The sequence below is a fragment of the Pinus tabuliformis genome, chromosome 8 (genome assembly GCF_031772625.1).
Source record: "Pinus tabuliformis cultivar Carrire ecotype Pingquan chromosome 8, CPIR1, whole genome shotgun sequence".
Lineage (NCBI taxonomy): Eukaryota > Viridiplantae > Streptophyta > Pinopsida > Pinales > Pinaceae > Pinus > Pinus tabuliformis.
This window is the reverse complement of record NC_142294.1, coordinates 963,974,479-964,262,836: the sequence shown is the minus strand read 5'-3', so window position 1 is coordinate 964,262,836 and position 288,358 is coordinate 963,974,479.

Genomic DNA, 288,358 nt, shown 5'->3' with positions numbered 1-288,358 from the left:
TGTCGAGTACTTGTCGTTTCAAACTCGTTAAAGTAAATGAAATGACATATTCTCAGTATAAGTTTAACCCTTTTTCGGGCCAAGAAAGACTAATGTATGAAAAAGGAATACTTTGGTCACACATGGGTAAGAGGTTCTCTTGAATATTGTTTTCTACCTTTTCGTATTTTAGAGACTATCTATGAAAATGGACCTATGGAGTTTCCTTTTTACCTCTTTTTCAATCTCTCTAAACATGAAAAATATGTCGAGTTACCCCTCCGCCAGACTCATAAAATTAAAACGATGAAGGACTTGTCACCATGACGAGACCCAACTACTCCTTCTTAGGGCTCGTTAAAAATAGTAGGATGGATTCGTCTGAAGGATGAACTTATATGACAAGCATATTGTTACAGGGAAAAGTGTCTACACAGAACTGCTTATCCCACTAAGGTGTGATAGCTACCTTAGAAACAAACAAAGTAAAGCTACTTTCGTTTTTCCTTTATTAAGTATAAATGAGAGAAGAACAAAGAAGACCAACCTCTGTCTTGCGCTAATCTCCTGGTTCGATTCCTCTCTCTCTTGATAGTCTTTCGCTACTTGTTCCCTTGCACGCCCAGCTTCACAGAGTACCTGTAAGATAACAGTAGCATAGCACTATACAAGAACATGGATCTATAATCATAAAAAATCTAGGATCAGATGTAAATTGACCATACAAATGCGGCAAACATAAATGACACAAGAGTATGGAGGAAAACTTGAATAGCTTTTATTGATAAACAAGAAAGAGCCAAGGGAGTTACAACCAGTTATTCTGACCCAGCATCATCCTCTCAGCAAGGAAGCCCCTCTTCACCTCATACAAAGCTTAGATCACCCAACAATCTGATGTTGTCTCAAGAAACCAACAACAATTCCTTACAATATGCAAAATTCCTGCCTCTGGATCTCTGGGATGAGGGATCCATATATAGATATCTGTAAGGGAGATGAGTCAACTTGTGATTTGATTAGTGTCTTCCCTCTGATAGTTCTTGCTTCCACTTGGAGATTGATGATCTCTTACTCATCCTTGGTCGAATTCAGAGAGGCAAGTGTCACAGGAGAAGTTTCTGGAAGTTTCCATGCCTCTCCACCTCGCGGAATGACACTGCCATTTGTCACTTCTCGCCCATCGCACCCCATAGAAGGGATTTTTGAAATGCAACGCACCCATACAATGTGTTTAGGTGAGATGCAACGCACTTTGTCTATGGAGCAGCTGAAATGATCCTGTTTTGACCAGTTCTGAGCAGTTTTTCATGGAGAACTTCTGGGAGAAGCTGTAATCAGTTGACCTTGTTCCTTTAGGGGTTAGAACAACACTTTTAGGGACTTAGGAGCCCTTTGTTTATGGACATTTCATGCTTGGGGTTGTAGTGCCCAAAAATGTCTATAATAGTTGCCCCCTAAAGCATGAGGTCGTTAATCTTTTGATGTCGGGTGAAATGCTTTATTATGAGGATCCGAAGTTCTTTCAAGCTGGGAGGAGACCTGTAATAAGATACAATACAATACATTATCTTCATAATATTTTCATGATCTAGCTGAGGCGGGCATTCCCATGCTCAACTTTATAAATTCATTTTCATGTACATAGGACAGACAATCGTCTGAGTGTAGACTGATGATTCTGGTAGAGTCATCATCCCTTTGATTGGATGATTATCTGTGCAACAATGATGTACATTTGATGTCTTTATTTCCTTGAATATATATTGCAGCCCAAATGGATGAAACTAGATCCGGGGTCTTCAATCTCGTTCGATCTTCACTCGAAGTACAAGTCTATCCATGTGAGAGATGTTCTGGAGTCGAACATGGAAAGACATCGCCTGATTACCAGCCAATGATGTAAGCTGTTAATAGGCGCGAGAGGAATCACCGATAATGATAATGACCCTCAAGGTACTGCAGTACAATTCATGTGGTGTGAATAAAGGACTTGGCGTCGAACACCACGCAAAATCTTTCGGTCGAAGGCCATTGATGTAAACCTGTCGCCGGAAGTGAGAAACTTGCCATTGAGGCATGCAAGCTTCAAAGTACTGAACGGGGTGTTCCTAGATCGACTTCTTGGATAATGAGCTGATTTCGACAAGAAGCGATCCGTCACAGGAGGGCCTTAATGAATCCCACATCAATGACATGGAACGGAGCAAATGATTTTAATGGAGGTGAAACGATCTGATGACATACGGTTCAGGGTGGCGGTCATGAAAGAATGGAGTATGAATGTATTGTAGCGGGTGAGACACAGGTGAATTCTCTGAATGACTTCTCTTGAACATATCAGCGACACTGACATGATGGACTGGTAGCATTATCCCAAATGTGGATGGTGTGATGGGACCATGGCGATGTGACCGGTGAATGAAACAACCCAACCCGACTTGGATGTGGAGTGAAAGTGTCATGTTCAAGAGCGACTTGCTACCAACAAAGTTTCTTCAAGTTTTCTTCCCAATTTTCCCCAGTCATTGCTGACTAGTACCTCTTTATTTTTGTCAAGCTTGAGGAGGATAACATATGCTTGTTCTATAATTTTCCCTTCGGGCAAACCCATCGCTATGTTTTAACGAGCCTAGCGATAGTGAAACTCGTTCTTGTCTGCTATGGACAAGTTTGTCGCTATTAAGTTTTAACGAGTTTAATGACAAAGATAACTCGGTCCTTTTCAATTTTAGAGAGTCTGAAAAGGAATGTAAAGGAAACTCCAAAATTCCTTTTTCGTCATCTAATCCCTTAAGTCCGAAAAAGTATAAAACAATACAGAAGGGATGAATTTTCGATACTTTTAACGAGCCGAACAAAACAAGCGCTTTATCTTTTTGTGTAATAATCCCTCAAGTCCAAAAAGATTAAAATTTAGAGGAGGGATAGCACTTCCGGTCCCTTTAATGAGCTGGAGAGGCCAATGGCTCGACAATCTTTTCATATTTTACGAGTCAGTTGAAAAGAGCTTAAAGGAGACTCGTCTTTTGAGGAACGAGTGATAAAATTGGGTAGCAGCTGATTCCAGGTAAGGTTTGGAATGTTCCAATCATGGCAGTGTTACAAGGATGGCTAGTGAGATCACTCTTCACAGTTGTTCCTCAAAAGGGTAAACAATCAAATGGAGGTGAATGATCAGCCAATACAGAGTGGAGGTGATGATGAGAACATGACCAAGGCTTTTAAAGGCTGAAGTACTACATTCACGATGGTTATTTACCGGAAAATAGTTCATTTTTTAATGAGCTTAAACGCGGGAGGAAACATTTGCTCATGGCTTATGTCTATTTTTTAACGAGCTTGAACTATGCGCTAAAACTGCTCGATACAATGGTCACTTCTTGACTTTACCATAAATAGCTTTGTTCTTTCAAAGATTGTACTGTATTTTCAATTGCTTCATCAAACTAGTCAGAAATGAACAATATATGTTTGAAAAATGAGTTAGAACACTAATATTTTACTTCGAACTACGTAAAAAGTAATGTAAAAGTGCTTTTACCTCTCATTTTACCATTTCATTTGAACTTTGGTTTGTTGGAGCTTTGGAGGTGCTTTCCTCCCTTGATTTTCATCAGTTGATTTCGGGAGATTCTGTGGACGATTCTCAGTGCTGTCTGGACCAGATAGGAGCTAAACTTGAGCTCTTTCATTTCATGCTTTCCATTTTGCATTCTGAGCTTGATTCTTGGTTTTTCTGAGCCTCTGGGGTTTAAAAAACTCGCCCTGTCTTCAGCGCACCCTTTGTGTATCGAAAGGTGCATTGGATGTTGGCCTGTCTACTGGCCATCTGACATGCAATGCACCCAAAGCACTACTGTAGGTGCGATGGGCGCAAAGAAGGAATTTTATGCACAGTTTTTTGATGGAAATTTTGCTTGTTTCTTACCAAAATCAGGATCTAACTCTTCTCTTGTTTGTTTTCAGAGATCATTGGAGCAAGATGACTATTACATGGCGAGAACGTGAGCATGAAGAAGAGGAAATTCTTGCTTTACATGATCCAGTTACAGTAAACGCACTGCGGAACTGTGGCTTGCTGAAGTTTTTCCGCATTTCTAGCATGAGACAACAGATCAACTTGCTGCAGTATTTGCTCGATGCTTGGGATCCTACCAACTAGGTGTTCTAGATTAGGGGAAAATCCATCCCCTTGACTGTAGTGGACATCTATTTCTTGACTGGCTTGTCGAGGCGGGGTGCCCCCATCTCTTTATCAGGTTCGGCCCGAGGAGGTGAATCTGTGAGAGATTATGTTCGCCAGTATTGCAGAGAGGGATCTCAATCGAGTAAGGACGGCAAGATCATCATCTGTGATGTCACTGACAGGTCTCTCAGGACTATTCTGTTCACTTTTGGTAGGATGGCTGGTGGTGCGGCTCTTCATGTAGCCAACCGATCTTATATGCAGTATGCCTTGGAATGTCTCCAACCGAAGGTGTTCAACTGGTGCGACACAGTACTTCTTGTGATGAAAGAACAGTTGACCAAGGTGAAGAGTGGGAGGTTGAAGAACTTTGGTTATGGTTCTATCTTGACCACCTTTGCCTTGGAAAAGATACCACTGATGCAGCCGCAGTATATTGCACTCGATTTACCTTCACTGACTGAACCACGTATGCAAAGATGGGTCGACCATATGTCTAGGCATGCTGGTCAGTCTCAGATTTATTTTTCTGATACCTTCTTTGGGTGGTTTTATCGTCAGGAGATGGTTTATTCCGAGTATCCATATGCCAGTATGGACTTCCGGGGTGATCCAGATTTAGTATTGCTGGCTGGCGAACAGTGGGGCGCCATTGGTAAATTCTTTGACCATATCCCTGTTTATCATTTTTATTTTATAATGTCCTTGTGCTTTATTCTGTCAAGACTTAACCAAACTCATGTGTTCATGCAGATGTTGGTCCCGTTCGGCCAGTAGTACGCCTGAGAGTGCCAGATGCCACCCTAGCAGGAAAGGCTGTTGGAAGGGCTATCCTTCGCGACCTTGATGTGGCCGAGACTCTCACAGCATTACAGGAATAGGTTGAGGGCCTCACTCTCGGTATTCCAGATGTGAGGACTGACGAGCTGCCCTTGAGGTTGCAGTGGCATACTACTGGTGTGCCAAGACGATGGACTCGGCTCTTATGCATGATCGCACAGGCTGTGACTTGCTATCACGAGCATCATTAGACTAGGGTGCCCCCTAGCGTTTTGAGTTTTTGGTCATTTGACCAATTTTTTCTTGGTTACAGAACATTATGTGTAAACCATAAACAGTTATATATATATTTTTGATTTTCGAAGCTTTATTTTGGTTAAGTTACATGATCCAAATGCAAATATTGATGGTATGCTTCTTTTTATAAATGTTGTAAATGTCTATCTAACACATAATTTGCCAATGAGTCAGTTAATGTGTTTAAGGTTCTGGAAATATGCTGATATTGAATAAAATCAAATTTTCTTTCCAAAATCTTAACCCTTAGGAACATGCGATAAATAGCTGGATTTCAGACAGAGTAGATACCAGTGAGTTGTAGTATGACGAGTTGTGAGTCTAGCCTGACAATCAGTCGGCGTATACCATGTGTGATGGCATCAGAGAGAAGTTCTATCAACACGCTATATTCAGCGATGTTATTCGTTGATCGACCAATACATACCCCTCTGAAACTTACTAACTCGCCGCTTGGATCAAAAATGGCCCAGGCCGCGGAAGATAGGTTCTGCGAAGTACGACTCGCTCCGTCAGCATATCCAACACATGACTCCAATAGGTTTGACATCTGCAATAAATGTAAAAAGTGGATTACTTGACCAAAACAAACACTTTAGTGAAAATAAAAACATAACAAAAGCATACAGTTACTATGCTGAATCACACATAGTAACGCTTGAGGTACAACCCGTTATGAGGTTGTGCCAGTGGAATTCCGTCATAATCCATTAACTCGTAGGTTCCTTTTGCTAACACTCGCTTAACAATATAGGGGCCCATCCATAAAGACTTGAATTTACCTGCTCCCAATTTATCGGATTCTTGGTCATAAAGCAAGACCAAGTCACCTTCTGAGAAGACACGGGGTTTGACATTCTTGTGGAACTGCGCTTTGACTCATTTCTTATGGGCTTCGTTAGCCAAAGTGGCATCACGACGGGTTTCATCCAATTGGATTAGTTCCAAGAAACGAGCCTTCTCTTTTGAAGTTCCGGGGAGAAGGTCAATTGCGAGTTTGAGGGATGAGATTTCACACTGGATTGGTAAGACTGCTTCCAGGCCATATACCAGTTGGAAAGGTGTAAACCCGGTCGCATTCCTTACCAATGTTCGGTAAGCCCACAAGGCTGAGTACAGGATTAGGTGCCAACTTCTATTCTGAACTCCAATCATCCTTTGCAGCATGCACTTCTGGACTTTTTTGATTGCTTCAACTTGTTCGTTGGCTTGTGGCTAATATGGAGTAGAGTTGTCGTGAGACAACCCTAGTTTGGCAGCTAATTCGACCATCATGTGATTGTGAAAATGTGATCCATTATCTGTGACTATAGCTTGTGGGACGCCGAATCTGGCGACTACATGATTGAAAAAGAAGAGGGCAGTTGTTTCACCAGTATTATCTAATGTAGGCATTGCCTCGGCCCATTTGGTAAAATAGTCGACTGCGACTATAATATACCCATGCCCCCTGGTCGAGGTGGGGTTACATGTCATGAAATCGATGCCCCATTTGGCGAATGGCTCGACAACAAATATTGGCTGCAGAGGTGCGGGTGGTCTTCTGGTTTTTCTATCGAAAATTTGACAAGCATGGCAACTTCTGACTGCGGTTATGCAATCTTTGAACATTGTTGGCCAGAAGTATCTTGCTCGTAAAAATTTTTGCACTGTAGCATAACCGGATTGATGCCCCCCACACACGCCTGAATGGCAATCATTCAGGACTTTTTCGGCCTCCTCATGGGTGAGGCACCTTCTCAGAACCGTATCGATACCACGACGGTAAAGTGTATCACCGACGATCATGTAGTCTTTTGCTTGGTATCGAATATGTTTTGTTCGGAGCGAGAGGTATTTGGCCTATATTTTTGGGTTTGGAGATAAATAATTATATCCCCATACCACAGATTTCTTGAAGATATCATAAACAAATTTTTGTCCACGATTGTTTCTTCGGATGTTTCATCATTGGACGACGATGGGAGATCACATAATAATTCCGCGAAAACCAGGGCTTTCTTTGACTTGGATTTTACAAATTCTAGATCAAACTCTTGTAGAATTGCTATCCATTTTGAATATTTGCCCCCCAGCAACTGTCGCGACAATATATAAGTCATGGGGTTGCAATCTGACAGAATGGTAGTTTTTCGAAAGAGGACATAGTGTCGAAATCTCTGTATCGCTTGAACAGCTGCGAGCGCTAGCTTTTCAACATAAGGATATCTGCTTTCTGTATCATTTAAGTTCTTACTTAAATAATATATAGGATGTTCAATTCTGTTGTCTTCTTGAACTAAAACCATTGCGATGGCTGTATCCGCTGCAGCTAGATACAGGTTAAAGTCTTTTTGATAATCAGGAGCGTACATTAATGATGCTTTCATCAGGGATTCTTTTAAAGCATCAAAGGAAGCTTGCGCAACCTGATCCTAGACAAAGGGTACTTCCTTTTTCAAAAGACGCGTATAACCTTTAGCAAGTTCGACGTAATTTGGAATGAACCTCCTCAGAAAGTTTGCTTTCCCTTGGAGTTTCTGAATCTGAAGCAAATTTGAAGGTGGAGGCAAATTGATGATTGCCTGAACCTTACATGGGTCAAGACGAATCCCGTCTTTCGAGACTACAAAGCCAAGTAAATGACCAGAACTGACACAAAATACATATTTGTGTGGATTGAGTCGTGTTTTGTAGTGTCGGCAACGTAGAAATATCACTCTTAAATGCTGCGGATGATCAGTCCACTTTCGCGAATGAGTCGGAAGGTCGTCGAGGTATGGTTGAACGATGTTTTTGATGTCATGGAAGGCATAATTCATTGCCCTCTGAAATGTTGCCCCTGCGTTCTTTAAACCAAAGGGTAATTTTCGATATGCGAACGTGCCCCACGGACAGATAAATGCAATCTTTGACTGGTCCTGTGGGTGGATATTTATTTGATTATACCCGGAGAATCCATCCATGAATGAAAAGATTTCACATCCGGCGCATTCATCAATTATCTGGTCTATGAAGGGTGTAGGGTAGTTGTCTTTTGGACAAGCTTGATTTACATCCCTATAATCGATGCACACTCTAATTGTTCCTTGTTTTTTCATAACAGGGACAATATTCGATACCCAATCCGTTAGAGAAACTGGGTAAATGAGACCAGCATGGAGAAGTTTTTCAACTTCTACCTTAATGGCAGCGGCTTTCTTGGGGTGCACCTACCGTAGCCGTTGTCGTACTGGTTTGACATCTAGATACATCTTGATTTCGTGTTCAACGATACTCGAGTCAATGCCTGGCATTTCACTATATGACCAAGTAAAGACATCTCTGAATTCGCGAAAAAGAGCGTTATATATTTCCAGTTCTGAAGGAGAACAACATTTGCCAACATAAATATTCTCTACAACATTTGTTTTGGTCGAGATATTTATGGCGATAGTCTCTTCAATGTTGGACAAGTTTCGCTCGAAATCCACCGTGTTTACAATATTTGATAGGAAATCAAAAACTGAAGGATGATAAAGGTCATCAGGAGTATTTTCTTCACAATCCGGAAGAAGGGAACGATGGTGGTAATCATCCCATGGTGCCCCTTCAATTACCATTGATTGAACAATTCCTTCGTCGGTGACATGCACTCACGACCAAGGATCTGAAGGGGTACCATATTCCTTAGACCTATCTATCCAAACGCTTGATGAGCGTTGATTTGGGTTTGCCTCCCATGCTAGGAACATTGATTGCTACAATATTTCTGTTGGGCTTGGAGGCAAAACCTGCGCATGATCCATGTCGATATCGTTTTCTGAGATCTTTTTAGAAGATATCATATTGCAGGTTCCTATCGACGCTACTTCCACCAAATTGATTGGAGGTGGAAGGGCAAAAGTTCCCCTTAATGTAGGATCTTTTAGTAGGCCTACTCCGATATTTTGAAGTGAATGGGGGCTTCCATGGATCATTGGAATGCTTCCCGTAACTTGAGAACCATTGGGGAGGAAGTTTTGTTGATCGAAGATTGTAATCCCTCCTTGAAAGGGAAATGCAATCTTCCTAAAATAGGTCGACACAACAGCAGCCATGGCATATATCCATGGTCTTCCCAGTAGGATGTTGTAATCGATATTTCCGTCGATTACTTCCACATTTATTTCTACTGTTTTCCCTCCTAGTTCAACCTTCAAGTTACTTAGAATACCATATGGGGTATATGTTCATCCGTCAAATGCTTTCAATGTCGTCGAAGATCACGACAAGGTTGGAGATCCTAAAGTTTTCTAGCAACTCATCGACATAATACATGTAGATTCCCCCTCATCAATAATTGTTCGATGAATAGTTTTGTTGAGGGCTTTCACTTGAACGAGGAAAGCTAGTTGAGCTAGTAACTGAGGATCGTATCCTTTATGATCGAAGGATACAAGATTGGAATCCTTTGGGTCTATCCCACCAATGGCTGATAATAAAGCCTGCTTTTGGGATGGGAAATTTTGTAGTACCTCAAGAGTCGACATAGCGGATGGCGATTGGGCCAAATCTTCCACTATATTATAATGTTGTGCTGCTCTAGCGCGGGGATTAAACATCGACTTGTGTACTACTCCCTTTGGCGGTTTTATTGTCAACTCGGGAATGATGGGTGGCGCAACTTCTGTCGAACTACTAGGTTGATCTTTATCCTTATTGTTCGACAGCTGTGGATTCCCGTAATCTTTGTTTCTTATCGATATCAAAGCATCATTTTGCTGTTTGAAAACCGACAGCATTAGCACTTGAGACGGGGAAGCATTTCCACTGTCAACCAGATTTGTCCCTGGATTTGGAAACGGATCAGTTAATACTGCTGAGGTTTTTGAATTCTTGAAGAATTTTTTAAGCTCAGCTCTGTGTGGAAAATCCGCGGTCCGATGATCCTCATCGCATATAAAGCATGGATTTTTTGGTTTCCTATTTCTAGGAGGGTTTACAGAAGATTTTTCAGGTGATGATTCTCCCTGTTTCTTCTTCTTCCCTTTGCCTTTCTTCTTGCCCCCTGGTTGCTTGGTTTCTTTGCCTTTATCTGTCGATACGGCATTTACTTTCGAGGCAAGAAGTTCCTCATTTGCATTTTGACCGGAAATCTTATGGGCCTTTTTAGATGTAGCCTTTGTTGATTTCGTGTCTGTTGTGCCAATCACGCCATCGCCGGCATGAGAGTCATTGTTTGATTTAGGAGGAGGAGGAACTGAGAATTCCGGTCTAGGAGCGTCAGGTATTTTATCGTAGAGCGTGCCAGACTAAGTGTAAATCAAGTCCAAATATTGCGCACGAGCGATAACCTGCTCTTCAGTGACGAACCCCCCTTTTTTCCACATCTTCCATGATGGAAGGCAGTAATGACTTGATAAACCATTCAGATAAGAGCTGATCGGGAACATACCTTTTCACCATTCTACGACGACACCGCCGCTCATGTATATGATCAGATATGTGAGTGGCCGTCGTTTGTTTGAAGTTGGTAAGAAGTTCCGTTCCCGTTTTGTACCTTATCGGTAACTAAAAATGGGTTAAAAAGGTTGTGGCTAGGGTACTGAAGTTGTCAAATGAAGCTCTAGGCAATTCGATATACCATTTTGATGCCGGACCAGTTAACGTCCTATGAAAAAGGCGAAGCCTAATCGAATCATTGTTTAGGGTGTTTGATGAACACCACAGATGAAAGGTCATCACATGATTCGACGAATCTTCACCCGGATTTCCATTAAATTTAGGAATATCTGATGGAAGTTTATGTGGAATCGCTGGCCACCAAGGGGCGTAAGCGATTGGATCGTTTGTTAACCGATTTAAATCAGGTAACTCTAAAGTTGCCACGAAGGGTAACTGTTGATTCAGGTTAGGTGAAGCATACCTAGGATAAGATGGGATTGCCTGAGCAGTTGGTCTCTACATACCAGCATAATGCATTTGATGCTAGTAACTTTGGTAAGTTTGGTGGGCATGACCATTGTAAAATGGTTAATTTTGACCGTTTTGAATATATGGTTGCCCACTATTCGCAAAGATTTGTTGCTCAGAACCTTGGTATACTTGTTGGAACTGCGGTTGTTGGTATTGCACTAGCCACGGTTGTGAAGCCATGTGATGTTGCCCGATACTAACTGTTTGACCAAGATTAGGGGTGATTATACCCGTTTGAACCTGTGTCATTCCACCAGATGGATATTGTGGTTGAGTTGCAGGGTCAAGGGGCTGTTGCATTACAACCTGAGAAACCTGAGGTTGGCATACAACAGGCAGCGCTTGAACTTGCGACACCATCACAATAGTTGGCATAGTTGGTATACTTGAGATAGGTAAGCATCGTTGCATCGAATATACAACTATTGGTTGTTGAGGTAGTATCGGTACCCAACCGCTTGAAGTAATTCCAGCATAACCTGAATTTTGTTGTGAACTCCCGTATGGCTGTCCTCCCGGAGGGGATAATGAAAGGGCATACTGCCCCCCATACGGTGGTAATCCGGTACTTAAAGGAATGGTTTTCCCTTGAGGGCCGGACTGCCCAAATTGACCTCCAAATGGATCAATTTGTTGAGACTCAACATAAGAGTTTCCGGATATTATTCCCGATGAACAAACAGGAACAGACCATACTGTCGAAATGGCCCCTGAGTGGGCTCCTTCTAGCGATTGAGAGCTAGTTGGGACAGATGGTATACCGGAGGACATTGTTGGAGTGATAGCAGGGAGTTCTGCCGTCGCTGTGTCAGATGACATAGTCCTAGATGTTGACGGTTGTTCAGAAATTTCTAGTCTATCCAAAATATTACCTAGCATTTCTACAGGAGCTTCCGCTGGCGATAGACTAACTTCTGATGAAGAAGGATATAGAGTGATCCCGACTCCAAATTGCAATGGAGTACTAAATGGAGGATCTTCTACAATCTCTTCTATAGCAATCAGATCAGGTGGAAGGGGAAGACCGTCAGGTCCGTAGAATATTTCTGGTGCCGAAGAAGGTATGGAATCTACAACGACAGATGTTTGGGGAGCAACACTCTCCGAACTGGTTGTAGATGGAACTGGTTCAGTGACACAAGTGTTTACCCTCAGACTAGGATCAGTACCACTGTCCTTCTGTGGCTGCTGAACTTCTTCTGTAAAGGCAAGGATACCAGAAATGTTTGGAGTAACCGGAATCTCTGATGTTGTTGGAACACTTGTTCTAACTTTAACAGGAGACTTGGAACCGGTTAAACGAGTTTGCTTTGTCCATACTAGCTTCAATTCCGGAGACAAAGATAGTTGACTCGTAAGCCTCCGCGAACGACGGGGTTTCAATTGACTTTCTTCCACGATTGCGGATTACTCAATCAACTAAAAAATAAAGGGGAAGTATGTTTCTGAATTAGATGAATTTTAGATGTTTTGACACAACTTGTTTTTTCAATTTTTAAGAGTCGAGAAAAAACAAAAGATGACTCTAGTCGCCTTCGATTTTTAATGAGCCTGAAGTGAAAAGTGCTCAGATGGACCTTTTCCGTTAAGGAGTCTAAAAAGAAACGAAAGGGATTGCTCTGGAAATCTAGGTAGAGGGATTACCAAACCAATCGCAAAACTGCAGAATACTTTTTACGGTACGCAGTCAATCTTCCCGAATGCTGTGTTTAGTGCATTGCGATCGATAGGGCGGCAGACACGGCTTCCTATGGATAAAGGATTAAGCCTATTGTGGTCTCCCAAAATATACTCAACGGTACGTGGGAGCACAAGTCTGTACTGGAACTTATCGTCTCAAAGTGGAGGAATCACCCAACCATCAGTGAGAACAACAATTACCAGGCTTTACGATGCCGGAATACGTCTCTAGCCTAGACTTCTAAATGTTGTGCATTAGGTTCCAAATCGTTGTTAGATTCATTGAATTTATTTTATAGTTGATCTTGTTTATGAAGCTTTCCTTTCAGGTTCACCGCGAAATGTAGATGTGTAATTCCTAAAATGCAATCTAAGATGATAAACAGTCTTTTATCTTCTTCGTGCAATGAAAATCCTAGCTACTAAGGAAAGAGAGACAATATTCTTTCACAAAGAGCAAAGAGCACACTCTAAATGCACTTTCCTAAATCAAACCAATCAAACAGTCTAAATGCAAATGCACATGCATGTATTTGTTTTCGGCTTTCTTAGTATGTGAATGGAGAAAAGAAAGCTAATGCACAAATCTGAATTACTTTTCAAGCGACAATTATCAACAAGTTTCTTTTCGAAATCAAAAATGGAGGCAATCACAACACTTTACGATTTGGAAATGAATACTTGCTTTCGACACTAGAAAAATTACAAATTCAGACCAAATACAATAGTAACAGGATAATCGACTATCTATAGTAATCAAACTCTTTCCTATGCCTGAAAACGACACTTGCGACGCTTTCAAATCAAAGGACGATAGTACGATTACGTTACTTTTGCAAAGGAGAACTGAAAATGACTCAACAAACACACAAAAACATTTACAGTTCTTTTGTACAAAGGAGGCGGAATAACAGCAAGGAAAAGGGGTTTCAAACAGAGATATACTGATCACAGGCAGCAAAATTCATGAATAGAACTGGAAAGAATGAACTACAGAAACCAAAACTGAACAATGCCTAGTCTGATCAGTGCACCTGTAACACAGGGAATTTGAAATGCAGCGCACCTACTACACTCGGGAAGTGCGCTGAATTTCAGATTCACAGAACAGTACCTACGCTGGGCCAGAGACGAGACTTTGCTTGGGTTCCGGGTCACAGTTTGCAGTTCAGTTCATGGGTTTTGGCCGAGCAAATGGTAATCAGTAATGCAACAATCAGGGGTAGATCTAAGGAGGATCTAAGAGCTATCACAAAGGGCAATCAGAGAGTTTGTAAATCAGTTGTTTAATTTATAAACAAATCCCGGAGATTGACTGAAGCAGCATTTATCTACTTTGCATTTGCATAGCAAATGCAGTTCGAAAGCTACCTGGCTCGACTTCAGGCTTCGTCTGTAAGTTTATAAAATAGACAACAAGGAAGATAAAAAAACAAACTAATTCGTCCCCAGCGGAGTCGCCATTTTGTTACAGGGAAAAGTGTCTACATAGAACTGCTTATCCCACTAAGGTGTGATAGCTACCTTAGAAACAAACAAAGTAAAGCTACTTTCATTTTTCCTTTATGAAGTATAAATGAGAGAAGAACAAAGAAGACCAACCTCTGTCTTGCGCTAATCTCCTGGTTCGATTCCTCTCTCTCTTGATAGTATTTCGCTACTTGTTCCCTTGTACGCCCAACTTCACAGAGTACCTGTAAGATCACAGTAGCATAGCACTATCCAAGAACATGGATCTATAATCATAAAAAATCTAGGATCAGATGTAAATTGACCATACAAATGCAGCAAACATAAATGACACAAGAGTATGGAGGAAAACTTGAATAGATTTTATTGATAAACAAGAAAGAGCCAAGGGAGTTACAACCAGTTGTTCTGACCCAGCATCATCCTCTCAGCAAGGAAGCCCCTCTTCACCTCATACAAAGCTTAGATCACCCAACAATCTGATGTTGTCTCAAGAAACCAACAACAATTCCTTACAATATGCAAAATTCCCGCCTCTGGATCTCTGGGATGAGGGATCCATATATAGATATCTATAAGGGAGATGAGTCAGCTTGTGATTTGATTAGTGTCTTCCCTCTGATAGTTCTTGCTTCCACTTGGAGATTGATGATCTCTTACTCATACTTGGTCGAATTCAGAGAGGCAAGTGTCACAGGAGAAGTTTCTGGAAGTTTCCATGCCTCTCCACCTCGCGGAATGACACTGCCATTTGTCACTTCTCACCCATCGCACCCCATAAAAGGGCTTTTTGAAATGCAACGCACCCACATAGTGTGTTTAGGTGAGATGCAACGCAATTTGCCTATGGAGCAGCTAAAATGATCCTATTTTGACCAGTTCTGAGCAGTTTTTCATGGAGAACTTCTGAGAGAAGCTGTAATCAGTTGACCTTGTTCCTTTAGGGGTTAGAACAACACTTTTAGGGACTTAGGAGCCCTTGGTTTATGGACATTTCATACTTGGGGTTGTATTGCCCAAAAATGTCTATAACACATATAGTATCCTCTTCAAGCTCGAGATAAAAAATAATGAGTTACTCACTAGAAATAGTGGGGAAAATGGAAGTACACATGTCATGTATTTTGTATAAAGGCAGCATGTCGCTCTTGAACATGTCACCTTTTTGTATCTTGTGTTGGGTTTGGGTTATATTCACTTCCTCACTTACCTTCCTAGGTTTTGGGAATCCATTTCCCCTCATCTGATTATATCTTATTTTCATCATGACCTCTGATCCTATGTTGACTCAAATTCAACCAAATTCGGAGTTGTGTCCCAGATATGTTCAAGAGAAGTCTGCAATTCAAACCACTTATACCCTATTTGACTTTTTTGCAACAATCCTGAATCACTCTTTCGAACTTTGCAAAATCCTATGTTTTGTGTCGATGATGTGGGAAACATTATGGCCCTCCTTCGACGGGTCACTTCCTGTTGACTCCAACTCATTATCTAGGAAGATGATCTAGTAACTCCCTATTAGTACCTTGGAGCTTGCATGCCTCAATGGCAGGTTCTTCGCATTTGACGATAGGTTCACATCATTGGCCTTCAAGCGAATGATTCTGTGGGTGTTCGACTTTAGATTCCTTGTTCACACTCGTGGCTTGTGTTGTTGTACCTTGAGATCCATCATCATTATTGGTGGTTTCTCTCGTGTCTGTTAACGATTTCCATCATTGACTAGTAATCAGGTGATTTTCTACCATGTTCGACTCCGACACATCTATTTACATGGTGGGATTCGTACTTTGGTTGGATCGAGATAGAGATGAAGACCCTGGGTTTCGCCTGATAAATCTAGGATGCATGGGGTTATTAGATATTCATGATTGTACACATGATCCCTTATATTCAGATGGATGTGTCCATGCTGTAGATCCATACACATGATCCCTTCTATTTAGATGGTTGTGTCCATATCGTGGATTCATTTATTGTTAGATGCCTAATCAGAGATGTATTATTAGGCATACTTACATCAGAGATTTCAGATATCTTGTATCATGCTTGATTTGCAGGTCTCCTGATGGTGTTTCAATGAGTCCTTTCCTTGACTTGTAAAGCATTTCAACCATCACTTCCCATTCTACCTTCATGCTTTAGGGGGCATTTGTTACACAATATTTTGTCACACTCCCCGTCTTGTATCCTGAAGTGTCAAAATGACGAAATTTCTCAGTGTTTTCACCATGAAACATATTCAGAATCATCCATGAAGAAAAGAAGAAAAAATTTCCTTAAAATATTTATGAAGAAACTTGTCAAAAACCTTGTTTTCATGATCAACACATTCTGCATCACTGGTGATCCATGCTGGTAACTTGTTGCACTATACTGACATAGCACTGCTAGCGTGAATTTTATCAGGAAATCCCGCACTGAACCTCTTCGGGTAGTTTTTCCTAAAGTGGAGGAGAAGCTTCTCTTACTATAAGTCTCGAGAAGGATGAGTTAGTTACATGTGAATAAGGATTGGAAGGAGGTCTCCCATTCTTGGTCCTTGATCCTACTTTCATGGATATTTCCATTAAGATGTAGAACTTCTCCCTCTTTTTATGTGTTGGGTTGTGTTATATTCTTTTCACGACTAGCCCACGTAGTTAACTGGGGGGTTTGAGGGGGGCGGGTAGCCCCCCTCTACGGGGTCCAGGGCAGTGCCCCAAGATTATTTTTTTTTGGACCCTATATTAGGTTGGGCGGATGTACCTATGGTTTTGTGCATGGTTTTGGAAGCGATGGTTTTCGGTCCATCGTTTTGGACGCGATGGTTTCGGTCCATGGTATTGGATGCTTCGGCATGTATAAATATGTATTGTAACATTGAAAGGAACATAATGAAAAATCAATCTGGTAGTCTCGGTTTTGGGATCTAGGGGAAAAACTTTGTGTATATGTGTTTTATGTGTTATGCTCTCGCATTGTTTATTTTCTATGTTTTATAATTTGTATGCAGGTAATTTTTGTAAAGGGTTAAAACCTACATTTCGTATCAGAGATATTTTGGCTTCAAGGGGATGCCTTTGTTGTTGAGGGGTTTCACTCGGGCCTGTGGTAGACCTTGTTTAGTGGGAGATCCACAAGATCGATTCTAGTGATGAAAGAAGATGGCGAGTAGTGGAAAGATAGAGATCGAGAAATTTAATGGTCAGAGTTTTGAGTTGTGGAAACTCAAGATGGAGGATCTATTGGTGGATAAAGATCAACAGATCACGGTAGATCCAGGTACTAAACCAACAGGAGTTTCTGATGAAGAATGGAAGAAGTTAGATCAGAAGGCAAAGAGCACAATACGATTGTGTGTCTCAGATTCAATATTGCTGAATGTATCAAGGGAGGCTACGACTAAGGCTTTGTGGGACAAGTTAGGGACTTTGTACCAATCTAAGTCTCTGGTGAATAAACTGTTCCTACGGAAAAAGCTGTATAACCTGAGGATGAAAGATGGAGACTCAGTGATAGAGCATCTGAACGCATTTAATATTGTGGTAAGTCAGTTATTATCTATTGATATTGAAATTTTAGATGAAGATAACTGCATCAGTTTGTTGTGTTCTCTACCAGATTCGCAGGATAGTCTGGTTATTGCAATAGGTAGCAATGCAACTGCCTTGTAGTTTGATGAAATAGTCTCATCCTTGCTAATGGAGGAGATGAGATGGAAAAATATGGAGAGCTAGAATGGTGATGCCTTGTCTATATGAGGAAGGTCCCAGAACAGAAACAAAAATAAGTCATCGAGTGGGAGATCGAAATATAGATGGAGATCTAAATCTCCAAGAAAACCTATAAAGGTGGTTTGCTGGAAATGCGGAAAGGAAGGGCACTAAAAAAGGGACTGTAAATCTAAATCTCCTAATGAAGGAAAGGGATTTGATGATGCTCCTTCTACAGAGGTGAAAAACACCTCAGATGAAGGTGTGGATGTGTACTTGTCTTCTTCAAATACACATGTAGATCATGAGGCATGGTTGATTGACTCAGGTGCATCCTTTCACTTCACTCCCCATAGAGAGTGGTTCTATGAGTATGAGAAATACAATGGTGGTGATTTCTTCTTAGGGGATGATAGGAAGGCTAGAATCATTGGTCATGGAAAACTAAAGTTGAAGTTGCAAGTTGGAAGGGTTAGAACACTTCCAGGTGTTTTGCATATTCCTGCATTAGCTAGAAATATGATTTTTGTAAGCAAGCTAGATGTTGCAGGTGTAAAAATAGTGTTCGAGAAGGATACCTACAAGATGGCTCAGGGAGCTTTGGTATTGATGCGGGGTGTTCGGATTGGAACTCTGTACAAGCTACAAGGTAGCACTGTTGTTGATGGGTGCAACAGTTCTGTGGTTCCTGAAAGTGGAGCAGAAAATCTAGAGGTATCTAGAGAGAAGACCATGTTGTGGCATCAAAGGCTTGGACATATTGGAGAGAAAAGCCTTCGAATACTTCATGGTAAAGGTATGATAGAAGGTTTGAGTAATAAATCTCTAGATTTTGATTTCTGTAAAAATTGTGTATATGGGAAGCAGAATTCGGTGAGTTTCCCCTCTAGTGGTAAGAGGGCGAAACATATATTAGAGCTTGTGCATAGTGATGTGTTTGGACCTGTGAAGGTTCTATCACTCGGTAAGTCTATGTACTATGTATCATTTATAGATGACTTCTCAAGGAATACATGGATATATTTCCTTAAGAAGAAATCTGAAGTCTTTGACAGGTTTAAAGAATTTAAGGCTTTGGTGGAAAGCCAGACAGAGGAGAAGTTAAAGGTGTTGAAGTCAGATAACGGTGAAGAGTTTTACAGCAAGGAATTTGAAGAATTCTATAAGAAGTGTGGTATAGCACGACAAAAGAATACTCCATACACACTTGAGCAAAATGGATTTACAGAAAGAATGAACAAGACGTTGATGGAAAGGGCAAGAATCATGCTTAACGGTGTCGGGTTAGGACAAACATTCTAGGCAGAGGCGGTGGAGACAGCATGTTACTTGGTCAACACATCACCTTCATCAGCGTTGGAGGATAAGACTCCATAAGAGGTATGGACTGGTAAGAAACCCTCTCGATCACATATGAGGGTATTTGGATGTGATGCATATGTACATGTTCCAAAGGAGAAAAGAACCAAGTTGGATAGTAAATATGGAAAGTGCATCTTTATTAGGTATAAGAATGGTTTAAAGGGTTATAAGCTTTGGAACCCAATAACAAGGAAGGTTGTGTACAACCGAGATGTGGTGTTCAGAGAGGTGAAAGATGTTATTAAACATGAAGTCCAACCAAAGGAACCTGAGAAGATAGAGTTTGAGCTTAAGGAAAAAGAATTAGACTCTACAGCAAAGGAGGAACCAGAAGGTGAAGAGCCACAAACTCCGGGTGTGAGAAGATCAGTTTGAGAAAGAAGGTAGCCAGAAAGGTATAGTCCATCTGCTTTCTGTTCAAATTTTGCTTTATCTATTACTGATGATGATCCCAGAACCGTGAAGGAAGCAGTAGATTCAGAGGATGACAAACTCTGGAAAGAGGCCATGGTTGATGAAATGGCATCTTTGCACAAAAATGAAGCTTGGGATCTGGTGGAGTTGTCGGCTATGTTGAGAATGCAACAAGATGATGGAGCTTAGTGGAAAGGAGTCGCCTTCACTAAGTGGTCCCATAGGCAAATTATGGCGCAAAGTCTATTTTTAGACATATGGATCATGGTCTATGAGTTGAAGGATGCCTTTTATGGATGATTGGTCATGTCGGGAAAAATAGATGGAATTCTATTTCTGGTTCACAACGGTGTGATCAAAGTCTATTTTTAGACTGCCAGGTTAAAAATAGAAAAGTCAAATATTATTGTCTCATAATAATATTTAGACTATAAACTTTATCTTATCCTCTTGGAGCACTTCAGTTTGAGCTAAAGATGTGGCACATGCAGTTGTCAAAAGGAAATACACTTTTCTTATGAGTCAATTGAGCTATTGCATGCATGACATCAGTTAGAACTCATGCATGTGAGTTCTGTGGAGTTGATGGAGTTGTGTTCAGTTTGACTTTGTTAAACTAGTTATAATTAGTCTAACTGCAAATAGACTAGTGATGAGTGATGTGAATTAATTGATTAAATTAATTCACTAATTATTAACTCATAATGCAACTGAATAATACATCAGTTAACTCAGTGCATGTACAGTTCAGTGGAGACAGGTGTTAGAGGTTGAGATTGCTATCAGTTGTGACTATAGTTGTGCATGAGGTCTTGCACAAGAAATGTATTGAGTATGCCCATGATGATTGCCCAAATATATGCCCAGTAGAATAGCCTGTGCTCACGTGATTTCCAGTGTGAGTGATTCTCAACAGGTATTGTGCAATAGAGGCAGGCAAAGCAGCGGAGGAGATTTGAACCTGAGACTTGTTCGGATCTGAGCTAGTTTTGTGTGTAACAGGTGGAGATAGTGCTGGATACTTGTGAGGAGTATTGTACTATGTATTGTTACATGTTCTCAATCATTAATATACATATAGTGTGGGGTTTTCAGCTGTATGCTTTCCCCGGGTTACATACTGTGTTAATGCGTGCATGCTATTGATGTTTCATTGTTTTTGATGCTGCTAAATTGTTGATCAACGTAGAGGAGCTTATGTATTGTGCATGTATTCTGTAATAATGCATGATCAGGATAATCTATATTGAATATGTGTTTATTATTCAAAATTTCTACAGGCTAGAAGGAAACCCATTGGAAGCAAATGGGTGTTCAAGAAGAAGACAAATGCAGAAGGAAAGGTGGAGAAATACAAAGCTTGGTTGGTAGAAAAGGTTATTCCTAGGTGCCGGGAATTGATTTTGGTGATATTTTTTCTCCTATTGCCAAGGTAGCTTCTATTAGATTACTTTTATCTGTTGCTGCTACTTTTGATTTTGAGGTAGAACAGATGGATGTGAAGACAAAATTTCTTCATGGGGATTTGGAAGAGGAGATCTACATGAAGCAACCCAAAGGCTTTGCGGTGAAGGGTAAGAAAGAACTGGTATGCAAGTTAAAGAAGTCTTTGTATAGGTTAAAACAATCACCAAGGATGTGGTATCAGAAATTTGATACATTTATATGGGGACTTGGCTTCACCAGAAAAAAAGTAGATCACTGTGTGTATTTTAAATTAATTGGTGACTGTGTTATTTATCTAGTCTTGTATGTGGATAATATGTTTCTGGTTAGAAATGACAAAGAAATTATCGAGGATTTGAGGACCCAATTGTCCTCCAAATTTGACATGAAAGATCTTGGTGTTGCAAACTATATTTTGGGCATGGAAATTAAAAGTGGCTGGGCAAAGAGGAAGCTCTAGTTAAACCAGTGGAAGTATGTCAAGACAATATTGCAAAGGTTTAATATGAAATATAGTAAACTGATGAAGGTTCCTATTCCTGTAGGTGTAAATTTATTTGTTGAACAATGTCCCAAGACACAAGAAGAAGAAGAGGACATGTCCTGTGTTCCATATGCAAGTGCAATCAGTAGCCTGATGTATGCAATGGTCTATACTAGACCAAACATTGCACATGCAGTGGGAGTATTGATCAGGTTTATTTCAAAACTAAGAAAGGAGCATTGGACAACAATGAAGCGTGTTTTCAGGTATTTGCGTGGCACTAGTGATTATGGTTTGTGCTACCAAGGAAGACCGGGATTGTACAAATTGTTGGATATTCGTGTCTTTTTTGTTGCAGACTGGGCTGGATATATGGATCAGAGAAGATCTACAAGTGGGTATGTTTTTAACCTATTTGGAGGTGCAATCAGTTGGATGACTAAGAAACAACCTGTAGTGGAACTGTCAACTACAAAGGCATAATACATGGCAGCCACTCATGCAAGCAAGGAAGCAGTTTGGTTGCAGAGATTGTGTTCAAGTATGGGCTTAGTACAGGGAGCTATAAGGATATACTGTGATAGCGAAAGTGCAATTTTCTTGGCAAAGAACCCTGCTTATCATTCAAAGACAAAGCACATTGATGTTCAATATCACTTTGTGAGGGATATGATAGAAGACAAAAACGTGTTGTTGGTAAAGGTGGACACTTTGAAGAATACTGCAGATGCATTGACAAAATCTAGGAGCTCTAATAAGTTCTCTTGGTGTAGAGAAATAATGGGCATTGTAGGGTTGGATAAATGACTAAGCTCTCATGTGGCCCCCATGGAAAGAAAACAACAAATGGGAGAATGTTGGGTTGTGTTATATTCCTTCCACGACTAGCCCACGTAGTTAACCGGGGAGTTAGAGGGGGGTGGAACCCCCCCTTCGTTGTGTCGATTGTGTAGTGGGGGGGTCATAGGGGGGTTTGAGGGGGGTGGGTAGCCCCTCTCTATGGGGTCCGGGGCAGCACCTCGGGAAATTTTTTTTTGGACCCTATATTAGGTTGGGTAGACCTACCTATGGTTTTGTGCATGGTTTTGGACGCGATGGTTTTCGGTCCATGGTATTGGATGCTTTGGCATGTATAAATATGTATTGTAACATTGAAAGGAACATAATATAAAATCAATTTGGTAATCCTGGTTTTGGGATCTAGGGGAAAACATATGTGTATATGTGTTTTATGTGTTATGCTCTCACATTGTTCATTTTCTATGTTTTAGAATTCTTATGTAAGTAATTTATGTACAAGGTTAAAACCTACATTATGGATCCTTAACTCCCTCTCCTTCCCTAGAAATGAGATCCCTACTATCCACAACTGGTTGGCTATTGCTTGGTTTCCTTCCTAATGCTGAACTATGCCCAAATGCTGCCCATTTTTCTAAGGAGAAAGGAGTATTTTAAGGTTAAGGCTAGGACTTGGAAACTCACCTAAAAAAGGCTTCCAACATCAAAGCTTAAGTGGTTGCAATGCTTCCCTTTGTCATCTATTAATAATACATTATGTGTTTTATTTCCATAAATGTGTCAATCATTACTCATTTAGTATAATACTCCTTGATCTGTTATATGGTTTATATCAGAATGGTTTTATCTATGTATGCATTTGTTGTCTCCACATGATCTTCCTTGTAGGTAATCATCCACATCAGTGAAGAGGAGATTGAGCTTGAAAGTGAGAGAATCAAGGATGAGACCAACAAATTTTAGCATTAGAGTGAGGTAGGTCATCTATCCTCCTTCGTGTTTTCTGGTTAAACTAGGAAAGTTTTCACATGTTTGTCTCTCTTTATTGCTATATCCTCCCATATGACTAGAGGGATCGTTTCTGTCCACAAAAAGGATTGCCTGCACAACACCTCTTTGATAAGAGGACTTCTAGGAATGTAGAATTAAATTTAAATGCTAATTAATCCTAGAATGTAAGCAAAAGAAAATAAATCCTAATCCTGTCTCAATTAGGAAGATGTAGATCTAACCCAATTGAGAGAAATATAACTAATTAAATTGAGATTTAAATATGTCTGGCTTATAGTGAATATCAAGTTAACAAAGTAGTTCAATTAGTTGATATTATGATTACCAAACATATCTTGTTCAGAGATCCTTTAACGAGAATTATTAATCAAAAACATTTAGGAAGTAGTGCACAAAAATGATGATGATTAGTAATCCAACATCTCGAATGATTAGATAATAATACAAGGAAATAGTTCACATAATATTACTACATGTTAAGATAGAATTAAAAGGCTGATCTCTGAGTAAGTAGTTACTTAGAAATCATATTTCAACACATAAGAGTAGAGATAAACAACATATAATTACAATAAATCACTCCTATAGACAATAATGCACAAATATGATTGAAAATAAAAATTCTCTGCTATTATAAAATGAAACTAGTATTAAAAACAATAGTATCTTGAATACCAATTTATTAAGTCCAATTCCCTTGTTCTGATCCCCAACAATCCTCTACAACTCATAAACTCTGCTAATGAAACAAGCGCTGCAATAGTGCAAGATCTTCTCAGCATACACAATTCAGATATGTAAAAGATAAATCTGTTTATTCCTAAGATCTGAGATTAAAATCTCCTCTCCTTTACAACCCTAAATTCGTATTATAGTAGTGCTTTTAGAATCCTAATTTGCGGAGTAGAGAAGGCCTTTTGCCATGATTCAAATCCTTATTACAGAGCCCAAAGATGGTATATATACATGCTGGGAATACTAATAGTCTCCCATGATTTCGACAACAGATGGAGAAAATAAAGGTAAAATATAGCTCAATAATTCCTTTAGATCAAATTCTGGCTGAATATGGATGGCTACTACTTGAGGAGATGCCCAATTTAGCTCACGCTCAGATAAGACCACATTCAATTGCTTCAACATCGATAGCAATTTCCTGCGCATTTTAGATTTGCTTTGCCACTAGGAGGAGTTATTTTAGAGACGAGTTGCTGGATCTAATAGTATATTTCATCCTACAAGCTTCTCTGCCAATAGAGGGCCAAAATGAGTCAAAATCGGGGAGAAAAACAAGCCAAAGTATAAGAAAACTATAAAATAAAAAACATGAGTCATGAGACCGAATTAAAACAAATTAAATGGATGTATTTATTTATTTAAACATTACAACTGTACCAAATAGTCACATGTGGCAACATTTGAGTGGAATCAGAGGTAAGTCCATTAGAACTTTTTATAATGTGCGCAAACAAAAAATGTCGATATTGGGAGGCTCTGATATGGAGCGGATGCGATTTCACATTTAATTATTTTTAAAAATTGTATTGGGTCCAAATATCGGAGGTGAATGGATAATCGGGGGTTTTACGAATGTTACCATTTAAAAGTTCTGATATACAGTTGGATACGATATTGCGATTAGACCATCATTAATATGCATATCGGGTCCAGATATTGGACCCTGACAGATATCGGAAGTTAGAGGGGGAGTCACATTGGAGTATCAATGATGGAGAGATTATCAGAGATCGGAGTGAGAGGTTATATCACTATCATAGATAAGAGGGAGTGTTGTATCAAAGATCAGAGGGATATGTTGTATCGACATATCGATGGGATTGGCATATTGGAGTATCTGCGATCAAAGTTTTAAATGTGTCTCGAAAGGAAATATTTGATATGCATTGCATCCAATATGTGGGAGTAGAAACAATGACGTGGAATGTGGGTCCTTCTTTTGGCTATATTATAATATGGTCATACTTTGGGTTATGCAAAGTTCAAACCACTTAATAATTTCAATTTTGATATGGTTCGAACTTTGGTCATTTGTTTTATTAAACCCCTCTATAAAATGGCCCAAACTTTGACATCAAGGACTCTCAAAGAGATTCTACTGATATCAAAATCCTGATCACCCATAGCTCAGATATACGGTATTAATATATATGCCACTTGTTTTATGATTTAGAATTAAAGCCTATGTATGATTCTTGGTCTCGGGGGCAAGGGAAATTTTAGGGGCTAATATTCTCAAGTGGGCTAATTTTCCATGCTTTTTCCAAAAAAAAGATTCGTCAATTTCTAGTTTCTTCTAAAAGTTATTCGCCCAAATTTTATAGTATAAAATTATTTTACCTAAAAAATCGCCAAAATTTTATATTGAATATTATAAAATTATTATAGATCTATACATTTTTTTCAAAAAATATCCCCAAACATTTTGCAATTTGCATATTAGGGGACTAGTAATATTCACCAATGCTTTTAAATTTTAAGATAAATTTCCATCCTTACTCGGGGGCTATGTAATGGATAAAAATAAAAATACTATTTACAAATATAAATAAATATTTTAAAAATAAAAGTAAAAATAAATAAATAAAACCTATAAAACAAAACGGTAAAATACATTATGTACATTTCATTAGGCCAAGGTAGTAAAAAATATCTAATCGACCATTGGGCGCCATTTAAAAACCAAATGTCCAAATGAGATCAAACGAGTTATGATAGGAAGATAGGAATAGATTAAACTCATTGAAGCCATACAAATACTCAAAATAAAATAGTAATATAACAAATGATTCAATCAAAGGATCCCCATAATGAGAATTAAGTGAATAATGGGGGTGGTGGGGGGGGGGGGGTTCTGTTTTTACCACAACAATGGCGCCACACTGGGAAGGAAGAATTACCTCTGGTTATATATAGTGAACTTTAATTTACCTAAAGGTTAAAAAAATGGAGTTCAAAAAACCATCTAACAGTAAAAAATTTCCATGGGTCTCACATAAATATATTAAGCAATATGAGTTTGAAAAGATAAGTACTCAAAAGCAGACTTGAGTAAAAATCATGGATCCAAATTTTGGGGATTTTTTTTTTTTAAATTACCTCTTGTGAGAAATAGAAGAAGGTAGAGATAGAAGTTTTTTGATAAAGCATATATCCATTGTTATTAACGGTCTCTGACATTGCTTCATTGCCAGCGAGCCTAAACAATACCCTAACAAAGTTTTCTTTTATGCCATACAAGCCCAGCCCCGCTGCCAACGAACGTTCATAGCCCCGACGAGTTTACTTGTATTTTCCATGCTTCCTCTTTTAATCACCCTTTTTATAAGCACATTTGCAAGATTTAGTTTATGATGTATATGAGTGAAAGAGGTGGGATGCTAATAAAGACTTATGTTAATGGATATAATACTTTCATAATGTTGACTCCAAATTCTTTTCCCGTGACTATCAATCAGAGGTTTTTATAAAGTGGAGGGGTGGGAGGGATCCATTGAGTTAAACTCAGGTCAATTCTTTCCTTGAAAAGGTAAACCCTATCACTTAGAAAGGATGTGTGTTCCTCCATGAAAAATATTTAAAGAAAGAGAGCTTTATGGTTCCATAAATATATAATTCTAATGATAAATGAAATTCACTGAAATAGAGAGAGTAAAGATTTCCTACGTATTCCAACAATTGTTATGTGAGGAAAAGCCCTTCCACATGAATCATGGAGGAGTTACCAAAATCAAACCAAAACTAAAAACAAAAGGAAAATAACTCCAAGAGTCCAAACTGAAGTAGAAAAAGAATTCAACAAACTCTAAAAATGTAAAAATGAAGAAAGCGAAAGCCAAAAGAAAAATATTAAATTTAAAAGATAAACCCAAACAAGATCACTTATACAAATATCTCAACAAAAGAATTAATAGAAGATAATCATGTGAACATCTATCTTTTGTTGAGAATCTAGTAAATTTTATCCTGAGGATTTATAAGCGACTAGGCTTCTGAAATTGTAAAGGGTGAATAGTAGAGTTGAGAGATAATAAGCTAATGAGAAGTCTCTTTTTGCTACAAATTTTCTTGTTCTAAAGAAAAATCCTGCATAAAAGCATCTTAACCATTTTCTAATAAAAGCAATGCTTTAAGAAAATAGATTAAAGGTTCTGAAACTCCCCAATTTAGCTGATTCGATGAGGATCATTACTGCTTCTCCCAAAAACCTCAAGTCTCCAAAATCAAGCCAATGAAGACCTGCAAAAAGAAACAAAACAGAAATAAGAAATAAACTTTATGAAAAAGATAAAATCAAACAACAAATGAATATGAACTTGTTAATGCATACTTGGAATAATTTTGACTATAAGTTTACCTCATGAATCTTCAAGTTCTCACATGGATTTCTCAAAATTTTTATATGTTCAAAATCATCTACTTATTTAGTCTAAAATGGTAAGTAATGAACTTTCAAATTGCATCCACTTCAAATTTACATTGAAGGACAAGAGTGGTGATAATGAGATTTTCAGAAATACTCATGAATCAAAGATTTCCAAGCCATAACGATTCCTTAGAATTTATTCATTTATGATAAAAAACATTTTTTTATCAATGTGATGATGTTTTGCAAAAACATGACAATCAAACAATTCACAAGTGTTTATGATCTGAATACATAAGAGCTTCTGATATGTTTTTTTTTTGTTTTTTTGTTTTTTTTGACAAGATCGGTTGCTATATATTGATTGAAAAAAGTAATAAGGCATGAAGCCATACATAGGTTGCTTCGAGAGCACTACAAATCCAGGGAGAGAGCATGAGGTTCCTATCCTTGAATTGGTTTCTGTAACTTCTGACTAAAAAACATCTATTGCTACTATAAATCCGGATATACTGATGGCACCAAAACTTGCATTTACAGCACATAGTTAATCAATGTCAATACGACTGATATTTCTCGCTGTGGAGTCCTCTGGGCGCTGATCTGCTTCCATTGGCTTTGCGCTTGAAGATGTTGATTTTTCTTTCTGCTTTGCTTCCATGATTTCCCTTAGGATTGTCAGCGATTCCTCAGCGTGAATGCATCTATTGTTGAGTCCGTTGAACTGCTCATGAAGTGAATGAACCCGGTGGAGAAACAGGTTCATTTCTGTGCGGTATTTGGCGTGAAGACTTCTGAACTGCTCATCAAATTTGGCTTCCAGGCTCCGAATCTGTTCAGCGTGCCTGGCTTCCATATTTCGCACTTGATCTTCCAGTATTCTTTGTTGATCTCTGACCTCTTCGAATTCGGCCTGAAGGTCGCGGCAGTGAAAGCATTGCTCAGAACGAGCCATCACTATTTGGGCTTGGGTTCTATGAGGGTCAAATCCACTGAGATGGTCAGCTAACTCCTCCTTGCTGCGGGAGAAGAAAAAGAGGGGCCGGATGATGAAGCGAGGGGTTGAAAGAAGAGAGCTGGAGGTTAGTGAAAATAAACAGAAGGGTTTCGAGCTTACAGTTCTCGCTTTCTGGATGAGAGCAGGGATATAAAAGGAAGTCTGGTTGATAACGCTCAAGATTGAAGGGGAAAAACTTGAAGTTAGAGAGGATGAGCCAGAGAGGGGCGAACTTAAGGGGCAAGAAGGAAGGATGGGGGACGGCCAGCAAAGGTTCAGAGTATAGAGCAGAGACTGTTGAAAGAAAGGCGCTATAGCTCTCAGCTTCCCACTGAAGCTAGCCCTGAAAAAAACCACGCTATAGATTAGAGGATAGATAAACAAAGCAAGAAGAATCGATACCAGCGATGGAGTTCGTCTTCGAGTCTGGACAAGAGTGTCTTCTTCGTTCCAGCGAGGCTGCTCTTGTTCATAGCAGTGTATGACAAATATTTGCCTTCCTGTGCCCGTATTTATGGATCGGGACCAACAGTAGCCTGAATACATAACAGAGATCGGATCCTCTGCATTATTGTGATATTTTCCTATATCTCTATGACGATTCGCTGGAGCAGTGAAACCGTTCTTTTGTCCATCGCTGAGATGATTATTTTCCCTCGGGATGTCAGCTATTCTTTGGATCAAGACCTGAATGAGACTGTTTGTGCACTTCATACTCTCAATCGACTGTCCTGAGTCTGTTGTAACCATGCCCGTCACACGCTTGCTGGATTTACGCGCCTGGGCAATGTCAGGATCGGCCTGCTTCATGGCAGAGGCTGGAAAAATTCTCTGTGACTGTGCCTCAATGCACCTTCCGGTTGTCCAACTGCATTATTTTCATGTTTATCCGCTTCCCCATTGTGTGTGCGAAGGATGTGACAGAATCGGATTTTTTCAAAGTATTCGGTGAGGAGATTGATGCGTTGGATATGTTGCTGAAGATTACTGTTTGGGGATCTCCTGTAATGGTTCATGAAGCCAATGATTATTGAGGAGTCTCCTAGGACAAGAGCTTTTCTAATTCCCATGCTTTTTAATTGCAACAATCCTTGATACAGAGCAAGAGCCTCTGCATTATTATTTGTTTTTTCTCCTAAACTCCATTCATAGTTGCAGATTTCTTCTCCTAATTCATCAATGATAACACCTCCTGCGCCTGCTGGTCCTGGGTTGGACTTTGAGGCGCCATCAAAGAATAAGGTTGAGCAGTTGTTACTCAGAATCCACCTTTTGAACTCCTGGGTTGGTAGTCTAATTTCCCAATCCTTGGTCTTATGTTGATGCTGCCTATAATTTCTCCGAATACTCTGTTGTTGACCTGAGCGACCTAGAATATGCTTGATCATGAGCCTCTCCTCAACTGAATAGTCTGTTGCTTTAATTGTTCCTGAGTATTTGACTGCCATCGTCTCCTGCGCCAAGAGGTGAGCACTGCTACAAGTCTTCCAAACATTGCCCTCTTTGTTTTGAAATATTTTCTTGTTTCTTGTGAGCCAGATTTTCCAAAGAAGGTTGTGGGGTATGATATCCCATGTTCTTTTGACTATCTTGCTCCATTTATCTTTCCAAGGGCAATTCCTTGTCCAATCTTGGATTGTCTCTGCAATGTTTTGCTGAGGTTGCCATGTTATATTGCCCAAGTTGGCCATAATGGTCCAGCATTTCTTCGCGAAGATGCAGTCAAGAAATAAATGGGGGATGGTTTCCTCCTCGGAGCAGCAGTTAGGACAGATTGAAGGTCCATGTACCCCTCTCTTTCTAAGGTTTTCCGAAGTGAGGATTCTGCCCTTTAACAGCAGCCAAATGAAAAATTTGACCTTGGGGATGGCCTCAGACTTCCATATTATTCTCCATTGATTCCAGATCGAGGTCTGATAAGTATTGTTGCATATGAATTGATAGCCAGATTTAATGGTGTAACATGAGCCCGTGGGGTCCCATCTAAACCCATCTACTGCTCCTTTTTTATGGGGGCTCTGTTTTGAAGATTTTTATGGAGGGCTTGGTAGCTTGAATCCAAGTGTGGGGGAATAACTGGAAAATCCCAGCTAGTCCAAGCACCATTCTCAGCATCCCATTTTGAAATTTGGTCCATCCTCTGAATGCCTTTGCTGTTAAGATAGAGGATGAAGGGAATGGCTTCTTCAACAGTGTTTAGGGGTTGGTAACCCATGATTTTATCAGTGGCATAATTTATACTGCTCCCTTCCCCCGGAATCTTTGAGGTATTTTGAATGAGAATGGGGATTGCTTTCTTGCAGAGATGCCAGATTTTGGTGGAGTCTCTGTTGGGAATATCAGATTCAAGAAGTCTTTGTCTATTGTCTGAGAGGTATTTGCATTCAATGACCTGTTTCCACCAGGCTTTTGGTTCATTAATTAGTCTCCAAGCCATTTTAATCCCAAAAGCGAGATTTAGAATTTTAGGAGCTCTGATTCCCAACCCACCTCTGTCTGGAGATTGTATTACACTTTTCCAATTGACCAAATTGTATCTATTTTTTTCTTTTTTCCCTCCTTGCCATAAAAAATTGCGGAGAGCGACTTCCAGCTTATAGTGGAAAGAAGCAGGAGCTTGGTAAAGAGTGAATCGGTATAAAGGTAAGGAGGAAATACCTGATTTGAGCAAAATTAATCTGCCAGCTGGGTTGAGCCATTGAGTTCCCCATTGCTGAACCTTCCTTTTGACTTTGTCGATTATTTCATTCCAAGTGGTGGCTTTAAGAGAGCCCAAGGTGACCGGCATCCCAAGGTAGGTAAAGTGGTCCCAGGTTGCTTTGAAGGCTACTCCAAAAATGTTAGCAATACTGTGGGCTGTTTGATTGGAAATGTTCCATCCATAGATGCAACTTTTTTGAAAGTTGACTTCTCCTCCTGAGCACGCCATAAATTGATCGAGGAGGCTTTTGAAGCGCCTTGCTATAGTAGTGGATGCCCCACCAATAAGCAGAGTGTCATCAGCAAATTGTGAATGATTGATATTTTTCACTCCGTTCCCAAACTTGATACCAGAGATGAGACCAACTCTTCTGTTGTGATCGAGGATGCTGCTGAAGGATTCAGCCATCAAGATGAATAGATAGGGGGAAAGAGGACATCCTTGACTTAGCCCTTTTGAGGATTGGAAAGCTTCACAAGGGCGGCCGTTTATGAGAGGCGAGATCCAGGGTCCAGAGATGCAAGCAACAATGGTGCTAATGAAGTCAAAATTAAAGCCCATTTTCCTCAAGACAGCGAACAAGAAGGAGTGTCTTACTCGATCGAAAGCGTTGGCTAAGTCAAGCTTAAGAACGAAGCCTTTCTCTTGCCTAAAAGTGCTGGAATGGATAGCTTCTTGAACCAAGGTGATGGAATCATGAATTTGCCTATTGGACATGAAGCCTCCCTGATTTTCAGATATAAGGGAAGGGAGCAGAGGCTGGAGCCTGGCTGCTATAATTTTTGCAAAGATCTTATAAGAAGTGTTACACAAAGAAATAGGTCTAAATCTGGAGAAGGAAGTGGGTCGGGTTTCCTTAGGAATGAGGGCGAGAAAAGTTGAATTTGTGAAGCCCCCCATTTTCTTTTTCCTTTGGATTCCTTTCATCATTTTAACAAGATCTTTTTTTATCAAGTGCCAATGATCTCTGTAAAAATTTATAGAGAAACCGTCTGGACCTGGGGACTTGTCAGGCTGTAAAGTCCAGATGGCTTTTCTTATCTCTTCCTCTGTTATTTCACTGTTTAACCTCTCATTCTCCTCAGCAGAGATTTTCCCCGGAAGGTACTTAAGGAAAGCCGAGTAGTCCGTGGCTCCTTGATTTTCAGTGAGAAGGCAATTATAATGGTGGAAGGCAGCTCTTTTAATAGATTCATGGTCATTATGCTGGCTGCCTTGACTATCAGTAATAGTGGTAACATTGTTTCTCGTTTTTTTTTGCTGTGGCCTGCTTATGGAAATATGCCGTATTTTTATCACCTTCCTTTAACCATAATTCTCTTGACTTGAGCCTCCATTTGATCTCTTCCGCTCTCTTTATTTGAGTTAGCTGTCCCTGAACCTCCCATTCCTTACTTTTCAGCTGATTAGTGAATCCATGATCTTCTATTTGTTTGTGGATCTCTTCCAATTTCTGCTGCATTTTTTCCTTTATTTTTTCTGGCTCTTGGTAGCTGGCTTTTGCCCAATCCTTGAGTGCCTTCCTTGTGTTTCGAAGTTTTGTTTCCCAAATATGATTTGGGGAACCTTCGACGTGTTTCTTCCATGTTTCTTCTATGATAGCCTCTGCCTCAGCGCCATCTCTCCACAAGGGATTGTACCTGAACGGAATTGGTCCCAAATGAGCGTGGGAGTCCAACGTCAATAGAATGGGGAAGTGATCTGAGGCTGTGGCGCTGAGAATTTTGGTGTGGCCTGCAGCAAAGGCCGAAAGAAGGGAAACATTGATCAGTATTCTGTCCAACCTTTCCATAATGTTGCCTGGCCCCACTCTTCTATTGTTCCAAGTATATTTCCTATTTTTTGGTATGATATCCATCAGTTCATGCTCAGCCATTATCATTTCCAGCTGCCTTCTGTAGGGATCGGGGTTGAAGGTGCCCCCCCTTTTCTCATTCGCATGAAGAATTAAATTGAGGTCTCCAGCAAGAATAACATTTGAATTCTGCTCCTTGTCTATTTCTTCCTTCAATTCCTTCCAGCATTGTTCCTTTTCCCGGAAATGGTTGGGAATATAGACATTGTAAATGATTAAGTCACAGCTCTCTTCCTTGTTGACAAGGTTGGTCCTGATCCAGTTTTGGTTGAGGACAGAGGATTTGCAATCCCACTGCTGCTTATTCCACATAGTTGTGATTCCTCCAGAGGCTCCTCTGGAATTGCTACTGGCCCCTGAGAAAGTTTTTTGGGCTTCTATGATTATTTGCATTTCGCTCTGACTTTGCTTGGTTTCCTGAATCAGAACAATTTCGGGTCTTTCTGTTTGAAGAAGATCTCGTAGGGCAGCGGATTTAGAGGGGTGCCCCATACCCCTGCTGTTCCAGGATAAAAGCTTCATCATGAGGCATTCGAGCGAGGAGGTGCTCGCCTCTCAAGTTCTTTACCTGCTGTGTCTTTCTCTTGTGAACCTGTAATAAAAGAATCCATAGGAGTTTGGATCCCTAGAGCTATGTCCTTTTGCGTGCTTTCTTCCCGATGCTGCTTGGCTGACTTTCTGCCTGGTCCAGGTTTCTTGTGGATATCACCGGATGCTCCAAAGTCCTTGGAGGAACTTCTAGTAGTTCTGATGGGGGGAGGTCCAATGACGGGCTGAGATGGGGTCGAAGAAATCAAGGGGGGCTCAATCCGATTCAAGGATGGTTGATTAGGCTGAGGATCATCATAGGATTCCTTCGATTTGTTTCTTGTTAAGATCCTTTCCACTGAGTGAGGAGGGGAAGCTTGGAGGGGGGAAGAGGGGGAGATGCTGGGGCCTTTGGGGGAAGGAGGGGGAGATGGGAGATCCTCTGAAGCAAGGGATCCAAAGGGGTTGGAGGATGAGGGGATGACAGAGGGGAAGGGAGGGGTTCCGGAGTGAGGCACCTCAGGCTCAGGGGGAAGGTTTGACTTCTTCTTTTTCCTTACTATTTCCCATGCTTCCTCAGGGGTTTCAGAAATATTATTGACTTCTGGTTTAGATTTAGAGCACCTATTGGCAAAATGACCGTACTCATGACATACCTTACACTTGAAGGGGAGTTGCTCGTAGTCCACCTGTTGAATATGCGTCCACTGGTCCACTCTGAGCTTGACTGCCTCTGGTAGACCTTTGCCCAAGTCTACCTCCACACAGATCCTCGCACATGCATGCATATTTTCTTTTGGCTCTGATCTATCCACATATTTACCTATTGCGTTTCCAATTGCTCGAACAGATTCATCGGCCCAGCAGTGAAGCGGAAGATGCGGAAGGCGAACCCAAACAGGAACTGCGTTGGGTACATCCATTTCAGGGTCGAAGTCCGGGGTCCAACGATTGAGATAAAGGCCTCTAGTGTCCATGAAGTATGGCCCATTCCTGAAAATTAGATTGCGATCCTCCACTGTTTCGAAGAGGAAGGTGAAGAAGCCTCTTCCACAAAACCTTATCGCAATTTTCCCCTGGACCATGGCGTTCCAGTTTCTTTCCACCCAACGTTGAATAGTTCGAGGGGAGGGCCATAGCCCCGTGAACTGTCCAACCAGGCCGCGTTCAGCCAAGGCTACAACAGATCTCCTTGGAAGAGATGGGGGAAGAGGGATTTCCGGAATTTCATCAAGCTTTTTGATAAATTTTGAGGCAGAAGGTCGGATCCTTTCAGAGATATTCTCTGGGATGAGAGAAGCAAAGGCTTTCTCAAGATCGATCTGATCAGGAGCGGGAGGATCCATCGAGCCTGGGACGCTCAACGGGCGGCAAGGAAAGGGAAGGAGGGGCAGGAGGCCCGGGAGAACAAGAAATGCAGCAGAGGGCTACCCTCAGGGGCAGCACGAACAGCCAGAGACGGGGCAGGAGGCCCAGGAAGCAGGAAGGAAAAGCACAGCTGGGGAGGCCCGCAGCGGGGGCTGCAAGCCCGGCAGCAGGGCTGCCAAGCTTGGGCGAAGGCGATCAGGGCGTCCAGGGGCGGGAGAGCTCCATTCTCCAGCGCGCGCTCATCTCCCAGATTGACTGTGATCTTAACATTCAAGAGCTTCTGATATGTTTTAAGCCACTTTTCCAACAAATGGAAGGGGATGCCAAAAACTCAGATTCATTACTTGTTTATTAAAAAATATGCAATAATAAAATAAATGAAAACATAAAAAGAATCTAATCTAAGTTAATCTATCCCTAATTGCTAATTGAATGGAAGGACACATGACTAGGTATAGTCATACTTCCAATGTAACCATTCTCTTATTCTAACTCCTACATGTATGTACAAGTCAAACATTAGTAACAAGAATATAGTTAAATGAATAAAAATAAATTTGAATATAGTATGTACACTAATTTATAATATATTTACAAGAAACAACTTATTTATAATCACCTTATCTTGAAATGTCCTTTCCAGCTTAATTTCAATTGGATCATAGAAATCTGGATGGATTTCCATTAATGATTGGAAGAGGTTTAGAAGAGGGGATAACATGCTAGATTGTGGATATGCATTTTTATATACAATGGCCTGCATAAAATTGTCAGTCTTATGTACATACGTTAAATTATTAATAATCTTCTATGAAGGAAAATTTTCCAAGTGTCTTTCAAATGATTCAATGAAAAATGGATGGAAATTTGATAGTTTCAACAAAAGATCATTAATAGGATTAGATAGATGGTCATATTGTAACAATACACTCTCTTAGTGGCACTGATTTTGAGAGGAAAGTAACAAGTGATAAGAAATGAACATCAATTGAAATTGAAAGAGTAATAGTTCTTGATGTTCATGATTATGATTTGAAACTTCATTTTCCCATTCAGACAATGCATCAATTGAGTGTTCAACACTGAACCATTCAATATGCAAGCATAAGATATCTAAAAATGGAAATATGAAAATATAAAGTAATTTTGAAATCAAACAAAACAATTGAAGGAAAAATAACAAAATCAAATCGTAGTTTACACTAGTATTACAATTATTGTTACAACACAATTGGGACTCACTTGAAGCAATTTCCTCTTCACAAGAATTGGCCAGGATAACGAAATTAAAATGATCACCAATACCAAATTGTAAATTAAAGAGAGGGCCAAGACTATGAATATGAGTGAGAATTCGATCATCATAAAAATCATAGAATCGAATGGGTTCTTGAATGCTGAAGTTATGAGCATTATCAATTGTTTGAAAATGAGAACCAGTTGAAACAATTTCTGAGTTGAGTTTATCTTGATTTTCAAGTATGATTTGACTTTGATCATGAGGATTTAATGTGTAATAAGATAAATGAACATCCTCAATTTTAGATTAATTATTGTAAATGATCCAGGTGGATCTTCAGAAAGTACCAGTGGCATGGTAAAAGGTTCAAAACACAAAGTGGCAGAATCTAGATAAAATTAGCATAAGATCAAAGTGCTCGTCATCCTGATTCCAACATTGTGAATGACACTCAAATATGATTTCATTCGAAGAACTTAGAACAAGTCAAAGTTTATGTTTGACTTGTCTAGGTGGAAGGAGGAGTGACGTGGTAGACACTCTCAGCAAATGGGAAAGCGCCAAGTGGCAGGCTACCATCGGTCTCGCATATCTCATATCATGGCAAGAAGAAGCCGCAGCTTAAGGAAAATCGGCCTAAGGTTGCGATGCGATCAAATCACAATCCCACATCACAGAAGGTTAAGGAATCGACCCCTAGAGTAAGCTAGGTTGCGATGTGATCAAATTGCAATCGTACGTTGTAGAAGGTTAAGGAATCGGCCCTTAGAGAAAGTCAGTTTGTGATGTGATAAGTCGCAATTGTAGATTGCAGTAGGAGTAGTCAGATGGAGTACCACCCTAGTTTCTGCCAATTGAGATTTGGGATGAGGCATCAGACATGATATTTTATGGGCTATGTTTATAATTTCGGCGGGTCTGTTGTTATTGCAGAATTCTTGTTTAGGTCTGTACGCCAATGGAAGACACTTATTGCGATTTGCAATGGGGCCCCAGACCTGATATTTTATACATCATGTTTAATAATCCCGACGGGTTCGTGGTTCTTGCAGAGCGCTTGATGTGTGGGTTGGTTTGTCTGCCAATTGGAAACACCGATGGGTTATCATTGATAAAGCCATCGGGTTAAGGTAATTGCACGGTCAAAGCAGTTAAGGGAGTTTCACCATGTTTGTAAGGGTTGTTTCCATGTACTATTCAGGGGCCCAAGAACCTCTGTTGGAAAACGCCTGCCTGCTTAACTTGGTCTATCATTTGGAACTTCCTAGGTATTGAGGGATTTGCCACCATGCTTATATAAAGGACCATTTGTGTCAGAGGAAGGAAGAGAGATCTAAAAGATCAGTCAGAATATATTGAGCGCATCGGACCCTAACATGGCAGCAAGCCGAGACCTTACATTGAGCAACAAGGAGGTTTCGAGAAGGTGTAGAAGGCTCGATTATCCGAATTGGGTGTTTAGATAGGTGTTTTTGCATGATGGTTTTCCATGATTTCAGTGTTACTATCTGTTTCTGAAGTTGGGCTCTCCATTCTTTGTCCATCTTCCAGCTTGGAGGTATAAGGATTGTAAGAATGTTTCTTGTACTTTTATCTCTTTTTATGCCACTTAATGAAAGAAGACCTCCCCGCTATTGAGAAGGGCCCAGAGACATAGTCCAAATTAGACGAACTCCGTAATCAAATCATTGTGTCATGGTTTCATGTTTATCATGTTATTTCCGCATCATTTTGTGTGCTTTTAATTTCCATGGTTAATAAGCTTTATTTCATGTAATTCTGATGCATCTATAAGTAAATATCTTGGATCAAGTTTGGTATCAGAGGAGGTCTTTGTCGATGAAAATTGCATGAGTATATGCTAACCCAAAACAAGATGCGAAAAGGAGAAGGAATGCTTAATTCCTTTGATCTTGAAGCAGGATGTGCACAATGAAGAAGAAACATGGAAAATGATGAAGCTCATTGGGAAGAGGAACAAAATTTCTGTAAGGTATTATACAATACAACAGAGAAAGTGGACAAGCTATTTTCAGTGTATGAGAAGGAACTTTGGCACGAGAAGGAAGGTGTCAATGATAATAGATTAACAAATCATGAAGGCAGTGGAGAAGAGCCTCCTCCTTCTCCTTCTTCAAGTGATATTTCTCATCACTCTTATCGAGATTCCAAACATACATCTAAGAAACCGTTCTTCAAGATAGATGTAAAGTTTTACCTACCCATGTATAATGGAGGGTGTACTGCAGAAAAAATGTAATAATTGGATAAGATAGATAGAAGGTTATTGTTGGATCCAGGAGATCAAAGAAGATGAGGCGAAGGTCTAGTTAACATCTCTTCGGCTGAGTGGCACTGCTCTCATTTGGTGGGAGAGAAAGTTGCAGAAGGGAAACAAAAAGTTAGGCAAGGTAAAGGCCAAAATGTGCAAAGCTTCCCTGAAGAATTTCATAAACAAGCATTGAATTTGGGCATCTCATTAGATTCACCCGAGACTGTTACTAAGTACGTTGGTGCATTACATAGTTACCTAATACACTCACTGTTACTGTTTGAGCCTATTACAATTGATGTGGACAATGTAAAGGTGATTCATATTGAAATTCGAGGCAAGAATGACAGAGATGATCAAGCCAAGAAAACATCATTCAACCCTTAGCATGGAAAATTCTAGAAGAAAGGAAAGAGGAAGGATAAGAAGACTGTCACAGTGAAGAAAGGGGACGAAGAAACACCATATTGCATGCATTGCAAGAGATAAGGTCATGATGAGTACTATTGTTGGAAGCTCATTCGGAGCTGAGACCAAAGAGATTCAGTGGAAAGGGCAAGCAAAAGACAGTGGCAACATCGCCATAAGAACTTGGATCAGATTCTGACGATGAGACATTAATCATAGACGTGGGCGCAAGAGGTACTCCTTCTGTTAATAATATTTATGATTCAATGGCAAGTACTAGTTATTTGAATGAGTCTATAAGTAATGAGCGAAAGAGAATTGAAATATTCCACATCAGAGTTTATAAACACACAAAGGTGGAAACTCTATTGGATTCAGGTTCCCAAGAAAATTTAATCTCAGATTCCTTAGTGAAAAATTTAGGCTTTGAAACTAAGCCTCATCCGAGTCCATACCCACTTGGTTGGGTAAGCAACAAAGAAAAATTACAAGTAACCAAGCAGTGTAGGGCCAAATTTGTTATTTCTTCCAAATTAGTTGATGAGGTAGAGTCAGATGTTGTGCCTTTTGACATTTGTGGAATTATCTTGGGAAGTCCATATCTATATGACATAAAGGCAGTTTTCTTTTGGCACAAAAATAAATACCACCTCACAAAGGATGGGGTAGAATATATAGTCAGAGCTCATCATACGAAAGTTAGTGCTAGCCTTGTCAGTGTAGGATAGATTAAATGACTGGTTAATTCCAGTAAAGGGTGCATGCTCATGGTAGTGAGAGCGAAAGAGGCCGAGATGGATGATGCTTTCAAAGGTTGTGATCCTGATCATAAGAAAGAATTGTTTGAAATTATTTCTGACTATGATGGATTGTTTCAGGAACTGAGAGGATTTCCCCCAAAACGGGAAATCCAACATGAGATCCATTTACAATAGGATGCTCCTTTACCGAATGTTGGCATGTACAGGATGGATTCTATCGAGATGGAGGAGATCAAGAAAAAGGTGCAAGAATTGCTAAATCAAGGGGTCATCAGACCGAGTTCTTATTCGTGTGATTCACCGATAGCGTTGGCGCCAAAGAAAGGCGATACATGGAGAATGTGTGTAGACTACAGGGCGCTAAAAATATTTACGATGAAGAATTGATACCCGCTCCCTTGCATTGATGAATTAATATATTAGTTGAAAAATGTTGTTTATTTTACAAAACTAGATTTGCGTAGTGGATATCACCAGGTTAGAATTGCAAAGCAAGACATTTGGAAGACTACATTCAAAACCAAATAAGAGTTGTTCGAATGGATGGTGATTCCATTCAGACTGTGCAATGCTCTGACCACGTTTATGAGGGTAATGAATGATTTGTTTAGGCCTTTTCTTTATAATTTTGTGCTTGTATATTTGGACGATAGTCTTGTGTATAGTAGGACATGGGATGAACATGTATGTCATGTGAAGAAAGTGCTTGATGTTCTAAAACAAGAAAAATTGTTTGTAAAAATGTAAAAATGTGAGTTTGAGAAGACCTCTATGGTTTATTTAGGCCAAATAGTCAATAATGGGCAATCGAGGATAGATCCCTCTGAAGTAGATACGATTATGAAATGGCCTAAGCCCACAAATGTTATAGAGGTCCATAATTTTTTGGGTGCGGTACAATATTGGAGAAGGTTCATTGCAAACTTCTCTGTTATCACTGCCCCCTTGCACATATTAACCAATGTGAAGTAGACCTTTTAGTGGGGAGGAAAGTAGAAAAAATCCTTCAACATGCTGAAAGACAAGATCAACACAACACAAGTGCTAGCCTTACCAGAACTTCAACAACCATTTGAGATTGAAACAGATGCCATCGAATATGCCATGGGCATTGTATTGATGCAACAAAGAAAGCCTGTATGTTACCATTTGAAGAATTTCTTCCAGGATTTTGTGAATTGTCCCACGCATGACAGGGAGTTGTACGCCTTAGTCCAGAGTGTAAAGAAGTGGAAACACTATCTAATCGGCAAGGAAACCATCATCCATACAGATCATCAACCCTTGCAGTACCTTCAGTCACAGACCAAGCTTCGACACGCCCATCATTTTATATGGATAGTATTCCTCCAACAATTTCATCTGGTAATAAAATACAAGAAGGGTGCCAACAACAAAATAGAAGATATGCTTTCTTTCCCTCCTGCTTCTGCATCTGTAATTTTGCAGAATGTTTCTTTATCGTTAGAAATTTATGCTAAACAATATGCTAACGATAATGATTTTAAGGAGATTTATGCAAAACTGACTCATGGATCGCAGGTGGACAATTATTATTTGCAGGGAAGATTATTGTATCACCTTGGAAAACTGTGCATACCCATTGATGAAAGGGTGCATGTAATCCAAGAGGCTTATACCTCCCTGGTGTCTGGTCATTTTGGGATTGAAAGAACTTTATGTCATTTATAGAGGTTTTGTTTTTGGCCTCGTATGAAAAACATTGTGACTCACTTTGTAAAGGGTTGTTTGTTGTGTTTTGTTTCAAAGCCCTCTAATAGAAAACTTGGGCTCTACACACCACTCCCTATTCTGAGTTGACCATGGAAAAGTGTGTCCATGGACTTTGTAGGTGGTTTTCCTATGTTTAGGAAAGGTCACGACTATTTTTATGTCATCGTGGATCGTTTTAGTAAAATGTGTATTTTAATGCCTTGTAAAAAGAAGGTCACTGCTGAGCAAACTACTTATCTTTTCTTTCAACATGTTTGGGTCCATTTTGGGTTGCCCACATCTATTGTGTCAGATCGAGACTCTCACTTTCTTGGAGAGTTTTGGACTAGCTTGTGGAGAATGATGGACACTAAGCTGAAAAGAAGTATGACATTTCATCCACAGACCGATGGGAAGACAGAGGTCATCAACCACACCATGGTACACTTGTTACGAGGCTATTGTGGAAAAAATCCCAAGTTGTGGGATGAACAACTTCCTTATTGTTGTGGGGAAAAATGCCTATGCAGGACGATCCTATCCACCTAAGGTGTGACAGTGCCTTAGCAACAAACAAAGACAACTATTCTAGTTTCTTCCTTTATGAAATGTGAAAGAAGAGAGATCAATAGACTTACCGATGTCTTCTGTTTGTCCCTCGATCCGGTCTCTCTTCTCTTTGGGAGTTCACAGCTACTTGCCTTCTCACTCACCCAGCTTCAACAGGTTCATGCAAGATCACAAGAGAACAACTACTTGCCTTCTTGCTTGTCCAGCTTCAATAGGTTCCTGTAAGATCACAAGAGAACAACTACTTGCGATAAGAGAACAACTACTTGCGACAAGAGAAGAACACTACACAAAGACAGATATTCACATTCATAACTAGTTTAGGATTAGAAATAAACTAAACATACTACTGCATTCATACATCAAAAATACATCAGCATATAGGAGAAACCAAGATAGCTTTATTGATGAATAACAAGGTTCAGGAAGAGATACAACCCAGAGGGCTCCAATCCAGCATCTCCTTCCCAGCAAATGGAATTCCTATCTTCACCCCCTTCAAAGCATTAGGCACCCAATGATTCCAATCTCAAACCAATAGCAATTCTTTGCAATAACAAAATTCCAGCCTCTAGATCTCATGGAGGAGAGATCCATATATAGATGTTTGGAGAGAGGATGAGTCAGCTTGAGATCTTACTAGTGTCCTCTCCCTCTGTCAGTTCTTGATTCCACTTGGAGGTTCTTGCTTCCACTTGGAGATTAGGAACCTCTGACTCATCACTGGTCGAATTCACTGAGGCAAGTGTCATTGAGGAAGATTCTGGAAGCTTCCTGGGTCTTGACACCTCTTGGAATGAACTTGCCACATGTCAACTCTCGCTCAGCGCAGGTAGCTAGTGTTGGCTTTGACATTCAGTGCAGGTAGCCAGTGTTGGCTTTGACATTCAGCGCAGACAGCTAGTGGAGCCACTGAATTGATCCTGAATTGACTTGTTTTTGAGCAGTTTCTGGTGGAGAACTTCTGTGAATTGATGTGGTTTGTTAGCCTTGTTCCTCTAGGGGTAGGAACAACATGTTTAGGGACTTTGGATCCCTTAGATTATGGACATTTCATGCTCAATGCTGTAAGGCACAAAAATGTCTGTAACAGTTTCCCCCTAAATTATGAGGCCGTTTATCTGGTGAAATGCTTTATCAGGGGATCCGAAGTTCATCCAATGCTGGGAGGAGACCTGTAATAAGATACAATACAATACATTATTTTTCATACTGCTTTCATGATCTAGCTGAGGCGGGCATTCCCATGCTCAGCTTTATAAATTCATTTTTCTGTACATAGAACAGACAATCGTCTGATGGTAGACTGATAATTTTGATGAAATTATCATCCTTTAGATAGGATGATTATCTGCTGTAATGATGTACATGTCAATGTCTTTATCTTTCCTGAATATATATCGCAGCCCGGATGGATGAAACTAGATCCGGGGTCTTCAAACTCGTTCGATCTTCACTCTAAGTACAAGTCGATCCATGTGAGAAATGTTCTGAAGTCGAACATGGAAAGACATCGCTTGATTACCGGTCAATGAGGTAAACCGTTAACAAGCGCGAGAGGAATCACCGATAATGATAATGACCCTCAAGGTACTGCAGTACAATTCACGTTGTGAATAAAGGACTTGGCATCGAACACCACGCAAAATCTTTCGGTCGAAGGTCATTGATGTATACCTGTCGCCGGAAGTGAGAAACTTGCCATTGAGGCATGCAAGCTTCAAAGTACTGAAGGGGTTGTTCCTAGATCAACTTCTTGGATAATGAGCTGATGTCGACAAGAAGCGATCCGTCAAAGGAGGGCCTTAATGAATCCCACATCAGTGACACGGAACGGAGCTAATGATTTTGATGGAGGTGAAAACGATCTGTGACATATGATTCAGGGTGGCGGTCATGAAAGGATGAAGGATAATGTACGGCGGTGGATGGGACACGGTTGACTTTTCTGAACGACTTCTCTTGAACATATGGCGACACTGATGCGATGGATCGGTAGCATTACCCCAAATATGGATGGTATGGCGAGACCATGTTGATGTGACCGGTGAATGAAAAAACCCAACCCGATTGTGGTACGGAGGAAAAGTGTTATGTTCAAGAGCGACTTGCTACCATCAAAGTTTTCTTTAGTTTCTCCCAATTTTTCCCCAGTCATTGCTGACCAGTACCTCTTTATTTTTGTCAAGCTTGAGGAGGATAACATATGCTTGTTCTATAACCTGCCCTTCGGGCAAGCCCATCGCTATGTTTTAACGAGCCTAGCGATAGTGAAACTCGTTCTCGTCTAAAGACAAGTTTGTCACTTATTTAATGATTTTAACGAGTCTAACGACAAGGATAACTCAGTCCTTTTCATTTTTAGAGAGTCTGAAAAGGGTACAAAAAGTTAACTCCAAAAGTCCTTTTTCGTCATCTAATCCCTTTAGTCCAAAAAAGTATAAAACAATACAGAAGGGATGAGTTTTCGATAGTTTTAACGAGCCGAACAAAACAAGCGCTCGATCTTTTTGTGCAATAATCCCTCAGGTCCAAAAAGATTAAAATCTAGAGGAGGGATAGCACTTCATGTCCCTTTAACGAGATGGAAGGCCAAGGACTCAACAATCTTTTCATATTTTACGAGTCAGTTGAAAAGAGCTTAAAGAAGACTCGTCTTTTGAGGAACGAGTGATAAACAGGGTTAGCAGCTGATTCCAGGTACAGGTTGGAATTTTCCAATCACGGCAGTGTCACAAGGATGGCTAGGTGAAATCACTCTTCGCAGCTGTTCCTCAAAATGGGTAAACAATCAGATGGAGGTGACGGTGCAAACACGACCAAGGCTTTAATGGCTGATAAGGTTACATTCACAGTGGTTATTTACCGGGTAGTGGTTCATTTTTTATTTTAAAATGAGCTTAAACGCTGGTGGAAACACTTGCTCATTGCTTATGTTTATTTTTTAACGAGCATGAAGTCCGCGTTAAAACTGCTCGGATCTTGCGTTTATTTTTTAACGAGCATGAACTGTGTGCTAAAACTGCTCGATAAGTTTGCATGCCCCCAGCATAATAACACAAATCGAGGTGCATGCCCCCCAAGCTTCATTGCATTCAACTCGGTGGTTGGAATGAAGGTTTACCTTTGAGATTTGGAAAGGAGATTGTTTCATTTTTTAATGAGGTTGACACAGTAAAAGGACTATCCTCATGACTTCCTTGTTTCATTTTTTAACGAGGTTGACAGATTAGAACCGTCCTTGGAGCCCACTGTATTTACAGTATTTCTATTAGGGCGATGATCCACGCTGAAAAAATGTTTAGGAATCTTCCGAATCCATTAGATATAGAAGATTTCATATTGTAGGTTTCCACTGTGGCCACTTCCGCCAGATTACTTGCAGGCGGTAGGGAAAAAGTACCCATTAAGGCAGGGTCTTTTAGGAGACCTACTCCAATATTTTGAAGCGAATGATTGCTTCCATGGATCATTGGAATGCTTCCCGTAACTTGTGAACTGTCGGGGAGGAAAGTTTGTTGGTCGACGACTGTAATTCCTCCTTGAAAGGGAAATGCAATCTTCCTGAAGTAGGTCGACACAACTGCAGCCATGGCATATATCCAGGGCCTTCCCAGTAGGATGTTGTAATCGAGGTTTCCATCAATTACTTCAACATCAATTCCTACTGTTTTGCCCCCTAGTTCAACTTGCAAGTTACTTAAAATCCCGTATGGAGTGTATGATCGTCCATCAAATGCTTTTAACGTCGTTGACGATCTCGACAAGGGTGGTGAGCCTAAATTCTTCCAACAACTCATCGACATAATACACGTAGATGCCCCCTCATCAATAATTGTTCGATGAACAGTTTTGTTGAGGGCTTTCACTTGAATAAGGAAAGCTAGTTGAGCTGGTAACTGAGGGTCATATCCTTTATGATCAAAGGCCACAATATTGGAATCCCTTGGGCCAATCCCACCTATTGTTGATAATAAAGCTTGCTCTTGGGAGAGGCAATTTTGCGGTACCTCAAGTGTCGACATAGCGGACGGCGATTGGGCCAGGTCCTCTACTATATTATAATTCTGTGCTACTTTGGCACGAGGATTAAATGTCGATTTGTGTACTCCTCCCTTTGGCGACTTTATCATTGGTTCAGGAATGATGGGTGGCACAACTTCGGTCAAAGTTGTCGTCGAACTACTAGGTTGTTCATTAGCCTTGTTATTCGACAGCTGTGGATTCCCGTAATCTTTATTCCTTGTCAAAGCATCATTTTGCTGCTTTGAGATAGAAAACATAAGCACTTGGGATCGGGAAGCATTTTGATTAGCAACCAGTTTGGTACCCGGGTTTGGAAACGGATCAGTCAATACTGCTGAGGTTTTTGAACTCTTAAAGAGTTTCTTAACTTCAGCTATATGTGGACAATCTTTCATCCAATGATCCTCATCGCATATATGACACCCCGCAGGGGGTTTCCTTTTTCTCCCTTTCTTTTTCTTCTTGCCCCCTGGTTGCTTCAGTTGTTTGCCCTTGTCGGTCGACGTAGCATTTACTTCCGAGGCAAGAAGTTCTTCATTTTCATTTTGACTGGAAATCTTAGGGGCCCTTTTAGATGTAGCCTTTGTCGATTTCGTGTCTGTCGTGCCAATCACGCCATCGATGGCATGAGAGTCATTGTTTGATTTAGGAGGAGGAGGAATTGAGAATTCCGGTCTAGGGGCGTCAGGTATTTTGTCGTAGAGCGTGCCAGACTGAGTATAGACCAAGTCCAGATATTGCGCACGAGCGATGACTTGCTCTTCTGTTACGACTCCCCCCTTTGCCACATCTTTCGTGATTGTAGGAAGTAAGGATTTGATAAACCATTCAGCTAATAGCTGATCGGGAACGTACGTTTTTACCATCCTACGACGACGTCGCCACTCATGTATATGATCAGATATGTGAGTGGTCGTTGTCTGTTTGAAGTTGGTTAGGAGTTCCGTTCCTGTTTCATACCTTATCGGTAATTGAAAATGAGTTAAGAAAGTCGTGGCTAGGGAGCTGAAATTGTCGAACGAGGCTCTAGGTAATTCAATATACCATTTTGCCGCTGGACCCGTTAACGTCCTCTGGAAAAGGCGAAGCCTTATCGAATCATCGCTTAGGGTGTTTGATGAACACCACAGATGAAAAGTCATCACGTGATTCGATGGGTCTTCACCTGGATTTCCATTAAATTTAGGAATGTCCGATGGAAGTTTGTGAGGAATCGCTGGCCACCAAGGGGCGTAAGCAATTGGATCGTTTGTTAACTGGTGTAAATCGGGTAACTTTAAAGTCGCCACGAATGGTAATTGTTGATTCAGGTTAGGTGAAGCATACCCAGGGTACGATGGAATTGCATGAGCAGTGGGCCTTTGTATACCAACATAATGTAATTGATGTTGGTATGACTGATACGGTTGGTAGACTTGACCACTGTAAAGTGGTTGGTTTTGACTGTTTTGAATATACGGTTGCCCACTGTTCGCAAAGATCTGCTGCTCAGAACCTTGGTACACTTGCTGGAATTATGGTTGTTGGTATTGCACCAACCATGGTTGCGAAGCCATGTTCTGTTGCGCTATACTAACCGTTGGACCAAGGTGTGGAGTAATTGTACCCGTTTGGACCTGTGTCGCCCCACCAGTTGGCGATTGTGGTTGAGTCACAGGGTCAAGGGGCTGTTGCATTACAACCTGAGAAATCTGAGGTTGACATACAACAGGCAACGTTTGAACTTGCGACACTGTCACAATAACCGGTGTGGTCGGGATGTTCGACATAGGTACACACTGTTGCATGGAATATACAACCCTTGGTTGTTGAGGTAGCATAGGTACCCAACCACTTGATGTAAATCCAGTATAACCTGAATACTGTTGTGAACTCCCGTATGGATACCCTCCCGGAGGGGGTAATGAAAGGGCATACTGCCCCCCATACGGTAGCAATCCAGAACTCAAGGGGATTGTTTGTCCTTGGGGACTGGATTGCCCAAATTGACCTCCAAACGGATCAATCTGGCGAGTCTCAACATAAGAGTTGCTGGATATTATTCCGGAGGAACAAACTGGAACGGACTACACTGTCGAAATAGTCCCTGGGTGGACTCCTTCTAGCGGTTGTGAACTAGTTGGGACAGATGGTATGTCGACAAACATTGTCGGAGTGACGGTAGGGAGTTCTGCTGTCACTGTGTCATTCGACACAGTCCTAGATGTTGACGGTTGTTCAGACATTTTGAGTCTATCCAATAGATTACCTAGCGATTCTACAGGAACTTCCACTGGTGATAGACTAACTTCTGATGTAGAAGGAAATAGAGTGACCCCTACTCCAAAATGTGTTGGAGTACTTGCTTGCGGATCCTCTACAATTTCCTCTATCGCAATCAAACCAGGTGGAAGAGGCAGACCGTCAGGTCCGTAAAATATTTCTGGTGCCGAAGAAGGTGTTGAATCAACAGCGACAGTTGTTTGAGGAGCAAGACTCTCTGAACCGGTTACAGATGGAACTGGTTCAGTAACGCAAGTATTTGCTCCCAGACTAGGATCAGTATTACTGTCCCTCTGTGGCTGTTGAACTTCTTCTATAGAGGCAGGGTTTCCAGAAATGTTTGGAGTAACCGGAATCTCAGATGTTGTTGGAACACTTGTTCTAACTTTGATAGGAGATTTCGAACCAGTTAAATGAGTTCGCTTTTTCCGCACTGTTTTCGATTTCGGAGACAAAGACGGTTGACTCGTAAGCCTCCGCGAACGACGGGGTTTCAATTGACTTTCTTCCACGATTGCGGATTACTCGATCAACCAAAATACAGAAGGGGAAAGTGTGTTTCCGAATTAAATGAATTTTTTAGACGCTTTTAGACACAACTTGCTTTTTCAATTTTAAAGAGTTGAGAAAAAGCTAAAGATGACTCTAGTCTCCTTCGATGTTTTAACAATCCCGAAGTGACAAATGCTCGGATGGACTTTTTCTGTTACAGAGTCTGAAAAAGGCCAAAAGGAACTACTCTGGAGTTCTAGGCAGAGGGTGTGCCAAACTTTTCGCAAAACCGCAGAATACTTTTTAGGGTACGGGCGGTCGATCTTCCTGAATGCTGTGTTCAGTGCATTGCGATCAGTAGGGCGGCCGACACGGCTTCCTAAGGATAAAGGTTTTATGCCTATAGGGGTCTCCCAATATATACGCGACGGTACGTGGGAGCACAATCCGTACTGGCGCTATCGTCCCTCAGGAGGAATCACCCACCATCCACGAGATCGACAGTCACCAGGCTTTACGACGCCGGAACACGTCTCTAGCCTAGACCTCTATGTTGTGCATTATGTTGCAAAGCGTTGTTAAGTTCATTCAATTTATTTTAGGTTGATCTTTTTAGAAGTTTGCCTTTCAAGGTTCACCACGAGATGTATGATACAATTCCTAAATGCAGTCTAAAGATGATAAGCAAGCTTTATATCTTTTCAACTTTGAAAATCCTAGCTACTAAGGGAAAATAAAGACACCATCTTTTCTCAAAGAGCAATCAGCACACTCTAATGCACTTTTCCTAAATCAGACATGCAAACTATCAAGATGCAAATGCACAATGCAGGTGTTTGTTTTCCGCTTTCTTAGTATTGATGCCTACAAAGAAAGCTTTTTGTACAACTTTGAATTTTCTTTTAAATGACAAGTACAAACAAGTTTACTTTTTCGAAATCAGAGAGGGTAGAAGAGATTACAACACTTAACGATTTTCGAAATGAATACTTGTTTCGACACTTAAAAGAGACAAACTCAAACCAATAAGCAAAGGCAAATGTATAATCAACTGCAAACAACCAATGAACTCTTTTCTAAGATCACAATCAACAGATCTAAATCAAGGGCTACAGGATGACTATTTCACTCATGCAAAGGAAAACTGCAAATGACGCCACAAACACATAAAAACACTCACAGTCTTTTTGTACAAAAGGAGGCAGAATTTAAGCAGAGAAAAGGAGTTATTAGACTGGTACCTATGCTGGTTACAGGCTGCAAAAATCAGAGATCAAAACAAGGCAAAACAGAGCAGAGAACCCCAGCTGCACAAGGCCAAACTGGTTCAGCGCAACCTCAACACAGGGGTTTTGACATTCAGCGCAGGTAGCCTTCACGGGACCTGCGTTGAAATGCAGAATCCCTTCACAGGATCTGCGCTGAAGGAGAAAACTCTCGTTTCTCACTGGTTCTGGGTCACAGATTGCTATTTAATCAATTGTTTCAGGCCAAATAAAAGCAACAAGCAAGGTACAATCAAAGGGATGCTTTGAGGGAGTACTAAGATCTATCACAAAGGATCATCAAATCATTTGTGAGTCCATTGTTCAGATCATAGACAAGTCCAGTGATTGGATCAAAGCAGCAACTGTCTACTTTGCATCCGGGAATAGCAGATGCAGTTCGATTGTTGCTGTCGAGTCTATGAAACAAACAATGATAGAAACATAAATAAAATGACTAAACAAATATCCCCAGCAGAGTCGCCAATTTGTTGTGGGGAAAAATGCCTATGCAGGACGATCCTATCCACCTAAGGTGTGACAGTGCCTTAGCAACAAACAGAGACAACTATTCTGGTTTCTTCCTTTATGAAATGTGAAAGAAGAGAGATCAATAGACTTACCGGTGTCTTCCGTTTGTCCCTCGATCCGGTCTCTCTTCTCTTTGGGAGTTCACAGCTACTTTCCTTCTCACTCGCCCAGCTTCAACAGGTTCATGCAAGATCACAAGAGAACAGCTACTTGCCTTCTTGCTTGTCCAGCTTCAACGGGTTCCTGTAAGATCACAAGAGAACAACTACTTGCGACAAGAGAACAGCTACTTGCGACAAGAGAAGAACACTACACAAAGACAGATATTCACATTCATAACTAGTTTAGGATTAGAAATAAACTAAACATACTACTGCATTCATACATCAAAAATACATCAGCATATAGGAGAAACCAAGATAGCTTTATTGATGAATAACAAGGTTCAGGAAGAGATACAACCCAGAGGGCTCCAATCCAGCATCTCCTTCCTAGCAAATGGAATTCCTATCTTCACCCCCTTCAAAGCATTAGGCACCCAATGATTCCAATCTCAAACCAACAACAATTCTTTGCAATAACAAAATTCCAGCCTCTAGATCTCATGGAGGAGAGATCCATATATAGATGTTTGGAGAGAGGATGAGTTAGCTTGAGATCTGACTAGTTTCCTCTCCCTCTGTCAGTTCTTGATTCCACTTGGAGGTTCTTTCTTCCACTTGGAGATTAGGAACCTCTGACTCATCACCAGTCGAATTCACTGAGGCAAGTGTCATTGAGGAAGATTCTGGAAGCTTCCTGGGTCTTGACACCTCTTGGAATGAAATTGCCACATGTCAACTCTCGCTCAGCGCAGGTAGCCAGTGTTGGCTTTGACATTCAGCGCAGGTAGCCAGTGTTGGCTTTGACATTCAGCGCAGACAGCTAGTGGAGCCACTGAATTGATCCTGAATTGACTTGTTTTTGAGCAGTTTCTGGTGGAGAACTTCTGTGAATTGCTGTGGTTTGTTAGCCTTGTTCCTCTAGGGGTAGGAACAACATGTTTAGGGACTTTGGATCCCTTAGATTATGGACATTTCATGCTCAATGCTGTAAGGCACAAAAATGTCTATAACACTTATGTGCAACAAGCATACAATCGAGCAACACTTTCATCTACATAGAGCTAACCATTTGAGACATGTTTTGGCTATCTACTAAGGGATCCCTTAGACATGGTCTTTGGGAAAGATGAGGATGGAAAGGGACGAGATGATAGGGACAAAGAACAAAAGTTTATTCAATGGATATAGGTGATTCATGGGGTAGTACATGAGTAATTGGAGAAGAGTCAGGATCGTTATAAAGCTTGACATGATAAGCATCGAGTTGACCATCAGTTTCAAGTTGGGGACAAGGTATGGCTCCACATCAGTAAGGATAGAATGAAGGGAGAAGGGAAGAAATTGAGACCCATTCGATATGGTCCCTTCACTATATTGGTAAAGATTGGAGACAATGATTTTCATCTTGACTTGCCCGCTTATATGCAAATGTACTCAGTGGTAAATGTTGAAAACCTGAAGCTTTATGAACCTCCATTGATTATGGATACCGAAGAGGTTGAAAAAATTCCTACAGTTGACGATTTTGAACCAAAGTATCTAGACAAGTTTCCCGAAGATATCATTCTCGACAGCAAAACCAAAAATTCACGACGGGGAGATGTGGAGTACATTCATGTTGGCTTCAAAGGAATGCATCTGAGTAAGGCACAAAAGATGAAAAAAGAGAAAGTGAGGGAGCAATTTCCTCACTTGCTAATTGACTGAAAAGGCTTTTGGCGGTCCAAAATCTCTTAGTGGGGAGGATTGATCTAGGTGGATCTTCAGAAAGTACCAGTGGCATGGTAAAAGGCTCAAAACACAAAGTGGTAGAATCTAGATAAACTTAGCATTGGATCGAAGTGCTCGTCATCCTGATTCCAACAGTGTGAACATCACTTAAATCCGAGTTCATACAAAGAAGTTAGAGCAAGTCAAATTTTATGTTTGACTTGTCCGCATGGCAAGAGGAGTGACGTGGTAAAGATTCTCAGTGAATGGGGAAGCACAAAGTGGTAGGTTGCCATTGGTCCCGCATATCACATATCGCAGCAAGAGAAAGCCGTGACTTAAGGAAAATCTGCCCAAGTTTACGATGCGATCAAATTGCAATCGTACATCGTAGAAGGTTAAGGAATCACCCCCTAGACCAAGTCAAGTTGCAATGCGATCAAATCACAATCGCACATCGCAGAAGGTTAAGGAGTTAGCCCCCAGAGAAAGTCAACTTGTGATGCGATAAGTCACAATCACATTTTACAGCAGGAGAAGTTGGATGGAGTACCACCCTGGTTTCCACTGATTGCGATTTGCGATGGGGCTTCAGAGTTGATATTTTATGGACTATGTTTAATAATCCTGACGGGTTCACTGTTATTGAAAAATGCCTATTTGGGTTTGTACGCCGATGGAAGACGCTGATTACAATTTGTGATGGGGCCCTAGACCTGATATTTTATACATCGTGTTTCATAATCCCAATAGGTTTGTGGTTCTCGCAGAGCACTTGATGTGTGGGTTGGTCTGTCTGCCGATTGGAAACGCCGATGGGTTATCACCGATAAAGCCATTGGGTTAAGGTAATTGCACGTTAAAGCAGTTAAGGGAGTTTCACCATGTTTTTAAGGGTTGTTTCCACGTACTATTCAGGGGCCTGAGAACCTCTGTTGGCAAATGCTCACCTGCTTAACTTGGTCTATAGTTTGGAATTAGCTAGGTAATGACGGATTTTTCGCCATGCTTATATAAAAGACCATTTGTGTCGGAGGAAGATAGAGAGGACTGCCAGATTGGTTTAGAAGCTATTAAGCGCTACAGACCCTGACCTGGCAGCAAGCCTGGACCTCATCTTGAGCATTAGGGACGTTCCGAGAAGGTGCAGAAGTCTCGATTATCCGAATTGGGTGTTTGGATCAACGTTTTTGCACAATTTTTCGCCAAGATTTTAGTGGTACTATCTATTTCTGAAGTTGGGCTGTCCATTCTTCGTCCATCTTCCAGCTTGGAGGTATAAGGATTGTAAAGAATGTTGCTTGTTCTTTTATCTATTTTTATGCCACTTAATGAAAGAAGGCCTCCCCACTGTTGAGCAAGGCCCATAGATCTAGTCCAAATTGGATGAACTCCGTAATCAAATCATTGTGTCATGGTTTCATTTTTATCGTGTTATTTCCGTATCATTTTATGTGCTTTTAAGTTCCATGGTTAATAAGCTCTGTTTCATGTAATTTTGATGCATCTATAAGTAAAAGATCTTGGATCAGTAAATGACTTTAGGACATTCATTAAAATTCTCTTCACTCCCATCCGATGTATCAAAACAAGAAGGAATATGGAACACATGTTCATTTATGTCATAAGAATGATCAATAATTGTCTCTCTATCTTGATAAAATCTAACATTTATATTAGCCTCTCTATTTTCTGGAATAACATTAAATCAAAGAGGGGATAGATTGCTATCAACAAAATATCAAGATAGAGGTGAAAATGACAATTAGAAGCAATGAATTTAAAAATATCTCTATTTGTGGATTCTTGTCCGTTTTCTTCATTGCAAATTTCAGATTCCAAATCATTTACTTGGCTAATTGTGCTTTCTTGAAGAATGTTCTCTGGTTGCCCTGAATTTTGTATTTGATTAACATGATCAAATTCAGCAGGTTGCATATTATTGGAAATTCAATTTATGCTTGTAATTGCTGATTTATAATTTGATTTTATGAATTTAATTCATAGTGATTTCCAGATTTCGTGGCAGATCGTCCTTCAAGTTTATTACTAATTTATTCTTGTAGTTGTTTATCAAATTCTTGCAAGCTTTTCAATAATGGTTCATCAACATAATTATCATTAACACAGTAAGAGGTGTGTACTAAATTTAGGAATTTATCATACATGACTGAGGCCACTTCATCATGATTAATATGCACCTCTATATCATATTTGCTGATAATATTACTAGAAGTTGAAAGAGAGTCATCAAATCTTGCAATTGCTACATATGGATTTCAAATGGGAGTAAGAGAACATATATACTCAAACCAATCGATCAATTCAATTCCTGAAGGTTTATCTTAAGCTTTGAATCTCAAGAAAATTAATTGAAATCTAACAATAAAATCTGAGGTTCATTTTCAAATCTTTGTAAATTTTTGAATTCATCACATACCTATTCATAATCACAACCATCAAATTTATAAAGGAACGTTGTGATAAATTTATCCCAACTGTGAATAGAGGCAACTGGGAGAGATTGACACCAATTTCTGGCTTTTCCTAAGAATGTAAGAGTAAAAATCCTGCATAGAATAGCTTCATCAATATCATGAAAATTCTAATTTGAAAAGTTTTGAATAAATTGTAAGACATGATCAAATGCCGAAGTATTCCTCTTACCATTAAAATTTACCTTTGATAAGTGTCTTACTATATCTGGTGGAGTATTGGCAGATGCACATCCAGAGACACAACTCCAAATGGGAAGTTTAAGAGGAGCTATTGTGATTAAATAAAAATTTAAAATAGAAAAACTCCAATACGCGACAGGTCTTCAGGCCCTCCTTCTAGCGCCAAAAAATCGAAGGCTCGAAAATATCTACCTGCAACATTATAAGGGAGACCACTTGGTCGGGAACTTAGAACAACTCCTTTTCCGTTGAAATGGTGGTTCTGATTGGTTAAACTAGGTCCAGTTACCTTCTCTCTATCTCCACTGGCTTAAAATATGACTTTAACCTACCAATAGAGAAGAGACATCATATCAACCCTATTTTTGATTAGGCAAGAAAGTGATCCTTAAGCTGATCTGGGGCTCAGCCAAGCCGTAACTAAAGTTTTTGTCTTGGATAAGAGGACTTCTAGGAATGTAGAATGTAGAACGTCGGCGAAAAGGAGATTGAGCTTGGAAGCGAGAGAATCAAGGATGTCACCAACATATTTTAGCATCAAAGTGAGGTAGGTCATCTATCCTACTTTGTGTTTTCTGGTATAAACTAGGAAAGTTTGCACATATTTGTCTTTTTTTGTTGCTAGATCTTCCCATAGGACTAGAGGGATCGTTTCTGTTCATAGAAAGGATTGCCTACACAACACCTCTTTGATAAGAGGACTTCTAGGAATGTAGAATTAAATTTAAATGCTAATTAATCCTAGAATGTAAGAAAAAGAAAAGAAATCCTAATCCTATCTCGATTAGGAAGATGTAGACCTAACCCAACCGAGAGAAAGATAACTAATTAAATTGAGATTTAAATATGTCTGGATTATAGCAAATATCAAGTTAACGAAGTAGTTCAATTAGTTGATATTATGATTACCAAACATATCCTGTTAAGAGATCCTTTAACCAGAATTATTAATCAACAAAATTTAGGAAGCAGTTCATAAAAATGATGATGATTAGTAACCCAACAAATCGAATGATTAAACAATAATACAAGGAAATAGTTTGAATAATATTATTTCTTGTTAAGACAAAATTAAAAGGTTGATCTCTGAATAAGTAGTTACTCAGAAATCAGAGTTAAACACATAAGAGCAGAGATAAATAACAAATAATTGTAATAAATCACTCACGTAGACAATATTGCATGAATATGACTGAAAATCACAATTCTCTGCTATTATAAAATGAAACTAGTATTAAAAAAAATAGTATCTTGAATACCAATTTATTAAGTCCAATTCCCTTGCTCTGATCTCCAACAGTCCTCTACAAGCCATAAACTCTGCTAATGAAACAAGAGCTGCAATAGTGAAATCTCTTCTCAGCATACACAGTTCAGATATGTAAAAGATAAATCTCTCTATTCCTCAGATCTAAGATTAAACTCTCCTCTCCTCTACAACCCTAAATCCCTATTACAATAGTGCTTTTAGAATCCTGAATTGCAGAGTAGAGAAGGCCTTTTTCCATGATTTGAATCCTTATTACAGAGCCTAGAGATGGTATTTATACATGCTGGGAATACTAACAGTCTCCCTTGATTTTCTCAATAGATGGAGCAAATAAAGGTAAAATAGAGTTGAATTATTCCTTTAGATCAAATTCTAGTTGAATATGAATGGCTACTACTTGAGGAGATGCCCAATTTAGCTCATGCTCGGATAAGACCACATTCAATTGCTTCAACAACGATAGCAATTTCCTGCCCATTTTAGATCCGCTTTGCAAGTTGGAGGAGTTCTTTTAGAGATGAATTTCTAGAACTGTTAGTATATTTCATCCTAGAAGCTTCTTTGCCAATATAGGGCCAAAATTAGTTGAAACTGGGGAGAAAAAAAAGCCAAAGTATAAGATTATACTCCTTGATCATCTCTTTATGTATGTTCCAAATGACCCTCAAGCCTCCTTAAATAATATTCTTTTTGACATTCAATGGCCCAGATTAGAAATTAATCAATGGCTAAGATCATTCTTCTTGATCCTCACCTTCTTCTAGAAGTTACACCCACAGTTAGATTAATACCCATTAATTATTTTAATTTCCTAAGTTTAGACTTAGGGTCCCATTAAAAATGATTAATTATTTTAATAAAACTGTCTCTGATGGAATTTCTCAAAATGCTTTCTAGGTTCTTTGGAATACATGTGCCCAAGCCTCCCTGCAAAATTTGAGACTTAGAGCACATCCAATGATACTAGAAATCAACACTCCCTCTTAGCGAGGAATGTGCTCTAGCAATGCCTCCCACTGAAGCATCACCTCGACTTCGTAACATCATCCATTGTGTTGCTGATGTCTGACATGATGCCCACCAACTACTGCACTTATGCTGCAACTATACTGTTGCTAACCCTTCCACTGTCAACACTGCATCCGTACTACAACTTCCTTTGAATTTCTACATCCGTGATGCTGTTGACACTGCCATTGCCAATTGCTCCTGCATTTCAAATTGTTGTTGCTACTGCATCAACAAAGGAAAAACATCCAAAACTACTGAACAAGTGTTCAACATAGATTCATATCGTTGTTGAAGATCTGACTGTTACTAGTTCCACATTATCCCTCTAAAGCCACTGTGCTGTTGCTACTGCACTGTGCCTCCCTCCACTGTTGCAACTTTTCACTATGCTACTAAGACTTGGAATTCTAGCCACGACATCTATCGCTCCAACACTCCTCTGCATCATCTGACATGGTCCATCATGCTATTTCTGATTTGGGCTCCCATAGCATGTTATTGATCCGAGAGGTGGATTCCTCAAGGATCTTGCCCATCTGTAGCTCTTTTGAATTACAACTCCAAATTAGCCCACCTCCCTCGTAGAGGTATCTTGACTATCATGGCAAACTCCTCCTCCTCAATCTTTGTGGGTGCAGCCTTCAGATCATGCTTCTCATCTTTGTCCTTCTTCCTGAGAGGACACTGTGTTGCATAGTGACCCATTTCACCACACTTGAAGCATTTGATATTCGAGACATCCTTCTTCCCCCTTTGCTACTCTTGCTACCCCTTGGATGCAAGGGTTTTCATTCTCATCCTCCTCCTTGGGGATCGACCCACTATTGCTTCTTCCGTCAAGCTTGAACTTGACTGGATATCTCCTCAACTCTTCCTGCTTGAGAGCTTCCCACATTCTATCCCAGTCTCGCAAAGCTTCCTTGCCCAGGATGCTTTTGAAAAATACTTGCCACTCTTCTGAGACTGAGTTTAGGGTTAGTATCACCATCTTGGAACCTTGAGGTGTAGACCCCATAATTACTAACTCATCTCGGGTCTCCTGAAGCTTCGTGAGGAATGGATATATGCGCTCCCCCTTCTGCATTGGTGTAGATCTCAGTTTCTGCTATAAGTACATCTTCCGCTGCTCGGAAGATCCTTGATACAATGTTGCCAATTCATCCCACATCTCCTTAGCAGTCCCTCTACTAGTGATGTGACAAACCACGTGATCCTTTACTCCATCAAGGATCATCCTCTTGGCCTTCACCATTTCTTCCTTGTACTTCTTTAGTGAATCTGCATCTGTAGGCTCAGCCACCACGCTATTGACATAGGTCCTAAGAGAATGATCACATAGAAGGAATGACATCCTTTCCTTCCAGATGACATAGTTGGATGCCCCATCCAACATGTCTTGATCTCTCAACCAATTGGTTTCCATCTCAGCCACGAAAATGTCAAACTGGTCTTCTCTGTTTCTTACTGCTACTGCTCAGCTAATAAGAAAATAGACTTCTTGGCGAGAAGTCTACTGAGGAAAAAATTCCTTCACTGTGATTCCCCTCTCTCTTATGACGATTTTCTGCCTAGCAAACTGCCTGCAGAAAAAAATGTGTCTTACCAGCTCTTTCCTCATGCTGAGGCTGCTACACTGCTCCCTATGGCATGACAAGATTTCAAACTGGAAGCTCTTCCTCTATGTAAACTCACTCAAAGAGAGACTTTCCTCGAAAATTCAGTGCTCCTAGCCTGGACTATGCAATCCCTCTGGGGATTCAAATTGTTGCCTCCTGCAACTATTCGATCTCCTTCCCCGCTCAGCGCTGGGTTCTCTGGCACTCCTCTTCTTATTTCACCTACACTGCTTTGATACCATGTGAAGATTCCTAAAGCCAAAATCCTATTGCAACAATTGATAATATTTCTCCTACTTGTTAATTTACATGAACAAATTATTTGCAGTTTCCTACGGAAAATATTGAAATACATACACTCCAGCCTACACCATTTAAAATAATATGCCGAAACAAGAAAATGAACAATAGAGAGATACAACACAAATGACATAGTTGTTTATGGACAAACCTCCACAGAAAAACTTGATGTGGGAAAATCGGTGCAACAGATCTAAGGGTTTTTATTATTAAGAAGAATTTATTTTTGAATACAACCTCTGGATGCCTTAATGACAATCCAGTATAGAGAATATAACTCGACAGAAGAATTAGTGAGATTACCTTACTCTACACTCCAAGTCCCAGCTGATCCATCAGTTGAACCAACGAGTCCTTGACTACTTTTGTGCTACCCCTACGCAATCACTGTGTGGGCCTATGTCACAACCTCTAAGGCCCTCCCAACTCAGAACGTCAAACCCCCAACAAATCTCAGACTTCTGCGTGAAGGCTATGTGCTACTCTGCATGAGCCCTTCCTGGCTTTGTGTCACCCTCTCTGGGCACTATGCTTCCTCCTCTGTGTATCTCTTTGCCTCTCTGCTGAGTATTCTTGGCTCCAAAGAAGATACTCCAACCAAAACTCTCTCTGCCACTCTCTGTGTGATCACTATTAAATCACTGCATTGCTCTAGCTTCAACAATTCAATCTGGTTGATCAACTCTCTGTGTATCTTCCAAATGACCCTCAAGCCTCCTTAAATAACCTTCTTGTTGACATTCAATGGCCCAGATTAGAAGTTAATCAATGGCTAAGATCATTTCTGCTTGATCCTCATATTCTTCTAGAAGTTACACCTACAATTAGATCAATACCCATTAATTATTTTAATTTCCTAAGCTTAGACTTAGGGTCCCATTAAAAATATTTAATTATTTTAATACAACTGTCTCTGGGTGGAATTTCCCAAAACAATTTCTGGGTTCTTGGGAATAAATGTGCCCAAGCCACCTTGAAAAATTTGAGAATTAGAGCACATCCGATGCTACCAGAAATCAACAAGGGTATGGAAAATGTTTCTGATCTTCGACAAATCTTAGTTCCTTCCCCATCGTAATGTGGTCCATTTTATGTACTTGGATTCATAGCTTTTGATAGGGTAATATTGTTCCTTGAAAACATCTGAGAAATAATTCTAAGAGGGTACAGTTGAAAATAATGAGGGTTCCCCCTCGTCCCTATTCTCACAATAAGTTTCTCACTAGTCCTTGACACGGGGATGGCTTTGAGGAGTGAAAAAGTAATATTTTCCCTATCAGAAAAATCATGGACCGAAAATATCCTTCCAACAGATTTAACCATATATCCAGGGCATCTACGTCTATTTAACCTTCAAATATATGAATGTCAAAGTTAACTTGTATGTTAAAAGGGGTAATGCCTCTAAAGTGACTGCTGGATGAAGATGCTTCACCCGCTGATACCCACCGAAGGATATGGGAAATTTTTTCTGTCATCTCCTTCCTTTATCGCTTCAGGGTTTCTTCGAGCAATATTTTGAAAGGATCTCCTACTCCCCCGTCTTTCTTCTCTTTTACTATGGGAGTCCATCAACATCAGCGATGCCAGTCTTGCAAGGGTTCAACCAGTTCAAGTCCCAACTCCTTATACTCTGACCTCATTGGGGACATGCATAGTAAAACAGAGAAAGAGCAGACAGCTCTGATACTACTGATCTAGATTTATGAAGGAACGAAATGAAATAAAGATTCAAACTAAACACATAGATACAATGAAACATAACTTGAATTAATAAAATAGTAAAACCTGGAATCTGTTTACATACATAAGAGAAACAAACTAGCTCGATCAATGGTAGCTTATTTCTGAGAAGATATGTGCTGGCTACATGCCTTCTGAAATGTGTTATAATGAGGCTCAAAGGCCTTTTATTATTGAGAAATAATGGGAAGCCCTAAACATCCAAAAACCTAACCCTAAGAGATGAAGCACCAAAATTTTGTGGGCCACATTCAAATTATTTGGAACACCTTCCCAGGGTCATAATTTGGGCATATGATCTTCGTTTGGCATGCATAATACCTCGTTAGAAAGATATATCTGAGGAAAACAAATTTTCCTGACAAGTCCTTATTGTAAGGGTTATGGATTGGCAATTTTTCCAAAAAATGTTATTTACGACCTCAAAACGACTCCAAAAGTATAGGACCTGAAAAATTACCAAAAATAGAAAGTTGTGCTAGAATTAAGGAAACTGAAAAAAATAGTTTTGGGGTCCAAGTGGAATAGTTGGGTGGCCATCAATATCTTCCTAGACCAATCACATTGATGAGCCTAGCTATATTATGAATGGGTGATGACTATATCTATAGAGATTTACTGAACTGTTGTAGATAATATGGATGCTTGATCAAGTGTTGTAGAGTATAGGGAAGGCCTTCGAAGCCTAGTCACAAGCCTACTTTGAGAGGGTTGAAGAATTTGAAGTTTTTAAAATCATACGCTAGTTGTGTGAGATAAAGTCACTTACATACACAAGTATTAAGAAAAAGAGTCACGTACGCGACCCTGCACATGGAAAATAAAAAACCATGAGCATTTTCCATGGTAATGTCCCAAGGTTTCGAGTCAACAATGACTATTTGATCCTGTCAACAATTACCATCAATGAATCCCATGAAATTTCTAGTGGTATTGGCAAGGAAAAAATGTTATAAAATGAGAAGGAATTTGAGCAGTAGAGTGTGCATTATTTAGAGTTGCTTGTGATTTGTTTTGAATAGGTGTGCACCAAGGCATAAGGAGAAGTTTTAGATTTGAATATTTAATGAGAGATATGATAGAGATGTAATAGAAACCATTATTACCTAGTATATATTCTTATATGCTAAATTACTTGTTTGCAATAGTAGATCTAATGGTTTGATTTATGTAGAAGTTTGTTTTAGTGAAAATTGAATATGTGATGGAAGAGCTCTAATGTATTTGAAATTATGAGATCAAAGTGGAGTGTGTGTAGTGGTTGCAGGAAATAGAATTTGTGGTCACTCACTTGTTTGTTGCAGGACTAGAGTCACAAGGTGTGTATGCAAAGATCTACGATAGTGTGTGTAATTTTGACAGAGTTTTGAATGACAAAGTTTGTATGTAGGGTAGAGGATAGAGATTTCCAAATATGACGTGAACAATTATCCTATTTGTCCTTGGCCTTCATGGTGGTATATTAATGATAGTACTTTGAACTTATTGTTGTTTGTCTTTTGTTGAAGTTGCTTCTCCTATGAGATTCGTCTCTATTTTCTAAGATTGTAAATTGTTGTGGTTTTTGTTCACATTATCCAGAGATATGAATTGCAATGATTATATTTTCTCAAAGAAAGTTTTTGGCATTGATTGAGTTTCTTGTTGCTTGATGGTTCATAAGCAATGAGAGTTGGATTATTGTTGTTGTAAACATGGATAGTATGGTTTACAACACTTGATTGATTTGCTACAGATGTTTAATGAGTAATTTCTTTAAGATATGTACACTATTTTTTCTCCTGAATAAAATGTACATATGCAGATTATTAATTAAAGATATTGATATTTTGGGATTGAATTATTAATGGATTTAGATAATTGTTGGTTGTGGGTCCAATCTAAAACATTTTGAAAATAGTCCTACCAGGTTAGTGTTGTTGCAGGTGGTCCCAGTTTGAAATATTATGAAACGTGGATCACAAGAAATCCGAGGGACTAGTAGCATCCTTCCAGTAGCAGCTGGAAAACATAGTAAAGGTTGTAGCCTCTAGGAGGTAGGAGTCTTCTGTTGTGGCCAGCAACAACCCCCCTTCTTATTTAGTGTTATTCCTAATGCGAAATAAGTGGGGACCCTTAGTTAAAAAAATTAAAAATTCAAAGTAGTGGTTAAATTTCCTTTTAGAATAAAACTTACCATCATAAGCTTAGGAAACCTCCCTTTGAAAACCTAAAAAATCTAAGTTTTATGATAAGGTAAGATAAAATATTTCCTTAGAAAAACCGCATCGCAAAAAGATAGTGGGATGCCTCCTTACAAGCCGAAGTTCCAATATAGCGAGATCGCGATACGCGATAGTATCGCATCGCACCCAGCAAATACAACTTACATGAAACACTTTAAAATTTGCCGATATGCGATATCACCGATCGCAAGATCGCATTTCGCAGAAAATAGGTTAACAAATATTGTCATACATAACATTCCTGCGATCTGCGATATTGCGATTTCGCGATACAGCAATACAACGATAAAGCGATAATGTGACGTCATAAGCAATCAACATTGCGATGTTATGATTTTGCAATTCTGCGATATTGCGATGTTGCGATGTTGCGAAGAAAATCGCAAAATCGCTTCATCGCATATCTTTCGGGCGCGTTATTCAAGAGAAGTATTTTCCATAAGCTGACACATGGTTATGCGCTTTAATGCTAATAAATGAGGTAGTTTCCAGTTATAATGGAATATGGGTTCGTGCTTATCGAAAGAATCATTTCACGTAAGGTGATATACTTGATGTGTCTGCGGCATTTAAAACTTTCCCATCACCCTTCTTTGTCATTCATTTTTACTTCACTTGTGAATTGCAGGAACGGAGTACAGAGGCCAATACAAAGCAATACGCAGGTTGAAATGGGAAAGAAAAGAAAAGCTCCGAGCTCTGAGGAAAAGGAAATGGCGCCCTTGTATACAGACATGGCTTGTAACATAGATGCGGGAATTTCTACATGGGAAGGCATGTATAATCTACTTGAAGAAGAGAATCCCAAAGTAATGGAAGTTACTGCTACTGCGGGCTCAAATGGTTCTTCAGAAGCATCCATCACAGAGCTGGCTTGCTCATTCTTACACCGGATAGCAGCAAGGCCCAAAATTCTCCCATACACCGACATGGTCAAAGGGATACTAGACAGCGTTGATATCAGAAACAGACAATTTAAAATTTAGGGTCAAGAGCTTTCGGAAGTATTATTTTTACAAATTTTGAACCTTATATCTGTTAAAAGGAAAAAGCGCGAAAGGCGAAAAACGCATCAAGGAAACCCGGATAAAAAAACGGAGGCAGTTTCTGATGCACGATTAGCGCCTAGCGCTAATCACACATCGCTGAGAAATATTGCTCGAAAAGGCAAGCTGCTAATTTCCCAGCCACCTGAAAGCTTCGGAAACTGCAAGAAAGTAATGATACAGGCAAATTGGAAACAGAGAGCTCATGAAAAGGCAAAAGCAATCCAATGGTTAACCAAATTGAACTGGGATTATTACTGGGCATACTTGGTAAAGCCACACAGCCAGTGGATGACTATTAAGTGTATCATCAATTCGGCTGAAAAAATGGCACTAGCTCTTATCAATTCTATTTTCTCAGCTCAGCTAAAAGCGGAAGTCAGCCAGCCGACTCTTCTCAAACAGATGCTGCATGTGTGCGATTTCAAGGACCAAATACAGAAGTAGTTTAATTTTAGATTCAATTTTAGCTTTAATTTTGTTTTATTTTCCTAAAAAGAGGACGGTCATTTAAACCGCATCCTACATTTTCGTAATAATTTATTTTTAGAATTAGTTAGTAGTATTTAAAGCCTTCTCATGCATTTAGAGAAGGGTCCTGAAATTTATCAAAAACTTATCCCCAGAACATGCACTTCTGTACCCTCTGAGGAGTTTTTGATGAATGAATGGAACATGATTTATTGATGTTTGCATTTGATATCTGATACTGATGTTGCACTTTTGTACTCTTAGTGTATATTTGATCAAGAAGAGATAAATCGTTATCACTTGAAGCTCATGAATAGAACTAGTTATAAATGGTATTTCTATCTCTTAACTATTTCTGCCTTGTGTTAAAGTGATTTCCAGTTCAGTTATTTATATATTAATGTATGAATGCCTGAGTTATCATTTGGCACTTTTGTACGGTGATAGCTATTTATTTATGCTTAGTGTATGAATAGCTCATTATGCAATATGTTTTGCACAACTGTTTCGTCTAACTTTTTATACGAAGTGGTTCATCTTTATTGAATTCTTTTCTCATGGCATTTGAATGATCTTTATTAGTTGTTGTCTGAAATCATTTTAGATCGCATTGAAGAAAGATTACACCCCGGGTTAGTGTAGATTTACATATTTCTGTCATTAGAATATAATTTCGTTATTATTAGATTAGAATTAGAGTAGAAGTATTCCATTTAGAAACTGTTAAAAATAAAAATATTCATCTTTCTCACACACACACACATTGAAATTGGGAAACTGGTCCCATATCCCCAGTCAGACCCGCTATACCAAACGGAAAAGGAGCTACCAACCAAGGTCCGGACTGGGCGGGTATCCCCCTTGTTGTAGACCCGATTTTCAGGGCTTCAACATATTTGGTGGTAGAAGGAGGGCCCCGAACTCTGAATGGCAAGCAAATATAAATCTAAATACCATTCTGAGAGTAAATCACCCTCACCATCTCCTCCGACTTCTCCATTGCATTCAGAAACCTTAAATCCAGAGTTAGAAGTCACTAGATCAATAGCTGCTGCTACAAACCCTGACATTTCAGAACAATATACTATTGAACCTCCTGAAGTTGAATCTTCGATTCACAAACTTCAGCGATTTTCTATATCTCCTCAGAAATCTGATAAATCTTAAGGTAGCGTGACTTCGCAATATAATCCTGCTCATCCTCTCACCAGGTTAAAGAGCAAAAACTTTTGTGTTCAGCCAACCGAATTACCTCTACCTACTAGGAAGAGAGCAAGGAAGTCTCCTACAGGGTTCGATAGTGAGACTCTTTCATCATCATCATCCATCTCAACCTCTTCACCGCGAAGTCAACCATCCACTCCTCCACTTCAGATCATCATCCATCAGCCTATTGCAACTTCCTCAACTCCTTCTCAAACATCTGGGGTCATAATATCCTCATCTTGTCAACTGCAGGGATCATCTTCTGCACTTTCCTCTGTTAGTAGTTCAACAATGGCCCAATCTCCATGGAATAACCCAGGGGCAGTCTTAATGCTTGCACCCTTGAGTCAGATATCGACCCATCCTGAAAAATGGCTGCCTAAGTTTAACCCCGAGGCAGGCATGCTAGCAGAAGAGCATATAAATAACTTCATGTTATCTATAAATCTCAATGGAGTTGTTAATGAAGATGCTATTGTTCAGCTTTTTCCTTATACTCTGCAAGGAACGACTGGATCATGGTATTTCTCATTACCATCTGGATCTATTACTAGTTGGGACATCTTCCAGGAACAATTTCTGACCAAGTTTGGTGATGACAGGTCTACAGTGACACTGATCAACGACTTGTCTAACCTTAGGGCTGAGTCAAGAGAACCCATCAAGGATTTCAATTTACGTTTCAATAAAATCTTAAACAAAATACCTACTGCTTCTCAGCCTAGTGAAGAAGTGCGAAGTGAATGGTACATTACTGCTTTACCATCAAACTTAGCAATATTTGTTGATAGGGCTAACAAAACAACCTTAGTTGAAAACATGAAAGAAGCAATGGCAATAGAGAAACGTATTACGGCCTTAGAAAAGAAAAACACGATGGAACAATGAAAATCTAAGAAGGTTTCTTTCAAAGAAGATCCCAAGAAAAAACAACCAAAAGATCCATTTGATTTAGAAGGATTACAAAAAGTTTTGAAGACCATGTCTAACGAAATGGTCGACATCAAGAAACAGGTAGCAGAAACTTCTTCTAAAAAGCCATACAAGCCTTTTAAAAGAAATCCTTCAACCGATTCCAAACCCTCTAACGCTATTTCAAATGCTGAATCAGAAGAAGAAGAAGAGGAAAACACTACTAAAGAACATACTGATGAAGAAGAAGTTGTAGAGTTACAAGGTATGTGGGATTTTATCCTCCCAAATGAAGAGGATCAGGAGGCATTCCCGGTTAGTACGCGTAGCAGAAATCAGCTTGATCCTCCTCAACCTACACCTAAGCCAAAGAGTGCAAGATCAATGACTAAGGATAAAGTCACAGCCAAGAAAACATCACCTAAAGCGACTCAAACCAGCCCAGTCCAAACAGACACATCTACTCCATCTAAAACGCTAATCATTTTGGATGAAATGGAGTATAATATCGTAGAAGACATGAAAAAGACTACGACCAATATTACTCTTTTTGAATTGATCAAGTTAAAACACCAGCAGAAAGTACTTTTGAAAGAATTACATGCTGTGCCAGTTGCACCTTTACCAGCTGCTGTAATCTCTCAAGCTTCCCATGATATGGGAAGACCTCCAACTAGTGCGATTAATAAAGTTGATCCAAACGATATCGCATTAATTGGAGGGAGATCGAGATCGCATACTCCCCCATTTCTCCTTACTTATGAAATTTTCAATAAAAATGTGCATAATTGCTTAGTCGATTCTGGAGCTTCATCGAATATTTTACCAAGATCAATTTGCGCAAAATTGAACGTTCAACCACAGAAATCCGTTGTACGCATAGTTCAGCTTGATCGATCGCAAGTCGAAGTGATTGGCGAGTTAAATCAGGTTACCATAAGGTTGTCATCCAACCCAAAGGTATGTCAAGTTATAGACATTTTAGTTGCTGATATTCCTGAATTCTATGGCTTAATTCTTAGCAGAGACTGATTAGAAAAACTTCATGGATACTTTGCAACTGACTGGTCCCACATGTGGCTACCTTATAATGGTAAACCAAATGAAATAAAAGTTGAACACGAGCGACATCAGAAATACATAGTAACAGAACTCGAAGGAGAAAAAGAACCAGTAGCATAGAATTCTAACATTATTGGCAACTATTCAGTAGATTCTTTCTTAGGAAATTTTAATGCTCACACTTCACCTTACTTAGAACATTCTGTTTTATCTCAAGTAGAAAATTTCTCTCGAATAGATAGTTCTAAATGCATTAATTTTATAGATAGTCCTGTAAATAAATCTTTGTTTTGGAAACTATTTTTTGATGGTTCTAAGTCTAATGAAGGAGCAGGAGCAGGATGCGTATTAGTAAGCCCAGAGGGAGATAAAACCATGCTAACTTGAAGACTCGAATTCGAGTGCACCAACAATACCGCAGAATACGAAGCTCTAGTCCAAGGGTTGTACAAGGCAATCGGATTAGACATCAAATACCTGCAAGTTTTCGGAGACTCCGAAATTGTAATCAGACAGGTACGTAATACTATACATTATTTATTAGGTCATTTAAAGCATTATCAATCTTTAGTTCAAGATCTGACTGAACATTTTATAGCATTTAATATTTCCTCAATTCCCAAACTCCAGAATGCTAGCGCAGACCTCTTAGCCAACGTCGCTTCCAAGCTCATTCCTTCAGAAGATTTTAGCCCTGGCCGATTTTCAATTGAGCTAATTTTTAGACCATCTATCCCTGATAACACCACCAATTGGAGGATTTTCAACGACGATCCTCATATCGTGAGTTTTTTCACATCTGAAGGATCCTACACCAATCAAATAATTGACGAAGATCAACATGACCAACAATTGCAACATGATAGTACTAACAATGCTATACCTAATTCAGTAGTCAAATTAGAAGACCTTTATGATTTGAAAGATCGATTCAAAAGATCTACCAATTCAAAACTCCAAATTTCAACTTTGAATTATGAATTAGTAAATCTAGGAACTGATGCCAAACCACAGAATATCAACCTAGGCCTTGGCCTAGCCCCTGAAGAGAAATTAGCACATATCAGTCTCTTGAAACAATACAAAAGTGTTTTTGCTTGGAATTACGATGAACTCAAAACATACGACACCTCCATCATCCAGCATACTATCCCAATGATCGATAATGAAGCACATGTCCAACAAAAATTGAGAAAAATCCATCCAAATTTAGAAAATCAGATAAAACTGAGCTCAATAAGTTAGTGAAAGCCAAAATAATCTTTCCCGTTAGACATTCTAAATGGGTTTCCAATATGGTACCTGTTAGGAAGAAAAACGGAGATATCAGAATCTACATTGACTTTCGAAACCTTAACAAGGCCTGCCAAAAGGATAATTTTCCTTTACCTCCCATGGAAAAAATACTGCAAGCAGTTGCAGGCTCAGAATTAATGTCATTCTTGGATGGATTCTCAGGATACAACCAAGTGCTAGTACACTCGACAACCAATTAAAAACGACATTCAAAACTAAGTGGGGCACATACGCATATCAAAAGATGCCATTTGGTTTGATTAACGCGGGCGCCACATTTCAGAGAGCCATGGACATTGCATTCAAAGGGTTAGTTAATAAGTCAGTGGTAATCTATTTGGATGATATTACTATTTATTCCAAGAAACGAAACAACCATCTCAGGGATTTAAAACAAATCTTCCAACATTGTTTAAGGTATGGGATTTTGCTTAACTCGAAAAAATCCTTTTTCGCATTAAGTGAAGGAAAGCTTCTAGGATTCATAGTGTCAAAATCTAGAATTCACATTGATCCTGACAGAATCAAAGAAATTTCCGCAGTCCCCCTACCTCACAACAAGAAAGCCATGCAATCTTTCCTTGGCCAGATTAACTTTGTAAAGAGATTCGTTCCAGAGTTTTCCAGAATCGTGTCTCCTTTACAAGCCATGATTAAAAAGAATGCAAACTTTAAATGGGGCCAAGATGAACATGAGGCATTCAATCTGATCAAACAAGCCATTATTAACGCTCCATCGTTAGCAACTCCAAATTTTTCCGATCCTTTTATTTTGTACACTTTTGCCTCAGATAGATCATATGCTGCGATACTCACTCAAGCAAATCAAGAAAAGGCGGAAGCCCCAATTGCTTTTTTCAGTTCCAATTTACAAGGTGCTGAACTGAATTATTCAGATGTAGAAAAACAAGCTTATGTTGTTTTTAAAGAAATTAAATATTTCAGACCTTTCTTACTCAAAACACATACCAAGATCATAGTACCATTTCCAGCGGTAAGAAATCTTCTAGTACAGAAGGATGTGGGTGAGAAAAGGGCCAATTGGGTTACTGCCTTACAAGAATATGATGTTGAAATCAAACCGGCAAGTATTGTAAAAGGCCAAGGCTTTTGCAAAATGCTGGCAGGAGCATCGCTAATACCCGAAAATCCATCTGAAGAGGTACAAGTGTACGAGGTAAGCCTAAACGATGCTGAATCATTATACGCTGATATTATTTATTATTTAAAGAATGGATATGCTCCTCCAAATCTTGATCATACCAAGAAAAGAGCCCTGAGGTTAAAAGCCAAACAATATCAACTTGTAAATGACGTTATTTTCAGAATAAATTATGATTTTATTCTACTTAGATGTCTTGAGAAAGCTAAAGCTGAAAAAGTCTTGCAGGAACTCCACGATGGGCCAGCAGGTGGACACTATGCTGGAGATGCAACTGCTCACAAAATTTTACGCGCAGGCTATTACTGGCCCACATTATTCAAAGATGCACATAACTACGTAAGGAAATGTCAAGTTTGTCAAACTGCTGCTGGGAGACAAAAGAAACCATCCTTGCCACTGCAACCAGTTACCATTGAACAACCTTTCGATCAGTGGGGATTAGACATAATAGGTGAGATCGTTCCTCACTCTTCTAAATAGCATAGATACATTCTTACAGCAACATATTACTTTACCAAATGGGTAGAAGCAGTTCCACTCAAGACGGCTAATGCTGAAAAAATCATTGAATTCATAGATCAGTTCATAATCACTAGGTTTGGATTGCCTTCCACTTTAATGTTTGATAATGCATCATACTTTTTTGGAAATGAAATGATTGAATTTTCACTCAAAAGAGGTTTCAAACTTAAATATTCTGCCAATTACTATCCACAGGGAAATGGGTTAGCTGAGTCTACAAATAAGAACTTAATCAGAATCATCAAGCGAACCATTGACCAAAATCATAAAATTGGCATAAGTCTTTAATATATTCTTTATGGGCAGATAGAATAACGCAAAAAGCCTCTATCGGCACTTCTCCCTTTAATTTGGTTTATGGGAAGGAAGTGGTTCTTCCAACACATCTAGCAATTCCCTCTTTAGCCTTGGTTTAATACATTGATGAAGTACCAACTTCTTCTTTACAACTTAGGCAGTTGGAATTAATTAAATTAGAAGAAAAACGAGAAAGGGCTAAGATTACTCACGCTCATCATCAAGCATTGGTGAAAGCCTCTTTTAATTCCAATATGGTATCCAGAAAATATTTTCAACTAGGGGATCTAGTTTTAAAATGGGACAAGGCTCATGAAGAAAAGGGAAAACATACAAAATTTCAAAGAATGTGGCTTGGTCCTTTTCAAATTGTAGAAGTCATAGGTCTGTCTACCTTCATGTTACAAGATTTAACAAGGAGAAGATATTCTCTACCTGTTAATGGTCAGATTCTTAAGAAATATTTTCCATAGAAGAATATTCTTCTATTTTTTTTAGGGTAGTTGTTTTTCTTTTCATAATAAAACCAGTTGTGAATGGTTACAATAGCCATTTATGAAAAAGACACCAATTCTCTTTCAAATTTTGATCTTTTGCTTGTATAAATAGAAAATCTTTTGGAGAATTGATCTTTATTATTGAAAGATAAAGTTAAAAACTCTAGCCTAGATATGATACTAGTTTCAACTTCATAAAATTTGATGAAAACAACCTTTAGTGAGAAATTGTTTTATATCAGTACAATGAAAAGTATCAATAACAAAATAAAGATTCTTTGTAGAACATATATTTCCATAAAACTCTACTATTGTCGTCTATAGCTATCTTAAGGAAACAATGACTTCCTCCCTACTAAGGAAATCACAACTTTCAGAGGAACAATCCAAGGATACACTTTATATTAAAGAGTAAGAGGTCTCATCACGAGCCGGCTTATCATAATCACAGATATTATAACTTGCTGAATTTGCCAATATTTCATACCACAACAGGGCAAAGACTTAAGATTGTTGTAATCAAAAGACAAGGGGTCTCATCACGAGCTAGCTTGTTCAACAAAGTTATAAATCAGTGAATGACTGTGTCATGAATTGGCTACCAAACCAAGACATTGCTCTTTAAGAATAAAAAGAAAATTAAAACAAGGAGTGTGGATGTGGATTCTTCTTTAAGAATTGTAGGTTTCTTTAAGTAGGATACAGGATCATTGCTGGGTAACAGGTAACCCTGTTGAGGCTACAAATGCCTGCTGGCAGCAGAGGCTCTACCTACGAAAAATGAGCATATTTAAAACTAGTTTACAGAGAAGACTTTATTTTATCTTTATAAACCAAGTAATGACTGATGTAAATACAAGAAATAGCTTGAGGCAACAAATAATCAAAGTTGAAAATAGTTGAAACAAAATGTCATTGACAGGTTAGAATATAATGTACTTTATCTTTCTATAATAAAGTTTAACTTTCTGGAAAATTTTCTGTTTTGGAAGTTTTGAAAATTCAAAAAAGCAGTAGAGATAACTGGTTCTTCCAAGTGAATTTCCAATTGTTGTGGCCAGCAACAACCCCCCTTCTTATTTAGTGTTATTCCTAATGCGAAATAAGTGGGGACCCTTAGTTAAAAAAATTAAAAAATCAAAGTAGTGGTTAAATTTCCTTTTCAAATAAAACTTACCATCATAAGCTTAGGAAACCTCCCTTTGAAAACCTAAAAAATCTAAGTTTTATGATAAGGTAAGATAAAATCTTTCCTTAGGAAAATCGCATCGCAAAAAGATAGCGGGATGCCTCCTTACAAGCCGAAGTTCCAATATAGCGAGATCGCGATACGCGATAGTATCGCATCGCACCCAACAAATACAACTTACATGAAACACTTTAAAATTTGCCGATATGCGATATCGCCGATCACAAGATCGCATTTCGCAGAAAATAGGTTAACAAAGATTGTCATACATAACATTCCTGCGATCTGCGATATTGCGATTTCGCGATACAGCGATACAACGATAAAGCGATAATGCGACGTCATAAGCGATCAACGTTGCGATGTTATGATTTTGTGATTCTGCGATTCTGCGATGTTGCGATGTTGTGATGTTGCGATCTGCGATGTTGCGAAGCAAATCGCAAAATCGCTTCATCGCATATCTTTCGGGCGCGTTATTCAAGAGAAGTATTTTCCATAAGCTGACACATGGTTATGCGCTTTAATGCTAATAAATGAGGTAGTTTCCAGTTATAATGGAATATGGGTTCGTGCTTATCGAAAGAATCATTTCACTTAAGGTGATAAACTTGATGTGTCTACGACATTTAAAACTTTCCCATCACCCTTCTTTGTCATTCATTTTTACTTCACTTGTAAATTGCAGGAACGGAGTACAGAGGCCAATACAAAGAAATACGCAGGTTGAAATGGGAAAGAGAAGAAAAGCTCTGAGCTCTAAGGAAAAGGAAATGGCGCCCTTGTATACAGACACGACCTGTTACAGAGACGCGGGAATTGCTACGTGGGAAGGCATGTATAATCTGCTTGAAGAAGAGAATCCCAGAGTAATGGAAGTTACTGCTACTGCGGGCTCAAATGGTTCTTCAGAAGCATCCATCACAGAGCTGGCTTGCTCATTCTTACACCGGATAGCAGCAAGGCCCAAAATTCTCCCATACACTAACATGGTCAAAGGGATACTGGACAACGTTGATATTAGAAACAGACAGTTTAAAATTCAGGGTCAAGAGCTTTCAGAAGTATTATTTTTACAAATTTTGAACCTTATATCTACTAAAAGGAAAAAGCGCAAAAGGCGAAAAACGCATCAAGGAAACCCAGATCAAAAAACGGAGGCAGTTTCCGATGCACGATTAGTGCCTAGCGCTAATCGCACATTGTTGAGAAAAATTGCTCGAAAAGGTAAGCTACTAATTGCCCAGTCACCTGCAAGCTCCAGAAACTACAAGAAAGTAACGATATAGGAAGATTGGAAATATAGAGCTCAAGAAAAGGTAAAAGAAATCTAGGGGTTAACCAAGTTGAACTGGGATGATTACTGGGCATACTTGGTAAAGCCACATAGCCAGTGGATGACTGTTAAGTGTATCATCAATTCAGCCGAAAAAATGGCGCCAACTCTTGTCGATTCTGTTTTCTCAGCTTAGCTAAAAGCGGAAGTCAGCCAGCCGACTCTTCTCAAACAGATGTTGCATGCGTGCGATTTCAAGGACCAAATACAGAAGTAGTTTAATTTTAGATTCAATTTTAGCTTTAATTTTATTTTATTTTCCTAAAAAGAGGACGGTCATTTAAACCGCATCCTACATTTTTGTAATAATTTATTTTTAGAATTGGTTAGTAGTAATTAAACCCTTCTCATGCATTTAGAGAAGGGTCCTGAAATTTATCAAAAACTTATCCCCAAAACATGCACTTCTATACCCTCTAAGGAGGTTTTGATGAATGAATGGAACATGATTTATTGATGTTTTCATTTGATATCTGCTACTGATGTTGCACTTTTGTACTCTTAGTGGATATTTGATCAAGAAGAGATAAATCATTATCACTTGAAGCTCATGAGTAGGACTAGTTATAAATGGTATTTCTATCTCTTAACTATTTCTGCCTTGTGTTAAAGTGATTTCCAGTTCAGTTATTTATATATTAATGTATGAATGCCTGAGTTATCATTTGGCACTTTTGTACGGTGATAGCTATTTATTTATGCTTAGTGTATGAATAGCTCATTATGCGATATGTTTTGCACAACTGTTTCGTCTAACTTTTTATACGAAGTGGTTCATCTTTATTGAATTCTTTTCTCATGGCAGCTGAATGATCTTTATTACCAGTTGTTGTCTGAAATCATTTTAGATCGCATTGAAGAAAGATTACACCCCGGGTTAGTGTAGATTTACATATTTCTATCATTAGAATATAATTTCCTTATTATTAGGTTAGAATTAGAGTAGAATTATTCCATTTGGAAACTGTTAAAAATGGAAATATTCATCTTTCTCACACACACACACACTGAAATTGGGAAACTGGTTCCATATCCCCATTCGGACCCATTATACCAAACAGAAAAGGAGCTGCCAACCAAGGTCCGGACTGGGTGGGTATCCCCCTTGTTGTAGACCCGATTTTCGGGGCTTCAACATATTTGGCGCTAGAAGGAGGGCCCCGAACTGTGAATGGCAAGCAAATCTAAATCTAAATACCATTCTGAGAGTAAATCACCCTCACCATATCCTCTGACTTCTCCATTGCATTTAGAAACCTTAAATCTAGAGTTAGAAGTCACTGGATCAACAGCCGCTACTACAAACCCTGACATTTCAGAACAATCTACTATTGAACCTCCTGAAGTTGAATCTTTGATTCACAAACTTCAGCGATTTTCTATATCTCCTCAGAAATCTAATAAATCTGAAGGCAGCATGACTTCGCAATATAATCCTGCTCATCCTCTCACCAGGTTAAAGAGCGAAAATTTTGGTGTTCAGCCAACGGAATTACCTCTACCTACTAGGAAAAGAGCAAGGAAGTCTCCTAAAGGGTTCGATAGTGAGACTCTTTCATCATCCTCATCCATCTCAACCTCTTCACCGCGAAGTCAACCATCCACTCCTCCACTTCAGATCATCATACATCATCCTATTGCAACTTCCAAATCTCCTTCTCAAACATCTAGGGTCATAATATCCTCATCTTCTCAACTGCAGGGATCATCTTCTGCACTTTCCTCTATTAGTAGTTCAGCAATGGCCAAATCTCCATGGAATAACCCAAGGGTAGTCTTAATGCCTGCACTCTTGAGTTAGATACCGACCCATCCTGAAAAATGTCTGTCTAAGTTTAACCCCGAGGCAGGCATGCTAGCAGAAGAGCATATAAATAACATCATGTTATCTATAAATCTCAATGGAGTTGTTAATGAAGATGTTGTTGTTCGGATTTTTCCTTATACTTTGCAAGGAATAGCTGGATCATGGTATTTCTCATTACCATCTGGATCTATTACTAGTTGGGACATCTTCCAAGAACAATTTCTGACCATGTTTGGTGATGACAGGTCTACAGCGACACTGATCAACGACTTGTCTAACCTTAGGGCCGAGTCAAGAGAACCCATCAAAGATTTCAATTTACGTTTCAATAAAATCTTAAACAAAATACCTACTGCTTCTCAGCCTAGTGAAGAAGTGCGAAGTGAATGGTACATTACTGCTTTACCATCAAACTTAGCAATATTTTTTGATAGGGCTAACAAAACAACCTTAGTTGAAAACATGAAAGAAGCAATAGCAGTAGAGAAACGTATTACGGCCTTAGAAAAGAAAAACGTGATGGAAGAATGAAAATCTAAGAAGGTTTCTTTCAAAGAAGATCCCAAGAAAAAACAACCGAAAGATCCATTTGATTTAGAAGGATTACAAAAAGTTTTGAAGACCATGTCTAACGAAATGGTCGACATCAAGAAACAGGTAGCAGAAACTTCTTCTAAAAAGCCATACAGGCCTTCTAAAAGAAATCCTTCAGCCGATTCCAAACCCTCTAACACTATTTCAAATGCTGAATCAGAAGAAGAAGAAGAGGAAAACACTACTGAAGAACATACCGATGAAGAAGAATTTGTAGAGTTACAAGGTATGTGGGATTTCATCCTCCCAAATGAAGAGGACCAGGAGGCATTCCTGATTAGTACGTGTAGCAGAAATCAGCTTGATCCTCCTCAACCTACACCTAAGCCAAAGAGTGCAAGCTCAATGACTAGGGATAAAGTCACAACCAAGAAAACATCACCTAAAGCGACTCAAACCAGCCCAGTCCAAACAGAGACATATACTCCATCTAAAACGCTAATCGTTTCGAATGAAATGGAGTATAATATCGTAGAAGACATGAAAGAGACTAGGGCCAATATTCCTCTTTTTGAATTGAGCAAGTTAAAACACCAACAGAAAGTACTTTTGAAAGAATTACACGCTGTGCCAGTTGCACCTTTACCAGTTGCTGTAATCTCTCAAGCTTCCAATGATATGGGAAGACCTCCAACTAGTGCGATTAATAAAGTTAATCGAAACAATATCGCATTAATTGGAGGGAGATCGAGATCGCATACTCCCCCATTTCTCCTTATGAAATTTTCAATAAAAATGTGCATAATTGCTTAGTCAATTCTGGAGCTTCATCGAATATTTTACCAAGATCAATTTGTGCAAAATTTAACGTTCAACCACAGAAATCCGTTGTATGCATAGTCCAGCTTGATCGATCGCAAGTCGAAGTGATTGGCGAGTTAAATCAGGTTACCATAAGGCTGTCATCCAACCCAAAGGTATGTCAAGTTATAGACATTTTAGTTGCTGATATTCCTGAATTCTATGGCTTAATTCTTAGCAGAGACTGGTCAGAAAAACTTCATGGATACTTTGCAACTGACTGGTCCCACATGTGGCTGCCTTATAATGGTAAACCAAATCAAATAAAAGTTGAACGCGAGCGACATCAGAAATACATAGTAACAGAACTCGAAGGAGAAAACGAACCAGTAGCATACAATTCTAACATTATTGGCAACTATTCAGTAGATTCTTTCTTAGGAAATTTTAATGCTCACACTTCACCTTACTTAGAACATTCTGTTTTATCTCAAGTAGAAAATTTCTCTCGAATAGATAGTTCTAAATGCATTAATTTTATAGATAGTTCTGAAAATAAATCTTTGTTTTGGAAAATATTTTTTGATGGTTCTAAGTCTAACGAAGAAGTAGGAGCAGGATGCGTATTAGTAAGCCCAGAGGGAGATAAAACCATGCTAACTTGCAGACTCGAATTCGAGTGCACCAACAATACCGCGGAATATGAAGCTCTAGTCCAAGGGTTGTACAAGGCAATCGGATTAGACATCAATTACCTGCAAGTTTTCGGAGACTCCGAAATTGTAATCAGACAGGTACGTAATACTATACACTGTTTATCAAGTCATTTAAAGCATTATCAATCTTTAGTTCAAGATCTGACTGAACATTTTATAGCATTTAATATTTCCTCAATTCCCAGACTCTAGAATGTTAGCGCAGACCTCTTAGCCAATGTAGCTTCCAAGCTCATTCCTTTAGAAGATTTTAGCCTTGACCGATTTTCAATTGAGCTAATTTTTAGACCATCTATCCCTGATAACATCACCAATTGGAGGATTTTCAACGACGATCCTGATGTCATGATTTTTCTCACATCTGAAGGATCATACACCAATCAAATAATTGACGAAGACCAACATGACCAACAATTGCAACATGATAGTACTAACAATGCTATACCTAAATCAGTAGTCAAATTAGAAGACCTTTATGATTTGAAAGATCGATTCAAAATATTTACCAATTCAAAACTCCAAAGTTCAACTTTGAATTATGAATTAGTAAATCTAGGAACTGATTCCAAACCACGGAATATCAACCTAGGCCTTGGCCTAGCCCCTGAAGAGAAATTAGCATATATCCGTCTCTTGAAACAATACAAAAGTGTTTTTGCTTAGAATTACGATGAACTCAAAACATACGAAACCTCCATCATCCAAAATACTATCCCAATGATCGATAATGAAGCACCTGTCCAACAAAAAATGAGAAAAATCCATCCAAATTTAGAAAATCAGATTAAAACTGAGCTCAATAAGTTATTGAAAGCCAAAATAATCTTTCCCGTTAGACATTCTAAATGGGTTTCCAATATGGTACCTGTTAGGAAGAAAAACGGAGATATCAGAATCTGCATTGACTTTAGAAACCTTAACAAGGCCTGCCAAAAGGATAATTTTCCTTTACCTCCCATGGAACAAATACTGCAGGCAGTTGCAGGCTCAGAATTAATGTCATTCTTGGATGGATTCTCAGGATACAACCAAGTGCTAGTACACCCCGATGACCAATTAAAAATGACATTCATAACTAAGTGGGGCACATACGCATATCAAAAGATGCCATTTGGTTTGATTAACGCGGGCGCCACATTTCAGAGAGCCATGGACATTGCATTCAAAGGGCTAGTTAATAAGTTAGTGGTAATCTATTTGGATGATATTGCTGTTTATTCCAAGAAACGAAACAACCATCTCAGGGATTTAAAACAAATCTTCCAACGTTGTTTAAGGTATGGGATTTTGCTTAACCCGAAAAAATCCTTTTTCGCATTAAGTGAAGGAAAGCTTCTAGGATTCATAGTGTCAAAATTTGGAATTCACATTGATCCTGACAGAATCAAAGAAATTTCCGCAGTCCCCCTACCTCACAACAAGAAAGCCATGCAATCTTTCCTTGGCCAGATTAACTTTGTAAAGAGATTCGTTCCAGAGTTTTCTAGAATCGTGTCTCCTTTACAAGCCATGATTAAAAAGAACACAAACTTTAAATGGGGCCAAGATGAACATGAGGCATTCAATCTGATCAAACAAGCCATTATTAACGCTCCATCGTTAGCAACTCCAAATTTTTCCGATCCTTTTATTTTGTACACTTTTGCCTCAGATAGATCATATGCTGCGATACTCACTCAAGCAAATCAAGAAAAGGCGGAAGCCGCAATTACTTTTTTTAGTTCCAATTTACAACGTGTTGAACTGAATTATTTAGATGTAGAATAACAAGCTTATGCTGTTTTTAAAGCAATTAAATATTTCAGACCTTTCTTACTCAAAACACATACCAGGATCATAGTACCATTTCCAGTGGTAAGAAATCTTCTAGTACAGAAGGATGTGGGTGAGAAAAGGGCCAATTGGGTTACTGCCTTACAAGAATATGATGTTGAAATCAAATCGACATGTATTGTAAAAGGCCAAGGCTTTTGAAAAATGCTGGCAGGAGCATCGCTAATGCCCGAAAATCCATCTGAAGAGGTACAAGTGTACGAGGTAAACCTAAACGATGCCGAATCATTGTACACTGATATTATTTATTATTTAAAGAATGGATATGCTCCTCCAAATCTTGATCATACCAAGAAAAGAGCCCTGAGGTTAAAAGCCAAACAATATCAACTTGTAAATGACATTCTTTTCTGAATAAATTATGATTCTATTCTACTTAGATGTCTTGAGAAAGCTGAAGCTGAAAAAGTCTTGCAGGAACTCCACGATGGGCCAGCAGGTGGACACTACGCTGGAGATGCAACTGCTCACAAAATTTTACGCGCAGGCTATTACTGGCCCACATTATTGAAAGATGCACATAACTACGTAAGGAAATTTCAAGTCTGTCAAACTGCTGCTGGGAGACAAAAGAAACCATCCTTGCCACTACAACCAGTTGCCATTGAACAACCTTTCGATTAGTGGTGATTAGACATAATAGGTGAGATCGTTCCTGACTCTTCTAAACAACATAGATACATTCTTACAGCAACAGATTACTTTACCAAATGGGTAGAAGTAGTTCCACTCAAGATGGCTAATGCTGAAAACATCATTGAATTCATTGATCAGTTCATAATCACCAGGTTTGGATTGCCTTCCGCTTTAATTTTTGATAATGTATCATACTTTTCTGGAAATGCAATGACTGAATTTGCACTCAAAAGAGGTTTCAAACTTAAATATTCTGCCAATTACTATCCATAGGGCAATGGGTTAGCTGAGTCTACAAATAAGAACTTAATCAGAATCATCAAACAAACGATTGACCAAAATCATAAAAATTGGTATAAGTCTTTAATATATGCTTTATGGGCAGATATAATAACACAGAAATCCTCTATTGACACTTCTCCCTTTAATTTGGTTTATGGGAAAGAAGTGGTTCTTCCAACACATTTGGCAATTCCCTCTTTAGCCTTGGTTCAGTACATTGATGAAGTACCAACTTCTTCTTTACAACTTAGGCAGCTGGAATTAATTGAAATAGAAGAACAACGAGAAAGGGCTAATATTACTCACGCTCATCATCAAGCATTGGTAAAAGCCTCTTTTGATTCCAATATGGTATCCAGAAAAGATTTTCAACTAGGGGATCTAGTTTTAAAATGGGACAAGGCTCATGAAGAAAAGGGAAAACATACAAAATTTCAAAGAATGTGGCTTGGTTCTTTTCAAATTGTAGAAGTCATAGGTCCGTCTATCTTCATGTTACAAGATTTAACAGGGAGAAGAGATTCTCTACCTGTTAATGGTTAGATTCTTAAGAAATATTTTCCATAGAAGAATATTCTTCTATTTTTTTTAGGGTAGTTGTTTTTCTTTTCATAATAAAACCAGTTGTGAATGGTTACAATAGGCATTTACGAAAAAGACACCAATTCTCTTTCAAATTTTGATCTTTCGCTTGTATAAATAGCAAATCTTTTGGAGAATTGATCTTTATTATTGAAAGATACAGTTAAAAACTCTAGCCTAGATATGATACTAGTTTCAACTTCATAAAATTTGATGAAAACAACCTTTAGTGAGAAATTGTTTTATATTAGTACAATGAAAAGTATCAATAACAAAATAAAGATTCTCTGTAGAAAAGCTATTTCCAAAAAACTCTACTATTGTCGTCTAGAGTTATCTTAAGGAAACAATGACTTCCTCCCTACTAAGGAAATCACAACTTTCAGAGGAACAATCCAAGGATACACTTTATATTAAAGAGTAAGAGGTCTCATCACGAGTCGGCTTATCATAATCACAGATATTATAACTTGCTGACTTTGCCAATACTGCATACCACAACAGGACAAAGACTCAAGATTGTTGTAATCAAAAGACAAGGGGTCTCATCACGAGCCAACTTGTTCAGCAAAGTTATAAATCAGTGAATGACTGTGTCATGAATTGGCTACCAAACCAAGACATTGCTCTTTAAGAATAAAAAGAAAATTAAAACAAGGAGTGTGGATGTGGATTCTTCTTTAAGAATTGTAGGTTTCTTTAAGTAGGATACATGAGCATTGTTGGGTAACAGGTAACCCTGTTGAGGCTATAAACGCCTGCTAGTAGCAGAGGCTCTACCTACGACAAATGAGCATATTTAAAACTGGTTTACAGAGAAGACTTTATTTTATCTTTACAAACCAAGTAATGACTGATGTAAATACAAGAACTAGCTTGAGGCAGCAAATAATCAAAGTTGAAAAAAGTTTAAACAAAATGTCATTGACAGGTTAGAATATAATGTACTTTATCTTTCTATAATAAAGTTTAAATTTCTGGAAAATTTTCAGTTTTGGAAGTTTTGAAAATTCAAAAAAGCAGCAGAGATAATTGGTTCATCCAAGTGAATTGCCAATTGTTGTGGCCAGCAACAACCCTCCTTCTTATTTAGTGTTATTCCTAATGCGAAATAAGTGGGGACCCTTAGTTAAAAAAAATTTAAAAATCAAAGTAGTGGTTAAATTTCCTTTTAGAATAAAACTTACCATCATAAGCTTAGGAAACCTCCCTTTGAAAACCTAAAAAATGTAAGTTTTATGATAAGGTAAGATAAAATATTTCCTTAGGAAAATCGCATCACAAAAAGATAGCGGGATGCCTCCTTATAAGCCAAAGTTCCAATATAGCGAGATCACGATAGTATCGCATCGCACCCAGCAAATACAACTTACATGAAACACTTTAAAATTTTCCGATATGCGATATCGCCGACATTTCGCAGAAAATAGGTTAACAAATATTGTCATACATAACATTCTTGCGATCTGCGATATTGCGATTTCGTGATATAACGATACAACGATACAACGATAAAGCGATAATGCGACGTCATAAGCGACCAATGTTGCGATGTTATGATTTTGCGATTTTGCGATGTTGCGAAGCAAATTGCAAAATCACTTCATTGCATATCTTTCGGGTGTGTTATTCAAGAGAATTATTTTCCATAAGTTGACACATGGTTATGAGCTTTAATGCTAATAAATGAGGTAGTTTCCAGTTATAATGGAAAATGGGTTCGTGCTTATCGAAAGAATCATTTCACGTAAGGTGATATACTTGATGTGTTTGCGACATTTAAAACTTTCCCATCACCCTTCTTTGTCATTCATTTTTACTTCACTTGTGAATTGCAGGAACGGAGTACAGAGGCCAATACAAAGCAATACGCAGGTTGAAATGGGAAAGAAAAGCAAAGCTCTGAGCTCTGAGGAAAAGGAAATGGTGCCCTTGTATACAGACACGGCCTGTAACAGAGACGCGGGAATTGCTACGTGGGAAGGCATGTATAATCTGCTTGAAGAAGAGAATCCAAGAGTAATGGAAGTTACTGCTACTGCGGGCTCAAATGGTTCTTCAAAAGCATCCATCACAGAGCTAGGTTGCTCATTCTTACACTGGATAGTACCAAAGCCCAAAATTCTCCCATACACCGACATGGTCAAAGGGATACTGGACAACGTTGATATCAGAAACAAACAGTTTAAAATTCAGGGTCAAGAGCTTTCGGAAGTATTATTTTTACAAATTTTGAACCTTATATCTGCTAAAAGGAAAAAGCACAAAAGGCGAAAAACACATCAAGGAAACCCAGATCAAAAAATGGAGGCAGTTTCTGATGCGCGATTAGTGCCTAGCGCTAATTGCGCATTGCTAATAAAAATTGCTTGAAAAGGCAAGCTACTAATTGCCCAGTCACCTGCAAGCTCCGGAAACTGCAAGAAAGTAACGATACAGGCAGATTGGAAACAGAGAGCTCAAGAAAAGGCAAAAGCAATCCAAGGGTTAACCAAGTTGAACTGGGATTATTACTGGGCATACTTGGTAAAGCCACATAGCCAGTGGATGACTGTTAAGTGTATCATCAATTCGGCCGAAAAAATGGCACCAACTCTTGTCGATTCTGTTTTCTCAGCTCAGCTAAAAGTGGAAGTCAGCCAGCCGACTCTTCTCAAACAGATGCTGCATGCGTGCGATTTCAAGGACCAAATACAGAAGTAGTTTAATTTTAGATTTAATTTTAGCTTTAATTTTGTTTTATTTTCCTAAAAAGAGGACGGTCATTTAAACCGCATCCTACATTTTTGTAATAATTTATTTTTAGAATTAGTTAGTAGTATTTAAACCCTTCTCATGCATTTAGAGAAGGGTCCTGAAATTTATCAAAAACTTATCCCCAGAACATGCACTTCTGTACCCTCTGAGAAGGTTTTGATGAATGAATGGAACAGGAATTGTTGATGTTTGCATTTGATATCTGCTACTGATGTTGCACTTTTGTGCTTTTAGTGGATATTTGATCAAGAAGAGATAAATTGTTATCACTTGAAGCTCATGAGTAGGACTAGTTATAAATGGTATTTATATCTCTTAACTATTTCTGCCTTGTGTTAAAGTGATTTCCAGTTCAGTTATTTATATATTAATGTATGAATGCCTGAGTTATCATTTGGCACTTTTGTACGGTGATAACTATTTATTTATGCTTAGTGTATGAATAACTCATTATGCGATATGTTTTGCACAACTGTTTCGTCTAACTTTTTATACGAAGTGGTTCATCTTTATTGAATTCTTTTCTCATGGCAGATGAATGATCTTTATTACCAGTGGTTGTCTGAAGTCATTTTAGATCGCATTGAAGAAAGATTACACCCCGAGTTAGTGTAGATTTACATATTTCTGTCATTAGAATATAATTTCCTTATTATTAGATTAGAATTAGAGTAGAAGTATTCCATTTAGAAACTGTTAAAAACAGAAATATTCATCTTTGTAACACACACACACACTGAAATTGGGAAACTGGTCCCATATCCCCAGTCGGACCCGCTATACCAAATGGAAAAGGAGCTGCCAACCAACGTCTGGACCGGGCGAGTATCCCCCTTGTTGTACACCCGATTTTCAAGGCTTGAACATATTTGGCGCTAGAAGGGGGGCCCCGAACTATGAATGGCAAGAAAATATAAATCTAAATACCATTCTGAGAGTAAATCGCCCTCACCATCTCCTCCGACTTCTCCATTGCATTCAGAAACCTTAAATCCAGAGTTAGAAGTCACTGGATCAACAGCCGCTACTACAAACCCTGACATTTCAGAACAATCTACTATTGAACCTCCTAAAGTTGAATCTTTGATTCACAAACTTCAGCGATTTTCTATATCTCCTCAGAAATCTGATAAATCTCAAGGCATCGTGACTTTGCAATATAATCCTGCTCATTCTCTCACTAGGTTAAAGAGCAAAAAGTTTGGTATTCAGCCAACCGAATTACCTGTACCTACTAGGAAGAGAGTAAGGAAGTCTCCTAAAGGGTCCGATAGTGAGACTCTTTCATCATCATCATCCATCTCAACCTCTTCACCGCGAAGTCAACCATCCACTCCTCCACTTCATATCATCATCCATCTGCCTATTGCAACTTCCTCAACTCCTTCTCAAAAATCCGGGGTCATAATATCCTCATCTTCTCAACCGCAGGGATCATCTTCTGCTCTTTCCTCTGTTAGTAGTTCAACAATGGCCCAATCTCCATGGAATAACTGGTGGGCTCCAGTATTGTAGCAATAATGCTGCAACTCCTGGAGCTTCCTATCTCTAATTTTATCAACCCAGTAGTTCGTAACAAACTTGGAAGCGACGGTGTTGTATGCACAAGTACTAGCTCTTGTCGCAGCTGTCACTTGGTCAGCTGGCACAAGTCCACTAGGGCTCAAGCCAACTTCTATATGTTCTCAGAAGAAGCTTTCTAAATGATGAACAAAGACTATCTGAAAGGAAATTAATCTACTTTGCAAGAATGAACTGAAAGCCAACAAAACATGGAAACCCTAGTAAACCCTAATCTGACTAGCTTAGTCCTTACGATGCAACGATGGGAATGTAACTCCTAAAAATGATGCCATTACTTCTAATGATATGAGATGCATGAGATTAAACTACCTCCATTGAAAAGAACATTGTTTTTGTATTTTTGCTTAAGTGGTTGGAGTTATTATGATTTTGTTTCTTATTAGGGTTTGACTGTGCAGGGGTAGTTTGAAGGGAAAGAAAGCTTGGGAAAGGTCAGGAGGGCTAGGAAAGGTTCCAGGGGATCCAAAACATCATTCCATAGAAGTCCACAACGTTCAGGTGCTCGGCAACCGAGTTTGCAGGCTTCTACAGGATGTCTGCAGGGGATCCTACAGGAAGCTCGGGATTTCTACAGGAAGTCTGCTAACTTCTATAGGATGTTCTGCGGTTGGTGTTTTGGGTGATGGAGGAGTGGAGGAGTTGTATGGGTAGGTAGGTAGGATGGAAATGGAGCTTATGATGGCTCAGGGACAGAGATATGAGATGAGGAAAGAGTGGGTACAGTTGGTTGGTGGATAGAAAGGTGGAAGCAATGAAAAGTCAAAAAGATGAAGTTACGTGAACAGTAGAAGGGTTGGAAGGAAAACGAGCTGAACAGAGGTTAAGTAGGTGGCTTTAGGTGCGGTTGAGAAGAAGAAGATAACAGAGTGATACTACGCAGTGTAAAGGAAACAAATCTGCACAAAACCGAGAATTCATCAACCTATCCTAACTGTGTTATTAAATCAACGAACAACAATGTAAACTTCAGAGAAAAATCGTGCATGGAGTTGGAATGAAGAAGTACTGCTCAAGATCAGAATGCATGGATGGATCTACAATTGAAATGACTGTGTTGCAACTTGAATGAAAGTGTAAGACTGCGTTTTTTTTGGTGGTTGGTACGGTCTACACCCCCAATCTCTAAACAGAGATGGCAGTGAGTGCACTGTCAACCTTTTCTTGGAGCTCTAAATGAATGCTAATCCTGCTACTCTAATCTAAGCTATTGAAAGCACTTTAACCATAAACTAATCCTACTCAATCACATTAAAGAAATTAAATCAGCAGACTGTGTTTTTCAAATGCATGTCAAAGCAAAGAAATGAAGTGCTGAAAGGAAAGACAAATAACAATACAAGGAAAAGGAGGTCTATTGCTCTCAGGTTGGGCCCTAACCTGAGAGCTATAGCTCCCTTAAAAACTCAGAATTGAATCCAAAGCTGCTTGCCTTTATTGAATAATCATGAGTCTAACATCATGCCAAAACTGGCTTACAAAAAGCAAAAACCGAGTTGTAGCTCGTGCTTAGAAATTGCAACAGTAGTTCAAAAGTTCAAAAAGCTCCTATCAAAGGCTACGGCCTTAATATTTATACATGATGAGGATCAATCTGGCTTCCTCAATAAGTGGAGCTTGGCTGTCCAACTGAAATTTAAATTGCTGTTCCTGTAGAATTCGTTGGCTGTCTTTAAGCTCGGTGGGGAGAGCTGTTGGAGCTCGGAGTTAGGGTGGAAATCACGAGGAAGGTCATCAAGACTGTGGACAACCTCCCTAAAAACCCGCAATGCCACCTTGGCTGTCTCCTTGTCTCCATTTGCGTGGTATTTTGCTCCCTTTAATGCCAAAAAACCTGAAACCATCATGTATTAGCCACATAGATATAATGTCTGCCCTTCTTCCTACAAATAACACGAATATACCAAGAAATGAATGCCTAAGTGATAAAAGATGAAGGGTTGAGCAAGGTAAGTAGGCCAAATGAGCCCAAATTGTTACCAAAAATTGGGGCTCATCATCACCCCCCAGCTAAAATATTTGCTCATCCTTGAGCAACTTAGTCCAACTCTTCATCCTTCATTGCTTTTACTGCTACCCTTATATCCCAAGCCTCTGTGGTAGTGTCCTCCTTGCTGATATGAAACCCAGCTTTCCTATTCACCTCTTCCCATTGTTCACTGTCATCCTCCTCTGTGCTGCCCTCAGTCAATCCTAGCAGCAGTGGTGGGCTGAGTTTAAGGCCAATCCAGCTGGCCTGGAGGTTTTGCATGGATTTCTTGTAAAGGGCTACCCTTACCAGAGCTTCCCTCAGCCGAGTTGGGGTATGGTACTCTCGGATTTTCAAACTGTGTGCCAATGTATTCCATCTGCGTGTGCATGCTTGGACAACATTTTCTCCTAACAGTCTTTCCATGTCTTCAAAATGAGCTATGGCTTGGGCCTGTTGATCTATATATCTTAATGAAGCTGTAGGATCAGTAGACAAGTGTTGGTGTGCTGAGATGAGTGCAACTGGATCCTCTGGTTCTGCCCGAATGAGCAATGGCTCGTTCAATTCTCGGTTCATGAACGATTTTGCTTCTGCTGCTCTTTGATCCTCATGGTTCAACCATGAAGCGAATGCCATTAATTGCATATCACCCAAGGCAGTATTGGGATCCCAGGAAACTACATTAGGCAAGGCCAAATTATGGAGGTAAAACTCCGCTAATTTGGCTTTATCTTCTGACGAACTAGTACTGCACAGCTCAGAAAATTGTTGTGGGTCTTGGATCTGAGAAATACCTCTTTGTGCCAAGGTATTTATTTGGAACTGCAGCCATTGGTCTTTCAAGTACAACCCATAGGATTTGGCAGGTTGTCTGCACTGTATTGCCTCCATGGCCCAACTGGCCATGCAAGAAAATTGTGCTTCCTTTTGCTGCAGCTGTTCTTTTAGAGCTTGCACTTCAATTTGTGCTTGTTGTTCTGCTTCCTGTAGAAGTGTCATTGGCTCCTCAAGACCGGTGGTCAGCTCCTTCTTGCCTTGTTGTTCTTCTGTGGTGTCTTTGGAGGATGTACCTGCCCCTGCCCTCAGCTCCTGTAGCTGCAATCTTAGCTTCTGGTTTTCTTCCTGTAGGTACACTCTTTGGCAATTAGCCACATGTTTAGCCATGGCTAATTCACTCCTGACCTCCTTGAGTTGCTCTTGTAAGGGACCTATGTCCGCCACACACTTTGACTTGGCGATCTTCATCCACGTGTATGTACGGACTCTTTCTTACTCTAATGCAAAAAACAGGGGTACAGTAAATTTCTGCGGTATGATTTTGCCCGCCTCTAAAAAGGTGTAGTATGAACTCAGACTAGGCTGAGGGCTGGGCTCTGGTATATGTTTTTTTTCTGCCTCTTTAGGTGGCTCTACCTCACCCTCGCTTGGTGGTGATGAGGGTCCTTCTCCTTCCCTTTTCTCTGTTTCCTGTAGCCGGGCCAGAGTGTCCTGTAGAACATTTTCAGCCTCCTGTAGCCGAGCTTTTTCAGTCAACAAGTCTAACTTTTCTTGCCACGTAGTTTTCTTTGGGCTCCCCCTCTCATAGGTGACTGATATCCTCGAGGGGGACGTTTCCTTGGGCGATGTAGGGGCATCTTCAATAATAATCGGACTGCTGGACAGGGGCTGTGGCTTGCCCATCTTTATCCTAACACTCCTTCGAGCTTTAAAGTATAGAGGGGTCTCCCTCTTTCTCTTCTCTTTTGGCTTAGGTGGCGTGCTGAGGGCGGCCAGCACAGCTGCTGCCTCCCTTTCACGGATATCAGCTTTCTTCTCCTTGGGTTTCACTTTTTCGGGGCTTCCTGTAGAAGACCCTGTTTTAGCCAATTTCGGGCTTCCTGTAGAAGACCCTGTTTTAGCCAATTTCGGGCTTCCTGTAGAAGACCTTGTTTTAGTAATTTTCGGGCTTCCTGTAGAAGACCCTTTTTCAATAATTTTCGGGCTTCCTGTAGAAGCCTGTTTCTGCTTTCCTGTAGACACATGTGTCACCACCTTGGCTTGCTTTGCTGCATGAGTTTTGCTTTTTGGTTTGGTTGCGGGTACTGATGAGGTACTTGTGCTGATGTGGACCTTCTCAGCTTTGTTTGTTCTGCTCTGCAACCTTTTCTCTCTTGCTGACAAGATGGGTGTGTCACCTTTTTCTTTGTCATCCGTTTTCTCATGCTTCTTCTTTTGCTCTTTCTTCTGCACTGTGGTCGGGGTCTTCTGGCCTGTTTCTTTCTTTCCCACGGCCACTGATTCTTTCTCCTCACTGCTGGAGGAACCACTTTCTTCGGTCAACATCCTTATGTCTCCATCTCTTGTCAAATTTCTGAATGCTTCCCATGAGAGGGGAACCTTATATGAATGAAGCGCATCCTCCACAAGAAGTTTGATCAATCCATGGTGGGCTACCTGATCTGGTATGCCTTCTTTTAACTTTGTGGCACACTCAATTAGAGACTGTAGCAGGAAATAAGGGATGCTCAGTTTATTTTCTACAGGAAGATCAATCTGGTGTCTCAATTCAGTGAGCAACCTGAAGTGATACCCATACACAATGCTAAAACGGCCTTCACAGGTTATATACTTCATGATCTGCAGGCTAACTTCATTCCATGGTGGCAGCAAACTGGTTCTACGCACCCGATTTTTGTCCTCCGAGAATTCCTCCTCCGGTGGAAAGAATTCTTTCTTTGCCTGCTGGCTCAACTTCCTTTCTTCCTTATCCCATGGAAAACCCATTGGAAGTTCAGTAATTCGACTGATATATTGCGGGGTGAGCTTGAGGCTTAGGCCCCTGAAGTTCACGGTGGCCAATGTTTTGGATTTCGGCCTCAAAGCTTGTAAAAATTCTTCTGCCACTTCGTCATCATAACCCTGCAACTTGTCACAAAAGGATATCCATTGCACCCGTGTGAAGAGCTCCACCACCTCCTGGTTTTCTCTTAACTTTGATGAATCAGTGGGTTCCCGTCTAATAAACCCACCCGGCATGATAAAAACTGTTGCTAGAGGTGGCGAATGCGGAAGAAACTTGGCCTACTGAGACAGAGCGTAGAATTAGGCTTCTGTCATGCACATAATCCACGAAACTTATCCCTGAGGACCTTAACACAGTTTAATTACACTGAGATCCTGTAGAACGACAGTTTATGCATGGCAGACAACAATTGCAACCATTTCCTACGACCAGACTGTAGACGACGATTCTGCCACCTTTAAAAACCAATTGCATGGAGAGTTCAGGGTTACCTTTTTATCTGCCACCTTTTTACGTGAGGAACCCGCCTTCCTGTAGAAACAACTTTCCTGTAGGAGCAGCGCGTGATTCCTGGGGAAGACTAAAGTTGGTCTGCACTCTCAGTGTTGCTTCACAGCCGTTCTGATAGCCAAAGGCTCGGAGTTTCGAACTGCAGAGGGATCTGAATGTTCACTCGAGTTTCAAATGGTGAATGATAAATGCATGCGGGTAATCTAGCCGATTAGATTTGAATAGGCGGAATCCGTGGCGCGGGGGTGAGCTGTCCCCGCCGGACCGTTGGATGACATCGTTCCATCATTTGTCTGCGAGTTCACTTACTACCGCATCATCCCTCCAGCAGATCCGCTGCCGTTTCTTCTGCTAAATCCGTTTTTCACGACAGGGATTGCTCTCACGTGTGTGCTGCCCATTCCTTTTGTCACGGCCGCCACCCAAACATCCGACTGGACCATTAACCAGTCGACGTGGCCAGTCAACTGGCCATACAGCTGCTCAACCCATTCACTTCACACTTTGCAAACAATTCAAAGTAAAATTCATGCAATCTGACGAAAGAAAGGGTCGAGACACTTACCTGCGCGGCTGCAACACGATTTTTCGGGTTTTGGACGATGATGAATGGATCTATCTGCTGCTGGTGAATTTGCACAAGCCCGGAGGTTCACGTTTACAGGCTGCCGACGATGGAGTTGATGCTTGGCTGCATGCGTCCGCGTTTTCATTGCATATGGCCAACGCTGTGAATAATATACACTCTAGCGGGCTTAACTGTTACAGGACTCCCGCGGGATGTCTTGTAACAGTTCTTCCTCCTTGGGTGCATGCTGCACGACGAAGGATCTGGCCTCCCGATCACGCTCCCAGGGCTTCTGGATGACTGGGATGGATATGGTATGAGATCTCAGCGTTTTTTTTATTTAAAATTTGCTTTTTCTTGATAACTCATCGATCTGCTTTGCTGGTGCAGGTAACTTCGTTGCATGTCGACAAGGATGGCAGGACGAGGTGACAACAATGTGAAAGGGAGATAACAATAGCTTGCATGCGTCCAAACCGATCCTTAGTCGTTAGATCTCCTCATAAAATGGATTCTGGGCCATCCTGAACTTCTACAAGAAGTTTCCTGTAGAAATACAGAGCTTCCTGTAGAAAGGTTGCGTTTCCTGTAGAGAGTCTGCACCTTCCTGTAGAAAATCTGCATCTTCCTGTAGAAAATCTGCGTCTTCCTGTAGAAGACTCAAGCCGTGATAAAATTGCACATACCTTGGAGAAAATGAGTATTCTTGGAGGAGGTGCTGGTGAGGTCTCCTGACAGCATGATAAGGATCCTTAGCTTTGAGTTGAGAGGCTTCCTCTCCTCCATAGTACACCTGCAACCTGCATGCAACTTTACATTATGAATTTGCTGACCTTGTTTTTTCTTATTGTTTTTTCTTTTTTTTCTTATTTTTTTTGAAATATAATAGGGGCGCCTCAATGAGGTTTTCACCCTTGCCATCTGCCTTAAGCGCCTTAGAGAGGTTTTCACTCAAGGATCTTTTTTCAAATCTCTTTTTTTTTTTTTTTTTGAAAGACAATAGGGGTGCCTCAATGAGGTTTTCACCCCTACCACCTGCCTTGGGCGCCTCAGAAAGGTTTTCACCCAAGGATCTTTATTATTTTTTCATTTTTTTTTTTAGATCTTTCAGGGTATGCCCAAAGGAGAGGCAGAACCCTTCTCTATGACCAACACTGATTTCTCCATAGTTTTGATGAACTCTTGTCTTGAGAGAGGCTTCCTGTAGATCTTCAATCGATGCCCATTGACAAGCATGGGGATGGCTTCCTCATCAATGGTCCGAATAAGAACATATCCATTGTCATGACATTTTTCCACTGCATATGGTCCTAGCCATCTGGTTCTCAGCTTCCCCTTGAAATCTTTGTATCTGGAGTCATACAACAAGGCCCAATCTCCCGGCTGAAATTGCTTGTCATGGAGATGTTGGTCATGCCACACCTTTCTCTGAAGTTGAACCACTTCCGAGTGAAGGAGGGCCTGCATCCGGTGCTCGTCCAGTCCATTCAGCTGCAATAATCTTTCTTGTTGTGCATGGCTGAGATCTAGATCTAGCTGAGCTGCCATCCTCAAAGTGTTGTATTCAAATTCAATGGACAACAAAGCTTTCTTCCCATAGACCAGCTCATAAGGTGTGAAGCCGGTGGTGGTCTTCCAGGTTGTGTTGTAAGCCCATGTGGCCTCAACCAGGCGATCTACCCAGTCCTTTCTGCTGCTGCTCACCACCTTAGTCAAGATCCCTTCTATTGCTCTATTGGTGACTTCCACCTGCCCATTTGCTTGAGGGTGATAGGGGGTGGAAGTCCTATGCTTGATCTTGTGGTGAGCTAGTAAGTCTTCAACCAGGTTGGATGTGAACTGGCTCCCTTGATCGGTGACTAGCTCTCTTGGGTAGCCAAACTTGTAGAAGATGTTTTCTCTTAAGAACTCGGCCACCTTTCCTTCTGTTGCTGCTTTGATTGCTTTAGTCTCTGCCCACTTTGTCAGGTAGTCAGTACACACAATGATGTAAGACCTTTGCCTCGAAGGAGGGTTGATTGGACCCACAAAGTCCATACCCCACTTCTCAAATGGCTCAAGAGTCACTTGAGGTTGGAGAGGCATCTCATCCCTTTGAGTCGGTTTCCCCATTCTTTGGCATTGGTCACATTGGCTGATATATCTTCTGACATCTTGATGAAGTGTGGGCCAATAGTAGCCTGCCTGCAGGATCTTGAAGGCAATCCTCTTTGTTGCAAAATGTCCTCCACAAGGCCCATCATGACAGGTGAGGAGGATATCAAAGACTTCCTCCTCCCTTACACAACGCCTTAAGATCTGATCAGGGCCAAGCTTGAACAGATTGCCCCCGATCCAAGTAAATGAGGCACTTTTTCTGATGATTCTGCTCTTCTCTCTTGAAGATAGGTGCGGAGGGAACTGTGCTGAAACAAGGTAGTTTGCTATATCAGCAAACCATGGAGAGAGTGATGAGATAGAAAACAGATGTTCATCGGGCATCTGGTCATCCACTGTTCCATCCTCATCTGCAGATAAATCCAATCTAGATAAAAAGTCAGCAACAACATTTTCTTTACCTGGTTTGTCAACAATGGTCAAATCAAACTGCTGCAACAAAAGTAACCATCTAATAATATGAGCATTCACATCTGGTTTATTCATTAAATATCTAATTTCAGCATGGTCAGTATGTACAAATGTTTGATAGCCAGCGATATAATGTCGGAACTTGTTCAGTGCATGGACCACAGCCAAAAACTCTTTCTCAGTTACAGTGTAATTCAGCTCAGCTTTGGACAAGTTTTTGCTAACAAAGTAAATGGCATATGGAAGTTTTTGTTCGACTTGTCCTAAAGCTGCACCTATGGCGTTGTTCGAGGCATCAGTGTGGATGTGGAAAGGTAGGGCCCAGTTTGGACCTCTCAAGATTGGGGCTGACACCAACTTGTCCTTTAATTCATTCAAAGCCCTCTGACAATCGTCAGTCCACTTAAACTCCACATCTTTTGCCAACAGGCCAAACAATGGAGAGGCTAGCTTGCTGAAGTCTTTAATGAATCTCCTGTAATACCCTGCTAATCCTAAGAAACTCTGAACATCCCTTACCTTTTGAGGAGGTGGAACCTTCTTGATGAGAGAAATTTTGTTAGGATCCACCTGTAACCCTTGGCAAGAAATGGTATGGCCTAGCACGGTCCCTTCAGTCATCAGGAATTCACATTTTTCAGGACTAAGGGACAGGTTCATCTCAATGCATTTGGTTAGGACTTTTCCCAGATTGGACAATGCTTCCTGGAAGTTGGCCCCATAAGGAGTGAAGTCATCCATATAGATTTCCACTGCATCATGGACCAGCTCCGAGAAGATGCTCAAGACAGCTCTCTGGAAGGTAGCAGGAGCATTGCATAGCCCAAAGGGAAGAACTCGGTAGGCAAAGGTACCCCAAGGACAAGTGAAGGTGGTCTTATCTTGGTCTTCCGGGCTGATTTGAATCTGGTTGTACCCGCTAAACCCATCCAGGAAAGAGAAAAACTTCTTTCCTGCCAGTCCATCCAACACTTGATCTATGAAAAGTAGAGGGAAATGGTCTTTCTTGGTAGCTTTGTTCAGTTCTCGATAGTCCACACAGATTCTCCACTTCCCATTCTTCTTGGGAACCAACACCAGAGGGGACACCCATTCACTATCTGAGATGGGGTAAATGAATCCGGCATCCAACAGTTTTTGCAATTCTTCCTTGACAATGTCCTTAAGGGCTAGATTCATTCTCCTCTGAGGTTGGGTACAGACCGAGGGATGGACTTCTTTCATCTCCTTATAGCTCCAAGCAAAAACATCTAGGTGACTGGCCAACAGGCTACACAGCTCCTTTTCCTCGGAAGGAGATAGGGAGGAGCTGATCTTTAACGTTCTCTCAGGGCCGAACTCCACATTTTTTACTCTGGGAGTGACAGGGTTGGTCGTACAAAGATCCACTAAGGTGTTGGCTTGGGCATCCTCCACCAATTTTTCTAAGGATAGTGCACTGGAAGGTGGATTCTGGATCAAGGTCTCAATCAAGTCATCCTCGGTTGGGGGGTCTCTTCTAGTGGTATCTAGGGTGCACAAAGGTGCTGAGTACACTTCATCCTCTTCTCCTTCCTCCAACCAAAGTGGTAAGTCATGCTCTAAGGAAGGTTGGGCAGGAGGGTATAGGACTAGCTACTTGGACATAGGACCATTTTTGATGGTCATATTTCCTGCACGACAACTTATGTAAGCATCTGCAGTGGCTAACCAAGGCCTTCCCAAAATAAGAGGATATCCAGTAAGCTTTGCCTTGGGTTGCAGAACCAAGAAATCTGCAGGGTATTCCCAAGAGTTGACAGAGACCAAGACATCCTCCACAATCCCTTCGGGAGTCACAGTGGAGCGATCTGCTAGTTGCAAAACTGTTGAGGTCTTCCTCAAGGAACCCTGAAGATTGAGTTTGAGCATGGTATCCCTGGTCATCACATTAATGGCAGCCCCCAGATCAATCAAGGTGTGAGGTATGATGGTGCCATTGATATGGACATCTACTACAGGACTCCCAGGATCTAGATACTTTGGGCAGATGACCTGTCCTAACATAAGGTCAGACAGTTGTCCTAAGACATTGATGGTTGAAGCATCTCTCTTTCGCCTGCCTGGGTGTTTAAAACACTTTTCCTTAACCAGTTTGTTGTATATTGGCACATCCTTGATGGCTTGGAGAAGTGGTATTTTCACACACAACTGCTTGAGCTCACCCAGAAGCTCATCCTCCTCTGGGTTGGGTTGTGTGGTGGCTGTTAGTCTCTCAGGAAAGGGTGGAATAGCCTTTGGTTCACTTTCCTGTTTATCCTCCTCGTCCTCTGGGGGAGGAGGTTGGCGATCCGGAAGAGTCTTTCCAGATCGAAGATTGATCTCCTGGATCTCCACAGCATAAGTAGGGCATGATGTTTCCCCAGTGTATACCTGCTGGGCCTATCTATTGTTGGGGTTCGGGTTCGGTTGAGCAGGCATCTGAGGTTGCCTTGGAGGAGCAGGAGGTAAGGGTTGAGGTTGAACTGGTGGTGGAGGCAAAATGGCAGGAGGAGCGTTGTACTGGGGCCTCCACCCCGACTGAGGTGCATTCCACTGAGGCTGTGGCTGGGCATGAGAGTGATAGGAATGAGTAGTGGGTTGAGTAGGGTACTGAGGTGGGTAAGACCATGGAGGAGGCATAGACCAGGAAGGATGAGCAGGGGGACCCCAGGAAGGCATAGGAGTCGATTGGTTGGGGTTGTAATAAGCTTGAGGTGCCCCTTGCATCCCCTGCTGGTAAGGTCTAGGTCCTTGTGGCCTCCTTTGGTTGAGGTAATAGAGAGGTTCAGTGGGAGCTTCTGTCCCTTGTTACATGGCTTTAAATCCAGGTAGGGTTGGACATTGGTTTTTGGGATGGTCCTCCTCACAAACGAAACACACTTCAACCGAATGCAATGGACATTCGTTCTTAGGGTGTCTCCTGGTACATCTAGGGCAAAAGATAGCCAAGGCTCTCTCAGCTTCTTCCTTCTTCTGCTGGATCCTGAATGTGTCCAGCTGCATGGCAATGGTCTATCTCACCTCACTCTTAAGATCTTCCAATTGATTTGCAAACTCATGTTTGGAGAAAGGGACACCAGTTGAGAGGAGGTTTCCTCTACCTCGTTTCCGAGCTGCCATGGAATGGTTTCTAAACACAGACTTGATGTCCTCATAAGGCAGTTGGTAAATATCCCCCCCAGCTAACATGTGAACGGTATCTAAGAGGTCTTCAGGGACTCCTCGGAGCAGGACCAACTTGAGGGATTCAGGGTCAAGTGTGCACCTGGCCCGCTTATAGCTAAGCTGGAACCTCTCCTCATAATCCTCTAAGGACTCATCATTTCCCATGGTCATCCGAAAGATTTCTCCCTTGGTTTCCTTGGACCTACAGTAGTCCCAGTACTTGGTATTGAAAGCTTGCTGCATCTGAGCCCAAGTAGTGATACTATTCCCAGGTAAGCCCATGAACCAGCGTAATGCTGCATCCTTAAGAGTTGAAGGGAAGAGTTTCAGCTTCTTCTCATCTTCAGCATAGTCATAGGTTCTACAAAGGACAAAAAACTCAAACAGGAAGGTATCAGGATCTTCAGTAGTCAGTCCATGGAAGTGAGGTAAAGCAGAGGGGCTAATGTTCTTCATTTTCATCTCTCCATTGGTCTCTCGGATGGGGAAGGCACCTTCTATTCTCTCGTCTTCCTCTCTATTGTCAGCCATAGCTTCAGATGGGATGGTCTCTAATTCTTCTTCTGCTATAGGATCTTCATATATCTCAGGAGGTTCACCTATAGGTTCTTCTGGATCACTGTCACCGAAGAAGAGAGAAGGGTGACTCAGTGATGTGGTGGGGGTGTTGGGTAAGAATTTGCCTGTTTTATCTCGATTCCTACGAGGCATGAAATGGAAAGACTTTTTTGATTGCTTCTGTCTTTTTTCTTTGGTACCTGCAAAACTGAAACAGATTGATCTACAACTAACTATCTTACTGAAATAAAGATGCAAAATTAAATTGAAAGTAGGAAAGAACTAATCTACTTTACTCAAATGAAATTGCAGGAATGGAAATGCTAGTCTATGCTTGCAGAATTGAAACACTAATCTACGCTTGCAGAAATGAAATGGCAGAATTGAAATGCTAATCTATGAAAGCAGGAAATGCTAATCTATGAAAGCAGGAAATGTCTATGCTACTTTTGCAGAATGGAAATGAAATAAACTACTTGGCAGAAAGCAAGAGTAAGAAAAGTAGAAGAAAAGCAACAATTACTAATACTCTGACGCTTCCCCGGCAACGACGCCAAAAAGATGGTGGGCTCCAGTATTGTAGCAATAATGCTGCAACTCCTGGAGCTTCCTATCTCTAATTTTATCAACCCGGTAGTTCGTAACAAACTTGGAAGCGACGGTGCTGTATGCACAAGTACTAGCTCTTGTCGCAGCTGTCACTTGGTCAGCTAGCACAAGTCCGCTAGGGCTCAAGCCAACTTCTATATGTTCTCAGAAGAAGCTTTCTAAATGATGAACGAAGACTATCTGAAAGGAAATTAACCTACTTTGCAAGAATGAACTGAAAGCCAACAAAACATGGAAACCCTAGTAAACCCTAATCTGACTAGCTTAGTCCTTACGATGCAACGATGGGAATGTAACTCCTAAAAATGATGCCATTACTTCTAGTGATATGAGATGCATGAGATTAAACTACCTCCATTGAAAAGAACATTGTTTTTGTATTTTTGCTTAAGTGGTTGGAGTTATTATGATTTTGTTTCTTATTAGGGTTTGACTGTGCAGGGGTAGTTCGAAGGGAAAGAAAGCTTGGGAAAGGTCAGGAGGGCTAGGAAAGGTTCCAGGGGATCCAAAACATCATTCCACAGAAGTCCACAACGTTCAGGTGCTCGGCAACCGAGTTTGCAGGCTTCTACAGGATGTCTGCAGGGGATCCTACAGGAAGCTCGGGATTTCTACAGGAAGTCTGCTAACTTCTACAGGATGTTCTGTGGTTGGTGTTTTGGGTGATGGAGGAGTGGAGGAGTTGTATGGGTAGGTAGGTAGGATGGAAAGGGAGCTTATGATGGCTCAGGGACAGAGATATGAGATGAGGAAAGAGTGGGTACAGTTGGTTGGTGGATAGAAGGGTGGAAGCAATGAAAAGTCAAAAAGATGAAGTTACGTGAACATTAGAAGGGTTGGAAGGCAAACGAGCTGAACAGAGGTTAAGTAGGTGGCTTTAGGTGTGGTTGAGAAGAAGAAGATAACAGAGTGATACTACGCAATGTAAAGGAAAAAAATCTGCACAAAACCGAGAATTCATCAACCTATCCTAACTGTGTTATTAAATCAACGAACATCAATGTAAACTTCAGAGAAAAATCGTGCATGGAGTTGGAATGAAGAAGTACTGCTCAAGATCAGAATGCATGGATGGATCTACAATTGAAATGACTGTGTTTCAGCTTGAATGAAAGTATAAGACTGCGTTTTTTTTGGTGGTTGGTACGGTCTACACCCCCAATCTCTAAACAGAGATGGCAGTGAGTGCACTGTCAACCTTTTCTTGGAGCTCTAAATGAATGCTAATCCTCCTACTCTAATCTAAGCTATTGAAAGCACTTTAACCATAAACTAATCCTACTCAATCACATTAAAGAAATTAAATCAGCAGACTGTGTTTTTCAAATGCATGTCAAAGCAAAGAAATGAAGTGCTGAAAGGAAAGACAAATAACAATACAAGGAAAATGAGGTCTATTGCTCTCAGGTTGGGCCCTAACCTGAGAGCTATAGCTCCCTTAAAAACTCAGAATTGAATCCAAAGCTGCCTGCCTTTATTGAATAATCATGAGTCTAACATCATGCCAAAACTGGCTTACAAAAAGCAAAAACCGAGCTGTAGCTCGTGCTTAGAAATTGCAACAGTAGTTCAAAAGTTCAAAAATCTCCTATCAAAGGCTACGGCCTTAATATTTATACATGATGAGGATCAAGCTGGCTTCCTCAATAAGTGGAGCTTGGCTGTCCAACTGAAAGTTAAACTGCTGTTCCTGTAGAATCCGTTGGCTGCCTTTAAGCTCGGTGGGGAGAGCTGTTGGAGCTCGGAGTTAGGGTAGAAATCACGAGGAAGGTCATCAAGACTGTGGAAAACCTCCCTAAAAACCCGCAATGCCACCTTGGCTGTCTCCTTGTCTCCATTTGCGTGGTCTTTTGCTCCCTTTAATGCCAAAAAACCTGAAATCATCGTGTATTAGCCACATAGATATAATGCCTGCCCTTCTTCCTACAAATAACACGAATATACCAAGAAATGAATGCATAAGTGATAAAAGATGAAGGGTTGAGCAAGGTAAGTAGGCCAAATGAGCCCAAATTGTTACCAAAAATTGGGGCTCATCAATAACCCAGGGGAAGTCTTAATTCCTGCACCCTTGAGTCAAATACCGGCCCATCCTGAAAAATTGCTGCCTAAGTTTAACCCCGAGGTAGGCATGCTAGCAGAAGAGCATATAGATAACTTCATGTTATCTATAAATCTCAATGGAGTTGTTAATGAAGATTCTGTTGTTCGGCTTTTTCCTTATACTCTGCAAGGAACAGCCGGATCATGGTATTTCTCATTACCATCTGGATCTATTACTAGTTGGGACATCTTCCAAGAACAATTTCTGACCATGTTTGGTGATGACAGGTCTACAGCGACACTGATCAACGACTTGTCGAACCTTAGGGTCGAGTCAAGAGAACCCATCAAAGATTTCAATTTACGTTTCAATAAAATCTTAAACAAAATACCTACTGCTTCTCAGCCTAGTGAAGAAGTGCGAAGTGAATGGTACATTACTGCTTTACCATCAAACTTAACAATCTTTGTTGATAGGGCTAACAAAACAACCTTAGTTGAAAACATGAGAGAAGCAATAGAAGTAGAGAAACATATTACGGCCTTAGAAAAGAAAAACGTGATGGAAGAACGAAAATCTAAGAAGGTTTCTTTCAACGAAGATCCCAAGAAAAACAACCGAAAGATCCATTTGATTTAGAAGGATTACAAAAATTTTTGAAAACCATGTCTAACGAAATGGTCGACATCAAGAAACAGGTAGCAGAAACTTCTTCTAAAAAGCCATGCAGGACTTTTAAAAGAAATCCTTCAACCGATTCCAAACCCTCTAACGCTATTTCAAATGCTGAATCAGAAGAAGAAGAAGAGGAAAACACTACTGAAGAACATACCGATGAAGAAGAAGTTGTAGAGTTACAAGATATGTGGGATTTCATCCTCCCAAATGAAGAGGATCAGGAGGCATTCCTGGTTAGTACGCGTAGCAGAAATCAACTTGATCCTCCTGAACCTACACCTAAGCTAAAGAGCGCAAGCTCAACGACTAAGGATAAATTCGCAGCCAAGAAAACATCACCTAAAGCGACTCAAACCAGCCCAGCCCAAACAGACACATCTACTCCATCTAAAACGCTAATCGTTTCAGATGAAATGGAGTATAATATCGTAGAAGACATGAAAAATACTAGGGCCAATATTACTCTTTTTGAATTGAGCAAGTTAAAACACCAGCAGTAAGTACTTTTGAAAGAATTACATGCTGTGCCAGTTGCACCTTTACTAGTTGTTGTAATCTCTCAAGCTTCCCATGATATGGGAAGACCTCCAACTAGTGCGATTAATAAAGTTGATCAAAACGATATCGCATTAATTGGAGGGAGATTGAGATCACATACTCCCCATTTCTCCTTATGAAATTTTCAATAAAAATGTGCATAATTGCTTAGTCGATTCTGGAGCTTCATCGAATATTTTACCAAGATCAATTTGTGCAAAATTGAACGTTCAACCACAGAAATCCATTTTACGCATAGTTCAGCTTGATCAATCGCAAGTCGAAGTGATTGGCGAGTTAAATCAGGTTACCATAAGGCTGTCATCCAAACCAAAGGTATGTCAAGTTATAGACATTTTAGTTGCTGATATTCCTGAATTCTATGGCTTAATTCTTAGCAAAGACTGGTGAAAAAAACTTTATGGATACTTTGCAACTGATTGGTCCCACATGTGGCTACCTTATAATGGTAAACCAAATCAAATAAAAGTTGAACGCGAGCGACATTAGAAATACATAGTAACAGAACTCGAAGGAGAAAACGAACCAGTAGCATAGAATTCTAACATTATTGGCAACTATTCAGTAGATTCTTTCTTAGGAAATTTTAATGCTCACACTTCACCTTACTTAGAACATTCTGTTTTATCTCAAGTAGAAAATTTCTCTCGAACAGATAGTTCTAAATGCATTAATTTTATAGATAGTCCTGTAAATAAATCTTTTTTTTGGAAACTATTTTTTGATGGTTCTAAGTCTAACGAAGGAGCAGGAGCAGGATGCGTATTAGTAAGCCCAGAGGGAGATAAAACCATGATCACTTGCAGACTTGAATTCGAGTTCACCAACAATACCGCAGAATACGAAGCTCTAGTCCAAGGGTTGTACAAGGCAATCAGATTAGACGTCAAATACCTGCAAGTTTTCAGAGACTCCGAAATTGTAATCAGACAGGTACGTAATACTATACACTGTTTATCAGGTCATTTAAAGCATTATCAATCTTTAGTTCAAGATATGACTGAACATTTTATAGCATTTAATATTTCCTCAATTCCCAGACTCTAGAATGCTAGCACAGACCTCTTAGCCAACGTAGCTTCCAAGCTCATTCCTTGTTATAGACATTTTTGGGCACTGTAACCCCAATCATAAATGTCCATAAAACAAGGCTCTTAAGTCCCTAAAAGTGTTGTTCCAACCCCTAAAAGAACAAGGTCAGCTGATTACATCATCTCCCAGAAGTTCTCCATGAAAAACTACTCAGAACTGGTCAAAACTGGACCATCTCACCTGCTCCATGGTCAAAGTGCGCCGCATCCCACCTAAATGCACACGGGAGGTGCGATGCATACTGAAAATCCCTTCTATGGGGTGCAATGAATGAGAGTGGACAAATGGTAGGGTCAATTTGCAAGGTGGAGGATCATGGAATCTTCCAGAAACTTCTCCCGTGCCACTTGCCTCTCTCCATTCGCCAAGGGATGAGTAAGAGATCATCAATCTCCAAGTGGAATCAAGAACTATCAAAGAGAGGACACTAATCAAATCTCAGAAGATGACTCACCCCCCTTGCAAACATCTATATATGGATCCCTCATCCTAGAGATCCAGAGGCTGGAATTTTGTATCTTGTAAGGAAGTGTTGCTGGTTTCTTGGTGCAACGTCATAGTGTTGGGTGATCTAAGCTTTTCATGAGGTGAAGAAGGGCTTTCTTGCTGAGAGGATGACGCTGGGTCAGAACAATTGGTTGTAATCCTCTTTGCTATTCTTGATTATTAATAAAGCTATTCAAGTTTTCCTCCACATTCTTGTATGATTGATGATATATGCATTTGTGAGGTCAATATATATTTGGTCCTATATTGTTTATGATAGTAGATCTTTGTTCTTGGATAGTATTATGCTGCTTTGATTCCACAGGTGCTCTTTGAAGCTGGGTAGACGAGGAAGCAAGTGGAAAAGATCTATCAGAAGGTAGAGGAGTCAAGCAAGGAACCAAGCGCAAGACAGAGGTTGGTCTCCTTTATTCCCCTCTTATCTACTTCTCATAAAGGAAAATATAAGTGGTTTTTGTTTGTTTGTTTCTAAGGTAGCTACCAACCTTAGTGGGACTAGCAGCTCTGTATAGACACTAGATTTCCCGATAACAAAATGGTGACTCCACTGGGGAGCGAATAGATTGTTTGTTTGTCTATATCTTTTTGTTTTATAAACTTACAGACGGAGCCTGAAGTCAAGCCAGCTAGCCTTCGAACTGCATTTGCTATGCAAGTGAAAAGTAGATCAATGTTGCTTCAGTCTATCTTCGGGTTTTGTTTATGAGCTGAACAATTGATTTACAAACTCTCTAATTGCCCTTGTGGTGGCTCTAGTAACCTCTTTAGATCTACCCCTGTGATTTATTCACTGATTACCACTTGCTCGGCCTAAATCCCTGAACTGTGCTGCAAATTGTGATCAAGAACTGGATCAAAAGTCTCACACTGTACCATCGCACCCTCTCTTCAAGGATCTCAGTATGCATCGCACTTCCTATGTGTTGTAGGTGGGATGCATACTGGAATCCCTGTGTAACAGGTGCGCTGATCAGAAAGGGATAATTTTGCCTTCAGACTTTGGTTTTTTCACTCTTTTCAACTCTATTCAGGAGTTTTGTTGTCTGTAATTAGTATACCTCTGTTGGAAACCCCATTCCTTGCCATTATTCTACCTCCATTGTGCAAAGAACTGTAAATGTTTTTTATGTATTGTGAGCCATTTTCAGTTCTCTCTTACAAAGAAGTAGCGTAATTGAACTATCATTTCTTGATTTGGAAGTGTCGCAAGTGTCGTTTTCAGTCATAGAAGAGAATCGATTGTTCTTGATAGTTGATTACACTGTTACTCTTGTATTTTATTTGAATTAATAGTTTTTCAAGTGTCGAAAGCAAGTTTTCAATTCCAAATAACAAAGTGTCGTCATTGTCTTCATTTTGTCTTGAAAAGAAACTTGTTAGTAATGTCGCTTTGAAAAATAATTCATATTTGCGCTTAGATTTATTTTTATCATTCACACATTAAGAAGGTTGAAAAAAAATACATGCATGTGCATTTGCATTTAGACTGCTCATTGGTTTGATTTAGGACAGTGTGTATAGTGTGTGCTCCCTGCTGTATGTTGAAAGAATATCGTCTCTCTTTCCTTAGTAGCTAGGATTTTCATTGCAAAAAGAAGATTAAATGATTGTTTATCATCTTAGATTGCATTTTAGGAATTGTATATCTACATCACACGGTGAACCTGAAAGGAAAATTTCTTAAGCAAGATCAACTGTAAAATAAATTTAATGAATCTAAAAATGCTTTGGAACCTAACGCACAACATTTAGAAGTCTAGGCTAGAGACGTATTCCGACGTCGTAAAGCTTGGTAACTGTTGTTTTCATTGCTGGTTGGGTGATTCCTCCACTTTTAGACGATAAGTGCCAGTACGGACTTGTGCTCCCACGTACCGTCGAGTATATATTGGGAGACCACAATAGGCTTTATCCTTTATCCACAGGAAGCCGTGTCTGCCGCCCTATTGATCGCAATGCATTGAACATAGCATTCGGGAAGATTGACTACTTTACCGTAAAAATTATTCTACAGTTTTGTGATTGGTTTGGTAATCCCTCTGTCTAGATTTCCAGAGTAGTCTCTTTCATTCCTTTTCAGACTCCTTAAAGGAAAAGGTCCATCTGAGCACTTGTCACTTCAAGCTCATTGAAAATCGAAGGCGACTAGAGTAATATTTTGTTTTTTCTTGACTCTTAAAAATTGAAAAAACAAGTTGTGTCAAAGCGTCTAAAATTCATTTAATTCGGAAACATATTTCCCCTTGATTTTTAGTTGATCGAGTAATCCGCAATCGTGGAAGAAAGTCAATTAAAACCCCATCGTTCGTGGAGGCTTACGAGTCAACCGTCTTTGTCTCCAAAATCAAAACTGTTACGGACGAAGCGAACTCGTTTAACCAGTTCCAAATCCCCTGGTAAAGTTAGAACAAGTGTTCCAACACCATCGGAGATTCTGGTTACTCCAACCATTTCTGGTATCCCTGCCTTTACAGAAGAAGTTCCGCAGCCACCAAAGGATAGTGGAAATGATCCTAGTGTGAAGGTAAACACTTGTATTACTGAACCAACTCCATCTACAGCTGATTCGGAAGGTGTTATTCCCCAAACATTTTTCACTGCAGATTTTATACCTTCTTCGGCACCAGAAATATTTTATGGACCTGACGGTCTTCCTCTTCGACCTGGTCTGATTGCTATAGAAGAGATTGTGGAGGATCCTCCATCTAGTACTTCATCGCAATTTGGAGTCGAGATCACCCTATATCCTTCTTCATCAGAAATTAGTCTACCATTATCGAAAGCTCGTGTAGAATCGCTAGGAAATCTTTTGGATAGACTAGAAATGTCTGAACAACCGTCGACATCTAGGACTGTGTCATCTGACACAGTGACGGCAGAACTTCCTGCTGTCACTCCAACAATGTTCGCCGGCATACCATCTGTCCCAACTAGCTCTCAATTGCTAGATGGGGCCCACTCAGGGGCTATTTCGACAGTATGGTCCGTTCCCGTTTGTTCATTCGGAATAATATTCGGGAACTCTTATGTTGAATCTCAGCAAATTGATCCTTCACGGTGTCAATTTGGGCAGTCTGATCCTCAAGGGCAAACCATTCCTTTAAGTACCGGATTATCGCCGTATGGGGGGAAATATACCCTTTCATTGTCTCCTCCGGGAGGACAACCATACGAGAGTTCGCAACAAAATTCAGGGTATGCTGGAATTACATCTAGCGGTTGGGTGCCAATACTACCTCAACAACCAAGAGTTGTATATTCGATGCAATAATGTTTACCTATGTCAAATATACCAACTACAACGGCTATTGTGATGGTGTCGCAGGTACAAGAGTTGCCTGTTGTCTGCCAACCTCAGGTTTCTCAGGTTGTAATGCAACAACCTCTTCTCCCTGCGACTCAACCACAATTGCCAACTAGTGGAATGACACAGGCCCAAACGGGTACAATTACCCTTCATCTTGGTCAAACGGCTAGTATTGGACAACACCACATGGCTTCACAACCATGGCTGGTGTAATATCAACAACCGCAATTCTAAAAAATATACCAAGGATCTGAGCAACAAATCTTTGCAAATAATGGGCAGCCGTATATTCAAAACGGTCAAAATCAACCATTCTATAATGGTTATGCCCATCAACCTTATCAAAGTTACCAGCATCAAATGCATTATGATGGTATGCAAATACCAACTGCCCAGGCAATTCCGTCTTATCCTGGGTATGCTTCGCCAAACTTGAATCAACAGTTACCCTTTGTGGCGACTTTAGAGTTACCGGATCTAAATCGGCTAACGAACGATCCAATTTCTTACGCCCCTTGGTGGCCAGCGATTTTGCATAAACTTCCGTCAGATATTCCTAAATTTAATGGGAATCCGGGTGAAGATCTGTTGAATCATGTGATGACATTTCATATGCGGTGTTCATCAAACACCCTAAACGATGATTCGATTAGGCTTCGCCTTTTTCAGGGAACGTTGACTTGTCCGGCAGCAAAATGGTATATCGAATTACCTAGAGCTTTGTTTGATAACTTCAGTACCCTAGCCACAACCTTTTTAACCCATTTTCAGTTACCCATAAGGTACGAAATGGGAACAGAACTTCTTACCAATTTCAAACAAACGACGACCACTCACATATCCGATCATATTCATGAGTGGCGACGTCGCCGTAGAATGGTAAAAACGTATGTTCCTGATCAACTTTTAGCTGAATGGTTTATTAAGTCATTGTTACCTTCCATTACAGAAGATGTGGCAAAGGGGGGAGTCATCACTGAAGAGAAAGTTATTGCTCGTGCGCAATATTTAGACTTGATTTATACTCAGTCTAGCACGCTCTACGATAAAATCCCTGACGCTCCTAGACCAGAATTTTCTGTTCCTCCTCCTCCTAAATCAAATAAGGACTCTCATGCCGGCGATGGTGTGATTGGTATGACAGACATGAAATCAACAAAGGCTACATCTAAAAAGGTCCGTAAGATTTCTAGTCAAAATGCAAAAGAAGAACTTCTCGCCTCGGAAGTAAATGCCGTCTCAACTGACAAAGGCAAAGAAACCAAGCAACCAGGAGGCAAGAAGAAAAACAAAGGGAAGAAGAAGAAACAGGAGGAATCATCACCTGAAAAATCTTCTACAAACCCTTCTGGAGATAAGAAACCAAATCGTCCATGTCTTATATGTGATGAGGATCATTGGACAAGAGATTGTCCATATAAAGCTGAGCTTAGAAAATTCTTCAAGAATTCAAAAACCTTGGCGGTATTAACTGATTCGTTTCCAAATCCAGGAACAAATCTGGTTGCCAGTGATAATGCTTCCTCATCCCAAGTGTTGATGTTGTCGGTTTCGAAACAACAAAATGATGCTTTGATAACGACAAGGAATAAAGATTACGGGAATCCACAACTGTCGAACAACAAGGATAAAGATCAACCTAGTAGTTCGACAAAAACTTCGACAGAAGTTGCGCCACCCATCATTCCAGAGCTAATAATAAAATCGCCAAAGGGAGTAATACACAAGTCGACATTTAATCCTCATGCCAGAGCAGCACAACATTATAATATAGTGGAAGATCTGGCCCAATCACCATCCGCTATGTCGACACTTGAGGTACTGCAAAATTGCCCCTCCCAAAAGCAGGTTTTATTATCAGCAATAGGTGGGATTGACCCAAAGGATTCTAATCTTGTGTCCTTTAATCACAAAGGATATGATCCTCAGTTACCAACTCAACTAGCTTCCCTCATTCAAGTGAAAGCCCTCAACAAAACTATTCATCGAACAATTATTGATGAGGGGGCATCTACATGTATTATGTCGATGAGTTGCTAGAAAACTTTAGGATCTCCAACCTTGTCACTATCTTCGACGACATTAAAAGCATTTGATGGACGAACATATACCCCATATGGGATTTTAAGTAACTTGCAAGTTGAACTGGGGTGGAAAATGGTAGAAATAGATGTTGAAGTAATCGATGGAAACCTCGATTACAACATCCTACTGGGAAGGCCCTGGATATATGCTATGGCTGCGGTTGTGTCGACCTACTTTAGGAAGATTGCATTTCCCTTTCAGGGAGGAATTACAATCGTCGACCAATAAACATTTCTCCCCAATAGTTCCGAAGTTATGGGAAGCATTCCGATGATCCATGGAAGCCCCCATTCGCTTCAAAATATCGGAGTAGGCCTTCTAAAAGACCCTATATTAATGGGGACTTTTGCCCTCCCGCCTCCAATCAATCTGGAGGAAGTGGCAACGGTAGGAACCTGCAATATGATATCTTCTATTCAAAAGATCTCAAAAAATGACATTAACATGGATCATCTGCAGGTATTGCCTCCAAGCCCAATAGAAATATTGTAGCAATCAATGTTTTTTGCATGGGAGGCAAACCTGAATCAACGCTCATCAAGCGTTTGGATAGATATGTCTAAGGAATATGGCACCCCTTCAGATCCTTGGTCGCAAGTGCATTACACCGATGAAGGAATTGTTGAGTCAATGATAATTGACGAGGCGCCATGGGAAAATTACCACCATCGTTCCCATATTTTGGATTGTCAAGAAGATACTCCTGATGACCTTCATCATCCTTTAGTTTTTGATTTCCTAACAAATACTGTAAACACGGTGGATTTCGAGCGAAACTTGTCCAATATTGAAGAGACTATCGCCATAAATATCTCGACCAAAACAGATGTTGTAGAGAATATTTATGTTGGAAAATGTTGTTCTCCTTCAGAACTGGAAATATATAACGCTCTTTTTTGCGAATTCAGAGATGTCTTTGCTTGGTCGTATGATGAAATGTCGGGCGTTGACTCGAGTATAGTTGAACACGAAATAAAGATGTATCCAGATGTCAAACTAGTATGACAACTGCTACGGCAGGTGCACCCTAAGAAAGTCACTGCCATCAAGGCAGAAGTTGAAAAACTTCTCCATGCTGGATTTATTTACCCAGTTCCTCTAACCAATTGGGTATCGAACATTGTTCCTGTAATGAAAAAACAAGGAACAATTAGAGTGTGCATCGATTATAGGGATGTAAATCAAGCTTGTCCAAAAGACAACTACCCTACAGCCTTTATTGACCAGATAATTGATGAATGCACTGGATGTGAAATCTTTTCATTTATGGATGGATTCTCCAGGTATAATCAAATAAATATCCGCCCACAGGACCAGTCAAAGACTGCATTTATTTGTCTGTGGGGCACATTTGCATATCGCAAGTTACCCTTTGGTTTAAAGAACGCAGGGGCAACATTTCAGAGGGCAATGAATTATGCCTTCCATGACATCAAAAACATCGTTCAACCATATCTCGACAATCTTCCGACTCATTCACGAAAGCGGACCGATCATCTGCAGCATTTAAGAGCAATATTTCTACGTTGCCGACGTTACAAGATACAACTCAATCCACACAAATTTGTTTTCTGTGTCAGTTCTGGTCATTTACTTGGCTTTGTAGTCTCAAAGGACGGGATTCGTCTCGACCCATGTAAGGTTCAGGCAATCATAAATTTGCCTCCACCTTCAAATTTGCTTCAGATTCAGAAACTCCAAGGGAAAGCAAACTTTCTGAGGAGGTTCATTCCAAATTATGCCGAACTTGCTAAAGGTTATACGCGTCTATTGAAAAAAGAAGTACCCTTCATCTGGGATCAGGTCGCGCAAGCTTCCTTTGATTCTTTAAAAGAATCCCTAATGAAAGCATCATTAATGTATGCTCCTGATTATCAAAAAGACTTTAACTAGTATCTCGCTGCAACAGATACAACCATTGCAATGGTTTTAGTAAAAGAAGACAATGGAATTGAACATCCTATATATTATTTGAGTAAAAACTTAAATGATACAAAAAGCAAATATTCCTGTGTTGAAAAGCTGGCTCTCGCAGCTGTTCAAGCGATACAGAGATTTCGACACTATGTCCTCTTTCGAAAAACTACCATTTTATCAGATTGCAACCCCATGACTTATATATTGTCGCGACAGTTGCTGGGGGGAAAATATTCAAAATGGATAGCAATTCTTCAAGAGTTTGATCTGGAATTTGTAAAATCCAAATCGAAGAAATCCCTGGTATTCGCGGAATTACTATGCGATCTCCCATCGTCATCCAACGATGAAACATCCGAAGAAACCATCGTGGATGAATCTTTGTTTCTGATATCTTCAAGCAATCCGTGGTATGGAGATATAATCATCTATCTCCAAACCCAAAAATATAGGTCTAATACCTCTCGCTCGGAACAAAAACATATTCGATACCAATCAAAAGACTACATGATCGTCGGTGATACACTTTACCGTCATGGTGTCGATACAGTTCTGAGGAGGTGCCTCACCCATGAGGAGGCCGAAAAGGTCTTGAATGATTGCCATTTAGGCGCGTGTGGGGGGCATCAATCTGGTTACGCTACAGCCCAAAATGTTTTACGAGCAGGATACTTTTGGCCAACAATGTTCAAAGATTGCATAACCGCAGTCAGAAGTTGCCATGCATGTCAATTCGATAGAAAAACTAGAAGACCACCCGCACCCCTGTAGCCAATAGTTTATGTTGGGCCATTCGCCAAATGGGGCATAGATTTTATGACATGTAACCCCACCTTGACCGAGGGGCATGGGTATATCATAGTCGCGGTAGACTATTTTACCAAATGGGCCGAGGTGATGCCTACATTAAACAACACCGGCTAAACAACTGCCGTTTTCTTTTTCAATCATGTAGTCGCCAGATTCGGCGTTCCATAGGCCATAGTCACAGATCATGGATAGCATTTTCGCAATCACATGATGGTTGAATTGGTTGCAAAATTGGGGTTGTCCCACGACAGCTCTACTCCATATTACCCGCAAGCCAACGGACAAGTTGAAGCAATCAACAAAGTCCTGAAGTGGATGCTGCAAAGGATGATTAGAGTCCATAAAAGGAGTTGGCACCTGATCCTGTACTTAGCCTTGTGGGCATACCGAACATCGGTAAGGAATGCAACTGGGTTTACACCCTTTCAACTGGTGTATGGCCTTAAAGCAATCTTACCAGTTCAGTGTGAGATCTCGTCCCTCAAACTCGCAGTCGACCTTCTTCCCGGAACTTCAGAAGAGGAGGCTCATTTCTTGGAACTAATCCAATTGGATGAAACCCGTCATGATGCCACTTTGGCTAATGAAGCCCATAAGAAATGAGTCAAGGCGAAGTTCGACAAAAATTTCAAACCCCGTGTCTTCTCAGAAGGTGACTTGGTCTTACTTTACGACCAAGAATCTGATAAACTAGGAGCAGGAAAATTCAAGTCTTTGTGGATGGGCCCCTATATCATTAAATGTGTATTAGCAAAAGGGGCCTACGAGTCAGTGGATTATGACGGGATTCCACTGGCGCAACCCCGTAATGGGTTGTACCTTAAGTGTTACTACGCATGATTCAGTGTAGTAACCCCTATGCTTTTGTTACATTTTTGTTTTCGCTAAGGGTAATTTTTTGGTCAAGTAATCCACTTTTTACATTTGTCGTAGATGTCGAACCTATTGGACTCTTTTGTTGGATATGTCGACGGAGCGAGTCGTAGTTCGCAGAACCTATCTTCTGTAGCCTGGGCCATTTTTGATCCAAGCGACGAGTTAGTAAGTTTCAGAGGGGTAGGTATTGGTCGGTCAACAAATAATATCGCTGAATATAGTGTGTTGATAGAATTCCTCTCTGATGCCATCACACATGGCATACGCCGACTTGTCGTCAGGCTAGACTCACAACTCGTCATACTACAACTCACTGGTATCTACTCCGTCCGAAATCCAACTATCTATCGCATGTTCCTAAGGGTCAAGATTTTGGAAAGGCAATTTGATTTTATTCAATATCAGCATATTTCTTGAAACTTGAACACATTAACAGATTCATTGGAAAATTATGTGTTAGATAGACATTTGCAACATTTATAAAAAGAAGCATTTCATCAGTATTTGCATCAGGATCATGCAACTTAACCAAAATAAAGCTCCGAAAATCAAAAATATATATATAACTGTTTACACATAATGTTCTGTAACCAAGACAAAAATTGGTCAGATGACCCAAAACTCAAATGCTAGGGGGCACCCTAGTCTAATGATGCTGGTGATAACAAGTCACTGCCTGTGCAAACATGCGTAAAAGCCTAGTCCATCGACTCGGCATGCCAGTAGTATGTCGCTGCAACCTCAGAGGCAGCTTGTCAGTCCTCACATCTAGAATACCAAGAGTGAGGCCTTCGACCTGATCCTGCAAAGCTGAAAGAGTCTCGGCCACATCAAGGTCGCGAAGGATAGCCCTTCCCACAGCCTCTCCTTCTGGAGCGGCAGCTGGCACTCTCAAGCGTACTAATGGCCGAACTGGTCCAACATCTACATGAGCACATGAGTTTTGATTAGTCCCAATAGAAGAAAGCACAAGAACATTATAAAAGAAATGATAAACAGAGATATGGTCAAAGAATTTACCGATGACACCCCACTGCTCGCCAGCCGGTAGTACCAAATCTGGATCACCCTGAAAATCCATACCAGCATATGGATACTCGGAAAAAACCATCTCCTGACGGTTGAACCACTCGAAGAAGGTACCAGAAAAGGAAACCTGGGATTGACCAACATGTCTGGCCATAAGTTTGACCCATCTCTGCATTCATGGCTCAGTCGGTGGAGGTAAGCCAAGTGAAACATACTGCGGCTGCATCAGCGGGATCTTTTCCAAGCCAAAAGTGGTCAAAATAGAACCATATCCAAAGTTATTCAATCTTCCGTTTTTCACCTTGGTCAGTTGTTCTTTCATCACAGAGAGTACTGCATCACACCAGTTGAACACCTTTGGTTCAAGGCATTCTAAGGCATACTGCATATAACACCTGTTGGCCACATGAAGAGCCGCACTACCAGCCAATCTAGCAAAAGTGAACAGAATGGTCCTCAAGGACCTGTCAGTGACATCTTAGATATTGATCTTGCCGTCTTTACTCGGCTGAGATCCCTCTCTGCAATACCTGTGAATGTAATCTCTCACGGATTCACCCCCACGGGCCGAACCTGATAATGAGATAGGGGCACCCTGCCTCGATAAGCCGGTCAAAAAATAGATGTCCACGATAGTCAAGGGGATGGACTTGCCCCTAATCTGGAACACTTGGGTGGTAGGATCCCATGCATCGAGAAAATATTGCAACAAGTTGATTTGTTGCCTCATGCTAGAGATGCGGAAAAACTTGAACAGGCCACAGTTCCGCAGTGCATTTACCGTAACCGGATCATGTAAAGCAAGCATGTCCTCTTCTTCATGCTCACGTTCTCACCATGTAACAGGCATTTTGCTCCAATGAATCTCTGAAAACAAACAAGAGGAGAGTCAGGATCCTGATTTGGTGAAAAACAGGCAAAAATTTCCATGAAAAACTGTGCACAAATTTCCCTCCTTGCGCCCATCGCACCCCCAATAGTGTTCTCGGTGGGATGCATGCTAACTGGCCAATGGCCAAGCTAGCATGCATCACACCTTTCGATATAGAAGAGGTGCGATGGAGCCAGGGCGAGTTTTTCAAACCCCAGAGGCTCAGAAAAACTAGAAAACATGCTTAGAATTCAAAAAGGAAAGAATGAAACTGAAGAGCTCAGGTTTAGCTCCTACCTGGTCCAGACAGTGCCAAGAAGCATCCACAGAATCTCCTGGAATCAGCTGGTGAAAATCAAGGGGGAAAACACCTCCAAAAGCTCCAACAATCCAAAGTTCAAATGAAATGGTAAAATGAGAGGTAAAAACCACTTTTAAATGGTAAAATGAGAGGTAAAAACCACTTTTAAATTAATTTTCACGTAATTCAAGTAAAATATTAGTGTTTTGACTCATTTTTCAAACATATATTGTCCATTTCTAACTAGTTTGATGAAGCAATTGAGCAGGCAGTACAACCTTTGAAGGAACAAAAGTTGTCAATGGTAAAATCAAGATAATCAATGACCATTATATCGAGCAGTTTTAACGCGGAATTCAAGCTCGTTAAAAAATAAACATAAGCAATGAGCAAATGTTCCCCTAGAGTTTAAGCTCATTAAAAAATGAACCAATTTCCAGTAAATAACCATCGTGAATGTATTATCATCAGCCTTTGAAGCCTTGGTCGTGTTCTCATCATCACCTCCACTCTATTTTGGCCGATCATTCACCTCCATTTGATTGTTTACCCTTTTTGAGGAACAGCTACGAAGAGTGATCCTGTTAGCCATCCTTGTGACACTGCCGTGATTGGAAAATTCCAAACCTTACCTGGAATTATCTGCTACCCAAATTTATCACTCGTTCCTCAAAAAACGAGTCTCCTTTAAGCTCTTTTCAACTGACTCGTAAAATATGAAAAGATTGCCGAGTAATTGGCCTCTCCAGCTCGTTAAAGTGACCGGAAGTGCTATCCCTCCTTTAGATTTTAATCTTTTTGGACTTGAGGGATTATTACACAAAAAGATCGAGCGCTTGTTTTGTTCGGCTCATTAAAAGTACCGAAAATTCATCCCTTTTGTATTGTTTTATACTTTTTCAGACTCAAGGGATTATATGACGAAAAAGGATTATTGGAGTTTTCTTTACGTCCCTTTTCAGACTCTCTAAAATTGAAAAGGACCGAGTTATCTTTGTCGTTAAACTCGTTAAAACCGAATAGCGACAAACTTGTCCATATAGACAAGACCGAGTTTCACTATCGCTAGGCTTGTTAAAACATAGCGATGGATTTGCCCGAAGGGTAAATTATAGAACAAGCATATGTTATCCTCCTCAAGCTTGACAAAAATAAAGAGGTATTGGTCAGCAATGACTGGGGAAAAATTGGGAAGAAAAATTGAAAAAACTTTATTGGTAGCAAGTCGCTCTTGAACATGACACTTTCACTCCGCATCCGAGTCAGGTTGGGTTGTTCCGTTCACTGGTCATATCACCATGGGTCCGTCACACCATCCAAATTTGGGGTTAACGCTACCAATCCATCATGTCAGTGTCACCGATATGTTCAAGAGAAGTCGCTTAGAGAATTCACCTGTGTCTCATCCACTGTAATACATTTACTCTCCATTCTTTCATGACCGCCACCCTAAACCTTATGTCATCAAATCGTTTTCACCTCCATTAAAATCATTTGCTCTGTTCCATGTCATTGATGTGGGATTCACTAAGGCTCTCCTATGACGGATCGCTTCTTGTCGACATCAGCTCATTATCCAGGAAGTCAATCTAGGAACAACCCTTTCAGTACTTTGAAGCTTGCATGCCTCAATGGCAAGTTTCTCACTTCCGGCGACTGTTTTACGTCAATGGCCTTCGACCGAAAGATTTTGCATGGTGTTCGACGCAAAGTCCCTTATTCACACCACGTGAATTGTATTGTAGTACCTTGAGGGTCATCATCATTATTGGTGATTCCTCTCGCGCCTGTTAACAGCTTACATCATTGGCTGGTAATCAGGCGATGTATTTCCATGTTCGACTCCAGAACATCTCTCACATGGATCGACTTGTACTTTGAGTGAAGATCGAACGAGATTGAAGACCCCGAATCTAGTTCATCCATCCGGGCTGCGATATATATTCAGGAAAATAAAGACATCAAATGTACATCATTGCTGCACAGATAATCATCCAATCCAAGGGATGATGGCTCTACCAGAATCATCAGTCTGCACACAGACGATTGTCTGTCTTATGTACATGAAAATGAATTTATAAAGTGGAGCATGGGAATGCCCACCTTAGCTAGATCATGAAAATGTTATGAAGATAATGTGTTGTATTATATCTTATTACGGGTTGCCTTCTAGCTTGAAAAAACTTCAGATCCTCACGATAAAGCATTTCACCTGACATCAAAAGATTAACGACCTCATGCTTTAGGGGGCAACTGTTATAGACATTTTTGGGCACTGCAACCCCAATCATAAATGTCCATAAACCAAGGGCTCTTAAGTCCCTAAAAGTGTTGTTCCAGCCCCTAAAAGAACAAGGTCAGCTGATTACATCATCTCCCAGAAGTTATCCATGAAAAACTATTCAAAACTGGTCAAAACTAGACCATCTCACCTGTTCCATGGTCAAAGTGCGCTGCATCCCACCTAAATGCACACGGGAGGTGCGATGCATACTGAAAAGCCCTTCTATGGGGTGTGATGGGTGAGGGTGGACAAATGGCAGGGTCAATCTGCAAGGTGGAGGATCATGGAATCTTCCAGAAACTTCTCCTATGACACTTGCCTCTCTGCATTCGCCCAGGGATGAGTAAGAGATCATCAATCTCCAAGTGGAATCAAGAACTATTAGAGAGAGGACACTAATCAAATCTCAAAAGCTGACTCACCCCCCTTGCAAACATCTATATATGGATCCCTCATCCCAGAGATCCAGAGGCTGGAATTTTGTATCTTGTAAGGAAGTGTTGCTGGTTTCTTGGTGCAACGTCATAGTGTTTGGTGATCTAAGCTTTTCATGAGGTGAAGAAGGGCTTTCTTGCTGAGAGGATGACGCTGGGTCAGAACAATTGGTTGTAATCCTCTTTGCTATTCTTGATTATTAATAAAGCTATTCAAGTTTTCCTCCACATTCTTGTATGATTGATGATATATGCATTTGTATGGTCAATATATATCTAGTCCTATATTGTTTATGATAGTAGATCTATATTCTTGGATAGTATTATGCTGCTTTGATTCCACGGGTGCTCTTTGAAGCTAGGTAGACGAGGAAGCGAGCGGTAAAGATCTATCAGAAGGGAGAGGAATCAAGCAAGGAACCAAGCGCAAGACAGAGGTTGGTCTCCTTTATTCCCCTCTTATCTACTTCTCATAAAGGAAAACGGAAGTGGTTTTAGTTTGTTTGTTTCTAAGGTAGCTACCAGCCTTAGTGGGATTAGCAGCTTTGAATAGACACTAGATTTCCCGATAACATTACTTCAGAAGATTTTAGCCCTGACCGATTTTCAATTGAGCTAATTTTTAGACTGTCTATTCCTGATAACATCACCAATTGGAGGATTTTCAATGACAATCGTGATATCGTGAGTTTTCTCACATCTGAAGGATCCTACACCAATCAAATAATTGACGAAGACCAACATGACCAACAATTGCAACAGGATAGTACTAACAATGCTATACCTAAATCAGTAGTCAAACTATAAGACCTTTATGATTTGAAAGATCGATTCAAAAGATCTACCAATTCAAAACTCCAAAGTAAATCTAGGAACTGATGCCAAACCACAGAATATCAACCTAGGCCTTGGTCTAGCCCTTGAAGAGAAATCAGCATATATCTGTCTCTTGAAACAATACAAAAGTGTTTTTGCTTGGAATTACGATGAACTCAAAACATACGACACCTCCATCATCCAACATACTATCCCAATGATCGATAATGAAGCACCTTTCCAACAAAAATTGAGAAAAATCCATCCAAATTTAGAAAATCCGATTAAAACTGAGCTCAATAAGTTATTGAAAGCCAAAATAATCTTTCCCGTTAGACATTCTAAATGGGTTTCCAATATGGTACCTGTTAGGAAGAAAAACGGAGATATCAAAGTCTGCATTGACTTTCAAAACCTTAGCAAGGCCTGCCAAAAGGATAATTTTCCTTTACCTCCCATGGAACAAATACTGCAGGCAGTTGTGGGCTCAGAATTAATGTCATTCTTGGATGGATTCTCAGGATACAACCAAGTGCTGGTACACCCTGACGACCAATTAAAAACGACATTCAGAACTAAGTGTGGCACATATTCATATCAAAAGATTCCATTTGGTTTGATTAACATGGGCGCCACATTTCAGAGAGCCATGGACATTGCATTCAAAGGGTTAGTTAATAAGTCAGTGGTAATCTATTTGGATGATATTACTATTTATTCCAAGAAACGAAACAACCATCTCAGGGATTTAAAACAAATCTTCCAACGTTGTTTAAGGTATGGGATTTCACTTAACCCGAAAAAATCCTTTTTCGCATTAAGTGAAGGAAAGCTTCTAGGATTCATAGTGTCAAAATCTGGAATTCACATTGATCCTGACAGAATCAAAGAAATTTCCGCAGTCCCCCTACCTCACAACAAGAAAGCCATGCAATCTTTCCTTGGCCAGATTAACATTGTAAAGAGATTCGTTCCAGAGTTTTCCAGAATCGTGTTTCCTTTACAAGCCATGATTAAAAAGAACGCAAACTTTAAATGGGGCCAAGATGAACATGAGGCATTCAATTTGATCAAACAAGCCATTATTAACGCTCCATCGTTAGCAACTCCAATTTTTTCCGATCCTTTTATTTTGTACACTTTTGCCTTAGATAGATCATATGTTGCGATACTCACTCAAACAAATCCAGAAAAGGTGGAAGCCCCAATTGCTTTTTTCAGTTCCAATTTACAAGGTGCTGAACTGAATTATTCAGATGTAGAAAAACAAGCTTATGTTGTTTTTAAAGCAATTAAATATTTCAGACCTTTCTTACTCAAAACACATACCAAGATCATAGTACCATTTCCAGTGGTAAGAAATCTTCTAGTACAGAAGGATGTGGGTGAGAAAAGGGCCAATTGGGTTACTGCCTTACAAGAATATGATGTTGAAATCAAACCGGCAAGTATTGTAAAAGGCCAAGGCTTTTGCAAAATGCTGGCAGGAGCATCACTAATACCTGAAAATCCATTTGAAGAGGTACAAGTGTACGAGGTAAGCCTAAACGATGCTAAATCATTATACGCTGATATTATTTATTATTTAAAGAATGGATATGCTCCTCCAAATCTTGATCATACCAAGAAAAGAGCCCTGAGGTTAAAAGCCAAACAATATCAACTTGTAAATGACGTTCTTTTCAGAATAAATTATGATTCTGTTCTACTTAGATGTCTTGAGAAAGCTGAAGCTGAAAAATTCTTGCAGGAACTCCACGATGGGCCAGCAGGTGGACACTACGCTGGAGATGCAACTGCTCACAAAATTTTACGCGCAGGCTATTACTGGCCCACATTATTCAAAGATGCACATAACTACATAAGGAAATGTCAAGTCTGTCAAACTGCTGTTGGGAGACAAAAGAAACCATCCTTGCCACTGCAACCAGTTACCATTGAAAATCCTTTCGATCAGTGCGGATTAGATATAATAGGTGAGATCGTTCCTCACTCTTCCAAATAGCATAAATACATTCTTACAGCAACAGATTACTTTACCAAATGGTTAGAAGCAGTTCCACTCAAAACGGCTAATGCTGAAAACATCATTGAATTCATAGATCAGTTCATAATCACTAGGTTTGGATTGCCTTCCGCTTTAATGTTTGATAATGCATCATACTTTTCTGGAAATGCAATGACTGAATTTGCATTCAAAAGAGGTTTCAAACTTAAATATTCTGCCAATTACTATCCACAGGGCAATGGGTTAGCTGAGTCTACAAATAAGAACTTAATCAGAATCATCAAGCGAACCATTGACCAAAATCATAAAAATTGGCATAAGTCTTTAATATATGCTTTATGGGTAGATAGAATAACGCAGAAAGCCTCTATCGGCACTTCTCCCTTTAATTTGGTTTATGGGAAAGAAGTGGTTCTTCCAACACATCTCGAAATTCCCTCTTTAGCCTTGGTTCAGTACATTGATGAAGTACCAACTTCTTCTTTACAACTTAGGCAGCTGGAATTAATTAAATTAGAAGAACAACGAGAAAGGGCTAAGATTACTCACGCTCATCATCAAGCATTGGTGAAAGCCTCTTTTGATTCCAATATGGTATCCAGAAAAGATTTTCAACTAGGGGATCTAGTTTTAAAATGGGACAAGGCTCATGAAGAAAAGGGAAAACATACAAAATTTCAAAGAATGTGGCTTGGTCCTTTTCAAATTGTAGAAGTCGTAGGTCTGTCTACCTTCATGTTACAAGATTTAACAGGGAGAAGAGATTCTCTACCTGTTAATGGTAAGATTCTTAAGAAATATTTTCCATAGAAGAATATTCTTCTATTTTTTTAGGGTAGTTGTTTTTCTTTTCATAATAAAACCAGTTGTGAATGGTTACAATAGGAATTTACGAAAAAGACACCAATTCTCTTTCAAATTTTGATCTTTTGCTTGTATAAATAGCAAATCTTTTGGAAAATTGATCTTTATTATTGAAAGATACAGTTAAAAACTCTAGCCTAGATATGATACTAGTTTCAACTTCATAAAATTTGATGAAAACAACCTTTAGTAAGAAATTGTTTTATATCAGTACAATGAAAAGTATCAATAACAAAATAAAGATTCTCTATAGAACAGTTATTTCCAAAAAACTCTACTATTGTCGTCCAGAGCTATCTTAAGGAAACAATGACTTCCTCCCTACTAAGGAAATCACAACTTTCAGAGGAACAATCCAAGGATACACTTTATATTAAAGAGTAAGAGGTCTCATCACGAGCCGGCTTATTATAAACACAGATATTATAACTTTCTGACTTTGCCAATACTACATACCACAACAGGGCAAGGACTCAAGATTGTTACAATCAAGAGACAAGGGGTCTCATCACGAGCCAACTTGTTCAACAAAGTTATAAATCAGTGAATGACTGTGTCATGAATTGGCTACCAAACCAAGACATTGCTCTTTAAGAATAAAAAGAAAATTAAAACAAGGAGTGTGGATGTGGATTCTTCTTTAAGAATTGTAGGTTTCTTTAAGTAGGATACAGGATCATTATTGGGTAACAAGTAACCCTGTCGAGGCTATAAACACCTGTTGGCAGCAGAGGCTCTACCTACGAAAAATGAGCATATTTAAAATTGGTTTACAGAGAAGACTTTATTTTATCTTTACAAACCAAGTAATGACTGATGTAAATAGAAGAACTAGCTTGAGGCAACAAATAATCAAAGTTGAAAATAGTTGAAACAAAATGTCATTGACAGGTTAGAATATAATGTACTTTATCTTTCTATAATAAAGTTTAACTTTCTGGAAAATTTTCAGTTTTGGAAGTTTTGAAAATTAAAAAAAGTAGCAGAGATAACTGGTTCTTCCAAGTGAATTTCCAATTGTTGTGGCTAGCAACAACCCCCCTTCTTATTTAGTGCTATTCCTAATGCGAAATAAGTGGGGAGCCTTAGTTAAAAAAATTAAAAAATCAAAGTAGTGGTTAAATTTCCTTTTAGAATAAAACTTACCTTCATAAGCTTAGGAAACCTCCCTTTGAAAACCTAAAAGATCTAAGTTTTATGATAAGGTAAGATAAAATCTTTCCTTAGGAAAATCGCATCACAAAAAGATAGCGGGATGCCTCCTTACAAGCTGAAGTTCCAATATAGCGAGATTGCGATACGCGATAGTATCGCATTGCACCCAGCAAATACAACTTACATGAAACACTTTAAAATTTGCTGATATGCGATATCGCCGATTGCAAGATCGCATTTCGCAGAAAATAGGTTAACAAAGATTGTCATACATAACATTCCTGCGATCTGCGATATTGCAATTTCGCGATACAACGATAAAGCGATAATGCGACGTCATAAGCGATCAACGTTGCGATGTTATGATTTTGCGATTCTACGATGTTGCGATGTTGCGAAGCAAATCACAAAATCACTTCATCGCATATCTTTCAGGCGCGTTATTCAAGAGAAGTATTTTCCATAAGCTGACACATGGTTATGCACTTTAATGCTAATAAATTAGGTAGTTGCCAGTTATAATGGAATATGGGTTCGTGCTTATCGAAAGAATCATTTCACGTAAGGTGATATACTTGATGTGTCTGCGGCATTTAAAACTTTCCCATCACCCTTCTTTGTCATTCATTTTTACTTCACTTGTGAATTGCAGGAACAGAGTACAGAGGCCAATACAAAGCAATACGCAGGTTGAAATGGGAAAGAAAAGCAAACCTCCAAGCTCTGAGGAAAAGGAAATGGCACCCTTGTATACAAACACGGCCTGTAATAGAGATGCGGGAATTGCTACGTGGGAAGGTATGTATAATCTGCTTGAAGAAGAGAATCCAAGAGTAATGGAAGTTACTGCTACTGCAGGCTCAAATGGTTCTTCAGAAGCATCCATCACAGAGCTGGCTTGCTCATTCTTACACCGGATAGCAGCAAGACCCAAAATTATCCCATACACCGACATGGTCAAAGGGATACTGGATAGCGTTGATATCAGAAACAGACAGTTTAAAATTCAGGGTCAAGAGCTTTCGGAAGTATTATTTTTACAAATTTTGAACCTTATATCTGCTAAAAGGAAAAAGCGCAAAAGGCAAAAAATGCATCAAGGAAACCCGGATCAAAAAACAGAGGTAGTTTCCGATGCGCGATTAGCGCCTAGCGCTAATCATGCATCGCTGAGAAAAATTGCTCGAAAAGGCAAGCTGCTAATTGCCCAGTCACCTGCAAGCTCCAGAAACTACAAGAAAGTAACGATAGAGGCAGATTGGAAACAGAGAGCTCAAGAAAAGGAAAAAGCAATCCAAGGGTTAACCAAGTTGAACTGGGATTATTATTGGGCATACTTGGTAAAGCCACATAGCCAGTGGATGACTGTTAAGTGTATCATCAATTCGGCCGAAAAAATGGCACTAGCTCTTGTCGATTATGTTTTCTCAGCTCAGCTAAAAGCGGAAGTCAGCCAACCGACTCTTCTCAAACAGATGCTGCATGCGTGCGATTTCAAGGACCAAATACAGAAGTAGTTTAATTTTAGATTCAATTTTAGCTTTAATTTTGTTTTATTTTCCTAAAAAGAGGATGGTCATTTAAACCGCATCCTACATTTTTGTAATAATTTATTTTTAGAATTAGTTAGTAGTATTTAAACCCTTCTCATGCATTTAGAGAAGGGTCCTGAAATTTATCAAAAACTTATCCCCAGAACATGCACTTCTGTACCCTCTGAGGAGGTTTTGATGAATGAATGGAATAGGATTTATTTGTGTTTGCATTTGATATCTGCTACTGATGTTGTACTTTTGTACTCTTAGTGGATATTTGATCAAGAAGAGATAAATCGTTATCACTTGAAGCTCATGAGTAGGACTAGTTATAAATGGTATTTCTATCTCTTAACTATTTCTGCCTTGTGTTAAAGTGATTTCCAGTTCAGTTATTTATATATTAATGTATGAATGCCTGAGTTATCATTTGGCACTTTTGTACGGTGATAGCTATTTATTTATGCTTAGTGTATGAATAGCTCATTATGCGATATGTTTTGCACAACTGTTTCGTCTAACTTTTTATACGAAGTGGTTCATCTTTATTGAATTCTTTTCTCATGGCAGCTGAATGATCTTTATTACCAGTTGTTGTCTGAAATCATTTTAGATTGCATTGAAGAAAGATTACACCCCAGGTTAGTGTAGATTTACATATTTCTGTCATTAGAATATAATTTCCTTATTATTAGATTAGAATTAGAGTAGAAGTATTCCATTTAGAAATTGTTAAAAACAGAAATATTCATCTTTGTCGCACACACACACACACTGAAATTGGGAAACTGGTCCCATATCCCCAGTCGGACCCGCTATACCAAACGGAAAAGGAGCTGCCAACTAAGGTCCGGACCGGGCGGGTATCCCCCTTGTTGTAGACCTGATTTTTGGGGCTTCAACACCTTCACACTGGAAAAATACTGCAGTAGTGCAAGATGTAAAGATTCTTTATAATAATAATAAGACAAAGCAGGAAATAACGGCAGTGGTTTTCTTTGAAATTGGTTTCCACCTAAATATCCTGGTGTCCCTATGTGTTGATTATGTGTTATGGTTTATCTACTCTTATGTTGAATACTACCCTTGGTTACTGCATAATGTATAAGTGATGGAATAATGATTAATGAAATCTAAAAAAAATAAGTAATCTACATGTATGCTATTTTTGTTCATTAAAAGCATGCACACACATGAGTTGCTTGAAGAGAAGTTGTGTATAAAATTTTGAATGTCCAATTGAATATTAATGGAAATGAAATATTGATTCACCCCCCCTCTCAGTATTTCTAACATATTGACGAATGTCGGCAAGAGACTGATCTCATCAAATAGACATTGATTTTAGTTATGAAGGTGGAGAAGATCATTTTCCTTGAACAAGGCTCAAATTTCACGCTCCCCTAACTTCATGATTGACTGAAAGACTTAGTCACTTGGCATCCTTCATATATCCTTATATGAATTACATACTTAACAAACTAAATTACAACCAATTCTAGTGAGCAATAGACTAACAAATCAAATAAAAGCTATTCGGTAGCCCAAGGAAGTACGACTGGTTCCAACAAATCGATGTCAATTCCATCAGTGGGTTCAATCAATTCTGCCATCAATGGGTTTATTAATCCCTTGGATTTATAATATTAATAATCCCTTGTATTTATAATGTTAATCGCTTGGGTGTATTAATCTCTTTTGTTTATAATATCAATCCCTTGGGTTTATGATATTAATAATCCCTTGGGTTTATAATATTAATCCCTTAGGTTTATAATATTAATCAATTGGGTTTATTAATCCATTGCATTTATAATATTAATCCCTTAGGTTTATAACACTAATCCCAAGGGTTTCTAAGACCTAACTCCCATGAGCTTCGAAGTGAGATCAAGCATTGTTCCATTTCCAAAAAAACTTGGGAAGAAATAATTTGTCAACTGTGTGATACTAAGAGGATTGAAGATGAAAAAAACTTTCTCTTGGATTTTTGGGCTCTTACTCACATTCATTCTCATTTCCAAAACACCTACCACACTACCAACCTTATTGGCTTTTTGAGTCAGGAAAACTATAGCGATCTAGGAATGCTTCTTTCCCTCTATTTGACTATAGAAATAAAATATTAAAAAGTCTCAATTAACCTCTTTCCTTAAGGTCCAATAAACCTCATTGGTCTCAGTGGTTGTTAATCGTCATCATCATCATCAATATTAATCCCTTTGATATATATATATATATATATATATATATATATATATATATATATATATATATATATATAAGATATCGACAATTATATTAATAATTATATAATAATTAATTACCATAACATAATGGTGATAGATAAATAAGTGTTATTAATAATAACTAAATGCTATTATTATATTATATGCTAATTGAATTGTAGTTTGAAATATAACTATTAATATATTAATATAGTAGTATATAATAACATAATATTATATTAATATACAATATAACATTAATATAGTAACTATAAATATATAAATATACAATAATAATACGATGATTATTATTTATATAGTTATTAATAATTATGAATAGTTAATTTTAACAATATACACCTAATAATTATTAATGTGGTTGTACATGTGTTTCATGTAAACTTATCACCTATATCTACTATATTGATAATTATAATAATGTTAATTTTATAAGAATTGCATACCTAATAAAACTAAATTACAACCCATTCTAATGAACCATAAACTAACAAATCAAATAAAAAACTATTCAGTAGCCCAAGGCTAACAAATCAAATAAAAAACTAAATGCATCAGTCATGCAGCCTTCAAAAAGAGGCACGTAATAAACAATTAAAAATGGTGGCAGAAGCTGGAGAGTGCGAATCTTTGAGACCATTCTCTTCATAACTTCACTCGAAAACTCTTGTGGAAGAATTGTGTTTCCATTTCTACCATTTACCGATCGATCACGTTAGAGAACAATTTTATGTTGTTGTAATAATTTTCCAAGAGATAGAGGGTGGCCAGAACTATTAGTGTCGGGTCAATTGTAGAAATAAATATTTTTGGTAAAAATAATGGAATTTCTAGCACCATTGAAATTTTACTTTCTAGTGAGTTTTAAACCAATAACAAGTGAAATGTGAAGAACAAGTCTGCTCTGTTGATGCATCAACACTAAATCTGCAGCTAGTGAAATTGCTTTATACTAAAAGGTTGCAAAATAATGCACACCTACAATAAAGACCCCTCTCATCTTTGTTGCCATTCATTCGAAACCCATCCAAAATTGGAAACATCCTATAGCAGTCTGCCTTTTTTATGCTACCTCACTTATCATTCCGTGTACCGTGTGTTTAGATTAAAATTATTAACGTGTGTTTAGATTAAAATTATTAAAAAAAAAAAGAGTTGTTTTGTATTTTGTTGTTAGGGAATAATTTTTTTTTCATGGTTGAAGGAATAGTGAGTTTAATGGTTAAGAGCATGTGTTTTCTCCTAAGAAGTTACAAGGTCAAAATCATAGAAGTAGAGTATGTATACCTTCGTAGACTTAGCAATCAAATCACTGCGTGGAAGTGGGTCCTTTATCCCACAAACAAAAAGGTCTCATACACCAATTTGGTGTATGATTTGGTCTTGACCTTAAAATTATATATATATATATATATATATATCATAAAACGTATTCCAAACTGTTTATAAAAATGTCTATCCTTTTTTTATTCGATAATATATCTATATATATATATATATATATATATATATATATATATAACACATTTTCTTCAATATACCATGGAAATAATTATTATCCAATTTTGATTTCATAATATTTTTCTTTAGATCTTTTTAATAATAAAATCTTCTTTGATGTTTTATATAAAAAATAATTATGAAAATATAAAGATGTATATACAATCATTTAAGTTTTGGATATAATATTTTCAAATCAATTTAAAACTCTTTATTGGAGTGAGTTATTTTCTTAAGAATTATTTCAAAGATTTTCGTAAATATAAATTTTATAAATTTAAGAAAAATAAGAATAATTGTTTTTTGTAAATTTGGTAGGACTACATCTTCATCATGTCCAACTTCTCCCTCCAATTAGGGGGATAACACAAGATTTGAACCCAAGGCTTCCAATTTGGCGAGACTTCATTTCCACAACCATTACCAATTGAGCTATCCCAAGCAAACAAGAAAAATAATAACAATTAAAAGAAAAAAAAATTAACGATTTTGCCTTTTTGTTATTTAATATTATTGTAAAAGAATAAGATTCTCATTATGTTGAAGAACATGATCAAATGAATGTTCATTTATAATTGTTGATTTAACTGTGAACAAATTACAATTTCAAATGGTATTGTATATGCTATTTAATTTATAAGAAATATCCAATTAATAAGTGATGTTGTTAACAATGCACTATCTTTCATGTGAGAAATTGAAGGACTTGATTTTGACATAATTTTATGACATTTAGTTGAACATGAAAACCATGGTCCTAACTCCTTTTAAAAAGATTATTCAAAGAATCGCTAACACATACGACTCGTATCTTATTCACTATATTTCTCATATACTTTTGGCTTTGAAAGCTAATGGAAACAATTAATTTCTTTTGTTTGCTCAAATACGAATAAATGTTTTTAATATGCATGTAAAGACAATACACCTATCATTAAATTTTCCTATTAAAGATACATAACCATTACATGGACAATCTTCAATAATATTTCAAGAAGAAATGAAACATATTCGATATATTTTGATTACTAAAATGAGATTTATAGGACCTATGTTATTTATATAGATTGATTCTTGATTATGAGAAGCATTTCCAAAAATTAATATAGTTGTTGGGTCATATATTCATCATTATATATTCATCATTCAACCTTGTCAACCATCTCATATGAGAGATAAGCCTTTATAAGCAAATACTATATCAAGAAAAATTATGTGAAAAAAGTTCAACATTGTTGTCAATTTGTGTACAATATTTAACTAGTAAGAGAATCATCTAAAAAAATCCTCTTTTGAAAAGATCTTAACTAACATAACACGCACATAAACCCTTCTTAATGATTGAAATTTTCTTATGTCACAAGTTGATATGGGTTTTCCCCTATGGAAAGGAGTGCATTTGATCAAACAATTCACTTGTTCTTAACAAATAATTTAGTTTCCCTACATAACGGACATATGTTGAAACCTTTATATTTTGCAAATGCATGACATGTTGTTGAGCATACAAGATGTATAAAAAATGTTGGTGTTGATGATGATCAAATCAATGTATTCTTCTAACATCGTCAACGGGTTATATTCATATATGCCAACTTGTGAGTTGAAATTGGCTTAGTTAATGATGCACTTGGTTACATTCATAATATTTTTTATATGCTTGCTCAACATCCAATGTACATGTATTCTTTTTCATAAGTATATTGGGGCTTCATTTTCCACAAATAATCCAAAAATTGTACCAACAATGCTTGCTATTAAAAAATATCATAAATAAATTCCTCTGAAAATTGCATGCACCATAACCACACACAAATTGTAAGGTTAATTTTAAAAGAGCCACAACTTATAAACATATCCAGAGTCAAATTGATAAATGATATACACATATCATAATCTTTGTGTTTTAAAATGTTATTCCATGACGAAAAATAATGTACACTATATTACAATTTGAAAAAAAATAACAATTAAATTCTTTATCTTTATAGCATCTCATATAAATATTTTCACTCAACAAAAAAAATATCTATATAATATATTATTATAACATTAGTTAATAATTATATTTCATATTATTTATATTTATATATAGATATAGATATATTAATTAAAACACATAAACATTAAATTACATTTAAAATTATTTAAAACATAAATAAAATGTTTTTACCTGTAATAAGCATATTATATAACATTTTTCTATTATATAACATTTCATGGTCATATGTTTGAATATTGGATTGAGATGATCCTCATTGATAATGTCTCATATTTGTCAATATTTGTCAATAAAATACATTTATATTTGCATTGATTTACAAAATAATAAAATAAAATATTTTATTTAAAGTTTATGATAAGTATTTAAAATATTAATATAATAATAATAATAATCTAAATTTAAATTGTGAAAACTTGAAAATGGGAAACATTTTTTGGAATTGAGATTTTATAGTCAATATGTGTTGGGAGAACTAACACTAATAACAAAACTTATGAAAAAATAGTACAAACCGCTTGTGATACTATACTTTTCTATATACAAAAATTAGAGAAAAATGATTATTAACTTTGAAAATGTGAAGAATACCTAAAAAACGAAAACATCAAAAAATAAAGAAAAGTATTACCTAATTTCACCTCTTGGTCAAATTTACTAAATTGGTGCATAATATGTTTTGATATTTTTCTAATAATAATTAATATAAAAATATATATTTTTAATTCAAAATTAATGATAATGTACACTAGATGTAAACAATTATTTAATATATCAAATCAAATTTGATATATCAAAATATTTTTTTAATAAAATAATGATTAATTAAAGAATACCATCATGCATTATTGGAATAATGATTAATTAAGAAATATTGCTATGAATTTTAAAGTCATAGTAAGCAATGGAGTAATAATTAATTAAAAAATTACTATCATGCATTTTAAAATCATAAAATAATAGTAAGCATGGTTAGTGGGGCATATTTGAAGATCATATTAACATGTTATATCAAGATTCAAACGTCGAGAATTTTAATGTGAAACATTCAAAGCAATAAAAAAACAAGCAATTTTAAATTTTTAGAAGGAGACAACTTTGCAACTAGGGTTTTACTACTAAACTTGAACTTTAAATACTCATGTAGCATGCAGGAGAAGAGGGGTCATCATCCTCGTATCGAAATGTAATCATGAGAGATGTCAATATTAGAAATCCATCCAACATTGATAGTCCCTTCTCTTAATCAAGAGTTCATTATAGGGATAAGCCATGAAACATTGGCTTGTCTTTTTAACCATAGGATGGCACAACGTAGTAATCTTGCCTCTCTAGGAGGTGTCTTACCAAGGCTACGAAGGACCCTAAATTTGAGATCAAATCCAATAACAATTCCCAATATCTCCAATGCATGTATGATCATGCCCTGATTGGTAATTTTACAGGGTTTTGGCCTACTAAACAATACCTTATCACTTGGATCCAAAGTAAATGGAATCCTAAGGGATAGATAGATCTATAGCTTGGATCTAAGGTATTATTCATAGTTATAATTACCAATTTGGAAGATCAGGACATGATCATTGATGGTGGCCCATATTTTTTTAACTCTCTGGGGCTCTAACTCAACTTCCATAGGAATTTTAAAGCCAAGATAAACAAAATTTCACTACAAAGCATGTTTGCATACACCTGTTTTACCTCCATAAAGTGTTTTGGGAGGAAGCAACACTAGAAGGAATTTGGAATGTGTGAGGTCACTATGTCAAGGCATCGAGGGTCACCAAGAGGGACAATACACATCATACATTTTTATTGTTTGTTTATATAGACATATCATAACGTCTCCCCACTTCCATTGACATATATTATCAGGAATAACCCTAGAAGAAGCCACTATATTATGATTTTATCCCTTTTCATTGTAGGATATGTCTACCTGAAGATAAATATGGCTTTGTGTAACCCAAAATTTAGTGTAAGCAACCTCGAACTTAGCCAACACCAACATTGAATCTAGTAATCCCACTCAAAAAAACTTTGAAACCCTTGTGGATCTCAAGATTGGGGATATATGGGAAGGTTTCATTGTATTGAGAGATAATCCTTCAATAAAATGAAATAATATACAAAAGAAATATCCCTCAAATTCCCAATTGTCCCCAATAACTACAAAACAACCAGTCTTTAATCTCATCAAGGAAAATGAAGTAGATATGACTTAAGCTCCATAACATGACTTCTAAGATGGATTCAATGAAATGTAACTAAATTCCACAGATATTCAATCAATTGCAATAGAATGAAAATGTAATACCCTAAGTATATCCCATAGAACCAGATCCAGATCCTCTGAGAGAGAATTATTCAAATCGAGGCTTCACTAAACCTCTTACTCTCTAGGTAATACTGCCTCTTCTTCTAATTTTGGCATTAACTTGCAAAATTCAAAAATACAACAAAAAATAGTCAAAGAAGAAAATCGTAGAGGATGAATAAGTAACATACAATTACTTCAAGAGCTTGGAGAAAAGCTTGTTAGCACCAGTGGGATCACCCTAATGATGTATGTTAAGTAAAAATTGATTGGAGGAAACATTCAATTTTTCTCAGTCAAATAGTGGTGGTTTTGCACCCATGGATTGCATGTAATGAAATCTTAAAAATGCTTAGGAATATTTTATTATGATGGGCCTTAGATGTGAATGGTGAAGGTTCACTTGGCCGCCAAGTTTGGCCAAGGAACACTGATAGAATATTTTATTAGTTGGTTTTTCCTCGGGTTAGGGTTTTCCAAGATAAACATTGTGTTTATGTGTGTTTTTTTGTTGTTGGTAAATTTATCTCTTTTATTTAATTCCTCTTGATAATTTTAATTCCCCCATTAAACTTGACTCGGGGATATTAACATGGTCGCTATGTCATTGAAGTCCATACAAAAATTTTACCATCCACTAGAATACATGGGTAACCAGGCATTATATCTATCAGTTTATTAATATTCCTTTTATTGTAGATGGTTCATAAACCATCTCATATATTGAGATTTCACATTGTCCCCCTCGCGATAGCATATAAATACACCTTTTGACCCTCATACCTAACCAAGTGGTTCATTCCACAAATTTAGACATCCATAACTCCATCTTCCACTGCACTCCAACATGTATGCCTAAACAACAATTCTACATCAAACTAACCTTAATATAATATACAATTACACCTACCACTCTCGTACCTATTCAAGCGGTCCACTCCACAAGTTGAGACATCATGTGTTATGACACTACATATATGCTTGAACATGTCTTATAACATCCTTGGGGAATAAAACCTACCTACAACTAGGATTTACAGCTTGGACCAGAAATATTTAAGATGTTCATACACCAATGTGGCTCTCCATCATACACCGACCCCTTCATCAAACTTCAACACCATTATCTTCATTGTAATTTTATTTTCCATGTAGCTATGTAGCCTCTCTCTCACTATATCTCTGGTTTGTGTTGATCCATTAATTGACCTTTCCATCCAACATTTTTCCACTCATAAAATCCATGCAATCTCTCATAAACATAGTTCATGTACATTTAGTGGGAATCATTCTCCTTTATTACATCTTCCATATCCTTTGATTATGCTTGTTGGATACCTTCAACATCAGGTCCCATGATGCAAGGATGCTCAATGCAACTACCCATACCATCATTGCTAGGTTACAAACACCATTGCACCTTTGATACTTATGGCTTCCATTTCCATGAGCTTGATGATTAACCTATAACCTTGATTGATAATCACAGATCCATCCTAGCATTTTTATTATTACCAAAATGTTGGAAAAATTATTTGTCTATTAAAAGAAATTCACTCATTCTAACATAAATTGTTAACTAGAGTGTTTGTAAACTTTGATATGCTACAATATATGTGCAAAGCTAAAGGAATTGATAGTATTCCTATCTTATTGCTACAAAATGGAAACCAAAGAAGGAAACTCACAACTATCTAAGGAAATTCTTGTGGAAAGTAAATTACTCATGTAGAAAGTAAATCACTCGTGGAGAAAGTAAATCACTCATGCGAAAAGTAAATCACTTATGCATAAAGTAATTGAAAACCAAACCAAGTAAAAGGAAAGGAAAACTTCTGTCAACAGTCACCTAGTTGGGGATGTTCATGATAAGATCCATGTCACAAATCTTCTAGATTCATCTTTATTTCTCTAGGAATCACGCCCAAATTTTATTACCTGATTATCCCTGACAGGAGTTTTTCAAATTGTGGATCATGAGAAGGAGTCAACCTAGGTATGAATTAGGTAACATAAATCCATGTATAAGGACTTGGTTATGAATTACGTAAATCTTTGTGCTAACAACATTATACATGAGTATAAATTCCCTCATCAATATCATTCCTTATGTGCACTAGCTTTCACATATACACGAATTTTGTATATGCACTACTTTCTTATATGTCCACATATATGTGAAGTAGTGCATATATGAAAGAACAACTTCTATCTATTGGAAACTTTTGTATATGCACATAAATATATAAAAGCAGTGCATATACATAAGCACAAGCACATGCTTGGCTTGAAGAAATGTAAACACATGTATGGAAACACGTGTGGCTTCCATAAATGCAAGTCAATATATGCATGGATTTTAGAAATGATTAATTATTATAACATAATAAAGCTATTAATGAAATCATATTTGTTTAAATAACATCTCCATACTCAAATTTACAATGATATTTGGATCATCTATTGATAAACCACAAATGCAAGATTTAATTATAAGTTGTGCATATACAGAAGCAAGCGAAAACACATAAGAAAATATATGGAAATGCAAGTGCATATAGGGAAGTCACACATGCACTTGTGCTTACATATATGTGAGCATATACAAATGTTGTGCATATATAGAAGCAAAATTGTTTATTTGGGAAGGTTCCATTGCAATGAGACTACTCTAAGATCAACGAATTGGAGCAACATTGTATCATGTAGCATGCCAACATTATGAATTTTTTGATTCTATAGAATCAAAGGATTCATTTATTGGAAGTTGATAATTTGGTTAGAAATTTTACATTGAATCTTCAAAAAGACAATATGTCATCAGCCTCATTAAAATAGGGCAAGTGGATTAGGTCATGCACTCAATGAGGGAGATAGTTGCTTCCATGAGGTGGACAGGATAAGATGTACACTTTTAATAACAAGATTTAAAGTTATAAAATTCTTTTGGATTCGATATATCATTCTTCAATATTCTCTAGAGATACTTCATCCCCAAACTTCATGTCTGTATAAGAACAAGATTATGAGATTATCAAATAGAATTTTTTATTATTATCTCATAATTAAAGGTCTACTAATTATACTCAGTGTTTGAAATCCCATGGTTGGCTTGCATTTACCAGGAGATCCATTGCCTAAACTTCAATAAATATAGTAAGAAAAGTGGTTCTTGGATTGGCATTGATAAGGAGCATGTGAAGAAGTGAAATTGTAGGAAACTATGAAGAGTTAAATACTTGGTAGGACACTAAGGCCACAAGAGTAATAGGGTTGAGATTTGCAATGATATGCAACAATTTTTAAGCTGACTAATTGGTGAACCAAATGGCTTATGGGTAGTTTTCCATAGTGCTCTATGTTTGATCCAAGGAAATTTCAATGGTGACCAACTTGTCTAGACGTTGTAACTTTGTTGAATTACTAACTTTCATTGTTTTGAGTGGGTATTTTCATCCTCAGGTTTCCACTATAAAATGATTTTGTTCTATTATGATTTGGTTAGTGTTTTCACTTGTTATGTGTAGTGTTCCATAACACATAGATGTGAAAAGAAAATTAGGTTTACAAATATAGTAAACTAGATTAAAGAGGCGAGTAAGATGAGATATGTGAAACATACCCTTGCATTATGATAATTAGAGGAAGTGTTGGCAGCATTTCCTTGATCCATTTGAGGAACCTTTTTGGATAAATCTTTGGAAATTCAACCAATATTTCATGATGACTTTCAAAGTCTCAGGTGTGGGGGAGACATTAGGCCTTCATTTTGAAGCCTTTACTACTATCAAAAGTGTGACTTTTTCCCTTTCTAATCCCTCTTGTAGCCTATTATCATTCCCTTTTGTCACAATCATTTGCATTATGGTCATCACATGTTGATGATGTGTGATGTTGTTAAATTCAATGCTTTTCCCTTAATTTTAATGATTTATTTAAGGTAGAAATTGATTTTTGTAATGTGAGTACTAGATCCTGTAACCTAGTAAGGATCTAGTAACCCAAACTATCAATTGTCATATCTATGTACCCCTAAAGTGAAATCTACCTCATGTTTTTTGTTTCTAGGTATGATCGAGATGGATCTTAGGTGGCTCAAGATGTCTCCTACGGTAGACAAGGAAGGCACTAGTTCATGATCAATGTTCTAATCAAATGCAGGGTGACAATGCATACAACATAGCAACAGATGAATAGATAATAAACTTTGAGGTTTTGGAAAATGGCATGGATAATTTCATGCATGCCATGTCATGAAAAAATATTATGCCAACATAGAAGCAGTTACCATGTTAGTAAGATATATATTTGTTAATGGCATTATGTCCTACTCTATTTTTGGGATGTAAACTTTTAACAAGTATGTGTTTCCTCAAGAGCTATTCATGGTTCAATACACCCTCCCCTATATTATATAACCTCTATAAAAAGTAAAGGTCAAAGGTCAATGTTTGCAATATTAAAGGACTGGTCAAGGAAATAATTAATCTATGTATTACAAAATTGTTCAAATGGTCCAACATGAAGACCATAAGTTGGTGTATATTGTAGTTTGATGACAAATCATATGCAGATCCATGTTGAGTCTATGCAGATTGTCTTTATAATTGTAATGTCAACCTGTGTATTCCTTTTTTAATATAAATGATGTTATTCAGAGTTTTATTTCATAGAAAATTACTTATATTGTAGTTTTCCTTTGTAGTGCAAGTCAGTAGGTAGGCCCCCCTACATGGTCTACGTTGCAAATTCATTTATTTCTTAGTTATATTAGATAATTAGATAGATTTACATTTCTAATTATGTTCTATAGATCAATATTTTAATTCACTATCATTTTATTTCTTGAACTTTCATATGTCCTTCATTGCAAAAGTGTGGATTCCCTATAGAGGTTTGGCACTAAAGGTTGAAGAATGAAAGTGCTTTTTAAGGAATTGAAAATCTATTTGATGCCTTAATTAATGCAAACAAATTTCGTGATCAGAGCTCGTAAAGTGCTCTTGAAAGCGAAATCATAGTGATCAAACAAACCTTTATCATTTTACTTTCTTCTCGATTGAATTTGATCTTTTAATTGTAAAGTGTGGCTTTCTCTACAAAAATTAGGGATTGAAGATTGAAGAATGAAACTTCTTCTTAAGGAATCATATAACCATTTCATGTTTGTGATACCAAACAAAGGATTATGAGTAAATTCCACAAAGCACTCCTGACAACAAAAGTCCAATAATCAAACAAACCTCGGTATCCCTTTAATTTTTAGTCTGATTGAATTTTCATTACTAGTGAGCTATCAAGAGCTGAAAGAGATCAAATCTCTCGAGGTGTGGATCTCTTTTAGAGTGCAATATAAAAATATTCATTGTTTAAATTACAATTTTGAATGTATAAATGAATTGAGGGCCTTGAAAATCTCCTTGAGCACTTGGAATACACAATATAAACTTATAATTCCAATAAATCTTTGCTAGATGACTAAAATATATACCTAAAAAGGGGCCAAAATATAGAATAGTGAAAGCAATTAATCATAATTTTTTTATTGAAATATTTTTTTTATAACCTAATTTTCTATTTATTATTAATATTTTTTGATCGTCACATATTCATTTTATATTAACAATTGAACCAATTATACATTACCTTTTATTATTCATATTAAGAAATAATTGAACTTTTTTTACTTTCAATTATTTTTTCTCTTTGTGCATTGAAATATTTTATTATGATCAACACACATGCATATATACACCTACTTTATATAGAAATAAGTTGGCTAGTATGGATATTCAAATAGTTTACTGATATTGAAATATTTTTAAAAATATAAGAATTATACACCTTCAACCTGCCTCTCTCTCTCTCTCTCTCTCTCTCTCTCTCTCTAAAAGTTGATATTTCATATTAACATCTACATATTTTATTGATGGTTGAGAGTAAGAGTAAAAATATTTTACTACATCTTCTAACATATAATGTCAACAATAAAAGTAACAAGCACAATGAGAGTAGGATTATTGATATTTTATAATACTTTTAATTAAAACCAAGCAAATAAGTTATTCATTTTTTTTTTAATTATAGTCAACGTTGTTTTTTTTATTTAAAAAAATATTTCTATTTTATTTTAAAAAGCAACCCATGCCAACACGATACATGTATCCCTCATATTAAACATTGTAGATAATAATGTATATTTTTAAAATTTTTAATTACTTTATCTTTTTTGAAGCTTGATATAATATTATGTTATTTCAAATGAACATTGAAACATTTTATTTATGGTTGAAAGTGAGAGTGATATATTTTTTTCCACATTTTCTGAATTGTAATATGAACAACAAATTGAACAAGTACAATAAAGCTTATTAAAATATTTTTTCTAAAATAATAATTAACAACAAACACAATATTTTTATAAATTTTAAAAACATAAAAATTATTCAAATAAATTAGCTAAAATTATAATTAACAACCATTAGAATATTAATAACAATTAAATTTACAAATAATACAAATATTTATAATTTTATTTTTAAATATAATTTTCTCAATGTTATTTTTTTAAAATTTTAAATAAAATTATTATTCATCAAAGATAAATAGAAAATCCCTAATTTAATTCTAGTGAGTGCATGAGTGTGACAACCATCATTGATTTAAACCATTTAAATTAAAATAAAGCAATGGTTGTTGCCCACACATGTCAACGTTGATTGTGGCCATCCAAGTTTACAAAGACATAGGGGAGAGATGTCTAATGTTGTGCATGGATTAGTAGTTGTTATATTACTGGTCCCATCCAAGTTTACAAAGACAGAGAGGAGAGATGTCTAACATTGTGCATGGATCAATAGTTGTTATATTACTGGTCCCACCAAGCCACCGGAAATTGAGAGATGTGCAACCAAGATTTAAACACAAATATATAACATTAAGTGCAATTATATTTTAATTTATGTCCAAAATTTCCCAAATTATTGACCAGGCCCATGACTTCCCATAAATAGTATTTTAAATATCAAGAGTACAAAACATCTTGTCCCAAATAGAAAAAAATAAAATAAATTATAAATCCTCCCAAAATGGTCTATTCCACTAGTACAAGTACCCATCACTTCAACCCCCACTGAACTGAACTAGAGCTATGTATCCAAATGCACATTCATACCTACACATATAAAAAGTTGATGTATGTGAGCCATAACTATTGTGTTATTCAATAGTTCAACCCACTTTGTTCAATAAAAGCATACAACCCATTAAATTCAATAAATTATACCCAACCCATTAAATTTCCCATTAAAACATATCAAAGCACAATGATCAATCATAGCAAATTCCCAACCATTAGATCACATCCAAATCAATCTAGAACACACATTCAAAATTGAGAGATCACAATCCATGTCAATCCTTGTTTCCATTCAAATTCAAGTGCAAAAAACTATATAAGAAGTTCAACCCTTTCTAAAACATTCAAACTATTCACCAGCCTTGGAGACACACCATCAAAGAACATTTCACAATATATTTAGGTTCTTTATTTTAGTTTTTGCGTAATATGTATTTCATTTTATTTATTTCATTTTTTGCATAATATGTATTTCATTTTATTTATTTCAATTTGTGAATTTTATGCATTTCAATTTTCTCAAGTTGTTTGATCTTTGTTCAAGTCATTTATTGTTATTGTTCTTACTGTTTTTTTTCTAAAACAAACTATATAGTATAAGCTCATTTTCAGTATAAGCTCATGCACAAATTGTCATAGGAAACCATGAAATGCACTCAAAAAATTGAACTGTACAAAACATTTATCCTTACATGTTGCAGGTGGGTTTATTCATTTCATTTTGTTTGGCTTGCTTCTTATATAACTTTCATCTTAACTAGTGCACCGAAAGGCAAAGTCCTTAGCTAGTTTGGCTAACTATGGAAACTAGCATAGATCAATAACTATATAATATACTAGATTGAGACCAATGCACAAATCCATATCTAGTGTGAAAGAAAATGGATCCAAAGAAAGTCCCTGTAGATCGAGTCTCACCACCATAATCACTACCAAATCATGTCATGACTAATAGGTGTGTACACCCATGGATAGACTAAGCACCTTACTATTTTTTTCCAATGCAACCTGTATAAACTCATGGATACCAATACTAGAAATGAGTTTATACAATAAATGGTTGAAATGCACAAACTCATTATCCATTAACTCATGCAAAAACAATCACAGGAAACCATGAAATGCACTCAAAACATTGAACTATACAAAATATTTATCCTTGCAAGTTGCAGGTTTCCTCATGCACAAACAACAACGAGAAACCATGATATCCACGTAGAACATTGAACTGTAAAACATTTATCCTTGCAGGTTTTTGGTTGACAGCAATTATGGTTCTAGTCTTATTATTCAAAAATGAATTTATTTATTCGAGAATACCTAATTTGACCGTGTCTGAGACAAATTTGAGGCATTTTCGTTAGGTTCTAGGAGGATTTATTGTGACAAATTTTGACCATATTATTAATGCAAGTCTCAGCCTAGACATAACTTAATCATGCATGTTGGTATCTTTAGTCAGATCAATGGTGGCTATTTAGAGACTTGTAGTTGTTGTTGAGCATTCACATGACCTACTTTAAAGACTGATTTTATAAATAAGGGTTTCTTGGGTCATTCTCTATAGAGTATATTGTAAATCATTCCTTGGCATCAACTTAGCTATTCTATGCAAATTATATGAGACTTGGTTTTAAAACTTTCAATGATATTTTGGGTTGATTTATATTATTGATAATGTTGGAATGAATAGGGATGGACACAAGTTTCCCTTTAAATAATGTATAGACAGACACATCAACTTAGTTGGCCAAATTGTGTTTCTCATAGATAGACACATCAACTTTGTTATCCAGGTTAAAATATTAAATTCAGGTCCTTGTAGATAAACATATCAACTTGGTTATCCTAGAACCTCAATAGAACCTTTACTAAGTGTTAGTGTCAATCTTTGCAGCCTTCCACTAGTAATCAAATATGCTCTTATAAAGTGGCCTTGGGGTGTCAAAGTCAAATTTTTGTCATTTTAATGAGTCTTCAAGTAAAATTTGGTCACTAGGTATTAGGTCTAGGATTGTTTTCGCTCCTTCCAAAGTTTTCCAAAAATTGGTCCATGTCACCATTCAGTTGAGTGTACCAACATTCAAAGAGTTGTCATCATTATTTCAAGTTCCAATGGGTCATTTTAAGCCTGGTTTGTGCTCCAGTTGTTCTTAGGTAAGGCTCATTTCCCTCTCCTAGGGTTTTGAAGGTATTTTTTCTTGGATGGTAAAATCATCAAGAAAACTTGTATCCTTATGCTCATACACCTTCCCCTATCCTTAATATATCTTCTTAAACACTTCCCATCACTGATATCCCCTAGCCTATTACTACAATTTGACACTTTTCTAGGTTAGGCCTGTGTTTTTCCCTTTTGGACCCCTTCCCCTCACTCAATCCTTAAAAATTCCACTTTCCCTTGCTTCCTAACATTCCTCCCTACTTCCCAAATTTTCTCAAGAATTTATAAGCCCCTCATCCCTTCATTTCCCTTTATTTCTACAAATCCCTGTTCCACACATCGGGATAGGTTTTATTCAAATGATGTTTCTGAGCAAGAAAAGCTGAATTTGACAAAAGTGAGAGATTTTTTTGTCCATCATAGACTCAACAAGAAAAAACTCCTTTCGTTTTTACATAGGCCTCACAGTTTGGGAGAAATTTCCAACAACCATTTGCCACAGGAGAGTTGTTGCCCTTCTAGAGTGACCTTGGTAAAATAAATCTTTCTCCTAGATGGAATGTCCAAAAGACTTTCTTGATGAGTCAAATGATAACTAGACACAGATATCTCTTCAATGAGCTATCATGAGCTCAATTCGGAGTTGAGAAAGACCTCCAAACGTTGACTGAACCAACACTCTTCATTTTGGCAGCCTCATCCTTCACATTTTGACCAGTATTGGGAGATTGAGATTTTGACAAGGCAAATGGGCTCCAAATTGAAACATTCAAGATGTTCTGGAAAGTAGACTCGACAAGCTTTCCAATGAGCTATCCCACGCCTAATTTGGACACCGGAATAGCAGTCAAAAGTTGTCTTGAATTGGCGTTATGCATTAAGGAACTGGCGCTGCGCATTCAGGAGGTGGCGCTACACGTCTGTGAGTTGGTGCTGTGTGTTGAGCAGAAGGGCCAGAAAGGCCTCAAAATTCATAAAAAATTAAATATTTCCCTCTCTTCCCTTCATACAAGTAAGTTTTCCTCCCATAATATATTGTTAGTGTGCATTCAAACTTTTAAACATAATTCCCCATGGCAAAGGTCAAACCCTAAATTCTCCCTTGGTTATGCCTAAATCTTAAAACCCCAATTATGTTGGAAATAATACTGAGAGGGGGGGTGAATCAATATTATCAAGTCAAATATTCCCTTTTTCAAATCCAGATAATATACGCTACTTCAGTTAATTAAACCTGCGTATATACGCAACTATGTAGAAGGAAACCCACGTATACAATGCAAACTTATAATTTACTTTATCTTTCAGATGTTGATTGTTAATCTGTGTATCAAAATTAAATAACCAGTAACCAAAAACAGTAAAACAGAGCAGAAGACAATCACACACAAGAACACAAGATATAAGGTGGAAACCCAATGTGGGTGAAAACCACCTGCTGCAATTCGTCTCTATCTTCTTTTAATTAGAAACTTCTTTTTACAATGTACTGGTGCAGTCCTTTACTAGCACACAGGCTGCAACCTGCAGAGAGCTACAACCCTCTCTCGTTCTCCAGCTTCTCCCGGAAGGGAGCTACAACCCCCTTAGCTCTTGCACTAGCCAAGATACTAGTACGTAGGTGCTGGCCTACAGAAGGCTACAATCTTCTCTTTCTTCCAGGGACCACGTTTCATAAATTTTCAAACTTGATCCACATCAATCAAACATCAAGAATTTCTGCATCAACCAATCACCTTTTCACCAATCAAAACCGAATCAAAATAAACACTTCTCTGATAGCTGAACCCAGAACACAGTAACAGTAACCACACACCAAATTCTGAACCCAGAATACTGCAGCAATAAATAGAAGCAACTAGATCACAATTCAAAGGATATACACTACTTCAATAACCTGAAACCTGCATGCATACGCTTCTGTGTTTGGAGAAACCTGCGTATACGTTGTTTTCATTCACTGAATTAGCGTGTATACACGTCTTCGCTTCACTGAACCTGCGTAGATCTATAAAATATAATTCACTCTTTCAAAAGTTCATACACTAATTAACCCAGATTATCAGATTTATAGATCAAGCATGCGCCACATATAACATATCAAAATCATACAAAGATACTATCATTCAAGCCTTAAGATTATGACCCATCAATAGAACTTATCCTTCTCTTTGCGCTAAGGTTCCTCCTTCATTCAGATCTAGATCTGCACCATACCCCAATCACCAATATTTCAGATCTAGCACTAATTATATATTCAATTAATTCGGATGATTCTTTGCCAAATGATCTCCTTCCCCTTTTATAGTCTTATGCCTTTCACAATACCACGGTCCAAAACCATAATAAACCAATACCATGGACCCAATACTTGGGATCAACACTTCTGACGAGATACCATGGTCCAAAACCATAGGTTCAAATACTAAGGACTAACTTCCATGGACCAAAAGTAAGTTTTCCAACATATACGCGCTTTTCCTTGCGTGAAAGTGCGTGTATATGCATATGCGCCTTTGTAACGTCTAACCCGTGTGTATACGCGCCTTAGTCTAGGTGAACCTATGTATATGTCTTTTCCTTCATTCTGAAAGCCTGAACTGAGATCTGTCACCAGAGAGAGTTGCCATCAAGGACAATACCTGTGCCATAGCTCCAAACCTGTGCCATAATGCCAACAATCTCCCCCTGTGGACTTGATGGCAACCCCAAGATCCTCAAAGTCATTCTCCCCCTTTGTCATCAAGGGCAAAGGGTTGTGCTCCTCCTGAGTACATGCTGAAACCTCGGCCCTGCTGTGTTGACCATGCTCCCCCTGACTGTAGGCAAGATCTGCAAAAAGATGTTCTTCAAGAAGAAACATGACTTATACAACATAACGGACCTTCCTATCACCAAAGGACTCACTACATACATCCATCACCCAACCAAGTGGGGATCATCCACCCAACCAAGTGGGGATACAACAGAAATTTACATATGACAACCAAGTACATTACATCTTCATCCCAGGCATAGTGGGGAAACCAAAATAGGCCGTTACATGACCTTTGACACCATAAAAGAGATACATGGCATAGAGACGAAATATCTAGATCAAGACTTATGAAAGTCACCAATAACTGATAGCAACAACATCTGTCAATCACCATTCAGATTAGCAACCAAGATTTCCTTCTGTTCTCCTTCTACATTTGATCCACCTGAAACCAACAGAACCAAAAGCTTCTGAGATAATGCCAATAATGCATCATTAGAAGTTTATCTGCTCGCCCTGAACCTGTGTCGGATGGTCTCTGTTAGACCCATATCAGAATATCTTCAACCAGAGCCTGTCCCTACTGTTATCCATCAAACCTCCATATACGCAACTGTCTCTGCACAAACCGGCGTATGTACGCGGATCCTCCTCAGACAACTCGCGTACACCCATTTTTCTCTGAAACAGACAAAATTTAACAGCAAGATGATGCATCAACTACTCCCAGCTTCTGTCTGAGGTATTCAAAGGTTTCCCTGGGCAGTGGTTTAGTGAGAATATCAACAACTTGTTCCTTAGAAGGAATATACTCCAATTTGACCTTTTGTTCCAACACTTGTTCCCGGAGAAAGTGATACTTGATCGGTATGTGCTTGGTATTTGAATGCATGACTGGGTTCTTTGAAATGCTGATTGCACTTGTATTATCACATAAGATGGAGATAGGTGGTGTACAAGTGATTTGAAAATCCTGCAAGCTCTGCATCATCCAAAGGAGTTGAGTGCAGCAAGATGCAGTAGCCACATATTCCACTTCAGCTGTAGATAAAGCAATCAAACTCTATTTCTTGTTGAACCAAGATACTAATCTGGAACCCATAAAGAATGCACCACCACTTGTGCTCTTCCTGTCATCCACGCTTCCGGCCCAATCTGCATCTGTATAAGCATGAAGTGTGAGATCTATATCTCTAGGATACCATAAGCCATAGTTTTGAGTTCCTTGAAGGTACTTGAAGATTCTCTTAACTGCCTGAAGATGATTTTCCTTAGGATTTTCTTGAAATCTTCCAACTATTCCCACTGCATGCATGATGTCTGGTCGGTTGCCTATCAAATAAAGTAGACTTCTAATCATAGATCTATAGGTTGGTTGATGCACTGCTGCTGATTCATAATTTGCACTAAGGCTGCATCCTGTAACCATAGGGGTACATACTAGTTTTGAATCTTCCATGCCATACTTCTTCAAAATCTGCTTGAGGTACTTGGTTTGAGACAAAAAGATACCACCTTCATTTTGTTGGATTTGTAGACCAAGAAAATATGTCAGCTCTCCAAGTAATGACATTTCGAATTCTTTCTGCATCACCAAGGCAAAATTTTGACTCATAGTTTCTTCATTGCTGCCAAAGATAATATCATCTACATACACAACAAGTATTAGCAATTTGTCATTTTCAATTTTTATATAAAGATTGTTATCTGTTGATCCCTTTGAAAAGCCTTGTTGATGAAGATATTTGTCCAAACGATAGTACCAAGCCCTTGGAGCCTGTTTAAGACCATAAAGAGCCTTTTTTAGTCTGCATACAAGATTTGGATCATTCCCAAGAATGAAACCATCTGGTTGCTCAATGTACACCTCTTCTTCTAAGTCTCCATTCAGAAAGGTTGATTTCACGTCCATTTGAAATACTTTGAACTTCTGAAAGCTAGAGAGAGCAAGGAACATTCTGATGGCCTCAAGTCTAGCAACGGGAGCAAAAGTTTCTTCAAAAGTCTATTCCTTCTTGTTGAGCATACCCTTTATAGACAATTTTGGCCTTGTTTCTAATCACTTCCCCATTTTCATTCAACTTATTTTTGAAGATCCATTTTGTCCCTATGACATTCTTATCTTTTGGTCTAGGAACCAACTCCCAAGTGTTATTCTTTTCGATCTGCTCAAGTTCTTCATCCATTGCCTTGACCCAACATTCATCTTTGCATGCCTCTTTTACATTTTGTGGTTCAGTGGAGGAGAGCAATGCCAAATAGCTTAAGGCTTCTGCAATTGTTCTTCTTGTTTGTATACCTGCCTCTTTTTGCCCTAAAATTTGAGATTCTGGATTATTCTTCTAAACGTACCTGGATGGAGTCTTCTCTTCTATCCTTATCTGTTCCTCTGGTGCCTCTTGAGGTTCTTCTTCATCATCAATTTGATTTGAAGGATGGTCTTCATCTTCTTCGATATTTTCATAATTTACTTGCTTATGAATGTTTCCTTCTTCATCAACCATAACATCAATGCTGTCAACTATTCTTCCAAGTCTTTTGTTGTAACACTTATATGCTTTGCTGTGAGGAGAATAACCAAGGAGAATACCTTCATCTGCTCTAGGTTCAAACTTGCCAAGATGTTCATCATTATTCTTAATATAGCATTTGCTTCCAAAGATTTTGAAATGTTTTATCGAAGGAGTCTCACCATACCAGAGCTCATGAGGAGTTTGAGTGCTATTTACCCGGACATTTGTTTTGTTGAGAATAACAACCACAACAAATGCAGCTTCACCCCAGAAGGTTGCAGGAGTTCCAGACTCATCAAGCATAGCATGAGCCATTTGTTGAACCATTATGTTCATCCTTTCCACTACTCCATTGTGCTGAGGAGTCCTAGCTGTAGAGAATTCCCTTCTTATTCCATGTTCTTCACAAAAATCGAAAAATTCATTTGAGGTAAACTCCCCACCTCTATCAGACCTGAGGCACTTAATTTTGTGATCTGATTCGTTTTCAACCTGTTACCCTCCTGTTGCAACAGGTTTCATATTTCATGATTGACAGTGGAAGTGCCAAAAATGTTCATCTTTTCCATGCTGCAAAGGTTCCATTTTTGAAAGATTTCTCAGTTAAGGGGAAGCCAAACAGCTTAAGCCTGGTTCCCCTAGGTTTAAATTTTTTCTTTAGAATATAGAGAATGTATCTGTCCAAACAGCTTAAGCTTGGCAGAGTAGCAACTAGGTAGAGAATGAAGGAGCCCAACAGTTTAATCTGGGCCCTTGGAAGAAATAAGGGTAGTTTAGATAGGAAAGGCAGTTTAAAAGAAAAAAGGCGATCGGGGTTTGCAAGTCTAAGTGCACCCTTCCTGAAGTAACAAAAAATGCTAGGTGTTGTAAAAAGGGTAGGTAGCCTGGGGTTGCAGAAAAATCATCTTCAGTTTTGGCTTTGACAAAGAAAACTCATCTTATCAGTGGCAGAGGTAATAAAGCAGTATTTTAATGGCAGAGTTTTGGAAGCATGTCTAACTTCCCTTCATTCCCCCTAAGAACCCTCTTACTAACATTCCCCCAAAGGACCTTGGGATCTGCCCAACAAGTCCTAATTCCATTTCATTTCTGTGAAACATTAAGGTAAGTGTTGGCTTTCCTAAATGAAAAGAAGCCACATTTCTTGTGTAAAAGTCATGTTTTCATCTTCTACACAGTCTCTGTGTCTATCATCAGTTCACAGACTTATCATCATTTCCCCTTCATCTTCATTTTCATAAGGTCACATTAACTCCTAATTTTACTATGTAGCTCCCTAACTACTCCCCTATCCCTATTTCACTACTGAAAACTATATAAAAATCCCCAAAAATATTAAATAGCCCTCCCCCTTGGCACTATAGCCATGTATTCTGTAAATCCGGGAAATAGCAGCCCATTTGGGGCTCCTATTAGCCCCTCTGTCTCCTAAACCTGGGAATTAACCTAACCTCTTGTCGGGCTAATAACCTGTGCCTAATTCCCCGCTCATCAAAACCCTCACATCTTCCCCCCCGCATCCATTATCCCCAAGGGTTTAATGTTTGAAGCTTTATTAAACATTAAATTAACCTCCGTCTGCATATAAACCTTACCCGAAAAACCCAATAAACCCGCATTATCAATGTTTCCCCCCTGGCCGTATCAATAATTAAACGAAATAGTGGGCGGGTCCCCGCCCTAACTCTCCGTTACCTTGTCTGCCCCGCCAGCCGTTGGATCTGGCCCGCCCCAGATCTACGGTGGGCGGGTCCCTAACGCGCACCAACTGCCCGAGCTTTAGTGTCCGGGAGTTCGGCGGTTTTGCCGTCGTACTCCCGCCACGCGTCAAGCTCTCGGGTGTGGCGGAGCCCCCTCCCTCAATACCGCCCAAGCGCTATGGCGGTGCGCCCAAAACCACCTGCCACGTCCTCCCCTATGACGTCACCTTCCGCGCTCCGCCGCCGTGCCACGTCGCCACCACATCATCCCTTTGTACCCGTGCACTGCCACCGTGTCCCTGCCACTACACTGCCACGTCACCCATCCGTATATGATGATTTCATCTGCTGACGTCATTCTGCCACATCATCCATCCATACCCCGGGACTCACCGATGACATCATGTTGACGTCATCTCGAAAAAGCGCCAAAAGCGCTCAAATGTCAATTTTTTGCTTAAAAAAGTGCGCAAACGACCGTTACATCTCTTTTTATTGGTTTATTTGAACGCTCTGGTCCCCTGTTTCATTTATTTTCTCACTCCCAAAGCTTCAGAGCGACCAACTAAGCTGCTGCGGCCTACAATTCAAGTTCATAGCCTACTTTCGCATCAAATTCGTCAACTTTCGGCGCCGTTCAAACCAGGTATTTGCCATATTTTCCCCTTTTCGCTCCTGTGCTTGCATTTTATCTGTTGCACATACTGTGAACCTACAAAATTCCCCAATTGTAACTCTGCTGCGCCTGAGACCCCATTAAACCTACTGAAAACCCTTTACTTCAGAAAAGTCTCAGAAACCTTATGCCCATTTACACTTTTGCGGGCGAATGCTGTTTAAAGCTCGGCTCCCAGCAAAAATCTCGCGGCAGCTTGGCATTTCCCCATTTTTACCCTGTTCCGCTGTTCAAACCCGTCCACTGAAACTGTGAATTGCCCTCTGCTCCTCTGCCTTGTTCTTCACAGTCTTCAGCTCCAGAGAATTCACTGAAAAAAGGGAAATTGACCCAAAACTCTGCAAAATTGGTCTCTCATAGCATAAACTCTCAAGCTGTCCAGCTACTGTTACATTTGAGTCCAGTTCACCTGCTCCTGCTGGTTATTACAAGAAAAATTGATAGCCAGTTGTTACATTAGTCCTCCTTCAGCTCAAGCATTCAAAAGCTGCATAATGGCCACTCCATCTGCTCTGAACGTTACTCCCGTCAACCCACCAAGCAAAGAGCTTGAGTCCATGCCCTTGGCCGATACAGACTATCTTATTCAAGACTTTGTTGCCAAAAGGAATCATCTACACACCTACTGCCAGCTGAGAAACAGTTACATAAACAAATCTGACATATATGGCATATGGGAATCCAACCTGCCCCATTATTTCCTCCCTTCTGTGAATATTTTTCCTGAGATTATTCACCTCTGCGCTGCAAATTATGAACCAAGTCAGAGGGCAGTCAAGTCTTCATCTGGAAGCATACTTTTCTACACTACTCCTGACTCCATCAACCAGATGTTGAACTTCACAAAGACTCAGACATTGTTGCCCTTTTCCATAAATTCTCCCTTGGTTATGCCTAAATCTTAAAACCCCAATTATGTTGGAAATAATACTAAGAGGGGGGGTGAATCAATATTATCAAGTCAAATATTCCCTTTTTCAAATCCAGATAATATACGCTACTTTAGTTAATTAAACCTACGTATATACGCAACTATGTAGAAGGAAACCCACGTATACAATGCAAACTTATAATTTACTTTATCTTTCAAATGTTGATTGTTAATCTGTGTATTAGAATTAAATAACCAGTAACCAGAAACAGTAAAATAGAGAAGAAGACAATCACACACAAGAACACAAGATATAAGGTGGAAACCCAATGTGGGTGAAAACCACCTACTGCAATTCGTCTCTATCTTCCTTTAATTAGAAACTTCTTTTTACAATGTACTGGTGCAGTCCTTTACCAGCACGCAGGCTGCAACCTGCAGAGAGCCACAACCCTCTCTCATTCTCCAGCTTCTCCTGGAAGGGAGCTACAACCCCCTTAGCTCTTGCACTAGCCAAGATACTAGTACGTAGGTGCTGGCCTACAGAAGGCTACAACCTTCTCTTTCTTCCAGGGACCACGTTTCATAAATTTTTAGACTGGATCCACATCAATCAAACATCAAGAATTTCTGCATCAACCAATCACCTTTACACCAATCAAAACCGAATCAAAATAAACACTTCTCTGACAGCTGAACCCTGAACACAGTAACAGTAACCACACACTAAATTCTGAACCCATAATACTGCAGCAATAAACATAAGCTACTAGATCACAATTCAAAGGATATACACTACTTCAATAACCTGAAACCTGTGTGTATACGCTTCTTTGTTTGGAGAAACCTGCGTATACGCTGTTTTCATTCACTGAATCAGCATGTATACGCATCTTCACTTCACTGAACCTGCATATAGATCTATAAAAGATAATTCACTCTTTCAAATGTTCAGACACTAATTAACCCAGATTATCAGATTTATAGATCAAGCATGCACCACATATAACATATCAAAATCATACAAAGATACTATCATTCAAGCCTTAAGATTATGACCCATCAATAGAACTTATCCTTCTCTTTGCGCTAAGGTTCCTCCTTCATTCAGATCTAGATCTGCACCATACCCCAATCACCAATATTTCAGATCTAGCACTTATTAGATATTCAATTAATTTGGATGATCCTTTGCCAAATGTTCTCCTTCCCCTTTTATAGTCTTAGGCCTTTCAAAATACCACGGTCCAAAACCATAATAAACCAATACCATGGACCCAATACTTGGGATCAACAATTCTGACGAGATACCATGATCCAAAACCATAGGTTCAAATGCCAAGGACAAACTTCCACGAACCAAAAGTAAGTTTTCCAACATATACGCACTTTTCCTTGCGTGAAAGTGCGTGTATACGCATACGCGCCTTTGTAACGTCTAACCTGCGTGTATACGCGCCTTAGTCTAGGTGAACCTGTGTATATGTCTTTTCCTTCATTCTGAAAGCCTGAACTGAGATCTGTCACCAGAGAGAGTTGCCATCAAGGACAATACTTGTGCCATAGCTCCAAACCTGTGCCATAATGCCAACAAATTATTCCTCCTATCACCTATCACTAAAACTCTAAAATATTTCCCTACATCATTCCATAATATCCACATCCCTTTATCCCTCTTCCCAAACAACAATATCTCAAACAAACCAAGACCTCCCTCTCACTTTCATAATTCATATCCTTCCCTTCCTTTTCTAGTCTACCAAACACCTCATAAGGTCATCTCCCATCCCCTCACTCCCAAATCACACTTGCTCATTCTCTTTATCCCTTTTCTTGGAGTGTTTAGCCTCAATCCTTGCAAACATGGACAGATGAGAAGGCCAAAGAGACTAGAGCTACTGAGGTGCCTAGAACTTACATGACATATCATAGGGGCACAAGGAGATTGTTTGCAGCTGATAGGCAAGTGTTTCCTCCACAGGATGTGGAAGGGACCTTGCCTTCTTCATCAAATCATAGGCAAATGCTAGATCCACGGGATGTGGAAGGGGCTTTGCCTTCTTCATCAACACAGTAGGTACAGGTGCAGCAGCTGCACAAAGGGAAAGAAAAGATGTCAGAGGAAAGTTTTGTTGATGAGGAGGAAGAGAGAGACTTTGATTTGATAGAGCATGATGAGCCGGAACAACATCATATTCATCATATGATAGAGACAATTGACTTGGAGGCTAAGGATGAAGCATCCAAAAGAAAACAACATCATACAGGAGAAAGAGGCTAAAATCCAAGCATTGATGGACAACTTGGAGAGAGCCAAATATGTCATCACATATCTGAAACAAGAGAACAAGCAGCTGAGTGACAAGCAAGTCCTCATGAATCTGGAACTTCTCAAGGTAAAACGACAAGGTGACAAGGAGGCACTGGTCACTTTGTCTCCTATTGAGAAGGAAATTGAGGATGATAGAAATACTTGGCTTGAGAGAGTAAATTTTCACCTAGAGAAGCTGTTGTAGAAGGCCAATAGGGATAACTAGATGATCAGGCACATGGCCTACCATTACAGGACCCGTAAAAAGATGAAAGCTAGGCTAAGGTGGTCAATAAAGGGCAAAAAAGAGGAGGATAAGCTTAGGTTTCTTGCTAAAGCTTCCTTAGATCATCAAGATGCTTGATGGTGGTGATGATCACCAATTATGGTTAGGTTTGGAGAAGATTTTTTTTGTTTGTAAATTTTTGGATTCAAAGTGATGATTACATGCACCCTATGGATTTTCTAATTTTTTGGGGCAAAACTAGTCCATCAAAAGGTTAAAAAACACCCTAAATGACATTTCTGCCACTTTTTGGACACACAAAAGTAGTCTTGGGAGAATCCACTTTTGAGGGGTCAAATGAGCTTCACATGAAGAAATTATAGGTGTTTTGGAAGTTATACTTGAAGACCTTTCCAATGAGCTATCATGAGCTCAGTGTGGATGCCAGGAAGGCCTCCAAAAGGGACCTGAAAGTGGTGCTACGCATTGGGCCAGTGGCGCTGCGAGTAGGGCAAATTTTGCACAGGATTCCTATTTTTCCATTTTTTGACTGTTTTCGTGGATTTTCTCCTATGGAGGATGTTTTACTGATGTAAATGATGACTTGGCTTGTAAATATGATAGATATTTAGTAGTATAGGGTAGATTCATTGCATTAAAAGTCAATTTGAGCTCAAATGAATCAGTTTTTCACTTTTAGAGGCAAGTTGTTAAGATGCATATATTCATGTTTCTTGTTCAGTGTTGGTTAGATTAGCTCCTCATATTAGGGATTCGACCCCTGAGTATGGGAGGAGGTTGAAACAAAGTCTATATCTTCTTCTTCTTTCTCATTGTAAAGGGTTGGACTCAACTGGATGCTCAGATCTTGATTGTACATCATTTTGTAGCAGTTTAACAGGAGATTAATAAGAATTGCAGCTATTTTTATGGGATCCATGTGGTATGGAGTTTTAGTACAGTTTATTCTCTTGTGATCATATCTTATTATGTTTTGTGTATTTTGTTAATCATTTCATTACTTCTAAGTGAATGCTCTCAAGTTTATAAGCAGAATTCATTACATCACTGCTTTGCTTTGGGAAAATATTCACCATTTCATGTTTTCTACAGTTTGGGAAGGATCCATGGTAAATCACATGCTCTTCCTAGCCTCTCACTAGTCTTAAGCACCTCACCCATCAAGCCCTATAGTTCTCAAACTTATGCCTACCTTGCCCCATTAAAACCCTGTAATTTTGACCTAATTCCCTAGACCTAAACTATCTAGCTCCTCCTGATCCAGCAAAACCCCTTCAAAATCCAATCAAAAATTCGTGCTACTATACCTAGCCTAAAATCCTTTTCCTGATCCAGTCATCTTAGCTGAGATCCTTATAGAGAGAGCCCTCTCCCGACCTAGTACGGCTAGCTACTTGGCTAAGCGTGGTTTGTGGTTACCCTGGCATTGCCTTCCTTTAGCCTGAGGTTCAATCCAAGTGATAACATAGTGGCGACCATACAAGGGATGTAGTTTTATGTTCCTCAGCAAAATGTATCAAGTTCGGATCTGATTGTCGATGGTGGACAACGATTAGACACTGGAAGGCTAAAATCATTCACCTGGCGACTCCAAATCAGTTTTGAGATCAGATCCAAGGAATCCATTGGAGGATGAACCTGACCAGCAGAAACATGAAAGGACAATATGGAAAGATCGGGTATTCAAGTTGGAATTTCATCCAAGACATTACGTTTTTTATTATAAATTATTTCTTCTCTTTTCCTGAGAATGTCAAGAAGGCTTTACAAAGTATACTGTATTTGAGAAAATATCCTAAACTTGCATGTGATTCCTTCCCTTTGAAGATTGCGAATACAAAATATTCGCATGCCTTTGATCTTGATCAAGACCCTTCTTCTGAATCTTATGATGACCGTCTTCAAACTGATGAGCCTCAAGAGATCAAGAATAATTCTACAGCTTTTGTATATACTCCTATACCTTGTAAAATTCTAGATAGATACAAGCCTCTGATTTTACCTCCTATATCCCATGCTTTCCCTAAAAGTCATTACCTATATCTACCAAGATTTGATGGTGACTGTGACAACATCACTGCTGAGAGACATGTACTGAATTTTAAGTCTTCTCTTGACCTTTTTGAAGTTAATGAAGAGGATGTCAGCAGTAGGATTTTTTCTCTTTCATTGCAAGGCAAAGTCAAGAGTTGGTTCAAAACCCTGCCTGATGTGAGCATCCCAGATTTCCAGCAGTTTGTCAAATTTTTCCTCGACGAGTGGGTGGTCAAACAAAACCCTTTCTTGATTCTAGAAGAGTATAACTAGCTAAAAAGACTACCATGGGAGACAATACAACAATTTTATGCCAGATTTAACCAAGTCTATTTTTTGATGCCTGCTAATATAAGGCCTCCTCCTGATTTAGCTCTCTTGTATTATCCGGAAGCCTTTGATCCAAAAATGGAGTTTCATATGAGAGAAAGAAACCTTACAACACTTGAAGAGATGTAGAACAGTGCAGTAGATGTAGAGGCTAATTTGTTGATCATAAGGGAAAAGTTGAAGGAAGAAGAGAGGAATAACATAGATCCAGAGGAATCGACATCTTTAGAGGTAAGGCTTGACATTTTGGTAAGTGTAGTGGAAGAGAAGATGCAAAAGATCACTACAAGGAATGAGTATGATGTTCAAGAACATGGCTCGTTGATTGAAGAAGAACAAGTGGCTGATCCAAAACATTTTCTTTCTTATCCCAATTGTCATAGATCTAATAATGATTGTTTTATAGATCATCTTTAAGAAGAGAGATCTGTTGATCTAACATGTATGCTTGATGATGTGTTTTATACTGATGATTTGCCTAAGTTTGATCAGTATGATTATGATTATGTTCTCCAAATAGAAGCTAGTCTTGCACACAAATCAACAACTGGTTTGAGGAAGGAGGAAGTTCACTTTCAGCAACTCGAATACAGTGATCAACTGTTGCATATCATCTATGGAAGTGAGGAGGAAAGTGCAGAAAATTTTGAAGCAAGTGAAGGATCTTTGCATCTTTGTTTAACTTTGTTTCAGCTCATCAGAGAAAACTTTCGTGCAATCAGAAATCAATCGTCGATAAGTTTTGATCTAGACCATCTAGAGGGCAATGAAATCCTTGTTCAAGGCTTTTCATATCTAGATTTACAGCCCTCGAATGCCATTGAATGTCAGGTTGCAAATGAAGACTTGGAAGCTAGAACATATGATCAAATGATGCAAGATGATTACGTACCATTATGTTTTGAATCATTTCAATTTTTGAATTGATATTTGCATAGTATATCTTCATTAAATGATGAGCAGCCTATAGAAAATCATGCAATCTCATTGGAACCAATAGAAAATGGGTTGCAACAATATTTTCAAGTTTTTTATGATCCAATAGTTGATGTGTTGGATGATATCTATAGTCAAAGTTGTTCTCCATTAATTAACTGTGAGCTTGAAAAAAGTATTGATACAAACCTGATCCGGCAGCTAGTTTCTTTGTCATTTTCAGCAGGAGTCTCGTCACAAAGCTCAGATGAAGGTTTGCATTCATGGTATCAGGAGAAGCAAAGTAATCCATTGGATGAGCTAAGTCCCAGTGCACATGAATTTCAAGATCCTTATGCAGTATTTTTGGAGTTAGATAGAGCATCCATATTATTAAATATGGGAAAATTTCGATCTGTTTACAAGTTTTCATGGGAGTTGCATTTCAGTAGTTCTCTCTTCTTTCTCATAAACAAGCACTTGCGGAGAATTCAAACAGCAGCTAGAATGCTTAATTGGTTGCATTGGTTGTTTCATTTCATTTGATCAAGTGATGAATGGAGCAGTTAGAGTAGGTTTTATTGAATAAGCTCTATTTTGAGAATCTTTTTGAGTTTGTCAGTTGTGTTTTAGTATCAAGTCAGTTTTTAGTTGAATAAAAGTCAGTTTGTGTCTTTGAGTCATTAGTATTCAGTCATGTATTTCAGATTGAGTTTTTTTTTACTCCATGCCCAATGGATAAGGCTACTTGGTCTACGATGTTCTTGGCACCTCCAAGGAGCTACCATCCCCAATGGAGCCAATGTTAGTGTCAGTCTTTGCAGCCTTCCACCAGTGATCAAATATGCTCTTATAAAGTGGTCTTGGGGTGTCAAAGTCAAATTTTTGTCATTTCAGTGAATCTTCAAGTAAAATTTGGTCACTAGGTATTAGGTCTAGGATTGTTTTTCACTCCTCCCAAAGTTTTCCAAGTATTGGTCCATGTCACCCTTCGGTTGGTTGTACCATCATTCAAAGAGTTTTCATCATTATTTCAAGTTCCAATGGGTCATTTTACACCTAGTTTGTGCTTCAGTTTTTCTTAAGTAAGGCTCATTTCCCTCTCTTAGGGTTTTGAAGGTAATTTTTCTTGGATGGTCAAATCATCAACAAAACTTGTATCTTGATGCTCATACAGCTTCCCCTATCCTTAATATACCTTCTTAAAAACTTCCCATCACTGATATACCTCAAATTCATCATTTTCCCATAAACCTTAGCCTAATGCCACAATTTGACACTTTTCTAGGTTAGTCTTGTGTTTTTCCCTTTTGGACCCCTTCCCCTCACTCAATCCTTGAAATTCCACTTTCTCCTACTTCCTAACATTCCTCCCTACTTCCCAAAATTTTCTCAAGAATTTATAAGCCCCTCATCCCCTTCATTTCCCTTTATTTCTACAAATCCCCTGTTCCACACATCGGGATAGGTTTTATTCAAATGATGTTTCTGAGCAAGAAAATATGAATTTGACAAAAGTGGGAGAGGTTTCTGTTCATAATATACCCAAGAAGAAAACCCTCCTTCCGTTTTTACATAGGTCTCATGGTTTGGGAGAAATGTCCAAACAATAATTTTCCACAGGAGAGTTGCTGCCCTTCTGGAGTGACCTTGGTAAAATCATTTTTTCTCCTAGATGGAATTTCCAAAAGACTTTCTTGATGATTTAAATGATAACTAGACACAAATAGTTCTTCAATGAGCTATCATGAGCTCAATTTTGAGTTGCGAAAGACCTCCAAACGTTGAATGAAACAACACTCTTCATTTTGGCAGCCTCATTCTTCACATTTTGACCAGTCTTGGGAGATTGAGCTTTTGACAGAGCAAATGAGCTCCAAATTTAAAAATTCAAGGTGTTCTGGAACATATACTCAACAAACTTTCCAACAAGCTATCTCACGCCTAATTTGGACAATGGGAAGGAATTCAAAAGTTGTCTTGAAGTGGCGTTTCCCATTCAGGAAGTGGCACTATGCGTTTAGGAGGTGGCCTTGCACGTCTGTGGGTTGGCACTGTGCGTTGAGCAGAAGGGCCAGAAAGGCCTCAAACTTCATAAAAACTTCAAGATTTCCCTCTCTTCCCTTCATACAAGTAATTTTTCCTCCCATACTACATTGTTGGTGTGCATTCAAACTTTTAAACATAATTCCCCATGGCAAATGTCAAACCCTAAATTCTCCCTTGGTTATGCCTAAACCCTAAAACCCCAATTATTCCTCCTATCACCTATCACTAAAACTCTAAACTCTTTCCCTACATCATTCCATAACATCCACATCCCTTTATCCCTCTTCCCAAACAACAATATCTCAAACAAACCAAGCCCTCCCTCTCACTTTCATAATTCATATCCTTCCCTTCCTTTTCTAGTCTACCAAACACCTCATAAGGTCATCTCCCATCCCCTCACTCCCAAATCACTCTTGCTCATTCCCTTTATCCCTTTTCTTGGAGTGTACAGCCTCAAGCCTTGCAAACATGGACAGATGAGAAGGCCAAAGAGACTAGAGCTACTGAGGTGCCCAGGACTTACATGACATATCAGAGGGGCACAAGGAGATTGTTTGTAGATGATAGGAAAGTGTTTGCTCCACAGGATGTGGAAGGGACCTTGCCTTCTTCATCAACTCATAGGAGAATTCTAGCTCCACAAGATGTGGAAGGGGCTTTGCCTTCTTCATCAATACAGCAGGTACAGGTGCAACAGCTGCACAAAGGGAAATAAAAAATGCCAGAGGAAAGTTTTGATGATGAGGTGGAAGAGATAGATTTTGATTTGACAGAGCATGATGAGTTGGAGCAACATCATATTCATCATATCATAAAGACAATTGACTTGGAGGCTCGACATGAAGCAACCAAAAGAAAACATCATCATACAAGAGAAAGAGGCTCAAATCCAAGCATTGATGGACAACTTGGAGAGAGCCAAGTATGTCATCACATATCTGAAACAAGAGAACAAGCAGCTGAGTGACAAGCAAGTCCACATGAAGCTGGAACTTCTCAAGGTAAAACGACAAGGTGACGAGGAGGCACCGGTCACTTTCTCTCCTATTGAGAAGGAAATTGAGGATGATAGAAAGACTTGGCTTGAGAGAGTCAATTTGCACCTAGAGAAGCTATTGTAGAAGGCCAATAGGGATAACCAGATGATCAGGCACATGGCCTACCATTACCGGACCCGAAAAAAAATTTTCAACATGAGGGTCAAAAAGATGAAAGCTAGGCTAAGGCAAGCTCTAAAGGGAAAAAAAGAGGAAGATAGGCTTAGGTTGTTTGTTGAAGCTTCCTTGGCTCATCAAGATGCTTGATGGTAGTGTTGATCACTAATTTTGGTCAGGTTTGGAGAAGATTTTGTTTTTTGCAAATTTTGGAAATTACACGCACAAAAAATCTAGCTCAATGCGCAGCGCCACTGGCATTGCGCTTTTCCTAGGGGCACCCAATGGAAAAATGGCTTGCATTTTTGGATTCAGAGCAATGAGTACATGCACCCTATGGATTTGCTAAGTTTTTGGGGTAGAACTCATCCACCAAAAGGTTAAAGAAAACCCTAAAAATGACATTTCTGCCACTTTTTGGACACACAGAAGTAGTCTTGGGAGAATCAACTTTTGAGGGGTCAAATGAGCCTCAAATGACGAATTTCCAAGTGTTTTGGAAATTATACGTGAATTCCTTTCCAATGAGCTATCATGAGATTAATTTGGATGCCAGTAAGGCCTCCAAAAGGGACCTAAAAGTGGCACTACGCATTGGGCCAATGGTGCTGTGCGTAGGGCAAATTTTGCACAAGATGCCTATTTTTCCATTTTTTGACTATGTTCGTGGATTTTCTCCCATGAAGGATGTTTTACTAGTTTAAATGATGACTTGGCTTGTAAATGTGATATATAATTAGTAGTAGAGTGGGTATATTCATTGCATTAAAAGTCAATTTGAGCTCAAATGAATCAGTTTTTCACTTTTAGAGGCAAGTTGTTAAGATGCCTATATTCTTGTTTCTTTTTAAGTGTTCATTAGATTAGCTCCTCATCTCAGGGATTCCACCCATGAGGATGGAAGGAGGTTGAAGAAAAGCCTATATCTTCTTCTTCTTTCTCATTGTAAATGGTTGGACTCAGCTGGATGCTCAGATCTTGATTGTACATCATTTTGTAGCAGTTTAACATGAGATTAATAAGAATTGCAGCTATTTTTATGGGATCCATGTGGTATGGAGTTTTAGTATAGTTTCTTCTCTTGTGATCATATTTTAGTATGTTTTGTGTATTTCATTAATTATTTCATTGCTTCTAAGTGAATGCTGTCAAGTTGATAGGCAGAATTCATTACATCACTGCTCTGCTTTGGGAAAATATTCACCATTTCATTTTTTCTATAGTTTGGGAAGGATCCATGGTAAATCACATGCTCTTCCTAGCCTCTTACTAGTCTTAAATACCTCACCCATCAAGCCCTAGAGTGCTAAAACTTATGCCTACCTTGCCACATTAAACACCCTGCAATTTTGACCTAATTCCCTAGACCTAAACTGTCTAGCTCCTCCTGATCTAGCAAAACCCCTTCAAAATCCAATCAAAAATTCATGCTATTGTACCTAGCCTAAAATCCTTTTCCTGATCCAGTCATCTTGGCTGAGATCCTTACGAAGATATCCCTCTCCCAACCTAGTAGTGCTAGCTACTTGGCTAAGCGTGGTTTGTGATTACCCTGGCATTGCCTTCCTTCAACTTGAGGTTCAATGCAGGTGATAACATGAAGGAAAGCCTAGAGCTTCCTTCATGCACCGAGAGTGTTATCTGTAGGAATAAAAATATTAGAAAACTAAGAACCATTCCCACAATAGGAGAATCACTAACCATTAGAAAGAAATTGATCAAGTTTTATGTTGGTGAAGTCAGTTTTGATGGACATGAGGCTCAATTTTTGTAAAGGAAATTAGCAGCTCAATAAAACCTTTACTAAGGAAAGCCTAGATATTCCTTTATGCCTGGAACGCGTTATCTATAGGAATAACAATATTGGAAAACTAAGAACCATTCCCACAATAGGAGAATCACTAACCATTACTAAGGCAAGCCTAGAGATTCCTTCATGCCTAGAGATTATTATCTATAGGAATAATAATATTGGCAAACTAAGAACCATTTCCACAATAGGGGAATTAGTAACCATTATAAAGAAATTAATTAATCCAGTTTTATGTTGGTAAAGTCAATGTTCATGGACATGAGGCTGAATTTTTTTAAAGGTAATTAGCATCTCAGTATAACCTTTACTAAGGCAATCCTAGAGCTTCCTTCATGCAAGGAGAGTGCTATCTATAACAATAACAATATTGGAAAACTAAACATGTATTCTAGGCCTTAAAACACGGTACATCATTTTATTTTAAGTCATAAAACAATTTATCAAAAAGAACTAGACCACATCAACATCTTAACCATAACAGGAACTAGGCATCACTTGTTTTATTTGAAATTCCTCAAATGTCTAAATCATCTTATTATAACACATAAAATATTTTATCCAAAACATTGGATACAATTGAAGACATATAACCAATTCTAGGTCAACCTCAACACACTGGCAGTAATTTTCCAAGTACAAATAAAATCATAGTATTTTAAGTGGAAAAACAAGTTATCAAAAAAAAATTACTGATATATTTGAAGACATACAAAAATTCCTTATGTACATTTGATTTTTCAAGTATACAATAAAAAAGGCATATGTATGAAAATTTGTTAAGCTGCTACTATTTTTATTGTGAATTGTGTCTTTCTTATAATCCATGTTATTGCAAAATATTTATTGAATTTTTCTAAAAATTCTGAATAAAATAACATGTTGTAAATTTCCCATAGGAAAGAAAAATTTCTATTATTATTAATTTTGAATAAAATAACATGTTAATTACCTATAGGAAAGCAGGTTTTCTATGGAAAGAGTTAGTTATGTTTTTCATACAAGGAGAAGTGGTAGGTGAGTGACCACGAGTGCCCAACTGCAATGCCCTTCATTAGATGAGGACAAGACAGATCATGTGAATGTCAACAATGCTCCCAACAATGTTGTTGAGGATGGCCATGCAACAAAAGTTGATGTTGTCCCACCATCAACTATAGTCACAGGGGAAAGTTCAATTGAGAAGATCAATGCTATAAGAGGTTGGACAAAATAAGACATGTTAGTTGCAATTGACGATATAGAGTTTAATGGATATTTAGTTCGAGCATCTGGAAAATAGCATGCTATTTCTCCCTCATCATTGGAGAAATGGGCTCACCCATACAAAACATAGAGTGCCTATTACAATTATAACTAATGTGGAGGAGGTTGAGGTGGTTGAGTGGTGTAAGGAGATGGCCCAATTGGGACATGGGCTAGAGTTGATACAACTCAAATCCATAGTTTCTCAAATCTGTCAGGGGAGGTTAGACCCATTCAAAGATGGGTTTCTTGGTAAATCATGGTGGTTTGGGTTTAAAAAAAGGCATCCATATCTGATATTGCATACAACCGAGGGCCTTGACAGAGATAGAGCTTTAAATCTACACCCTGCAATTGTGTCTAAGTTATATGACACTCTTTCTAGTGCATACGATAAATATTCTTATGTTGCTGACCATATATGGAATTGTGACGAAACAAGTTTATAGGAAGGAAGGAATTGTGGCATGCGGGGAATTTCCAAGAGAGGGAACCGAAACATGCCAAATATTTTTCCTAAGAGCAGGGAGTGGATAACTATTCTATGTTGTGCCAATGCAATTGGAACTTCAGTCCCAAGATTTTATCTATTGAAAGGTATAAATCAAAAGAAAAAACTATATATAGAATTGTGAACCAGGTGCATGCATGGCTGCACATCCCCATGCATGGATGACTAAAGAAATTTTTTTAAATTGGATTTGTCACTTTGTTGCATCTACACCAGGCGGTGTCTCATTTGAGAACAAACACATATTCATTTTAGATGGCCATGGAAGCCACATTGTTGTGTAAACAATTGAGGAGGCAAGCAATTTGGGCGCCAACCTATTAACATTGCCTGCTCATACTAGTCACAAATTGCAACCCCTTGATGTTGTGTGTTTGGCCCTTTCAAGAACTATTTCAAGTTAGATTGAGCTTCATGGATGGCAAAGAATCCAGGGGTTGAGGTGAAAAGGTTTTAGCTAGTAGAGATTGCAAGTAAAGCCTTTAAAATATCTCTCACACCATCACATATCAAGGTTGGTGTTGTAACTTATTTTTACCCTTAGAATAGTTTTTAAATTTCCTTTTATTTTCAAAAAAAAAAAGAAAAAAAAAGGAAAAGAGAAAAATAGAAAAATTAAAATAAGAAAAAGAATGGAAAAAAAAATTAAAAAAAAAATGAAATGAAAAATAAAAGGGGAAATAAAGAAAATAAAAAGAAAAATATGTTTACCTCTGGAATAAGTGAGCACATTGAAATGCCCCTCTTTATATTTTCATTTGAAAAATATGTATTTTTCAAAATAAATATTGTAAATAAATGTTGATTTGACTGTCGTTCACCCAAGATTAATTTTTATGTAGCTTCTGACAACTATGATTAAGCGCATTGAGATCAACGAGATCTGAAGGATTGCGGGACCACCCACATTCCCAAAATTTAATGGAGTTGTGGGGGGAGGGGGGGGGGGGGGGAGGGGGGGGGGGGGGGGGTGTGGGGTGGTGTTTGGCAGGGGGGTGGGCGGGGTCTATAAAGTAGTTTCCCCTGATTCCACTTTTGCTATGTGTCCTCTCCTCATGCATTGCGGTACCCCACCCCCCCCCCCCCCCACTTAAAACCACAAATTGCCACCTCCTCCTCGCAAACCACTTATATCACTCCTCCACTATTCCCGCCATTCTCACTTTCCGCCAACCTTCCACTATGTTTAGCCATGACTATTTATCATGTTAAATTTAGCAGACGGCCGTTATAACATTTATTTCTCCCGCCAACGTTCAAATACATAAAATCCTTCGCGCCATTAACAATTAATCCAACAAAAAAACGTTATGATTTCCTTAATAAAAGTTGTTATCCCTGCCAAACCATATTCTTTTACCATTCCACCTACAACTAGAGCCTCTAGAATGATATCCAAGCTAATTTTAACGAATAACAACTTCCAATCATTGTTACTTTCAAGTAAGTTTTCAATTGTTCTCATTATTTTTTTATCTTTTCCCAAATGGATAGCCATAAAGGAAAATCTAAAGTATCTGTAGACAATCCTTTGTTATCCTCTGTGATCAATTTAGATGAACTGCCCCTTATCGACACCCATTTCAAAATTACTGAAACCAATTGTGGATTCAACTTGTATGAGATTCACAATTGGGAATTCAGAAATATGAAGATGTAAGTGATGACTTATCTTTCTGGGTATCCTTACTTCCTCAGTTTTTTTCCCGTAAACATATCATTTTCCAGAATTGTCACCTGGCATGGAGCCCAAAACCTTCCCAATCAAAGAGTTGTAATTGCTCAAAATAATGAGACTCTTTTCAACATAATTTCCAAGTTAATTTGTCAAGCCCTACAGTTAAAACCTTAAGACTCCCTTCACCCTTTTTTTCCATTGATGCCATTATGGAGATTTACCAGAAACTTTCATTTTCAGAAAGAGCATATATCTTTAAGTCTTTTCTACCAAAACATTCTAAATTACCCAAGAAAAATCCACCTTATCCCTCTGCAATGTTCCCTGAGATGTCTAGGCATGTTAATTCCTTACTTTATTTTCTGTTAGGATATCCCAATGATCAGTGTGTTGGAAATAATACTGAGAGGGGGGGGTGAATCAGTATTAGCAAGTCAATAATATTTCATTTCACAATCAGATTCATATACACTACTTCAGTTAATGAAACTTGCGTGTATACGCAACTGTATTTAAGGCAACTAGCGTATACCCTGCAAACTTATAATTTATCTAATTCATCATATGTTGACCTTTAATCTGTGCATCAAAACCATATAAACAGTAACTAGGTGCAGTAAAAATAGAGAAGACAATCACACACATGAACACAAGATATAAGGTGGAAACCCAATGTGGGTGAAAACCACATGCTGCAATCGTCTCTATCTTCTTTTAATAAGAAACTTCTTTTACAATTTTTCTGTACGGGTGCAGTCTTATACTAGTACGCAAGCTTCTATCTGCAAAAGGCTACAACCTTCTCTCATTCTCCAGCTTCTCTTGGGGTGGTGTTGGCAGGGGGGTGGGCGGGGTCTGTAAATTAGTTTCCCCCGATTCCACTTTTGTTATGTGTCCTCTCCTCATGCATTGTGGTACCCCACCCCCCCCCCCACTTAAAACCACAAATTGCCACCTCCTCCCCGCAAACCACTTATATCACTCCTCCACTATTCCCGCCATTCTCACTTTCCGCCAACCTTCCACTATGTTTAGCCATGACTATTTATCATGTTAAATTTAGCAGACGGCCGTTATAACATTTATTTCTCCCGCCAACGTTCAAATACATAAAATCCTTCGCGCCATTAACAATTAATCCAACAAAAAAACGTTATGATTTCCTTAATAAAAGTTGTTATCCCTGCCAAACCATATTCTTTTACCATTCCACCTACAACTAGAGCCTCTAGAATGATATCCAAGCTAATTTTAACGAATAACAACTTCCAATCATTGTTACTTTCAAGTAATTTTTCAATTGTTCTCATTATTTTTTTATCTTTTCCCAAATAGATAGCCATAAAGAAAAATCTAAAGTATCTGTAGACAATCCTTTGTTATCCTCTGTGATCAATTTAGATGAACTGCCCCTTATCGACACCCATTTCAAAATTACTGAAACCAATTGTGGATTCAACTTGTACGAGATTCACAATTGGGAATTCAGAAATATGAAGATGTAAGTGATGAATTATCTTTCTGGGTATCCTTACTTCCTCAGTTTTTTTCTCGTAAACATATCATTTTCCAGAATTGTCACCTAGCATGGAGCCCAAAACCTTCCCAATCAAAGAGTTGTAATTGCTCAAAATAATGAGACTCTTTTCAACATAATTTCCAAGTTAATTTGTCAAGCCCTACAGTTAAAACCTTAAGACTCCCTTCACCCTTTTTTTCCATTGATGCCATTATGGAGATTTACCAGAAACTTTCATTTTTAGAAAGAGCATATATCTTTAAGTCTTTTCTACCAAAAAATTCTAAATTACCCAAGAAAAATCCACCTTATCCCTCTGCAATGTTCCCTGAGATGTCTAGGCATGTTAATTCCTTACTTTATTTTCTGTTAGGATATCCCAATGATCAGTGTGTTGGAAATAATACTGAGAGGGGGGGTGAATCAGTATTAGCAAGTCAATAATATTTCATTTCACAATCAGATTCATATACACTACTTCAGTTAATGAAACTTGCGTGTATACACAACTGTATTTAAGGCAACTAGCGTATACCCTGCAAACTTATAATTTAGCTAATTCATCATATGTTGATCTTTAATCTGTGCATCAAAACCATATAAACAGTAACTAGGTGCAGTAAAAACAGAGAAGACAATCACACACATGAACACAAGATATAAGGTGGAAACCCAATGTGGGTGAAAACCACATGCTGCAATCGTCTCTATCTTCTTTTAATAAGAAACTTCTTTTACAATTTTTCTGTACGGCTGCAGTCTTATACTAGTACGCAAGCTTCTATCTGCAAAAGGCTACAACCTTCTCTCATTCTCCAGCTTCTCCTGGAAGGGAGCTACAACCCCCTAGCTCTTGTACTAGCTGATGTGTTTACTAGTACATAGGTGTTGACCTACAAAAGGCTACAACCTTCTCTTTTATTCCAGGGACCACGTTTCATAAATTTTCAGACTGGATCCATCAATAACATCAATCAAACCTCAAATATATATACATCAATCAATCTCCTTTGCACCAACCAAAACTGAATCAATCAATCACTTCTCAGAATGTTGTAACCAGAATACAGTAATAGTAACCAAAACCCAAGCAAGAACCCAGAACACTGCAATAGCAAACAAAAGTAGCTAAAGCATATTTTATTAGGCATACCTACTTCAATGTGTTGAACCTGCGTACATACGCCGTTTTCTCAAGGCGAACCTGCATATACGCTATTTTGATATGCAGAACCAGTGTGTATACGTGCCTTTGCTAAAGTGAACCTGTGTACAGATCTGTAAATGATGATTTAACTTTACAGCAACTCCAAACATCAGTTATACCCAAATCATCATATTTACAGATTACAACATGCGCCATTTATTCAGATAAAATATGAAAACCACACAAAGATACTTCTCTTCAAGCCTTAATATCTTGACCCATCAATAGAACTTATCCTTCATCAAGCACTCAGGTTCATCCTTGATTCAGGTCCAGCTGTGCACCATAACCTAATAACCTGTATTCTAGATCTTGCTCTTCATTAGATATTCAATTCATGAGTGCCTTTGCCTAATGATCCTCTCCTCCTTTTATAGTCTTAGGCCTTACTCAATACCATGGTCCAAAACCACTTAGAATCAATACCTTGGACCAAATACTTGGGGTCAACACTTTGAACAAGATACCTTAGACTAATGCCATGGATCAAAATACCATGGACCAAATACCACATACCAAAACTAAGTTTTCCAACATGTACGCACCTTTCCTTCCGTGAAAGTGCGTGTGTATGTTATACGCGCCTTTTGGTCTGCGAGCCCATGTGTACACGCAGCTTGGTCAATGGGGAACCTGCGTATACCCCTCTTTCTTCATTCTATGAGCCTGAAATGTGATCTGTCATCTATGTGAGTTGTCATCAAGGACAACACCTGTGTCATAGTGCCAAATCTGTATCACAATGCCAACAATCTCCCCCTTTGGACTTGATGGAAACCCCAAGTCACTCTCCCCCTTTGTCATCAAGGGAAAAGGGTTATGCTCTCCTTGAGTACATGTTGAATTCTCTGATATGCTGAAGTGTGTTGTCCATGCTCCCCTTGAATATAAGCAAGGTCTGCAAAAAGATGACTCTATACATACATCATAAATGACCTTCCTATCACTAATGACTCATACATACATCCATCTCCCAACCAAGTGGGGATATACCAAGTTTGACTCATCCACCCAACCAAGTGGGTATATACCAAATGTTTATACATGTCAGAACAAGAACATTACATCATCCATCCCATGCATAGTGGGGAAACAAAATAGGTCGTTTCATGACCTTGAAATTAAAAGATATACATGACATAGAGATCAAATATCTAAAACAAGACTATGATAGTTATCAACAACTATCATCAGCAGAATCTGTTAATCACCATCCAAACCAGCAACCATGATCTCCCCCTGAACCTGTTCCACCTGAATAAAAAACAACTGTGAATTTGTACCAAGATCTTCTAAGATAATGCCAATAATGCATTACTATAAGTATATGCTCCCCCTGAACCTGTGCCAGATGATCACTGTTAGACCCATATCAGACTCCTTTCATCCACTGTTTTTCTTCAAACCAACATATACACAACTGTATCCACAGCAACCATCGTATGTACGCGGATATGCTTCATGAAACTCACGTACAACCACTTTTCTCTGAAATAGATAAGTTTTAACAGCAAAATGATGCATCAACTACTCCCAGCTTCTGTCTGAGATATTCAAATGTCTCTCTGGGCAGTGGTTTGGTGAATATATCATCAATCTATTCTTTGGAGGGAACATACTCCAATTTGACCTTCTGTTCAAGCACTTGTTCATGTAGAAAATGATATCTGATGGGTATGTGCTTGGTCTTGGAATACATGACTGGATTCTTTGAAATACTAATTGCACTTGTATTATCACATAGAATGGAGATGGGTGGAGTACATGTGATCTGAATGTCTTGAAATGTTTGCATCATCCAAAGGAGTTGTATGCAGCAAGATGCAGCATCCACATATTCTGCTTCAGCTGTAGATAATGAAATTGAACTTTGCTTCTTGCTTAACCAAGACACTAATCTGGAACCCATATAGAATGCACCACCACTAGTGCTTTTTATGTCATCCATGCTTCCTACCCAATCTGCATCTGTATATGCATGAAGTGTAAGATCTGTATCCCTAGGATACCATAAACCAAAATTCTGAGTTCCTTGAAGATATTTGAAGATCCTTTTGACTGCTTGAAGGTGTGATTCCTTTGGATTTTCTTGGAATCTTCCAACTATTCCCACTACATGCATGATGTCTAGTCGGGTACCTGTTAGATAAATCAAACTGCCAATCATGGATATGTAGGTTGTTTGATGTACTGCTGTTGATTCATCATTTGAACTGAGACTGCATCTTGTTACCATGGGGGTACATACTGGTTTAGAATCTTCCATGCCGTATTTTTTCAAGTTCTTCTTGAGATACTTGGTTTGTGATAGAAAAATACCATCTTTATTTTGTTGAACTTGTAGCCGAGAAAATATGTGAGCTCACCAAGCAGGGACATTTCAAATTCTTGCTACATTACCAAAGCAAAGTTTTGACTCATGGCTTCTTCATTGCTACCAAAAATGATATCATCAACATACACTACAAGTATTAGCAATTTATCATTATCAATCTTTGTATATAGATTGCTATCAGTTGATCCTTTTGAAAAACCTTGTTGATGGAGGTATTTGTCAAGACGGTAATACCAGGCCCTTGGAGCTTGTTTTAGACCATAGAGAGCCTTTCTCAGTCGGCATACAAGTTTTGGATCATTTCCAAGGATGAATCCATTTGGTTGCTCAACATATACTTCTTCTTCTAAGTCTCCATTAAGAAAGGCAGATTTTACATCCATTTGGTATACTTTGAATTTTTGAAAGCTAGAAAGAGCAAAGAACATTCTTATGGCTTCAAGTCTAGCAATAGGTGCAAAAGTTTCTTCAAAATATATACCTTCTTGTTGAGAATATCCTTTAAAATCAAGTCTGGCCTTGTTTCTGATAACTTCACCATTTTCATTTAGCTTGTTTTTAAATATCCATTTAGTTCCTATGATATTCTTATCATGAGGTCTAGGAACTAATTCCCAAGTATTATTCTTTTCAATTTGCTCAAGTTCTTCATTCATGGCCTTGACTCAACATTCATCTTTGCATGCTTCATTTACATTTTGAGGTTCGATGGAGGAAAGTAATGCTAGATAGCTTGAAGCTTCTGTAATAGTTCTTCTTGTTTGCACACCTGCCACTTTCTGTCCCAAAATTTGAGTCTCTGGATGATTTTTCTAAACATACCTAGATGGAGTCTTTTCTTCTGTTGTTATCTGTTCTTTTGATGCTTCATTGGTTTCTTCTTCTTCATAATTAGTCTGATTTGATGTGGAAGGATAATCCTCATCTTCTTCACACTCTTTGGTTTTTACCTGCTTTGGATTTTTGCTTGCTTCATCAACCACAACATCAATACTTTCAATAATTTTCCCAAGTATTTTATTATAACACTTATATCCTTTACTTCGGGAAGAATAACCAAGGAGAATGCCTTCATCTACTCTGGGTTCAAACTTTCCAAGTTTTTCATCAATCCTTTTGATGTAACATTTTCTTCCAAAAACTTTGAAGTATTTTACAGTAGGAGTCTTACCATACCAAAGTTTATGTGGAGTTTGAGTGTTGTTTACCCGAACGTTTGCTTTGTTGAGAATAGTGACGGCAGCAAATGCAGCTTCACCCCAGAAGGTTGCAGGTGTTCCAGACTCATCTAGCATGGCACGAGCCATTTGTTGAACAATTATGTTCATTTTTTCTACCACTCCATTTTGTTGAGGAGTCCTTGCGGTGGAGAATTCTCTTTTTATTCCATGTTCTTCACAAAAGTCGAAGAATTCATCCGAAGTAAATTCCCCTCCTTGATTAGATCTAAGGCATTTGATTTTGAGTTCTGATTCATTTTCAACCAAATCTTTGAAGGCTTTGAACTTTTCAAATGCTTCATCTTTATGCTTTAGAAGTCCTATCCAACACATTCTGGAAAAATCGTCAATGAATAATATAAAATATTCTTCTCCATGAGGTGAATTTTTCCTTGATGGACCACATAAATCAGTATGAACAATTTCAAGAGGCTTACTTGTTGATCCTTCCTTCTCAAGGAAATGTGCTCTAGTTTTCTTACCAACTTGACATGATTTACATATTGTATTTTTTGGAATGCTGATATCAGGAAGATCACGAACAACCTAGAATTTGCATTCTTTCCTTATTTGAGGGAAGCTTAAATGCCCCAATCTTCTGTGCCATAGCCAATGTTCATCATTTTTGCTTAGATAGCACTGTTGTTGTCCTCCCTTGAGTATGTATAAGTTGTTTGGAGTTCTTATGCCTTTGATCATATTTTCTCCTGTATCAAGCTCATGAACAACACATCCATTTGATCGAAATACTACTTCATTTCCTTGATCACACATTTGACTAACACTCAATAGGTTATGCTTTAGACCATCAACATACATAACATTCCCAGCTTTAACCTTTTCTTTTAAGAGAACAGACCCTTTACCTTTTATGATAGCAGGAGTGTCATTTCCAAATGAGACCTTATTTTCCTTTTCTAAGGCATTATATGACTTAATTTTTTCTTTTTCACCTGTCATGTGTTTTGAGCATCCACTGTCGATCTACCACTAATTTTCTTATACTTCTACATACAAGGCTATACCACATCCAAAATTTACTCCTGCATTCAGAATCTTCATGACTGAAGTTGTTACAGATAGAGCATTCTATTTCATTTTCAAGAAGCGAAAAGTTATTGTAGGTCCTTTTCATGATCCCTATCACATTCCTTTGATTTCATGCTTCTCTAGTCATGATGGTCTTGTAAGCAACACATTGAGCAGCTTTGTGTCCAAATTTATGACATGAAAAACATTGGCCATTAAAGAAGTTCCTGCGATTATCGAATCTACTAACATGGTGATTGTAGTTTCCATTGGCCTTCATTCTTGAAGTAGATTGAGTATGATTTACCTGAGGTTGTTTGTAGCTTCTGTTCATCCTTGAAGTAGATTGAACCCGATTTACTTGATGATCTGCTTTATGCCTTTGCTGACGATTGTCAAATTGTTCACTACTCTTTGATGCATCAAGATAGCTTTTAGTGGAGGTTGACAGCTTCTGTGCTTGAAATGCTTCTTCAATATATCCAAGACCTGTCTTTATCAGAGGAGAACACTACACTTTGATAATTTTATCTAAATTCTCTGATCCTTTAGAAAATATAAGATTAAGAGCTTTTGTTTTCTCAATATCTTTTCTTAGACCCACAATTTCACATTCTAGTTTTTCATTGCGCTTTTCTCTTTCAGCATGTTGGAATGTCAGAGTATCTATAATCATATTCTTTTCTTCTAAACAGATTTTGAGTTTAGAGATTTCTTCATAAAGATCATCTTCATCTAAAGCATCCAAGAAATCATCATCTTCAAAATCCATCAAAAGTCTATAGTCATTATTATCTTCATCACTATTTGATAAACCATCGCTATGTTCATGCGTATAGTAGCTCTTCTTACTTACACTTTTTTTCCAATTCCATTTTGTTGATTCCTTACCTTTATCAGGCTTATCTTTATGAGGACATTTGGTAGAATAATGACTGACTCTTCCACAAACAAAGCATTTGAAAGGTAATTTACCTCTGAATCTTCCAGAACCCCGTTGAAGATTCTTGACAAAGTTTGCTTCTTCCTCTTCTTCTGAAATATGTCCCGATTCATTGAGTTCTTCTCTTCCTGAAGCTTCGAATGCAGCTTCTTTCATATCTGATGGACCTCCTTTTCTCATTTCGAAAGAAATTAAGATTCCATGCAGTTGTGTCATAGTAATATTCTGAAGATCCTGCTTCTCTTCTATGGCAGAAACTTTTGATTCGAACTTAGTATACAAGGATCTTAAAACCTTTTCAACTAAAGTAAATTCTTTTATCTCTTCATCCAAGTTCTTCATGCAGTTAACAATCTCATCTATACGTAAGAAGTAACTAGCTATACTTTCATCATTGTGCATTTTGAGAGTTTTATATTGAATTCTGAGAGATTGCAATTTTACAAGTTTTACCTGATTGTCTCCTTCATAGCTTAGAATGATCTTGTCCCATATTTCTTTGGCGGTCTTGAGCTACATAACTTTGACAAATTCTGATTGTGACAGACTCCCCAATAATGTATTGATAGCCTTGGCATTGGTTTCATATTAATTTTTACCTGCCGTATCTGTATGAATTGTTGATGGAAATGTATATCCTCCTTCCATGATTTCCCAAACATTTGTTCCAAGAGATTGAAGATAGGTTGTGGTTATTACCTTCTAATAAACGAAGTTTCTCCCATCAAAGATTGGTGGCCTAATGGATCCCTCTCTTTCGTACTTACTCATGATGATAGATCTTCCTTCAAGCGCTGAAGCTTCTTTTGAAGGACCTGCTCTGATACCAATTGTTGGAAATAATATTGAGAGGGGGGGTGAATCAGTATTAGCAAGTCAATAATATTTCATTTCACAATCAGATTCATATACGCTACTTCAGTTAATGAAACTTGCGTATATATGCAACTGTATTTAAGGCAACTAGCGTATACCCTGTAAACTTATAATTTAGTTAATTCATCATATGTTGATCTTTAATCTGTGCATCATAACCATATAAACAGTAACTAGGTGCAGTAAAAACAGAGTAGACAATCACACACATGAACACAAAGTATAAGGTGGAAACCCAATGTGGGTGAAAACCACCTGCGACAATCGTCTCTATCTTCTTTTAATAAGAAACTTCCTTTTACAATTTTTCTGTACTAGTGCAGTCTTATACCAGTATGCAGGATTCTACCTGTAGAAGGCTACAACCTTCTCTTGTTCTCCAGCTTCTCCTGGAAGGGAGCTACAACCCCCTAGCTCTTGTACTAGATGATGTGTTTACTACTACATAGGTGTTGATCTACAGAAGGCTACAACCTTCTCTTTTCTTCCAAGGACCACGTTTCATAAATTTTCACACTGGATCCATCAATAACATCAATCAAACATCAAATATATCTGCATCAATCAATCTCCTTTGCACCAACCAAAACTGAATCAATCAATCACTTCTCAGAATGCTGTAACCAGAATACAATAACAATAACCATAACCCAAGCAAGAACCCAAAACACTGCAACAACAAACAGAAGTAGCTAAAGAATATTTTATAAAGTATATGCTACTTCAATGTGTTGAGCCTGCATACATACATCGTTTTCTCAAGGTGAATCTGTGTATACACTGTTTTGATATGCAGAACCAGCGTGTATATGCGCCTTTGCTAAAGTGAACCTGCGTACAGATCTCTAAATGATGATTTAAACTTTACAAAAATTCCAAACATCAGTTATACCTAGATCCTCATATTTATAGATTACAACATGCACCAGTTATTTAGATAAAAGATCAAAACCACACAAAGATACTTCTCTTCAACCCTTAAGATCTTGACCCATCAATAGAACTTATCCTTCATCAAGTTCTCAGGTTCGTCCTTGATTCAAATCTAGCTGTGCACCATAACCCAATAACATGTATTCTAGATCTTGCTCTTCATTAGATATTCAATTCATGAGTGCCTTTGCCTAATGATCTTCTCCTCCTTTTATAGTCTTAGGCCTTCCTCAATACCATGGTCCAAAACCACTTAGAATCAATACCTTGGACCAAATACCTGGGGTCAACACTTCAAACAAGATACCTTGGACCAATACCATGGACCAAATGCCACGAACCAAAACTAAGTTTTCCAACATGTACGTGCCTTTCCTTCTGTGAAAGTGTGTGTGTACACTATATGTGCCTTTTGTTCTGTGAACCTTCATGTACACGCGGCTTGGTCAATGGGGAACCTACGTATACCTCTCTTTCTTCATTCTGTGACCCTGAACTATGATTTGTCATATGTGTGAGTTGCCATCAAGGACAACTCCTGTGTCATAGTGTCAGATCTGTATCATAATGCCAACACAGTGGGTAGATGAAGTTATTTTGGGGTTCTTATAAGTGTTTTCTTGTGGTAAAAAACCTTCAATTATGTTCAATTACAATCAGTTTTTGTTAGATGCAATTCATGATTAGTTCCTAAACTTCAGTGCTGAAGGATCGTTCAAGAACCAGTCAATTTAGGTTTACTTATTTTTATATCATCACTCATAAAGGTTCAAGTTTCCTCTACATAAATTGGATGTTGAAGGAAAACCATAGTCAGTGATTCATTGGACCTCATTAGTGAGGAAAAATTCCGAAGAATTCTCTTTCAGTTACTTTGTCAATCAATTTTTATATATGACAATCTGTTTGTTAAGTAGTGATGCAACTCCTAGAGTTTCCATAGAGATCAAAAGGATTCTACATTTGAGTGAGAAGTCTAAAGTTGGAGACTGTTATTTATACCCAAATTTTACAGAGATTAGAATCTATGGATGCGAGCTTCCACCTTACAAACTACCAGTGTTCTTGCCCATGAGGATTTTTGCACTAGAATATATCATATAGATGATGAACATGGATGATGTTCATTTTGTTTCTAAGAAGAAAAAATCTCAATTTAAATGAAAGGTACAAGTTGGCTCATTCATACTCAACACTAGAGCTCCAAAAAAATAAGTCAATGAATTGTTAAGTCATATGAAGTTTAGATTGAGTTTCAGTTGGTCATATGATCCATTAGGAGTAATGTCATCAATGAGAGTTGGGAAAAACTTTGCACCATATGTGCACATTGTAAAACCTGAGATTGAAAAATATTCTAATAAAGAAGAATGGGAAGAGAACACACTACAGGAAGTTGAGGAGCTAGTTTCCAGTCAAACAACATTGGAAACTCCAACAATGACAGAAAAAGAATTGAAAATATCGAGAGAAATTTTATCCTCGGCAAGATCATTGTTTCATAAGTCAACATTCAAAGTGTTTAAGAGAAGAGAGACCATAAATATTAAAGGAGAGTCCTCAGAAGTTCAAAATTCTGAAGAACCTACCACAATCATAATTTCAGGAGAATATGCATTTTCATTTCAGCAAATTGAGGAACCTACCATAGATTCTCCTTATTCTTCTTCAAGACAACAAAGTATTTTTGCAAAATTCTTAGAGATGGAGAAGAAAAAGAAGCCACTAAAAAGTTTGACATGTGCAAAGTTCTGGAAAAAGTCTTCCACAACTCAGGCTAAGTTACTTTCTGCCTTAGTAGTGAAAGAGGACAATTCCAATTAGCATTTATGGAACCAAAGGCCCTTGTGCCTAAGAGTGTTGAAGATTACAAAACCTTTGTATTTTCATTTGATATTAAATAGATACATCCTATAGATGAAATTGGCGTTAACGAGCAAGCAGGAGAAATGATCTACACATCATTGACAAGTTCTGCCATGGCAACATCCAAGCTACAAGCATCTCTGAATAATATTCACTCTTAGTTGAAGCTAGAAATATGTCTTCTCTAATTATGGATACCAAAATTAGGGGACTATAAGATCTGGTTTTAAAGTTAGGATCGAATCCTATAGATGTAAAGGAAGCTGAAGAAATCATTAAAAGTATAAAAGCGGACATTCAAGCACTAAGAAAACAACTGAAATTACCAACAACTGAACATCCCCAAGCACAAGAAGTAGGTCAGAAAGAGAAGGAAAATGAAAACATGCTTCGAATGATTGTGGAACAAAATGTGCAGATTTAGAAAATGGAGGCAGAGATGGAAAAAATAATCAAGGAAAGAGAACTTCAAAACAGTAGTGGAGCAAGGACATCTACAACAACAGTGTCAACAACATAAACAAAGCCTACTAGTCAGAATCTAGAAGAGCAATTATCAAAAGTTATGGAAGATTTGTCATTAAAAGATATGGAGATTGAGAAGCTCTGAGCTCAGTTGGAGAAGACCCAAGATAACAAAATAAAAGTTGATAGTGCATATCTTGCCGAAGTACAGAAAAAATTTAGATTAACCAAGAAACTTGAAAGATATGAAAATGGATCATTGATTGCAAAAACATTATCTAAAGCAAAAGAAAAAATATGGATTGATATAAATTCAACCATAACTAAAATTTGGACATCTATTGAAATCATTTTTGAATAGGTGGAATTGGCGACAAGGTCAAAGGTAGCAATTACAAAAATCAAAGAAGACTTAGATCACAAGCAAGGAGAGGAAACCATAATAATTTAATTGTTGAATTCTAAAACAAAAGAAGAATTGGAGGAATTTGGAATTGAAGACAGGACTGATACAATCCTAGAAGTAAGAAGAGTTTTGACAAAAAGGAACTTAATGTTATAGTTAGAAAATAAATGTCAAAACTTAGAAATACATGTTAAAAAATTTCATAGAAAATTTAATGCTTTATGCCAAAAAGAGCTTCTAGCTCTACAATATTCTAATAGCAAATTGATTCCACATGAGATAGCAGCAGATAGAACAAAGTTTGCTAAATAAAAAGGCATAATCAGTGGTAAAGAATTCCTTGAAGGCCTAGACTATGGTCTTTTTATCCAACATGAAATTCAACATTTGTTCAATAATAGGCCAACCTTTAAGAAGTATACAGAGGTGGATGAGGCATATAGAAAAGCATAAAAAAATTATATTCCATATGACAAAAGATGGGATAAATTACTTGAACTCATTAGTTAAAAAAAATGTAGAATTTCAACAACTAGTTGCAGTGAAAGAAGGATCATAAAGCAGGATCACAAGAGCATAAAGGAGAGAATCCAGTTTGAATAAACAATCATCAAACAACACCTTCGAATTGTGTGTTGATTACCAAATCAGTTTAGAAAGAAGGGTTGAATCCTTTTGATGATCCAATCGCACTATTGTACTACTCTAAAATATTTTTGAAGATAGCCAAAGGATTATGGATTCATTCTTAACAACTTTTTTGTTCATGTGAGTTTTTCTTGTTTATTCATTTATGTTTTTAATAATCTATTTCTGCATATTTTCAAGGTAACGTAGGAGTTAGGGTAAGGCTAGATTGGGTATCAACCTCCCTGACAGCCCACGCAAAGTTATAATCATTATGGAGATTAATTAACTAAAACAATGATTTAAGTTAGTTCTTCTACACCTTTTAATTGTTGCCTTTTGTCATCTCTTGAACATATAATGTTTGGCGGTATAATTCTTTTGCACGCTTCAAGTGTATTTTATTAACTAAATATTCAATATGGATGCTTGATTATCACAAATATTCTTATTTTCCACTTTCAAACTCAACTAAAAGATTTATGCTATTATGAATGAAAATCAACCCTTTGAACTTCTCAAAAATATTTAGATTTTACAAGTTTTAAAGGTTTAATAAATTTGTCATCCAATTCAATTAAACCCTTACTTAGATGCTTTGGCATAGTTCCCCATCCTAGAACTATCTGCAAAGATACACCATCAAATTGGCGTTGTTGACGAGGAAGGAAGTTTGAATTTTCTCCCTAGGACAATGATCAAACTTGCCTCTTAATGGTGAATAAGAGGTTAACATGCTAAAAGATTTTACCTGGTGACTTCATTGGTTAAATATGGCTTCACGCAGGCATACCATATCGCTTTCATATCCAGATCTTTTCTCTGTTTTATCAAATCCAGAGAGACTTGTGAGATTTGAATCTATCAGACGTAGATTAGAATATTCCACTTCTCCTTTTGCCTCTTTTCCACCTGAGATACCCTCACAAACTAAACCTTTTCAATCAATTTCAATACCTGTTGAATTATCAGATCTTCCACCTAAAGTTTTAGAACTCCTTTCTAAAGGAGTAGATCTTCAATCTTCATTGTTAGTTCATCAACTTGACTCTTTTGAGTTTCCCGCTTCCTATTCAAAACCATCTGATATTGAAGCACATCCTCAACTTCAATTACCTGAATTGAAACAGTTGATTTAATTTCCTCTATCATACATAGTTATCCTTCAATTTATGCCAAGACTAAAGAGAAACTTAGCATTTATACAAATCCTCTAGCCTTTGAAGATAAAAATAAAATCATACCTGAAGTTCAGAAATTAGTTGTTCATCCTCGGTTTTTAAAGAAACCTAAACCTCCATCCCAACCATCTTCAAGAAAATTTCTCTCTCCTAAACAAATAGTTCTATTACAACACCAAATGGTTGGATTTAGGCCAATTGTAACAACTCGGTATGCAACATTAGTACTTCCACTAGCAGCCCAACTTCATGATTTTATTGAAGGGTATTTGAAACATTTGCCCAGATTCAATGGAGAAACAGGGCCATCTACAGAAGATCATTTGGCCGCATTTCTTGATTTTGCAGACAATATGAACATTGAACATGAGGATGTTTATACAAGACTATTTGTTCAATCATTAGAGGGAAATGTCAGGATATGGTTTAGACAATTACAAGCAAATTCTATAAATTCATGGGTTGAATTAACCAACATCTTCAAGAATAAATGGGTAATTAAAAAGGATATTGTTTACTATTTAACAAAATTTAAAGATTTGAGAAGAAACCCTGGTGAACCTATTGTAGACTTTATCAAAAGATTCAATAAGATTTATAACAAGATGCCACCAGATTGTAAACCCCTAGTCATTGTAGCTAAAGTTAGATTTTCTAAAGCATTTGATGATGATTTTGTTGTAATTATTAGAGAGAGAAAATATGAAACCTTAACATACATGCAAACTAATGCAATTGAGGTGGAAGCTAATACGTCAACATCTAGTAAATTGAAAGCAAAGGAAAAAAAAGTTGAAATGAAAATCAAAGCTAGAGAGGAAAGTACTTCATCATTAAAGACCAAAGATGAAGAACACACAATTGATAAAATAACCTCTTTATTAAGAAATATGTCTAATAAAATTTCAAGAATGGAAACTCAGCATAGAGTAACCCAACATGTTGTAAATAGACCTCTAGGTCAATATAAAATACGTTTCCAACCTCAAATTTTGCAAAGACAAAATATTGATCTACAAATTCAACCTCCATTAATGATTGATGATCAAGACCCTGAAGAAGATGTCCCTGTTGTTACAAATGATATAAATTATTTTGAAGATCCATCATCTCAAAATGCTAATGTCCCAATCAGTCAAGACCAACATCTAGTTCAAAATCAAGAGTCTTGCCAAGTTTCCAATTATCAAACTTGTTATGAGTTTTGCATTGTTGAACTAAATAGAAGATATGACCTAAGACCTAGACAAGGTCCTGGTAGACCTGTAAAAAATGTCACCTTTGATGAGCCTCAAGTGAAAGTTTCTAAAAAACTATCTATTCAACCTCAAAACAGTCACAAGAGAAATATTCTATAGAAAAACTTGTTCCAACGTTTTTTAATGTCGAAAAATAATTAGAAAGGGTAAAAATTCCTATTCACTTATATGAACTTTCCATAAATCCAACTTATAAAAAACAAGTCTCCAAATGTATACAATCTTCAAGTGTGGATGTTGAAGGGGATGTCATTAGCCTATAGGATGAGAAGCCTTCAGTTATTTTTCAGCTTAGTTTAGATATGATTCATGAAAGTGTGCCACCTTTCTATATTGCATTAAAAGTTCATGATTTTATTTTGTACAACTATATGCTAGATACTGGTGCTTCCCATAATTTGATGCCTAATGTTGTCTTATAGGGGCTTGACCCAGGTTCGGAATAGTTATTTAGCCAAACATATCCAGCAGCTACCGGCCCTTTCGGCAACAGCCCACGGAGCACGGACTAAGGTCTCACCCAAGGTAGCAGTGGAGGGTGTTGGAACCAGGTTTCCGCACCCTTGGGATGTATTGATGTGGTCTGGAGGTTTCACACACTGTTCTGTGGCTTTGCGCCACTCTGCTTCGTGCAGATCCAGACCCAAAATACTCCTTAATACTTATTAATGAGCTATTTATAGATCCAATCTACTTTTAATGGTCTTTAAGCAAAAATTTATCAGAATTAACCAGTTCATACACTTGGAAAAGACACAGATTCACATATATGCGCATAGATCAAACAGTTATATTAACCATACATTAGCCAGATCCACGATAATTCAGATTTAACATAGAATTTCATAATCAACTTATCTTTATTCAATTTCTTCACCAATACATCCAGATCCGTCCTGCGCACTCAGCTGCAGGGGTCCGCGCACACAGCTGCGAACTCTTCCAGGCCTCTGCGCACATAGCTGCAGAGCCTCTATCTACTACCCAATACCCTCGACTTGGACTTACAGACGCTTCAAGACTTTTCTTCTCAAAAACCCATTACATATCAGATCCAAGATTACATACCAAAAAGCTACCTTCTACCCATAGAGCCTCGCTCTATTTATACCTTCCTATGGTCCGCGAACCGACTTACTTCCTATTATTCTATATTATTTCTTGGGTGGACAACCCTTTGACTCGACTTATTTACAATTCATGCTCCGCGCACTTCGCGGAGTCCTTACCATATCTTTCCCAAAATTTCAGACTTTGAACCCCAAAATTGTTACGTGGGCCCTCTATTACCCAACGGCCCCCCAAAACAATCATCGTGACTCGTCCCGAGTCACTCATTTGGTGTGACAATCTTCATGCGGAGGTCAGACAACAACTTCTGACCATCTCCGTCATTGTCTCTGTGGGTACCTTCTGACTACTTTTGTACTTTGTTGACGCAGCCCCTCCTGCTGGTGCTTTTTCTGTTGAATTTTGCGCTGCCTCCTGGGCCACCCGAACCTTCGTAGAATGTTGTTCATTCCGCTTTTGTTGTCTTGCGTGCTTAGTTGCATCCTTTTGCCTTCGAATAGTGGCCATTGTGCCCCTCTGCATTGGGTTCGTGCCATGCCAGTGGCCAAGTATCCAATACAGCGTCAATAGCTTCATCAATGGCAATGAAAGGGAGTGTGGTCCATGTCTGGTCGGGGTCCTTGTGCACCTGTATGTAGACAAAGTGCATGTCTGCTTTAAACTCGGCAATATGTTTCACACTTTCATAGATTTCGGTGGACAGGTGGGGTAGCTCATTAATCCACTGTCGCACACTCGCATCCATCAATACCCAAAAGATCTTGATGCCCTACATCGTCTCTTGTCACCCAAAGGGAAGCGTATTTGGCGGCTTCTGGCCAATCCTGGTCCAAGGTGGGGAACTGGCTGTCTTCGGGTAACTCAGTGGTAACCAGCACAATGGACAACAGCAGCCATGCATAATGAAAGGTTTTTCCCTCCTCTTGGACCTCTCGACAGTTGGTCAGGAACTCTTCACAAAGGAATTGCGACCAATTGAACCGCTCTCCAGTTGCGCATTCCTCAGCGAGCGCAATGACTATGGTTGGAACCTCAGTGCCGCGACATTTCCGCATCACTTTTCCGGCCAGCAACTGGGTAGCAATGCGAATAGCCTTATTTGAAATACTATCAATCACGTACCCGCGCTGCCCCTTCTCGAGCTTATATTTCTTTTTCAGGGTTTCTATCATTGCTACATTGCCACTCTTATCGACAATTTCCCTAGGGTCTCTCCCTTCGCAGGGAAGCTGCGAGATCCTATGAATGAGTTCAGCAGTGATGTGGACGGGTTTTCCAATCCACAATATTCCATCATGGACCAAACAGAGCAACTGCCTGATGACCAATATGGTGATAGGGGGCCGGAGAAAGTGGGGGATGGACAAGAGACAGAGCAGCCTGGCCTTGTCCACCTTTCGCAACCACTCCTTTGTTGTAGGGTTGTAACTGTCCCTTCTGCACTCTGCTCCATCAGTGCATCAGTCGCTAAATGGGGAAATTTTGTTGTATCTGCCAGGTCCCAGTCTTCAAATTTCATTTTCGCAATCCGGCCAACCACCGAGCTTTCAACTGGAACTCCTTTTGGAAGGGACGGGGTGACGAGTATATTATCGACTTCATCCAGATTAGTAGGTACCTTAGCCTTCCCTTTGCTTGGAGGCACATACTTGGGCCATTGTACTGGCTGGATAGTATCCTCATTAGGGTTTATTTCTTCGACATATGTTGGAGAGCCCGCTTCCTCCTCATCGCTTTCAATTGTGACCATTTTTCCCTTTTCTTCCATGGTGAGCTTACTAAAGTGCAGATGTCGCAGCGACCTTCTTACTGGTTCTGGAGTCTGGGAGTCCTTCTTGGTCCGCGATGTCCGGGGTGATTTAGGGAGCTTAGCTACCTATGGCGGGGGATTCTGTGGACTCACTTCGGTAGGGTTTCTTGTCCTGAGGAATGACTCTCAGTACTCCTTTGGCAGTGCCTAAAACCACAGGCTTTCCTCCATTTGTTTTACGTTCTTCTTTGCCGGAAACCAAGGCATTCTAATCTTTAGCTAAGAAACCTTAGTGTTGTGTCCCTTTTCTTGCGTGTTATATACGGTTTCAAATTTAAAATCAGTCGTTCGCCCTCCTCGTGGCTCATTAATGTGATTTTGGTAGTTACCCTTATGCCTTAATTTCCCGCCGCCCACTCCAACATGTCTTAATTGGGACATCTTATCATGAACCGTACCTACAATGGTCGCTTTCCATTCCCTCTCCGTGGCATCGCAGCTCCTGGTGCACGGGTGCGTCCTGTGTAGTTGATCATCCATGCGTAGCTTTTCTGCAGCCTGTTTTATAGTCCCACGCCCTCTTCCAACTGTGTGGAGCGCTAGGACTGAGCCTTCTACAGATAGTCAGGTGGTCGCACCGGTCATGCAAGCCTGCCGCTTCCCTACTAACCTGGGCTGTGAGCACCATTCGCATTCTGATGGCATATAGCGATCTGTGTCTTGGTGTGCCCTAGGGTGCAGGCGCAACCATGCTAGCAGGGTCACGGGTTGTCCAACTAGTATAGGAGAGCCAGCCATGTCTGGTTCCTTCACTAGCTCTTTTGCGTAGCCTGGAGGGGTGACTTCTAATTGTAGTTTATCAATTTCTTCATCCAGCCTCGCACTTTTCTCTCGGAGTCTGGCCCCTGCTTCTGCTAACTCGCGAAGTCTCATCTTACCACGCCGAATGGCTTCCCATAGCTGTTGAATCCCTTCGCGCAGGTTCCCATAGGCAGGATAGACTGTAGAGGTAATGGTTCGTCTGGTCATGGAGAAAGTTCCCTTCCCACCCCCGCGAGCCCTCGTTCCGCGCAGATCCGGTTGGGTTGATGCTCACGTGACGTGCATCTATGCCCTTCGTTGGTGATGGATGACCACCCTGCACCAACGGGGCTGCTGCGCGCATCCTCCAATCCGTACTTGGAACTGCCTCCTACATCTCAGCTTCTGCGCCCTCCATCTGGGTGCGCATGGTGCTTCTTCCGACACACCAGGATGCTCCAAAGTTATGATTAAGGTGCCAAGACTGACAAACTACCCTTCCTTTGTTGCGTCGTTATCCGCTGGCCATTGTCTTTCTTCTGTGGTCACGCGTCGCAACGATCTAATCATCATATTACAATTAAGTGTCGTAACTTCATGCAATCGGTTTTGCCATCGCTCAGTCTCCTCATCTGAATCCGATGTGCAGGAGCTATCGCGCTCCCATGAGATTCTTCCATCGTTTGTGGGATTCACCTGATCGTGGTCCTGCGTTGTTATCTGATAGATGCAGTCCAATTCATCGTCACTCTCCTCATCGCACACCGATTCAGTGTAGCACTCTCCTTCAGCTAGGTCCAACGGAACTATTACCCACAGTGACTTCTTCTCAAATGTCATTTTCTACCTTTTTAAATTGATGACCCCGTTCATGTCCGTGGCCCAATCGATTCTGAGCAACGCAGGGTAAGGATTACTATCATCAACAATTTCTATTACCTTGAAGTCGATTTGCGTACTTACGCCTTCAATGTCCACTATCACCCCTTGCAATTGGCCCATCGGTAAGATCTTTTGTTGGTTGGCCATCCTTAGTTGAATTAGGGACCACTGTAGTGCGGGCTTACCCATGCGTTCCCATGTTTGCTTAGGTAGCATGTTCGCATCCGAACCCAAATCCAGAATGACCTGGTCCATCTCGTATTCGCCGATTTGCACTGTCATTCTCATCTCTCGTCTGGTGCACAGGGCATGTTTTCCTAGTGTCTGGACTACGCGTGGTTCGCCCGACCTAGCGCACTTAGTGATCAGCTCCTATAATCCTTTAATAACATTGTTATCATGCAGCAACTTCATGCAAGTTTTTAGAAAGGTAGTAATCATGGAGGGTTCCAATCCTAGCTCTACTTGGTCCCTCCTACTCAGAGTAGAGACTTTCGCAAAGCTCTTCTAAGCTTCCTTAGGCATCCTCATCCCTTGTTCTAGCTCAAAGTTAGGTTCCTTTGTAGGTGTGTCGCGCCTCTTCCCGTCTTCTGCAAGCTCTTTCCGCGTATCACCTCCTATGGTTGCACCGCTCCTCAATACCATGTTTATACTGGGGTCCTCTTCGCGTGGTTCTGATCACATCATCTGGACATTTTGAGTTGGTGTGGGTTGTAACACTCCCTTCTCACGCATCTGGGCAATTAACGTTGGAAAATCTACCATTTCATGATCAAACTGCTCACAATAGGGACAAGAGATCCTGGTCGGGTTAGTGCAGTCGCGAGCGTAGTGTCCTGGCCCTCCACAGTTATAACAGATCAGCTGTCCACAGCCCCGCCCAGGCCCCATTCCTCTTCCTCGACCGCATCCTTGAAATCCTCCTCGTGCTTCAGTCTGCACTCGGTAGGCTGGGGTTCTTTCCATCATTAAGTCATAACTTCGACACGTTCACTCATCGTGACCTACTGATCGACAAAAGTTGTAGTACAACTGTTGCGGGGTCTGGGTATACTTCTGTAATAGGTGGCAGTTATCTGTTGCATGTTTCCCCCCACTTGACAAATCACACACTAGAGCACAAGTGCGAGACCTGGTCTTTCTTGTACCTCTAGTTTTAATGACATCGGCCCCCCTCCCGCCAGATAGTTCACGAAGACGGGGCAGTGGTCCTTATCATGCCCTTGACTTTTACATTTAATACAGCCTACCTTTGCACGTGCCTCCGATCGAAGCACCTGTCTTGCTTCAAGCTTTGCATTTCCAAACTTAGGTTTTGTAGTTGCGTGTGGATTTGCTGAACTCCCAACCCTGGATCCTGTATCAGGGTCTCATGCAACCTCATTGTGGTCTCTAACGCTTCAGCTTGGGTTGAGATATTTTGTTGTGATAGGGCTATCCTCAGATGTGGTGTCAATGATGCCACAAACCACGTGCAGTGCTGTGCATCCATCAATGTCATGTTAGCCTCGCGAATGGTGCTTTTTAACCTCTGGTCTAGATCCCATGGGGTTTCCCCAGGAAACATTGCGATCTCCTTGAACCCAATAACCGACTGTGCTTCTGATTTTGGTCGGCCAAATTCTTTGTTTAATGCATCCTGGATTGCCGCTATTCCATCATTCAGGTGATTGCTTGAGTACTTTATGTACCATGTCAACACGTAGTCCTATAGTGCACTAACTAGGGTAGCCTTTTTTATGTTTTCATCTATTATGCCTTGGGCGTCCCATACCGACCTTATCACAAACTAGAATCGCCCTAGTTCCTCATTTCCTACACCCTTAAATATTGGCAGCTTGACTGCACTCGCCATCCCAACTTTTGGTGGTGGTGGGGTTGGAGGCGGGGTTGGTGTTGGTGTAGACAGATTTGATGTAGGTGAAGCAGGTGGTGGCGTGGTTAGAGGTGGTATCAGTGGGAAGCACTCCTTGATCAACTAGACTGCACTTCTCAGTGAGAACCTCATGAGCTCCTCCTCACTTTCCCGTGAGATAGAAATCAAAGGACTGTTCTCTACCCCTTCCATTCCTCAGTAACCTCTTCCACTCCGCGTTACTCCAAACATCAATAGACGCGCATAATCTGTTTTTCACACAACAACATCTTAATCCAAGTGTTCAATGATTTGATATACTTACCCCGTGGTCCTTGGAGAAATCGCCTTTCCGCTTCATTATAACTCACAGTTGTATCTATCGCGAACTCAGTGATAAATCCTCCTATTACCCGATCCAGCCAATGATCTACTGTGCATGAGATTTTATCTTTGGTGGCTTCTAGCCTGCACACTAGTTCTGGAGTCCACACAATAGGTTGATCTAATCTGCACCTTCCCATGTTGTCAGCTAACATCGTGATCCACTCGTACAACTCTACCGGAAATGTCACAAAGAAGACCTCGTGAATATCTATATATATATATATATAGCGGTCCAACCAATCCTTCTCCGATATCCCCAAGTTTCTGTTTTCCTAAACCGCGAACTCGTGGAGCTTCAAATCCCACCACTCTTCAAGCTCTTTCTTTGTAGGTTTCCAATGTTCCAACATCAAACACCCCTTAGGCAGATCCCGGTCCCGGCAACGGAACCATTTGTTGTCTTATAGGGGCTTGACCCAAGTTCAGAAGAGTTATTTAGCCAAACAAATCCCGTAGCTACCGGCCCTTTCGGCAACAGCCCGCGAAGCGTGGACTGAGGTCTCACTCGAGGTAGCAGGGGAGGGTGTTGGAACCAGGTTTCCACACCCTTGGGATGTCTTGATGTGGTCTGGAGGTTCGCGCACCATTCTTTGGCTTCACGCCACTCTTCTTCATGCAGATCCGGACCCAGAATACTCCTTAATACTTATTAATGCACTGTTTATAGATCCAATCTACTTTTTATGGTCTTTAAGCAAACATTTATCACCCAGTTCATGCACTTAGAAAAGACACAGATTCACATATATGCACATAGATCAAACATTTATATTAACCAAACATTAGCCAAATCCGCGATAATTCAAATTTAACACAGAATTTCAGAATCAACTTATCTTTATTTAATTTCTTCACCAATACATCGAGATCCGTCCTGCGCACTCAGCTGCGGTGTTCCACACACACAGTTGAGGACTCTTCCAGGCCTCTGCGCACATCGATGCAAAGCCTCTATCTACTACCCAATGCCCTCGACTCGGACTTATAGACACTTCAAGACTTTTCTTCTCAAAAACCCATTACATATCAGATCCAAGATTACATACCAAAAATATGCCTTCTACCCATAGAGCCTTGCTCTCTTTATACCTTCCTATGGTCCACAGACCGACTTACTTCCTATTATTCTATATTATTTCTTGGGCGGACAACCCTTTGACTCGACTTATTTACAGTTCGCACTCCACGCACTTTGCGGAGTCTTTACCATATCTTTCCCAAAATTTCAGACTTTGAACCCCAAAACTGTTACGCGGGCCCTCTGCTACCCAACACCTAAAGTTATCATGGACCAACTTCAGTTGCTAATTACTAGGCCATATCATGATATATACACTTTTGATTAAAATACAGTACCTTGCTTGGGATTAATCAAATATTTAGTTGTTACACTTTCTCAAATCCCTATAAAAAGCATAGCATTGGATATAGTTGTTACAGACATCCCCTAAAATTTGGCATGTTGTTGTCAAGATCTTATTGTAGTAAGATTGGAGGAAGCTTGCAGATGGATATGTCATATGCTACAATCGCAATTTATGGAGGTGGACATTCAAGGCTCTACAGAGAAGCAAGATTCATAAATACTGTTTGTAAAGATAATCAAGCAATAAATCATCCTATATATGACATTGATCAAAATTTTGGATGCTTTACTTTGGATGCAAGTGATCTCTCTAATCCTCAAACCAGAATTGAAGACTATGTTAATATACCTCTGTTTTTAGATAGTGACATTTTGAAAATGTATTTTGATGGAGCATTTTCTAAGGATGGAGCTGGCATAGGAATTGTACTAATTTCCCGTGAAAAGAAAAACATAACCCAATCCTTAAAATTGGATTTTGAAGTCACAGATAATGTGGCAAAATAAGAGGCTTTAGTTTTAGGATTGGAATTAGATAAAAGCTTAAAAGTACAAAACTTGGCAGTATATGGTGATTCAGAATTAATTGTAAAATATATTAGGAATATTTGTTAAACAAAGCATCCTAAAATCAGAGCTTATAGGACTGAATTATGGGACTGTATGGAAAACTACTTTCAGGATTTCAATATCTCATCAATTCTGAGAGAAGATAATATCCATGCAGATTTCTTGGCAGTTTCTGCAAGTTCTTTTAAAATACCCGATCCTTTGCAATTACATTACTAGATTGATGCAAACTATAGACCTTCCATCCCAAATAATTTAAGACGCTAGCAAGTCTTTTAATATGATGAGCAGTTGAAGAATTTATTATTGGAAATAGATGAATTTTTTGGCTTACATGTTGAAGAAGAAAAGAGTGATGAAATGAAATCAAATGATGGTGGCTTAGATTTGAACTTTAAATATAAAATTTTTGATCATGATATCATTCAATTACCTAATAATTATGTTCCAAAGGGGCTAGTTCCCCTTGAAAAACTTTTTGGTCAGAATGATGTATCAAAAAATTCATTTCTAAGTTCACAATAGGAAGATGTACAAGACTGTAATATTAGTACTACAGAAGAAATTATAAATGTCAAAATCTCAACCAGTTTGCCTCGAGACATAAAAGAAAAGTATGTCATTTTGTTTAAGCAATACAAATATGTATTTGCATGGTCATATGAAGAATTGAAAACCTATGAAACAACTATTATTGAGCACAAAATTCCTCTTAAATTGGGAGCTAAGCCATTTCAGCAAAAAATAAGAAGGATTAAGCCAATCCTACTGCCTATTATTGAGAAAGAAGTAAGAAATTTGTTGGATGCTAAAATAATAGTTCCCTTAAGATATTCTTAATGGATAGCTAACTTGGTACATGTTAGGAAGAAAAATGGAGAAATAAGATTGTGTGTTGATTTTAGAAAATTGAACAAATTGTCCTTGAAATATAATTATCCATTACCAAAAATGGATCAATTTCTTCAAAGAGTATCAGGTTTTGATAGGATTTCAATGTTGGATGGTTTTTCTAGATACAACCAGATTTTGTTCAGTCAAGAAGACAGAAAAAAGACAACATTCACAACTCCATGGGGTACTTTCATGTATGCCAAGATGCCATTTGGTCTAATCAATGTTGTAGAAACATTTCAAAGGGAATTCTATCTGGCATTTGTTGGTAAGGTAAATAAATTCATAGTCATTGACCTTGATAATTTGACAGTATTTTCTAACTCTGGCGTTAAACACATCAAACACTTGAGAAAAGTTTTTGAGAGATGCATAAAATTTTGCATTTCTCTTAATCCTAAAAAGTCACTTTTTGCAATGAGGGAAAGAATATTGTTGGGACACATAATTTCAAAAGGATTTATAATTGATCCTAAGAGGGTTTCAACGATTCATGTAATCAGTTTTCCTATAAGAAATAAATTTAGTCATTCTTAGGGAAGATAATTTTTTTAAGGAGATTCATACCTAATTATGTTGAAATTGTTAAAGATATTATTGATATGATCAAGAAAGATAATGAAGTTAAATGGAATATCCAAGCTAGATACTCTTTCTCATAGATCAAAAAGGAAATTTTAGAAGCTCTAATGCTTGTCAACCTAGATTATTCAAAACTTTTTAGTATTTTCTCCTTCACCTCAGATACTACCATAACAACAGTTTTATTGCAGAGAAATGATGATCAACATGAGCAGCCAATTGCTTTCTTTAGTAAGGTTATGAGAGATGTTGAACTAAAATATGACATCATAGAAAAACAAGCTTATGCCTTGGTACAAGCTTTGAAAGCATTTAGGATTTATGTTTTACATTCTCCTATAATTGCTTTTATGATGTTGATGGTGCTCAACCCACCAACATGTCATGGGGATTTCCCCAGTAAGAAGTCCCAATTAGACCTCAGAGCATTTGGTGTAAGAGTCGCAACAATGGGTTGTACGATATCGCCTTGACCATGGTTTTGAACAGAGGCAAGTAAGATGTCCCTATTGGTAGCAAGGGTGTGACAGCTGTGATAAGACAAGGAAGGTGCATGAACGATTCTAACACATGGAAAGTGAGGTGAGTACGCCCCTTGGAAACCTATGATAGCATGGAGTTAAGAAGGGAACACACAAGAAAAGATGCATCACAACATGGAAGGCAAGTTAGTTATAAATCTAAAGTGTTGGTTAAACCAATTAGCACATTTCAGTAAGATTCATATATACTTATATAAATAGTCCATACATGCATGCGTAAGTAAACAAATACATATATCATTTAGAGTAAACAAGATAAATGGAATACAATACAACATATGCGTGAAACGTGTTGGCTCTGTTATATTAAGAAGTGTAAGTTTCATTCATACAATACATCCATGTCCAACCACTAGCTTTGATAGTAGAATGTTATAGCCACAACCGCCTGCTCCTCCAAAGAGATATACTAGCTCTGCGCAGTGGAGAAGCTAAGGCACGTTACAATGCTGTCCAATATTTCTCTAAGATACTCCTATCGGAGGCTTGGCTAACCAAAAGCCTCTACAATGAGTTATGAGGGACTATTTATAGCAAAGGGTGGGGTGGCCCTTGACATTCCACATTGTGATAGTTCATCTACCCTCATGACTCTTCATATACTCTATGACTGTTACATCCAATTATCGACACTTGAACTTACACTTGACAAGACGTTACATTAAAAATGCACATGTACCCATGTGAGACAAAATGGCTTGAGAAATCCATGCAAGACATCATTATGACTCGGACAATTGTTGGAAGACCAGCTCTTCGACATCCTCACAGTGGTCAGCAGTAGTGAACTGATGCCAAGATAGGTAGTCAGTGATGGTTTCCGTGTACTCTAAGGTGACATCTTTGTGGAACCTAACTCTTGCCTCCATAACATCCGGGTACACTACTCAGCCTCCTCTATCCAACTCGTCTGATAGCATGCACATCATTGTCTTGAGTGCGGTCGGACCAGCAACATACTTGTGTATGGTGTCTGCATTGATTGACAAGTCTGGGCTAGTGGATATGCGCATCAACTCATCAAAGTATGAGTCAAGATCTAGTCAAACTTGTGCCTTTGTCTTCACCTGGGTGTGTGGTGAAGTAAAATTATAAGTGCAGACACAAACGAATTCCTCTAGCCCGATGATGGGTCTAGCCACAACAGATACATTCTATGGAAGATTTCCTTAGGTTAGAATCAATCAAGAGGGCCTACCTCTTGGTCCGCTTATCCTGTTTGATGATGTCCTTGCTCGCTCGCTCTAGCTATCTCTCGCTTCCTTATTCAATATCCTGAAACAAGTAAACAACAACATACAACAAACATAAAATTAGACAAGTTGAAATTCAACCTACTTAACAAGTCAAGAAACATTAAGCAATGAATGTATAATATAAAAAAACATGTAGGAAATCAATTGATAGTTGCATATATTAATATCAAAGAGAGATTACAACCATTTGTCTTGACGTTTCAATGCTCCTCTGACAAGACCAGGTTCCCACACACTTCTGCTAGCATTCCATGATGGCCTTAATCAACAATAGTTTTAAGGCTCTTCCCTTTAGGCTTCACTCCAAACCAAATCACATTTATCCCTCACACAACTAGATAGCTACAACTAGTAATAGCCTGTTGTCTACTCCAAACAAAAATAGCATAAGTAGACCAATATCAACACTAGCTTGTGCTTGGGAAGAATGGAGGTTTTTATAGGAAAAATGGATGGGAGATGGATCCTCCTCTCATGGGAAAAGGACTTATCCCTTGAGGTAGTTCCATCATTATAGGGGAAATGAGCCCAAACTGACATCCTTGACCCCATCCGGCCAAACCATTACCAGACTTCCATTACGAAGTTTCTAGAACTAGAAGCTTTGGCTCCAAATTTAAAAAACTTTACAAAATAGGACCGGCGTGACTGGAACACAGCTCAATCACACCGGTCAGCATGAGGGATAGTGCTAATCTCTGCACATCAGCGTGGGGAAGACAAAGGTCATTAGTGTTGGTCTTTTAAACAGGGAAAAACAGAAGTTGCAGGGGAAATGGTGCAAAAGGGAATTGATTTGCTCATGAAGAAGGACACAATGGGAGTTTATTCATGAAGGAAAAGCATGCGGTGCTCACTGTATAGGTCCTCTAGGATCAAGGAATGGGGAGTACAAGGACAGTGAAAAAATTCTATGTAACAGATGCCCCCCAAAGCGTGAAGGCCGAGGTGGAGTGAGGGATGAAATGCTTTATAAATCAGTGCAGGGAACCAGTCTACCATTGGAAAACCTGCAATAAATTATAGATACATATATGTAAACTGATACCTCTATCAAATGATACATGAATCGTGGCATGGACATAGCCATCTAGAGAATGATCATGTAAATGGATCCAGGTATGGGTGTAGCCATCCGTCAAAGAGGATCATAAAAAAACCAAGGTATGGTCGCAGCCATCCAATAATGAGAAGGATCACATATGATAACTCATGGTCTGGTCGCAGCCATCCATCTGAAAGAGACATCCATATCATCATAACCATGTCACACCATTTCACAACCTAGACTTGTGTGATCTGAGTCCAGGGTCTTGCGCTCCAACACGACCCGATCAAAGTCCAAATTCTAACATTTGAATAGATGTGTTAACGTTGAACATGCTAGAGAGTTGCTTGATTACCAGTCAATGGCATAAACTGTTAACAAGCGCGAGAGAAACCACCAATAATGACAATGGTCCTCAAGGTACTATCAGCGCAATCCATGGAATGTGAATAGAGGAACTGAAGTTGAACACCCGAGAAATCACTCGATCGAAATCCAATGATGTGAACTTGTCGTCGAGTGCAAAGAACTTGCCATTAGGGAATGTAAGCTCTAAGGTACTAGAAGGGAGTCTCTCGGTCAACTTCCCGGATAATGAGTTGAAGTCGATGAAAAGTGACCGTGTTGAAGGAGGGCCATAATGAATCCCACATCATCAATGTGAGATGAGAGGATGCAAAATTATTTTGGATGATACAGAGAATTAGAGGTAAGTGTAACTGTAGAAGGACAACTCTTGAACATATCAGTGACACAACTGGAAGTTTGGCAGCTTTTGGATCCATAGGATCGGTGGTCATGATGACGTGGCAGAGATCAAATGGAAGGCAAAAATGAACGGCCCAACCCAGGAAGGTCAACGATACAAAGGAGGATGTCCCAACCTGACACTAAGAAAAGAGTGCCATGTTCAAGAGTGAGCTGTCGACACAACTGATAGATTTCCAAAATTTGCCCCCACCATTTCTGGCAGGTACCCCAATTATTTTTTAATCACAAGCTTGAAGGGGATAGCATATGCTTGCACTGTAAGTTCATCCTTCAGATGAATCTGACCTAGTAAGTTAACGAGCCCTAGGAAGGATAAGCTCACATTCATCATAGTGACAAATCCAATGTCGTTTAATAGTTTAACGAGTTTGACAAAGGTGTAACTTGGTACCTTTTTCATATTTAGAGAGTTTAAAAAGACACGTAAAAGAAAACTCCACATGGTCCCTTTTTGTACATTTGTGTCTCTCGAACCCAAAAAGGTAGAAACATTAGTCAAAAGAACCACTTGACCATTTCAGTCAAGGAGTACCTTTTTCGTAAATAGTGCCTCCGAGCCCGAAAAAGGGGTAAACTTATACTGGGTGCACGACATTTCGCATCCCTTAACGAATTCGAAACAACAAGGGCTTGGCCATATTTTCACTTTTAAAGGGTTGGAAAAGAGCTGAAAGTGAACCCCCCATTTTTATTCTCTTTAACAAGTCAAAAAGGGAAAAATACTCAGCAATCTTTTCATATGAGTTTCACGAGTCGAGAAAAGAGCTGAAATGCGACTCATCATCATCGTTGAACATCCATCACCTGTCACTGCACAAGTAAGGTAAAGTGTATTATTGAGTCCTTGTCGCAAAATAGTTCAAAATACTTACAAAACTTGATATTTTCATGAAAAAATGAATAAAATGGGGAAAAGTAAATATATTTTTACCATTTACCATTTTAACTTTGTTGTAAAGACTTTTTACTCACTTTTTCCCTAATTGTTCTAGAACAAATTGTGAGAGATCCGGGAGGTCAATCGACGAGATGCTAGTTCCAGGTAACAGTCAAAGTCCTGAGCTCCATTTTCATGTTCTTTATTTATGATTTTAGCCATTTTTTATATTTTTTGAGGAGGTTTTTAAAAATATTTTTCGCCATCGGTCGACGCGATTTCCAGGCACAGAATCGCACCGACCGAGGGTGATTAACAAAGCCAGCCGCACTGATCAGTGCAACTGTTTTTAAAATAGGCGCGCTGACACCGTGGATAGGAAAAACCTTATTTCCTCAAAAACTGACCGTTTAAACTTGAATTTTATATGCCAAGGATGATTATTGACTCAAATTAATGGCTTTCGCAGGAGAGAATCATTGAAAATGGCAGTCTAGAAAGAACAGGAACATGAAGATGTTGACACGCAGGCAATGAATGACCAAAATTTCCTGGAGGCTTTGATGGCTTGTGGGATCCTCAAATTCTTTCTTAAGCTAGGGATGCAATCCCAGCCTGAATTACTTCGGTACCTGATTAGTCTTTGGGACATTAATCTGGAGATCTTTGTCATTGGGGACTAGGAGTTGGAGTTGGAAACTTTAGATATATACTTCATCACTGGACTGTCCTACAGAGAGGAACCAATGAACTTGTACGGTTCACGTCCAATTGGGGCAGGCATATCTTCAATTCTTGCCGAACACTTCCCTGGGGCCGTTAAATCCAGGAGTGGGAAGATAGAGATTTCTAGTGTGTGTGATCTAACATTGAGGGTGCTTCTATTGACCATCAACAGAGTGGTGGGGTCCTAGGAAGAACATGAGACTAACAAGTCGAAGTTCCTTTATGCTATTGACTGCACAGCTCCTACGATCTTCAACTAGGCAGAGGCCATGAAGATGAACATCAAGTGCCAGCTATCTAAAGCTAAGGTAGGGAATTTGAAGCAATTTGGCTTCGGATCAATGCTTTTGACCTTCTTCCTAGAATGAGTACCACTGTTCCACTATCAGCTAACTGAGCTAGATCCTCCTATGCCACGCAATACATGGATGGCCCGCTAGAGCCGTTTGATGCCCAAGATCAGTGGGGATCAGCACATGTCATACCGACCTGCATTCTTTTCATGGCTACGACAATAGAAGATTGTCGTGGAGGACTGGCCATATAGCGACACTAATTTCCAAGGAGATCTAGACATGCCCTTACCAACTGGAGAGGACTTCAATGACGAAGGTAAAAAACCAAAATTTTTAATTTTGAGGTTTTTAATTGTTTTTGGTATATATGTGCTTATAACATTTCTCTTTGTTATAGACATTTTTGTGCCTTACAGCATGAAGCATGAAATGTCAATAATCCAAGGGATCCAAAGTCCCTAAACATGTTGTTCCTACCCCTAGAGGAACAAGGTCAGCAAACCACAGCACTAAATATCAGTTCTCCACCTGAAAACACTCAAAAACAAGCTAATTCTGGATCATGTCAACTGCTCCACTGAGCATCTGCGCTGAATGTCAACTGCTCCACTCTGTACCTGCGTTGAATGTCAACTCTAATGAAGGCTACCTGCGCTGGGCGAGATTGGCCAAGTGGCACAGTCATTCCTCAATATGTCAATGCCCAGGAAGCTTCCAAAATGACACTTGGATCAGGGAATTCGCCTTGTGATGAGTAAGAGGATCTAGATCTCCAAGTGGAAGCAAGAACCTCCAAGTGGACTCAAGAACTGAAGAATAACTGAAGTGGGAGAGGACACTAGTCAGCTTCATGCCAACCTCAAGCTGACTCATCCTTTCTCCAAAACTCCTATTTATAGAGCTCTCTCATGAGGTCTAAGGGGGCTGGAATCTTGTGAATGTAAGGAAGTGCTGTTGGTTTGAGTATAGAACTATTGGGTGATTTGCTTGAAGGAGGTGAAGAGGAGATTTCTTTCTGCTGGGAGGTGTTGCTGGATTGGGCCTCTTATGGTTGTAACACTCTCAGAACTTTACTTCTTCCATTAATAAAGCATTTGAGGTTCTTCTATATGCATGTGTCTCAATGGTGAATTGCTATACTTGTGTATTTGATTTATTCTAATCCTTGAATCAATTATGAATGTATGCTTCTTGTAGTTTCCTTCTATTGCTCTTTTGCAGGATCTTTGTGTAGCTGGGTCAGTGAAGGAGCAAGGAGCTGGGAGCAAGCAGCAAAGAGAGAAGATTGGATCAATCATTAGTGGAAGACAACGGTTAGTGGATCTCTTTCTCCCCTCTCTTACATTTCATAAAGAAGTAATCTTGAATAGCTTTGCATTCAGTTGTTACTGAGGTACTATCACCCTTAGAGTGGGATAGGGTCATTCCGTATTGGATACTTTTCCCAACAACAAATTGGCGACTCCGCTGGGGATCGTATCTTGTTGGTTGTTTGTGTTTTTTGCTATTCATTTCATAAACACAGGGAGTACTGAATCGAACTGCATTTGAATCGCTCAAATGCAAAGTAGAGGGCAGCTACTCTAGCTCAGTTTCTGGGCAAGTTTATGATTTGAAGAGCTGATCCACAAGGACTCTAAATAGCTCTTAGTGATAGCTTTTCATCCCTTAGTGTGTACTTGACTGATAGCTTCTGATTTGGCCAAAAACTGTGAATTTTTGAGCAATCTGTGACCCGGAAACCAAGAGAAACGAAAGTTTCGTTCTTCAGTGCAGGTGTTGTGAAGGCATTCTGCATTTCAGCGCAGTTCCCGAAGGGGCTACCTGCGCTGAAGGTCAAACTGCCAGTGTACTACCTGCGCTGGACCAGTTTTGCCTAGTGCTACTGGGGTTCCCTCCTGTTTATTGCCCTGTTTTCACTCTTGTTTTTGTAGCCTGTTACCAGTCAATGTACCTATCTGAAACCAACTTTCCTTGCCACTATTCCGCCTCGGTTGTATAAAGAAACTGTGTTTTTTCTTTGTGTATTTCTTGTATCATTTACAGTTTCCCATAACGAAAGTGAACTAGTCTTGTTTGTCACTTCGGGATCGTTAAAACATCGAAGGAGACTAGAGTCATCTTTAGCTTTTTCTCGACTCTTAAAAAGTGAAAAAGCAAGTTGTGTCTAAAGCGTCGTTATGAAATTTATTTTAAACGGAACATAATCACCTCCTATTCCTGCGTTGATCTGTAGGTTGAGAACATGGAACGCCCCAACCAAGGAATTCCACATGATGGAAATCCTAGTCCTTCCTCCTCTTGGGGAGAAGTTGGTGCGCCCCACATGGCCACATTGTCGCTTCCAGGACTGACAATTGGCCTGCCAATTTGGCTATTCTCAACCAATGTAGTTCAGAACACCATGGTTCCTGAACAGTCGAGTCAACAGTTAGATGAGTCTAGAGCTGCCCACCAGCCTTCTACTTCCTATAACTCTTCCTCCAATCCTTCATCTTCGCAAGGTAGAGCCGGCAAAAGCCAAGCTCCCATGGAGAAGAAGGAGAAGAAGAAGAAAGAGAAGAAGAAGAAGGAGCCTAAGGCGACTGGGGGCAAGCAAAAGACATCTGACAAAAATCCACACACAGCACAGACCGGGCCTAAATCGCTATGTGTCATATGTAGAGGAGACCACTTCCATAGAGATTGTCCCTGTATTCCCCGGATACTAAGGGACTGGTCACCTCGTTTGCACAATTCGGGAGCATCAACCTCTGATAGCCATGTTGAATGCTTACCGTCAACCAACGAAAGTGAAGGTTCAAGACAAAGAAGGGGAGCAAGATCCCCTTGCAGACTGTGTGAAGGCGATCACGCCATCCACCGTTGTCCCTTCTTAGACGAAGCGAAGAGAGTTTTGGAAGATCGCCCGGTTTCACTGTTGAGACTTCCTCCTGGATACAAAAAACTCGTGCCAAGTCCTTCATTGGTTGAAAATGCAGCTGGCCCGCTCAAGTGGTCAGCTGAAGTGTCAGTCATTGAAAATGAACCTACTGAATCCAGACCAGACGAAAGTCTAAAGGTCGATACGACAGTTGACCCGGTTCTTCCTTCAGAGGTTTCATCCTCAAATGACACCGTCACTGAAGATTCATCTTCAAATGACACCCTCACCGAAGAGAATAAGGATGACACCATCCAGATTCTTTTCATCAACACAGATTCTGATGAGCATCAGGGCAATGCGCCCATTCCTTTATCGCAGGAAGGAACATCGTCAGGGTCATATCCGGCCGTGTATTCGGTCCCACCGCCAAGCAACCTGGTTGTGTCCTTTGATTGGAACCAACTAGGCAGACCCTGGTTGCCAGCCAGTATACCATTCAGAATCATAGTCCAAATCTACAGAATGGTAATGGCTGGAACTATCATTAATGAAGGGGCATCTGTGAGTATCCTTTCCTCTATTGCTTGGAAAGCACTGGGTTCCCCGGAGCTTTTGCCTGAGATAAGAAATCTCTCGGGTTTTGATAAAGGAACCAGTCGACCATTAGGGATCCTCCCCAATGTGCCTGTTACATTGAAAGGGAAGACCGTTCAAATGAACGTGATGGTTGTTCAAGGACCCTTGGATTATAACCTACTCCTTGGACGAGACTATATATATTGCATGGGAGCTATAGTCTCCTCACTCTTTAGAGTAATGTGTTGTCCACACGAAGGAAGAATGGTCAAGCTCGTAGACCAACTTTCATTTCCGGGATCACGCATCGCAAATAGTCACATACCAACCCTTAATGGTCTATTCACCCAAGAAATGTCTCCACCCCCAGTCCTCCTTCCCGATGAGTGCGAGTGATTCGGAAAGATGGGACTGGAACCCAGGGGGCATGCATCATGGTCTGCTTCGGGCAGAGGAAACCTTGGGTATAAGGTAGAATTTCCGCGAAAGAATATGACTAGTCCGTACCCCGTCCGTGGATGGAAGAGGGGTTGTTCTAGGACAGGATTCTTTTGATAAGGTTACTTGTCTGACAAAGGTCATTCACCATTGTCTACTTCGGTAGACAGTGCCGAGGAAGTGTTTTCTTTTGATGGTGTTAACAAAACAATCTTTGGGTAACCAGAAAGAGGCAAGCCTCACCCTTTAAAACAAATGTTTTATCGGATAAGTAGGGGCAGCCTTGAAATTGTACTTTATACCTGGGGGCATGCAAACCTTTTGGAGTGCAAGCTAAGAGCGGTTATTTATCTGTTTTTTGGGATTAGCCGTTTCCGAACTTGCGTAAAGAAAGGATGAGAGGGAGAAAAGCTTAGTGAAGATGAAGCTCTATAAAAAATAGAGATCTCACAGGAGACATTCTTATCTTATGACTGGTATTATCGAGTAGTTTTACCGCGGAATTTATGCTCGTTAAAAAATAGAAAAGCGAAGATCCGAGCAGTTTTAGAACATAGTTCATGCTCGTTAAAAAATAAACATAAGATTGAGCAAGAGTTTCCTACAAAGTTTAAGCTCATTAAAAAATGAACCTATTCCGGTAAATAACCATTGTGATCGTAAATTTATTAGCCATAAAAAGCCTTGGTCGTGTTTGCACCTGCCACCTCCATTCCATTTGGCTGATCGTTCACCCCCATATGATTGTTTACCCATTTTGAGGAACAGCTGCGAAGAGTGATTCCACTTAGCCATCCTTGTGACACTGCCGTGATTGGAAAATTCCAACCTATACCTGGAATCTGCTGCTATCCCTGTTTATCACTCGTTCCTCAAAAGACGAGTCTTCTTTGAGCTCTTTTCTCCTGACTCGTAAAATATGAAAAGTTTGCCGAGTTTTGGCCTTCCAGCTCGTTAAAGTGACCGGAAGAGCTATCCCTCCTCTAGATTTTAATCTTTTTGGACCTGAGGGATTATTACACAAAAAGGTCGAGCACTTGTTTTATTCGGCTCGTTAAAGTTATCGAAAACTCATCCCTTCTGTATTGTTTTATACTTTTTCGGACTTAAGGGATTAGATGACGAAAAAGGAATTTTGGAGTTAACTTTCTATACCTTTTCAGACTCTCTAAAAATGAAAAGGACCGAGTTTTCTTTGTCGTTAGACTCGTTAAAATGATTAAATAGCGACAAACTTGTCTTTAGACGAGAACGAGTTTCCCTATCGCTAGGATCGTTAAAACATAGCGATGGGCTTGCCCGAAGGGCAGGTTATAGAACAAGCATATGTTATCCTCCTCAAGCTTGACAAAAATAAAGAGGTACTGGTCAGAAATGACTGGGGAAAAATTGGGAGAACCTCAAAGCTTTAATGGTAGCAAGTCGCTCTTGAACATGACATTTTTCCTCCGTATCACATCGGGTTGGGTTGTTTCATTCACCGGCCTCATCACCATGGTCTTCGCCAAACCATCCACATTTGGGGTAATGCTACCGATCCATCGCATCTGTGTCGTTATATGTTCAAGAGATGTTGTTCAGAAAGAGTCAACCGTGTCCCATCCACTGCCATACATTATCCTTCATCCACCCATGATCGCCACCCTGAATCATATCTCACAGATTGTTTTCACCTCCACTAAAATCATTAGCTCCGTTCCGTGTCACTGATGTGGGATTCATTAAGGCCCTCCTTTGACGGATCGCTTCTTGTCGACTTCAGCTCATTATCCAAGAAGTTGATCTAGGAACACCCCCCTCAGTACTTTGAAGCTTGCATGCCTCAATGGCAAGTTTCTCACTTCTGGCGACAGGTATACATCAATGACCTTCGACCAGAAGATTTTGCATGGTGTTCAACGCCAAGTCCTTTATTCACACCACATGAAGTGTACTGCAGTACCTTGAGGGTCATTATCATTATCGGTGATTCCTCTCGCGCTTGTTAACGGTTTACATTATCGACCGGTAATCAAGCGATGTCTTTCCATGTTCGACTTCAGCGCAATTCTCACATGGATCGGCTTGTACTTAGAGTGAAGATCGAACGAGTTTGAAGACCCCGGATCTAGTTTCATCCATCCGGGCTGCGATATATATTCAGGAAATATAAAGATATTTGATGTGTACTTCATTGCAGCAGATGATCATCCTACTCAAAGGATGATAATTTCAGCAGAGAATTATCAGTCTACCATCAGACGATTGTCTGTTCTATGTAACAAAATGAATTTATAAAGCTGAGCATGGGAATGCCCGCCTCAGCTAGATCATGAAAGCAGAATGAAAAATAATGTATTGTATTGTATTTTATTACAGGTCACCTCTCAGCGATTGAATGAACTTCGGATCCTCCTGATAAAGCATTTCACCCGATAAACGACCTCATACTTTAGGGGGCAACTGTTATAGACATTTTTGTGCCTTACAGCATGAAGCATGAAATGTCAATAATCTAAGGGATCCAAAGTCCCTAAACATGTTGTTCCTACCCCTAGAGGAACAAGGTCAGCAAACCACAGCACTAAATATCAGTTCTCCACCTGAAAACACTCAAAAACAAGCTAATTCTGGATCATGTCAACTGCTCCACTGAGCATCTGCGCTGAATGTCAACTGCTCCACTCTGTACCTGCGCTGAATGTCAACTCTAATGAAGGCTACCTGCGCTGGGCGAGATTGGCCAAGTGGCACAGTCATTCCTCAATATGTCAATGCCCAGGAAGCTTCCAAAATGACACTTGGATCAGGGAATTCGCCTTGTGATGAGTAAGAGGATCTAGATCTCCAAGTGGAAGCAAGAACCTCCAAGTGGACTCGAGAACTGAAGAATAACTGAAGTGGGAGAGGACACTAGTCATCTTCATGCCAACCTCAAGCTGACTCATCCTTTCTCCAAAACTCCTATATATAGAGCTCTCTCATGAGGTCTAAGGGGGCTGGAATCTTGTGAATGTAAGGAAGTGCTGTTGGTTTGAGTATAGAACTATTGGGTGATTTTCTTGAAGGAGGTGAAGAGGAGATTTCTTTCTGCTGGGAGGTGTTGCTGGATTGGGCCTCTTATGGTTGTAACACTCTCAGAACTTTACTTCTTCCATTAATAAAGCATTTGAGGTTCTTCTATATGCATGTGTCTCAATGGTCAATTGCTATACTTGTGTATTTGATTTATTCTAATCCTTGAATCAATTATGAATGTATGCTTCTTGTAGTTTCCTTCTATTGCTCTTTTGCAGGATCTTTGTGTAGCTGGGTCAGTGAAGGAGCAAGGAGCTGGGAGCAAGCAGCAAAGAGAGAAGATTGGATCAATCATTAGCGGAAGACAACGGTTAGTGGATCTCTTTCTCCCCTCTCTTACATTTCATAAAGAAGTAATCTTGAATAGCTTTGCATTCAGTTGTTGCTGAGGTACTATCACCCTTAGAGTGGGATAGGGTCATTCCGTATTGGATACTTTTCCCACAACACTCTTGTTAATGCAGATGTTGGAGTAGAGCGGTCTGCTGGGATGTCCCCAATAGCTAGACGCATCCCCCACCCTATTGATGCAGTCACCCCTTATCAGGAATGGAGTGACAATGAGGACGAGATCATGAGGAACCTTAAGAGGTTGACTCGTGGTATCTTGGAGTATGTTCGGGTAGGAGACATTCTTCATCAGTACCAGAGGCATACTATGGGAGTCTCTTAGCAGATCCATTGATTGCTAACTCATGTTGCATGAGCCGTATCATGCTACCATGATCACCATGCTGATTAGTTCCTAGGTCCAGCACTTACATATTTTTTGAGGCTTGCGTGCCATGGATATATGAGGCCTGTGAGCCGCTGATGTTATTTTGACACACATATTATTTTTGGGGTTCTGATGTATCAAATATTATCACCATATATATATATCATGGATTTTACTATCTACTATGGTACAAATGGTTTGTTTTATCTTTCACATGTTTCGTAAATGTCTGTCCAACACATGATTAGCTAATGCATCTATTAATGTATTCATGTGTCTAGGAATATGATGATATGTAATATAATCAAAATTCCTTTCCAATAGATGAATACGAAGATACATTCTCGATATTTAAGGGTTTTTGATGGAATATTTCCCATTGAGTTGAAGGACAACAAGCTGTGAATCTAGGTTGACAACCAGTTCTCGGATTCCCAGAGCGATTGCTGCTGACAACAGTTTGACGACCACACTGTATTCAACAATGTTGTTGGTTGTGCGACCGAGACAGATACCTTGAAGGTCAATCAACTCAGCTTTAGGGTCATAAATATCCCATGTCATGGATGATAGGTTCTGGGTACTTCGGCAAGAACCATCAGTGAAACCAACATGGGGAGTCACAGACATCTGCAAAGAAAGAAAAGCATAGTAAACAGGAAATTTGTTTGAAAACTAACACAAAAAACCATGTTATACAAAAATGAATCACACACTAATGTACACAAGTAACCATGCAATATGACCCAACTATAGTACTTCTTGAGGGAATCCATGCTGGGACTCGGGTAATCGATCAACACAAATGAATGCCAGAGTTTTACCGTTGACATGATGAGTAAGCATTGACTTGGCCAAATAATAGAGTAGAACGTATATAAGGCTTTGCCCCCATGCCCCCTGAGTGAGGGAGGGTTATGAGTCAGATGACAACCCCATTGCAATAATGGGCAATCAGTAAAAACTCGGGGAGGGAGAAAAATCTTGAATCCATGGAGGGATAAATGTACCCTCAGTTGAAATATCTTGACTATGTTAGGATAAACTGACATGTCAAAGGGAGAAGAAAACTGCTCAAGACACATAGATTTGACTACCAGGCGAGGCGGAAACGAGGAATAATAATGATTATTGATCCAAGGCAGTTCCTCGAGAGACATGACTTCCATGATACCTTCATCAACAATGAAGGTCTCGGCTAAGGGATCAGGTGATTCCAAAGTGCCAAGACACGGGGATTGAGAGTACGTATCGAAAGAGGTCTTCGACATAAAAGAATCAGAGGATGCAGAATTCAAAGCTGAAACAATTTCCACATAATTGACTTCGGTGGGACTAAGCGGCATAACCTTGCCCCAGGTATCAACAAGATCCAGTGTAGGTATGATACAAGGATCAAATTTTACCAAGATCATGTTGACAGAGGCAACATGAGGAGGTGGGAGTGGAAAAATCCCCATTAAGGCAGAATCTTTGAAGAGACCTGCCCCCACACTCTCATAGGGAGCACCAGAGTGCTTGATGTAAGGAACATTGCCATCTGAGGAAGAAGAGGCAAAGAAAGATAGTTGGTCGATAGTGACAATCTTCCCTTGATGGGGAAAACGAATCACATGAAATAAAGAGGAGGCCACAACATGCATGGCATGATTCCAACTTCGGCCAAGCAGAATATTATAATTGAAATTGGCGTCAAAAATTTCTACTTTGAATTGCACTGTCTTGCCTTCCAGGGTGATGGCAAGGTTGGGTAAGACACCGAAGGGTCGTAAATCGTGCCCATCGAAAGCTTCCAAAGCGTTCGAAGATTGGCTTAGTGCAGGAGAACCAATAGCCTTCCAACACACGGTTGACATGATGCAAGTGGAAGCACCTTCATCAATGACAATTCAGTGGATGGTCTTCTCATTCATGATTACTTGAATAAGAAGGGCAATCTGATGAGGGAGCCACGGAACATGGTTCTCTAGATTAAAACATACCAAATTAGAATCAGTGGGATCGATGCCCCCGATAGCTCACAGCGAATATTTCCACTACGATGGGAAGCTTTGGAGTTCCTCGAGAGCTGACATGGCTAGTGATGCCTGAGCCAAATCCACAACAATATTGTAATGTTGAGCAGCTCGGGAGTTGGGATTATATAAGGATTTCCACAGTACACCTTGAGAGGGTGGCCGCATAGCGGAATCATGGTTAGGGTGCTCAATATGCAGAGGGTCAGAACTTGGGGTAGAAGAAGAAGGTGCAACTTCTTTATCTTTCCCAGCTCCTGGAGTAGGAGTTTAATAGTCTTTCGACTTAGTAGCCACATTAATAGGCGTACTCATCATGAACACTTGAGATCCAGAGGAAGTAGATTGGGTTTGGTCTACAATTTGGGTCTGCTGAGACGAAAACGGCTCTTTGAGGACAGCAGGGGTCCCTTTGAGAAGGTGACTAACTTTGTATCATTAGGGACAATCCTTAGTGTAGTGATCTTCCTCGCAAATGGGGCAGGGATACTTAGGTTTTCATTGCGAAGATTCTCCAGTAGACGATTTGGGAGGACCCTATTTTGGGGCATCCGCTCTAGCTTTTCCTTTGCCTTTCTTTTTTCCTTTCGAGGATTTGTCTATTGCAGTAGACTGGATAGCATGGACCTCTAAGGTTTTACCAGGGCCAGGTGGATTTTGAGATGAACTATTAGGAACATTATTTGAGATCGACTTCTGTTTAGCGGAAGCTTTAGCATGGGTCTGGGATACTGAACCAATAACTCCATTGACTAGAGGAGCAACTAATGACTTTGATGCTGCAGTATCAGATGATGGTGGCGAGCATTAGGTAATAAATCGTAAAAAGTTCCAAACTGAGAGTAAACTAGATCCAAGTACTGGGCACAAGCAATAGCCTGCTCTTCAGTGACACATCCACCCATACCTATATCGTGAGCAATTGGGGCTATGAATGATTTGGTAAACTATTTAATGAACAACTGATCAACAATCTCGAATTTGATCAGGTGACAGCTACGTCTCTATTCATGGATATGATTAGAGATGTGTGTCATAGTATCTTGCTTAAGTGATTTGAGCAAATAGGTGCCAGTTTCATAGAGAACCGATAGCTAAAAATGCGTGAGGAAAGCCATGGCTAAAGGGTTAAAGTCATGGTAAGTACTTCGAGGTAGCTCGATGTACCACTTTGTTGTAGCACCCGTGAGGGTTCGTTAGAAACAACAAAGATGAATATAATCATCCATGTACGAGTTCGACGAGCACCAGAAGTTATATGTCATCACATGGCCTTGAGGATATTATTTAGCTTTCGCATCGAACTTTGGGCAATCACTTGGTATCTTGGATGGCACCGGAGGCCAGTACGACGAATGAAGGATCAGATCATTCATAAGGCGAGATACATCTGGCAACTCAAGTGTAGCCAAGAAAGGAAATTGGGTGTTAAAAAGCATGGGAGGTCGATAAGTGGGCCCATAGGGAGGAGCCCATCCCTGCTGGTAAGGATTTTGGCCCCACAGTAGGGGATTCTGGCCATATGGCATCTAAGGCTACCCCCATTGTGGATTACCTTAACCATAGGGAGGATTTTGACCTTGAATACCTTGGAACTATCTATCCATAGGTTGCTGATAAGAAACGTACAGGTTAAAAGCCTGTTGAGACTGTTGACCTTGAACATATGGATATGGGACCTGTTGTCCTTGAACATACGGCTGATGAACCTGTTGTCCTTGAACAAGAGGGTTTGAGACCTGTGGTCCTTGGGCATAAGGTTGATACACTTGTTTCCCTTGGACATAGGGATTCTGTACCTGATGTGATCTTGAATAATTGCAGGACAAAGGATTAAAGGTATTACAGACTCATGTGCATGGATGTGCCTATGTTACTTTATGTAACGGATCAATAAGATTGTGAAATACATAGACATTAAAGCAATTAGAGAAAACACAACAGGAAAACATGTAATACAACAAGTTTAATAAGGATTTCACCCAATGCTCCTGGGTTACGTCTCCTGGTCTAACCTTCAGTGGTGGCCTCTCTATTATGTTTTCAAAGCAATTTTTTTACAACAGTGAGCTCAATTTGAGTCTCACTCAATAGATATGAATGAGTAGGACTGGAGTACACAAACTCTCCTTACTTAAACTTGAACTCTACTGGTCACAGTAGTATGAGCCCAATCTGAGACTCAGACATGACAAGCCTATGTCGAGGAGTTCGCTTGAACCTCTCAAGCCTTCTCTAGAGTGCACAGACTCTCTGCATCTCTCTAGCTCTATCTCGATGCTACCTTTGCTCTGTAGGTCAGCTTGACTTACTTTCTTTTTTCTCTTCTCTTAGCTTTCTTACTCGCTTTTCTCACTACTTTCTAGCTGCTTGCTTTGTCTCTGTCAGTTTGTGGCTTTAAAGCCTATCTGCTTTCTGATTGTTCGTTTCTGCTTCCCGGCATTCTGGTTCTCCTACCTTTGTTCATTTTAATTCCCCTGTTCTACGTCATCATCATTGTGTAACGCTTCACAAGGAGGTGGCCACCTGTTTCATAATGAACTGAGTGTCAGTTCTCTTGGAAATGTTTGAACAGCTGTTATTTTCGTTTAACTCCCAAATTACCCGCGAACATGATTCTCCTGCCAACTCATCGTTCATGCCAGACTTCAAAAATTATATAAATCAGCCTGTTTACCCCGTTGAATCCAGTCATACGTTGGATCGCATGTCTGTCATTGATCTGGAGCCTCCAGATCCTACAGGCTCCGCCCATATCGGGCGGGTAAATTGCATGACGTTTACCCGTCCGTTGTGAGCGGTTTTCTCTCTCTTCCGCCGGACGCGTGGCACCTAGTGTGTGGCATTGGGCGAGACTCGGTTGAAGCTTCTTACCGCTCGAAGCCCTTCCGATATCCTACCGGTTTTCGTGTGGGACTCGCCTCTGACGGAATTGGCAAATTCTGTATGGTTATTGACTTTTCTGTTCCGGTCGCTTGGGGATTTTCCTTCACTGAGGGTTTTGCCCAGTGATATGCGATTAGCGACTTGTTGCTAATCTCATATCAGAAACCTCCCCTATCTCTCCAAAAGACCCTTCATTTTGTTGTTTCATGGCAACGCACTTTACCATGGGCCAACGGTCTACGCACTTGACCGAGGGTCCTCGTTGCTCCACACTGCTCACAAATTACATTTGTTTCGAGGGTATTCCTGATAAGCTCGACCTTTGTAAGTCTTTGAAACTTTGGCATGAATTTTACAGAGTTATGAAAACTTATAGAGTGTTTTAGGATCCAATTTGAATCATGGCCTTCCCACGGAAAAAGCTTTTGGACCACAAAAAGTTGGTTTTTAAGCATCCATCAAGTGAGGGTACTAATTCCTCGCTTGCCCAATTTCTATCCATTTTTCACTACTTGGTTTTGAACCTTTAAGTCCAATCCTGAGGTACTTAACATCCCCTTTGCACGTAGTTCTCACCCTCCGATCCAGAACTGTATCTTCCTGCAATTCATTAAGATATTCAGGCAATAGATCATCAATAAGAGGCAATTGACTTTGCTCTTCGGGATCTTCAATTAATGAAGGTTCAAATAGTCTTAAGCTGTCTGCATTAACAACTGAGTATATGTGCATGTAAGCTGGTAAATCAAGGCGAAAATCATTCTCACAAATTTTCTCAAGTATCTTGAAAGGTCCATACCTTATTGGTTTCAGCTTCTTACCTTCATATTGCATTCTGTCTTTGCTGATATACAACCAGACTTGATCACCAACTTGGAAACTATGCTCTATTTGATGCTTATCATGCCTTGTCTTGTACTTGGCTTGGCTCTTTTCCAGTTTTTTCCTGTACTGCCTGATGAATCTCTTGGATTTGTTCGATGAACTTGGTTGTCTTGTCCACATCACTGTGTCCATAAATTGCTATGTCTTTACCAAAGACAAAATCCAAGGGAGACCTTGGTGTGAAACCAAAACAAGTCTCAAAAGGAGATCTTTGTGTAGAAGAATGTTTAGATTAGTTGTAAGCATGCTACACATAACATAAGTGTTCATCCCAAAGCTTGGGATGCTTGCTGCAATAGCCTTTAAGCAACTGGATCACTGTCCTGTTGACCACTTCTGTTTGGTCATCTGTTTGAGGATGAAAAGTTGTGCTCTTTTTCAATCTAGTGTCCATCAATTCCCACAAACTTGACCAAAATTTCCCAACAAATCAGGTATCTAGATCAGATATAATGAAAGTGGGTAATCCAAAATGAACCCATACATGCTGAAAGAACAACTTTGCAGTTTGTTTAGCTATAATTTGTTTGTTACAAGGTATTGAAATACACATTTTGCTGAACCTATCCACAACAACATATAAATAGTCATGACCTTTCCTAGATTTAGGCAGTCCCCCAACAAAGTCTATGGAAACACTTTCCCAAGGATGAGAAGGAACTGATAGTGGAGTGTACAAGCCTAGTTTTTTTATTGTTGGGCTTGCTTTTAGCACACATGGTACATCCTCTTACATATCTAGAAATTGTCTCATTCATTTTTGGCCAATAACAAAATCTTTGCAGCTGTGCAACTATTTACTTACGCCAAAGTGACCTAATATTAGAGAAGTGTGTGCTTCTCGAATTATCTTTACTCTTTCAGTTTTTGGAATACATAACTTTCCAAAATGATACAAGAGTTGTTCCTTAACATGATAATCCAATTCTTCTACTTGTTTTCCATGACTTAAAGTTTCATATACATCTTTAAAATCTATATCTTGAGCATATTGTTCAATATAGATTTCATGCAATACTGAATTATGCTTAAGTATAGTAGATGCATTTATGATTGGTCTGGACAACATATCTGCAACTTTATTGTGTATGCCCTTTTTATATCTAATGACTAGATGAAACTGTTGTAGAAAACCCATCTATATATAGTGTCTTGATTTCTGCAACTTAGTTTGGAAGTGTAACTATTGAAGTGGTTGATGATCAGTATGTATAACTGTCTCTTTGCCCATTAAATAATGTTTCCACTTTTTCACACTTTGTACTAATGCATACAATTCTTTATCATATGTGGGATAGTTAACTACTATAGAATTAAATGTCTCAGAATGATAACATATGGGTTTACCGTGTTGAATCAACACTTCTCCCATGGCATAGTCACTGGCATCTGTTTCAATATTAAATGGTCTTTGAAGATTGAGCAGTGCTAGTACTGGTGTTGTACTAATCTTTTCTTTTAAGGTGTCGAAGGTTTTCTGCTATTTGCCTCCCCACCTTGTTCAATATTGTTAAAGCATGTAAGGGAGCTGCAATTAAGGAAAAGTTAGCAATAAACTTTCTCCAATACTGTGTTGCTCTTGAGAAGCTTCTAACTTCTGTAGCAGATTTCGGTTTAGGCCAATTTACAATGACTACAACCTTAGAGGGATCTATCTTCAATTCACCACCCCCTACAGTATGACTCAAATAATTCAAAGATGTTTTTCCAAATTCACATTTTGGGAGCTTAACATAAATATTTTCTCTTTGAAAACATCTAGAGTCTGCTTGACATGCTTTAAATGTCCTTCCCATGTTTTACTGAATATAAGACTGTCATCCAAATATACAATGACAAAATCATCAAGAAGAGGTCTGAGTACATCATTCATTACTCTCATGAAAGTAGCAGGAGAATTAGTTAAGCCAAAAGGAATAACCAACCACTGATACAATCCCTGCTTTGTTTTGAAAGCAGTCTTCCATGCATCTTGCTCTGCAACTCTAACCTGATGATAGCCACTATGCAAGTCCAACTTGGAAAAATAAACATCTTCTTTTAACTGATCTAATAGATCATCTATGCGAGGAAGGGGGTAACGATTTTTGGTTGTTATCTTATTCAATGCTCGGTAATCAATGCACATTCTCCATGAGCCATCTTTCTTTCTCATTAAGACAATAGGAGACCCACATTGTGATGTGCTAGGTCTTATGAACCCTTTCTCAAGCAGCTCTTGTACCTACTTCTTTATTTCTGCATTCTCTAAAGCGGACAACCTTTTATACCTGTGGCTGCGATTGTTGTTTCATCTCTTGAGTCTGACCCCAAATCCTTTTGAATAGCTGCAGCAGTCTTCTTCTTTTTTCCCTCAAACTTCTTGGGTCTCAGCTCCGGATGCAGGATCCAGTAGTGTTCATCATCATGCCCATCCTTCTTATAGTGAGTGCATGAAGATTTGGTCTTTTGTACAGTATTTGTCTTCCTCTCTTTCCATTTCTGTTTTCTCTTTTCCTTGCTTTTGCTTGCAATGGGTTTTGATGATCCCCCAACTTCTGGGTTCACATTCTTGCCTCTAGCCTCTAGATGTGTAGCCTGAATAGATACCTCATCTATGCTAGTGGGATTAAACATGAGAATAGTGTGCCTTAAGTAGTTGTGTAAACCACCTATATACTTCAGCAGAGTTTCAGGTGAGTCTAAAGAAATTCCTAGAATCAAAGCTCTTTTCCTAAATTCTTGAGTGTAGCCTTGTACACTTTGCCCTTTTAATTGGCGAAGAGTTTGCTAGCTCATCATGGCTTGCTACATATAGGCTAGTGGATAGAATTTCTTTTTAATTGCAGAAACAAATTCACTCCAGACAGAAAGGATTTTACCATGCTTATTCATGTCAGCTTGTGTCCTGCCTTACCATCATACCAAGGCAGTGCCTCCAAGGCGTAGGCTAGCCAGCTGAATCTTACTCTTGTCTGAATCGATGCTCTGCACTCTGCAATAAACATAAATCTATCTGATCCAATTATCCAACTTCCCTGCATTCAACTCTCCATCATATATTGGCAAATCAAATTTGACATCTAATTTAATCAAAGATGTTTTCCTTTTATTTCAAGGCTACTAGGAGGTGTGGGAAGTTTCTCTTCTTTCCATTTGCCTTTAGAGTGGTCATGGAGGAGAGATTCTTCTGCTCCTTTATCTCATTTGGAGTTTGATGGATCTTCTTCTCTACCTTTCTTAAATTCTCTATACATTTCCTCTACCATGGTTTCATGGTCATGAAACCATCCATGAACTAGGAGTCTGATTCCAAGGGACTTTCTTCTGACATTTTTCTCTTAGGATAGACTCTTCCAATTTCAGGGTTAGCTTCAACCAATTCTTCTTCTCCTAATTTAAGATTTGATCTAGTTAGCATTCAACAACAAAATCAAGCACAAGCTTGTCTAACCTTAGTAACCTAGAGCTCTGATACCACTCGATCTGGAATTTATCTAGGACAAAGAATTAAAGGTATTACAGACTCATGTGCATGTATGTGCCTATGTTACTTTATGAAATGGATCGATAAGATTGCAAAATACATAGACATTGAAGCAATTAGAGAAAACACAACAGGAAAACATGTAATACAACAAGTTTAATAAGGAGTTCACCCAATGCTCCTGGGCTACGTCTCCTGGTCTAGCCTTCAGTGGTGGCCTCTCTATTATGTTTTCAAAGCAGAGTTTTTACAACAGTGAGCTCAATTTGAGTCTCACTCAATAGATATGAATCAGTAGGACTGGAGTACACAGACTCTCCTTACTGAAACTTGACCTCTACTGGTCACAGTAGTATGAGCCCAATCTGAGACTCATACATGACAGGCCTATGCTAAGGAGTTCACTTGAACCTCTCAAGCCTTCTCTGGAGTGCACAAACTCTCTGACTCTTCCTGGCTCTGTCTCGATGCTGCCTTTTCTCTGTAGGTCAACTCGACTTACTTTCTTTGTTCTCTGCTCTTAGCTTTCTTACTCAATTTTCTCACTGCTTTCTAGCTGCTTGCTTTGTCTCTGTCAGTTTGTGGCTTTAAAGCAAATCTGCTTTCTAATTGTTCGTTTCTGCTTCCAGTGTCCTGGTTCTCTTGCCTCTATCCATTTGAATTCCCCTGTTCTGCATCATCATCACTGTGTAATGCTTCACGGGAGGTGGCCACCTGTTTCATAATGAACAGAATGTCAGTTCTCTTGGAAATGTTTGAACGGTCATCATTTCCGTTTAACTCCCAGATTAGCCGCGAACATGATTCTCCTGCCAACTCATCGTTCATGCCAGACTTCAAACTTTATATAACTCAGCCTGTTTACCCCATTGAATTCAATCATCCATCGGATCACATGTCTGCCATCGATCTAGAGCCTCTAGATCCTACAGTCTCTGTCCATATCGGGCGGGTAAGTTGCATGACGTTTACCCGTTCGATGTGAGCAGTTTTATCTCTCTTATACAGGACACGTGGCACCCAGTGTGTGGCATCGGGTGGGACTCAGTTGAAACCGCTTACCACTCAAAGCCCTTCCAATATCTTGCTAGTTTTCGTGTGGGACCCACCTCTGACGGAATCGGCGAATTATGTACGGTTATTGACTTTTCAGTTCTGGTCGCTTGGGGCTTTTCCTTCACTGAGGGGTTTTCCCAGCGATATGCAATTAGTGACTTGTCACTAATCGCATATAAAAAACCTCTCCCGTCTCTCCAAAAGACCTCTCATTTTACTATTTCGTGGCAGCGCACGTTACCATGGGCCAACGGTCTGCGCGCTTGACCGAGGGTCCTCGTTGCTCCGCGCTGCTCACAAATTACAACTGTTCCGAGGGTATTCCTGATAAGCTCGACCTTTGTAAGTCTTTGAAACTTTGGCATGAATTTTACAGAGTTATGAAAACTTAGAGAGTGTTTTAGGATCCAATTCGGATCATGATGCCCTTGGCCAGTAGGATTCTAAACCTGTTGACCTAGGACATGAGTATTTTGAGCCTGCTGCTGGAAGACTTGACCTCGACCCTGCCCCTGGAAAGGTTGACCTTGTTGATATGTATACAAGGGTTGTTGCTACCCTGGATGGTTTTGCTGTTGCAAGGGTTGACCTTGCAGTTGAAAAATTTGTCCCTAGGGTTGCAGAGGTTGGCCCTACTAGGACATGGGTTGAGAGGTGTGCAGAGCATATTGTATCTGTTGCTACGCGGTTTGCTGCAAGTGTTGCAAGGGCTGACCTTGCGGCTGTTGCAGTTGACCTTGTTGTGGGATCATCTACCCTTACTATTGCATGGAGAGCCCTTGCTGCAACAAAGGTTTCCCTTGTGGTAACAAAGGTTGCCCTTGTTGTTGTAGAGGTTGTCCTTGCTATTGCAAGGGTACTTGAACAGTGCCCGAGAAATTACCAAAATGAATCTAGCCATAACAAGGCTTAATGTACTGCCCAGATTGGAGGGTGTAAGGTTGATTAACCATTCCTTGAGAACCATATCAAACATAAGGATTTTGGTATTGGACCTGAGCCCCATAGGGTTGCTGATAAAAAACATTTCTCAATCTAGACGGACCAACAGGATTCTGATCTGTTGGTACTGGACATTGCTCAACCCAGTAGGATCAACAAGGTTATAAATAATATCAAAATAAGGCTGGTTTATACCAAGCATGTGAGCTTGTGAGCCGCTCACATTAGTGGAACCTGACACCATAGAAACATTCAAGTTTTCCCCCCAGGCGATGGCACAACCTGGCCACTGACTAGTGGGATGGAGGAACTGATAGAGACAATCTTTGAAACTGTCGGTTATGCCTGATGGGTAACTGGGATTGATGATACAAGGGTATTCAAAATGGTGGGTTGTGCTGAGATTGAAGTAACCGCCTGTTGGGAAGTTGTGTTTGTAACAAACGACCTGACGTAGGCTTGGCACCTGATGCCCATACAGGGTTATGGTAAAGTGATGAGGTAATAGGTGTACCTAAAACCAACTGCGCCAAAGACACATAGTTGGGTGGAAAACTGGCAGGAATACCTTCTCAAAAAGGGAAACCCTCGGGAGGAAACTATAATTGCAATTCATGCCCCTCAACAGTGTGTGGAGTAGAAACTTCTGACTCATCCGAAGATGTGACTGGAGCATCACCTTCGGGTTCCATGTCTGAAAACAAACAACAAAGAATGGTCGAATGAGTACGAGGGTATAGTTCCAAAGGAACACCTGGTTGGTTATACGGACTGTAAGGACGTTGTGGTGATATCACAATAGGGTCAAACAGAGGGTTCGGAAGGTAGATAACTAGTCCAAGTTGACCGTTAGTGGTCAGGGAGTTCTCTAGAGTCTGGACGGGATTGTCCGGAGATTCCGAGCCAATATCAGCAGATGACCCAGTATCGAAAGTAGGCGGAGGACGAGATGAAAAGGGTTGAATGCTCAGAACAATTGCGATTTAAACATCTTGGTCCTCAAGTGACTCTGGTAACTCAGGAAATGGCTCCTCAAACAATCTTTCAGATGGAGGACAGGAAGAGGAATTGGGTGAACCAGATGGTTTAGCCATGATGACCTTGTCTTAGTCGACAGAACAATTAACTTCAAGACTTTAAAATGTTGTTTTAAGGGAAACTCGCAATTTGGTCTCAGAAAAGACTAACAAGGTGTTTTTGTATCATGGGAATTCAATTATTAAGACACATAAAAGACTGGTGCTCTTTCATTTTTTAAGGGTCGAGAAAGAAACAAAGATGACTCTATCACTTTCGATTGGAAATGAGCTCAAAAGGACAAAAAGGTCAAATGATTGCTCTGGATGATCTAGGTAAACATGATTACCACGAAATCGTGAACTACAAAATACCTCCTAGCGAACCAAGAAGAACGAGCAAGCAATCTCCCCGAATGTTGTGTTCAGTGTATCACGTTTTCAAGGCGGTCGACTCAGATTCCTAAGGATTAAAGGATTGCAGCCTAGTGGGGTCTCCCGATATATACTCGATGGTACAGGGAGCACAAATCCGTACTAGTGTTGTCTAATGCCGCAGCTAACAACAACTGCTAGGTTTAAAGACGTTGGAACACATCTCTAGCCTAGACCTTCTAGATGTGATCGTTAATGTGAAATGTGCCTTAGGTTAATTGAATTCATTTTAAGGTTGATCTTGAGTTATGTTTCAGTTTTCAGGGCTTAGCGATGCGACTCCAAAAAACCTTAAATGCAACTAAATGAGACAAGACCCTTAAAATTTGATGAAATTCCTACACTATATAGGGTAGAAACTACTCAATCAAATGCAAACAATCAAGCAACTGAAAACAAAATGATCTTTCACTACCTTACTTTTCAAAAAATAAACTAATGAAAAATGCATTCCAATTCCTAATTTCCTGATAAGCACTTATCTATTAGTCCTTTCAAAACAAGTTCTCTTCCTTTTTCAAATGCCAATGCAATTCTAGTCTTTCAATGATGCAAGCTATCGTAACGTAATAATGCAACAAACTAGAATTTCATACTTTTTCATGAAATGACGAAACAAACTTTTCTCATGCAATATTTTAGTGAAAAATTTGTCGAGACAATAAGCTCTTCAGGAAAATGAACACGTGAAAAGAGAATCTCATTCAAACTAATGAAATGCCAACTTTACTAATCACAAGACCAACAATGTAATCAATGCTGGAAAAGAAAAGTTTAGGCAAGCAAACGAAAACTTTTCAAACTTGTGTAAAGGAGGTCGAAGTCATAAAAGGACCAAAAAAACAAAATGCAAAGATTAAGTACACCTACAACCCGACTTATTGAGTTTGAAAATAGCGGAATGGATGACTGAATAGATGCCCTAGTGTTGTTGGCCACTCAACAACTCAATCAATCAAGAAGAAGGATGATAAGCCAACAAGCAAATTCCAACCAGGGAGAAAATGGTCCAAAAGTCTTATGGGGTCAAAACCACAAGAGCAGAACACACTGGCCAAGATTAGGGGCAAGCCCTAATCTTCACTCACAGGCATCAGCACGACTGCCTAACTGACAACAAGCACTAGAGGTTGGTCAGCGCGACTGTCAGCGGATTAAGTGCGCTAATTGAGGGAGCTAAGGAAAAATATTTTTTTTTGAAAAAAGGACCAGATCTGCTACTATGAATTTTAGACTCAGACCAGTAAGCAGGAGAAAAGAAACAGAACCAAAGGGAAAAAGTGGAACTAGAAACTTCCTCACAAAATCATGAAACCCAAGACAAACAAAAGGATTGGGATCCCCAGCGAAGTCGCCAATTTGTGGTGAAGTAAACTTAAGTGCAGACACGAACGAATTCCTCTATCCCGATGATGGGTCTAGCCACCACAGACACATTCTATGGAAGATTTCCTTAGGTTAGAATCAATCAAGAGGGCCTACCTCTTGGTCCGCTTATCCTATTTGATGATGTCCTTGCTCGCTCGCTCCAGCTATCTCTCGCTTCCTTCTTCAAGCACCTGAAACAAGTAAACAACAACAAACAACAAATGTGATAATAGACAAATTGTAATTCAACCTACTTAACAAGTCAAGAAACATTAAGCCATGAATGTATAATATAACAAAACATGTAGGAAATCAATCGATAGTTGCATATATTAATATCAAAGAGAGATTACAACCATTTGTCTTGACGTTGCAGTCCTCCTCTGACAAGACCAGGTTCCCACACACTTCTGCTAGCATTCCATGATGGCCTTAAGCAACAATAGTTTTAAATCTCTTCCCTTTAGGCTTCACTCCAAACCAAATCACACTTCTCCCTCACACAACTAGATAGATACAACTAGTAATAGCTTGTCTTCTACTCTAAACAAAAATAGCATAAGCACACCAATATCAACACTAGCTTGTGCTTGGGAAGAAGGGAGGTTTTTATAGGAAAAATGGATGGGAGATGGATCCTCCTCTCATGGGAAAAGGAATTATCACTTGAGGTAGTTCCATCATTATAGGGGAAAGGAGCCCAAATTGACATCCTCGACCCCATCCAACCAAACCATTTACCAGACTTCTGTTATAAAGTTTCTAGAGCTGGAAGATTTGGCTCCAAATTTAAAAAACTTTGCAAAATAGGACCGATGCAATTGGAACATAGCTTAGTCACACCAGTCAAAATGAGGGATAATTCTAATCTTTGCACATTGGAGCGGGGAAGATAAAGGTCATTAGCGCCAGTCTTGTAAACCAGGCAAAACAGAAGTTGCAGGGGAAATGGTGCAAAAGGGAATTGATCTGCTCATGAAGAGGGACACAATGGGAGTTTCTTCATGAAGACAAAGCATGCAGGGTTCACTGTAGAAGTCCTCTAGGATCAAGGAATGGGGAGTACAGGGACATTGACAAAATGTTGTGTAACAGGGCTAGTGTCCCAATAGATGGGATCACATGTGCACACACAACAACATCCATACTCTTGAATACACGTGCATGGGAAGCCTGTAGACTAGTGATGAGTTGCGGGAGCTCTTCATAGTTATGGATCTGACTTTGGATGCATTCCTTCAACTTGACCACTCTAGGCTTCATCATCTTAGGCAAGTGAAGTGGGGCTCCCTTGTATCTCATCATCCATGTTTGCATGTAATCAACAACATCATGCACGTTCGACCAGATATGTGCTCTTCTAACACATCGTTGCTACCACCCATTGAGATGGACGACCACCTTATGAAAGGTACCAAGCTTGGAATACAATGCCCACATGATTGTGTCAAGAGACAATACTTCATCCAGTATTTCCTTCTTCAATTCTACTCAGGTGGATGTTGTAACCAATTCTCCTCCTTGCTTGGCTGTCTGTAGCTCCTTCGCAATTCGCTCGTTCTCAGCTATGAAGAAGTGAACACTCAAGCTAGTGGCTTCTGCATATGCTTTAGTAGCATCGGCCAATGCTGCTGGATGTTTGCACATGTAAAACATGATCGCTCGTTCCTTGAACTAGGCAGGAGATGTATGATCATCTGAATTCGAAACTCTGCGAGATTGCACAAATCTATGTTGAGACTCGCCGAATGAGATGTTGTGCATCTTTCCTTCTGGCTAATCTCCAAGGATGTTAGTGTCTCCTTGGTCACTAGGGACTTTCTCCTCTTTTGGATGTGGCGAAGCTGGTGGGTCGACTTCTTGGTGGAGAGGCATGAGGTCAATGTCTTGCTCTAACTCCTATTGCTCCACATCTATATCCATATGTGCAAGTGCTTACTCTATCTCCTGAGCGAAGTTCTATTCTTGCGATGGTTCACCATGTCTACCTGATGCCAATTGTTCTGATGAGTCCACTACCTATACAAGCACAATTTCATCTATCTACACAAGTTGCACCCCTTGTTGTACCTGTCCCTGCTACGTTTCCTTCTCATATTCCTTCCAAAGTTTCTCCTTCAACTCATTCAACTCCTTCTCTATTTCCTCCATTTTCTGTTTCTCTCTCTGCCTTTATGCATTTCTCTTGCAGTGTTGTTGCCTCTTCACCTATATTGCCAAAGTTTCTTTCTACATAAGTGGGTCATCTACTCAGAACTTGCAGCTTTTCTCTTCCTCCATGCGGTCAACAATATTTCTCTTTCCCTTGTCGCACACTGGTATGTTCACCACTGCTATTGTTGTTGCTTCTGGTGCTTTCTGAGATGCTACTTCATGCTATTTCGCTATCCATTCCACAGTGAGGTTGACCGGTTCATTGAGTCTGGAGGAGTTGTAACAATATCTCCATGGGTCTTCCTCTGACCAATGATATTCCCCGTGGATCCAGTTAAACTGTACTCTCGCACAGTGATCTTTCACAAGACAATGCGGGTCATACGGATTGTAACTTCGGAGGTCGAATGGATATTTCTTCATCTGTTCTATTTCAACATTCGCATGCTTGAAACTCTGTATCTCGTATAACCCAATCCGCAATAGAAGAGAGGGCCAAGGTGCCTTCTTCTTCCAGTGCAGCCTAGCTGTCAATCCTGCCGAGATGTGATATGATACTTCCTACATGATGAGCTTGTCCAAGGCAAACTTTGTTAGAACATGCAAAGCCTTCTCTGCGCTGTACATCTATATGAAGGTGTCAGACATTGAGGCATACCAATCGGCTATGTCGATCAGTGCCTCCATTGATGCCTTTGACATGTAGGGCAGATCCTGTTCGAATACCATTTTGTAAATTGGGGTGAAAAAATGATTGAACAGTTGTGTGATAACTCCTCTTAAGCTCCATTTAGATAAAATTTTATAATAAGTGTTCACAATCGTCTCTGCCGGTGTCCATGCCCACTTAAAGCCCGAGAACTCCTTACGAGCACAGATTGCATGCAAGATATAGGCAGACATGTATATTTCTTCTTGAATACATTTGGGCGGCTATCGAGCCCTTGTTACATGTTCCTTCAACTGATGATCCAACATGTTAGACCAGTTGCATGCTTTACCTTCTCTGTCCAGTTGGTCCAACACGATTACCCAACTTTGTGGGAAGGTTTATGTGCTTTCTTGGCCATACAGTTGACATGCAAAGATGACCAATTATTGATATGACTTTCATAGTATCTTCACCTTTTAGACCTGGTTGGGTGTCATCCTGAATTTAGCTGGCTCCTTCACCCAGTTCTTCAAAATATCTATGGAGTTGGCATTCCTGCTGGGTACACTAAAGGGAGTCTTCACGATGATCACGTTCTTAGACATCTAATACATCTCATAATAATCCTGTGCCTTGAAGGTAGAAATCCCCGTCCCACTAACACTGCTCAATGTCATGGTCTCAAGATCAGTGTGCGAGACAATCCAATGTATCATGTCTGCGCATGGGAGCATGGGATACCTGCATGCAATCCGGTACAAGTTGGACTTGTGGATGTTCACATAGACTTGGTGGTCTTTGAGGTCTTCCCCAAATGTGCTTGCAAATACATCATTGACCTCTTTCCATTTCAACTTGATGTCTTTGTCTACAATTAAATTGGTATCTTCATAGATCAGCAGACTTGTAGACACTCACTCTACTGCTGCTCCAGTTGCACTTCCGTCAGTTTCCTTTGATCCTACTCTCTTAGAGGCCATTGTTCCTGGACTGCTAAGAGGCAGACAAACACCTGCTAGATCAGGAGAAAAAGCGACATGCATGGCAAGAAATCTGTCAGCGAAAACCAAAGAAAACTTGAGGAACGACATGCAACATACTTGGGGATTGACTTTCGAGGATTTCACAAATTTTTTCCTGGGAGGTTGGGAGACTAAATACCACAACTGCACAAAAGGCAATCTGGGATGTCTGGGGAGGCTGGATGGCTGCTGGAATTATGCAATGTGCAATTAGTCTAGCCTGTTAGCTGCTGGAACTGCGCAATGCGCAATTTCAGTCAACAGTGGTTGCGGGCCCAATGACTGCATTGTGCAATTTTCTGGGCCAGCAGTCACTGTCCCTCAGAATTACGGAATGCAAGACTAGAGGAGAGTCACTGGGTAGAAATATGAATTTCCTTAGGGGAATACAGAACCTTCCTTCTTAGGATTGAGCAATGTTGCGTTGGTGAGGCAGGGTCCCGACCAAGGCTGCCCAGACTCAACGTTGGGAAACTAAAAGCAAATGTGAATGTGAATGCATGGCAATATTGAGTGTAAGCAGGATTGAATGATCATGCATGCAAACAATGAATTAAAGATTTAGAAAATGGAACAACATTCATGTGGGAGAAGCGAGTTGCCGAATCGGCGACCATTCGTGCAAAATAATTTCATGCATGTGACAGTTGTGAGATGCAAACAAAAACTAAAACGGTGCTAGTAAAATATAGTATTCATTTAAACGATAGCAAGCATTCATAGAAATCAAGCAAACAACACTCACACAAGACAAAACACAAAAGGAGACAGAAATGTTGCAAAGCACAAGTTAAGACAACTTACCGTGAATAACTGAGCTAGATGTGTCGAAGACTCCTAGATGTGTTGTGGGATGTTAGAGCTCCAAGATCGATGTGAATATATGAGCTCTAATGTGTTGAATAAATAAGGCTGAAGCTCATGATGCAGATGCCACAAATCTAGGAAAGAGTGACACTTAGAGGAAAGATTCTAAAACAATCTTTGCATGTAACCTCCAGCTGCTAAAACTAGCTCCCTAAAATCTAGGGATGTTTTTCACATGTTTGTTTTTTCTATTCCAGGAAAAATCAGCCCATGCATGCAAGTCAAGTTTTCTTGGTCCCAGGTGGAACCAGTCAACCCAACTGCACATGCAACAGTCTGCTCAGCTGAGGAGAAAAAATGTGCATTTATGGGAGGGAGCTGGGCTGGCTGCCCAGAGGGATTGCACAATTTCTGGGAAGAGCAGCTGAGTACTACCCATAATTGTGCAATTTCTGGGCTGATCAGCCCTTCTGGGAGTAATTGCGCCATTTTCTCAATGAAGCTTGATAGGCAGATTTGCACAATTCTGGAGCCTAGCAGGATGCCATAGAGAATTGCACAATTTCTGGAGGGAAGGCTGGTTCCCCTCTAGAATTGCGCAATTTCTTGAGGGATTGCTCAGCCTGTAGTTAGACCAAGTCCAGAGAAACATCTTGTGAGGGGGATGCAACAGGCTTCCATTTTGCAATAAATACACTGAAGCTTGTGTACTTGACAAGGAAAGACATGCTACTGTGAAAGGTTGGTAGGGAGACTCCAAAATGAAGCTAAGGTAAAATTTTGGAGGGTGGTTGTAGCTGCTACAACAATTTGTGACAAATTGGTAGAACTCTAGCCCTCTGAATGGACTTTGTTTGTTAAAATAAAGTCTAACACCTTCAGAAGTATTATTCAGTTCTCAATTCATCGTGGCTTTCTCGCTAGTTTGATTGTAAGATGTAGCATCTACCAATTTCTTGGTCGATTGACACACATTCCAAGCCAAGGAAACATAGTTGTTTTGATTGGGGTTGAGGGGTATAATGGTACACAAGAAGTATAGTCATAAGAGTCTTAGTTTCATCTTTGGTGTTGCTCCACTGCCAGCAGGCCTTGACAGTACCCCAACGGAGTCACGAAGGAACACAAGCATTGCTCCACTACCAGCAAGCCTGTTCAGTACCCCGACGGAGTTACTTGCACCACCTCTCTATGAAGGAAGCCTTTCTCTTCTTTTTCCTTATTCATTTTTCACTTTTGAAATTTTTCACTTTTCATGTTTTTCATAACTATGCATAGCACTTATTCATTTCAGAGGCAGAAGATCAATCTTGAATTATTGAGAGAAGAAGAGGTTGTTCCTTCAGATAATTAGTTTATTATATACCTCTGATGTTCCTGTTAAGGTTTCCCCCCTCACCTTACTCTACTTGACTGAGCTTACAAGGGTTGACCCAAAAACAACCGACTAGAGTAGGTAACACTAGTTAGCATGCAAGCGTTGTGTTTTCACCAAGGTTCACTTCAAACAATATGTGTTTTCCATCGATGTATCATGGACTAAAAGTAACAAGTTATTCAAGCAGAGGTAGGATGACAGATAACCAAGTAGTGATAGTTGCATAAGGCCTCTTATACTTTACCCAGCTTGTTTCAAGAGTCATGCATGGTTTCATGTGAAACTGACCTACGAACAAAAACAAGCAAACAAACAACAAAGCAAAGCAAAAGCAGAAGTAAAAGCAAAACGAGTAAGCAAACAAGCAAGTGAACAAACAAACATGCAAATCAAGTAAGCAAACAAGCATGCAAGCAAACAAAATAAAAGAAAACACTACTCTACTCCTAAGCTAATGGTGCATGGGCCTGATCACGTGAAGTAATATTTCCAATATAGCCACTGGCGCATTGGTTCACCCATGTTGGTGAAGGCTTGGTCCACGAGCGAACCAGTTGTGCGAACCAGTAGACACGAAAGATATAACAATGAAGACAGACACACTTCATGCTTAAAAGTGTCCACATGACATAACTGAGTGCAAGTACATGACATGTGGTCCATCGACTTATCACGGTGCTATGCAACACTACGTGAAACTTTGAAGCATACACATACTCTTGATTGTGTCATGCAAGAAAATGAAAGAAACAAAGACAACTTGCATCGTGCATGTGTGCTTGCAATGTAAGATTCCTCTAATGCATGAGTGATGGGATCATGCAGTTTGAGTGGAGGAAGCATGATCTGTGTGTGAGATTGATCTTCAATGCATACAGATGAGTGATGAGGAGCCTCAGGTGTTTGAACAATTTCCTAATCGGAAGTGAAACCAACCTCGGGACAATGAGGGCGTGACATAACCATCAGCGCAGGCTGAAGTACCTCAACAGTCTGAGGTGTTTCGACTTCATTTTTAGATAGATCATCGTAAACAGGTGGTTTCGAAAAATCAACTACGATAAAATCATCATCATGATCGAATATGGGAGTAAATGAATCATGACAACCACGATCAGAAAAATTAATGATTTCATCGACATGTTCGTGATCTGATGAATCAAACATAGGGGTAGATGAAAAGCGAACAAATTCATCATCTCTGTTTCTAGAAAAAGCAAATGAAAGATCAAGTGGATTTTCAATGAATAGTTTATCCTCTCTGTTGTCAGATGATGGATTGACATCCGGTGTATCCTGTGAGTGATAAACAATGGGTGCATCTGTAGATGAATATACACATGTGAAATCATGGATGGTAGGTTCACCAAAGATGTCATGAAAGAACAAAGGAGGCTCAAACAGCAGGGAGTCATCCTTCTCCGAGTGTTGATGCTCAATCTCCCAGTCATACTCTTCATGAATGACAACGCATGTTGGTTTTGAAACACCAACTCCATCAGTGGCTTGATCCTCATTCACAACAAGTGTAGAGTCCATAATGGAATAACACAAGACAGTATCATCCGGAGGATCATCTAATTACGAAGATGGAGGTTGTGGTACAAAATTGATATAAAAACTCAATGGACTCATAACCAAATCTACGTGAAAATTAAGCGAAGTGATGTTGGGAGGATGTGACAGTTGAACAGATATGTGAGCATGATCTCCCACATCACTCTACAGTGGTGGAGTTGTTTAATGAGGGGACGACGAACATTCACTTGTGAGAATGACCGTGTACGTTTTTGATTGTGCAGCTCCATCACTGAAGAATACTGAGTGAGGCTTGAGTTCAAACTTCTTCTTGGGATGGGCTAATTTCTTAAGACAATACTCAAATCTATTCCCAAGATAGAAAAATTTCATCCGGCTCTTCAGAGCTTGAAACTGCAAATCATGGAAGCATTGCCAAAAATCCATAAGCAATTCATGCATAACCTTTCATTGTTGTAACAACTTTTGGTCAATATGTTCTGGATCAAAATGATAGAAAGTTTCTTCAATGAGATCACAGAAGTGCTCAAGTGAGTGCACACTGTCAATTGGTAGGCTTCATGTAAGAGCCCTAGTGAAAATTCCATGTAAAATATATATAAATACCACGGATGATGGGACACATATTCCAAGATGAATGGTGGGCAAGACATCCTATGGGGTGTTCATTTGGTTGTTTATGGCTAAGGAAATTGGCAAAGGCAATGGCTAAGGCATTAAATAGGAAAAAGGGTATTTTGGCACATTTATTTATGAAAATAATGGAAATTGGGAGAAAAGGAAGGTGAAAGGTTACAAGTTGCATGTGAGGAGGAAATTGAAGGAAAATAATGGAAAATGAATAAAATAGAGGCCTCATTAATAAAAAGGATTTTGAGGATCAGTGGGAAAGACATGGTCAGTTTAGATTTGGAGCTCTCTCATTATTCTCTCTCTCTCTCTCATACTCTTGGTTACTTAGATTTTTCTTGGAGCACTTTGGCATTGGAGCAAGAAAGGCAAAGAAGGAAAGAGGAAGAAAAGATCAAGCAGGGAAAGGTAGGATCAAGCAGCTACAACAGGCTTCATTGCAGGTATTAACTTGCATGTGTATTTTCCTTGCTAGATTTGGTATGCATGGGAGTGCATGTGTATTTTCCATGCTAGATTTGGCATGCATGGGATTGCATGTGTTTCTTTTCCTACCATGGCATGGGTTTTTCCAGGTGTGACAGTATTTTCAGCCTAGCCTTTCCATTTCCTGATTGCTTTGATGATATGGGTTCTCTCATGCATTTTGTGGGGGATGACCGGATTGGATTCAAAGCTAAGTGGGGTGGATATTCAAATTGACAAACACCTGGTGGTAGTGGTCCCTGAACTAGACTGAGGATGCATGAAGCCACTGGCATAGTAACCCCTGAACCAAATTGTGCATTGCGGTAAAGCCAGATTGTGTGCCTCAGTGGGCCTAGGAATCCTTGCCGGTGAATGGCGGGATATACGGTAAAGCCAAGTGGTGGATTTTCTCTCCTTTCGGCCTAGTGATTCTGGGATGGAATGCATAGTAAAGCCTGGAGAGTATGTCTCAGTGTAGGGCCTAGTGATCCTTGGATCAGACTGCGGATGCACGGTAAATCTTGAGAGACTAGGAGGCACTCAAATTCCTCACAGTGTATGCAGAGAACTCCGGTGGCATCCACATTGATTGGTGTTTTTTTTATGTGTTCTATAAGTCCCACATTCATGCTTGGAATATGGCACAGGGTTAACTAGCTGAAGAGATACTTGGCTCAGCCAATCTATGGTCGGGTGGAACGTGGTAGTCCCATCACTAGTTGGTTCATTGCATTATTAATGAAAAGAGTTCATTCCCTTGATTTCCATGTGAAAATGTAATGATGTATATATGGATTTTGATGGCTCATATTTTTATTGTATTTATGTTCCTATTATGTTTTTTATATGCATATTTACCTTGGAGGGTGTTACAAGTGGTATCAGAGCATGGTACAAACACTTGGATTGGATGGGCTCTATCATAGGTAAAATGAAGAACAAAGGTTAATTTTTTAGACCTTTATGTCATATCCGTTATAACATTTCTTCTGCGGAATATTAGAAGTTGAAAAAATTTCCATACTGAAGGTAAATCCCACTGATAATGTGGTAAAAATTTCAGATATTGGTTCACAATGCTTTAGGAATTATGATCTAAGGAAGATGGTCTTCCTGAATGGACCTTTAAACAAGTCACTTTGGAATTTATGCAATAAATTTTCTTCTGTAGGCTTTCCGAAGCTGAAAAATCGTCCACATTGAGGGGAAATACCAATGATTATGTGGTAGAAATTTCAGATATTGGATCGCAATGTTTTAGGAGATATGAGCAGAGGGAGTCGAGCCTTCTGAATTCTCCTAAAATCAGGTCTCAAACAGGTCACGATTACATTTTTGTTGCAAATTTTATTCTAGGAACTCTCAGGAGCTGAAATTTTTTATACAATGAGGGGAAATCCCACTGATATTGTGATAAAAATTTCAGGCATTTATTCGATATATTTTAGGATATATGACCAGTGGAAGTCGATCTTTCTGGATACTCCTAGAATTGTGCACCAAATATGATTGTGTTGGTATTTTTGTTATAACTTTTCATCTATGAAATATCAAAAGCTGAAACTTGAACCATAGTGAGGGATAATTCCATTGATCATATGGTTCAGTTTCCATAACTTGTACTACTACAGTTTAGAATATATGCATTGAATCATTCGCTATATTAGTTTGCATGCAAAGTGTTTGATGAAATGCTTAAATGGTTCAATGATTAATTGCGTACAAATTGTTTGATAAAATGCCCCAATGAGTATGTTTTTTGTGGTTGGGGATAGTATTGATGTGTAATAGTATTTCTGTAGTTGATATATTCTTACTTGTATGCAAATAGTTTTCTATAGTAATTTGCATGTAAAGTGTTTGAAGAAATGGTTACATGCAAATGTAATAGTATAGTAGTTGTTTGAAGAAAATGTAAAAGTATGGTAATTGTTTGAAGAAAATGTTATTTTTTTAAGATGGGATAGTATTGTGTTATGATAATATGGAGTAGCTGATCTATGTCTATTTGCATGCAAATAATATGAAGAGCTGCATGTAGGGAATTTGAAAGTTTGCATGCAAGAAATTTGAAAAGTTGCATGTAAGGAAATGGAAAAGTGGCATGTTTTTAGTTATTATGTTATGTTGAAAATAGCAACAAGAAATGCTAAAAATAACATTGCTAAGGATAGCATTTCAGGATATTCCAATTTTAATTTGTCCTTGAATTAAAATTGAGAATTAAAATTCAAATTTAGTCTCACTAGCTGTTTGAAAAATAATTAATTAATTCATCGTGAGTTAATTAGTTGGAGAAATTCAAACATGAAGTCTTTATGAAGTCATGCAACAATTATCCCTTTGATTGAGGAAGTTATCCCTTAATTAATGATATAAGGATGAGTTGTATTTGAGTTGTAATTAGTTAGCTTAGTTAACTGAGTTAAGTCCAGTTAGATTAGTTCCAAATAGATTGTAGAACTGATTGTGAGTTCAGTGGGTTAATGCATGCATGCATGAAACTAGTGTACTCCAAATAACTGAATATTCTCTCATAAATAACTCATGCATTTCAGTCCAGACAAAGGTCCAGTTGAGATTAAAGGCGGGGACAATGTACTATCAGTTGCTATAATTTTCCTATAAGAAAATCTCTTGCATGCAGAAGGAATTCAATTCCTTGAGATTTGCACAGTTTTATAGTGTGTTGGAGCAGTGTGTGAGATTAGTGTTACAACAGGAACACCCAGGGAAAACAACGCAAGGAAATAGGAGGCTTGGAGGACAGATGGAAAGGCATATGAGTAGTCTAGTCTATTTATGAGCAGTGAGAGGGATTGTACTGAGAGCTAGATAGTTTTGAGAGCTAAAGCTTTGTGTAATCCTGAGATATTTCTAATTGTATGATAATACAAATAACAAGGTTTTTAGTTGAGGCTTTCCCGAGAGTATTCTTCTATGTTTCATGTGTGACTGATTCTTCTTCTCTGTTATATGTGTTATGTTTGATCTTTCTCAAATCGATTAAGCTTCCGCAAAGTTTGATAGTAGAAGTAAATCAAGTATTTTGCTTTAGTTACATTGCATTATCAGGTGGTCTACAATGAGAATTTCTACATGGTATCAGAGCCAGGGTTATCAGAGCAAAGGTGATCAAAGCTGTGAACAGCATACTCAGAAGGGAAAAGTCGAAGTTTGAAGTTCTTGATTGCAGGTACAAAATCAAATTTTTATCACACCTCAAAGTTCACCAATGGCATTCAATGGCTTGAGACTCAAGTATGCGTTGGATGGCAGCTCGAATTATATAGCATGGAAGGATCACATGGAAGTGGTATTAGAAGACAATGGTTTGAAGGATTTCATTAATCAAGAAATCCCCAAGCCAGCAGCAACTAATGCCCAAGAATTAGCAGAATGGAAGAAGTGTTTGGCGAAGGCGAGGAGGATTCTTCTGGAGGGAGTTCAAGACCATATTGTCTCGAGTCTCCATGGGAAGGAGACTCTGTTTTCAATGTGGAAGAAATTGAAGGACCTATATCAAAACAGCAGCGATCTAAGGAAGCTGGCACTCAAGGACAAGCTTCAGAACATCAAGTGTGAAAAGGGTGACACTATTTCTACATATCTGAACAAGCTCACCACCTGCAGAGATGAGCTTGGAAGTGTAGGAATAACGACAACCAATGATGATATGGTGAGTCTTGATCTCCTTAGTCTTCCTAAGAACTGGCATAACTACTAGGACTCAATGAATAGAAGAGAGCAACTGCTGGATTGGGAACGACTGTGGTCAGATCTGATGCAGGGGGGGATCAAGAGGAGCACTAGAGATGGTTCTTCATCTAAGCATGATGATGAAGAAAATCTAGCCTTAGCAAGTAAGGCAAGGAAAGGGAAAGGGAAGGCTTCCCATTCCAAATCAATTTCTTCTCATGGTGGGAAGAAGATTGACAAATCTAAAGTGAGATGCTTTAATTGTCATGAGGTGGGCCATTATGCAACTAATTGTCCATTGAATAAATCCAAGAAGGGATCCTCCAAAGGATCAGAAGGTGAGGCACTGGCCTCTCAGTTCGAATTGGATTTTACCCTCATTGCATGTATGGTTTCATCGATGGTGGGTTGTGTTTGGTACCTGGACAGTGGAGCCTCATTCCATGTCATTGATGATAAGAGTTTGTTCATTACCTTGGAGGAGAAATACCTCAAGATGCGCATAGAGATGGGCGATGATGGAAAGTACCATGTTTTAGGTGAAGGTACGGTTGTGTTTCAGAGGGAGCATGGAGCTCCTCTCACCCTAACTGATGTAAAGAATGTGTCTGGACTAAAGAAAAACTTGGTATCGGTCATGCTGCTGGAAGACAAAGGCTATGATGTAGTCTTCAGTAAAGGAAAGATGTTCCTGAGACACATAGCCAAAGGTCATACCAAGAGGATTGGGATTCGAGTGAAGAATCTCTACAAGCTGGAGGTAGATGATTGTGTTGCATTGAGTTCCAAAGCATAATTAATGCAAAGCCAAGATATTGGTGAGTTATGGCATAGGAGGTTGGGCCACTTGAATCATGGGGCCTTGAAGATAATGCAGTAGATTTCTACCGGACTTCCCAAGGGTAAACTTGAGCAAGTGGACACATGCAAAGGTTGTACCTTGGGTAAGTATGCAAGATCTTCCTCTCATGATTGAGACAGTCGACCACCGCTAAACAAAGGTATTATGTGATTTTCATTAATGATTTTTCTTGTAAATGCTAGATCTATTTCATGCAGAAGAAGGATAAAACCTTCTGAAAGTTTTGTGAGTTCAAAGCTTTGGTTGAGAAAGAATCAAGAAAGAATATTAGGGCCTTAAGAAGCAAAAATGGTGGAGAGTATGTCTCTCAAGAGTTTAATGACTTCTGTGCAGCAGAAGGAATTAAATGGGAGTTGATAGTACCTCATAACCCACAGCAGAATGGGGTGGCCAAAAGGAATAATAGAACAATTGTGGGGGCATCTCGGGCAATGCTACAAGACCAAGTCCTACCACTTCATTTGTGGGCTAAGGCATGAAACACAGTGGTCTATTTGCATAATAGAAGCCCGCACTGCATACTTGAGATGAAGACACCAGAGGAGGCTTTCTCCGGGAAGAGACCAGATGTGGGTCACTTCAGGATCTTTGGCTCATCGGTATATTTCCATGTGACCAAGGATTCCTGGAAGAAACTTGAGTCGACAGCTAAGTTGGGGATACTTGTGGGGTACAATGATACACCCCACAACTATCGGGTGTACTTGCCTACCAGTTAGAGGACAGTGGTTTGCAAAGATCTTAAGTTTGATGAGCAGAAGGCCATGTGAGTTTCCCTTGAGAGGGAGCTCTAACTACAGGCTATGGAGGAACTTTTGGTTCCTAAGGAGGAGGAACCTCAGACTGATGTGGAGCAGCCACATGAAAAGGTTCTAGGAGTGGAGACATCCACTCAAGCAGAGTCTTCTAGAGATGGGTGGAAGCACACGAGAGAAGCTAACAGATTGTTTTCGGATGTGAGAGAGAATGTGGGAGAACCATCTTCTCAGCGTAGACAGAGGAGGTCACCTGATAGGTACACTGGATACATGGCCCTTGTTGGGGAATGTGTTGAGACCAAGCCATCTTCCTTTTAGGAAGCAGAGCAGCAGCCGATTTGGGTTGATGCTATGGTGGAGGAGTATGACTCCATTGTTCGGAACAATGTTTGGGATGTAGTTGCAAGACCGAGAACAAAACAGTTGTGAGTTCATGTTGGCTTTACAAGGTAAAGCAAGCTACTAATGGTAGTGTGGAGAAACACAAGGCAAGATTTGTTGCCCATGGTTTCTCATAGGTCGAGGGGATCGACTATGATGAGACTTTTGCTCCTGTAGCAAGGTACTCACTTATCAAATCGATGTTGGCATTATCAACATAGATAGGTTTGAAGGTCCATCAGATGGATGTGAAGACTGCATTCCTCAATGGCAAGATTGAGGACGAGGTGTACATAGAGTAGCCGAAAGGTTTTGAGACCTTCGATCATGAGTCACATGTGTGCTGACTCAAGAGAGATTTGTACGAGCTGAAGCAAGCACCTCGTGATTGGTACACTAGGATCGACAACTACTTCACTGGGTTGGACTTCACAAAGAGTGAAGCAGATGCAAACTTGTACCAAATCATGGTGGAAGGTAAGCAATTGATCATTTTTCTTTATGTTGATGATATGATATTGACAGGTGATGATCAGTTGATCATGTCTTGCAAGGAGGACCTTGCAAGAGAGTTCGAGATGAAAGACATGGGTCTCATGCACTACTTTCTAGCCATGGAAGTGTGGCAGAAGGATGGGGAGTTGTTTGTGTCTCAAGGCAAGTATGCCAATGAGATACTCAGGAGATTCCACATGGAGAAGTGCAAGCCCATACAGATTCCTCTAGTTGGTAACTGGAGGAAGGAGGATGCTACTTCAAGAGAAGTAGTAGAGGCTACTGTGTATCGGTAGCTTGTGGGTTCATTGATGTACTTAGTGAACACATGACTAGATTTTTGCTATGCGGTGAACTAGCTGAGTAAAGCTATGGTTCAGCCTACCAAGTTGTTTTGGAAGGCAATGAAGCATGTTTTGAGATACCTCAGAGACACATCTCAGTATGGATTATGGTATAGATGGTTAGAGGGAGTGAAGCTACAGGGCTTCACAGATGCAGATTGGGCAGGGAGTTCATTAGATTGAAAGATCACATCAGGAGGAATTTTCAACCTTGGTTCAGCTGCAGTTTCTTGGTACAACAGGAAATAGAGGTTAGTTGCACTTAACTCAGTAGAGGCTGAATACATGGCTGCAAGTCAGGCAGCATGTGAGGCCATTTGGATGCGGAAAATTCTAGTTGGTTTGTTTGATCAAAGGATGGATCCAACTTTGATCTATTATGATAATCAGAGTTGTATCAAACTCTCTAAGAATCCAGTATTTCATGACATATCGATATTCGGTATCATCATCTCAGAGACTGTGTGGTGACGAGGATCATGTTCTTGCAGTATATTTTGACCGAGGAGAAAGATGCTGACATTTTGACTAAGGCATTATCAAAGTGTAAATTCGAGTTTCACAGAGACAGGATCGAGGTGGAAGATAATCCCTTTCTTGTTGAGAGGGAGTGTTGAAAATAGCGACAAGAAATTTTAAAAATAGCATTGCTAAGGATAGCATTTCAGGATATTCCAATTTTAATTTGTCCTTGAATTAAAATTCGAATTTAGTCTCACCAGCTATTTGAAAAATAATTAATTAATTCATCCTGAGTTAATTAGTTGGATAAATTCAAACATGAAGTCTTCGTGAAGTCATGCAATAGTTATCCCTTTGATTGAAGAAGTTATCCCTTAATTAAGGAGATAAGGATGAGTTGTATTTGAGTTGTAATTAGTTAGCTCAGTTAACTAAATTAAGTACAATTAGATTAGTTCCAAATAGTTTGTGGAACTGATTGTGAGTTCAATCAGTTAATGCATGCATGCATGAAACTAGTGTACTCCAGATAACTGAATATTCTCTCATAAATAACTCGTGCATGTCAGTTCAGACAAAGGCCCAGTTGAGATTAAAAGCAGGGACAGTGTAATATTAGTTGCTAGAATTTTCCTATAAGAAAATATCTTGCATGCAGAAGGAATTCAATTCCTTGAGATTTTTGCATTTTTATAGTGTGTTGGAGCAGTGTGTGAGATCATTGTCACACAAGGTTACAATAGGAACACCTAGGGAAAACAACGCAAGGAAATATGATGCTTGGAGGACAGAGGGAAAGGCATATGTTAGTTTGTCTATGAGAAGTGAGAGGGATTGTATTGAGAGCTGGATAGCTATGAGAGCTAAAGTTTTGTGTAATCCTGAGATATTTCCACTTGTATGATAATACAGATAGCGAGGTTTTTAGTTGAGGCTTTCCCCAGAGTATTCTTCTATGTTTCATGTGTGATTGATTCTTCTTCTCTGTTATATGTGTTCTGTTTGATCTTGCTCAAATCGATTAAGCTTCTGCAAAGTTTGATAGTAGAAGTAGATCAAGTATTTTGCTTTAGTTACATTGCATTATCAAGTGATCTACATTGAGAATGTCTTCATGTTACAAGTGGAATAAGTGAAATGTTTTGGCTTAATCTCATGCAAAATGTAGGAGAAATGAAAATCAATTTATTTTCAAGTGTGGTTAAATTTAGTAGAGCTTTGGAGATCCCATTTCCATAATTGGACATTGGAGATTAAACCATTATAGTAGCTTCCTCTTTCTACCTTAGTGTGGACCATGGATAGTAAGGGGGTATGCTTATAGGTTGTTAGTATTGGTGAAAGATGATTTTTAATTAATAGACACAATGTCTTGATTTTTGGAACATGTGACTAACTGTGTATGGATTATATGTCGCTTACATGTTGATTTCATGATACCTACTTACATCCTTGTATGTTAGGTTACATTCTTGAATATTTTGATTACATGTATCAGTCTTGTAGGTTGATTACAAAAATTTATCTCTTATGTTTGACTACATGCGTTTATGTGTAGGTGTAGTTGATTTGGCATTGCTTATGCATATTGTTGGTTGCATGTGGCAATGTGTACAATGGAGTAATAGTTGTTGTTATGCATGTACGGTTGTGGCTATGATTATGCATGTATAGTAGGTCAAACATGCCTTGTGAAGTCATTGTATGAAATTTAGGTCATCATGATGCTATTGGTTGTTATGATGCTAATGTGTTGGCTGAGATAGAGCAGGAGATGCAGATCATCATAATGAGGTTGCAACATTGGACTTTGGGGTAAGAGCAGATCATCATACATGTATTGTATGTTCGGCATGCAGGTATGTAAGTTAAGGATTTTTATATGCATTAGGTTTATATACATTAGGTTTGTGTACATGTCTTTTGATGTTATGGTTACATTCATGATAGATGTTGGTTGATTAGTGTAGTTATATGCACATGTATCAGATAGTCAAGAATGATAGTAACATGTAGTTGTATGCATTGCTATTGTTGTTTTATATTAGATAACCCAATGATTATGCTATATGTTGTTGATGAGTATGTTATAGGTTAACTTATTGATTGTTATATGAAAGTTAGCTTGACAATTCGGTTTTATGTTGTTGATGAGCATGATATATAGCTTATTGTTGTTATATGCTATTAACTTGATGATTAGGGTTATTTCATTGAGATATTGATGTTATAATTTGGATTGGTCATATGCATGATGGTTATGTTTATTGCCTTGAATATCTTGATGCTATATGTATTGTGTTAACCTGGTTTGACCTATGCAGATGGTTATGGTTACGATATTCAGGTATGAACCGACATATTTGTGAGATGGTGTCATACTAATCTAGATTGACTTCGCATATGTGTATGAGTTTACAATGTGAACATGTTAGTTATATATTGTTATGGATATCATGAACTTATGAGTTCTTGAGATGATGTGTTGCAAAGTTATATCTCCCTAACTAGATTGATTATGCAAACAAGATAGCCTCCCCTAAGGTACACTAAGGTATGAGTTTGCTTATGTATTATACTTGGTGTTTCATTGTTGATTATGTCGTCTATTTGATATTTGAGTGTTGGTGCCTATTATGTCATCTAATTGGTTTATTTAACATGGTATGTTTGCAAGTGGTTGAATAATTGATGAATTGATTAATATGAGTATGTGTTCAAATGATTTTTGAAAGTAGTTGATAGTTGTAGTATTATGACTGATGACTATGAGTTGACTATGGATTATGACATGATTGTTAGTCTTGGTAATGGTTGATTTCAAATTGATATATATTATTGTCTTGATATTTGGAACATGTGGTTGACATGTGTGGGCAGTGTAGGGAATATGCTTGGTATTAGTGTGACAAGGTAATAATTGATGTGTTTATATAACTAACAATTGCGTGATGTGACAGTACATGGTAAGACTCGCTTCTAGCAATGCAAAAAGGTAAAAGAAAAGAATTGGACAAGAATTCCTTTGGCTATGTTTGGAATCTCTAATCCCAAACAAATGATTTATTTGCATACAAGAGGTCTTATTAACCTTAATCTAGTTTGATATTATGTGGATACATGTTGTATTCATCAACATGTACTTGACAGGTATATTAGTTAGTCTTTAGCTATAGGTGGATCTATTAAAGGATTGGAGTCCCTTGAGAGATGGCATGGATGTGTTCAGTTGCAAGCATCATGCTTGGCACAACAAGATAAGGTAACTGGTGTATTTTTATTTATGCACTGACAATTATGTGTTTATGGTAGTATGATGTAGGGGATTGCATGGAAAGAGACTACATTGAAATCTTGAAGAAGGCTCTGGTTGAGTTTCCCTGGGAACCATGGGGATCGATTCATGGTGTTTTTTGTTAGTCTTGTGCTTTTGGTCTTTTGCAATTGTTGCGCTTGATTTGCAAGTTTGATTGTGTCTGGTGCATAGCTATGCCACTTTGTTTGCAGATTCATATTGTTATTGGTTTTTATGGTCTTCTTCTTGTTTGTTTCTAGTCTTTCCTTTTATGTTTTGAGTCTTTGGAATTCGTTGGGAAAGAGGAAAGTTGATGGAGCCCGGGGAGAGCTATGTGGTACCAAAGAGGTGATGTAAGACTCAGATGAAGCTCAATGTATGAGTAAGTGCAGTGGAAGCTAAGACTATGAAAATCAAATTAGATTATTTAGTCATTGGGGTAAATGGATAGTGGCAGTATAGTCATGAGAAAGGTAACCAAAAAAAGGTAAAGTAAATGGATCTTAGGCGTCATATGCCTTGGCTATGTTGGAAATTATTACTCTCAATATCATGCATGTTGTGCATGAATAAAGGAAGTTCTCTTAACCTTGACCTTGATATCTAGTAAATATTTTATGATCATGATTATGTAATGTTTATATATGTATGTATGTATCCAAGTATCTATGTTACTGTCTAATAGGGTTGTTAGGGATCATTCTTGTGGAGGAATGATTGCTTATGCAGGAGAATAACCTGAAGAGGTTCTTGGTCTTACGAGGAATCAATTGGGAGGAATAATCCCAACAAATATATGAGGTTAGTATCATGTGGATATGATTTGGTATTGCATACTTGTATTATCCCTATGTTTATGTTATGACAGGTAATGTTGAAGGATACATCAGCAAAGTGAAAGTGGTGTGGTCTGCGACATGCTAGGATAAGCATGGATGAGACACTGGGAGCAAGGTTTTTTGGTAAGGATAGTGTGTTTTTGGATGTGTGGTACTATTGTTGAGCATATGTTGTATATGTTGTACATGTTTGCATCTATGATGTGTGAACTTGTGGTGTTGTGTATACATAGCATGTGTACATGTTATTTATGCAATGTTATGTATATGATGGTACAAATATGGTTGTGCGAATATTGCATATGGGGTGTTGTATACATATTGTATTGTCTTCATGATGTATATGCAGTGTGTGTGCATATGGTGCTCTGTGCATGTGGGATATGCAGTGCTATGTACACTTGGTGTTGTATGCATGTTGTACATATGGTGCTATGTACATATGGTGTTGTGTGCATGATTGTACAAGTGGTGTTGTGAGCATGTGGTGTTGTGTACATGTTGTACATAGGGTGCTATGAGAATGCAATGTCATGTACATGTCGTGCATGTGATGCTATGTACATATGTTGTCGCATACACATCATGTGTGTAGTACTATGTACATGTGGTATTATGTACACGTTGTACAATGGTGTAGTGTACATGTGGCGTTGTGTACACGTTGTGCAGGTGGTGTTGTGTACATGTGATGTTGTGAACATGTTGTGCAGGTGGTGTAGTGTATAGGTGGTACTGTGTACATGTTGTACATATGGTACTGGTGTACGTGTGGTATTGTGTGCATGTTGTTGATGTTGTGTTATGGGCATGCGGTATTATGTATATGCATCATGTAGTCATGGTATTGCAGCGTTTGTACTCGTTGTGCGGTACTCTATGTAGGTACATGTATTGGGTGGTATTGCACATTGGGTATAGATGGATGCATTGTATTGTATACACTGGGTGTAGGTGTATGTGTTGTATGTGAGGTGTAGATGCATGTATTGCATGGTGTGGTATGTCATGTGGTTATATGTGTGTGATGCACACTATGTGTATATGCACATGGTTGAGGAGAAGGCTCTGGGTGTTTTTTGAGTGTAGCAACTGATCCAGAGTGCGTATGGAATAAAGACAAAGGCAGAAACTAAGGATTGATGAAAGGATAAGTATCAGCATTTTATTTCAGTTTTATTATGCATGTGATTTATGATATGGTATATGATGATTATATTTAATCTATGATTTTGGTTTATTTATGATTTTGATCTATGATGGTTGTGTTTGAGCTAACTTGATGTGGTACATTTATATATGTTGATTTGGTCAAGATTCTAGTTTGACTTCTTGTGATAGGAAGCTAACAAGATTCCAAGTGTACCTTATTGACGAACTACCAATGAGGTATGATTTGAATTTATTTCACTTTATTTTGAATCTAATGGAAGTTATGTTCTTGGTACACGAAGCATGAACATGCCCAGTTGAGTGGTCGAAATCAACTGCAAGAATTAGTAGCAGCAGCAAAGGAATTGAAACATGCAACAGTGTGTTGGTAAAGCACGTCAGGAGCAGGGCCATTGTGGGACACTAGTACCCAATAGTTTCAATTGATTTCCATGAGCATGCTATGACCGGTATGGTAGTTTTGAGGTAGGTATATGCCTTGGTCTTTGAATCTTTTGATGCGAGGAACCCTTGCCAAGGGATGGACTGCCCGGCATGGGGGTGCTAGCAAAACTTGGAAGGTGAGTGACTACACAGACGAGGTGGCCGGATTCCCGAGGGATTGTGTAGCAGAGAAGGGAATGTCACAAATGGATTTGTTTTGGTCATTAGCATTGCTATATGGAATCATATGCACATTGGGAGTGCGCCCTGGAACAATGAGCCAGTAACTGTTCACTGAGAGGACAAGTGGCACGAGATTATAGCACTAGACATTGGATGCAGATTTGAATTTGCAGTGGATTCTGGACTTCCTAGGAAGGAGGTGGATCCTAGTATTACTTTGAGGGTGGAGGTGTGAGCCTCTAGATTCCCTTGTTGATTGATATGACCTTGTATCATTTATTTGTTGGTTAAGAAAATGTGTATATGTGTATATCATTGTAAATACCGTAATGAGTTGTGTTATAAAGCTCCAATATGTGGTATGGTTTTTATCTGGTCATGTTGTCATGATGTTTTTCTTTTGAGCGGGTCATTCATTGTAAATATTGTAACGAGCTATGTTATAAATCTCCATGGGAATTATGTTTTGTTTTCAGCAGTCATGTTGGTTATAGGTGTCATTGAACACTGAGGGCAGTGTCCCACCAAGGGGGGGGTTTTGTAACAACCCTAGTGAAAATTCCATGTAAAAATATATAAATACCACGGATGATGGAACACATATTCCAAGATGAATGGTGAGCAAGACATCCTAGGGGGTGTTCATTTGGTTGTTTATGGCTAAGGAAATTGGCAAAGGCAATGGCTAAGGCATTAAAGAGGCAAAAAGGTATTTTGGCACATTTATTTATGAAAATAATGGAAATTAGGAGAAAAGGAAGGTGAAAGGTCACAAGTTGCATGTGAGGAGGAAATTTAAGGAAAATAATGGAAAATGAAGAAAATAGAGGCCTCATTAATAAAAAGGATTATGAGGATCAATGGACAAGACTTGGTCAGTTTAGATTTGGAGCTCTCCCATACTCTTGGTTACTTAGAGTTTCCTTGGAGCACTTTGGCATTGGAGCAAGAAAGGCAAAGAAGGCAAGAGGAAGAAAAGATCAACTAGAGAAAGGCAGGATCAAGCAGCTACAAATGCTTCATTGCAGGTATCAACTTGCATGTGTGTTTCCTTGCTAGATTTGGCATGCATGGGATTGCATGTGTTTCTTTTTATACCATGGCATGGGTTTTCTAGGTGTGACAGTATTTTCGACCTAGCCTTGCCATTTCCTGATAGCTTTGATGAGATGGGTTCTCTCATGCATTTTGTGGGGGATGGCCGAATTGGATTCAAAGCTGAGTGGGGTGGATCTCCGAATTAACAAACACATGGTGGTAGTGGTCCCTGAACCGGAATGAGGATTCATGAAGCCACTGGCCTAGTAACCCCTGAACTGGACTGTGTGTTGTGGTAAAGCCATATTGTGTGCCTTGGTGGGCCTAGGAATCCTTGCCGGTGAATGGCGGGATATACAGTAAAGCCAAGAGGTGGATTTTCTCTCTGTTGGGCCTATTGATTCTAGGATGGAATGCACAGTAAAGCCTGGGGAGTATGTCTTGGTGTAGGGCCTAGTGATCCCTACATCAGACTACAGATGCACGGTAAATCCTAAGAGACTAGGAGGCACTCAAATTCCTCACGGTGTAGGCGGAGAACTCCGGTGGCATCCACATTGATTGGTGTTTTTTTGATGTGTTCTATGAGTCCCACATTCATGCTTAGAATATGGCACGGGGGTGATTGGCTGAAGAGAGACTTGGCTTAGCCAATCTATGGTGGGGTGGAACATGGTAGTCCCATCACTAGTTGGTTCATTGCATTATTAATGAAAAGAATTCATTCCCTTGATTTCCATGTGAAAATGTAATGATGTATATATGGATTTTGATGGCTGATATTTTTATTGTAATTTTGTTCCTATTATTTTTTTTATATGCACATTTACCTCTGAGGGTGTTACATTCATAGCCACCAATGTGGGGATTCGTGAAGTGTGTATGCAAGCAAAAAGTTGGCCTGTTCGTCAGAACATCCATCTTCCTCAGGAAGTCATGTAAGAACTCAGGCTAGGCCACTTTGCCTTCACCATCATATGTGTATGTAGACAAGAGATCAAAGAATTCCCTTGTGATGGTAATAGATTTGGCATGTGAAATGCATCGTGGAGGGAGGAGAGTGCAAGACTCCATGACAGATATGCAAAGGTTCAAAACTGGGTGAGAGGACACAACTTTGTCATCTAGCCCTCCTTCTAGTGCCAGAAATGTTGACGTTGTTGGACCCACCAACATGTCATGGGGATCTCCCCTGTAAGAAGACCCAATTAGACCTTATACCATTTGGTGTAGGAGTTCCAATAGTGGGTCGTACAGTATCGCCTTAACCGCGGTTTCACACAGATGCAAGTAAGATGTCCCTATTGGTAGTAAGGGTGTGACAACTGCGACAAGACAAGGAAGGTGCATGAACAATTCTAACACACGGAGGGTGAGGTGAGTGTGCCCCTTGGAAACCTGTGACAACATGGAGTTAAGAAGGGAACACACGAGAAAAGATGCATCACAACATGGAAGGAAAGTTAGCTAGTAATCCAAAGTGATGGTTAAACCAATCATCACATTTTAGTCAGATTCATACATACTTATACAGAATAATCCATAAATGCATGCATAAGAAAACATATACATATATCATTTAGAGTAAACAAGACAGCTGGAATACAATACAACATATGCATAAAACGTGTTGACTCTGTTATATTAAGAATTGTAAGTTCCAGCCATACAATACATACATGTCCAACCACTAGTTCTGACAGCGGAACATTACAACCACAACCACCTGCTCCTCCAAAGAGATATAATAGCTCTACGTAATGGAGAAGCCAAGGCACGATACAATATTGTCCAAGATTTCTCTAAGATACTCCTCTCAGGAGCTTGCTGACCAAAAACCTCAACAATGAGTTATGAGGGACTATTTATAGCAAAGGGTGGGCTGGCCCTTGACATTCCCCTTTATGATAGTTCATCTACCCTCATGACTCTTCATCTACTTTATGACTATTACATCCAACTATCGACACTTGAAATTACACTTGACAAGACATTACATTAAAATGCACATGTACCCATGTGAGACAAAATGGCTTGAGAAAGCCATGCAAGACATCACTATGAATCAGACAAAAGTTGGAAGACCAACTCTTCGACATCCTCATGGTATTCAACAATAGTGAATTGATGCCAAGATTAGTATTCCGTGATGGTGTTCGTGTACTCTAAGGTGAAATCTTTCTGGAACCTGACTCTTGCCTCCATAGAATCCAGGTACACTGCTCGGGCTCCTCTGTCCAACTCGTCTCATAGCATGCACATCATTGTCTTGAGTGCGATCGGACTAGAAACATACTTGTGCATGGTGCCTACACTGATTAACAAGTCTGGGCTGGTGGATATGCACATCAACTCATCAAAGTACGAGTCAAGATCTACTCGGACATGTGCCTTTGTCTTCGCTTAGGTGAGAGTCGCAATAGATGGGATCGCATGTGTGCGCACAACAACATCCATATTCTTGAATACATGTGCATGGGAAGCCTGTAGACTAGTGATGAGCTGTGGGAGCTCTTCATAGTTCTGAATCTGACTCCGAATGCATGCCTTCAGCTCGACCGCTCTAGGCTTCATCATCTTAGGCAAGTGAAGCGGGGCACCCTTGTATCTCATTGTCCATGTTTTCATGCAATCAACATTAGCATGCATGTTCAACAGGATACGTGCTCTTCTAGCACATCCTTGTTGCCACCTGTTGAGATGGATGACTACCTTATGCAAAGTACCAAACTTGGAATACAACGCCTGCATGACTGTGTTAAGAGACAATACTTCATCCATTATTTTCTTCTTCAATTCTACTCGAGCGGATTCTGTAACCAATTCTCCCTGCCTGGCCATCTGTAGCTCCTTGGCCATTCACTCGTTCTCAATTATCAAGAAGAGAACACTCGAGCTAGTGGCTTCAGCATATGCTCTAGTAACATCGGCCAATGTTGCTGGATGTTTTCACACGTGAGACATGATCACTCGTTCCTCTAACTTCGTAGGAGATATATGAATCTAGAATCGACACTCTGTGATATTACACAACTCTATGTTGAGACTAGTCAAATGATATGTTGTGCATCTCTCCTTCTAGATGATCTCCAAGGATCTTAGTGTCTCCTTGGTGGTTGGGGAATTTCTCCTCTTCTGGATGCGATGAAGTCAATGGGTCGACCTCTTGGTGGAGAGGCATGAATTCGATGTCTTGCTCTAACTCCTGTTGCTCCATATTCATATCCATCTGTGAAAGTGCTTGCTCTATCTCCTTAGAAAATTCCTCTTCCTATGATGGTTCACCCTATCTCCCTAATGCCAGCTGTTCTGATGAGTCCACTACCTGTACGGGCACAATTTCATTTGTATGCACAAGCTATGTCGCTTGTTGAACTTGTTCCTGTTGCACTTCCTTCTCTTGTTCATGCAACTCTTGTTCCTCCAGAGTTCCTCCTTCAACTCATGCAACTCCTTCTCTGTTTCCTCCATTCTTTGTTTCTCTCTTTGCCTTTTCGCATTTCTGTTGCCGCGTTGTTGCCTCTTCGCCTCTATTGCTAAAGCTACTTTCTGCACAAGTGGGTCTACTCGGAACTTGCAGCTTTTATCTTCCTCCATGTGGTCGACAATATTTCTCTTGCCCTTGTCGCACACTGGTATGTTCACTTTGATGCTACTACTACTTTTGGTGCTTTCTGGGATGTTGCTTCATGTTGTTTCACTATCCATTCCATAGTGAGGCTGACTAGTTCATTGAGTTTGGAGGAGTTGTAACAATATCTCCATGGGTCTTCCTCTGCCCAATGACATGTCCCATGGATCCAGTTAAACTGTACTCTCGTGTAGTGATCTTTCACAAGACAATGCAGGTCATACGGATTGTAACTTTGGAGGTCAAATGGATATCTATTCATCTTCTCTACTTCGACATCTACATGCTTGAAACTCTGTATCTTGTATAACCTGATCTGCAATGGAAGAGCGAGCCAAGGTGCCTTCTTCTTCCGATGCAGCCTAGCTGTCAATCCTGCCGAGATGTGATATGATACTTCCTGCATGACGAGCTTGTCCAAGGAAAACATCGGTAGAACATACAGAGGCTTCTCCGCACTGTACATCTGTATGAAGGTGTCAGATGATGAGGCATACCAATCGACTATGTCGATCAGTGCTCCCATTACTTCCTTCGACATGTAGGATGGATCCTGTTCGAATATGATTTTGTAAATAGGGGTGAAAAAATGATCGAACAACTATGTGATAACTCCTCTGAAGCTCCATTCGGACAACATCTTACAATAAGTGTTCACAATAGTCCCGCTGGTGTCCATGCTCACTTCAAGCCGAGGAACTCCTAACGAGCACAGATTGCATCAAAGATATAGGCAGACATGTAGATTTTTTTCTTGCATACCTTTGGGTGGTTATTGAGCCCTTGCTACCTGTTCCTTCAGTTGATGAGATAACATGTCAAACCAGTTCCATGATTTTCCTTCTCTAGCCTATTGGTCCAACTTGATTACCCAACTATGTGGGAAGGTGTCTGTGCTTTCTTGGCCATACAATCGACATGCAAAGATGACCAAGTATTGATACGCCTTTCACAGTATCTTCATCTTGTATACCTGGTTGGGTGTCATCCTAAATTTAGTCGGCTCCTTCACTCAGTTCTTCAAAATGTCTCTGGAGTTGGCATTTTTGCTGGGTATACTGAAGGGAGTCTCCATGATGATAACGAGCTTCGACATCTAATACATCTCATCGTAATCATGTGCCCTGAAGGTAGCAATCTCTGTCTCACTGACACAGAACAATGTCATGGTCTCAGGATTAGTGTGCGAGATGATCCAATGTATCATGTCTGTGCATGGGAGTACGGGATACTTGCATGCAATCTGGTACAAGCCAGACTTGTGGATGTTCACATAGACTTGGCAATCTTCGATGTCTTCCCCAAATGTGCCTACAAATGCATCATTGACCTCTTTCCATTTTAGCTTGATATCTTTGTCTACAATCAACTTCAAATCTTCATAGATCAGCAGACTTGTATACACTCGTTCAACTGCTGCTCCAGTTGCACTTCTATCAGTGTCCTTTGAACCTACTCTATTGGAGGCCATTGTTCTTGAACTGCTAAGAGGCGGACAAACACCTTCTAGATCTAGAGACACAGTGACATTTATGGCAAGAAATCCGTCAGCAAAAACCAAAGCAAACTTGAGGAACGACATACAACATACCTGGGGATTGACTGGCGAAGATTGTGCAATTTTTTCATGGAAGGCTAGGAGACTAGCCGCCAGAACTACGCAAAAGGTAGTCTGGGCTGTCTGGGGAGGCTGACCTGGCTACTGGAATTGCACAATGTGAAATCTAGGCTGGCCTGTTTGCTTCTAGAACTACGGAATACGTAATTTTACCTGGCAGTGGTTGCAGGCCTAGTGACTACATTGCGCAATTTTCTAGGCCAGTAGTCACTGTCCCTTAGAATCGTGCAATGCAATACTAGAGGACAATGACTAGGTAGAAATGCGCATTTCCTAGGGGGAAGACAGATCCTTCCTTCTCAAGATTGCGCAATGTTTTCTTGGTGAGGCAGGGTTCGGGCCAAGGATGCCTAGACTCGCCGACAGGAAAATGAAAGAAAATGCGAATGTGAATGCATGGCGATACTGAGCGTAAGTAGGAATGAATGATCGTGCATGCAAACAATGAATGAATTATTTAGAAAATGGAACAACATGCATGTGGATGAAGCGAGTCACCGAATCGGCGACCGTTTGTGCAAAATCATTTCATGCATGTGACAACAGTGAAATGCTATCAAAAATTGAAATGGTGCTAGTACAATCTAGTATGCATGTAAACAATAACAAGCGTTCATCAAAATCAAGCGAATAACACTCACACAAACCAAAACACAAAAAGTGACATAAATGTTGCGAAATACAAGTTAAGACAACTTACCCGTGTTAGACTCTCTCATAAAACAATAATAAATCCAAAAATAAATAAATTAATTAAATATTCCAAGTTAGGAATTTGTGCCTAACCCTTGGGTTGTTCCTCTAAGATAGGAGTTAGTTTAGGTAACTCCTATATTGGTGTGTGTCTGGTGAGAAATTATCTCAACCAAAGGAGAAATTATCTCAACCAAAAGTGTCTAAGATAGCACGCACTATCTTGAGAACACTATCTCTCATCTATTTATTTGTAACACTATATTCAATTATTTTAAGGAATGTATGAATGAGAGATAATGGAGAATGAATGTGAGAGAGAAGCATGAGGCTTCAGCCTTTTTCCGCCAATATTTTGTCTCTGGTTTTTATATGTGTTTTCCTGTAATCTGTTTGAGTTAATTTCATTTTTATCATGTGGTATCAGAGTTGTATGGAGGGACCTGTACGCTGAGTGGAGGGTTTGAAAGGCGTGATTAAAGTGAAGTCGTCGCGTGATTTGGAGGGCCAATCGCGTCGATCCAGTATAGCCCTTCCGCGCATTTTCATTTTAAGGTTCGTCAGCTTGTGTACAGTTGGTAGATCGTGTCGACCCTGTCAGAAGGGAAAATTTGATTTGGAAGATATGCGTGGTGGCTGCAAGATCATGGAGGAATCGGTGGCCTAGTGTGGAGCATATAAGGTTGCTTCCAGTGGAAAATCAGAGATTATGCCGTAATCTGGAGAGGGGCTGATTGGAGGCCAGATCGTAGAGGTATTGTTTTTTCTCTATTCCCATGCCCACCTGAGAATCTAATATGTCATACAGTTTGTAATGGGGCCGTGCTGTTGATTTAACGCAGTGGATCTTTCGGTGCTCTCAATTTATTGTGTCCGTGGTGGATTCATATGTTGATGGTGGATGGTTCCGTGGAGAATTATATGTGCGAAGAATAATTCCTGGGATTTGCGAAATCATCATCTCTGATTGCACGGGCGGTGTTGGGGTAGTGTCTGGTCTCACTCGATTTTAGATTTTAGTGCAAGAATTCAAAGCAATAATTTTGTTCCAGCAGACTTTCAATAATGGAGAGCGTGTTACTGTCACGGATTTTTGATAACGGCAATCGCGCTTCAGGTTGTCGGCGTGAATTCCTATTCCATTCGGCTTCTGCCTGCAATTCTCTAAAGTGTCTTGCTTCTTTCTCGAGTTGAAAATGTGCAGCTGCTTTTTCACTAGTCATCGCTTCCAATTGTGTTTGCTTTAAATACAATAAATCAGTTAGTTCACGATATCGTTTCTCTAATTCCACGTGTGCCTGCCTTAAATATTGTTCTGCATCCCTTTTCATACTAGATATTTCAACTCTCATTTTTTGAGTTTCAGCCTCCATTGCAGAAAGCTTGGCCTCTGCTTCCCTCTGTGCTTGTCGTGCCCTCTCTGCTTCTTCTTTCCATGCCAACCACTGAGATGTTTGATTATCTTCTTTTGTTGACCGCTTCTGTTCCCGGCGGGATCGAGCCTCCCATTCATGGAGCTCTTGATTCAAGGTTGCAGACTCTATCTCAAGCATTGACAGCTTCTGTTCCAAATCTGCTATTTTCTGAGTTCTTTCATCAACTGTTCTATGTATTCTTGTCAATGCTGCAGATGACTCAGCTGCACGTTGCTCTAATTCTGTTTCCCTCTCCATGGCTGCCATTCGAGTAGCATTATGAGCTGCACGCTCCTCCTCTTCCCTTCTTTCAGTTGATGCCAACTCTTCACGGAGCGCCTGTATCATTCTTGCCTCTGATTCGTTTGCAGTTCCAGTTTTAGATCATGAGACTGTAAAATGCAACTTCGGAGCTGAAAATGACATCGTGACAGTAGAGCTGCTTGCAGGGAAGGAATATTCAATGGAGACTTCAATAAGGATAGCACTGGATATGAATATGAGAAAAATCATTCATGTACTCCAAAGTAATATTTTACTTTGCCAGAGATTTTGAGAGTGATTGAGTGAGTGCAGTCACCAGATTGTCTTCATCTCTGAAAGGCGCGCTTATTATTTTCCAGAACGATCCCTGCCATCAAGAAAGATTGAATTATTTGATGAAATTATTACAGCTACTTCAATTCCGTGCAATGTTTGAGCGTAGGAGTTGGCTGCACTAGCATATCTGCAAAATCGATTACCAAAGCTGAAGTTTTCGCAGTCTGATTTTGCCTGTTGGTGCAAGGGTTCCAGGATTTTCAAAATCATTCATTATTGCAGAAGCCTCTTCAGGCTTCAGCTGAGGAAAGGAATCACTGTAAGCCCAAGGGGTGCCATCGTGGCCATAGATTGCAGCCGAAGAGAGGCGACTGCCATTGGACAGATCGCACAGCAAATGCTCGTCAACGTAAGTTTGCCACGACATGATGATATTGTTCGATAAAACTGTGTTATTTCATTTTTTCTCGCAATTCTCACGCTCAGATCGATTCAAAGAAGCAAGCACACAGCTGCTGCTACAATTGCAGCTGAAATTTTTCTACATACATGAACTTTTTTTTAAAAAAATGCGATTTGACTTTGTTAAAGGAGATCTTTCATTTTTAAAGTGAATCCATAAAGTTCACTTTTTAATTCACTTCATTCAAAAAGGGAACTTCATGAAATTTGTTCACTTTTTAATTCACTTCTTTAAAAGGGAATTCATGAAATTCTTTTAAGGGATGTTTTCATAAGGTGTGACTTTAAATTTGTAAAACCTTTTTGGAGTGATAAGTGGTGGATAATTTTGGGAGATATAAGGAGTGAATAGGAAAGAGGATTATTGCATAAGGCTGCTTTAATTTTTGAAATCTTTGAAGTGATAGATTTTTCAAAGGAGAGCTCATTGATATAGGAGGTTGAGTCAGGTTTTTGAGCGCATTTTCTTCCAAATTTGTGAGTGTCAAATTCTCATTGTTTGAGAAAGATTTCATGGCAATGTTGTAAAAGATGAAAGGTTGATGATCTCAATACTCAATAAAGACATTATTTTTGGTGATTGTGTCCTAGACCCACCCGAAATTGAATAAGGGGATCTAACGTACACTGTGTGTGTTTGATGGCGCATGTGTTTTATGGCTTCATGTTTTTGCTTTTTGATTTTTGTCTAGTTTTGACACATAAAACACACATAAATTTCAATGCAAGCAAGCACAACACTTGTAACAGAATAGCTTCAAGGAAGGATAATTAAGCTCAACACATGCATTTGTGTCACTACAACAAATAATCAAAGTTTTCAACATCGGCATTCTACCTCAACAAACAAATTCACTCAATACAATCAAGTTCATGAATCTGCAAACTTCAGCATTTCAAAGCAATGTCTACATCACTACAATCAAGTCAATGAATCTGTAAACTTCAACGTTTCAAAGCACAGTTTACATCAACATTGTTGAACTTGTAATCAAACTCAAATCACATTGAATTGTAAGGGTGCATTCTCGGTTGAAACCGACACCCAAGCCTTGAATTGAGTCAAATTAAATTCATTGTAATGAATCATTGAAATCATTGTAAGCTTTTTTGGGTGCATTTTCAACAGTGTTCGACACCCTTCCTTTAAGCAGAATCAAGTGAATGCACGATTTTTAACTCTAAAGCAAACAAACAACAAGTTCAAATCTCCTGCAAGCGAGCGTGAGTATTCATTCAAGCAATTTGCATCAAAATAGTACAAAGTTCAGACTTTCAAGCGAGCCAGAGTGAAGTTCATTGTAGCAACCATCAAAGCGACCAAACAAGTTCAACTCTAACACCAATCAAGCAAGTTGAGATCGACATCAAGCGAGCGTGGCTATTCATTCAAGTGAGCGTGAAGTCATCAAGTAAGGCAAGTGAGCATTCACACAAACACAATCGTCATCAAGCGAGCGTGAATTCCAGAGTTTAAACAAGAAAGTTCTACAACTCTAGCAAGTGTTCTCTGCAAGTGCAATAAGCAACAAATCAAGCGAGCATGCCATTCAAGTCCCATAGCAAGCGAGCCTGTCATTCAAGTAACAAAATCAAGTGAAACAGTTCAAAGCACGACATCTACGACAAGAGAGCCTGACTTCAAGTGAGCAAGTTCAGATGGCACAACATATTCAGTGGTTAAACATTCTTCACAGTTTGATCATCTCCAGTGATGAATACATGGTGCACATCAGCAAAGAAACTCTTGCTGATCTTTCACGGCATCTACAACAAACACATGAAACCATTGAGTTTCTTCAACTAGAGTCGCAACTACAAAGAGATGAGTTGCAACAAAAGAGTGCTTCTTGTTGGAAATAATACTGAGAGGGGGGGTGAATCAGTATTATTAGATCAATAAAACTTTTTCAATACTCAGAAACATATACGCTACTTCAGTTAAGTGAACCAGCGTGTACACGCAACTGTGTCTAAGGCAACCAGCGTATAACCAGAAATCTTATGATTCAGTTAGTTTATCTTCAGTAAATGCATCATGACATTATTAACCATATTAAAAGTAAACAGGTGCAGTATAACAGAACAGATCATCACACAGAAGCCACACACATGAACACCATGATATAAGGTGGAAACCCAATGTGGGTGAAAACCACTTGCTGCAAGTCGTCTCTATCTTTCTTTAATAAGAAACTTCAGTTTACAATCTTTTGTACTGGTGCAGCCTTATTCCAGTATGCAAGCTACAACCTGCAGAAGGCTACAACCTTCTCTCGTTTTCCAAACTCTCTTGGAAGGGAGTTCCAACCCCCTTTGCTCTTGTACTAGCTAAGATACTAGTACGTAGGTGCTGGCCTACAATCTTCTTTCCTTCAGGTACCACTTTTCATCAATTTTCAGACTGGATACTCCTGAAGCACAACATTTCAATCTGAAGACCACGATTCATTCACTTTTCATAGCAAATCATAGAAGCACAGGACAACCAATACTAGCATCATCAAACTTTGAATCACTAAACCACTGAAACCCTGTCAACACCCAGTCACCAGATTACAGAGCAGACTACAGAACCCTGCAATAACAGACAGACCCAACTGCAACCCAAAAATTAAGCCTCAAAAGATATACGCTACTTCAATGAAACAAACCCGCGTATACACGCACTTTTACCGAAGCCAACCTGCGTACAGATCTAAAAATAATTTCTCATAACTTGCAGCTGTACCAGTCATCAGTCATACTTAGAACATAACATTGCGTCAGTATGCAGATCTAAAAATATGCGTAATCAACCATATACCGATAGTTCATTTCAAACAATTTGATCCTGATCTATCCTTCCATCAACCGATGTGATCTCTCCTTAGCTCAGATCAAGCAATGTATCATCAACCCAGAACCTGCATGCTAGATCTCTTTCTTCATTAGATATTCAAGACTTTTTCAATACGCTTTCCTAATGATCTTCTTCTCCTTATATAGCCTTAGGCCTTACTCTATACCACGGGCCAAAACCATAGAAATCCAATACCATCAACTTCAAAACTAGGGATCAACACGTCTGTCGAGATACCTTGGTCCAAAGACATAGGCTCAAGTACCGAGGACTAACTACCACGGATCAAAGGGAAGCTTCTCGACATGTACGCTCTTTTCTGTTCATGAAACAACGTGTATACGCGACTTCGTACATGGCAAACCTGCGTATCCGCGACTTAGTATACAGCGTACCAGCGTGTATACGCAACTTGGGCTTAATGAACCTGCATATATGAATTTCTCTTTATTCTTGTAGTCTGGACTGAGATCTGTCATCAAAGAGAGTTGCCATCAAGGACAATACCTGTACCGGAGCACCACACCTGTGCCAAAATGCCAACAATCTCCCCCTTTGGACTTGATGGCAACCCCAAGATCCTTAGAATCATTCTCCCCCTTTGTCATCAAGGGCAAAGGGCTGTGCTCCCCCTAAGTACATGCTGATATCTCTGCTCTGCTGTGCTGAACATGCTCCCCTTGACTGTAGGCAAGATCTGCAAAAGGTGTTCTTCAAAAAGAACCAAGACTTATACACCATAAAGGACCTTCCTATCACCAAAAGACTCAATACATACATCCATACTCCCAACCAAGAGGGGATACATCAGAAATTTACATATAACAACCAATTATATTACATCATTCATCCCAGGCATAGTGGGGAAACCAACATAGGCCGTTACATGACCTTGACACCATAAAAGAGACATCACAAAAGAGATACATGACATAGAGACGAAAGATCTAGATCAAGACTTATGAAAGTCATCAGCAGCATCTGATAATCATCTTTTAGATCAGCATCCAAGATTTCCTTCTGTGCTCCTTCTCTTGAAACCAACAACAGTTGTGAACTAGAACCAAAAACATCTAAATGCCAACAATGCTTTATTAGACTTTAAGCTGCTCCCCCTGAAACTGTGCCTGCTGCACCCCCTGAAACTGTGCCTGAAGGATTCTGGCATACCCATCTCAGACCTTCTCCAACCAGAGTCTGCCCTTGTTGTTCAGAACTCCATATACGCGACTTCGCCTGCATAAGACAGCGTATGTACGCGGATATCCTTTATACAACACGCGTACACCATATACGCGACTTTCCCCACATAAAACAGCGTATGTACGCGGATATCCTTTATACAACACGCGTACACCAACTTTTCTTTAGAACAGACAAGCTTCAACAGCAAGATGAAGCATCAACTACTCCCAGCTTTTGTCTGAGATATTCAAAAGTTTCCCTGGGCAGTGGTTTTGTGAGAATATCAGCGACTTGTTCCTTAGAAGGAACATACTCCAACTTGACCTTCTGCTCAAGCACTTGTTCCCAGAGGAAGTGATACTTGATTGGTATGTGTTTGGTCTTTGAATGCATGACTGGATTCTTTGAAATGCTGATTGCACTTGTATTATCACATAAGATAGAGACTGGTGGAGTGCAAGTGATTTGAAAATCTTGCAAGGTCTGCATCATCCAACGAAGTTGTGTGCAACAAGATGCCGTAGCCACATATTCTGCTTCAGCTGTAGATAAGGCAATCGAACTCTGTTTCTTGCTGAACCAAGATACTAATCTGGAACCCATGAAGAATGCACCACCACTTGTGCTTTTCCTGTCATCCACACTTCCGGCCCAATCTGCATCTGTGTAAGCATGAAGAGTGAGATATGTATCTCTAGGATACCATAGGCCATAGTTTTGAGTCCCTTGAAGATACTTGAAGATTCTTTTGACTGCCTAAAGATGAGTTTCCTTTGGGTTGGCTTGAAATCTTCCAACAATTCCTACTGCATGCATAATGTCTGGTCGGGTACCTGTCAAATAAAGCAAACTCCCAATCATGGATCTATAAGTTGGTTGATGAACTGTTGTTGATTCATCATTTGTACTGAGGTTGCATCCTGTAACCATGGGGGTACATACTGGCTTTGAATCTTCCATGCCATACTTCTTCAAGATCTGCTTGAGGTACTTGGTTTGAGACAAGAAAATACCTCCTTCATTTTGTTGGATTTGCAATCCAAGAAAGTATGCCAATTCTCCAAGTAATGACATTTCAAATTCTTTCTGCATAACCAAGGCAAAGTTTTGACTCATAGCCTCTTCATTGCTGCCAAAGATAATATCATCTACATACACAACAAGTATTAGCAATTTGTTATTTTCAACTTTCATATAGAGATTACTATCTGCTGATCCTTTTGAAAAGCCTTGTTGGTGAAGATATTTGTCCAACCGATAGTACCAAGCCCTTGGAGCTTGTTTGAGACCATAGAGAGCCTTTTTCAATCTACACACAAGGTTTGGATCATTCCCAAGAATGAAACCATCTGGCTACTCAATGTATACTTCTTCTTCTAAGTCTCCATTTAGAAAGGCTGATTTCACGTCCATTTGAAATACCTTGAAGTTTTGAAAACTTGAGAGAGCAAGGAACATTCGGATGGCCTCAAGTCTTGCAACAGAAGCAAAGGTCTCTTCAAAATCTATTCCTTCTTGCTGTGCATACCCTTTACAAACAAGTTTGGCCTTGTTTCTAATTACTTCTCCATTTTCATTCAATTTATTTTTGAAGACCCATTTGGTCCCTATGACATTCTTATCTTTTGGTCTAGGAACCAATTCCCAAGTGTTGTTCTTTTCGATCTGCTCAAGTTCTTCATCCATTGCTTTGACCCAACATTCATCTTTGCATGCCTCTTTCACATTTTGTGGTTCAGTGGAGGAGAGTAATGCCAGATAGCTTGAAGCTTCTGCAATTGTTCTTCTTGTTTGTACTCCTGCTTCTTTCTGTCCCACAATCTGAGATTCTGGATGATTCTTCTGGACATATCTGGATGGAGTCTTCTCTTCTATTCTTGTCTGCTCCTCTGGTTCTTCTTGAGGTTCTTCTTCTTCTTGAGGTTCTTCTTCATCATTCTGTCTTTGAGGGTAGCCTTCATCTTCTTCGATGTCTTCATGATGAACTTGCCTAGGAATGTATCCCTTCTCATCAACCACAACATCAATGCTGTCAACAATTCTGCCTAGTCTTTTATTGTAGCACTTGTATGCTTTGCTATGTGGAGAATAACCAAGAAGAATGCCTTCGTCTGCTCTTGGTTCAAGTTTTCCAAGTTGCTCATCAGTATTCTTAATATAGCATTTGCTCCCAAAGATTTTGAAGTGCTTCACCGAAGGAGTCTTACCACACCAGAGCTCATGAGGAGTTTGAGTGTTGTTTACTCGGACATTTGTTTTGTTGAGAATAATAACCGCAGCATGTGCAGCTTCACCCCAGAAAGTTGCGGGAGTACCTGATTCATCAAGCATAGCACGAGCCATTTGTTGGATTGTTCTGTTCATTCTTTCCACAACTCCATTTTGCTGCGGAGTTCTAGCTGTAGAGAATTCTCTTCTTATCCCATGTTCTTCACAGAAATCGAAAAATTCATTTGAGGTAAACTCCCCACCTCTGTCAGATCTGAGGCACTTAATCTTGTGTCCTGATTCATTTTCAGCTAAGGCTTTGAAGGATTTGAATTTTTCCAATGCTTCATCTTTGTGCTTCATAAGTCCTAACCAGACAAACCTGGAGAAATCGTCAATGAATAATATCAAATATTCTTCTCCTCGAGGTGTTCTTTTTCTGAATGGACCACATGTATCTGTATGTACTAGCTCAAGAGGCATGCTAGCTGATCCTTCCTTCTCAGGAAAATTAGTTCTGGTTTGCTTTCCAAACTGACATGATTTGCATATGGTGTTGTCTGGAATTTTGATATCTGGAAGATCACGAACTGCCTGATATTTGCATGCTTTCCTTATTTGTGGAAAGCTTAGATGCCCCAACCTCCGATGCCATAGCCAGTGTTCATCATTCTTGCTCAAATAACACTGTTGTTGTCTTTCTTCAAATATGTATAGATTATTTGGAGTCCTTCTTCCTTTGATCACTGTTTCACCTGTATCAAGATCACGAACACAACATCCATTTGATCTAAATATTACCTCTGTTCCTTGATCGCACATCTGACTGACACTTAGAAGATTATGCTTCAATCCATCAACATACAGAACATTTCCAGCTTTGGCCTTCTCTTTCAACGGAGCAACGCCTTTTCCTTTTATGGCTGCAGAGATATCGTTTCCAAAAGAAACTTTCTTTCCCTTTTCTAATGCGGTATATGATTCAAGTTTATCTTTGTCCCCTGTCATATGCTTCGAACATCCGCTGTCAATGTACCATAGACTTTCTTGCCCTTCTGCATAAAAGGCTATCCCACATCTTTCTGGTTGCGGTTCCTTTATTCTCCATGTTCTGACATTTGAGGTTTGTTCCTTCTGAGTTGTCTTCCAGAACCTGCTCCTGCATTCAGAGTCTTCATGACCAAAGTTATTACAAATAGAGCATTCAACTTCATTTTCAAGAACCGAAAAGTTGTTATAAGTCCTTTTCATGGTTCCAGTCATACTTCTTTGCTTTTGAGCTTCTCTAGTCATGATTGTCTTGTAGGCAACACATTGAGCTGCTTTGTGACCGAAGTTATGGCAAGAGAAGCATTGGCCATTAAAGAAATTTCTCCGATAATCAGATCTATCATCCAACCGATTGTAGCTTCTATTGACATCCATTCTTGGGGCAAATTGGGAAGATTTTACCTGTGGCTGATTGTAGCTTCTGTTTGTCCTTAAGGCCGCTTGTCCCCGAACTTCTTGATAGTCTTTATTTGTTCTTGAGGTAAACTGTCCCTGATTCGCCTGATGACTTTTATTTGGTCTTTGTTCGCTCCTCCTTGCTGCATCAAGATAACTTTAAGAGGTAGAAGCTTGAGATGTTTCTCCATTATATCCCAGACCTGTCTTGATCAGAGGAGAACGTTGCACATTAATAATCTCATCCAAGGTTTCAGATCCTTTAACAAATTTAAGATTAATTGCTTTTGTTTTCTCAATCTCCTTTCTAAGACAAACAATCTCACATTCCAATTTTTCAAGATGTTTTTCCTTTTCTGCCAGTTGACATTGTAGAGAATCAATAATAGCACTTTTCTCTTCTAAGCAAACTTTGAGATTATTCATTTCTTCGTAAAAGCCTTCTACATCTATAGCATCCATGTAGTCATCATCTTCAAAAGCCATTAAAAGTTTATATCTATAACCCTGTTCATCTTCGTCACTATTTGAAAGACCATCACTATCTTCATGAGTGTAATAGATTTTCTTCTTTTCATTCTGTTTCTTGTTCCATTTAACAGGTTCCTTTCCCTTGTCATTCTTATCTTTGTGAGGACATTTGGCAGCATAATGACCTACTCTTCCACAAGCAAAGCATTTAAAAGGTAACTTACCTCTGAACCTTCCAGAACCCCTTTGAAGATTTCTGACAAAATTTGATTCTTCTTCTTCATCTTCTGGCACGTGACTTGCTTCATAATAATCTTCTTTGCTCGAAGCCTTGAAAGAAGCTTCTCTTCTGTCTGATGGACCTCCTTTTCTCATTTCATAAGAAGATAGAATTCCGTGAAGCTGAGACATAGTAGTAATTCGTAGATTTTCTTTTTCTTCTATTGCAGACACTTTAGATTCAAATTTGGGGGACAATGATCTTAGAACCTTTTCAACCACAAAAGCCTCTTTTATTTCTTCACCCAAGTTTTTCATGCAATTAACAATCTCATCTACCCTAAGGAAATAGTTAGCCACACTTTCATCATTATACATTATGAGAGTCTCATACTTAATCATGAGAGTTTGAAGTTTAGCACGCTTTACCTGTTCGTCTCCTTCATAGCTCGTGACAATTTTGTCCCATATTTCTTTTGCGGATTTATAGTGCATTACCTTCATGAATTCTGATTGGGATATACATCCTAATAGGGTACTGACTGCTTTTGCATTTGTTTCATACTTCTTTTTCTCGGCTGCATCTGTAGGAGTAGCTGAAGGAAAAGCGTAGCCTGTCTCTACAATGTCCCAAACTTTTGTACCAAGAGATTGAAGATAGGCAGTAACTCTTACCTTCCAATAATTGAAGTTTGTCCCATCAAAAACCGGTGGCCTAATTGGTGCTTCTCTCTCGTAGTTGCTCATGATGAACGATCTACCTTCAAGCGATCAAGCTTCTCTGAAGGACCTGCTCTGATACCAATTGTTGGAAATAATATTGAGAGGGGGGGTGAATCAGTATTATTAGATCAATAAAACTTTTTCAATACTCAGAAACATATACGCTACTTCAGTTAAGTGAACCAGCGTGTACACACAACTGTGTCTAAGGCAACCAGCGTATAACCAGAAATCTTATGATTCAGTTAGTTTATCTTCAGTAAATGCATCATGACATTATTAACCATATTAAAAGTAAACAGGTGCAGTATAACAGAACATATCATCACACAGAAGCCACACACATGAACACCATGATATAAGGTGGAAACCCAATGTGGGTGAAAACCACCTACTGCAAGTCGTCTCTATCTTTCTTTAATAAGAAACTTCAGTTTACAATCTTTTGTACTGGTGCAGCCTTATGCCAGTACGCAGGCTACAACCTGCAAAAGGCTACAACCTTCTCTCTTTTTCCAAACTCTCTTGGAAGGGAGCTCCAACCCCCTTTGCTCTTGTACTAGCTAAGATACTAGTACGTAGGTGCTGGCCTACAATCTTCTTTCCTTCAGGTACCACTTTTCATCAATTTTCAGACTGGATACTCCTGAAGCACAACATTTCAATCTGAAGACCACGATTCATTCACTTTTCATAGCAAATCATAGAAGCACAAGACAACCAATACTAGCATCATCAAACTTTGAATCACTAAACCACTGAAACCCTGTCAACACCCAGTCACCAAAACACAGAGCAGACTACAGAACCCTGCAATAACAGACAGACCCAACTGCAACCCAAAAATTAAGCCTCAAAAGATATACGCTACTTCAATGAAACAAACCCGTGTATACACGCGCTTTTATCGAAGCCAACCTGCGTACAGATCTAAAAATAATTTCTCATAACTTGCAGCTGTACCAGTCATCAGTCATACTTAGAACATAACATTGCGTCAGTATGCAGATCTAAAAATATGCGTAATCAACCATATACCGATAGTTCATTTCAAACAATTTGATCCCGATCTATCCTTCCATCAACCGATGTGATCTCTCCTTAGCTCAGATCAAGCAATGTATCATCAACCCAGAACCTGCATGCTAGATCTCTTTCTTCATTAGATATTCAAGACTTTTTCAATACGCTTGCCTAATGATATTCTTCTCCTTATATAGCCTTAGGCCTTGCTCTATACCACGGGCCAAAACCATAGAAATCCAATACCATCAACTTCAAAACTAGGGATCAACACATCTGTCGAGATACCTTGGTCCAAAGACATAGGCTCAAGTACCGAGGACTAACTACCACGGATCAAAGGGAAGCTTCTCGACATGTACGCTCTTTTCTGTTCATGAAACAATGTGTATACGCGACTTCGTACATGGCAAACCTGCGTATCTGCGACTTAGTATACAACGTACCAGCGTGTATACGCAACTTGGGCTTAATGAACCTGCGTATATGAATTTCTCTTCATTCTTGTAGTCTGGACTGAGATCTGTCATCAAAGAGAGATGTCATCAAGGACAATACCTGTACCGGAGTGCCACACCTGTGCCAAAATGCCAACACTTCTTCCAAGTCATCCAACCATACAGATGAAGATAATGATGTTGATTCCAAATCACTCATCCAAACAACTTCAAGTGTCGAAGTTGTTCATGATCAAAATCAAATTTCTTCCAAACCCATCATCAAGCCCTGGGAAGAGATTCAAAATAACAAGAATCGACAAGGCTTAGGATATGTCACTGATGACACCAACTTACATATCCCAGATTATTCCAGGCCAATTAAGTTTGTGAGTGCAGGATTTCTTGAACAACGCATCTCAGAAGGTTCTGAGAAAATTGCATACAAACATAATTGCATGCAACCTGAAGTTCATGTCCAACCGAAATGCTCTCATTGTCAAAGAGTCGGTCATATGGAAGATCAGTGTTTTGATCTCTATCCTTGTTGCCATTGTGGCAAGCCCAATCATTCCTCAGAAAAATGTAGCAACCAACAAAAATCAGCTAGATTGAAGATACATTATGCATGGATTGATCCTTGGGAATGGTCATCCACAGTCAAACGGTTATCTCAATTCTACAACCCACTACAATCACACATAGTGCAGCCAGCAGTGAACCGATGATGGTACTCTCATGCAGTTGAACGAGGGAGTACAACAGTGAAACTCTCCTACACCTGAAGGGGGGGAGTTCAAATATATTTTGGAGAATATTGTCTCTCCTTTCAGCTGAAAAAGGGGGGAAAATGTCAATGAAATTGACAAGTGGTTGTCAGACTGAAAGTCTCGACAACATCAACGAAGTAGCCAGTGGGCATCTTCATCAACCAGTGGGCTTTTCTCATCAACAGTGAGCATCAGCAAATTCGCCAGTGGGTGATCGACAGCCAAAGCAGCAGTGAGTAGCTTTCATCATAGCAAAAGCAACATTGAGTTGTTTTTCGACATCTTCAGCCAGTGGGCAATCATCATCAGCAAACACGCCAATGGACGTTCATCAAATTGTGTCAATGGACACCGGATGTTGTTTTCAAACAAAGGACAGTTGGATCCTTTTGCAGCTTGGCACATGATGGAGTTGTCAAGCAACATTCAGAGATGAATCAGGCATGCAGCTGATTCATGTTCTCTTCAGATTTGAGATTTTGCAGCATCCAGTTTTGGCGGTTTTTTCAGGCAATGTTTTTGAGGATCAACATGAGAACTTGGAAGATGGTTCTCGTTCTTATTTTTGGATTTATCATTGAGGGGGGGAATTTTAGACTCTCTCATAAAACAATAATAAATACAAAAATAAATTAATTAATTAAATATTCCAAGTTAGGAATTTGTGCCTAACTCTTGGGTTGTTCCTCTAAGATAGGAGTTAGTTTAGGTAACTCCTATATTGGTGTGTGTCTGGTGAGAAATTATCTCAACCAAAGGAGAAATTATCTCAACCAAAAGTGTCTAAGATAGCACGCACTATCTTGAGAACACTATCTCTCAACTATTTATTTGTAACACTATATTCAATTATTTTAAGGAATGTATGAATGAGAGATAATGGAGAATGAATGTGAGAGAGAAGCATGAGGCTTTAGCCTTTTTCCGCCAATATTTTGTGTCTGATTTTTATATGTGTTTTTCTGTAATCTCTTTGAGTTAATTTCTTTTTTCAATAACCCATGAATAGCTGAGTTGGATGTGTCGAAGTCTCCTAGATGTGTTGTGGGATGTTAGAGCTCTAAGATCGATGTGAAGAAATGAGCTCTGATGCATCGAATAAAAATTTTGAAGCTCATGATGCACATGCCACAAATCTAGGAAAATGTGACACTTGGAGGAAATATTCTAAAACAATCTTTGCATGTAACCTCCAGCTGCTAAAAAGAGCTCCCTAAAATCTAGGGATTCTTTTTGCATGTTGCTTTTTGCTATTTCGAGAAAAATTAGTTCATGCATGCAAGTCAACTTTTCTTGGTCCCGGTTGGAACTGGTCAACCCAACTACACATGCAACAGTCTGCTCAATCGAGGGGAAAAAATGCACATTTCTAGGAGGGAGTTGGGCTGGCTGCCCAGAGGCATTGCACAATTTCTGGGCAGAGCAGCTGACTACTGCCCAGAATTGTGCAATTTTTGGGCTGAGTAGCCCTGCTGGGAGGAATTTCGTAATTTTATCAATGAATCTTGACAGGAAGATTCGCGCAATTCTGGAGTCCAGCTGGTTACGAAACAAAATTGTGCAATTTCTGGAGGGAAGGCTGGTTCCCCTCTAGAACTGTGCAATTCCTTAAGGGAGCTACTCAGCCTACAGTTGGACCAAGTTTGGATAAACAACATGTGAGGGGAATGCAATAAGATTTCATGGACAGGCTGCCATTTTGCAAGAAAATCATTGAAGATTGTGTACTTGGCAAGGCAAGACATGCTGGTATGAAAGGTTGGTACAAAGGCTCCAAAACGAAGCTAAGGAAAAATTTTGGAGGGTGGTTGTAGCCGCTACAACATGTGCCTAACAATGCAGTGAAGACAATGTTGACTCAACCTAATACATATGGAAAGAGGGGGAGATGGATTGCTAATATACTTGAGTTTAATTTATATATCATACTTACAACATTGGTGAAAGGACAAGGTTTAGCTAAATTGTTGGCATAATCAAACTGTAAAATACATGTTATTAATATTATAATGCATATTTCAGGTGAGAAGAATCCACAATAACCTGCTCAAATTCCAAGTGAGAAGAATCCACAAGAACCTTCCCAAATTCCAAGTGAGAAGAATCCACAAGAACCTTCTCAAATTCCAAGTGAGAAGAATCCACAAGAACCTTCTCAAATTCCAAATGAGAAGAATCCACAAGAACCTTCCCCTAGTGCAGTTCTGATTCCTATTCCTTTACACATTGATGAAGTTTTTTTACTATCATATTGGTATAAAGACATAGGGCATTTTCACGTGATTTTGAGTACCCTCTTGAATTCACAAAGAACCAATTTAGATCCCCCAAACTCAAGTCCATGAAGTATTGCATAGTAAATCCAAATATGTATTGGAAGGATCCCTTAAATATCCTGTTACTATATTTGAATGAAACAGATGGAGTAATTGAGCAGTTTCATGAAGGAATTTGTGGAGGACATTATGCCTGGAAGGAAACTACATATAAAATACTAAGAGCACAGGTTGGAGAAAAGGTGAGGAGTTGTATCTCTTGTCATATATTTGCGGGAAAACAAAGGTTAGCAACACTTACCCTTGTTTCGGTTTCAGTGGAAGCTCCTTTCTTGTAGTGGGGATTGGATTTCATTGGTGAAATAGTTCTTGCTTCCAGTAATCAACACAGATGGATATTAATAGCCATTGATTACTTCACAAACTAGGTAGAAGAAATTCCTATTAAGAATGTAACTGACATAGTGGTGATATAATTCATTGAAGAAAATAATTTTTCTAGACTTGGTTGTCCAAGACCAATAGTTATCGAAAATGTTCAAGCTTTCAATCGTATTAAGATGATAGAATTTTGTTAAAAATATCATATTTATTTACATCACTCTAGACCTTATTATCCACAAGGTAATGGGCTGGTAGAATCATCAAATAAAATTCTGATTAAATTTATCAAGAAAGTGTTAGCGGATCATAAAAGGAAATGGGACAGTCATCTCAAATATGCAATATGGGTAAACGGGGTTTCACCTAAAAGGTGTACTGGTAAATCTCCTTTTCAACTTGTTTATGGAATAAAAGCCATATTCCCTACACAATTAGCATTTCTAGTCATGAATTTTTTGCAGGAGTCATATGAAGAAGAAAATGAATTTTCAAGAAGGATAAATCAAATTATTGAGCTAAATCAAGATAGAGATGAAGTTCAACATAAATTTCGACAATAACAAGACAAGATGAAGAATTTGTTTGATAGAAAAGCAAGAGAAGGAGATTTTAGACAAGGATATTTAGTCCTCAGATGGGATCATGCAATAAGAGAAGAAAGAGGCAAACATGGAAAGTTTTTTAACCTATGGTTAGGACCTTTCAGCATTGCAGAAGTCAAAGGCAATAATACATTCATCCTACGCAATCTGGAAGGAGAATATTTCTCATTGCCAATCAATGGGAAATATTTCAAGAATAATATCCACTATTGAGGGTTTTTATAATCATCATTGTACATTTCTGATTTTTCTTTAAAATTCCAGAGCAAGTGTGATTTTCATAGCAAAGACTCCATAGCCCAAGGAGAAGGCACATGGATCTGCAGGTTCTCGGCATCACGCTATGGGAAGCAGTCCCCAGATGAAGTTGATGTTGTAACTTAATTTTACCCTTAAAATAGTTTGTAAATTTCCTTTTATTTTCAAAAAAATAAGAAGAGAAAAATAGAAATTAAAAAAAAAAATGGAAATAAAAAAGAAATAAAAAATAAAAGTGGAAATAAAGAGAAGAAAAAAAAAATACCCATAGAGTAAGAAAGCACATTGAAATTCTTCTATTTATATTTTTATTTAACAAATATGTATTTTTTCAAAATAAATATTGTAAATAAATGATGACTTGACAATCATTCACCAAAGATTGATTTGTATGCAACTTCTAAAGGCTACAATTAAGCGCGTTGAAATCCATGACATCTGAAGGATTGCAGGATCCCTTACATTCTAGAAAGTTAATGTGGGGGGGCAGGGGTGGGCGGGGTGTGGTTCCACAAAGTGGTTTCCCCCAATTCCATTTTTGTTATGTGTCTGCTCCCCATGTGTGTGTGGGGGGGGGGGGGGGGGGGGGGGGGGGGGGGGGGGTGTGGTTCCGTAAAGTGGTTTCCCCCAATTCCATTTTTGTTATGTGTCTGCTCCTCATGCATTGCAGTACCCCCCAGCTTAAAACCTAAACCGCCACCACTCCCCCTCGCAAACTGCTTATCTCGCTTTGCCATTATTCCCACCATTCTCACCTTTCGCCAACCTTCCACTATGTTCAGCCATGACTATTTCTCCCTCTAAATTTAGCATATGATCATTATATCATTTATTTCTCTAGTCAATGTCCAAATACATTAAATCCTCTGAGATTAACGGTTAATCCAACAAAAAACCTTTATGATTTCCTTGTTAAAATTTGTTATCCCCGCCAAACCAGATTCTTTTACCATTCCACTTGAAACTAGAGCCTCTAGAATGATATCCAAGCTAATTTTATCAAATAACAACTTCCAATAATCGTTACCTTTAGGTAATTTTTCAATTTTTCTCAGTAATTTTTATCTTTTCCCAAATGGACAGCCATAAAGGAAAATCTAAAATATATGTAGAAAATCCTTTGTTACCCCCAATTCCATTTTTGTTATGTGTCTGCTCCTCGTGTGTGGGGGGGGCGGGGGCGGGGGTGGGCGGGGTGTGGTTCCGCAAAGTGGTTTCCCCCAATTCCATTTTTGTTATGTGTTTGATCCTCATGCATTGCAGAACCCCCCAGCTTAAAACCTAAAACGCCACCACTCCCCCTCGCAAACTGCTTATCTCACTTTGCCATTATTCCCACCATTCTCACCTTCCGCCAACCTTCCACTATGTTCAGCCATGACTATTTCTCCCTCTAAATTTAGCATATGATTATTATATGATTTATTTCTCCAGTCAATGTCCAAATACATTAAATCCTCTGAGATTAACGGTTAATCCAACAAAAAACCTTTATGATTTCCTTGTTAAAATTTGTTATCCCCACCAAACCAGATTCTTTTACCATTCCACTTGAAACTAGAGCCTCTAGAATGATATCCAAGCTAATTTTATCAAATAACAACTTCCAATAATCGTTACTTTTAGGTAATTTTTCAATTTTTCTCAGTAATTTTTATCTTTTCCCAAATGGACAGCCATAAAGGAAAATCTAAAATATATGTAGAAAATCCTTTGTTACCCCCTGTGATCAATTTAGATGAACTACCCCTTATTGACACCCATTTCAAAATTAGTGAAACCAATTATGATTTCGACTTGTACGAGGTTCACAATGGGCGGTTTCATAAATATGAAGATGCCAATGACAAATTATCTTTCTAGGAATCTTTACTTCCTCAATTTTGTTTCCCGCGAACATACGATTTTCCAGAATTTGTCACCTGGTGTGGAGCTCGATACCTTCCCAGTCAAAGAGCTGTAATTGATCAAAATAATGAGACTCTTTTCTACATAACCGCTAAGTCAATTTGTCGGGCCCTGCAGTTAAACCCTCAAAACTCCCTTCACCTTTTTTCCATTGATGCCCTTATGGAGATTTACCAAAAAAAAATATTTTTTTAGAAAGAGCGCATATCATTGAGTCTTTTCTACCAGAAAATTCTGAATTACCTAGGACAAATCCACCTTATCCCTATGCAATGTTCCTTGAGATGTATAGGTAGGTTATTTCCATAGTTTCTTGTTTGTTAGGATATCCCAATGATGAGTGCATAGACGAATTTATTTTGGAGTTCTTATAAGTGTTTTCTTCTAGTAAAAAACATTCAATATGTTCAATTATAGTCAATTTTTGTCAGATGCAATCCATGATCAGTTTCTAAAGTTCAATGTTAAAGTATCATTCAAGACCAATCAATTTTGGTTTACTTATTTTTATATCATTAGTCAAAAAGGTTCAAGTTACCTCTACAGAAATTGGATGTTGAAGGAAAACCACAACAAATGATTCATTTGGCCTCATTGGTGAGGAAAACTTTTGAAGAATTCTCTTTCAATGAATTTGTAAATCAATTTTTATATATGGCAATCTATTTTTCTAGTGATGTAGTTCCTAGAATTTCCACAAATATCAAAAGGATTCATCATTTGAGTGAGCATTCTAAAGTTGGAGACTGGTATTTATACCATAATTTTATAGAGATTACAATCTATGGTTGCGAGCTTCCACATTACAAACTACTTGTGTTGCCTGCTTGTGAGGACATTTGCCTTAGAATATATCAGACAAATGATGAACATGGTTGATGTTCATTTTGTTTCCAAGAAGAAAAAATCTCAATTTAAACTAAATGAACATGTTGTATCATTCGTACTCAATATCGGAGTTGCAGAAAAAGAAGTCACTGATTTGTTAAGTCATATGAAGTTTAGATTGAGTTTCATTTGGTTGTATGATCCATTTGGAGTAATATCATCAATGAGAGTTGGGAAAAAGTCAGCACCATATGTGCGCATTGAAAAACCTGAGATTGAACAGTATGCTAACAAAGAAGAATTGGAAGAGAAAACACCGCAGGAAGTTGAGGAGCTAGTTTACAGTCAAACCACATTGGAAGCTCCAAGAATGACAAAAAATAAATTCAAAAGACTGAGAGAAAGTTTATCCCTAGTAGGATCAGAGATTCAGAAGGAAACATTCAAAGTGTTTAAGAGAAGAAAGCCTATAAATATTGAAGAATATTCCTCAAAAAGTTAAAACTTCTGAAGAACCTACCACAACCATACTTTTAGGATAATCTGCATTTTCATTTCAGAAAATTGAAGAACCTACCATAGATTGTCCTTCTTCAATACAACATAGTATTTTTGCAAAATTCTTAGAGATGAAGAAGGAAAACGAGGCACTAAAAACTTTGACATTTGCAGAGTTGTGGAAACAGTCTTCCACAACTTAGACTAGGTTACTTTCTACCTTAGATAGTGAAAGAGGATAGTTCCAATTAGAATTTTTGGAACAAAAGGTCCTTGTGCCTAAGAATGCCAAAGATTACAAAACTTCTGTATTTTCATTTGATACTAAACAGATACATCCTATAGATCAAATTGATCTTCATAAGAAAGCAGGGGAAATGATCCACACATCCTTGACAAGTTCTGCCATGGAAGCATCCAAGCTACAATAATCTCTGAATAATATTCACCCTCAGTTGAAACTAGAAAAACATGCTTCAAATGATTGTGGAACAAAATGTGCAGATTCAGAAAATGGAGGAAAAGATGGAAAAATTAATCAAGGAAAGAGAACTTTAAATCAATAGTGGAGCAGGGACATCTACAACAACAGTGTCAACATAAAAACATAGTCTATTAATCAGAATCCAACAAAGAAATTATCAAAAGATATGGGAGACCTGTCATTAAAATATATGGAGGTTGAGAAGCTCAAAGCTCAGTCAAAGAAGACCCAAGATATATAAATAAAATTTGATAATGTGTATCTTACCGAAGTACAAAAACATTTCAGATTAACTAAACAACTTGAAAGATATTAAAATGAATCATTGATTTCACAAACATTATCTCAAGCAAAATAAATAATATGGATTGACATAAATTCAACCATAACTGAACTTTGGCCATCTATTAAAATAATTTTTGAACATGAGGAACTATTGACAAGGTCAAAGACAACCATTATAGAAATCAAAGAAGACTTAGATAACAAGCCAGGAGAAGCAACCAGAATAATTAAAGTGCTAAATTCTAAAACAAAATAAGAATTGGAGGAATTGGAATTAAAGATAGGAATGATACAGTCCTAGAAGTAAGAAGAGTTTTGACAAAAAGGAACTTAATGTTATAGTTATAAAATAAATGTTAAAACTTGGAAGTACAGGTTAAAAAATTTCATAGAAAATTTAATGTTTTACACCATAAAGGACTTCTAACTCTACGAGATTGTAGTGGCCAGTTGATTCCAATAGAAAATTACCAGCACAGATTGCATGAGATAGTAGCAGATAGAACAAAGTTTGCTAATTTCCAAGGGATAATTAATGGTAAAGCATTCTTTGAAGGCCTATAATATGATCTTTTTATCCAGCATGAAATTCAACATTTTTTCATTGCTAGGCCAACCTTTTAGAAGTATACAAAGGTGGATCTGGCATATATAAAAGTAACAAATTTTTCTATTCCACATGAAAAGCATGGGATAAATACTTGAACTCATTGAGTAAAATAGAATAAATAATTTCAGCAACCAACTGCAATGAAAGAAGGATAAAAAATTAGGATAACAGGAGCATAAAGCAAAGAATTCAGTTTGAAGCGATAGTCATCAAACAACACCCTCAACTCATGTGCTGATTACCCAAATGATTCCAAAAAAGTTATTTTTGTGTTTTATTTTTGTAATATCCAAATCAGTTTTGTATAATATTATATTTTGTAATAAATTTTATTAGATTTAGATATTTTTGAATAACACTATAAGAATTTTGGAATTTGAAGAAAGAAGGGTTGAACCCTTGTGATGATCCAGTGATCGTATTGTACTACTCTGAAATATTTTTGAAGATAATAAAAGGATTGTGGCTTCATTCATAACAACTTTTGTGTTCATGTGAGTTTTTCTTGTTTATTCATTTATTTTTTTGATAATCTATTTCTACATATGTTCAAGGTAATATAGGGGTTAGGGCAAGGATATATTGAAGATCAATCTCCCTGACAACCCATTGCAAAGTTATAATCATTATGGAGATTAATTAACTAAACAAATTTTTTAAGTTAGTTCCTCTACAACTTTCAATTGTTGCCCTCTGTCATCTCTTGAAAATATATTTTTTCGCTGTAGAATTCTTCTGCATCCATCAACTGTATTTTATTAATTAAAAATTCAATATGGGTGTTTGATTATCACATACATTCTTATTTTCCACTTTAAAACTCAACTAAAAGATTTATGTTGTTATGAATTAAAATCATCCCTTTGAACTTATAAGAAATATTTATATTTTACAAGTGTTAAAGGTTTAATACATTGGTCATCCAATTTAATTAAACCCTTACTTAGATAATTTGGCACAGCTCCCCAGCCTAGAATTGTATACAAAGATACAACAACTAGATTTAGGAGGAATGGAATATGTCCACTAAATTATGATGCTCTTATGCATGATACTAGTTGTAGCCAAGAATTTCACATGGATGGTCAAGAAGAAGGGCATGTCCAAGTAGATGTTGAAGTGTAAGAAGAAGTGGATGAGCAGGGAGATGAAGTTGGAGCTAATAATATGATTTCCCTCTCTCAACGCCACTTCTATGGTGATCATGATGAACATGTAAGTGAAAGATAGTATAATCATGAACCAATTGAAAATAGCATGGATGTTTTTATACCAACGCACATGGAACTTGTGCTACTGATATTCTTAATGACTTTGTTAATAATGTAATTGACAATGAGAATGTGGTTTAAAATGACATTGTTGATATTGCACTGGGAAACAACAATGACCAATTGACACTATCAAGCCAAGTAACCCCACCATAATGGTTGGAAGAAGCCATGATGAATATGAACAAACATAGTGTTTCAATAACCAATGAAGAAAGCATGAAAATGCCTTCACAATCAAAAAAATTAACAATGATTTTTTTCATTTCTTTGTGGATAATAGATCAATGAAAGACGATGGTGCACATAATGAGGAATCAGGTGAATATAACAATATAGTTCAATCAATTGTCTTGGATATTGAAAGGCAAGTGTCAAGAAATGACATGTAGGTGGTAGGGAAGGACAAGTTACTTAATCGGTTCCTAAAGCTACCAGTAGAGAGAATGCCAATGAAAAGGAAGAAAGGAACACTAGGTAGTATTCGTTTGGGCCGAAGTTCACAATTAATCACCTAAAAAGACTAAATAACCCTATTAGTTGAGTCTGAACAAAAGAAACTTGAAATTCAAGAATTAAAATAGAAAAAGAAGGATTTAGTCAAGGAAAAGAATGCAACAAGGATTGTTGCAGCACAATGTCAAGCACAGGAAAGGCTTGAAAGGTAGAAAGTAAGGCAAGAAAAGGACCATAAAAAACAATTAGCAAGGCAGGAAAAGGAATCAAGAAAGGCTCAACAAATGCTTCAAAAAGAACAAGGGATGAAAAATATGGTTGATAATGATGAAATCATAGTTGATGAAACCAGGATGATGTCAAACATATTAGACCATATTGCATATAATAAACCATTATTCCAAGACCTCATAAACATTCAAGTCCCTTTCTATCAGAATGTGGGTTTACCTACTTGCTATATTCCTACAGTGCAGGTGTCAATCATATGTATGATTATCAGACACCTCCACTTAATACGAGATTTATTAGTGCAAGTGTGAGTTATGGGTACTCAATTACTCGAAGGCTACAAAGGGAAAATTGGACTCAATCATATGGAAAAAATCCAACACATCCTCAACAGCCATTATTATGTATGCCAACCTGTTGTTGGGAAAAGTATCTATTCAGAACGCCCCTATCCCACTCTAAGGTGTGATAGTGCCTTAGCAACAAACAAGGAAAACTGCTTGAGTATTCTTCTTTATGAAATGTAAATGAAGAGGAAGGATGTAACTAACCTGTGTCTTTCGATAGTTTGTTGATCCAATCGCTCTTCCCTTTGTTCGCTTCCCGCTGCCTGCTCCCTTACTGGCCCAGCTTCACTAAATCCCTGCAAGATCACAGAAGAGAGAAACTACATGAAGATATAGATTTACATTCATAAAAAGCTCAGGATCAAATTAAGCTAAACATGCAAATATAACAAAACATCACTGATATACAAGCATGTAGAAGAAACTCAAATAGTTTTATTGATATGATAAGAAAGTCCAAGAGGAGATACAACCAAGTGAGTCCCGATCCAACATCTACCTCCCAGCAAATGAATCCCTTCCTCTCCTCCAACAAAGCATAAATCACCCAATGTACTAATCTCAATCTCAAACCAACAACAATTCTCTGCAAAGTACAAAATTCCAGCCTCTGGATCTCTGGGATGAGGGATCCATATATAGATGTAAGCAGAGAGGATGATTCAGCTTATGTTTTGACTTGTGGCTTCTCTCTGTCAGTTCTTGCTTCCACTTGGAGACTGAGAGCCTCTTACTCATCACTGGTCGAATTCAGTGAGGCAAGTGTCATTGGAGAAGATTCTGGAAGCTTCCATTGTCTCTCCACCTCGTTGAATGACTCTGCCACTTGTCATTTCCCGCTCAACGCACCTGGGTAGTGCATTCAAGTGCGTTGAAATGCACCTATCCAGTGTATTTGGGTGCTTTGAAACGCAGGCAGCTAGTGGAGCTTCTGAATTGATCCTTATTTGACTAGTTCTGAGTAGTTTTTGGTGGAGAACTTCTGGGAGAAGCTGTCATTGGTTGACCTTGTTGCTTTAGGAGTTGTAACAACATCTTTAGGGACTTTGGATCCCTTGGATTATGGACATTTCATGCTCAAAGCTGTAAGGCACAAAAATGTCTATAACAGTTTCCCCCTAAAGTATGAGGCCGTTTATCGGGTGAAATGCTTTATTAGGAGGATCTGAAGTTCTTTCAATGCTGGGAGGAGACCTGTAATAAGATACAATACAATACATTATTTTTCATATTGTTTTCATGATCTAGTTGAGGCGGGCATTCCCATGCTCAGCTTTATAAATTCATTTTTATGTACATAGGAGAGACAATCGTCTGATGGTAGACTGATGATTCTGATGAAATCATCATCCTTTTGGTAGGATGATTATCTGTTCTGCAATGCTGTACATGTCAATGTCTTTATTTTTCCTGAATATATATCACAGCCCAGATGGATGAAACTAGATCCGGGGTCTTCAATCTCGTCCGATCTTCACTCTAAGTACAAGTCGATCCATGTGAGAAATGTTTTGAAGTCGAACATGGAAAGACATCGCTTGATTACCAGTCAATGATGTAAACTGTTAACAAGCGCGAGAGGAATCACCGATAAGAATGATGACCCTCAAGGTACTGCAGTACAATTCACGTGGTGTGAATAAAGGACTTGGCGTCGAACACCACGCAAAATCTTTCGGTCGAAGGTCATTGATGTATACCTGTCGCCGGAAGTGAGAAACTTGCCATTGAGGCATGCAAGCTTCAAAGTACTGAAGGGGGTGCTCCTAGATCAACTTCTTGGATAATGAGCTGATGTCGACAAGAAGCGATCCGTCAAAGGAGGGCCTTGATGTATCCCACATCAATGACACGGAACGGAGCAAATGATTTTGATGGAGGTGAAAACGATCTGATGATATATGGTTCAGGGTGGCGGTCATGAAAGAATGAAATATAATGTATGGTAGTGGATGGGACACGGTTGACTTCTCTGGATGACTTCTCTTGAACATATCGGCGACACTTATATGATGGATTGGTAGCATTTACCCCAAAGGTGGATGGTATGGCGAGACCATGGTGATGTGACCGGTGAATGAAACAACCCAACCCGACTCAGGCACGGAGTGGAAGTGTCATGTTCAAGAGCGACTTGCTACCAATAAAGGTTCTTTGAGTTTCTTCCCAATTTTTCCCCAGTCATTGCTGACCAGTACCTCTTTAGTTTTTTCAAGCTTGAGGAGAATAACATATGCTTGTTCTATAATTTGCCCTTCGGGCAAACCCATCGCTATGTTTTAACGAGCCTAGCGATAGTGAAACTCATTCTCGTCTAAAGACAAGTTTTCTTTAAGATCTTTTCATTTGACTCGTAAAATATGAAAAGATTGCCGAGTTTTGGTCTTCTAGCTCGTTAAAGCAACCAGAAGAGCTATCCCTCCTCTAGATTTTAATCTTTTTGGACCTGAGGGATTATTGCACAAAAAGATCGAGCGCTTGTTTTGTTCGAATCGTTAAAACTGTTGAAAATTCATCCCTTCTGTATTGTTTTATACTTTTTCGGACTTAAGGGATTAGATGACGAAAAAGGAATTTCGGAGTTAACTTTACGTACCTTTTCAGACTCTCTAAAAATTAAAAGGACCGAGTTATCTTTGTCGTTAGACTCGTTAAAAAGTGTCATTTCCCGCTCAACGCACCTGGGTAGTGCATTCAAGTGCGTTGCAACGCACCTAGCCAGTGTATTTGGGTGCTTTGCAACGCAGGCAGCTAGTGGAGCTTCTGAATTGATCCTGATTTGACTAGTTCTGAGTAGTTTTTGGTGGAGAACTTCTGGGAGAAGCTGTCATAGGTTGACCTTGTTCCTTTAGGAGCTGTAACAACATCTTTAGGGACTTTGGATCCCTTGGATTATGGACATTTCATGCTCAAAGCTGTAAGGCACAAAAATGTCTATAACAGTTGCCCCCTAAAGTATGAGGCCGTTTATCGGGTGAAATTCTTTATTAGGAGGATCCAAAGTTCTTTCAATGCTGGGAGGAGACCTATAATAAGATACAATACAATACATTATTTTTCATACTGTTTTCATGATCTAGCTGAGGCGGGCATTCCCATGCTCAGCTTTATAAATTCATTTTTATGTACATAGGACAGACAATCGTCTGATGGTAGACTGATGATTTTGATGAAACCATCATCCTTTTGGTAGGATAATTATCTGTTCTGCAATGCTGTACATGTCAATGTCTTTATTTTTCCTGAATATATATCGCAGCCCGGATGGATGAAACTAGATCTGGGGTCTTCAATCTCGTCCAATCTTCACTCTAAGTACAAGTCAATCCATGTGAGAAATGTTTTGAAGTCGAACATGGAAAGACATCGCTTGATTACCAGTCAATGATGTAAATTGTTAACAAGCGCGAGAGGAATCACCGATAATGATAATGACCCTCAAGGTACTGCAGTACAATTCACGTGGTGTGAATAAAGGACTTGGCGTCGAACACCACGCAAAATCTTTCGGTCGAAGGTCATTGATGTATACCTGTCGCCGGAAGTGAGAAACTTGCCATTGAGGCATGCAAGATTCAAAGTACTGAAGGGGGTGTTCCTAGATCAACTTCTTGGATAATGAGCTGATGTCGACAAGAAGCGATCCGTCAAAGGAGGGCCTTAATGTATCCCACATCAGTGACACGGAACGGAGCAAATGATTTTGATGGAGGTGAAAACGATCTGGTGATATATGGTTCAGGGTGGTGGTCATGAAAGAATGAAGTATAATGTATGGTAGTGGATGGGACACGGTTGACTTCTCTGGATGACTTCTCTTGAACATATCGGCGACACTTATATGATGGATTGGTAGCATTTACCCCAAATGTGGATGGTATGGCGAGACCATGGTGGTGTGACCGGTGAATGAAACAACCCAACCCGACTCAGGCACGGAGTGGAAGTGTCATGTTCAAGAGCGACTTGCTACCAATAAAAGTTCTTTGAGTTTCTTCCCAATTTTTCCCCAGTCATTGCTGACCAGTACCTCTTTATTTTTGTCAAGCTTGAGGAGGATAACATATGCTTGTTGTATAATTTGCCCTTCGGGCAAACCCATCGCTATGTTTTAACGAGCCTAGCGATAGTGAAACTCGTTCTCGTCTAAAGACAAGTTTGTCGCTATTAATCTTTTTAACGAGTCTAACGACAAAGATAACTCGGTCCTTTTCATTTTTAGAGAGTCTGAAAAGGTACGTAAAGTTAACTCCGAAATTCCTTTTTCGTCATCTAATCCCTTAAGTCCGAAAAAGTATAAAACAATACAGAAGGGATGAATTTTCGATAGTTTTAATGAGCCGAACAAAACAAGCGCTCGATCTTTTTGTGCAATAATCCCTCAGGTCCAAAAAGATTAAAATATAGAGGAGGGATAGCTCTTCCGGTCGCTTTAAAGAGCTGGAAGGCCAAAACTCGGCAATCTTTTCATATTTTACGAGTCAAATGAAAAGAGCTTAAATAAGACTCGTCTTTTGAGGAACGAGTGATAAAATGGGTAGCAGCTGATTCCAGGTAAGGGTTGGAATTTTCCAAGCACGGCAGTGTCATAAGGATGGATAGTGAAATCGCTCTTCGCAACTGTTCCTCAAAATGGGTAAACAATCAAATGGAGGTGAATGATCGGCCAATGGAAAAGTGGAGGTGACGGTGCAAACACGACCAAGGCTTTAATGGTTGATAATGTTACATTCACGGTGGTTATTTACCGGAGGATAGTTCATTTTTAACGAGCTTAAACGCGGGTTGAAACACTTGCTCGATCTTATGTTTATTTTTTAACGAGCATGAACTATGTGCTAAAACTGCTTGATACGGGTTTATTTTTTAACGAGCTTGAACCCTACGGTAACACTGCTCATGGCGGGTTTATATTTAATGAGCTTGAACCCTACAGTAACACTGCTTGTGATAAGTTTGCATGCCCCCAGCATAATAACGCAAATCGAGGTGCATGCCCCCAAAGCTTCATTGCATTCAACTTGCTGGTTGGAATGAAGGTTTACCTTTGAGATTTGAAAAGGGGATTTGTTTCATTTTTTAATGAGGTTGACACAGTAAAAGAACTATCCTCATGACTCCTTGTTTCATTTTTTAACGAGGTTGACACGATATAAGAACCGTCCTCGGAGTCCAAATCCATCAGATATAGAAGGTTTCATATTCCACTGTGGCCACTTCCACCAGATTACTCGGAGGTGGTAGGGCAAAAGTACCCATTAAGGCAGGGTCTTTTAGGAGACCTACTCCGATATTTTGGAGCGAATGATTGCTTCCATGGATCATTGGAATGCTTCCAGTAACTTGAGAACCATTGGGGAGGAACTTTTGTTGATCGATGATTGTAATCCCTCCTTGAGAGGGAAATGTAATCTTTCTGAAATAGGTCGACACAACAGCTACCATGGCATATATCCATGGTCTTCCTAGTAGGATGTTGTAATCAAGATTCCCATCTATGACTTCAACATCTATTTCTACTGTTTTTCCTCCTAGTTCAACTTTCAAGTTATTTAGGATACCATATGGGGTATATGTCCTTCCGTCGAATGCTTTTAACATCGTCGCAGACCGCGACAAGGTTGGAGATCCTAAAGTTTTCCAGAAACTCATCGACATAATGCATGTAGATGCCCCCTCATCAATAATTGTTCGATGAACAGTTTTGTTGAGGGATTTCACTTGAATAAGGAAAGCTAGTTGAGCTGGTAACTGAGGGTCATATCCTTTATGACCAAAGGCCACAAGATTGGAATCCATTGGGTCAATCCCACCTATTGCTGATAATAAAGCTTGCTCTTGGGAGAGGAAATTTTTCGGTACCTCAAGTGTCGACATAGCGGACGGCGATTGGGCCAGGTCCTCTATTATATTATAATTATGTGCTATTTTTGCACGAGGATTAAATGTCGATTTGTACACTACTCCCTTTGGCGACTTTATCATTTGTTCAGGAATGATGGGTGGCACAACTTTGGTCAAAGTTGTTGTCAAACTACTAGGTTGTTCATTAGCCTTGTTATTCGACACCTGTGGATTCCCGTAATCTTTATTCCTTTCCAAAGCATCATTTTGCTGCTTTGAGATAGACAACATAAGCACTTGGGATCGGGAAGCATTTTGATTAGCAACCAGTTTGGTTCCCGAGCTTGGAAACGGATCAGTTAATACTGCTGAGGTTTTTGAACTCTTAAAGAGTTTCTTAACTTCAGCTATATGTGGACAATCTCTCGTCCAATGATCCTCATCACATATATGACACCCCGCAGGGGGTTTCCTTTTTCTCCCTTTCTTTCTCTTCTTGCCCCCCGGTTGCTTTAGTTGTTTGCCCTTGTCGGTCGACACGGCATTTACTTCCGAGGCAAGAAGTTCCTCATTTGCATTTTGACTGGAAATCTTACGGGCCTTTTTAGATGTAGCCTTTGTCGATTTCATGTCTGTCGCGCCAATCACACCATCGCCGGCGTGAGAGTCATTGTTCAATTTAGGAGGAGGAGGAATTGAGAATTCCGGTCTAGGGGCGTCGGGTATTTTGTCGTAGAGCGTGCCGGACTGAGTATAGATTAAGTCAAGATATTGTGCACGAGCTATAACTTGCTCTTCCGTTACGACTCCCCCCTTTGCCACATCTTCCATGATGGAAGGTAATAACGACTTGATAAACCATTCAGCTAATAGCTGATCGGGAACGTATGTTTTTACCATCCTGCGACAACGTCGCCACTCATGTATATGATCAGATATGTGAGTGGCCATTGTCTGTTTGAAGTTGGTAAGGAGTTCTGTTCCCGTTTCATACCTTATCAGTAATTGAAAATGGGTTAAAAAGGTTGTGGCTAAGGTACTGAAGTTGTCGAACGAAGCTCTAGGCAATTCAATATACCATTGCCGCTGGACCCGTTAACGTCCTCTGGAAGAGGCGAAGCCTTATCGAATCATTGTTGAGGGTGTTTGATGAACACCACATATTAAATGTCATCACATGATTCGATGGATCTTCACCCGGATTTCCATTAAATTTAGGAATATCTGACGGAATTTTATGCGGAATCGCTGGCCACCAAGGGGCATAAGCAATTGGATCATTCGTCAGCCGGTTTAGATCTGGTAATTCTAGAGTTGCTACAAAGGGCAACTGTTGATTCAGGTTAGGCGAAGCATACCCAGGATAAGATGGAATCGCCTGAGCAATGGGTCTTTGCATACCAGCATAATGTATTTGATGTTGGCAACTTTGACAAGGTTGATGGGCATAACCACTATAATATGGTTGTTGATAACCGTTTTGGAAATGTGGTTGCCCATTACTTATAAAGACTTGTTGCTCAGGTCCTTGATATGATTGCTGGAATGGCGGTTGTTGAGATTGAACCAGCCCTGGTTGTTGGACGATTTGCTGTTGTCCAATACTGGATGATTGACCAAGATGGGGAGTCATAGTACTTGTTTGAGCCTGAGTCACTCTAGATAAGGAGGCACTAACCTGAGGTTGCGATTAAGTCGTTGAGACAAGAGGCTGTTGTATTGCAACCTGAGAAACTTGGGGTTGACATACAATAGGTAACGCTTGTACTTGCGATGTAGTCACCATAGCAGGTATAGTGGGAGTATTCGACACAGGGTGGACTGGTTGCATTGAATATACAACCCTTGGTTGCTGAGGCAGTATTGGTACCCAACCGCTAGATGTAATTCCAGTTTGACCTGAACTTTGTTGTAAACTCTCATATGGTTGTTCTCTGGGAGGGAACAATGAAAAGGCATACTGCCCTCCATATGGTGGCAATCCAGTACTTAAAGGGTAGATTGGCCTTTGAAGACACATTGGATCAATTTGTTGAGTTTCAACATAAGAAATACCAGATGATAATCTGGATGAAGAAATAGGAACTAACCATGTCGTCGAAGCAGTCCCTGATGGGACTCCGGCTTGTTGTTGATAACTTGCCGGGACAGATGGTATACCATTGAACATCGTTGGAGTAGCAGTAGGAGGCTGTGCCACTGCTGTGTCGGACGACACAGTCCTGGATGTCGACGGTTGTTCAGACATATCTAGTCTATCCAAAGATTTTCTAGCGATTTCGATTGACTTTCTTCCACGATCGCGGATTACTCGATCAACTAAAACAAAGGGGAAGTATGTTTCCGAATTAAATGAATTTTAGACGCTTTGACACAACTTGTTTTTTCAGTTTTTAAGAGTCGAGAAAAAACAAAAGATGACTCTAGTATCCTTCGATTTTTAATGAGCCTTAAGTGACAAGTGCTCAGATGGACCTTTTTCGTTAAGGAGTCTGAAAAGGAATGAAAGGGACTGCTCTGGAGTTCTAGGTAGAGGGTGTGCCAAACCAATCGCAAAACCGCAGAATACTTTTTAAGGTACGGGCGGTCAATCTTCCCGAATGCTGTGTTCAGTGCATTGCGATCAGTAGGGCGGCCGACATGGCTTCCTATGGATAAAGGTTTTATGCCTATAGGGGTCTCCCAATATATACTCGACGGTACGTGGGATCACAATCTGTACTCGCACTTATCAACTCTCAGGAGGAATCACCCAACCATCAGTGAGGCCGACAGTCACGAGGTTTTACGACGCCGGAACACATCTCTAGCCTAGACCTCTATGTTGTGCGTTAAGTTACAAAGCGTTGTTAAGTTCATTAAATTTATTTTAGGTTGATCTTTCTTAGAAGTTTGCCTTTTTGGATCACCACGAGATGTAGATACAATTCCTAAATGCAGTCTAAAGATGATAAGCAAGCTTTTATCTCTTTTCAACAATGAAAATCCTAGCTACAAGGGGAAAAGAAAGACACAATCTTTTCTAAAAGAGCATAGAGCACACTGTAAATTCACTTTTCCTAAATCAAACAAACTGTCAAAATGCAAATTCACTTGTGCATGTATTTGTTTTCACTTTCTTAATATTGATGCCTAAAAAGAAAGTTGTTGTACAAATTTGAATTCGATTTCGAGTGAAAACACAAACAAGTTTCTTTTTGAAATAAAAAAGACGATTACGACACTTTATGATTTTGAAGTAAACACTTGTTTCGACCTAGAAATTCACAAATTCAAACCAAAAGACAAAAGTAAAAGCGCAATCAACTATCAACAGCAAAGGAACTTTCTCCTAAGATCAAAATCGACACTTACGACAGATCTAAATCTAAGGATGACAGTATGACTATTTCACTTTTCAATGGAAAACTGTAAATGATGTAACAAATACACAAAGGACACCTACAGTCTTTTTGTACAACTGAGGCAGAATTAAGGCAAAGAAAAGGGGTTTTCAGATAGGCACACACACTAATAACAGGCTGCAAAAATCAGAGATAAAACTGAACAAAATGAAGCAAAGAACCACAGCTGCACAGGGCAAAGGCTGATCAGCGCTGCACAGAGAAACTGAATTGCAGCGCAGGTAGCCCTCTCGAGACCTGCGTTGAAATGCAGAACCTCTTCACAGGGCCTGCACTGAAGCAGAAACGAGAATTTTCTCTGGGTTCTGGGTCACGGTTTGCAGTTTAATCTATGGTTTTTGGCCGGATAAAAGCTATCAGTAAGGTACAATTAGAGGGATGATTTAAAGGAGGACTAAGAGCTATCACAAAGGGTAGTTAGAGCATTTGTGGATCAGCTGTTCAGATCATAAACAAGCCCAGTGAATGGACTAGAGTAGCAGATCTCTACTTTGCATTTGTAAATGGCAAATGCAGTTCGATTCGCCACTCCTAAGTTTATGAGAAGAACAACAATGGAAACACAAATAAACTAACTAGATACGATCCCCAGCGGAGTCGCCAATTTGTTGTTGGGAAAAGTATCTATTCAGAACGCCCCTATCCCACTCTAAGGTGTGATAGTGCCTTAGCAACAAACAAGGAAAACTTCTTGAGTATTCTTCTTTATGAAATGTAAATGAAGAGGAAGGATGTAACTAACCTGTGTCTTTCGCTAGTTTGTTGATCCAATCGCTCTTCCCTTTGTTCGCTTCCCGCTGCCTGCTCCCTTATTGGCCCAGCTTCACTAAATCCCTGCAAGATCACAAAAGAGAGAAACTACATGAAGATATAGATTTACATTCATAAAAAGCTCAGGATCAAATTAAGCTAAACATGCAAATATAACAAAACATCACTGATATACAAGCATGTAGAAGAAACTCAAATAGTTTTATTGATATGATAAGAAAGTCCAAGAGGAGATACAACCAAGTGAGTCCCGATCCAGCATCTACCTCCCAGCAAAGGAATCCCTTCCTCTCCTCCAACAAAGCATAAATCACCCAATGTACTAATCTCAATCTCAAACCAACAACAATTCTCTGCAAAGTACAAAATTCTAGCCTCTGGATCTCTGGGATGAGGGATCCATATATAGATGTAAGCAGAGAGGATGAGTCAGCTTATGTTTTGACTTGTGGCTTCTCTCTGTCAGTTCTTGCTTCCACTTGGAGACTGAGAGCCTCTTACTCATCACTGGTCGAATTCAGTGAGGCAAGTGTCATTGGAGAAGATTCCGGAAGCTTCCATTGTCTCTCCACCTCGTTGAATGACTCTGCCACTTGTCATTTCCTGCTCAACGCACCTGGGTAGTGCATTCAAGTGCGTTGCAACACACATAGCCAGTGTATTTGGGTGCTTTGCAACGCAGGCAGCTAGTGGAGCTTCTGAATTGATCCTGATTTGACTAGTTCTGAGTAGTTTTTGGTGGAGAACTTCTGGGAGAAGCTGTCATTGGTTGACCTTGTTCCTTTAGGAGCTGTAACAACATCTTTAGGGACTTTGGATCCCTTGGATTATGGACATTTCATGCTCAAAGTTGTAAGGCACAAAAATGTCTATAACACAACCTACTTGGCTCAAGTAGGGAACTCAACAAGTTTGTGCACTAGAGATTCTGGAGGCCATCAAGAATAGGGTTTTCATATGTTTTTTGTTGTAACCACATTATGATGTGGATTTTGGATGGATTTCCTCTTTTTATTGTCATACGAGGATTTTGTCTTATAATATAGATAATTGTATTCCATATTGTTTGTGACATTATAATCAAAAGCCATTTTAGAAGCAACATTCATAGTTTATTAGAATGGAGAAATCCTAATTGAGAATGCAAATGGAATTTTTGGTCTACCTTTACATAACAAATGATTTACAACAACATATTTTTCTTTGAGTTGTTAAATAAATTTCAAATGAGGGAATAATGAAATCTTGAACAACTCAATCTTAATAATTTGAAAACTCCATAAAACAATGAACAATAATAGTAAACAATTTTGGTCGATGCAAACATCATGACTCCATTTATTTTGATGGTCATTTTCAACCTCCTAATTTTTCCCTCACTATTACAAATTGAAAATGCATTCAATCCCAATTAACTATGCTTACAAGGAATAACTCTACTTCCATTGCAATTGGATTAATTCAAACTAATTCCAAGCACATATATATTCCAATCACAAAGCCTCATTTTTGCAAACAAACCAATTATGGTATGTAGAATTCAATATTCTTATTTTCCATTTTCTTTAAATTTTATGGATGGAAGATTATGGTTGATAATAAATTGACAAAAACCAATTAAATGTAGGATGGAAAGCATGTAGTTTATCCATAGTGGAATTTTTCATCCCAAATGGGGGACCAACACTAACACTTCCATATGACTGATGATGGATTAAATCTGTGTGTCAAGTCGAGATTGAGCACAATTTTACATCACATTAAGGCACACTCTACAATGGAAACTTTCATCAGTTGAGCACAATTTGGCATTTCTTAGTGATTTAACATATTCAATTTTATCTAACTGAAGGGATCTAGTATACTTAGTCACAAACACAACATTGCAACAATGCCAAAAGAAAATGTTGAGATGACTAAATTCTACATGTATTCAATCGATGCAAACATCATGACTCCATTGACTAAAAAAATAAAAAACATTTTAATCAAACAAATTCACAATTGTTTTGTTATAACCAGAGAAGAAACTGCGATGAAAATGCAGTGGATGACAAGAAAGAATACCACACAATGAATTTAAAATTTTGATCTGTCATGACTCCATTGAATTGGAAAAATTCAAAAAAATGATCAAACAAATTCACAATTGTCTTGTTATGACCAAAGAAGAAAATGTGAGCAAGACATAGTGGATGAAAAGAAAGAATACCACATAATCAATTAAAAAAGTTGATTTGTCAGGACTCCATTGAATGAAACAAATTAAAACAAATTCACAACTATCTTGTTATGATCAGAGAATAAAATGTCAACAAAACATAGTGGATGACAAGAAAGAATCTTGGAAGCATATGGGCATGTTTAAAAGTCACAAACTCAAAATGGAACTCATCCTCAACTTCCTTAGTATTACAAATTATGCAAAAAAAAATATCCCAAGGTGTTTTTAACTCCACAACTCATGTCAATACTTAATAGTTAACTGAAATGTATATCAAGATTCAAAATAGAAACAAACAATAGAAATCAAAATAGTTCAAATGCTCCAAAAATTATATAAAATAAATAAAATAAATCTATAAAGTCCTAATGCTAAAATCACTCTCAATCTCATTATGTGGTTCATTCAAAGTAACCCCCTTGCCCCTGTTAGTGCTATTGAGTCTATATTCAAGATTGTCTATTCAAATATTGACACTAAACAATGATAACATGTTCACAAATTGGTGCACAATAGTTGTACTTTAGATTTATCCTAGGTGGACACTAACATTTTTACCATCCAAAGGATGGAATATCAACCAAGTTATTAAGGAAGAACCAATGATGCTAGTAATTGGAAACTACTATGGAAAAGAAGAAATTACATAGGATTAGAGATGTTGTGAGAGTATAGTGACCTATTTCTAATCATTTCATATGAATGAAGATTGAATTAAAACATCTCACAAAACCTTCAAGAAGAGACTATTCTAATCAAACCTAAGTTAAAAGGGGAAAGTATAGAGAGAGTTGGACACAATATTGAATGCAAGCCTTGTAATTCCAGTGGAAGATTTAGAAGAGTTCAGTGCTAATTCACAAAACAAAATAGATGTTTAAGGATATGTGTAGATTCACACTTTGAATGAAGCTCATGTAATTGATCATTTCCCAAAATTAAATATTGTTGTTTGAAGTGTTATCGTGAAATCTAGTGTCCACTCGGAGCTGCTAGTCCCACTAAGACTGGTAGCTATCTTAGAAACAAACAAATTAAAGCTACTTTCGCTTTCCTTTATGAGAAGTAGATAAGAGGGGAACAAAGGACACCAACCTCAGTCTTGTGCTTAGTTCCCCTCCCTTCTGACAGACCCTTACCACTTTTCCTTCATCTACCCAGCTTCAAAGAGCACCTGTGGAATCAAAGCAGCATAATACTATCGAAGAACAGAGATCTACAATCATAAACAATATAGGACCATATATATATTGACCACACAAATGCATATATCATCAAACATACAAGAATGTGGAGGAAAACTTGAATAACTTTATTAATATCAAGAATAGCAAAGAGGATTACAACCAATTGTTCTGACCCAACGTCATCCTCCCAGCATGAAAGCCCTTATTCACCTCATGAAAAGCTTAGATCACCCAACACTATGATATTCCACCAAGAAACCAACAGCACTTCCTTACAAGATACAAAATTCCAGCCTCTGGATATCTTGGATGAGGGATCCATATATAGATGATTGCAGGAGGATGAGTCAGCTTCTGGGATTTTGATTAGTGTCTTCTCTCTGATAGTTCTTGATTCCACTTGGAGATTGATGATCTCTTACTCATCCCTGGGCGAATTCAGAGAGGCAAGTGTCACAAGAGAAGTTTCTGGAAGATTCCATGACGATCCACCTTGCAAATTGTCTCTTCCATTTATCTACTCTCGCCCATCGCACCCTACAGAAGGGCTTTCCAGTATGCATCGCACCCTTTTCACTACACACTAGGCACTCTGTATGGTCCAACTTTGACCAGTTCTGAGCAGTTTATTGTGGAGAACTTCTGGGAGATGATGTAATCAGCTGACCTTGCTCCTTTAGGGTGTGAAACAACACTTTTAGGGACTTAAGAGCCCTTGGTTTGTGGACATGTATGATTGGGGTTGTAGTGCCCAAAAATGTCTATAACAGTTGCCCCCTAAAGCATGAGGTCGTTAATCTTTTGATGTCAGGTGAAATGCTTTATCATGAGGATCCGAAGTTTTTTCGAGCTGGAAGGCGACCTGTAATAAGATACAATACAATATATTATCTTCATAATATTTTTCATGATCTAGCTGAGGCGAGCATTCCCATGCTTAGCTTTATAAATTCATTTTCATGTACACAAGACAGACAACCGTTTGTGTGGCAGACTGATGATTCTGATAGAGCCATCATCCTTTGATTCGGATGATCATCTGTGCAGTAATGATGTACATTTGATGTCTTTATTTTCCTGAATATATCGCAGCCCAGATGGATGAAACTAGATTTGGGGTCTTCAAACTCATCCAATCTTCACTCGGAGTACAAGTCGATCCATGTGAAAGATGTTCTGGAGTCGAACATGGAAAGACATCGCCTGATTACCAGCCAATGATGTAAGCTGTTAACAGGCGCGAGAGGAATCACCGATAATGATGATGACCCTCAAGGTACTACAGTACAATTCGCGTGGTGTGAAAAGGGACTTGGCATCGAACACCATGCAAAATCTTTCAGTCGAAGGCCATTGATGTAAACCTGTCACCGGAAGTGAGAAACTTGCCATTGAGGCATGCAAGCTTCAAAGTACTGAAAGGGTTGTTCCTAAGTCGACTTCTTAGATAATGAGTTGTTGTCGACAAGAAGCGACCCGTCGTAGGAGGGCCTTAATGAATCCCACATCTACGACACGGAATGGAGTAAATGATTTTGGAGGTGAAAACGATCTGATGATACGGGGTTCAGGGTGGCGGCCATGAAAGAATGGAGCGTGAATGTATTGCAGCGGATGAGACACAAGTGAATTCTCTGAGCGACTTCTCTTGAACATAACGGCGACACTGACATGGATTGGTAGCGTTAACCCCAAATATGGATGGTGCGATGGACCAATCGTGATATGACCGGTGAACGAACTAACCCAACCCGACTCGGACGTGGAGTGAAAGTGTCATGTTCAAGAGCGACTTGCTACCAATAAAGTTTCTTCAAGTTTTCTTCCCAATTTTTCCCCAGTCATTGCTGACCAGTACCTCTTTATTTTTGTCAAGCTTGAGGAGGATAACATATGCTTGTTCTATAATTTTCCCTTCAGGCAAACTCGTCGCTATGTTTTAACGAGCCTAGCGACAGTGAAACTCGTTCTTGTCTATATGGACAAGTTTGTCGCTATTCGGTTTTAACGAGTTTAACGACAAAGATAACTTGGTCCTTTTCAATTTTTAGAGAGTCTAAAAGGGATGTAAAGGAGACTCCAATCATCCTTTTTCGTCATATAATCCCTTAAGTCCGAAAAAGTATAAAATAATATGAAAGGGATGAATTTTCGGTAATTTTAACGAGCCGAACAAAACAAGCGCTCGATCTTTTTGTGTAATAATCCCTCAGGTCTAAAAAGATTAAAATCTAGAGGGATAGCACTCCTGATAGCTTTAACGAGCTGGAGAGGCCAATCGCTCGGTGATCTTTTCGTATTTTACGAGTCAAATGAAAAGAGCTTAAAGGAGACTCGTTTTTTGAGGAACGGGTGATAATTTCAGGTAGCAGCTGATTCCAGGTAAGGTTTGGAATTGTCCAATCACGGCAGTGTCACAAGGATGGTTAACAGGATAACTTTTTGCAGCTATTCCTCAAAAGGGGTAAAAAATCAAATGGAGGTGAATGATCGGCTAAAACAAAGTGGAGGTGATGATGAGAACACGACCAAGGCTCAAATGTTGATGATAATGCATTCACAATGGTTATTTACCAAAAATCAGTTCATTTTTTAATGAGCTTAAACTCTGGGGGAAACATTTTCTCATTGCTAGGTTTAATTTTTAACGAGCTTGAACTTTGCGTAAAACTGCTCGTGGTGAGGTTTATTTTTTAACGAGCTTGAACCCTGCGGTAACACTGCTCGTGATAAATTTTCATGCCCCCAGCATAATAATGCAAATCAAGGTGCATGCCCCCCAAGCTTCATTGCATTCAACGCGGTGGTTGGAATGAAGGTTTACCTCCGAGATCTTTTGAAAGACTCGACTTGGAAAGGGATTTGTTTCATTTTTTAATGAGGTTGAAACAGTAAAAGAACTATCCTCATGACTCCTTGTTTCATTTTTTAACGAGGTTGACACAAGATAATAACCGTCCTCGAAATCCACCGTATTTACAGTATTTGATAGAAAATCAAAAACTGAAGGATGATTAAGGTTGCTGGAATAATCTTCATGGTAATTCGGAAGATGGGAACAATGGTGGTAATATTCCCATGGTGCCTCTCCTATCATCATTGACTGAATGATTCCTTCGTCTGTAGAATGTACACGCAACCAAGGATCTGAAGAGGTGTCATATTCCTTAGACCTATCTATCCAAACACTCGATGAGCGTTGATTTGGGTTTGCCCCCCAGGCCAAGAAAATTGATTGCTACAATATTTCTAAAATGGCGATGATCCATGCTGACAAAATGTTTAGGAATCTTCCGAATCCATTAGATATAGAAGATTTCATATTGCAGGTTTCCACTGTGGCCACTTCTGCCAGATTACTCGAAGGTAGGGTCTTTTAGGAGGCCTACTCCGAAGCGAATTATTGCTTCCATGGATCATTGGAATGCTTCTTGTAACTTGTGAACTGTTGGGGAGGAAGGTTTGTTGATCAATTATTATAATTCCTCCTTGGAAGGGAAATGCAATCTTTCTGAAGTATGTCGACACAACTGCAGCCATAGCATAAATCCAGGGCCTTCCCAATAGGATGTTGTAATCGAGGTTTCCTTCGATTACTTCAACATCAATTTCTACTGTTTTTCCCCCCAATTCAACTTGCAAGTTACTTAAAATCCCATATGGGGTGTATGTTCATCCATAAAATGCTTTTAATGTCATCAAAGATTGCGACAAGGGTGGAGATCCTAAATTTTTCTAGCAACTCATCAATATAATACATGTAGATGCCCCCTCAACAATAGTTGTTCGATGAACAGTTTTGTTGAGGGCTTTCACTTGAATCAGGAAAGCTAGTTGAGCTAGTAACTGAGGGTCATATCCTTTGTGATTAAAGGACACAAGATTGGAATTCGTTGGGTCAATCCCACCTATCGCTGATAATAAAGCCTGCTTTTGGGAGGGGCAATTTTGCAGTACCTCAAGTTTCGACATAGCGGATGGCGATTGGGCCAGATCCTCCACTATATTATAATGTTGTGCTGCTCTGGCATGAGGATTAAATGTCGATTTGTGTACTACTCCCTTTGGCAGCTTTATCGTTAGTTCAGGAATGATGGGTGGCACAACTTCGGTCAAAGTTGTTATCGAACTACTAGGTTGATCATTGGCCTTGTTGTCCAACAGCTGTGGATTCCCGTAATCTTTATTCCTTGTCGATATCAAAGCATCATTTTGCTTCTTCGAAACCGACAACATTAGCACTTGGGACGGGGAAGCAATGTCACTAGCAACCAGATTTGTTCCTAGATTTGGAAACAGATCAATCAATACCGCTGAGGTTTTTGAATTCTTGAAGAATTTTCTAAGCTCAGCTTTATATGGACACTCTCTTGTCCAATTATCCTCATCACATATAAGGCATGGATGATTTGGTTTCCTATCCCCAGTATGGTCGCCATTTTGTTATCGGGAAATCTAGTGTCCACTCGGAGCTGCTAGTCCCACTAAGACTGGTAGCTATCTTAGAAACAAACAAACTAAAGCTACTTTCACTTTCCTTTATGAGAAGTAGATAAGAGGGGAACAAAGGACACCAACCTCAGTCTTGCACTTAGTTCCTCTCCCTTCTGACAGATCCTTACCACTTTGCCTTCATCTACCTAGCTTCAAAGAGCACCCGTGGAATCAAAGAAGCATAATACTATCGAAGAACAGAGATCTACAATCATAAACAATATAGGACCAGATATATATTGACCACACAAATTCATATATCATCAAACATACAATAATGTGGAGGAAAA